Source organism: Orbicella faveolata, unplaced genomic scaffold (assembly GCF_042242905.1).
Source record: "Orbicella faveolata isolate gen_17 unplaced genomic scaffold, um_ofav_v1 contig_26, whole genome shotgun sequence".
In the NCBI taxonomy this organism is placed as follows: Eukaryota; Metazoa; Cnidaria; class Anthozoa; order Scleractinia; family Merulinidae; genus Orbicella; species Orbicella faveolata.
In genome coordinates this window covers 10,094,515-10,314,542 of record NW_028301554.1, presented here as the reverse complement: position 1 = coordinate 10,314,542, position 220,028 = coordinate 10,094,515, and the positions used below count along the sequence as shown (strand labels likewise).

General features: G+C 38.3%; 15 protein-coding genes, 1 long non-coding RNA gene and 1 pseudogene across 23 annotated transcripts; 10 read left to right on the top strand and 7 right to left on the bottom strand.

Moving 5' to 3' along the window:
- Positions 1 to 561: 561 nt before the first annotated feature.
- LOC110053265 (uncharacterized) lies at positions 562 to 2,705 on the bottom strand. The gene is made up of 2 exons (XR_002297123.2): positions 2,578 to 2,705; positions 562 to 1,940 (listed from the first exon to the last, which is right to left on the bottom strand). It is a non-coding gene; the product is annotated as an uncharacterized LOC110053265 (long non-coding RNA).
- Positions 2,706 to 2,824: 119 nt separating this feature from the next.
- LOC110053262 (DNA-directed RNA polymerase III subunit RPC3-like) lies at positions 2,825 to 16,371 on the top strand. The gene is made up of 15 exons (XM_020759474.2): positions 2,825 to 3,463; positions 4,359 to 4,431; positions 6,194 to 6,218; positions 6,577 to 6,645; positions 7,179 to 7,214; positions 7,492 to 7,584; positions 8,336 to 8,416; positions 9,746 to 9,797; positions 10,363 to 10,423; positions 10,731 to 10,797; positions 12,092 to 12,175; positions 13,139 to 13,240; positions 13,751 to 13,800; positions 14,682 to 14,840; positions 15,685 to 16,371. Exons 1-15 carry the CDS (start codon positions 2,902 to 2,904, stop codon positions 15,752 to 15,754), a joined length of 1,584 nt encoding a protein of 527 aa, XP_020615133.1. The 5' UTR covers positions 2,825 to 2,901; the 3' UTR covers positions 15,755 to 16,371.
- LOC110053323 (molybdopterin synthase catalytic subunit-like) lies at positions 16,372 to 26,835 on the bottom strand. 4 transcript variants are annotated; one of them, XM_089295478.1, is made up of 7 exons: positions 26,680 to 26,835; positions 25,966 to 26,087; positions 20,004 to 20,137; positions 19,422 to 19,445; positions 18,924 to 19,050; positions 18,255 to 18,378; positions 16,372 to 18,134 (listed from the first exon to the last, which is right to left on the bottom strand). In XM_089295478.1, exons 1-7 carry the CDS (start codon positions 26,716 to 26,718, stop codon positions 18,042 to 18,044), a joined length of 663 nt encoding a protein of 220 aa, XP_089151604.1. In that variant the 5' UTR covers positions 26,719 to 26,835; the 3' UTR covers positions 16,372 to 18,041. The 4 variants fall into 4 exon arrangements, with proteins under 4 accessions (XP_089151604.1, XP_020615200.2, XP_020615198.2 ...); XM_020759541.2 differs by lacking the exon at positions 25,966 to 26,087; XM_020759539.2 differs by lacking the exons at positions 25,966 to 26,087; positions 26,680 to 26,835 and adding an exon at positions 25,637 to 25,771.
- A 316-nt stretch (positions 26,836 to 27,151) lies between these two features.
- LOC149108109 (uncharacterized) lies at positions 27,152 to 28,044 on the top strand. Its single transcript, XM_089295253.1, has 2 exons — positions 27,152 to 27,730; positions 27,867 to 28,044. Exons 1-2 carry the CDS (start codon positions 27,471 to 27,473, stop codon positions 28,042 to 28,044), a joined length of 438 nt encoding a protein of 145 aa, XP_089151379.1. The 5' UTR covers positions 27,152 to 27,470.
- A 1,440-nt stretch (positions 28,045 to 29,484) lies between these two features.
- On the bottom strand, positions 29,485 to 31,951 carry LOC149108108 (uncharacterized). The gene is made up of 2 exons (XM_089295252.1): positions 30,886 to 31,951; positions 29,485 to 30,569 (listed from the first exon to the last, which is right to left on the bottom strand). The coding sequence occupies exons 1-2, from the start codon at positions 31,949 to 31,951 to the stop codon at positions 29,485 to 29,487; spliced, it is 2,151 nt and encodes a 716-aa protein (XP_089151378.1).
- A 13,256-nt stretch (positions 31,952 to 45,207) lies between these two features.
- Positions 45,208 to 80,053, top strand: LOC110053341 (sodium channel protein 1 brain-like). Its single transcript, XM_089295680.1, has 26 exons — positions 45,208 to 46,292; positions 57,564 to 57,691; positions 58,260 to 58,340; positions 58,768 to 58,896; positions 59,374 to 59,465; positions 59,877 to 60,071; positions 60,290 to 60,350; positions 61,334 to 61,475; positions 61,773 to 61,910; positions 63,203 to 64,042; positions 64,473 to 64,664; positions 65,439 to 65,590; positions 65,672 to 65,861; positions 66,611 to 66,839; positions 67,107 to 67,192; positions 67,292 to 67,621; positions 67,734 to 67,907; positions 68,580 to 68,624; positions 69,302 to 69,427; positions 70,159 to 70,422; positions 70,914 to 70,967; positions 71,349 to 71,486; positions 71,980 to 72,093; positions 72,488 to 72,630; positions 73,169 to 73,296; positions 78,456 to 80,053. Exons 1-26 carry the CDS (start codon positions 45,822 to 45,824, stop codon positions 79,583 to 79,585), a joined length of 5,772 nt encoding a protein of 1,923 aa, XP_089151806.1. The 5' UTR covers positions 45,208 to 45,821; the 3' UTR covers positions 79,586 to 80,053.
- Positions 80,054 to 82,130: 2,077 nt separating this feature from the next.
- On the top strand, positions 82,131 to 102,170 carry LOC110053343 (follistatin-A-like). 4 transcript variants are annotated; one of them, XM_020759568.2, is made up of 7 exons: positions 82,131 to 82,263; positions 89,108 to 89,221; positions 96,259 to 96,459; positions 97,862 to 98,089; positions 98,431 to 98,658; positions 98,964 to 99,218; positions 100,039 to 102,170. In XM_020759568.2, exons 2-7 carry the CDS (start codon positions 89,110 to 89,112, stop codon positions 100,299 to 100,301), a joined length of 1,287 nt encoding a protein of 428 aa, XP_020615227.2. In that variant the 5' UTR covers positions 82,131 to 82,263; positions 89,108 to 89,109; the 3' UTR covers positions 100,302 to 102,170. The 4 variants fall into 4 exon arrangements, with proteins under 4 accessions (XP_020615227.2, XP_089151807.1, XP_089151808.1 ...); XM_089295681.1 differs by lacking the exon at positions 82,131 to 82,263 and adding an exon at positions 87,451 to 87,713; XM_089295682.1 differs by lacking the exon at positions 82,131 to 82,263 and having other exon boundaries at positions 89,066 to 89,221.
- A 1,593-nt stretch (positions 102,171 to 103,763) lies between these two features.
- LOC110053344 (bifunctional peptidase and arginyl-hydroxylase JMJD5-like) lies at positions 103,764 to 113,953 on the bottom strand. 2 transcript variants are annotated; one of them, XM_020759570.2, is made up of 8 exons: positions 113,636 to 113,953; positions 111,501 to 111,652; positions 109,389 to 109,558; positions 108,699 to 108,853; positions 107,750 to 107,914; positions 106,564 to 106,630; positions 105,468 to 105,527; positions 103,764 to 104,698 (listed from the first exon to the last, which is right to left on the bottom strand). In XM_020759570.2, exons 1-8 carry the CDS (start codon positions 113,878 to 113,880, stop codon positions 104,465 to 104,467), a joined length of 1,248 nt encoding a protein of 415 aa, XP_020615229.1. In that variant the 5' UTR covers positions 113,881 to 113,953; the 3' UTR covers positions 103,764 to 104,464. The 2 variants fall into 2 exon arrangements, with proteins under 2 accessions (XP_020615229.1, XP_020615230.1); XM_020759571.2 differs by having other exon boundaries at positions 111,615 to 111,652.
- Positions 113,954 to 114,025: 72 nt separating this feature from the next.
- LOC110053342 (uncharacterized) lies at positions 114,026 to 138,294 on the top strand. The gene is made up of 40 exons (XM_020759567.2): positions 114,026 to 114,458; positions 116,633 to 117,004; positions 117,301 to 117,605; positions 117,968 to 118,025; positions 118,537 to 118,640; positions 119,223 to 119,315; positions 120,070 to 120,201; positions 120,837 to 120,929; positions 121,480 to 121,540; positions 121,752 to 122,106; positions 123,555 to 123,942; positions 124,180 to 124,418; positions 125,028 to 125,158; positions 125,249 to 125,547; positions 125,928 to 126,044; positions 126,532 to 126,639; positions 126,847 to 126,951; positions 127,117 to 127,254; positions 127,978 to 128,103; positions 128,598 to 128,672; positions 128,899 to 128,988; positions 129,347 to 129,433; positions 129,545 to 129,581; positions 129,720 to 129,814; positions 130,219 to 130,290; positions 130,907 to 131,008; positions 131,653 to 131,751; positions 132,318 to 132,452; positions 132,802 to 132,875; positions 133,110 to 133,199; positions 134,073 to 134,160; positions 134,287 to 134,319; positions 134,513 to 134,618; positions 134,878 to 134,969; positions 135,449 to 135,517; positions 135,729 to 135,852; positions 136,017 to 136,095; positions 136,457 to 136,535; positions 136,611 to 136,675; positions 137,302 to 138,294. The coding sequence occupies exons 1-39, from the start codon at positions 114,371 to 114,373 to the stop codon at positions 136,665 to 136,667; spliced, it is 4,995 nt and encodes a 1,664-aa protein (XP_020615226.2). The 5' UTR covers positions 114,026 to 114,370; the 3' UTR covers positions 136,668 to 136,675; positions 137,302 to 138,294.
- Positions 138,295 to 139,159: 865 nt separating this feature from the next.
- LOC110053345 (uncharacterized) lies at positions 139,160 to 149,902 on the top strand. Its single transcript, XM_020759572.2, has 9 exons — positions 139,160 to 139,387; positions 141,790 to 141,923; positions 142,337 to 142,382; positions 144,432 to 144,503; positions 145,015 to 145,085; positions 146,317 to 146,392; positions 146,534 to 146,596; positions 147,404 to 147,473; positions 149,103 to 149,902. Exons 1-9 carry the CDS (start codon positions 139,274 to 139,276, stop codon positions 149,183 to 149,185), a joined length of 729 nt encoding a protein of 242 aa, XP_020615231.1. The 5' UTR covers positions 139,160 to 139,273; the 3' UTR covers positions 149,186 to 149,902.
- A 5,356-nt stretch (positions 149,903 to 155,258) lies between these two features.
- On the top strand, positions 155,259 to 163,131 carry LOC110053272 (uncharacterized). Its single transcript, XM_020759485.2, has 9 exons — positions 155,259 to 155,464; positions 155,680 to 155,813; positions 157,638 to 157,683; positions 157,824 to 157,895; positions 160,187 to 160,257; positions 160,523 to 160,598; positions 161,706 to 161,768; positions 162,086 to 162,155; positions 162,851 to 163,131. Exons 1-9 carry the CDS (start codon positions 155,351 to 155,353, stop codon positions 162,931 to 162,933), a joined length of 729 nt encoding a protein of 242 aa, XP_020615144.1. The 5' UTR covers positions 155,259 to 155,350; the 3' UTR covers positions 162,934 to 163,131.
- A 136-nt stretch (positions 163,132 to 163,267) lies between these two features.
- On the top strand, positions 163,268 to 173,987 carry LOC110053273 (uncharacterized). Its single transcript, XM_089296210.1, has 7 exons — positions 163,268 to 164,386; positions 165,640 to 165,760; positions 168,742 to 168,836; positions 171,920 to 171,974; positions 172,154 to 172,210; positions 172,988 to 173,092; positions 173,567 to 173,987. Exons 2-7 carry the CDS (start codon positions 165,641 to 165,643, stop codon positions 173,621 to 173,623), a joined length of 489 nt encoding a protein of 162 aa, XP_089152336.1. The 5' UTR covers positions 163,268 to 164,386; position 165,640; the 3' UTR covers positions 173,624 to 173,987.
- Positions 173,988 to 174,034: 47 nt separating this feature from the next.
- On the bottom strand, positions 174,035 to 176,727 carry LOC110053274 (DNA-directed RNA polymerase II subunit RPB11-a-like). Its single transcript, XM_020759487.2, has 4 exons — positions 176,554 to 176,727; positions 176,145 to 176,234; positions 174,996 to 175,170; positions 174,035 to 174,695 (listed from the first exon to the last, which is right to left on the bottom strand). The coding sequence occupies exons 1-4, from the start codon at positions 176,604 to 176,606 to the stop codon at positions 174,660 to 174,662; spliced, it is 354 nt and encodes a 117-aa protein (XP_020615146.1). The 5' UTR covers positions 176,607 to 176,727; the 3' UTR covers positions 174,035 to 174,659.
- A 77-nt stretch (positions 176,728 to 176,804) lies between these two features.
- LOC110053269 (uncharacterized) lies at positions 176,805 to 186,723 on the top strand. The gene is made up of 13 exons (XM_020759483.2): positions 176,805 to 177,027; positions 177,155 to 177,217; positions 177,588 to 177,988; positions 178,806 to 178,865; positions 179,057 to 179,307; positions 180,652 to 180,712; positions 180,902 to 180,973; positions 181,538 to 181,690; positions 182,167 to 182,484; positions 183,085 to 183,162; positions 183,584 to 183,721; positions 184,098 to 184,386; positions 184,797 to 186,723. The coding sequence occupies exons 1-13, from the start codon at positions 176,952 to 176,954 to the stop codon at positions 185,474 to 185,476; spliced, it is 2,640 nt and encodes an 879-aa protein (XP_020615142.2). The 5' UTR covers positions 176,805 to 176,951; the 3' UTR covers positions 185,477 to 186,723.
- A 1,904-nt stretch (positions 186,724 to 188,627) lies between these two features.
- Positions 188,628 to 208,710, bottom strand: LOC110053296 (E3 ubiquitin-protein ligase RNF126-B-like). Its single transcript, XM_020759513.2, has 11 exons — positions 208,571 to 208,710; positions 205,187 to 205,239; positions 202,733 to 202,793; positions 201,512 to 201,554; positions 200,295 to 200,400; positions 199,982 to 200,019; positions 199,820 to 199,871; positions 199,586 to 199,661; positions 192,294 to 192,387; positions 190,809 to 190,924; positions 188,628 to 189,770 (listed from the first exon to the last, which is right to left on the bottom strand). Exons 1-11 carry the CDS (start codon positions 208,649 to 208,651, stop codon positions 189,711 to 189,713), a joined length of 780 nt encoding a protein of 259 aa, XP_020615172.1. The 5' UTR covers positions 208,652 to 208,710; the 3' UTR covers positions 188,628 to 189,710.
- Positions 194,993 to 196,615, top strand: LOC149108107 (uncharacterized; annotated as a pseudogene).
- Positions 208,711 to 210,012: 1,302 nt separating the features above from the next.
- LOC110053297 (membrane-anchored junction protein-like) lies at positions 210,013 to 211,002 on the bottom strand. Its single transcript, XM_020759514.2, has one exon. The coding sequence runs from the start codon at positions 210,924 to 210,926 to the stop codon at positions 210,303 to 210,305; it is 624 nt and encodes a 207-aa protein (XP_020615173.1). The 5' UTR covers positions 210,927 to 211,002; the 3' UTR covers positions 210,013 to 210,302.
- Between the last annotated feature and the right edge of the window lie 9,026 nt (positions 211,003 to 220,028).

The window sequence follows — 220,028 nt, the reverse complement described above, 5'->3', positions numbered from 1 at the left end:
GCTTATAACTCAAAATAAGCTCGGTGACTCTAATTATTATTGAATTGTGCTAAGCATGATAAGATGCAACTCTTTGCAAAGTTTAAAAAAATTCTGAGGAGTGGGTTCAAAGCCACCTTAAATTTCTGAAAATTTAAGGCGGCTCTGAACTCACTCAGAATTTTTTTAAACTTTGCAAAAAGGTAGCATGTTATCATGTTTATCGCAATTCGATAACAAAAAATGGGGGTCATGAAGCTTGTTTTTGAGATATAAACGCTTAAAGCTAAACTTAAGGGTTCTCTTAGCTGATCATATTGTTACTATGGTAACCTGTTATGTCCAAAAGATGACCGCAACTTGTTTACCAATGATTGGGCATTGTATGATGCTATTTTTATAGCATCACTTGTTAAACAGTGGTAGTATTCATCCTTCAAAGTATAGCTACTAGAAAAGTGCTGGAAACTATTGCCAGCCTGCATAAAAGATCTTAGTGTCAGAATACCAGGTTTTTCATTCCCTTTATGAATTTCTGCAAAACTAGGTTTTGCCCAGGCACATCATTTAAGAGTTATCTGCTAACCTTTCCTTCCACACTTTATTTTAAAACAAGTTCAACTTAAATAATGTTCCTATATATATATATATATACCTTCATTATACAAAATGGTAATCACAAAAGTATGACAAAGTAAAACTGAATACAGGTCTTGAAGTACTTTGCAATAATGACTTCTTATAAATTCCAGAATAAATTTGTTGAAAGGACTTGTTGCTATGCAGAAACTGATCAGTGAAGCAAACTATTTACAAATTCACCAAATATGATATATTTAAATTCTTACCAAGGATTGGGCTTAGAGGAATAAAACACATCAATTCGTTTTGTTTTCTTTGTGATTAAAAGTCCAGATGCTATAAATTATGTCAAAATAAGCATTTGCTATTAAACCTCATCTTTTCTATGATTGAATTGCTGGATGTTTTCTTAAAACATACAATACCTCAACTATGATAATACTATATATTTATTGAACAACATGATCTTTGGTGCCTATGGCATCCGTATTAATAGTAGAAAGGTGTTTATATACATAGTTTAATAAACAGAGTTCCTAAACAAGGCTAGGTAACTTGATTGCTGTTTAAAACTATCGATAAATTATTTTACTTGCCTGCTTATGCAGCACAACATTATCTTAAATTAAAGCACTTTAATGCCCAGATCTTCACTCCTGGGATTGAGTGATACGTAGAGTTCAAATATAGACATCCACTTTTAACAAAGTGTTCTCTTTCTGACATTTCTGACTAAATTGATCAAGCTAGTTGGGCTTCATTTCATGAAGCATGATAGCATGATAAGACACTCAGAGCAACCAAAAGCCAATTTCTCCCCACATTCTTAATACATAATCAAGCAGGCAGGTTATGAGAAGAAAGAAAATCATCACTGACAAGCTTGTCTTGATGTAACAACAAATACCCGACACCATTCGTAAATCAAAGTATGGTCTTGACTCAGGAGAATAAAATATTCTGAGCTTACGACTGACTACTGTTTCTAGCTTGTCAATAAGGTTAGGAGCTAATTGGCAACAGTTTAGCTATATGATTGTACATGAATTACAGCAGTTGGATCCCTTCTTTATTCTGACACTGTACAACAAAGTATAAGCATCCTCAGATGTGACTGAAGACATATCACCATAGCGATTCTCCACAATGTATTTACATTCCATACATAGCCAGTGTCTCTCTTGAGCTCGTTCAAAACTCTGCTGGAATGTAGTAGCTTGGACACTTGGTTTAAAATTGCACTCCACTGCGGCACCTCGCATGATTTCCTGGCCACACCCTGGGCATCTTATGGTAGCTGTGGCCATGACAACCAGCTTATATCTGGAATATCATGAACTGTCCCAGTTTTGATAATATTCAAGGTCTGACCTGAGAGTCTGAAAAGGATGTAGTTTGAGTTGAGTTAACTAAAAATTTTTTGCAACTTTGTTGCTGACTGATTAGGTGACACAAACGCATTTGTCAAAAATATTAATTGGCAAAATTTTATCTCTACACCTGCACATGTCTGGTATAGGGTAAAGGAATGTAAGGTCACAGGGACACCCCCCCCCCCTCCTCTACAACTACTGTCAGCTACTGTCCAGCACAAGTTTTATTTTTCACTTTTCACTTCAAGCATTTAGCGAAAGCGACAATAAATACTGTATCGGTTAAAGTAAACTTCCTGTTTGTTAAGGTTTCGATTTGATCAATTTGGACGACAACAGCTCAGTATTGATTAAACTTTGAGCGGCATGAGACTAGTGTCTAGTGTCTATTGTCAAAAAAGAATCTTCGTTAGCAAGTACGTAAAGAACCGTCACCAAGTTCTTTATGAACCCTTTCATTTTCGAGCCGATTGTTACCGCAAACCACAGTAAAGGCAGCAAAGAATGCACCAAACAAGAGCGACACACAAGCGATCAGTGACAGATGTATCAACCATACGTGAACCTCTGTCCGGTCGGATTGGCGCCGGTGGCTTGTAGCTTAGTAGGACTAGCCTTGAAAGCAAAACAATAAATAGATTACCTTTCTCTTCAAACATTTGTATAGGTCGGGAAAGGTGGTTAATTTGAAAACAATCTTCGCTAAACTGTCCCCACGGTATTGCGTTCTCTACTCAAAACAAGTTGTTTACTCTTAGGTTCTCAAGTAGCTTTTCCGGTCACCTCTTAATAAAAGCATTTTGATTGGCTTGCTTCTGTATTTCTTAACCAATCACAGCCCTTGTTCGATGAAAGTTGACGCTGGTTAATTTTATTGCGGGACTATTTTTTCATCCAATATGGCGGCCACCATGGCTACTCGTAAAGCGGGAAAAGTTTTCTAATTCAACTTGCTTTTCAATCCGTAATGTCTGTTCAACAGAAGCGAGTCGCGTCTCTCATTTTAAAAGAACACTACGGAGAAGTTGTAGAAAAGGTCGGCTCGTATTGTATTGGAAAAGGACCGCGTCCTTTGCGGGACATAATTCGTGATACCAAGCTTCCTCGAGATCATGTGCAGAAGGCATTGTGTTGCCTCATTCAACATCATTTCGTTACATTTGAAGTGAACAAGAAGAACGTGACGTTGTACAATGCCTGGATTGCCAATATACTTCTTCGTCCTCGTTCACCGCGGTATATTTATTGTGCGAAGAGTTTGTTTGGATACACAGGCGAGTTGATAACGGATGAGATTTTACAACATGGCGCACTGGCCATGAGCACCGTGGTCAGCAAAATTGTGACCCATTTAGTCGAGGATGATCCTGATGCGGATGATTATGAAGTTAAAGCGACTTTTGCTGATCTTGTAAAGAATCGTTTCCTCCAAAGAGTGAAACCAGTTCATCATAATGAAGACAATGTGGACATGAACAGTTATAATGAAGATGATCTCTATGCTCTGCCTCCTGGAATGACTTTGCAAGGTTTTGCTAAGAATTCTATTTCGTTTCTTTTTTAATGCATTTTAATGCAGATCAAGGGTTGGTTTGTTACTGGCATGGGATTATAGCCATTATTTTCATGCAAAATTACATTCTTAGCTGAATTCTTTATTCACATGTATAGTACCCCTTTATGACAAGGAAGATACAATGGACCCTGGGGTGGAGGTGTGTTGGCCTAATAGTTGGTGTACTGGACTCTAGATTGAGCAGTCCAGGCTCAAGCCCTGGCCAGAGTCATGGCATTGTGTCCTTGGGTGTTTCATTTTTCTCTTGCACTACTTCTCTCCACCCAGGTCTATAAATGGGTAATGGCAAATTTAATGCTGGGGGTAACCCCGTGATGGACTAGTATGTCATATGGGAGGCATAGAACTACTCCTAGTCACTTTATGCTACAGAAACCATAGATAAGCTCCAGCTGCGTGGGCCACTGACCTGATGTAGACTTTACCTTACCTGATATACTGTTGGGGAAGCCTAGTAAACGTTTTATGGAAATTTCACTATTGTTTACTTTTTATAATAATGTACTTTTTATTGGGAAAGGTAATCTGTGCTGCTTTTCTCATTAACACACATGATGGACTAGTGTCCTATGCAGGAGAAGTAGTAAACAGCAGCTTGGCTATTTTCATGGAAATGGGAGTAATTTTTGGAAGATTATTTTCTATATCCTTTGACTTTTCTTGCAGAGATTGTGGGAGGTCTCTGGAACTAATCTGACATCAGATTTCATACACCCAGTATATTTTGTACCAGATTTAGATTTTGCAAAAACAGAACAAAGCTAAACAAGTAATTTTTTACCAAAAACAACAATCACCTCAAAGTTGCTTGAAAACTACAGTTTAATGGTTCATAAATATGTCTTTAGGTCATGGTGCAAAACGGAAAAGAAGTGTTGATGATCAGGGTCAAACAACAAAAAGACAGAAAACAGGAGCAAGGTGGGTACAAAGGCTTGGTAACATTACTGAGTTTTACAAAAATTGGCATTAATTTCATCGGTACTAGCTGCACCCAAGAGGAAACTGTATACTGGCTCCTAAGAGACATCTTTGCCATAATAAAACTCTGATTTAATAAGATACTAATCCTCCTTTGTTATTGCACCATTCATTCTGTCCTTTGTTCACAGCCGGTCAAATAAAAACACAGTCCAACCCTCTGTAAGTCAGGTCAAGATGAAGTGTCCAATGTGCAGGTCCAGAAAATATCCATACTCCCCCACAGAGGGGATTGGAATTTCCTGGGGGGTGGGGTGTTCTTTAAGACCAAAACATTTAAAGAAATGTATCAAGCTTAATTGGAATTTCCAGAGGGGTGGGGGTCTTGGAAGAAAATCCTTCTGTGGGGAGGTATGGATATTTTCTGGAACTACACAATTAACAAATATTAGGAGATGTTAGGAAATTTGGCAAAGACTAAGCACTTGGCAACAATTTTGCCATAGGAGTGAGTCTGAGGCCTGCTCATGCCTGCAGAATAATTTATTTAAATGTTTAGCTGGATAATTTCAGCTATTACAGCCTTAAGTGACACAGTTTAAAAAATTATGTAACCTTGAAATTGAAGGAAAGAAAAGAAATGTTCACATAAATGGTATGGTGGACAAAACTGTTCTGGATCTATGTTCTAAAGCAAAAAAATTAAAACAAGCAAAGTGAGGCAAATAATTTTGTGATTGTCTTGAACTTTATTAAATTTCATACATGGAAAGTTATTTTCACAGAGATCACTTGAGGAAGACTTGCATTACAGCATATCCAACTTTGGTAACTGAATCACAAAAGTATGCAAAATCACATGATTTCTGAGAAAAAAGGAGTCACATTTGAAGTGTTGTTTTGCGAAGACCATCATTACATGTTTGTGGATTGTTTTGTCGAGAATTTGACAAGAAAGCATGAAAAAGAATTACAACTTATTTGGCCACTGAAGTGTGATACTGTAGAGATATTGCGTTACGCTATACTGCACGTGCCCTAGCCCGTGTTATTTTGATCACCAGTTTGATTTCAGCCAATCAGATGCTTTGTATGATTATTTGATTTCGTAACAATTTAAGCACAAGGACCGTCTGTATTTTGGGAGCCTGCATTGTGTGCAACACTGGGCCAATAAATCACTTAAAGCTGTTTCTTTGTTGTACGTTATTACACATCGATTTCGCTACAGATACTCTCTTCTTTAACTGTTCTTGCTACTAGATCAGTCTCTCACCTGTTTTGAGGATGACAGCCTGTAGCTTGCACTTTGTGCAAGCAACAACTGCACAAAATATGCTGTGTTAAAGCGTTGTCAGCCAAGAACTTCAGACACTGCTATTTGTGCTTTTTGGAAAGTGCCATCTAGTTGGCTTATTACACCTTTCTTATCCCATCTTTTTCCTGACAAAAAAAATCCACAAACACGCAACAATGTTCTTCCCAAAACAATACTGGTCTAACACTTTAATGTCGATGATTTTCTGTCTTAGTACAATTAAGTCTGCAAATTTAGATATGCTTTAGTGCAAGTCTTACTTGCATGATCTATATGAAAAGAACTTTCCATGTGTGGAAAATCATTTGTAACACTTTGCTTGTTTTAATTTTGTTGTTGTAGAAGTATTGATCCAGAACAGTTTGTCCAGTAAACTAACAGTACATTTCCCCCTCTTCAAGGGAAAATTTGTCTGATTCTTTTTTTTCGGTTTTCTTTTTTTAGCCAGTCTGCCAGTGATCGAAGCTCTGTGAGTATCAGATTCAAACTTGTTTCGTCTAAATAAATATAAAATTAATGCATTTTCTGTATTATATGAATTTAATATTCATAGGAAAGGTTGATAACATTACATTCTTGAATGAAACATGCCATTTTTTGAACAAATGTTAAATTTTTTCTTACTGCCTCCATTAAACACATAACTAGATGTACATGTATATTGACTTATTGAGTTGATGTTAGTAAATAGTGTTCAGAGGTGGTTTAGGTCTCTCTGCTTAAATTTATTAGTACACCTAGTTATGATCAGCCAAAGTTGGTGTTTAGTGACAGATAAAAAAGCATGAAATACTTACCTTTGATTGTTTTGATCCATCCTAATTCAGGAAATAAATGATGAAGGGATTTTATGGCAAGTAAATTTTGCCAGGTTTCATCAGCATTTCATTGATGAGGTAAGAGCTAACGCACTAATCATAAGATTGCAGACAAAAGTGCAAAGAGGAAAATGCAAAACTTTGCACTTACCAAGGAATTACGATTCTGATGTCCATAATATTCGCTTTGATTTTAAAAATAATTTCTATTTAGAAGGCTAAAAAAGGTTCAAAAGTAAAAACCACTGAACAGTTTCAACACTAGGCCATCATCTCTTACCCTGATAATGACCTGGTATTGAAAACATTTGGTGTTTTTTACTTTTTAACCTTTTTTAGCTTTTTAAATAGAAATTATTTCTAATTACAAATCTCATTCTTCTTTTATAACTTAGTGAAAAAAAATTGAAACAAGTTACTGAAACCAATGTATAAATCTACATAACTGTGCATACTTGTGTAACAAAATGATGAGGTAGGAGTAAGGTGCACTCAATACCTATCATGGTGTGAATACACATGGTTTCATAGTACAACAATGCTTAGTCAATATTACCCATATACATTGCACATGAAGTCCGAAATATAAAGATGTAGACATATTTTCCTAGGATATTGTCTCAGCTGTAACCAAGAAAGTTGACAAGGTAAGTAAAACACTGTATTCAGAATATTTGCCATCAAGTTATTGAACATTTATTTTTAAGTAGTATAATGTTCTCCAGAGTGTTCAAGGCTAGGCTGGGTCCCTGGCTTGAATTCTTCCACTCTTCTTCCTTCCCAAGAAACCAGAACTGCCTGGCTTCAAATCATACTCTACATTAGGCAAAAGGTTTTTTTTTGAGGCATGTAGTACAGCTTTTTTTGTTTCATTTTGGTATCATATAGTAACATTTTTGTTGTTCTTTAATTTGTGATACTCAGTTTGCTGGAGAGATTGTAAAGACAATGTTGAAATTAAGTGAGCTTGTAAGGGATCCCTTGTCACCAACTTCACAGACAGTTTCACTCTATGAGGTACTTAACATTGTTTACTCCTTATGTGGTGCTTGTACAGGAGGTTAAACTAAGAGGTAACAAACTTCTAATCGAGATACATTTATGTGACACAAGGAAAAAAATTTTCTGAGCGTCTTCAACATTTTGACCATTCCTTGCTAAATGAATGAAAGGATCTTTAGACAGTATTACTATTGTAGGTCAATTTGTTCTTAAGGTCAGAATGATTTCATCCTAGATTAATTTGTATCAAAGGGAAAGGGGGAGTTTGGGACCAATAACTTATTAGACCAACAAATTTGAGTAAAATAATTTGCAACAATTGCTTGCCTGGCCTTAGGGAGATAAAGGTGAACTACAAAGTCAGAGGTCATGTGTTCAAATCTAGGTGAGTACAAAATAAAGACATGACCCTAGGGTCAGGGTTAGGGTTAGGGGAGTTTGATATGGGATCCTGGCAGGGTAGGGTACTAGGGTTAGGAACTGACGGAGGTGGGTGGTGTGCATGTTAATTTTTAAAGAACCCCCAAAAAAGTTTAAAAAAAAAAAAATAAACATGGTTTGAAAACTTCAACCTTGGTTGAAACAAATTAACCCACTGGTAGGTTGAAATTATTCTGACGTAGAGAACAAATTCAAATTCTCGCTAACTAGGAATGAATGGAAGATCTTTGTATGCAGATCTCCTTCCACCCTCTTATGTGCCACCCTTCCAGCTACGTGTCTCCTGCTGTATAACTGACCTGTCCATGTAATTTTATATACACAGATCTCACAAAACCTGTCAGTAACTCCCAAGATGGAGAAGGCACAAATCACGCAATATCTTTCACTACTAACAGATGAGAAGGTGCAGTAACAGTTGTTGTCAGGACATCTCCTATGGAACCTTTAAACTTTTGGTACCATGAAGGAGCTGCTGTTCATTCTTTTTCATTACCAGATTATGAGCTAAAAAATTTTTGCAATGATAGTTGATGAGACTGAAAGCTGAATTAATGATAGTCCAAGTTTCAGCCCAGGTAAAGGGAAGAGACGGCTGAAATTCAGACTAAATTGATGATACCCTTGCAGAAATTAAGAAACAAACAATCAAATATTTGTAGTAGAAATATTCCCATTAAATTTCTTTCAGATGATTTCCAATTATTTTTCTACCTTTTTAGTGTCGGTAGTATTTAAGGTGATTCGTCAGAATAGAAGTTGCAAAACAATTTTTTTGAAACTTTCCCTAAGTGTTCCCTATCAAGTACTGTTTTGAAAAGTACAAGAAAACTGATAGGTCACCATGCTTGCTAAAGAGATATGACGGGCCAATCTTATGCCATTTATGCCTAACCACGCATGTAATTTCAACAGTTCACATTGCATTTTGCGGTAGCCAGAAACAAAGGTTATGGAAGCAATACTTGAAAAAAAATGTTGACATGTAGAAAGTTTCGGGCACGTGGAACAATGCAATATATAAGTTATGGAAAAGTCACGCAATTCTAAACGACATTGACTCGAATTGTTTTTGAGGTCATAATTTCCATCCTTGCATTATGGTTTTGTGCTCTCTTAGCTTTTTTTCCTTCTGAACAATTTTTTTCTTAATTTTTTAAGAGGATAATTTGTACACCAAAATTATGCAATGAAAAATATAGGTCACCATGCATGTTTAAGAAAAAACGAGCTTTTATTTCGCTGCCCAGGTTAGCTTGAGGGAAATTTCTTACATTGTGTACATGCACCCACTCATGTGGGCATGCTAATAACACAAAAATCGTGCACAGTAGGTATGCAGAATGTAATACTGAGGAATCACCTTAACTTCATGTTTCAGCAAAGTCACATGTGGACTAAATCACATTTTCATTGAACACTTTTTGAGGTCCTGAAGTTGTATATATTATCCAGGCAAATGTATTTCTTTTGGTCTTTTAGTCACAGGAAGTTAATATATATGTGAGTGATATTTCAAAATGATTGTCCTCCGAAAGCGTGGAGAAACAAGAAAACTGTCATGTTGTAGGTGATCTCCAGCTTCTGTGCACTAGAGGGTGATAGTGAATGATAGCTCAGCTAATCAGACTATGTCAGTATGCCTGCACAATTCTGTTAACGGCCATTGTTATTGATTATCAATAATAGTTACAAAATATACATCTTATCCTTCTTTCAATTTCATCCTTGACAGGAAAGTTTGGTTTCCAAAACAGGAGAGAGTGGAGGTGGAATGTACTGCATAAGTATCCTTTACTCACAGAACTGACCTTAAAGTGCCCGAGTCAGCCACAGCTTTGTTTTTTCCATGTGAGAGTTTGGCTATTATATTTTATTCGGAGCATGTCAAAACAAAGGAAATCACTAAAACTACTAAAGATAATTAAACATACTTTCAGGAACACAACTTACAGTAAAGCAATAAGATTTTGCTTCACCATGCAATATCTGCAATAATTCAATGGCATTGAAAATGGTGGAAGTTAACCAGGGTCCTTTGAGGACATTCATGCAAGAATCTTATAACATGATGAGTTACTCTATTCAGAAATGCAAAAAATAGGTCGTGCAGGACAAGTAGATTCTCCTTCTGGGCAAGTAAGTTTTCATGTTCACTTGCCCAGTGAGCAAGGTTCAGGCAAGTCATCTGTCAACTAAATCATTAATTAAATGAGCAAACTAAGACTTGCTCAGGATAAGCAGCATGTTAGAGCTACTTGTCCCAAGGGCAAGCCGGAATTCAAGTTTTTTCTAGTCCTGTGCAGTATTTGTTTTGTGTGTGCTTGAGCTTTTTCTTTGACAATTTTATATATATGCAAAAGTGTGTGGATATGCTTTGTCAAAATGTTATAGAGTCTATTGTTCAAGAAAGGTATTTTGATTATTTTGATTTTAATATTAGAAACGTGTATAAACAGGCCAACTGGTAACAGACATAACCTGGCTGTCATTAAGTTTTGAGTAACTGTGGCCTTGATGTTCACACCCGCAACAAACTTGTTGCCTTTTAGGTGCATTGTAATCAACTATAGTCCAGTTCACCTGTAACATCAAGGGTCCATCAAACATACTCAGCCATCGTAGATGTTATGGGTTACGACCCTTATTGACAGCCCAGCCAAGTCCACATAACTAATGTGTCTCTGTAATTTTTTTTTCTTTTTGCTGACTGTATTCAGGTTTGGCTCAAGATGTTTTAGAATCTTCAGATTGTTGTTACTCAAGAAACACATGGAGCAGAAACAGGTGGGATATCAAGGGATGATAAAACTGTACATAAATGTGTGCTAATGGGAAAAGTTTGTCAAAAGACAAAATACTAGTTCATGATTGAAAAACATTACTCTGGTTTAAAAATGTAAAAATGTTAGTAAAAATTTTTGTAAAAGTCCCAACGTTTCAGCTAAAACTTCAGCCTTCATCAGGGGAAAGTGACAAGGAATTTGTAAAAAGGCATGTTCTTATACTATGCAAATCAGCAAATCGGAGCTAATTATGTCCTGTCCCTTAGGGCTAAATTTAAAAATTTGTGCGGTAAATGCATGCCATCACCACGGTTCAGTGGATTCCTACAAGTGTTAATTTCCCATGCTTCTAAAATACGTCTGTTGTGCCAATTTGTGCTTGTACATAAAATCTTTGAAGATTCCCAGGAGATGATGTGGCCAGAGTGTAAACAATGTTCTGCTAAAGCTGACTTGTGCGAGTGTTTGTTTACAACCGCTTTTTGATGTTCTCTGAGGCGGGTGGAAAATTTTCGTTTCATTTCCCCGATGTAGCTTTTGTCACAATCCGGACAGGGAATTGAATAAATTGCACCACGAGTCTGATCTTTCGGGATTGGGTCTTTTGGTTTGGGAAATAAATTGCCGATGGTGTGGTTGAAACCGGGATAAGCTCCGGCCTGATGGGCCACTTGGCTCGCATGCAGACTATGGTGTGGTTTTAAAGCAACTTTCATATTGTAATTGCTTAGGATTCTTTTAATCAGTTCCGTAGTGCCCTTGACATACGGTAAAATGCAGAAACCTTTTTTGTCATCCAGTGCAGTTGCAGGCGTTTGTTGAGAAAGCCGTTTCGGTTTACTTTGCCCTAAGGGACAGGACATAATTAGCTCCGATTTGCTGATTTGCATAGTATAAGAACGTGCCTTTTTACAAATTCCTTGTCACTTTCCTCTGATGAAGGCTGAAGTTTTAGCCGAAACGTTGGGACTTTTACAAAAATTTTTACTAACATTTTCACATTTTTAAACCAGAGTAACGTTTTTCAATCATGAATCAACCACCTGGTTACAGGACCATTTTTAAGAGACTAGTTATTTAATTTGATTACTAAACAACAAAACAACAAATACTACTGCTGTGGACGTGCCATCAATTTTGCTGGATGACTGACTGTCAGTGAGTGATTAACTGATTGGCTATCTGACACATTGATTGACAGACTGTCTTACTGACTGTAGAAACTGGCTACCAGGGGTTGAAATTTTCATAATGATTACTAAATGTTTTTTTTCTTACCTGTGTCTGATTTGTAGATTGGTGAGCTCGCAATGATTCCATCTAAGGATGCCAAAGAGTTGTTGTACAAGCTTTTTGCTGAGAGGTTTATTGCACTACAGGTAATAACAGACACACACTGGCTAGGTTTAGCTCACATTTTTTAGACCATCTTCAATTTGTTTCCTGTGTCAGGCATTCTCAAACCTTGAACCAAAATGTGCGTTTTTTTCACAATTTGTTATAAGGAAGATAATCAGGTAGTCAAACATTTTTTTCACCTTAAATCTTAAAAATGACATTGGTCTTGCAAAAGCAGTTTTGTTAACATCATTTCTTAAGGTTGAATGTCAGTTTCAACCTTTTCTGTATACATTTCTAAAAAAAATATTTACTTTTACATCAAACTTTTTCCTTCTTTATTGTTGCTCCATGTTGATTTGGAACCATGTGTTGTTGCCCAGCAGTGATTCTCTGATAGCACGCCTCCTTGTTCTAAGGTTCTCCCGCTATTTTTACATAAATTTTTTATCATTTTGACCAACCAGCCAAAAATTGGAACACTGCTCCCTGGGAGGAAAATTCCCATACAAACAGGATGGGTATGCTAGTCAGAAAGTTTGAAAAGAACCCCTAAGAGGTACCAAAGATCCTGTTTTGTGGGTGTGGCTTGAATTTTTTTAACTGTAAGAGGCACCATAATTTTTCATAGGGATAAAGATGGTTGGTTGAATTCATGGTGTAAATGAGACAAAAGTAAAATCAGTCAGTCAATTGCCAAATATTGTAAATATCCCCGATCAATCAATCAATCAATCAATCAGTCAGTCGATCGATCAATCAATCAGTCAATCAATCAATCAATCAATTTCCCGCTGTGGACCTTTTTTAGGCTGAACTCTGTGAGAGATACCAAAACCACTTTTTTAAACCCTCCAGAAGGTACAACGAGCACTCCCATTTTTTTTTTGAGGGAGCCCCCCCCCCCCCCCCCCCCGCACTGCTTTGAGTCTGCTTTAAAAATTAATTCATTTAAGCAACAAATTTTTAATTTCATTGATAAAACAACTTTTCTCTTCGAACAGGAAATCCCTCGAGCATCTGACTATGCTCCCTCCAGAACGTTTTACTTATTTTCTGTGGATCTACGGCAGCTCAGTAGAATGTTGATTGAAAAATCGTACCAGGTAATCTATCAGAGTGTATGTCAATGAAAGCTGTAGACTTAGACTGCTTATTAATACTATCAGGAAATGGTTCTGTTGATGAAACAATCCAAGTTTGTTCAGAGTATGAAAAGTTGCCACGCTTTGTAAGAGACCTACAAGGCAACCAGCCAGACTATCTCACCCAGTCCAGTCTTATGTCTGACATATGTAGTATTCAATATTTAAAAATATCCAGCATCCAAGTTCTACAATCTTTAACCAATGACAAGCAAGGGAGGAGAAGTGTCCTTGTGGTGATTATCGTCAGACATTCTTCAATCATATACATAAGACAGGTACTGGCCAAATAAAGACAATTTTCTTATGAATTTGTATAAATATTAAGTTTGTTGAGGTTTCTCCCATGACATGCACTTTTTATACCAGCCTGCAGTTCTTGAAGGTAGTTTCCACAACAGTTATTTTTATATCAAGTGTATCGGTGATAGTCTAGTTCATTTGTTATATAACTCATTGTGTATCCTGCAGGCACTTGGAAACCTGATGAGCAGACGACAGACTGAAGTTCAGGAACATAGGTAACATTGATGTAATATTATCAAACATGAAAGACCGTGTTTGACCACATTTCCAGAACTTATGAGTTTGGGAATGAGTTGGAAATGAGTTTGGGAATTCTGTTTCCTGTTGGTCAGAGAGTGCTTGTTTGCTGTATTTGAGTTGCATGGTCAAACAATCCTTGATTATAAAAATTTGCTAAGAAGCAAATACATGTAATGTTTACCCAACTTATTTAGTCAATGCTGCTGGCTGACTTACAAAACACTTCAGTTTCTGTTCAAACTTAAAATGCTTTACTTGGAGATTGGGTGGACTTGAAATTTGCTTCTTGATCAATCCAGTGGATTGGAGGAGCAAAATGGTTCATCTGTGCTGCTGCTTAAGATTGGCTTCTGTAACATGCCAATCTATCACATCCCCCCCCCCCCCCCCCCCACCCTCACTTTGTGAAGTTGCCTAAAAGTTTTGCCACTACTTACATGTAATTTTACTCCTGGCTGGAGAGAGGTTGTAAGAGAGCATTTTGTGTCTTGTACAAGAACACAATACAACAATGCAGGTCAGAGCTTAAATCCGATCCAATGCAGTGACTATTAGGCCGCCATGCTTCTGTGAAGATAGCTACAAAGTTGGACAGTAACTTATCCTAAGTTTAAGCCCTGACTGGGATTTAAGCTCTGATTGGGATTTAAGCTCTCATTTAAGTCAGCTGTGAACATGATATTTCCTGCCTGTTTCAGAGTCATTATTGAATTGACTGTCTCAAGCATATGTCCACTATTCATTGCCTCTTATCCTTCCACTCAGAGTTAATGAACCTTTGGTTTTTCTCTAGCTGGCAAATTGATGTTCAAGGTTGATTAAATTTGTTTTCTTGTGATTGAATGGTTGTGTTTAGACGTCTAGTGGAAAAGGAAGAGAGGTTAGAAGCCACAATAAACTCACTGAAGGCTCAGCATGGTGAAGAGACATCAGCAGAAGCTATTGCTGAACTTCAAGAACTGATTATACCTGCAGAGAGAGAGCAGCTCAGGAAACTGAAGCTCACCCTTGCCAAGTAAGCAAGACCAAATACATTTGTTAACAAATACAGAATTCCTAGTTTCTCATGTCTCAATTAGAAGGAAATCGTGAGTTGGGAAAGTAAGGGAGTGATGCAAACCACAACCAAAGCAGCATTGATCCGTGATTCTGCTAAGCAACATAGTTTCAAAGACCAGTCTGTCAAACAAACGTTGTTTTGTAAGGCAAATGGAAACATCTGTTGACAGTTTACTTTGTTGACTGATTATCTATAGATGTTTAGGAGAACTTGTGTTGATCATTCTACGACCTGTGTCATTATAACAGGAGTTTAAACAGTGCTCATTTTTGCAAATACCATGTAGATGGTGACAACATTTATGTACATGTAGCTAGAACAGCAGAAACTAATAAGAAATTAGATAGTTAGGTAAAATATAAGTCCTGAAGGATGCATACAGTCAAGTGGCATGTCCCAGAACTGAGGGAGCTAGCAATGGGCACAGGTTAACACAGGTAAGATAAGGACTTGGAATGATTGTTTGCTGATATTAACTTGTTAAAATCTTCAGTACACTGTAAGGAAAACACTGTCAACTAGGGATTTTTGTCTTGATTTATCGCCACGTTTTTCAGAATTATATTGAATTAGGAGAGAGTGTAAACAATTCCGGCCTTGTTTCTAGCACAATCTTACTTGATCACAAATTAACATTAACAGAAAGTCACATTAGATATCTATGGAAAGTATAAAAAGAAACCGCATTTCAGAATCAGTTTGTTTGCTACATGTAGTGCTACATTATGTCCTAAAAAACTTAAATTGTGTGCTGTCTGCCAAAATGGCTGCTGATTAAAGTTTCTTTTTTGGTCTACAGGTTAGAACAGAGTGAGCTGCAAGTGGATGAGACCATTTTCATTCTCTCACAGTACATTGCTTCACATTAAAATTCAAGGACACCCATGTTTAATTCTCACAACAATGGGAGCCATGTTGAGCCACCTGCAGCAACAATATCTAGTGTAGTGACATTTTTTAACAGTGTTGTTGTCGGTGAAGTTTTTGGTGTTTTGGTGTGTGAAAGTTTTAAAAGGTCAACTGGGAAATTACTCTCAATAATGGCACAAACAAGATGTCACTTGACAGGGACTGAATTAATCTTGATGCGCTATGATGCAAAGAAATTCAGAGAATAGACTTGGCTCTCAGTGTATTGTAACAAGGAGGACACAAACTTTTTCTGGTCATCAAAATTTTCCTTCCTGACTCAATGTCGTAATTCAATGTAGATAGGAAGGCATGGCCAAAGCTTGAATTCTGAAGTGCAATTGAAAGACTAGCAATCAAAATATGTTGATTTGGACACCACAACATTCTAAGTGTTACAAACCTAGTCAGACTTCATCTTGAAAATATCTCTTGCCATACACAAGAGGTTGATGTGAAACCTTGGACTATTAAAGAATACCCCTAAATAATTATTCTTTTACAGGCTGTGAAATAAAAAAAAAAATGGTAACCTGTGATTATTGAAATAAATGTGAAAACACAGTACAAAGAACAATGTGTTTCTTTTTTTTATTGCTTGCATTTGCAATTCACTGTCATGGAAAATCAGTGACATCTATTTAATTGCCACATTAGGAATGCATGGTTAGATATATGCTCCACACAGTTAAATAATAAGATGTTGGTACCTCAGTGTTGTGGTATTCTCTGCAGAACTTATAGCTCCAGTGTGGGACAAATTGCTCTTGCTTAGAAATAAGTTGTGCAAACTGAGAAATTTTATGAACAATTGAAAAAGAAAATTAGCAGTTCCAGGTGCCAGGGAAAAAAAAATTGGATACAAACTTAATCAGTGTGTTTGCTTTTGACATTCCTGAACTATTTCGTGCAGGTGTTGGGGTGGGGATGTTGATGATATATAGTGTCTACCTTCTAGTGCAAAACTGAAATGCCTTCTACACCTTTGAGGGCTTGTTTACAAAGTTTCAGAGGAAAATCTCTGGCACTAATTTTATGGTAGTTCCTCCTCCCCCCTGGCATTTGTCCCAACTGTGAAGGTTTCCTAAATAAACTACTCTGACAGGGCTCAAAAAAACTTGAATTCCAGCTTGCCCTTAGTACAAGTATCTCTCAAATATTGCTTGCCCTGGGCAAGAAATAGTTTGCTCTTTTAATGATTTAGTTGGTTGACAACTTGCCTAATCCCTTGCCCATCAGGCAAATGAGAGTGAAAAGTTACTTTCCCAGAAGGAAAATCTACTTCTCCTGGACTGCTGGACGGCACTTTTTTTGAGCCCCGACTCAGTAATTTCTTTGAAGTGTGCATAGATAACACTACTCGCAACAAAATAGTCTAAAATTTTTCAATACTGTAGTGGTTGAAAAACATGAAAAAAAAAAAAAAAGCTTGGAATCCATATCATAACTTATATTTTATAGCAATGACTATGATTATCATAATGGTTCTCTTACAATCACAACTTAGCAACAGGTCACAGAATTTCAGCCCAAGACTGAGATGGCCGAGAAGCCTGAAATTATAGGAGCAACCCTTGACATGAATAGAGTAAATTAACTTTAACTTAACTCTTTTACACCATTCCTTGTTTTTGGTTTTTGAATTCCTAATTATAATCTCAAGGATTGACTGTTATTTTTATTGAGAATTATTAAAATGCATGAAAAAGTCTTTACAATTTAAAAGTTGTGTTTCTCAGTTAAATGCCTTTCTTGGTTCTCTTTTCTTGGAATGGTGGATTATAAATTACAATTTATTACTATATACTTTACATTATAGCACATTTGTATACTTAAATAGCTATACTCTCCTCTGTTGGTTACTGATACAAATATAATAAAGAGTGTTAAACATCGCAGCACACCACAAAAAAAAAAATTCTTATAAAATAAAGGTTACTCCAGGGCACCTGTAACAAATGACCTGTTTGAAAGCTATTTTGTACCTGTGTAAGGACGGAAATCTAAGTGTGGGGTTGGTAGACAAAACTAATGAAGACAACTGCCTATCTTGCAAATCACATGACTTTACTCTTTACAACTCAGGCTCCAGGGACACATGAAAAAACATTTACACTTTTTTATGTTCCTTAACTAGTGAAACAACAATATTTAAAAATCTCTAGAATCACAACATGATTAAAGCAAAGCACATTCACTAATCCATAGATTAAAGTTCAAGTTCTATATACAGTGAAAAGGTTTATTCTAAACAGTGGACTGTTTGGGTGATCCACCTCTTTTCGTCCAGAAGCATTCTGAATTCTCTTTCCAGTTGGGCTCCCCTTGTTCGTAAACTTCCTGTACAGAACAGAAAATTGACAAAAGAAATTTGTAAATTATCCTGGCTGTTGATTGGCAAAATAACTAGCTCCCATATCAAACTGATTAAAATGACATCAGAAAATTTAATATTTATACCTTCTTCCATATTGGGACTGTTGCCTTTAAAGTGTCTATACAGTACTGTACAGCTTCCAGCGAATTCTTTCTGTGGGCAGACGACACTGCAATAATCACACTTGCTTCACCAATGGGGACCACTCTGCAAAAAGAGTAACATTAGTTTTATTACAGCTTCCATGTTAATTATTTCCGGGTCAACAGATGGGTGTGAACACACCATAAAACCTTTGTAGAGCAACCTTCAGATAAAACCTGACTTTTGGGCCATTCAAATGAAAGCCATTGAGCAGGTGTGCGACCAGTTTATAATTCTGTACAAAGTAGCCTGTGTAGCAAGTGTTCCTGTATAAAGAGCTTTTCCGCATTCTGACCACGCATAAATTGGAACGAGAGCAAAAATTTGATGAAGCGAGTTTTTGCTCTCACTCCAATTTATCTGCGTCCAGAATGTGGAAAAGCTCTTTGTATGGGTACGCTTGCTACGCAGGCTATGTACAAAGTGGTTTCAACGTTGGTGTGTGCATGATACCCTAGTGTGGTGAACGAAATGATAGTTACTGAGTATGTTGCCATTTGTTTGATAGTTTTGTTAGTTCCTTTCCATCAGGTGGAGGAAAGGGCCAGTTGCTTAATAAGCAAACATTAATTGTGGGGCTTTTAGATGTGTCCAAAGGTTAAACTCACCCAATTCTATGAAAGATGGCTATTTTTATTATGTCCCACTTTTCTCGCACTTGTTTACAAATCTTGCGCATCTCTGATCTGGCCATTGGCATGTATGCCTCATATTCTAGACGGACTACTGTTTTTCCTAAAAATAAATTATAATGAATTCAAATAAAATCATTTCACCACAAAATTAAAACAATTACAGTAAGCAACAGTAAGATTCAGTGGCTTAGCTATCTTCACTGCCAACCAAGGGCTTCTAATCAGTGGTGGTCTAGATCACACTGGCCAATAATACAGCATTTAACACTTAACTCAAAAATTAAGAAATAAACATTGATCAGGAAATACTTAATGTCTAATAATTTCTATGACCCTCTGACGATGATGATGGTGATGATGGTGATGATGGGGGCAGCGGCAGAACTGACAATGATGGCATGGGTGCAAAAATGTGGTGAAATTATTTACTAAAGCCCTGTCGCTTTGATTAGCAAGAACATCACTTCTTACCTTCAAAATTATCTCTTGTTGTTCCTATGAAGGAATGCAAAGAATGTTTAAGCAGTGGATATGAACTGGATTAGTAGTCTGACTAGGTAAGTTCAAAGGGCCAATAACTGAACTCAACCAATCAGATTGCTCTATTAACAACATCTTCAAAAAAAGAGCAAAAAGACAGTTGGAAAGAAAAGGCAACATCACATGGTCAACCAAGTTTGCTCATGACTATACTGAGAGAATTTGTCGCTTGGTCTTTTTCTGTAGTGATCATGCTACACTTGGCCTGTACTATCAGGACCTTGGGCTCATATTCCCTAGTACAGTGGAACCCCATTAATACAGACACCAAAGGGACATGATAAACTGTCCGCATTATCCGGGTGTCCGTATTAAGCAGGCTAATTTAAGAGAAAATACATGAGCTTTTTAGTTGTCGGGACAAAGAAAACTGTCCGTTAGAAGCAGGTGTCCGTATTAAGCGGGTGTCCGTAGAGTGGGGTTTCACTGTACAGCCTTTGCACTTGGTTATAAGGTACTATATAATTTTTATGTACCTCTCAGTGTTAAACTACAGGTAATAGAATTAATTACCTACAAACAATGAGATTGCTCCTGCGCTAGGTGCACCAACAATGTCAGTGACTTGATCAACATGAAGATGATCTGGAGTGATAACAATTGTATCATCAGCCATGTGTAAACTGGGTGTCTTGTTCTTACATGTACTGCAAAAAGAAGGGCAGAACAGCACATTTAACCAAGTCATTTCTTTTTAACAACAAAATGTTGGTTGGAGCCATGTTGTGTCATGTGACACAGGTTGGCAAGGCCATCTATCATGCTTCAGTCAATAGTCTCTCTTCAGTTCTGCAGGTCGAAAACGAACAAACTCACACCTTATGCCTATAAACCAGAATCTCACATCAAAAAAAAAATTGAGCTAATACAGTCTTAACTACCACACTTTCAAAAATTTTGTATAAATTTAACTAAGCTCTACCTAATCAGGAGAAAGAAATCTCCGTGCAAATGATTGCAGACCTGCCCCAACACTCTGATTTTTAAGGGAAATGTGTGTTGATGGTGTTATGCTTGGGGAAACACTGCCCGACTGGAAATATTCAAAACCCATTTGGAAATCTTCAAAAATACTAGCACAGTCTCCCTTCATTGATAAAAATCTAATGTCCTAGATTTTGAAAAAGTTGGGAGGTGTAGTATTATATAATCTTTGCCTTTCAGTTTAAAGGACCCTACTCAGCCTCTGCCATTTTCAATGCCATCCAAATTATTGACATTACATGGTGAAACGCAATCTTATTGCTTTACTGTAAGTAACTATGCTTAATTATCTTCTGAAGATTCACAGTGATTTCCTTTGTTTTGGCTTGCTCCACATAACATATAGTAGTCAAACTCTTGCATGTAAATAAAAACAAAGGTGTGGCTGACTAAGGCCCTTTAAGGCCTAGAATTTTTCCTTCTTCCTAATAATTATTTTACCCCTATTGGTGGTTATATGTCAGTAGCTTCTTTTTAAAAGACAAAGAAACGCTATAACATGATGTGTCGGCATCATCTTGTCACCATTGTCAAATGCAGATTAAAATAAATTTGATAATGGTGACAAGATGATGCTATCTATATCTTCTTTAGCTTCTTTTTGTAGTGATTAATAATCAAAAAGGTTTCTGGAGGACAAGGCTTCCTCACTTCCATACAAAAACCTTCTAATTTTTGCAAATGTTCAAATCGTCATTAAATCTCAACATTTCATGGCATTGGTCTGAAAATCAGTTCCAGTTCTGAAACTCATTTAGCTGTAGCTAAAAGTCTAGAAATTATCTGTCATGTTGACCGACCATTGCAAAAGGCCTGTTAAAAAGGTTATTGAAATACATGTAGAGATATGAAGCATTGGAGCTGTAAAATACATTCGGGAATATTGGGACTAATTTACTGAACTATGGGCTTAACTATATAAGGATTATTTTCTAGTTCTGTGAAACATACAAATATGCATGTCTGGTCTAGAATGCAGTTTATAACTGAATTTGTAGTTGAAGTTTCTTCCGCATGGATTCATGATTCAAAACCAACTTGGTGAAAGTATTTAGTCAGAGAATTTATAAAATGCCTAATGAAATCAAGGAACTGTTTTCCTATCATTTAATAAGCCAATATTTATCACTGACCAGTCACCTAGTCAATATTACAAAAGATCCCTGTCTGTTTACTGTTACCCATTCTCAGTGCTTTTAAACCAAGCTAGATGAACAAAGTTCAAAGCAAAGGAAAAGGATAACATTTAATATCCTTTTAAAACTGGAAGTATATAACTGAGACTGTTAGAAATGTCTGTAATATAAAGTACTCGGTAATGACAAAATATTTCAAAATATAAATATAAGTAATCTCTTAGATGATAGTGTGTTTTAGTCAGTGGGAAGGTTTCCTTCTTAAACATAGGAATAAATTGATTCATAAATTCAGAATCATTATGTTATGTTTGAAAAAAATGTAGATAAAATTGTATTATCAGAATAGTATAAATCTGTGCTTGAAAATAAAACACATACTTAGGATAAATAATCGAATGTGTTTTCTATATCCTTACAACCTTACCTCATCTTTATAAAAACAAAATATATTCCAATAGGAACCTAACACAAGGGGCTTCCCAGCTGTTACAATGCAAAAACGTTTTTTTTTTCCCAAGAAAGCGTTTCTTTTAGCATTAACTAACAAAGTGTCCATACACTGTTTTTCCACTGATACATACATAAATGTTCACCCTGCTTAAGGAGAACATTAATTTTATGAAGAATAACATACATTCATGTATGTAGGTGAACATGTATTACCAAGTCTGATATAAGCGGCTTCACATAAGTAATTTTCAACTGATTTATTCAAGGATAACAATTATCATAAAAAGTGACATTCATCAAACAAGTTCTTTGAACACGTTTGGGTCACTGTAGAAACTTTAGAAGAAAGCAAATAATAAAAGTAAACTTGAAAGCTGTCTTTACATTGTTGCCTGTTTAAAACTTCCTATATAGGAACACCTTTTTGTAGAAAAAAATAAACAAAACAAAAAGTGTTTGTTCACCCTGTAGTTTTATTTCTTGTGATATGCTAATAAAACAAAAAGATAAATTTTGTGATTCTAGAAATGCAATTTAAGTATGCTCCAGTTGGTTAGACGGGACTGGACATGGGTTCATTATCTGCAGTCATTGAAGCAAAAATATATACTATTTTTGTTGTTGAAATGAGGTACATTTTGATTAGAGCAAGTTAAGAAAACATATTTAATATTTAAGTAAACACATTTTCAGGTAAAATTTACTGAGGAGAATTGGTACATCCATAACAAGACAATGCATTATGTTGGTCTATGTTTAAAGTTGAAATCATTTAATATCAAGTCCAATATCACAAAAGACATCAATGCTTTAGAAATTAGCATTTTCTCAAGTGAAGGCTGGGTAAATGGATTTAGAAAATGTGCTGTTTTGAATGTGAACATTTTCTTGAAACCTACAATTCACAAAACTGTAATTAAACATGAGAAACTATTGTTGCATGGAGCCATGTATTACCATGCTAAAGATTCAACTCATTAAAAATTTTGTCTAGTGAGGAGTTACTCAGGCTTATGTGTTATTTAAAAGTTACAATATAAAATGAAAAATGAATTTTAGAACGAAAACCTCAATTCTATCTAAAAAAATGTCCACAATTACCCATTAAAATTCTAAAAAAATTGAAAATATCTCCATTTTTAACATTGTTATATTTCTTAATTTTTTTACTGCAGTTAAGTCATAGTGAAGTAGACATCATTAAAATGACAAAAGCCAGTGTCGTTTCAGGTTAATGATCAATCCAAACAGTATTCTCTTCAACTGTGACTAAAATAACAGCTTTAACCAGTTAAGGCAGCTGATTTTGTTTGAAATAAACAGGTAGTTTTATCTCAACAGGAAAATTGTCCTTGACTAGAAGTGCTATCTGTTCACTAATGGAAAAATTATGGTAGCTGCAGAGCTTTATGTGTTTTACAATAACAACTGCAAATGATTTGAAAGTCTACAATACATTTTCTTCCCAAAATGTAGATAACCACAATCACTGTTATATTATTGCTGCAACACACATCATTCAGTGGCAAGTAATGAAGCTTTGCGCACAAAGAAACAAATTGGATTCAAAAGGTTAAATTCACAAAGCAGCAATTCCAAGCTCAAACCTATGAGTTCTGTCATAGGTTTTGCACATTTCATTAGTGTTGCATAATATTACGTAGCCTTTTGTTGTTTACTAGTTTTGTCAGTGATTATTTTGGCACTGGCCAGCTCAATCAGATTTGTATAATTATGTAGAAAAGGTTCTACCACACACTTTTAAGCTGTAGTTACACTAACCTGGTAAAACCTAGTACCCTGCTAAGTGTGCCAAAGCACAAATGTGGGACATTTTCTATTAACATTTCCACTCGGAGACAAGTAATGAACTATGAATGAACAGCACTGCTTACATATATATCAAGTACCAGTGCTGCTCAGTCCACACCACTTTCTACTTGAATGGTGAATCCCATATGAATGCAGCCACATTTTAGGCTTTTGTCTTTGCTCAAATGTTACAAGCTTAAAGCAGCTTAGACAGCAAAAGGGAATGGCTGCCCACTGGGTTTTTCCTTCACAGGCACAATTGATGAAATTTTTTTGCGGCATATTAAATGGTGCGACACCCAAAACTGCTCAATAGATTTCATTTGAGTGGTTGCACAGAAGGTCTAAATCCAAAAAAAAATAAAACCTCATTGCCCTGAGATATGAAATTATAACATAAAATAAGTTTGCCTTGGGTCATGAGTATTGTAACAAGAAAAATGTAGCCTTCTCAGTATTATTTCAAGATCATCAGGATATTTGAAGTTTCGTTTGTATCTCATAATCCATCTGATACTTTTCTCATGTTGACAATGTTTTTTGCAGTTTATGATTGATGATCTCTTAAAAGTATTGCTTTCAGACTGGCAGGAAAAAATTTTAACCTAAATTTCTTTAGAAGAAAAACTTTTCTCTGCATGGTCAATTAAACCAGGCAGGCAAAATCACCCTCACAGCCAGTCAATTTTCCTATTGCTGGCCCTTAATAAAACCTCTGAGGTTCATTCTGTCAGAAGAAACTTAATGACATAAAAAATGGCACAAAATATTGTCACATAGTTCAATATTAACTGCAAGTCAGGAAAGGATGTGCCATTTAAAAATTTTCTCAATTAAGTGCCCCCGAGCATGTATTTCAAACTTGCCTTCATTGATCTACCATTTATTTGACTTTTGCAGTACATTTGAGGCTGGAGTTTATTAGACTTTTCATTTATTATTTTGAGAGCTAAATGTCTTGTAATTATAGCTTACTAAGTTTATTATACCTTGAATACGAAATCCTTGAGGGTCTTATTTACAAATCTACCTGGGAGACATGGCATTTTCTCGGGACCTAGTGTTTAATAAAGAGAAACTTTGGTATATTGATAATCTGCCTCTGTGTGTCCATCAAAACATACTTTCTCACATTCCATGATATTATGCAAATCCCACAATTAAAGAATTAGACAGATGATTTCCAATTTCTAGATTAAAAAGTAGTGGACATATCTTGTATCACGTTTCGCTTTCAAAGCTGATCAATCACCTGTGCTTATGATAGACAGCTGACAGTCAAGATCTGCTTGCTGATTATTCAGTCTACACAACCATATGTTGTAAGACAACTGATTTGTCTAAATTGGAAGTGATGAATAGCACCCCAATGTATGTTTTTCACCTGCTAAATGACATTGTCGATTATCTGCAAACTATTGGTCAAGAAATCAATTCCAATTTGTCAAGCACCTTTATAATTGTGTATTGGCTTTGATGTAATTTACAATAGCTAGTGCAGCTTTCTACTGATTAAGAGAGGATTTTGCCATTAAATTAAATTGCTCAGTCTAATAGGTCTTAAAATTGAAAATTTACAATATGGTATCATTCAGTTTACAATTAAGCCCATTGTCAATTTGTGTGTTTTCGCAGGGATTGCTGGCTGAAAGTTTTAATCACTTGTCCTTTAGTTTTGCCTCTTGTAAACTGCTGTTGATATAATTTTCCACTATATACGAAAGATAAATTACTCTCGTGTAATTTCAGTAATAAGCTAACCTGTCTTCTCTCATTTCAACCACCGCTGATTGGTGGAATTACTGCGACTTCTTCGCCTCCTTCAAAAGTAATCTCTGAATCCTTTTCGATGTAGCTCTGATTTACCGCGATCACAAGGTTTTCTTGAATAACTGCAAGGCTAACACAAAGATCGTGCACGCTTTGTAACGAAAGCAGAATGTAGCGCAACTACATTAACAGAAGGTTGTAAGTTGATGCATAAGCAACAAGAAAAAAGATGTTTTCGAAATTTAATAATAAACTGACAGGAGGTTCGTAATCTGACCGCACTTGAATCAACAAGAACATTAATTTCACACCGAGCTTACCTCGGAAAATTGTTGAGAATGTAGTGGATCAGGTCTCTCCCTTTGATTCGCTTTCCAACCGATATTTGTGCTGAACGTTTTTCGACTAATTCGCGACTTTTAGCGAAGAACAAAACGGTGACCTGTGCAATGAGAAACAATGAACACACTTTTGAAGCTTCCAGTGTTGCTATTTCGACTTATGCAAATACGCTAAATGTCAACAAATTTAATCCAAGTAGTTATCATTCGAAAGGCACTGATGTACACACGTACTCGTTCGGTATCAAAACGAGTAACGATCAGTTACAAAATAAATCCTTGTTTATGACGTGACCAATCATTGTAGCGGCAAATTCCTATTTTGTGAGGTTTCAGTAAAGATGAACTTGAAATTCACTATAGGATTAATTAACGATCAGATCGAGAACAAAACGTGTACATTCGTGATCACAATCATTCAATTCAACACGACCTCGATAAAAAGCGCAAGGCGAACTTCGCCTTTCTTCACAGCGGGGGATTTAGCGCAAGCTAAGCTTTCATTCACAATATTATTATCGTGTACACTTAACTAAGAATATTTGTATTCCCTTAGAGCCACACATGATTACGTCTCTAAGGACATATGAGTCCAATATATGTACTTTTAAGTCTTACACACACAGTGGAAATCTGTCCCCAGAAGCGCATACTTTCACAGTACAATTCAACGAAAGAAATCTGTTTTCTTACCTCTACTTGCTGTGTGGTGTCATTATTAAAGTGATCCATCAATGATCTTCGTAAAAGATGAAATAGACAGCGTCCTGTTGGACTGATTATCTGTTATTAAAATTAGATGAAAATTAGTACAGCTTTTTATACATGTTGCAAAATTCTACCAGGCGTACAGATGACTGACGGACAACATTTTAACGACGTTTTTGATTGGTTGGTTACTTATATCCAATAAAATCTTTTGTAATAAAGATATGGAAAAGGCTGGAAAAGGGCGGGAAGCCGGGGACCGAGCCAATAGGCCCTTTGCAGGATCCGGTCACATGGTGAAGTGAAGTGAAGTGAAAGACTTTATTTAATGAGGGTGACCCGTGACAGTAACTTAAGTTACTGATAAATTTGGGGCCCTCAGCTTAAAATAATTAGAATGCTAAAAATATATTATTTACAATAAAATGCTAAAATACGATATTATTTACAATAAAATACTTAAAGTGCCTATAACCCCAAAACATTTTTTTCGCCTAATCAAGTCTCTGTATGGAATTGGGAAAAATGTCGCAAAAATTTTTGAATTCGGTTAAAACCCGAATTTTTTACGAATTTTTAAAGTTGGCGCTGTTAAGAGCACGACCGAGCATTCGGGAGAATGGGACTAGTGACGTCATTCCAGGCCATTGCCAGCGTCGCTCCAGTATAAACTCTCACGTTGTTTTGTGTGTGGGATAGAGTACTGAGGGTTAGTTTTTCGTCAAAAGAACTTTTATTTGACTCAACAAAAGTTTGAATATTCAAACGTACTTATAATGTCGTCCAGCGATTCTAGCTATGACTCTAGCTCGGACTCTGAGGCCGCAGAGGTCGAGGTCGAGTACGACTTAGAAGTCGAGGGTTCATCAAACCCGAGCGAACACGAAACCTCAGATGATGAACCAGATACCTATGCGAATGAGCCGATGGCAGACGAGGAATGGCTGGCTCAATATGAAGAGGAAAGAAAAACGGAGGAAGAACTAGAGAAGAAGCTTCAAAACCGATTAAGTGGATCAGAGGAAATCAAAGAATGGTTAGTTGGCATTGTTTTGCGTTGCTAGCGACGCGTGGCGACGCGCCATTTGCAAGTTTACGGTTGTCGGGTGCATATTCTACTATTATTTTAGCTGTTCTTCTTTGTAAATTTTGTTTGGTATTTTATTTCTTAGGTGTCATTGTGGCAAATGCAGCCTTGAATGTTTGCAAAACATCAGTGAATGCTATTGCTGTTGTGAGTTAGACGGATGCGTCGAAGCTTTGGAGAGCGACATTGTCATCCAGGCGCTTGGATCGTCGGGCAAACACAAATGCCAATTTCATCTTTCCGTAGTCTTCTTTGCATATTGACGTTTGTCAATCCAGGGAACATTACTTCGTAGTCCTCTTCTCGGAAATGCTTTGAGCACACTGCCGAGTACTTCGTGGGCTCCCAATGAGCACGCTTAGATTTTACGAAGTCAACCCATTGCTTTCTTCTTTTTCGCTTCTGCGGTTCATCAGCCCCTTCAAAAGGTATGGGATGAAGCGAAATACCTTCTGCCTTACTTGGCTTATTATTACAGCCGAAAACAACGCATTTATCTGGCATTTTCAAGATTTCTGACCTTCCGAAGCGAAGCAAACGCGGTTCCAAACAAGAAAGCGATCAATGGCCTGGAATGACGTCACAAGTTTCGCTATACCCAGACCCTTTTCAGTGACTCTGTGACTCGGTCGTGTTTTGAAAAAGTGCCATTTTTCCGATCTTTAAAAAATCATAAAAAATCGCGGTTTGAACCGAATTAAAAAATCTTTGCGACATTTTTCCCAATTCCGTACAGAGATTTAATTAAGCGCAAAAAATTTTTTGGTGTTATAGGCACTTTAATTAAGTTACTATTAAAAATGGTTACAAATAATAAACTGGACTTACAATTTCAAACATACTACGAATAATAAGAGTTAAAAAATTCCATTAGTTTTCTGAGAGTTAAGAATAGTATTACATAATTTAGCCTTAAACGATTTAACGGACTTCTCTGTTTTTAAAGACCGGGGTAAACTGTTCCAATCTTTAATAGTTCTGACGGCGAAAGTGCGTCCTCCCTCAGAGGCGTTTCTGTGAGAGGGGCATAATAAATTTAAAATACAATTTCTAGTACTTCTCGAATGGATGTCAGAGTTTTTCCTTAAAGATGTGTTCATGTATTCAGGTAAAGTTCTGTTTATCCTTTTGTAGGCCAGTGCACATCGATTTATATAAGCTTCTTTGTAAAAGGGGATCCAGTTTAGCTTATTAAATAAAGTGACAGTTCGACTAGTACGTTGTGCTGCAAGAATAATACGCGCAGCCCGTTTTTGCATACGGAGAACTCTCTCGAGTGCCTCTTTGTTGCACGATGTCCATACTGTGCTTGCATACATGAAGAGTGGTTTGATTACTGCGTTATAGTAGGTCAATTTTTGATTCTTTTTCAAGTAGCAGCTTATATGGCGTAGAAGACCAATTCGTTTTGAAAGTTTGTTACATAGTTCGTCAACATGTGCTTCGTAAGTTAGGTTCTCGTCGATTATCACTCCAAGAAGTTTATGGCTGCCAACTTGTTCAATTTCTGCATTTTGCATCCTAGCTTCAAATTTTCCTGCGTCATGGGTTATACGTCTGCGCAGACGCTTTCCCGTAGCCAACAACGCTTTGGTTTTCTTGGTATTTATAAACATTTTGTTTTCACTAGCCCATTTCTCAACTTCTGTCAAGTCCTTTGTTAATGATTTGTTTAGTGCAGGAATAGCTTTCCAGTCTGAGCTTTAAGACAAGGTGGTATCGTCTGCATAGATATCCATAGTTGACTTGTGAACGTTTAGAGGCATGTCATTGACAAACAGGAGGAAGAGCACCGGTCCCAATATTGATCCTTGGGGAACGCGCTGTCTGATAGTCAGCTGTTCAGATGTGGTTTTCCCTAATGTAATAAATTGCTTTCTCTGAGACAGGTACGATTGAAACCAGGCAACAGACGGAGGGCTTGCACCGTAAATAGACAGCTTTTTTAGAAGAAGTTCGTGATTTATAACATCAAAAGCTTTACGAAAATCTATAAATACCAGACCGGTCACTTCGTCATTGTCCATGTTTTTCAGGATGTGATCCGTAAGTCTGATTAGAGCTGTTTCTGTAGAGTGACCTGACCTGAAGGCTGATTGATACTCATATAACATGTTGTTGTCATGTAAAAACTTAAGAAGACAGCTGGCTACGTGTTTTTCGATAATCTTCGAAAAGACAGGTAAAACTGATATCGGGCGGTAATTGTTGATATCGTTTCGTGCGCCACCCTTGTGCAATGGTGTAACTTTTGCTACTTTCCAACGGTCTGGAAAACTGTTTGTCGATATTGAAAGGTTCAGCAATTTGCATAATGGACTTGCAAACGCTGGTGCAATAATTTTGAGTACACGAATACTTAGGCCATCGTGCCCAGAGGCCTTGTTACAAGCGATTTTCCCTATGGTGTCAATGATCTGCTTAGGCGTTATTGGAGGGATGTTGAAAGCCACATTTTCATTCAATCGCGAAGAGACAAAATTTTTCAGCTTGGTGTCATCAAACTCTACGCCAGCGTCGTTTTCCTTGCCAATTTGATCTAGGATGTTTACGAAGTACTGATTAAGCTCATTTGCAATGGAAGCTTCGTCACTAATGATGTTGTTTCCTGTGTTTAATTCATCGATGCAAACTCGAGGTTTACTAGCCCCACTTAATGTTTTGAGTGCTTGCCAAACTCCTTTTGGATTTCCTTTGTTTTCGTCGATTTTCTTGCGGAAGAAACTTCTCTTTGTTTTTTTGATGAGACTTGTAGTTTTACCCTTTGCATGCGTATAGCGTTCCCAGTCTGCATGCAGATTTGAAATTCGCGCCGTTTTCAAGAGCTTGTCTCGTTTTCATAGACGACAAGATCTCTTTAGTCATCCAAGCAGGCTGGTTCGGTTTCTTGACGCGTTTAGATTTTAGTGGAATGTGCCTGTCCAAAACGTCATTTAGCATTGTTTCCATTGTAATCAAAACATCGTTTAAATCATCAAAAACAAAAGCAATGTCCCATGGGGCACATTGTAGATCATGTAATAGTTCATTTGTATTCAGATTTTTGAAGTCACGATATTCTATGGTACTGTGGGTTTGATCTCTTTGCTTTTTGGAGTATTTACGTCTAATAAAAACTGGCAAGTGGTCTGAAAGACCAATATCTGGTACAGAGATTTCAGTAACAAAACCAGGATGCGTTGTGTAGACATGGTCGAGACAAGTTGAGCTCACGGGACGTGTAACTTTGTGCACGAGTTGGCTTAAATTTAGGCTTTTTAATGCCTTCGCTAATCGATGATGTTTGTAGACATATGTATCCAAGAAGTTTATATTAAAGTCTCCAAACACATACATTTCTTGGTTTCTTAAATAAGCTGTTTCAATGTTAAGCTCCAGCTTGGCATCCGTGTCCGCCGTTGAAGAAGGCGGGCGATAAACAGCTCCTGTGAGTATCGGGCGATTTGATTTATAGGGATAGACTTGTAACCAGACGGTTTCTAGATCCATTTCTTCCAGGCTTGTAATTCTTTCGACTTTTAGATTGTCAGCAACGTAGGCGAGAATTCCGCCGCCCTTCTTGGTTCCTTGCCGGTCTTTCCTGAAGAGCGTGTAGCCAGGTATTTCTAGAACGCAGTCAGGTTTGTTTGGTTTAAGAAATGTTTCGAGGAGAAAAAGCACATCGATTTCTTGACGTCTAGTGGTTAGTAATAACCTTATCTGCTCAAACTTAGTGTCCGTTAGATTGTTTACGTTCCACTGTCCTAGTCTGAGACCTTTTCCTGGTAAACATACCTTGGACAAATTGACTGTCTTGTCATTCTTGTTATCACTTGGAGTAGTCGGGCCAGGATTCGGGTTTACATCACAGGCCTTAAAAATTTCGAGCTCCAAAATACGAGGATTGAAAGTTGAAACACCATTTGTAGTATATTTCATCACAGAGTGAAAGAATTTTCGCTTGAAGTTCTTCGGTTGGAATGCTGAAACTGCCTTTAGTCCCAAAATGGCCGCGCTCGTCGGGCCTTGCTTTGTTGCCGTAACACATTGCTGCTGATATCTACCCAAATTTCCGATATAATCGCTATCAGAGAAGTTATGATCGTAATAACTTGCTGAGAGAAGCACAAGTACTTCGAAAACCAACTGTAGTACTCGAAAATTTAGCCTTTTCACCGAGTAAGACGCCATGGCACTCACGCACGCATTTCACCAAGTTCCTAGTAGCCTTCCTAGTGGAATGAATTCTTTAGTCTCTTCAAGCCCAAAATGGCATGATAGCCCATGACTGTTATCTTCCGGGCACACCGTGTGTTACTGTGATACTTAAAGCTACTAAGGCTAGATTTATGTAAAATGTGATTTTTGTACTTCGAGCTTTCAGCTCCAGGAGTTTAGTGAATTGAATTGGTTTATGATAGCTCTAATCTTTATGGTTTATGGTACTGAATTAATTACGCTGGGACACAAGTTACGCAGTGGGACTTCCAAAACAAAGGAAAGTCGGGCTGGACTGGTACGAGTTCCTTTGTTTTGGAAGTCCCACTGCGTAACTTGCGTCCCAGCGTAATTAATTCCGTACCATGTGACCGGATCCTGCAAAGGGCCTATTTCGAAGTTATGTTGAGACAAACTGCATTCTTCTCTCTTTCGCATCTCATCGCAGGACCAGGGTGCAGTTTATATGATGACGACTTTTACCGGCTATGAGACAATTCAAAGAACGTCAACGAAACAGCACTTGTCTTCACTTCTTGGTTTTTTAACCTAGACTACGAGCAGTCCCTCTTTCCCTTAGTCCGTCGTGCGTTTACGCGAAAGAAAGCTGCGACAAAAAAATGGCTGCGCGAAACCATTTTTTCCTCGCAGTTTTCTTTCACGTCACCCATGACGGACTAAGCGAAAGAGGGACTACTCGTAGTCTAGGCTAACCTCACATGGGTTAACATGGGTTTCGGCATTAGAACTTCGTATAACTTCTAAGCTGAAGCTTATATTTCGCTGTTAAGCTTATTTGGCTATCGCTTTCCAGTACTCTATGACAGGCATGCCATCTGAAATGTTTTATGTTTTTGGTCAAAGGCTTACAAGAAATGGAAAGGGGTGGAATGTCAACACCTTCCAAGACCACAGCCTGGAAAAAAGGTTTTTTGAGCTTAATAAGAATAAGAATGAGAATGAGAATAAGAATAAGAATAAGAATAAGAATAGGAATAGGAATAGAAATAGAAATAAGAATAGGTATCCATGGTATAGGAGTAGGAATACGAATAAGAATAAGAATAAGAAAGTAATAATCAAAGTTTATGAGTGCGTTTGTTTTCTACGCCAGTGATTAACTGAAATAGCTGTCTGTTGCTGAAATCATTATCTTTGTGAACAGCTATCTTTATAGACAGATGTAACATAATGACAAAGTCCACTATATTTCTGTAGATTACAGTCAAACCTCTAAAAAGAAGCCACTCTGGGGCGACGAGGCAACTGGCCGCTTCTTAAGCCCTGGCCAAACGGAGTCCCAAGTAGTCGCAAGAAGCCACAAGTTGAACTTGCGTAGAGACTTGCGTTGGGTGGCCAAACGGACTCGCAAGTTTCCTCGCAAGTATACGCAGGTCGCAAAAAAAAAAAAAAAAAAAACATTTCGAGGCAGGCATATCCTGTATTTCACGGGCTAATAATAGGTTAATGGACGTCACTCAACTTGCGTTGACTAGGGTTGGGTGGCCAAACGGTGAAAAACTTGCGTCGACTTGCGTGCAAATTTGATCTCGACCAAACGGAGTCGCAAGTAGACGCAAGTTGAGAACTTGCTTCAACTTGCGACTCCGTTTGGCCAGGGCTTTTGAGGTATAAAACAAAACAAAATCACCCTTGGGACGGCAGGAAGCTGACCGCGGCCGCTTTATAGAGGTGGCCGTTGAATATAGGTTTTTATTACAGTGTATAGCTGACAATTTTCCCCGGGATTTTGGCTGCTGGCAGCCAAATAATAATTGGCCGCTTAATAGAGGTTCGGCTCTATTTTGATTTCCTTGCGTTATTGTTGACACGTTGCGTGACGGCTCCAGTTTCGGTAAGTCACAAGTTTAATAGAACATTTGCCTTCAAAATTCATGCTAAAATCTCATTTTTACTTTTACTGGCAATTTTTAAGCATAAAGGCTAATTTTTAAAAGTACACTTGTGTTACATCTAGTATTCTAAGCTGAAAGCACAAATATCAGCTAGCATTTGCACTCACGTGCCGGTTTATCCGTGGTTTATCGTAAACAAACTCTGTGCAACTAGCAACTGATTCGAATATTTCCACTGATGAATAGAAATAGTCAGCATTTACATTACTGTGCCTTAGGTCCGGTAATACGGGCAGCATTTTTCTTCAACTTGTCTCGCAACATTGTTGCATTGCAAGTTGAAACCCTCTGTTGCGCGTATTACCACATCGTAAACACTCTTTTTCCTTGGCCATCGTAGCTTTAGAAGAAACAAAACACAAACCGCGGTGATAAACATGGAACCCAAACGCATGTTAAACAAAGTTAATTTCCTTGACGTTTCGTATGTACAACGTAAAGTCAACTAGATTACAATCGAAATTTAAACGCGAAGAAAAAGAAAAAGACTGGTATCTAATAATATGTAACAAGACTAATAGTTAATAACAAACAGATGAGTCTGCGGGAGAGAAAAAAAAATTACCATAATAATAATAACAATACAAAATGTTAGTAAAGAAGAAGTTTTTCACTGCCAACGTTTTCATTCAAGGCTGGCTTCAAATCACGAATTAACAATGTTTCCTTAATTTTACAATGTATATCTGACCTACCAGTTGCTAAGATATCAAAATTGTCCCATTTAATATTATGACCCGTGGAAGTAACGTGATCCGCAATGGCTGAGGTGTGACCGCTTTTAGCAAGGGCCTTAAAATGTTCAGTTTTTCTATCATGTAGTCGACGCTTTGTTTTTCCTATATAAAAATCATCACAGTCCCAGCAGCTTGCCTTGTAAACCACCTTAGACATCTGAGAACGGCTGAACCTGTCCTTGTACAAAGCGTCGACTACACGATAGAAAAACTGAGCATTTTATGGCCCTTGCTAAAAGCGGTCACATCTCAGCCATTGCGTATCACGTTACTTCCACGGGTCATAATATTAAATGGGACAATTTTGAATAGAATAATATTTAAAAATAAAATAAAACAAGTTATGTTATTTGTTTGTTTGTACAGTGGAACCCCGTTAATACGGAGATCAAGGGGACATGCCAAAATGTGCGTATTAACGGGGTGTCCGTATTAACCGGGGTCCTCGGAAAAAGTCACGGACACGTGTTTTATCGATACAAACACTAAGGCCGACACTTGTACGGCAACAAAACGGTTTAATTGTACTGTAAATTACAAATCATTAACTGTATCACTCTCGGACTAAAATAAATTTTATGTTGTACGGACTGTTCTTGAAATCAGTTGAAAAAGTCCATGACGTTACTTTACACAAGGAATATAGCAGAGTACTTTAGCAGCATTAAAATGGTGTTTAGCTTCTTCTGCAACTGGAACTGTAACAAGTTTAACTTTTCAAGATAAGTTTAAATTTTGTCTGCTCTTCTTAAACTCCTCAACAGACTCATTCACTCATTCAAAGAAGTCTGTGACTTTTCGTTGTACTGACGCATTTAGTTTTCGATTCAGCCAGATGGACTGAATGTTAGACACCTTGGAAAGGTTATTCGCTGCTGCCGTAAGGTTTTCATTTGTTAGATATTCCGTCACGTCCTCCAGCATTGCCATGGCTTCCTTCATTGACTTGACTTTGGGTTCCTTCGGCTGGGCATTGGCCTCAATAATATCATCGTCACTGTCATCGTCTTGTGAATTCTGGGAGGTGCATGTCGATAGACTAGAGAAAAATTCCTCTTCCCAATTAGCACTCAGCTCTTTGCACGTTGGCAGAATGGAAGTTGCTTCTAAGGCATCGACTGCTGAAGATATATCTGAACCAGACCTGGAACTCGCATCACGCAACAATGAATTCACCTGCACCAATTCGCCTGATTCTAGGTCTTCGAATGGATCAAATTCGCGGTGTTCCGCAGGAAATGAAACGAGAGAGCCGTCTGCTGAAAGAAAACCTGCCTTAACAAAGCATTTCTTGATGGTTGATTCTGACACGTTTTCCCATGCCTGGGCAGCCCACCTTATGGCTTGTAGTAAATCCACAGACTTGCACACCTCAGTGGCAGAGTTGCAATCATCTATTTTGCTGACGACATGTGTCAGCGTCAGTTTCATGTATTTCAGCTTAAATGTTTGGATAATTCCAAGATCAAGAGGCTGGAGTCTGGATGTACAATTTGGTGGAAAAAACACAATCTTGATGTGGTCGTATTTGCCTTTCATATCTGGAGGATGGCAAGGGGCATTGTCCAGAAATAAAATAACATTTCTTCGCTCTCGTGCTAATTTCCTGTTAAGCTTGGATAGCACGTCATCAAGGATATTAAAATCCATCCAGGCTTTTGGCTGACTGAAGTATGAGCAAGGTAGTTGAGACGTATCCCTGATTGCTTTAAAGCAACGCGGGCTTTTTGACTTGCCAATCACAATTGGTTTTTCGCTACCACCCGCTGCATTAACAAAAAATGCGCACGTCACTCTTTCTTTGGACTTTTTCCCTCCAGTGCACTGCTTTGATGCCTCGGCTAGAGATCTGTTTGGAAGTGCTCGAAAAAATTGCCCTGTCTCATCCATGTTAAGACGTTCTCTGGGGAGTAGCCGCTCAAAATAGTCGGTAGCCGCTCTTTCCAAGATGTTACAGTTTCTTCACTAACACCTCCTGCTCACCGCTTATAACTTTGCTTGTAATTTTGGACCTTTTCTTAAATCTGTCCAGCTACCATTAGATGCTTTGAATGTCGAGTCACCGAGCTCTTCACTCGCTCGTTTGGCTTTTTCTTGCAGCATTGGCCCGGTAACTGGAATGTTCTTGGTTCTTGCTTTTTGGTACCACTCGTACGTTGCCTCGTCTACATTTTTCAACGGCGATGTTCTAGCCCGTTTAGAATGTGCATTCTTGTTCGCGCTGTAATCTTCCAATATTTCAACTGTGAACCTCTTCGCTAAAATAGACTGAATTTGCGATTTGCCGCAATCAAACTTCCCAGCAATTGCTCGCACACTAGCATTTGGGTTTTCCTTTTTGTACTCAATGACCTGAACCTTTTCAGAAGCAATAAAATCTCTTCTTTTGCGCTTAGCTGAAGGACGTGAAGCCATGATTGATGATCCGATGAATGTGGCGGCACCCTACCTGGTTCACTCACGTTGACTTGTGGAGACTGACAAGCTGTCACATACAACCGCAAGCCGCAACTCAAAAGGAATACAAAGGTACTTTCAGGTGTAATTACACTTCACACTACAGAATTCGACAAAGTATCACGTGTGGGCACTGAAAAGTATATGTGACCACCGAATACTGAAAATTTCTTCCTGGATAAGAGAATTTCATGTTTACAAGGACTGGTGGACTCCTACAGGCGGTGAAATTTTGCCTTTGCGACCTGAGCCGGAAAATGGTGAGGACAAAAACGCAGTCGCCGTGCTAAAGGAAAGTCGAGTTATCGGCCACATTCCAGATCACCTCGCAAACACCAAAAACCGCACTGGTATAGTCACCCATTTTATTTCAAAGCCTACTAATCGAGGATCAGTTGAAGTATGTGGAAACGCAGTTAATCGGGGTGGAGGCCTTCGTATGGAAATACCGTGTGTTTATATATTTGATGGTCCTAGGAAGCACGTGGATTTACTTGAACAATTAATAGACGTTGGCAACAACCCAGCAATACGAACGGAGGCCGATGCTGATAGTGGCAAGCATAAGACGTCAAAGAGGAAGAAGGCTACAAGCAAGGACTGTAGCAAAAGACCAAGAAAGTGAAACTTTTGTGTAAGCGTATCAGGCAGATAACTTTATATAAGGACTGCAGACTGGGTAATGCACCGGAAGAAAGAACTGGTCAAATACGTCGTGCTATTTTGACACTGTTTCATTTAGTAATAAAATTGTATTAACCCGCCGAAATCTGTCATAATTTGACCAGGGTACAAAATCTCTAATTAGCACATAATCATGACAATGACAATAGACACTGCACAGATACAAACAGTGTCCGTAAAGCGGGGTTGACGATGTATAAGAGTTCGTCGTTCGGGACACAGAAAAGTGTCCGTTGTCCGTATTAACGGGTGTCCGTAATAAGCGGGTTAAATATATGAGCTTTTCGTCGGGGAAAACGAAACTGTCCGTAATATTGGGGTGTCCATATTAAGCGGGTATCCGTAGAGCGGGGTTCCATTGTATTTATTTGCTTGAAATGTTTTATACTCGACTGTCCAAAAAAACGAGAAAAATGAGTGCGGCATGTGCCTCGGTTTGCCTGCCTCTAGGTACGGCCCAGCCTTCAGTTAGATTCAATTTGATTAATTATGCCAAATCTGCAATTTAAATTTGACAAATAGAGTAGCAATTTTTTTTGAAAATTTCACTCCTTCGCTCCTTGCTACACTCCTGTACTCCTTCCTTTGCTTTTTGTTAGACTGTGTGTACATCCACTGACCAGCGCGTCCTGCAAAAGGAGCATTTTAAGGGAAAGCGGGGGAGGGGGGAGGGGGAAGGGAGGAAGTGTAAATCCCCCTTTCTTACCCAGTTTTTTTGTTAAATCCCATTTCCCAGCTGATTTTTTGCCTGAATCCCAGTCCCATTTCATTTTTTCTGTTTGTGATTTCTAATGCCAGCGATCCAATTTTCATTTTCCTATTTAAAAAAGCAGGCAAATCCCAGTTCCCTTTTTACTCTTTCAGACCCCTCCTACTGACCTCATGCTTTGGTCATGCTATAGTAACATCTTGCGTGACTTCCCATGCAGTCACATTATTTTACTCTCTAAAATCCCCCAAAAGGAGAGAAAGGAAGAACAAAAAAAAAAACTGTCAGTGTTTCTTTGGAATTGTAGAAGTTCAGCTTATAGCACAAACTATTCTATAATAACTTTATTTCCTCTCCATAGAGCTGTTGTTTTTCTTCCTATCTTTGCCTGAGTGGACGTTACAGTCTCTGTGTCTGGAAGTGGCCACAGATCAATAGGAGAGTGGGTAACATTGCTGAAAACGTTCACTGTGAGATATTTTCGGGCATATGCACTGTATGATGTATTTTAATACCACTTGCTAGCTTCTTAAAGATAATGGTATAATTTAGATTTTCTTTGGTACAGATTTGTTTTGACCGATATTAAGCTCAATTCACCATATACATATAACACTGAAATTGTATAGTTATCTCATTTAATCGGCTTAATACCAGCACACAATAATTCAATGGCAGTTTTTGCTTGAATCTTGGGCAGAAAGATTGTGTGACGAGCCATAAGACGTCTATGTTGGAGGCTACTTAGACTTCTACTTTGTGCTCCATATTTTGGAATTTCATCCAAGCAAAACATAAATGTCACTCTGGCTGTGATGACTTAACCAATGTTTCGCTTAGAGATGCCCCCTCTCCAGCTCCGGCATAAAGCATCAGCATATGTTTATTCGAGGACATATAAAGGGTTTCAGTAGCCCAACAGCACACCCCTACCCAAAGAGTTATACTGCCCTTGCAAATCAGCAGGTGACCAGTTACTTTATGCATGCTGGGTGCGGCGGGCAACTACTTTAACCCAGCAACAGTCGGAATGAAATGACATAAGCTCGCCTTTAATTATAGTAGATATACCAAAGCTGATCCAAGAGCTTTTTACAGAACGGGAATAAAGAAAACTGCGTTAGCAGTAACCTCAGTCCCCAAACCATACCGATAGTGCACTCTGTACATGAGAAGTGACAAATCTTTCCCCTTTTCTGCCCTCGTGGGACTGTACTTTTCTTCGAATATGGACGGGCAAAACTATTATTTATTCTTTTTCAAGGACTATAACCGTGATGATGTATTTTAATACCAAAAAGGCCCTATTTCTACCTCAAGGAACGGCATCAGCTGCAAACGTTTCCTTTATGTGGTTTCTTTTGTTACTGATAGTTTTAAGCTTCGATCGTCTTTAAATAAAGAAAGCTTCTAAAAATGCATGGTCTTTAATAATGAACCTTATCTCGGAAACGAGCACGGCGACCCCCATTTTGTTTCCTTCTTGTACTCTTGTCACTTGCGGCATGGCAAGTTTCAAAAAAATCTATACGTGGGAACATTTTGGGCGCGAACGTCGTGAAAACAAAAAATGTTTTCCAAGGCAAAGTGCGAAGGTTTTATTCCAAAGCGAAAGGTTGTTGATGTCTGCGCGACGCGACGCGCAAGGGTAGGGTAGATCTCATGCTGCAAAGCTAGCGCCAGATGCGCACGTCGGGCTTTAGCACGTGCGTCTTACTGGAAAATACCCAGCGCTCTCAGGTCAGCTGGATTTAGTTAAACCTCCGCTAACGTACACTGACCTAGCACTGGGCGGTGCGCGTTGTCCCTTCGCCTTCAGCCGTTATGTAAAAGTTTTCATTTTAACCTAAGTTTGATCTGGATGGAAATGTGCGTGCAGGTGAAACATATTTTCGTATGAATGGTTTCGTACGAAGACTCGTTTTTTCATAGAGTTTCTCGGAAACTCGAAAACGGTTTATGGTTTTGCTCATTAGAGAAACGATTTATTATTACCATAGGCTCCTGTTATTACTTAAAGTTTATTATTACCGTAAAATACCCATTTTTGCAAATCTGTGTGCAGTGTTCACGACGTTTCCGATTTTTTTTTCATCCAATCTAAACATTTAGCGAACAGCACCCGCGAACACCCATGCCTTGTTCAATGAGCTTACGTCATCATGTTGCTTGGCAACTTTGTCAACTAAAACCGCGAGCTCAATCAATTTTCAGGGACTTCCCTCTCGTACCCAGAATCCACGTGCTCGTCACCAGATGGAGGCCTGGTCACCATCCGTTGAGCAAGAAACACGCGATAAGCCATTTTTGTGTTCGCAGAACGCAGTTCGTAATCTTGGGTACCCTGTGGTTTCAAGGTGACCAATTTTGACATTTTTTCGTCTAACGTCTGCATTTTCTGTGCCATTTTGAATGACGTCATTCGTCATATGCGGAAAGACTGTCGCGCACCTCGTGGTTTTCGTTGTAGTCTGAGCAAGTCTGAAAATCGTAAAGCGGATATCTAAAGACTACCTCGTGGTTTATAGTTTATCTTATATATTCACGACTTTGAATCGCCATGGCTTGGGATGTTTAACGTGGGAACAGCTATAATTCATTGACTGTAGTTTGATTTCATTTGTTGATTAGTTCTAGTCGGATATTGTCTGAAATCGGTGGAAAAGTACTCTGAAGGCAAGATCCAGGCAGTCATTTGCATCTCATTGAATTTGAACGGTGAGAAAAAAAATGGCCGCGCGAAATCTTGGGGTGAGGAGCGCGCGGCCATTTTTTTCTTGCGGTTTTCTTTCGCGTCACACACGACGAACTAAGCGAAAGAGGGACTACTCGTAGTCTAGTTTCTATATGCTTCGTTCTTACTGGAAGCGAAAATCACTCCTTCGAATCAGTCGCACGGAGCTTGTTTATGATAATCGAGTTCGTGATTGCAAATGTTTGCTTATATTTGTGCTTCCAGCTTAGAATAATGTACGTAAAAAATATACTTTTACAAATTACCTTTTACGCTTAAACATTACCAGTCAACGTGAAAATATTAAGCACGAAATTAGAAGGCCTATGTAAATATTTTTGTGGGTCTACGAAAACAGGCGCCGTCACGCAACGTATCGAACAAATCGCATTTTATACAGCGGACCTCTTCACTGACTTCACTGGTATAGATTACGACACTATGATATATCTGTCTGTAAAACCTCGGTTGTTGATGAAAAATGTCGATTTTAGCAATAGACAGAAGCTGACAGTCAGCTAGTGAACTCAAAAGGTATACATATTAAAGCGGTGACGGCGTCGAACGCACTCATAATCTTTGATTACAACTAGTTAATATACTAAAATTCTAACTTCGCTCCGGGGCTTGGGGGAATAAAACAAAACAAATCGCATCGAGGTTGAGAAATGAATAATTGATTTCTTTTGTTTTGCTCCCCCAAGCCTCGGAACCATGTTAGAATTTCAATATATCGAAAATCTCATATTGGCCGAATGTTGGCCTCTCCTAGGAGATTGGTCCTTGAACTGATTAGCAAACTTCAAATAGCTCCGAACTGACTATCAAACACGTTCGTTGTACTTTTGAACACCATCTTGATTATTAGTTTGGACCAGTTGCCTAAGAGCAACCCTCCTGTTTTTGAAATATTGCACGGAGTAATAAGTCTTGCAGACATGCAAACGGCATCAATAACACTAATCTGATCTAGCGTAAACGAACTGTTGAAGAAAAATGATTTTTTAAAAGCTCCCCTTCCCTAAAGTTTAACAGCTGCTTATCGGCTGTGTGAGAACTTTGTCAATGCCGTAAAATTTCGCTTATCTCCCCCCGCCACCCCCCCTCATCATGACGATAGACCCATGTGCCAAGGTAAAACCATTCTAAGTAATATCCCACCCTCCAAATTTCCTCATTAGCCCACTAATTTAGGTCCTCGCATAATACTGCACTAAAAGTTCGACTTGGCAACAAGTTATTTTCCAAGTATTGATTGCAGATGAAATATTTTTATCACAGTGGTTATGTAACAAGATGGTCTTGACTGGCCTTTAAAGTAATTTTCTGTTCAGCTCCGGCATTTCCAAGTGATCCCTATTCCGCCTAAGTCCCACTTATGGTCTCACCAAAAACCCCTTACGAAGTTTTGCAAGGCCAGTGCTTATCACCAGAAATCCGGTTATTCCTGCCATGTTCAGTGCCATGATTTCCTTTCGGTTCATGCGGAAGGATAACTACATTCAGCTTTCTCCAAAATAAGATTTTCGTGGTTGAATGAAAATACAGCCACAAGGCTCACAGACGAAGTACTTTTAGTCTCTTGTTCAACTGATATAATTTGGATTTTCATGAGCTTTCGGTCAGAAATACTTTACCTTCATCAAGAGCGTGGATTATTGATTTATTGTTTCAAAGTGTCATTGAATAAGTTTCAAAATCAAGAGAGCCACAATTTCAATAAAATTACCAAAAGGTAATTAACTTGACAAGTAAATATTTTATGAAATTCTAGGACTTGGATTTTAACGATTGAACCTTTCTCTCAACGCAGTGGCGTATTTACCTCGCAGGAATGTGGCAATCATAAAACCCTTTCGGAAAGTTTTGCTTCTGGTTTAAGCCCTATTCACTAGATTTTTCAGAATTACTCTTTTTGGAAATCCTGAAAAACAATCGATGTCGCTTCATGCTTCAGACAGGAACTTGAAGCGCCGGCGTAGTCGTTATTTTCTTTGTTCGGAAAATTAAATTTTCAAGTGTTTCCTTTGATCACAGTATTGAATATTTTTTACTTGAGTTACTCAGTCGCTTGTATTTGTTTTTCAAAGTAAGACACTAATATAAACGTAGTTTTGAATTCGTCTGTTACAGAACGAGTTCATTAGACAACTTGAATGATTTTTTTTACGCATTAGATTTCGTATCATAAGTGGAATTTGAGTTTTAGTAAGTGCCTTGTGACATTTCACGTTCGTAATTACTTTGTTACGATAAAACGCTTTGAATTTTATGATAAGTTCGAGGTCAGAACGTAAAATAAAATTTTGATTTGAAGTCATGATATCAAATGATTGATTGGAGCCTCGCCGCCAGCCAATAGCATAATCTAATTTATGGCCAAGTAAAACCCAAGCAGTGAATACGAAACTTATTAGTAAATTAAGTTATCCTTCAATAGAACCTACCGCTCGTAATCAGTAAGAGATCCGTTTAATTTATCCATGCTTAGTGTTTTAACGCTTATCTCCATATAGAGTTTCTAGACTCTAGGGGTCCTTAAGTTCAGGCTTTATAGTCAAAGCTGCTTAGAATTTCTTGCCAGAGATTAAGACGCCGACGAGGAAAAAGGATAAACAAGCAAATTATTGTATTTAGCAAGAGAATGTCTTATGGGAAAATACAATCAAAACCAAAAGAAAATCCTGCTTAATTCTCTCAACATTTTAGGACGATCGCACAAAATATCTTTTCTGCCACAGATTTCGTCATCTTTAACAGAGATCCGCTTTGCGGTTCAATTTCTGATCGATTCCATTTTTCATCTCTTTTCCTTTCAGGTTTTCAAATATCCAGCTATTCTGGTCACTGATATCCGGTACACATTGTTTTTGTTTAACTTAGCAGTTTTTACTCTTTTACCTGAGAATTTCGTTTTGACCTTCATGGCTCGAAAAAGTAACGAAGCTTGTTGTGAGTCACACGGCTATGAAAAGATAACACTGCACGTCCATTTCCTATTCCTTGCTACACAATTGGAGCAATGACTTTTGGGAATATTTAAATTTGAACTGTGTGTTATTACTTAAAATAACTCGCTTCCTAGACAAAACAAACATCGTTTGTTTTGCCTAGCAAAAAAACATGGACGAAAAGGATCTCGTTAAAAAATACGGATAAATTGTATCGGAAGTGCGAATTAGTATCAAGAATACGTAAAATTCGCAAACGTATCCAATTTTTTTTCTTTTTCGCGCAACGCCGAAAGATTTTAATTAGAACTACTAAAGACGGAAAATATTATTTTGAAAATAATTTGCAGTATGCGGAGTTGGAGTCAACGGGTAACTGCATATGCAGCGGTTCTTTTATCCAAGCGAGCCGTCGTAAGATCAATTTCTGACGCATTGGGCGATTATCAGGAGAGACAATCTGTAAATGAGCTTGCAGTCTTTCTCTTTTTATCCTGACTATTCAGGATATTGCCATTTTTGCTCCTTTATTCCTTTCTCAGCGGAAAAAAGACCGTTGTTTTTGTTTCCTGTTTATTATCATTTAAGAAGAAAAGTTAACGAAACTTAAGTAATTTATAAACCGCACGTAAGTTCTTCGTTTGACTGCAAAATTGGTAACCTATCAGAAACGGTAACTTTTCAATGAAACGATTTAATTTGTGAGGTGAATCCATTAGGGCGGCGAATTGTAAGTTCCTTTGGTTGTAGTTTAATATAATACCATCTTACTCGTCAATTTGATGGGTGACGTGAAACCCTGCTGTCGATTAAAGAAAGACAAGATTGTTTTAATTTTTTTGCGGCGAATCATTTTGTTCGCACACACGAGAAAACCTTTACATTATCCAGTGAATTTTTATTAACGGCCAGACTAACTTGGTCGACTTAAAATGAAGTCTTCGAAGTCTTAGAAATGACAACCTTGTCTCAGTTGAAATAGATATGTTATAGCTTTTCGTTTTGTTTAATAGAGGGGCGCTTAAGATTGTAATCGTGAAAATTCAATTTTTTGCCATCACGTAAAAGTAGATAGCAGCGGGATGAATGGCACTTATTGTGAGGTGAAGCCGTTAATGTTCGTTTTCATTTACATAAATTTATTTTTGGCGCTCTCGAGCCACCTGCTTTTCTGCGCAAGTTGTCAGAGCCGCCTCGAGGATTAAACATGAAAACAAGTCACTAAAACTCCGCCGGTCAACACCACAACAACCTAAAATATGAGTGATACCCAGCGTTACTGCGTAAAAATTGAGTTCACTACAAGAAACTGAAGCTTTTCTATGATACTCTAGACCTGTCAGTATTTTTCAAGTCTCGCCTGTTAGCAGCGTTCAACTTAAAGTTTTAATAATTGAACATGAATTAGCAAGGCTATCGTGAATTTTACGCTGCAAATGATTGTTTAGCATTGAATGCACAGGGAGAAGCTAGGACTGAAGACTTATGCAGAAACCTCTGGAAGGAAGGAAGGAATTTAAAGAGCTTCTGAGGCACTCTATAACAAACGTCGAGGAATCTGGGCTTTAAGTTCGTCAAATTGCTTGGAAGACTTGCTCTATTTCAGTGAAACTTCACAATTTTAAATCAATCGAGATGAAACACTGAGAATCACAATGGTGAGGTTCGCACCGGTTATCTCTAGCGCAGCTGTGGCAAGGGCTCAGGTGAATAACCATCGTAACAGAGCTTCTGCCGCGAGGAATAAGGAGTTGACTACACTGAAAAACGCGCCGGGTGGAAGAGTGAGGTTGCCTTCTTTATACCCTGCAGTGTCGCTAAGATCTTTACACTCACATCCAGGCAATGGGGAATCAGGAATGGAGTTCCACCAGGCCACAACGACCCGTTTTACAGAGCAAGCCTCTCTTGATATTACCGACAAAACTTACAATAGAGACAGGACAAGTGTTTTAAGAGAGTTGCGCGATAGAAACAGTGGCTCTTCGCCAAAAGTTAAAGGTACTCCGTTAGTGGTTGGGGCTGCCGGCATTTTGCGGGCAGCAACGGCTTTCGCGGTAGATAACACAACAGCAGAAATTACAGTCCAACAAGCCGAAGAACAAATAGAAGAACCAGAATGCGAGGTAAATAACTTCCGTATCTGAATTTCTAAATGTTCTTATCAGTTTACTGTACATTTGTAGTTTTGTCTTTTGATATATTAGGGGCAGTGGTCGATGTGTCTTTGGGGGTCAAGTCTTTTAACGAGAAGTAAAATGATGATATTGGAGTTTTCTGGTCGCCATGCAAGGTGACAGTAAGGGATACAACACGACATGTATGCTGTCAGATGTTAATATTACGATGAGCTGGCCCGGCTACGCTAGACGAGCGACAGTAATTTTCTATCATTCTTTTTATTTTAACATCCGATTCACGGCATTTGAAGGTGTCTGTTAGCTAACCAGAATGCTTTTGTCTACACCATACTGCGCTATTCATTTGGGTTTCCGTCCTAATAACGCTAGCAACTGTAATAATTTTGCTGTTTTGGTTCAGTAATACCCGCTTCAGGCTAATCAAAACGCAAATATCTCTTTTCATTTCGTCACGTTGGTCTTCACATGTTTACTATTTTCTTCTTTGTTGTGTGACAAAGATGTTCATCAAATAAGTCAAACAAGCGTTTACGGGCAAGAACCAAGCGAAGCGAGTCCTTACAGTGACTTTAGGATCAATTTCGCCGTCTGTTTCACTATGTCAGCCCGTTCTTGGCTTTGTTCTCGGAATCATATTTTACCTCTCATGTAGATATTTTCGTTCAAAACAATAGCAAGCCAAACGAATGGCGGTGTTCGACGTTATGAGCATAACTTATCCGAAAAGAAGCCGATATCATGAATTATTGCACTAGTTTGGAATCGACATTTCGACTTTCCAAATTAAATTTACATGGTCTGTATTAAATATCGTGCTTCGGGTTTGTATGCAAAGTGATATTCAAATTTTCATATTTTCTTTGCTGGCTGGAGTACGCTATTGAGTTGTCGCAAAAATCCTTTTTTTCTCATTTCAAATTAAAGTTAGTTGCTAAATATTAGATATTTACTTGTCTGTGAATGAAATTTGCGCGATTGAGATTCCACTCGATGCTTTTGATATGAATTTGTGTTCTTCTTTTGGTTGTCATGGCAGCGCTGTGTTTGGGTTTGGCTGAGTTCTTCCTCTCTATATATTGCCATTTGTCTTTTCATCTTTTGTGTCGTTTTTGGAGCTTAAAGGAAGCGGCAATGCGTTATTTAAACTTCTACTTCTGACACTGAATAAACTCTAACGTGAAATAACAGGTTACTGGTGAGATTCATATTCGCTTTGAGGAGTAGGCTATGTACCGGCTATGTACTGGCAGAGGGAATTTCATCAAAAGCTTAATTTTTCAAGGAAACGATTTTCAAGAAGAAAACCAAAAAGTAATTGGCAATGTCATGAGAAACGATTGCTGTTTTCGAATACCAGCGTATATTTATTCTTTGAAGTAGGCTATTTACATATATACTGTTTAAATTTAAATTAAAGTCGCCTGGGAGATCTTCGTCTATCGTTTTTTGACACCGCAGCAGTTGAAGCTCGTCCCGTCTTAGTAATATTTTTCAAAATTTTAATGTTTTGCTTTAAGAATACTTTGTTTCCAGAAGGCGTCTACTGCATGGCTTGGAAATATCCTTTGCCTGCCTCGTCATTTCAAATATTTAATTAATTTTGTTAAAATTTCCTTTCGCATGTTAATATTTCATGTTGGACCTTTTGTGCATGACATGGCCTCTGTTTCACTTATATATTAAAATATATTGGTCTGTCATTCGAAAAGAAAAATTTAATTTGATTCGTGCCTGTGGCTATCTTTTGTTATTTTTTTATGAATGATCTTTGCACTAAATTGCAGTCATCATGCATGCCTGCGAAAGAAACTGTTTTGCGTTTTCTATAGGTTGTTTTTTCGTTGCATCTTTGGTGGGCTTAAGCCAAAAAACCGGCTACTCTCAACTGACAGCTGCATGCGTGTCAATGGAATCGACAAGAAGCCTGAGAACGTTAACGGATTTTCACATGCTCACTGAGTTTGAGCAAAAAATCAGCCTTTGCTCGCAGACTAGAAGAAAAATAAACTAAAACATGTATGCGTAAACGTGGGAAAATATGTGTGAATACCAGTAGTTTCATCGGAGTAAATGTTCCATTTGAATGATTATTTATTTCGATCCACTGAGAAGATATCTACTCTAAGGGTGATATGATCGAGAGAGTGTCGACAGTTTTGAGGAAAGTGCTGACAAGATAATAAATCACTTCAAAAAGTTAATTTTCCAACGAATTTTGCAGGTTTTATAGATAGTAATCGATAGGTAAGAACTGTACCTTGTTTATGCTAAATAGTGCGACTGACTTGGTTTTATTGTTTTGTGATGGTCAGTTTAAAGCTGAGTCATGCTTGCAACCTATTTGTCCAAAAAAAATTAATTACACATTGTGTCAGCGCTAACACCAACGCGTCAGCACGTTCTTGCTATAAGAAGCAAGAACATGATCCGAACAGTTAAATGGGACGACGTCAATTCTTTACGTAGTTAAAAGAAAATAGTAACAATAAGGAGGTTTCTTCATTTAAATTCTAAACGAACATTTCTCGGGATTTTTGTTGGTGAATGTCCTCTTAGTGACTCTCTTCCCCTACTATCGAATTTGACATTTAGGCAGTCGTCATAGCTTCACTGTAGCTTTCTCTCGTTTGGCCCACTCTCATGCAACACTTATCCAGTTTAGCGCGACTATGATGCGTCTTTTTTCCTTTATGCGGTGAAACCTCAGGTAATATTCCAAAAGACAATAGACTGATTCCTTATGTAATGGCAGAGGTTTCTTCATTTGCTTACGTGCCACATTACCTCCAAACCGCTGGCTTCTCGCCTTTTACATATATTGAAAAATAAGAAAGTAATCATACATTCGAATAAATGCTTGGTTTTGGGAATGAGTGAAGATCACTACAGTCCATTTGGAACCTAGGTTTTTCTTTATGTCGAATCAGTTCCAAGACTCTTCCAATTTAATAAGGTCTGTAGCATAGATTGATTGCAAAGAAAGTTACCAAGAAAAGTTGTTTCTTAAACCTCACTTTTCTTCCGAAAGCACCATTTGAATGTCTTTAGCACTCGACATTCGTAATTTGGTGAGAGCGCGTTCTCCCTTGCTCTGCTTCCGGCTCGTGTATTTTACCGCGCTTTGCAAAGGGTTGTGAGGTTTTAAGTTTTATTTTATTTGACTGAAGTCTGAAAGAAAAACTGGAGAAATCGCCATTTCGAGCAATTACTGAAGGCAAGTCCACGCCAAGAATCTGAGCGAGATGACCGTCGTGATTTGTTACCGGAAAGGGAGCTTACTGTACAATTTGTGAGCGACAGACATGGTGGGCGTAAAAAGTAAGTTCAGTGCTGTTGTAAAGTCAATTGCGTTTGTCATGAATGGTCATTCATTCAACCCGTTCTTATGCCGCGGAATCGTTAATGGGGCCATATTCATGACATAAACAGGTTTAAAACATCGCCAATCTGCTAATCGTTTACTTTGTAAATTACCTAGTTTCAGGTCTTAATTGCAGTGGGTTCGCGAAAGCCAGAGCGAAAAAGGACTTCATAAAAAGAAATGACATCAATCGATCTTTTACATTATAAATCACCTTACAAGTCTTAATCTTGCGGACAGCTCGTGAATGCTAAGGTCAAAATGGACTCTGAACAAAAATGACGCCAATCAAAGTTTTTACATTATAAATTATCTCAGAGACGGGTTCCTAAAGGAAAGCTCGCGAAAGTGAAGATGAAAATAAACTTTCTGGACAAAGAAAACAGATTTAAGAAATAAAAATATCCGGATTTGTTCTTCAAAAATGGCATATACTCAACCAGTTTGATCGCGAATAGGAAAGGAGTTTAATCACTCCAAAATTTCAGACGAAAATACCATGATCATTGCTGGTTTATACAGAGCGCTAACTGAGAATCTTTGGATTACCACTGGTTTCTTTATCATAGTTACCCAAACTACAGTTGGGTAAGAGGTTTATCCTAAAGCAATATATAGCAAAGTAAAACTGGAAGATGTTCATTTTAAGGTGTGGTCAACAAAAATATTCCTTGTTTATTCACTTTCCTATCTTAGTTTTACGGCTTGAGCTACAACCTCACCCTTGTTCTTCAATACATCAGGATAGAAAGAAGTCAGTATTGAATTTTTTATATAACAGCTAAAGCAATCTTGGTTTAACAAAGGAAGTTGTCTCAGTTGCTGCTGGCATTGTGCTTAAATGTGCCCACCTATATCGGGATATTACAAGCAAGGTCAAGGGTACTAAAACTCTATCTAAACATACTATAGCAAAACAATTGTTCAACTCAGACTAAAATTACAAAGCACCAAAATAACGAATTTCACTCTGTTAAGTATTCATTAACAATTTATGTCTACTAGAATTCGCCAAGATAATTATTTAGAATGGCAAATGTCCTGCTACTCACATTCTTTTAGCTTTAAACTGCTTAATATTGAAGTTACTATAATGTACTAGTAAATAATCTACGTATTATCTGCAAGTAGGTGTTGCATAAGGGGTAATTGTCAGTAAATATATCTCGTTAGACTTTCTCTGTGTATTTCGACTGAACTGTCTAGTAAGAGATTTAATTGTCGCAATGTTTTTCTCTCCCAAAATCTTGACTGTGAACTGTGTTTGTTATACTGTCCCGGTCAAAAATAAATCCGAGATCTACGGAAAACTGGTTTAACCGGTCAACCGGTGAGCAAATACCGTTGTCCTCATGGATATTTGTGCTCGTTTCATGCATTATTTGTACTCTGCTAAATCCAACTGGTTATTAACACTCTTCGCAGGTCTTGACTTGTACCCAGTTGTTCAAAGTCAGAACACATCATCCACTGGATAAACCACTATACAGTGGATAAGTGTTGAATAAAACAATCTGCACTATCCCCTGGATAGTGATTAATTCCGGTGAATACTTTAAAACTGGAGTCTGATGTATAGATGACTTTCTTGTCTCTGCCACTGTCATATTTCTGTTTGGTGTGCATTTCATAACAATTTAGTGGACACTTCTTTCAACTGTTCTCTTTTAATCCTTAGCAATGATTTATCTTTGACTTTTAATATGTAAGGAATTGTGTTCACCGAGTTGTAGCCTCAAATCGAAACTGAACAAAAGAGCTTTTTAATGAACCAACCACGTAATCCGAAACTTACTCTAAACAGCGAATTACAATAGCTGAAAAAGGCGAAGGGCTAGACTCAAAACTCCAAAAACAGCAGCAAGGCTGGACTAAAATCTCAACACGGAAAAAAATAGGCCTTTGCAACAGTTGGTCGCGTGACTGATAATTTCTAAACTTTTTGCTACGGCTAAATGTATTTGAGAACTGGAAATAGCATGTTTTGAAGTAGCCAGAACGAGCCAGAACACCAATTTTCAGACCAGTGCGATGTGTATGTGCAAGGTTGAGACTAAATGACGATTTAAATATTGGAAAAATTTGAAGGTTTTGTATGAGGGTTTGTATGACTTTTAGTCCACTGTAATCCATCGAGGAGTTTAAGATCTGTTGGAAAATATCTTTTGGAAGTTCCTAGAGTACGTCTAAAAACTTACGGAGACTGAGCCTTCTCAGTTGCCGCCCCAAACTGTGGAATGATCTGCCTCTTGAAATTAAGTTAAGTCCATCGGTCGCCGTGTTTGAATCGCGTTTAAAAACTCATCTTTTCAGAATTGCTTTTAGATAGTTACGTCTATCTTAAAGTTTATACTTAATTTAGTTTAAATTATTATATTTAGTTTTACTTTCATGACTGTAAAGCGATATAGAGCTTTGTACATACTCGCTATATAAATGAAGTTATTGTATATATTGTATTGTATTGTATTGTTTTGTATTGCATTATTGAAAGCAAGGACGCTTTGCCCTCCAGAAACCTTTTCCGTTGTTAATCACCAATATTTAGATTTAGCCAGGACTTGTTTTTCTTGGATCAGAAACTCAGAAAATGATCAATTATGAGCATGTAATTGCTCAGCGTGTGGTTTCACTATTTTTCCAGTTAAATTTTAACAAACCATACCCAGTAAGCGAAACCATTTTTTTTCCAAGATTGTAGAAATTACGCGGGCAATATATCAGGGATTTTCCAACGCGCCAGGGGTTAATTTTCGCTGAAATTTTGCCCTTGCATGTACTCCCTCCTTCTCCCCCAGAGTAATAACCTGACCTGCGCCGTCACGTCACCGACTGTTGCAAAAGGCCCATTACGACAAAGAATTACGACAACAAAGATTAAAGGTATTCGTACGTGCGAGCACGTTCTGGGCCACGAATGGCCAAAATAAAATGATGTAAAATCATGAGCGCGGACAAAACACATACTAAGGCGAGAGGTGTGAGGTTAGAATTAAAAATTCGAAAGGTTCAAACAAATAACATGCAAATTGAACTGGGCAGGACTTAAGAATTAAGCACATGATCATCAAAGAGAAAAATTATTGACTTAAAAAACGAATTTTAGTGTTGAATTCACTTTTCGTTATCAGTTCGTCATATATTTATATTGTGTGTTTGCCGTCATTCAAAATGGACGAAATCTGCTCTAATTATGACTGGCTCTTAGCAAGTTCGCTTGAAAATCCCGTTAATGTTGCCACAAGTAAAGCAGTGAAACACGACTATTTGATATTTAGGTAATGTTAATTTAAATATATGAAAAAAAAAAAGACTTGACTTTGTTCGTGTTTCACTCAAGTAAATTGACGAAGTTTGTAAGCGGCTGGTTTCCGAAGTTATCTGATGTACTCTGTAGTAAATCTTCGTATTTTTCTACAAGTGGTGTTTTTGTAAAAAGAAACGTGCCGCTAAGAATACAGCATCCGTCCCATTTGACAACTTTGCTATTTCGTGCTGCATTTCATGCTGATTCACTATTCTTTGACTATTCCTATTGAGAGTTAATAATCCTTGCGTAAAAGAAGTGATTTCCTAAGACAACGTGAGTCGATTATATTTAGCTGCTCTGCTAAGTTGAGTATTTTTTCATCGGTGCAAATAATTGTCAGTATTTTGAAGCTCACCAAGGAATCGTAAGTCGCCATGGAAGAATGCCAAATTGACAATTTTACCATATCAAAATAATCGTATTTCGCGCCTAAAATAAGTGGAAAAGATAAAAATGAAGATTTCATTGATAGCAACGGGTTTTCCAACCGCTAAAACAACATAAGACTTGTACTAGCCTTTTTATCACGGGTGGAGGTCAAACGCAACTGTCATTTTCACTAGCTGTTTTCTTTTTTAATGGCATTTCTAATGCTGTTGACGCGAGCACTAATTTTTCTAAGTAATTAGCATTTGATTTTAAGAAAATATACTCGAGCAGTGTTCGACTCTCTTGAGTTGTTGTACAACGACATACAAACGCTCACAGGCTTTTTATGCAGCTCTCAGGGATGTACCGTAACACATATTTGTTTATATACGCGCAATTAATTCAGCTAAACCTCGATATGCGAAACATGATTAAGAGCGAATTTCCCCTGCGGCAGGTGCGACGTATAAAAAGGTTCCCATGGTGATGGACCCTGATACGTCATATAATCTTTACACCAAACAAACTTCGTGTATGAAGTCTAAAGATGTACAGAAGTCCCAGAGTCGCTTAACCTGACAGGAAAAAAAGCAAGGGCGAGGAGAAAATATTCTGGTGGCTTTTGGACTCTCTTGGGCACGCCTGCTTCTCGCTGAAACCATAAATTGATAATCAGAGAACGATGCATGTTTAACAGCTCGGTACGACTGTCTAACCATGAAACGTGTTTTAATTTGTTTGCTGAGATGCAGTGGCAGAGGAAAACATTGTTGATGTTGTCATTCTATTGGCCGTCAGCGATAGAAAGGAGAAACGTTCGTTCAAGAAATCATCTCGGTTAAGCATTTAAAAAATGCAAATTCGACATCTTTGCCACGATGAAATCAAGCGCCAGTTTTAGAATAACATCAAAGTCTTCTAATCTAAGCGCGAAAGTAAGTAACAGGAGTTTCAATCGTACCTTGTCGGGGACTTCTTTAAAAGGAATTTCTTTTAACTCGAACTCGAGTGACTCTCAAACATGCACCTTCGTGCCAATACCGCCGGAATATCTGCGTCAGCCACTGGAAGATTTCGATTCCCCGCAAACAAACGTAAGTCAAATAATTTCGTTAAATATTAGTCTAATGCGAAGTTTAAGTTAAATGCTTTCCTGCTTCCTGTATTCAGAAAGTCTGCCGTTGCCACCGATAATACAACACACAATTTCCCAGCCATTACTAATATACCTAAAGCGGGTATGGACAAAATCGGGCATACTGGTTATTTTTTTCAACCGTCAAACGTTGAAAACTTGCCATATAAATCTAGAAATTCCCCAAAATATAAAGTTTGGTGGCGTAAATCTCAGGATTATTTTGTGCTTTAAATTTTGCGACAGATCAGTTGTAAATGGCGAATAAGTGAGACAGAAAAGTTATCTCTTCTGATGATAATTCTTTATGATAGTCGATGGCGCGAACGAACTTGACTCGAGATTGGTTTACGCTTTACTCATTTTTAGCTGATATTAAAACTGTATAAATAGTAGCGCTTTCAATAATCTTATTCCTAGTGTATTTTTATTACCGAAAATAAACACTGTTCTCGAAAAAAAATAATTTAAACAGAAGTGCAGATCACCCGGGAAGAATTTTTTACTTTACATGTGTCATTTAAAATTATTTTCGGTGAGAGCGGAAGAAGATATTTTGTTTTCATGGCTATCAAATGTTAGGAATTAGGACTCTAAGCAAAGCTTGTAAATGCGTTCAACTTTCCTATTATGCAATATCGCTTAATTCAGACCAATGTGCAAAATTAATTGTAACAAATCTTTGACGCGCGGAAGTTAGTTTATTGGTAAAGAGAGTTTTGGACGCAGAGAACCTCCCTAAAATAAAATCGTTAATATTTATCTATCCAGCCAAATTGAACCAAAACGATTTCGCTTTTCAAGTTAATGTTCTCCGGCTCCAGTGCGTTATCTTAATGTAGAAACTGACTGGTGACGTGAAGTCAATTGTATGAGCTTCAACTTCGACGCAAAAGATAACTGTTAAGCGTTGTTAAGGAAACATTAAACGAATACCGCAATTTCAATATTTAGGTACTTTGCTAGACGTTTCGACGCTCAATCCACGAAACCTTCCTAAAAATTAAATTGATAGTTCGAGTTTGTAAATGTAATCCAGCGTTTATTTTAGTAATATGTGAAGAAAATCTTCTTGAGAACAATGCCACAAAACAACTCATATTTACCTCCGACTGGACTGACAGATAACACAATTAAAGGAATTGATAATTTAGATCGCGAATTCACATGCAAATAAAATACTTCTGTAAATTGTAAAATATTTATAAGCACCGCGTTTGAAAAGATGACCCCTTAGTTTTCATGGATAATGGACATGAAAGCTTGGAATGGAGTATTCAAATTCTCTTTAGAGAAAAAGACATAACTTCGATTTTTAATACCAACACAAATGTTTATTTACAGGAACGTTTTGCAACTAAAAACTGTTGTTAAACCCGATATAACTAGGGATAAAGGGCGACTTCTAAAAATATTCATCGCTAAACTGTTTCATGACATATGTGAAGAACAGTTTGCAATTTATGCCTCGGTCCCGAAGTAAATACAAATTGCAATTTTTACTCTGATATAACTAATATTAAAGCCCAGTCCACTGATATGGTGTGCAAAGAAAAAGTCTCAATTAAGACAGTTTTAGGAAAACAAATGCTTTAGCTTTGCAGAACAGACGGCAGTTTTCATGCGCGCATTGAATCCCTCGCTCGCCGGGAGAAGCCATCTGCGATTCGCGCAATGCCTCCCTGATGATGACTAAGCAGTATAGTGATTGTGGGGGATTAAATGAGTGGGAGAAGTCTTAGTTAATAGAGGAGAAAGGTTATGCAAGCCCGGCAAACATTATGATCGTGCACAATCTTTTAGTTTGCGTTCATACAAAACGCATGAATTAATTAACCGGACCTTTGCTGGTGGTCAGTCTCTCAGTTAGAAGTTAAGTGCTGTTGTGTTTTGTGCACGGTCAAGGCCAAAATAGCCAACAAAGAAATTTGCTGGACTTCATTTTAACCACTCCACCTATTGCAGATGAGAAACGGTTACTTCATTCATGTTCCCGGACAATTTTAACTTTGTTTTAGGGAAACAAGCGAAGCATACATTGCTACCAAGAAGTGCATTTTATTGGCTTCAGTATTTCAGAGGGCAGAAAAATCTAATTGGTACAACAAATATGCTTAACCGGTACCAAGCTTCTCAAGAAAAAATTATTTAAATACAGTGTCCGAAATTTCAAATCTTAATTTAACTTCCTATTGTGAACCCATTATTGGAGCTAATACGTTCATAAACTTCAGCAAGATTATTTTATGCATAAAACAATTTTAAAACCTGTTAAACAAACATATGTTAAGTTAACAAAACCTATTTTTAGGTTTGGCTGATGGGGTAACATTGATTATGTTTATATATACGCGTATCCATCTTGCTCAGAATACAATATGAAATGGTCGGACACACCTTTGTTTTATTGAGATTATTCACTGTACTGCAGATATTCCCGCTTTCCTTTCCTTGCCGCCACTTGCATGCTGAATAGATCGCCTTCAGTTATATCACGGGGTTGACCATAAAATAATTAATGACTGTCAAAAATACGATGACCTTAGAAATGTTCGAGAGTTGAATACTTAAATACTAAGATGGAAGTAACCTTTTGTGTGATTGGACACTAAAAAGCTGAAAATTTAAATTAGAAGCTGTTCATAAAAGATCCAAGACTATTTCATCGCAAGTATTGAACTTATTCCGCTGATGGTCTTAGACGGATTAAATTTGTGGGCCATTTTACGGTTAGCGCTCTCAACAGTCGTTCAATGGTTACTGTGACCACAGTTTTATACAAACATGCACGGTTCAAGCGTTTGAGCAGGACGAAATGACTTAGTCAGCTATAAATAACTTTTCTGTTTAGAATGGCAGAAGGACGGCAAATACTCGGCACGCCCTCAGCTCGCAGACCTTCCTTCTGGTCGTAAGCTAGTTATGTCTGATAATCTGTCCTACCGACAGCAGATGTTCCCACAGGGACAGCAGTTTGAATACTAAACTTAAGTAAGTAACCATTCGTTTAGCAGGTCATTGGGGAAACCCTCTTTGTGACGGCTCCAATGTCTAAACTTATGAAATTTGTTTCTTTTTCAGACATTTGTGATCGTAGCTTCTCGGCTTGGCAGGCAATACGTATTTAGATTTAGCAAGGAGAAATCATTATATTTATTTGGACCATTAAACGCAGTGCGGAAAGCAATAATTATTCTTATTACAAATCAGTATCCTTTTGAATATTGAATTTAAATTTATCATTGTCTTAGAGTGAGTAATGTAAATGTGATAAATAGACCAATAATCTTTTTCATTACATTAATCCCCTTTCACATTTGTGGATCTCCCTTAAAAGTGATTTTTTTGGGGAGCTATGACAAGACATAATGCAGGCATGGACTACAGTAATGGATCAGAGAAACCCGCCTACTCCAACTGACCAATGAAAATACGGTCTCCTTTTGAGAAGCCATTGAAATGTCGAAATGTGCGTGTTGCCTTTTGCTTCTGTTTCTAAGGGAATTTTTATGCTAAACCATTCAAATGAAAATAAGTTTGATTGACATGAAAATAAACTTACAGGTGAACACATTTTCTATCAATCAGAATGGTCTCGAGCGAATAGTCGTGTTGGCAAAGAGACAACAAGCAACTCGAGTTCGAAAATGGCCATTTTACGTGTTTTCAACAATCGAAAAACTTCACCTCCACTCTATTATTATGTGATCGGCCAAACGAAGTTTTTCTACTTGTAACGACTGTTCGTAGCAGTTAACTTCCTTAACCTAACTGTAGATTTTTTGAATTATTTATACTTCTTACCATAATTGTAAATTGTATTTTTCTTGCCCTAAAAAATGCTCCAGAGGAACCAGAGTAAGTGATAATTAAGTTTAAAAATAATTAAAAATTAATTTATTAATTACGCCATGTTGTCAGGTTTTTTCTGATATTTCATTATATAAATGATTCAGGATCTTTTGATCCCAGGGGAATCGAGAACCTCGACGAAGGCAAAGAAGGCAGATTGAGCACAATGATTTGGTAATCAACTACTTGCTTTCAAGAGAACAAAAATTTGAGAAACTACCCTGAGGGACGTTTTGTACGGTAGGCCAGCGATATCTACCTACCAGGAAACACGCTCAATTATCAGTTGCCTAGACAGGTGCCTTCTGCAAAAGATCTTACAAAAGTGTACCCAACCATTTTTTACCCAACTATTTGTTTCCTTTCAAACCGGTTTGACCAAAATATGATTGTATGCTGTCGCATTTAATTAATGTTTTTTTTCTATCATTAGGTACGTCTTCGCCGCAATATACACGGCTGAAATGATTCTTAAGATTATAGCTAAAGGCTTTTGTATGCACAAATTTGCTTATCTCAGGGATCCATGGAACTGGCTAGATTTTGTTGTTGTAATTTTGGGGTAAGTTTCACGATGCTGTTTTTGTAAAGTAACCCTTTAGCTGTTGATGTATTTTTAACACTTTTAGAGAGGGAAAGGAAGAGAATAAACGTTCTTATTGTTCTCGAGTAAACCTATAAACGTGTTCAAATATCTATTGATGTTCCGTAGTAGTTTAACCTTTTCTATCTCGACCTGTTCGAAATTTGTGAGGCCCTGCCAGGGGGTTAAGGGAACAAGGGGACACGAACCTTTTTTTTTCAGGGAAAAGGGATAGCTTTGGATTAACCTACAGGAACACGGGATATCTCTACTATAACGGAACGTTTGCGAAAAATTTCAGGAAACGATAAGAACGAAGACGAAAATGCGAAATTAATTTTTTTAAAGGAATCAGAGAGTATTTATTTCAGGGAGGCTTCCATAGGTGTCAGGGTAAGAAAGGATTCACAGTGGTGACTGTCATTTTAGATGTGTTTTTTTTCTTTTTCTTAACAGGTATATTACTCTTATTCCTAACGTCTACAACTTGTCAGGGATTAGAACATTTAGAGTTCTTCGAGCTCTTAGAACTATTTCAGCAGTTGAAGGTGAGAACAGGACAAGGTCTCAATGTCTACTGTGCGGCCGCTGAGTACGGTGAAAGATAGGTTCCTCACAATCGTTCTTAGTCTAAGATTACTTCAATAAAAACGACGAGCTAGAAAGTTTGAAACCTTTCAAACATGTAGTTTTGAAACACTCGACCTAGGATACCCGCTTTTAATGTGTACCCGAAAGTTTGTATTCTCTTTTTAAAAGTGAATATCTACAGTCGTTTGATCTAGCACTCTACATTCAGTATTGAAATTTTGTCAATCTCCTGTTCAAAATATGAATTCCCCTTGCCAGTTTCCTCACATTTCTATGTAATGTTATTTCTGAGAATTTGGTACTATATCATGACTCCTGATGCAAAACATGCACTAGTAGCCTTAACCAGTACTCTTCCTTTTTGATAGGTTTAAAGACAATGGTAAATGCTCTTCTCAAGTCCATGACCATGTTATCAGACGTCTTGATCCTCACACTGTTTTTCCTGTGTATCTTCGCCTTGGTTGGAATGCAGCTCTTTGTTGGACAGCTGAGAAATAAATGCGTTGCCACGCCCACGCCACACAATTCGATTGGCTATGACAAATATATATCCAATCAAAGTAAGTGGCATCTGCCAATCACAATCTATTGCCACATCGTTTCTAAAATTGGAGTTTTTGTAGCGACTGATGACGCGACTTTTTAATCCAAATTGTTTTACATTATTTTAAGCACGGGATAAAAGGACTGTTTAACTCAACAAGTCAGATATCAGCTAGGTTCTTGTCTTGAGTGAGATAGATATTTAGAAGCCTTGAATTTGTATCCCTCTTTTCAGGTGTGTGGCTTAGATGTGACAGCGACGAGCTTGTGGTTTGTGGAAATGCGTCAACTGCAGGGTAACAACAGTAATCAAAACTATAACAAAATTCTCCAACGTGATTGGCTATCAGCAGCCCGATTTGAGCATTAATTGGACAGTTTACGCGTCATGCTTGTAATTGGACAGTACGCGTCACTTTGCGCGCGCTGCTGCGGTGCACTTTGTTGAGTAAACTGCTGTGTTTTTCAGCATTCATAACGACGTTTAATTGTTCAGCACTCAATTGATGTTTTGTTCGTTTCTCGAATTTTGTCATAGTTTTGATTAATTGGTAACAGGACATCGTGTCGTCCAATTCAGTCTGTAATCATACTCGTGATTAACAAATCGGACTCCCGCTTCGCGGTCGTCCGATTTTGTTAATCACTCGTATGATTACAGACCGAATTGGACTCCACTCAGTCCTATTACCATTATTAATTCTTACCTTTATGTTTACCGAGCTCAAATTTCATTTGTAATTACCATCTCTTTGACGTGGGGTTGCTCGCACGTTGATTGGCTAAGACGTTTGGAAAACAAACAGAAAGATTTCAAACTTTTCTATAGCAACACCACTGACCTAGACGCAACAATTGGATCATTGGATCGTCATTTTCGCTCTAAAAGCGAACCATGTTATCTTCATGTTACATCAAATAACTAATTAAACGGGAACGCTGTAAAACTCCTGTTTTCATTCACGAAATCCATTCAGTAATCTGCAAATAACAAATGGAGCGGGAAACGATCAGAAATATCAAAAACACCGTTTTAACAGTCTTCTTCCTCCTTACAGAAGTTTAAAGACTCTGAATACCTCACTTTGGACAGGAAAAGCGTTCGATACCAATAAATCTCCTAGAAAACATTTCAGCGTATAATTTTGCTGTACTGTTTTCCTCTCCTTTACTATTTTAATCCGCTCCAAGACCAGTAGAGATGCTCCGTTTGATGCGTAGTTTCTTGCTTAAACAATTTTAATTGTTAAAAATGCCTGATAGGATGAATTTATTTCAGGACCTGTCCTGCGAACTACACGTGTTTGTCAGTCGGTGATAACCCCAACTATGGTTACACTAACTTTGACAACTTCGCCTGGTCTTTGGTAACTGCTTTTCAACTAATTACAATGGACTTTTGGGAAAATGTCTTTAACTATGTGAGTATTCACCTTTTTCAATTTGTTTTTTGTAAGACGCTTTTTTCTTTTCCGCGTTGGCATATTTTTTCTAATCAAAGTATTTCTTAATATGGCTAATTAAACTGGAACTGAAAATAACTGTGATTTCAGTAGTTAGTCCAAGTGGTTTCGTGGCCTTTGCATCACTTCAGCCAGGGTCCCTCTTTCAAAAGGGACCCTGACTGGACATCAGGTTCGTTTGTACACTTTCTCATATGTCCTATCGTAAGATTTCTATCTTATTGCTTAATAGAACTATTTTATCCTGTTTTACAGGTTCTTGCCTCCATGGGTTCTTGGTACGTGTTCTATTTTATGTTCGTGGTGTTTTTTGGATCTTTCTATCTCATTAATCTGGTGCTTGCGGTGGTTGCGGTTTCATATCAACAAGAAGTAGTGGCGATGCAAGAAAGGGTAAGAGATGTGTTACCAGGCAAAAACATTAAGCTGATATGTACTATTGGGATTATGTTCTGGTAGCTGCAAGCTACCAAGAGAGGATGGGTAAGAGAGTTAATCCTCTATGTAGACCTTATTCCCAAGGTGATCCCTCCCCTAGTGATGGTATACGTTCTTCCCACGGACAATTTTACCACACGCGTTGCGTAGATGTTTTTGTGGAGGATGAAAATGCAAGTAAAGCCGCTTGGACTGTCCACGTGAGCAAAATCTGTGTCACAGGGTTGAGTATATGTAGACTCCCTGGGATTTTTTAAATAACTTGAGAGGGGTATAGAGAATAATACACGGCGGCGCAAAGATATGAATTTTATTTTTGAACATTGAAAACAATATTTTACGAACGAACGAGAGCAGCGAGTAAGTAAAATATTGTTTTTAACATGAGGAAGCCAACGTGTAATTTTCTTATTCTACAGACAAACTGACTGTTTGCATAAACAGCCGCGAGAAAGCGGGAAATGACGTCATAAGTATCCATGGAAAATACGCCATTTTTGCTGTGTGCATAAGATATATGGGTTATTGACCAAGCGTGAGGTCAAGATGGCTGGACATTGGTCAAGTTCCCTTTTTGCATGTTTATGGGCCCAGACGGAGACGAGGTCCATAAACTCGCAAAAAAAGAACTAGGCGAATATCAAGCCATCTTGGCCGAACAAGCTTGGTCAATAAAGGATTTGTTATATGGCTTTCGGGAAAATTTTTCTTGCGGGTAACGGCGGGTAGTCCCGAGCGGGCAAGATAGCTCCATCTTGCCAGCTCGGGTAGCCAATCACAGCGCAGGATTTGATTCATCTTGCCCTTTCACGGAGCTAGCCATATAATAATGTTCCTTATTCAGAAGTCTCTCGCGAAGCAATGTAGACCCTTCGCATTAATAGCTCCGATATTTCAATAACAATACTTATACACCCTAAGCCTACCATTCAGGTGATAAATCCTTTGTCTGGAAACATAAACTCGAGGCTTAGGATGCATTTGTTATTCATCAAATTTAGGCGCCATTTATGCAAAACTAGGTCTATTTGTTTCCAAATCAAAGGCCAGTTTAGTCTCCTCCGCAGCCTTCATTAGGGTCGTCACGCAACGCTTCTCCCGTGACGACCCTAATAACGGCTGCGGAGGAGACTAAGGCCAGTTAGAGTGTGAACATTAGTTTTACTTCCAGTATAACTTCTATAAGCCTGCCGAGTTTCCCTTGCTTGAAGTGTATTTAAAACTGTTCAACTTTTTTCAATTTACAGGATAAAAACTATGAAGAGCTCAAAACTGTTGTATCGTCGTACTCATTTCACGGGCGTGCTGTGCCAAAACTTCTTACTGAAAGTGGGAAATCAAAACAAGAAGCCCTGGTAACAAAATGCAAGCTTTCACTGTGTCTTCCTTGCTTTAAAAACTCTGCAAGCTCAAAACCTCACGAAACTAACAACGCTACTAACACAGGAGAAATTGAAGGAAGTCACGCGAGTTTGCGTTACTCGCCGTGTGGTTCTCATGTGATGGAAATGAACAATGTAACGGGGGAGTATTCTACGGTCAAGGATAAGAACGAAAACGTGGCCGGCGAGAAAGCATCGAATGGAAAAGACGTGCAAATACGATTAACTCCGATTATTTCTACACCCAGTCAATGTCAACCTGTTAGGACGTCATTAGTACATGATTCTATTTCAGAAACTAGTAGAAATTCAAATGCGAAATTTTTAGAAGTGAAGCCAACTTGGGCAAGAACGTTAACCGTAATAAGTGAACAGGAATCAACAGACCCTGATAACCACTCTGTAAATTCAGATGACTGTAACGCAATTAAGCAAGTCAAATTCCCTGGGGTATCTCCGATTTCATCACCCGTGGGAAGTCCTCGGGGATCCACGGGGTGGGAACCCCAAGGAAAAGACGCTAAACACCGGAAGGAAGAGTTATCGAGGCGGAAATGTATTCGGAAACGCATTTCTAAACTGACGATGGATCCGTTGTTTGATATGTTCATTACATTTTGTATTCTTGTTAACACTGTGTTTTTGGCCTTGGAGTATCATGGAATGAACGAGAATTTCAGAATGGCCTTGGATGTTGGAAATATGGTAGGTAATAATAAATAAACTAATTTAGCGCTCCACCAGGAGATGCTGGTCAGTGCCGAGTGTCCTCCGGTGGTGGTGGGAGCCATGAGGATACCTTGACCCATCGGGAGACAAGGTTTTTCCCGGTGGGGCCGTGTGAATGCTATGACCTTGGTTAAAACTTGGAATTCCCGGTGGGAACGAGGATTTGCCAGGTCTGGCCTGGCGTTTGAAGGTCGGATAACGCTATCCACCAGATAAATCGCTATCCAGTGGATAAATGTTAACAAAACAAAGCGTTCTATCCACTGGATAGTAATTTATCCGGGGAATTCCGTTATCAACCTTTCGAGCAACCCGGGCCTAGTGACTTGTTCTCACCATTAAAGAAATAACGTTATTCAAGTAAAATTGAAAGTAGGGATTAACGTTCCTGATCAACTGTTTTTAGGTTTTCACATTCGTGTTCCTGCTGGAGATGGTGTTGAAAGTGACTGCGTTTGGTCCTTGTGGTTACGTGAAGAGTCGATGGAATATATTTGATGGCTTCATTGTAGTGATAAGCATCGTAGACCTCATTATCGAGCGAGTTGTTAAAGTTGGTAGTGGCGCTGGACTCAGCGTCCTTCGGACGTTCAGACTGGTAAGTGATTTGCAGTGGAACTAAGCTGACTTGTTTCTCAGTGGAGTAAGAGAGCGCGTCACGCCAAAGCTATTACACCCTACTCGGGTAAATTCTGTCCCATTTATATCAGTAAGTGGAACGTGGAAGATTGAGGAGTACTGGCCGCCATCTTGGTTGTAATCGAACGTCTTACTACTAGTAACAAACATTCAGACCTGCTGGAAATTCTCCGTGATGCGTTGAAAAAAAAAAAACGTTAATATAGTAGCTACGTGCTTGTAAAACAGCCATGAACTTAGTGTGGTTGGCGGAGAGAAGTGATGGTCTGTTTGTAACACACTCCATTACCACAGTATTTTTTGTATGCAGTATCCAACTTGGAGAGGATCTGTTAGTGATCCCAAAGATGGGAGGATAACCTAAGAGAGTGATTCCCGGTTCCCTAACTGTTTTACATTTGTAACACATGGAACTTGTTATCTTTACCATGTTGTCGTGAGCTTCAAGCTCACGGCGACATCCAGATTTCTCTCGTTTTGTTGTACAGCCACCACCAAGTTAAAACAATGAGCAAAAACAGGATGCTGTCACAATCTGTGGAAATCCGTGACAATGTTTAACTAATCAGGTGTCTTTCTTAAGATGGCCATTGTCTTTAAATATTGCTGTTACTGATTTTATCACTGGCCGAGAAGATAAGCCCTGGGAACTAGATCCAAATGTCAATATTTCGTTTCTTTTCCAGTCTTCATTCTCTGCTCGATATCTCATGTGCACATTCTTGTATTTCAGCTGCGTGTTTTCAAGCTTGCGCAGTCATGGCAGACGATGAACATGCTGCTACGAACAATCGCCAGCAGCATCGGCCAGCTTGGTAACCTCACCTTGGTTTTGGGGATCATTGTTTACATGTTGGCAGTGGTCGGAATGCAACTGTTTGGGAGGTAATCATGTAAAACAAATGTTGTTTACTTGACTAAATAATCAATAAACTCAACAGACATATTTTTTTTCCTTTTCGCTAGTGTCTACACAGAAGAAAAATTTGGTGGCGACATTCCTCGCTGGAATTTTAATGATTTTGGTCAGGCGTGCATGATGATATTCAGAGTACTATGTGGAGAGTGGATTGAACCGCTGTATGACAGCATGCGGGCGACGGGTCCTGAGTCCGTCCTGTTTTTCCTCACGGCTTTAGTCATTGGAAACTTTCTGGTGAGTCACGTGACAGATTTGCAGTACTGAAGGATTTATCCTCCATAAACCTTATTCCCGAGGTAATCCTTCTCAAGCTATTTTTAAATCACTCCAGGCTTCAGAAATCCCAGGAAGGTCTAGAAATAACCAATCCTGTAGCGCAAATTTTGCTCACGTGGACAGCCCAAGCTGCGTCACACGTAATTTTCGAACTCCACGAAAACACCCACGCAACGTGCGTGGCAACATAATCCACCGGGGATCTGGGTACCATTTCTAAAAATAGCTTGAGAGGGTGTACCTTAGGAGTACCGTTCATCCTCTCTTGTTTTGTTTCTAAGCCCGATTATTCAAGGAAATTGGTAGATTTTGGCATATTTTCCTACTTAGACACCAATTAAATTGTTGCATACTAGCCAAGGATGACGTGATATTGTTTTTGCTATCGCTAGTAAGTAACAGTAGAAAAAGAAAAATCTTCTCGTGAAGCATTTAGTTTTTTTTATCTATTTGTCCACGTTCAACGTATTCTGTAGTTATCATGTTACGAAAAGACATTTAAGTTTAGTTTTTAGTCCTTATCAGTTTAACTTAAAAACAAAATTGAATTGAAAAAAAAACATGCATGTACAGAGAACGTCACGAAAAGTTATTCTATAGCAGAGAAGATTGTCTTGGAAATGTTGCCAATGGGTTAATGGCTAACTGACTGTTTTTTTACAAGGTGACGCACGGTGATAAAATCATTTTCCCCACTTATATCTCAGGTTTTGAATTTGTTTCTTGCTTTACTGCTTAACGCCTTCGCTCGTGAGTCTTTGCAAGATGAAGCAGAGAAAAGAGGGGAAAAACAGCCAAGCAAGTTTTATCAGGGGGTCCAGCGACTGAGTAGAGTTCTGCGTCTGAATAGTGTGATACCACGCCGAACACAGGTCAAGCCTACACAGCCTCCTGCAGACGACAGACCCGGATCAGTGAAAAGTTCAGATAGCAAAGGTGATTTTGTGTAATTCTATAACTCGATATAACACAGATCCAACACGAGAACCAGCTCGATAGAGCCATAGAAACACTCACCTGTGGCTCGTGTTTCTTTAACTTAATTATATCTAGACCTTGGAGTGGAATGCTTGTAAACTCGCTGATTAACTACGTGCATTGAAAACAAAGTATTTTTAGAGCGTTTCAGCCAATCAACTTTAGGACGAGTAAATATGCTTTCGACGATTAAGTTAAAATTACTTTCTTTATTTTCTTTAACAGATGCTCTTAATAGTACCCCGGCACTGATGAACGCAGTAACAGCTTTTCAAAAGAAAGGAAAACTCAACAGAGACACAGTCAAAAGGGTAAGAGCTTAACGAGCACTTAGTCGATAATAACATGTTATGCAACATAGCTTTATTCCCTGTGTTACTTATCCTCTTTTACCTTTGCCATGTCCTCAGCTTTCGATCGCAATCGAAGCTGCGAAAAAGGACTCTACAGCATCCAGCGCCGTTCTCAGTTTAGCTCGTTCGTCGGCAACAATCACCAGCCCGCGGGAAAGTGTCCAGATGAATCGGGGTGAATCCTCGGGCGATCCCGCCATGACAGAGGTGCAGGAGTGCTGCCCGTGCTGGATGAAGCGCTGCACGTGTGACTGCATTGCTATGTGGAAAGAGTCCAGCGGTTATCGTGTTTGGAGAAGCATGCGCCATAAAATCAAGAAGTTGGTCGAGCACCGGTATTTTGAATGGGCGATTCTGCTGATTATTGTGGCCAGCAGTGTTACTCTGGTAAGTTGCCGCTATGGGTAACGGCATTACACCAAACTGAATACCTTATAGACTCTATGGTGCCTTCATTAAAACTTTCCTTCAATAAAGAATTGTTTTGTATATTTTTCAGGTTTTTGAGGACGTTCATCTTAACAATCGCCCAACACTAAAGAAAGTCTTGGATTATCTAAACATCGTATTTGCTGTGGTGTTTACTCTGGAGTTTCTCCTTAAAACAATCGGCTTGGGTTTTGTAACGTACTTCAAGAATGCCTGGAACTGCCTGGACGTGGTTATTGTTGCTGTAAGTAAAATGATCTGAACTGAACTCAACAGAATAGTCTACACGGTTGAAATGTCTCAAAACGTTCGGCTGTGAGATTAAGAGTACGGCTCGATCGTGTAATATCCATAGATTTGTCGCGTGGGCGTGCTTGGGAAGTTGGGTGAGCATTCAAGAAGCGAGGGGTATTCTCGACTCTCCTTTGAGCAAACCGTACGCTTTTGTTTCTTGTGCTTGAAAAAGAGCCTTCAAAGATTTCCGAGAAGCGCGCTGACATAATTATATTGCAAAGGCGATATAACGAGCACAATTCGTGCTAACGTGCCAACATGTTGGCTTGTCAGATCCGAGGTTCCTTATGCGCCCAAGAAAAATCAGTGTCATGTCTGATGGAGGGTACATTATATCTTGTGTGCACCCTTAACTTTTGGCCATACGTTCTTGGGGTATGGGACAATGATGGAATTACAATATTTTGCTTCTTGTTTCGAAGAAGTAACCATTTTCTCAAGTTTGATGTCACAGTATTTTGACTCTGCTCTGCTTGTTTAGGTTTGTTTAGCAGACATGGGTTGCAGAATGTTCGCTAAAAATGTTTTGCTTATTTCACAAATGACGTTTACGTTATTTCTCAATTTTCTGCTCAAAGTTCTTAAGCAACAGTTGTCATTCATTAACATTCTTTATTTTCAGATATCCATTCTCACGGCTGTTGAGTCTATTGAAGAACTAAACTCGGTAAGAATACTAAACAAATAATCGTAAACTGATCTTGTTGAAATAGGTATAAATATTCATTGAATGCTCTAGAGTGATCAACATCGATTTTCTCTTTAAAATATTAATAAGTCGTCAAGCAGACAGGTGATGAGAATAAAGAAAATAATCATCTAGGAGATATTATTTGATGTACCACCAAATTCTCAAAAGTAGCATTTAAAGAATGCGCAATTATAAAAAAAAGGAGAATTAATTTTTCGATCGTAGGACCATTTGAAACGCACTTAGGAATGCTGTAGGTACTTCACGTGTAAAAGTGACTTAAAAGTACTTTAATGAAGTTATGAAGGAAAAGGAGCACTTTTTAACGCATGGGATGCCTAATTCAAAAATGTCGCGCTATAAAGATTATTTCTATTTCATCTAACTTGTGAAATTAAAATGTAACAACTTTAACCATTTTGGCAATATAAAATTATTGAGTCCGGAAAATATAGCAAGAGATTAGGCGTTCTTTTAGTAAACCTTTTTCTTCATATAATATTTAAAATAACAAAAAAGAAGAGAGTGAAAGGGAATATCATTCTGATAATTATTTTGTAAAGAATGAGTAATAGGCCGCAATAATAATGAATCACATTATAATTATCCATGGTGACAAATGTTATAATTTGTTATTTGTATTTTTCTTGCAGATTTCTGTCGCCACAGTGAAAAATCAGACCACAGATAACGACAGTAGCCTAGCTTCATTTCGTTCCCTGCGTACATTACGGGCGCTAAGACCTCTGAGAGCGATCTCACGCTGGGAGGGTATGAAGGTAAACAACTCTTCAACAAGAAAACTAACAATCCAATTTTCTGCATCTCATGAATATAAACTGCTTCTCAATATTAAGGTTGCGTTCGTTCGGGAACCAAACATGTTAACTAAGGCGCTTTCCATTCAACCAAAAATTCAGGAACTTTCGAAACAGGCAAACGTATACTACCGGAATTTTTTTTTTCAAAATTTAATCCGAAAATTGTTAAATTTCCAAAATGCAAATTATTCAACCCCAATTTCCCGGGGAATATCAAATGGAACGGGAATTCTCGGTAAGAAATTTGCGTACATTTGGGTATAACCCCCGATGAAAAAAGCCCCTAGTTAAAGTTTGTTTGGAGTATACAAGGAAAATTTATTTGTCTCACAATTTCCAGCTGATTACTGCCGGGTTCAGTTTCTGCAAATTTCTTATAATAACACGAAATAACGAAAACAGCAACAACAAAGATCAAGAACAACAAGTAAACATAGAAACAAACCCTACCTGGTGGGCACAGTACAGGCATTTAGTTTCGTTTCGTATGTATATTGCCCATTTTGAATTACATAATCCCCAGATAGTTGTTCGTTTATCAAAAGCATAAGGATTCTTAGGCACACAAAATATGATTTAATCTGAAAGAAACAGATCTATTGCATTCTGTAACCTGAGGTGCAGCAACAAATAAACAAAGGTAAATGGCCTTATAATCTTCTTAAATCCCTTCAACTGTTTCTTCCAAGGTTGTGGTGAATTCATTGCTGTTTGCAATCCCGGGGATCGGCAATGTGCTGTTGGTGTGTATGGTATTCTGGCTCATCTTCAGCATCGTCGGAGTTCAATTTTTTGGAGGACGATTTTACAAATGCGTCGACAGTCAAGGGGAACGCCTGCCGATCAGCATCGTGCAGAACAGATCGGATTGTGATAGGCTGGGATATCGGTGGATAAATTCTAATATCAACTTCGACAATGCTGGTAACGGATTTATCGCTCTTTTCCAAGTGGTGAGTCAACTGTTTCTTCCAAGGTTGTGGTGAATTCATTGCTGTTTGCAATCCCGGGGATCGGCAATGTGCTTTTTTTTCCTTGAAAGTTTTGTAGGTGTACGGGCATCCCAGTCCCCGTGAGAAGTACCCAAGAACCACCTCAATTAACCCTCGGGGCTCTCACATTGACCTAGTTCCCAGACGATTTGCTTAAGGATCACCCTATCCTTTTCGGCTTTTCATGGACAACCCCGTTTCTGTGAGGTTTATCCAAAGATCACTGTAATGCTCCAGGTAGCGTGGGCGACTATGCCTCATGCCTGGGAGATCTACGCAAGGGTCACCCTATCCTGCCGGGATTTTCCTTCGTACTAACACAGGGAACCCAGTTCACGGAAGATTTACCCAAGGATCACCTCATGCCTCGGAGCTTTTCCAAAAGATTAACCAATCCCAGGGGTAGAAGCTATCCTCAAATGGACTGACTCCGTGTTGTGTTCTTTGTTTAGGCGACGTTTGAAGGATGGATGGAGATCATGAGGGATGCTGTTGATGCTAGAGAGGTAGGACTAGTTTATATGCACAAATAACAAGATAAACGTCGACCATTGAAAATGTTATCGGTGTTTGATTTGTTAATACAACAGCAGTGGCGGACGAACATTTCACCCGTATAGTTGGGTATTGGTATTGTCATTGTTATTATTAGTAGACAAAGAAGCAAAGCCCTTGCCATTTTTGAAACTGAAGTAACTTTTGTTTAATTTATTTGATTAAAATGATTCATTTCTTTATTCTGGAAAAATAACCGACCTTACATTTTTCACTTTTTAGAGAATGCAGAAGATAATATCTCAACCTCCCATCAGAAGGCACCTCTTTCAAAGCGGACAGTCAGTCTTGCTTAGCTTTATATTTATGCGGATTTTTCTCTTTTTTTTCAGATTGATGATCAACCGGAAAGCCAACACAGTTTTATTCCTTATTTCTATTTCGTCGTGTTCATAATTGTCGGTTCTTTCTTCACCTTGAACCTGTTTATTGGAGTCATCATTGATAACTTCAATCGATTGAAGAAACAGGTAAAAACTCATCAGTTTTGAAACATTTCGACTAGAGGTTTGCGACGCGCAATGCGTGAATTTTGTAAACTCTCGAGCACTCTTCCTGTCGTTTGGGCACAGTTGAATGGAATTCTATGAGAGTTCAGCTCTCTTGAACATTGGGACGGGTTTGGCAATCAACTTAAAATCACACTTTTTGTAGAACAGAAATAGGAATGTATAACAACATAGTAATACTACTAACTATGATAACAGGAAAAGGAATGCAACACAGACATCTCCTTTACCCCTTTGGCGTCTTCTTTTGTCTGCCTGCAGATGACAGCTTTCATTTCTTACGCCTTTCCCTTGTATTTACGTTCGGTTCCAGTATCAAGCATTTTGTGGTGGTGTAAACTCCCGTTTGTAGAAGAGTTTCAAGTCACTTTCGCATATCTAAGTAGTGGCAGACGGTAAAGTCGCCCATGTTCGTCTCATAGACTCCACTTTGACCTTTTGTGAATTTTTTTAGTACGAGGACAGTGGAGCACTAGACATTTTCCTGACGCCGTCACAGAAGGCTTGGTTCAACACTCTGAAAAAAGCTGCTAACAAGAAACCAAAGAAAATGATCAGTAGGCCTCAGGTGAGTACTCAATGCAAGCCTTGCAAAAGGAAACTGGGGTCGATGCCAGCTTTCACTCCCAAAGAATCAAGATACCGAACAAATAAATAACCTTTAAGAATTCTAAAATCTCTCACTGGATTATTTTTGTATTAAAATTTGTAATTATCGATTATGGCTCTATCGCTCGCTCTATCGTTCCAACCGGAAAGGCTGTATCCGCAAAACCGCCAGTAACACTGATATATCTGCAACAACAACAACACTAAATGTCCTAAATGTTTCACGCCAAGACTGAGGCTACTAATTTTATTAAAGGCTTACGAAACAAGATATTAGTGATTATTAGTCAATCTTTGTAAGCTTTTCTTATATCCTTATATGAAAATTTGACTAACTTTATTTGGGGTTTTAGGTTAAATGGCAAGCGAGGTTGTTCGATGTAATTCATAGCTCAAAGTTCGAGACATTGATAATGGCGATGATATGTCTCAACATGTTGGTTATGATGATTCAACACCACGGACAGAGTGACGAAGTCGTCCTCACAATGAATATCCTTTTTTAAAACTGCTGCTGTGTGATTATGTACAAAAATATCAAGACCAAGTGAGTTGTCATTCATAAGAGTTAGAAACAACGGAAAAACACAGAGTACCAGAAAGCCAAAGAGAAGCCGTGTGATAGTTACCTATCACAGGTTGCGGGGGCGCAATTGGAAAAAATTCGAAAAGGATCACTGACATAATTTATTTCTTCTTTTTTGGTCAGTTCAAAATATTTCTATCACAGAAACACAGAAATGGATGGCTTTTTAAGGTAATAGAAAACACTTTCCCTATTCAGTTGTAGAGTTAATTATATAGAGACCTGGTGAAGGTTTAAGGGAAATTGTAAAAACCTCTTATACACGTACGGTTTTTCTTCATCTTAGACTTCCATTTGATTTCCCAGCTCAGTAGCAAGAAGCAAACATGATATGATGGTGTTGTTTATCATAACCGCTGTCATTTCAAATCCTAAATCTATAAATATTGTTTTCTGAAAATGTGTATTCCTTAACTACGATCCCGACCTCTCTCGGGTCATCACATATAATAAACCTCGTATTCACTGCTATATTTACCCTGGAGGCTGTGGTCAGGATTGTTGCCCTCCGTCTACATTATTTCACGCAGCCGTGGAATATCTTCGACTTTACCATCGTGATATTATCAATCATAGGTAAGTGGTACAAAGTAAAAGCAGGAAATAAACGATCTGATTGGCTACTGTAGGTCCTGTAGGAGTAGCGAACGTGCGTGTAACTAGAACTGAATCGGCCTTATTAACGCCATAGCCGCCATAATGGTTTTAATGTTATAACTCGAATTAGACAAGCAGACAGCCCAAGGCAAACATTGACAAGAAGGTAATTTTAAACAAAGTAAGTGCGAAAGTGTTTCGACTACACCTGTCATTCACACTGTGCTCTGTACGTGGCTTCTGATTACACGAACTAAAGAAATAAAAGAGTGGTTTGACAGGCAAACATTTTTTTGACGTATGTCAAATGTAACGTGCAAGAAACCATGCACGCCCACATGGTGATATGCTGGACTAGCATGCTGTAGTGCATGACTTTTAAAATGCGGTGTCAAAAGCGAAGATTGAACGATGAATCAGCACTGCATGAGTTCGATGGGAAAGGAAGGCCTAAAAATATGACTTACACTTCATGTCCTTCATCTGTCACTTGCTATCGCAAGTCACTTCATATTTCTGCCCTTAATGCAGATTTTGCAGAAAAGAGATCGGGTCCATATTTTTGGTGTCCTGTTGCCCCGAGCTAAACTTCCCGGCATCTTCTTCCATCTCATTGTGCCCTAGGGTCTTTCTGTTCCCCCACCCTTAATGTCCCCAATCCCTAATCATCATGCTCCTCTAGCATGCAGAAGTTTCGTGTGATTACTGATTATTCAGCTTAAGGTAGGCGAATAGCTGGTGACTTCCATTTAAGATTTGACCCAGCAGTGCATTTTGTCTGACGACGAACTATGAACTAATGAAGGAGAGTTAGTGTCGTGTTTTTTCGTAAGCCAGGTTGTCGGCCGGACTGTAGGCTTGAATAGATTCGGCTGTGATATTGGCCTGTTTTACTACCTGCCGTCACTACTTTTTAAAATTGGCCCAGACATCGCTTTTGTGCTCGCTTTTGTCTTGTATTTACTCTTGCTAGGTAATGTCATTAGCAGAGGTTCTTTCACTCTGCTTTTTATGACGACATGTTGTCTTCGTGAGTATTTTGAAAGTAATACTGCTAAATATAGTAACAATTTTGTAAGTTCTTTGTCACTGGTGGACCTGGAAATGGATTTTCTTTTTGTCTTTTTTTTGCATAACAGCGACATAAACGAGGCAAACTAAAAAATAGCTCATCTCACACCAGGTTTTTAAAATAAGCTGCGCCTTTTATTTGTGGTTTCCAGTTAATAAGAACTTCCTAGTCAAACTTTTTTAACCATGCAGCCAAGACTGAGAACACTTCTAAGCCAAGACAAGACAACTATAGCATGAATTTTTGTAGTTTTACTAGTCAAGTTGAATTATAATTTTGGGTCGTGTTACAATATAACTATAACGGCAAAATTCACTCTCCCATGTTTCACTTGAAATCACTTTCGAGTACATCTGAAGTATTGACGTATTTTTTAAGTATTTCTGTGCCTCGAGACAGGAAATAATTTTGCCGTTTTTAGTGATAAATTAGCTTTCAAGTGCTTTAAAAGCACTTCAAGATATTAGTGCCGTCTGTTGCGGTGAGACTTTGAGCACAAAATTTATCATAACATCAAGTCTTTGCCGTCATGCTTATTGCTAGCAATTATTTCATACAGCACGCGAGCTCCAAATTTGACCCTGTTTTTATTTGTTTACAGTGTGATATTGGTAACGTGGTCGGGTTTTAAAAAGTCTCTTACGTAATCCCGAGGAAGGACTACATTTTCCCGTTGTCACTAGGACATCTTGTTTTTGACTCTTAAAACCCACTGAAATTTAGTTGCCTTTCACTTGCAGAAATTGAAATATTTGGTTTAGTATTGGATAAGAACGATAACCACTATAAAATTGTTTAAAATGGATTCCGCTCAAAGTTCAAGCAATAAGTGCAAAAATTATTTACTAAAAATCTTCTCATAGCACGGCAACTTTTGGAATACAATTTAAATCAACTCACTTTAGTTAATTTCTCTTAGTGACCCCGCGATTAAACTCTCAAGCATTCTCGAGAAAGTTAATGTCAAACCTCGTAAGAATGCTTAAAGCTTGTGTTATTGTGTTTTTAACTAACGCGAAACGCCTCTTTTAATTGAAATATGGATAACTTCAAGTTCAATTTTCTTTCGCGGGGTCAGCTTGGGAACTTAAGTCTGGATAAGTTCTTAACTGTATTCAAAATATTACCATGCCATGAGGTTTTTTTGGTAACTTAATTTTTGCCATTATTGCTCGAATGTTCTGCGGAAATCTTCTTAATGTAGCTCTTTTGTGCGCAAAAATATATCAAGTAAATGAAGTTTCGCTTGTTGCGATTTCTCAGTTGATACCGTTGTACGAATTTCAATCAAAGCCAGTTTTCAGTCATCTTGTTCTGAAATTAAACTTAATGTCGTTTCGGGTACAAACATTGCCAAGATATAGTGTAGACCCTTTTTCACGCCACTTGAATTTGGCCCTCCTCTCCAGTTTTTTCGTGGTTCTCGCCTGGCTCATATTCGCAGTGCATTTTGCATAGATCATTTTGAACAGTGGATTATATTTTTAGACTTATTGTTCCTTGTTCATTTTCCCTCCATCACTACTGACAATACTTGCTAGCTCACCCTTCTCTAAAGCGAGCTAAGGCACAAGCGCAATTCCTGTTAAACTAACCAAACAGAACAAAAACAGATGTGTGCATTTATTTGTAAGGAAGGCATGTAAAAGGAAAAAAAAAACACACCATTAGCATTTCTGATCCATCGAAAAATACCGGCGCATTTTGATATGCGCTAATGGCGCGATCATGGCGGAACAATATTTGCGGTCAATTTATAAGTTTGGAACTGACTTTTCAGGTTCCAGAACTCGGTCACGGCGGGAGTCAGGCGGGAGTATAATCTGCTTGCGTCATCAGGTCTTTTGATATTATGGCTCTCTTGGTGATTTACGAGTGAAAATTTCTGCTCTTAGCGGATTCATTGAGCCCGCCCAAATTCGTCGCCTACAATATTGCAGAGTAATGTCAGAATTAAGCGAATGATTAAGTTTCATTTTGTACATTTGGTTAATAGTTCACCTGAGCAGAGATGAAAGATGTTTGGAAATATCTTTGAACTATCTTCTCAGCGGTAAATTAGCGAAGCGAGGCAAGCGGCAGCTGTAATTTACTTGTCACTGCTAGCTGCCTTCAAAGCCCCAATTAACTCCCCTCCTCCACCCACTTCTCCGCCCCTTTCGAGAGCTCCCACCTCTTTCCACGACACGAAAGGCAAAACAAATTAACTCATAAACCAGAATCCTGTTTAGTATATTTTTACGAGTTTGTTTATTTTAAACTTCTTCCTACCCCTCAAAACGTCTTGAAAAGAAAATGTTGCTAACGGTTGTTAGCAGAAAGATTGACAGCGCAGCTGAAGCGGAAATTAGAAAACCAAAATTGAGAGTCGGAAACTGGAAACATATTTTTTTACTTCTGTCGTCATAAGTTCAAATAGTTCTCCAATGCACAAACTTGAACGAAAATCGAATTCTCCTTACTGAATTCCATACATTTCCATACATGTGAGTTCTGAGAATTTAGTGTTACATCAAGACAATATCGCTTAGCTGACGAGTTTCTTTATTCTTGTAACCTGTCCGCCTTTACAGTGCAAGTAAGGAGAACTTAATGTTTCACCTGATAGGACTTGACACTAACTTGCAGATCCGGGCAGATACGGTGCTTATCATCAGCAAGAACTGAAAGAGAACGATAGACTATTAGGTTTCCATTCTGTTGGTCTAAATTTTAAATCAACATTCCAAGTATTCGTTGATCGCTAACCTACAGGCTGAAATTTGGCATTTAAATAACCAAAAATATAAGAACCTGTTCAGCCTGGCAAAGAAAATTAGGTTCTTATACAAAAAAATCACTCCAATTTTGATGGTCTAAATTCTGGATTTTAATTGTGCGAGAATTAAAATTAAACGTGTGATTTACAAATTTACTTGTGCTTGCTGTAATTCTTGCTATATCGGCGAAACTGGTCGTCATTTTTCCACGCGCGTCCGTGAACATTTCTCTTCAGACAAGTTCTCACACGTCTTCAAACACTTGCAAAGCTCAGAACGTTGTCGTCAATCTTGCTCTGCGGATTGTTTCGAAATCCTTGATTTAGCTCCTACTAAATTTCAACTTAAACTTAAGGAGGCTATGTATATAAATAGCTGTTATTGCAGTTGAGTCTGCGGTCAAAAATTCTTTTGTTTTAAAAGGCATGCAAACGAGGCGAAAGGGTCAATACAATGCAGAATAGCTGTTGTTGCAGTTATCAGTGGCTTGACACACAAACGAGGCGAAAGGGTCAATTCTGCATTGTATTGATCCTTTCGCCTCGTTTGCATGCCTTTTAAAACAAAAGAATTTTTGACCGCAGACTCAGCTGCAATAACAGCTATTGACCCTTTCGCCTCGTTTGTGTGTCAAGCCGCTGATAACTGCAATAACAGCTATTGGGAAAAGCTCAATTTAAATCAACAAGTTCATCACGTCAACTTGACACTTATGCTTGAGGCTTTATATTCTTTCAAACACTTTGTAACTCACTCAAATTTGCAATCTATTTTTGTCACTTAATCATAATTAATTATGCATGTTTCGCCTAGTTGTTATATGGTCCTAACGGTTTTTCAACGGTTATTCTGTAACTGACGATGATGTTAGTAACATCGAAACATGTCTTATAAATTAAAAAATGTCGTAATCTTCTTAAAACTTGTGAGAAACTTCTGACAAAAAATTGTTGTGTTTGTGTATATGTTTTCTTTGGTTTACATTGTTTGGATTTTCATTAGAAATGTTTTCAATAAAGCTACAGTGTGATACAGACAATTTAAAATCTAAATATCTTATGAAATAAAATATAGAAATGTACTGATGTTACTCTGAAAATAAGAACCTGTTAAGAACCTAATCAGCCTGAATTGTGAAAAACTACCCTAAAAATATAAGAACCTGTTCAGTCTGAACTCGAAAATTCTAGGTTCTTAAATGCAGGTTTTTACTGTATACCTTCCGGTGGTTACAGCAGAAGTAGCCTAAGAGTTGAACTCGGAATTACTGGTAAGAATTAAATTTGTTGTTGTTGTTTTCTTTGTAGGAATTATCCTTGAGTATCTTGACTACAGTTTCATTGTCACCCCAAGTTTATTCCGCGTGGCTCGGGTATTTAGAATTGGTAGACTGTTACGCTTCTACAAAGGCGCCCGCGGTATCCGCAGGCTTCTCTTCGCTCTGGTCATCTCTCTTCCAGCGCTGTTCAACATTGGCGCGTTGTTGTTTCTTGTAATGTTCATATACGCGATTATAGGGATGTCATCGTTCGGTTATGTTAAGAAGACTGGCGCACTGAACGATGTAGTGAATTTTGAAACGTTTGGCAGCAGTATGTTGCTGTTATTCAGACTGTCTACTTCAGCAGGTTGGAATGACGTGCTTGAACCGCTATTGATAAAAACGCCTGACTGCGATGAAAATTATTTAGGACAGCCATACGGTAACTGTGGAATACCATGGCTTGCTATTCTTTACTTCATCACGTTCATACTTTCGACTTTTCTTATTATCATCAACATGTACATAGCCATTATTTTGGAGAATCTAAGCCAAGCCCACCAACAAGACGAAGTCGGGATTACAGACGATGATTTGGAAATGTTTTATGCCCATTGGGAACGTTATGACCCCGATGCTAGCCAATACATTCTTCATTCGCAACTGTCAGACTTCGTAGATGGACTTGAACAGCCATTGAGAATTCCGCATCCCAATAAATTTGCGTGCATTAATCTGAATATTCCCATTAAACAAGGCGATAGGATTCACTGTTTTGACGTGATGCAAGCTTTAGTGCGCAGGGTTATAGGAGATGTTGAAGAAGAAGACGGCTCTGTAGCATTTGCTCTCATGAAGTCCCGAATGGAACATCATTTTGTCAGCGCTTTCCCAAAGCGCGCAAAAACTCAAACGGAAAGTACAACATTGAAAAGAATTCAGGAAATTCGAGCCGCTACCATCATTCAACGATCGTACAGACAATACCGCTTCCAATTGGAACTTCGGCGATTTAGGCTTCAAAGAAGTCAACAGTTTCATGAGCATGGACAGAGTTCGTCTTCGTTAAGAGAGGAAGGACCCTCAGGGAGCGTTCAGGTTTTGGTGCAAGAAAGGGAACCTAGAAACGAGCCTCGAAATACGATTGTTACGATTGCAGATAACGGCTTGCCGTGATAAAATGTTTGTAAGTTACGATAGTCAGCTACAAATGACAAGCACGCTTCATTTCATATCAACAATCTTTAATGCATCAAGGTTTGTGATTCTTGACCAGAGCTTATAAAAACGTCCCTCATAAAACTCGCTACCAATCAAAACGTAGCTACCGTGACATTGAACTAACGGTTTTCAAGCAGCCCTGATCAACCTCATACATCTGAAATCAGTTAAGTTTGACTTTTTTAAAATTTTCTTTCGCTGATATCAACTTGATACAATTAGCAAAAATATTTGAATTTTAAAGATACATGTAAACCAAGATTTTAAATTGCTTTACAAAATTTACAACGCACTGGGATATGGGATGGAATAGTACTATTTTATAAAGCGGTGCAATTGACTGCCTTCCAATGATAGCTTTTTTTATAAAGACACTGTATGTGCACATCACAATTTGTGAATAAAAGATGTAGATTTTTTTTATATCGTTTGCTGTGTTCTTGCTTTTCGCGAATCGAGAGAGTTCGTATTGAAAGGGGGTGTGTTGGGTTATGGTGTAAAATATGGCCTGTATTTTTAAGTTACTCACACGTAGCATGATAAACATAAACCGCTTATAGACTGTTTTGGTTCGGTCGGAAGGGAAAATATTTCTCCTTGATGAAAACTCAGACACTGACGGTTTGTGGACCATGACCTCGAACCAAATATTTTCTTCTTCGGGACTTGCGTGTGTGATTAATTCGCTTTCTTTGACGAGCCCGCCGCATCTTAATTCCACAGGAAAAATACGCCGCAAGAGTGTTAATTGTGCAAGTTGGGTATAAAGTTCAAGAGCAAACGACAGACGCTTGGCTTTTAATTCCACTTACTGAGCGGAACTCGTGGAAAGTTGCTATGCCTTGCGGTAACGGCTTGTTAATGGCATTTTTTGAGATTCTTAACGCTCGAGCTTACATAATTGCATAACCCAAATTTCACTCGAATCGCGGTCACGAATCAGCTAGCCCCATCGGATCTCTTTCACTTCATTCCCCTGTGTCACTCTCATTTTCCCGTCGCCCTAATTCTCCTAAGTCCATCGGATCCTTTTCCCCTCCATTCCCCTTCTTCAGATTTCCGTCCCCTCCATTGTTCCTATCCCCATCTTTTAACAATGTCTGTCATCCCTCCTTTTCCTGCTCGATTCTTTAAAGCGACTATCGTTCTCAAACCTCAAAGCGGCGACACTTGATAATTGCCCGAAACCAAAATAGTTCAGCCTTCCACAAATATTTATGGAAGAAAGCTTAGGCGATGAGATTAATGTACTATTTTAAGCATGGTTTGCGTTGCTCATCAAATGACTTCAGATTCATCATAAAAATAAAGCTAGTTTTCCATTTATACCTACGACCAATCGAAAGGTTCCAAAATGTATTAAAAAGAGTCTTTTCTAGGTCATGTTTATTTAGTATTCGGTTTATCCACGGCGTGGGAGGTAACTTGTTTTGATCATTACATTAGTAATTTATTTACGTTAAGACTAATAAACTGTAGCAGGCAGATACAAGCAGAATGTCGCCTTTTAGATTCACGTACTCTTCGAGAGCGGAAACACATTTTGGCCCATAGAATTGCTATTCTTTCTAGTGTTTTCTCAGGGACGTTTTTATATATGTTAACCTGTCGAACCTGAAATGTGGAAGGTTGTAATTTATCTTTGACGAAGGAGGAAATTGTCTCGATGGTCTCCTGTCTCGTTTAGAATATCTTTCTTGCGTGTCTGCCCTTTGGAACGTGCTTAAAAAGACAATGAAAAAGAAATACAATTCAAACTTTGTCGCGATTTAAAGATAAAGGAATTTTGCGTAGGTTTGTTTCGTAGCCAAGCGAGTCTTTTACTAACTTTGTTCAGTTCTTGAAGACTGGAATAAAAAAGTAACCTAGTGTTTTAACCACAATTCAGTTTTTTAATTTAAAATGTGTTACAAGAGTGGAGGCTTTTCTGCTGGTTTCACATGTGCGAAGCAGCAACTTAAAAAACACTGAAGATAATCGGAGATGAGGCCACCTTAACGCTACCTTACGGTCATATCTGTGGCACCGTGCCGCGAAACGAGATAAATGTCGCACATGACTATTGGTACAGTTGGTAAAATAAGAGCTATACACTACAAGACACTGTTTGCATTGGAGGTGAGATGATAAATGGCTACTGAGTTATTTACTTTCTACAACTTCTACCTTTCATCAAACGTGAGCCCGTAAAAGCTGAATTACCCTAACCGGCCCCGCCCGTTAGATTATACACCACAACCGCCGAATAACAAAAAGTGTTAATGTCTTTTGCACCGAAAAGGATTTGAAAAGCATCCAGATTTAGGCTGACAAGTTTATTCGGCAGGCGTTAGAGCGGTGTCTTTTACGCTTTGATGAGTCTTTGAGTGAGAGCACCACTCGACACGACATGAAAATGATGTCGGCAGTTTCAGACATTAAACGACGTTAATTGCCCCGTTTGTTGTGTTCACTCAGACAGAGATATTCAAGGTATGCTTTCCGTGACGTCAATTTTAATACCAAGTAAAAAGCAAAGCAGGATAATACTGCGAGTCAGTCGTTTGGTTTGTTATAACGGAACACAGTGGAGTGCTCGTTGCTAAACATTTGTAAGTGAAGCAAACTGAAGAAAACTGAAGTCAATTTTACTGGTAAGTGAGCAGTTAGTGTTTATCGATGTTTATGTTGACTTCAGGGGATTTCACTAACAAATCACTTGCTTCAGAAAGTTTATTTTATTGTATACGATATGCAACGTAAAACTGACTATGAGCCCGTAACTTGGAGATACAGAAGGGATTTCGTCATTGTCTAGGCAGTCTGCGTGGGTTTTCAGGTACCTCAGTAGAAACATCAAGTCATGGAAACTAATGAAGTCGTCATGTTTTCTTTGATTGTAACAACAAAATCACATTTTTGCTTCAATGCCACCGCTTGTTGTTGACATTAACCAGTTAATTTGATCAGGTCAGTTTCACATTCATGTGTTACATTTTCGCAGGTTGTTTTAGAATTGAAGAGGTTTTACAGAGTTGTCTTTTAACTAATTGTGATCTGCTTTCAACAAAGTCTTTCTCGTTTACATATGAACAAGTTTTAGTCAACTAAAATCATCAAACTGCAAACAGAACTTTTCTGATAGAATAAAAACAACTGCTGCAGGCTCGGAAAAGAATAAGCATAATGATATTCTTTTGTTTGTTGAAACAATGGGGGCTAATGTTGGCCGCCAGTTTGTTATTTGTTTTCTTTCCACTGTTGATTTACTTCACTGTTCATCGGTAGAATTTTTTCACGTGTCCGAGACTTTTTCAAAAACGTGCAACAGAGAATCCTTTTCCATCGAACTTCGTCTTGGCGTGTTGAGGATAAATGTGTGCTTCAGCAGTTGAGATAACATAGCTCAATTCTATCGGTGATCTTTATCAAGAGTATTACTGACGAGAGGTCACAACATCTTTTGTAAGAGAGCCCATTATATTAACAAGAGCTTGTTCGTTTTCATTGCTCGTCGTGCTGCAAAAACGGGAACAGATTTTCTTACAAACGGGATTGTCCTGGCTCAGAAAATTTGTTTCCTGAAGTTTTGGTTTATTGGCTTCCGCAAACTGAAAAAAAAAAATCAGTTTAAGTCCGCATGGATTTACTTAAACGAAAATGTCAGGCATTCACTAAGCCTCAATACGATACCGTATTTTGTAAAATGGCGTCATTTATCACTCTGATATGCTGACTGACCATTCTTGTAATTAAGTCCATTACGGGCTTGGATGGAGGTCAAGAACAACAAAAAAATAAGCAAATAAAGACATCCAGTCTCTGAGACTAGCCAAAGCTTGAGAATATTCTGGAAACTATTGGCTGACAAAGAAGGACGAATAAGCCATATACGCTATGGGGCATCCCAGCAGCAGCAAAACACAGCAAAGTAATTCAGTCAGAGGTCCATCCGGCATAGACTTATTGACGACTCAGTGAGTACGCGAGTCGATTCACCGCACGATGTGGCGCAGTTTGCTTCACACAGTCTAAATCCGTAGGGTGTATTTCGAGTTTATCTCCCGAAAAACATTTTAGTCTCGAGTTGCTCTTTGAGAAATATCTAAAAAGACAAGTCCCAATTAGGCTAATCTGCAAAGATCTACGTTATATTAAGAGCTTCTTAAAAGAGGAAACAAAGAATCAGGTGAAAGTTGGAGAGAAACATATAGAAGTCTAGTTATAAACAGAACAAAACCCCAACGGACGTGTTGCAGTCGAGGTGATGTATCTGTCCATTTGATCAGGGTTGGGTCTACACTCGATAACATCAAGCTCCGCCGCAAAAACAATGAAGGATACAGTATCGGCCCGGCTTAGCGGTCCACACGACAGCAGATCAACAACATGGATGGATGGCTTTCCACTAAAAAAAACGTTGAATGCTTCAACAGGTTTACATCAGAGAAATTAAATTTAATTGTTATGTAATGTTATGTAAGGGATGGTAACTTGGTTATTAAATACCCTGGTGCGAAGAAATCAAACTGGCCGCTTGCTATCGCGTTTATAAACTTGCGTATTAGTTACATTCTCGATAATTCTTTCCAAATCGTGCACCACAAAACATTTTGTTCTGTTTTTGCCCTAGGCTATCGAGCATTTAACTGAAGCATGAAATTACATTACAATTTCAGGCTTACAGACCATAGATAACCCTGGGTCAAATCACCAACAATAGTGTAAGAAAGGGCATTCTTGACCTTTGCTTAACGTTTAGCTTAGGATAGTTGCATTACACGGATTTGGTTAACCACTAACACCAGACTCCTACCAGGCATTCGTTATTTTAGCCTCAAATTATATAAAAAAAATTGAAGTATGATGTTGCTCACTTGTCGGCAAAGGCAAACGTTGTGCGTGCATGTGCGATGGTCTTGCTCGCAGGATAAACTCAATAAAATTGGCCTTTCAGTCCACCCAGTCATGTTTTGGCTAGTAGATATTAAAATTTCCGCCGTTAATAATCATAGAAAGACAAAGAAGCGCTCAAAATTAATTGGACGGGGGATGGTAAGCGGGGACATTTTTTTGGCGGCATTTCCCGAATGACTCGGGGCGGAGATGTATTGAGTCTCCCCAGGAGCCATAATCGGTTATGACTCCTGGTCTCCCTTAATCCACTGACACAGGGACGATCGACGAGGGAATGTGGACATTTCGCTTTTATCTAAATGAAGTGATGTTATGAAAAGGCGGCAAAATTGTTGGCGTGGGGTGGCACGGTCTGAAGGACACACGATACAAGTTTTCTTCCGAAATATTCCTCGTATACAATCTCGTCTATAGTATAGAAGTGCATATTCTGGAAGATATTAATCTCGACGAACTGAGGAAAGTTTACGAAAAAAACTCGAAATAATAGCTTTGCTGAAAATTATACACCTTTTGCAACTGAAGTCCAATGAAGCAAGAGTTACTTGCTCACGTGGCTGTTTGAAATATCACCAAGTTCGGTATCGCTCAAGTTCATTGAAGCCAAGAGATTTTGGAAGTATAAAAGAACAAGACCCAAATGTAAGGTAACAAACTCAGTGCTGAAGTGCTAAGCTTATTTTATTCCGAAAATCTGTTTTTACTTTTTAGAGGAGGTTGCGTCGGTTATTGAATCTTCGGTGAATTTTTGTTGCTTTATATTTTCCTTCATTCAGTCGTTTTTGTTGACAGACATTCTGTGGCCTTTCGTAGTTTCCGGGATCGCATTTTTCCCAAGAAGTCTTAACGTAGTTGTTTTTGTCGTCAAGCCTCTTATGTTTCGTTCCTAAGTTACTCTTCGTGCCTATTATTCGCGACGCTGGTTATATTTCATGGTAGTTGTCGTTGTCAGGTTGTCAAAGGTGTTTTGTATTTTGTAGTCGACTCGTCGCAGTCCCGGCACAAATATTTTAGGTTTCGTTATTTCTCCGTTATTGTTTGCTCGCTTCACTGATATTTCGTCTTGTTTCTTGCTCTGTTTCAGTTTCAGCGAATCGCTTGAAAAAAAGGGTGCATTCACTTCATTTCTTGTATTTTCACAGTCGAAAGTTCGCCAACCTGCTGTTTTAGCCAAATATTTTCTAAGGGAACTTTTGTCCAGGACCAAAAAGGTTTTAATACGCTGCTCGACACTTGCCGCACTCCTGAGTCAAACTCAGGAAATATTTTTAACAATGAGTAAAATATCGCGATTTGTCAGTGGCGGGGAGACAATTATAATTGATCTGCTCTCGAGCTCCACTCACAAATCACGATATTCTGCGATAACCAAGTTCAATAATTGCTTTATCTTTGATCACCAAGTTTTTTTACAGTTCAGGAAAGCGATCTGCCATACTTCTCAAAAGAATGTGGTCACAATCACGCATGAACAGAATACCATTTGCAGCAAAACACATTTAGACGGAATTACGCATGAGAAGTCCATTATTTGAAGGCAGTTATTTCCAGGTCACATGGTGGGCTCTCGGCCAATGAAAAGGAAGAAAATATGCTTTGAATTATGGATAGGTTTTACCGTTTAGCGGAGTTCCCATAAAATAACTAATTATTTACTAAAAACAGTAACCTTTAAAGATATTCACAAATAAGCATTTCACCAAACCAACTGGATAGGACAAAAAAGACGAGGAAATCTCCATAAACACAATATACAAATCACCACGCGCGTGTATCATAAGGAAAATCCTGTCAGCTTTAAAGCATAAAATTCTCAGCGAAAGGTGGCCGAACGAGAGAAATGAGCAGAAAAGCAGAAAATCGTGATTGAACAAATCGGACAGTCAAGTATTGAAAATCAGTGGTATGATTGACGCACTCAGTACCACTCAGTCCTATCACTATTGCCTACATTGTAGATGGGATTTGGTAAGTTGCAGGTATGTTATATGTCGAGTAAGAGTTCGTAGACCTTGTATTTTAACCGATTGACTGCTATCCTGAAGAAATCTTGGCCGAGTGGTCTGGGTTCATGTTCAACTTTTGACTTCGTCACTTTTTATGGTAACATGTAATTTCTTTTGCATAGCTTTAAAAAGATTTTTTCTGTGCAGTTCAAAGCCACCTTAAATTTTCGGCGAACATTGAAGGTGGCTCTGAACTCCCTAGACTGAATAAAGAAACTAGACGGCTTTGGAAACTATACCGCATAGCCTTTGAACAAAATTAATAGCCTTTCCATGTTCGTGAGAAACCGTTTCTTCACAAAAAGTCGTTGTTTTCGTAAAGGATTTACGTACTTCCACAAATTAAATTGTTCACTACATCGGAAGAGGCTATGATCTGTAGATCATGGTCTCTTGTTGCATAACTAACATAGTTTGTAACAACTAGCGGCTTTAAAGAAATTTGTTATCAAGCAATCCTATATGCGTTACAAAGGAGATCAAAGTACCAAGTTAGCGAAATATTTTCTTGGCTCAATGCGTTATAAGTCAACCAAACATTGCTCACATTCTTAGACTGTGTTATATTTTAGTCGTAATGTAATCAATGTCATTTGAAAACATGCCTTTGGGCGGTTTTCGTCTCTTTGACAATCGTGGTAGGACAGTACACAGCTAATGTTCTGAGCAAATACTCTAAGCAGTACAAAGACGTTTTTCACCAGGAGGTGTTTTTCAGCAGCAAATAGAGGTGGCCGGAAATGGTTGTTTCCATTTGCAGACCCTCTTTGTAGTTTCAGCGCTGAGAACACAGCTGAGATAAGCTGAAAATATCAGTTACGGCTACAACATCGACGGTTGACGGGCGATGGTCTCGAGCCATGGTTCCTCTAGGTTTTGAGCCAAGTTGAAAAAAAACGTCCCGGTTTCTTTGAAGTTTGAATAACCTTCTCAGTTTGCGAATGTGTGGAAATTAGAATTCATTGAGATTTTAAAACTGGGCCAGAAAATGGAAAGTACTGTCGAGTGCTGCCGACAGATCACTACAGCAGCTTGAACTCCACGGAAATCCAATATTACATTGCCAAACAACATCATTCAAAGCGACGGGTAGTAGGGCTGTTCTTCCTGAAAACCACTGGTACAGGTCCTCGCCTGAATGGAGTTTATGTCATCGGGGATTACCATGTCACCCGAACACGGTATGGCAGCTGGGTCAGGCAATATGCCGCGTGAATTTCTTTCCTTAAACGTTCACATCTGTTGCATATTTTCATTTATTTCTTATGTTGTTTTCGACGGAGGAACCACCCCGAAATAGACGCACGTACTTTTACTTCACATGACTTACAAGTTACAACACTTTTCAGAACGTTTTTGAAATTCTATTACACCACTTTAATATTGTAGAGAGAACATATGCATTGGTCCCAGCAAAACCGCTTACTGTCGCTCTCGTGCTATAGCACCCATAAGGTCTTGTTTCAGCCTGGTCTTATTCAACTGTACAGTAACGTCCGCTTGTTATTAGCGGTTTTTATACGTCTAGTATTAAATCTCTTGCCGACATCCTTTTATAGAAGTAAAGATGATTGAAAAGGAAGGTGGCATAGTTGATTACAGTGTGGAACGCGAGGTTAAATTGCTACTGCGTTAGAATTGGATTAATTTGGAATCCATTACTGCAAATCTAATTACACGCTAGACGAATGTCTGTAACAGTTTTAAAATTTTGCTTATCTGCTATTAACCTCAAATATTTAAAGCGGCAGAATCGTCTTTGTAGCTTGCGAAACAGAAGGAATTGTAAGGTAAAGTTTCACTTTTGCAGAAAACAATGGTTGATATTACTGGAACCTGTCTTGATATTGTAGGGCTACAGAGACAAATCAGATTTAAGGGGTGTGTTGATTTAACTCTTCATAAGTTTACGCCTTGTCAAGTGTTCTCTCCATCAGAAGAAGCCAGTGCTTAAAAGTTGGAAGTTCTTTGAGTTTTACGCCTTCTCAACAAGTTTGTACCTTTGGGTATATTTCTAATTATGAATTTTGCTGGCTGTGATTGTGTGTCCTTTTTAACTGAACTGGTTAATCAGCAAGCAGGCGCTGTTACTAAAATGCGTTATAATCGTTCCACGACATAGACTGCTGTATAGGAGTCTAGGCGTTGCATGACAAAATTTCTACAGAGAAGAGAATTTGTAGAATTTGCAGCCGGTTTGTAAAGGTCTCCTGATGAAATGCACTTTGAATGCCTCTAACTTCGTTATCTTCGGTTTAAAACAAAAAAAAAAGCAAAAGTGATGGCATAAAACACAACGAACAAATTAAGACAAGTTCTAAGCACGAGCCAGAGGCGTGTGTTCTCATCATTTTGCCACGTGTTACTGGAGAGCGATGCACAACGTCTTTAACGCCTATTCACGAGCAATAAATAACAATAAAACACGAGTTCTCAGATAGACCAATCAGAGAGCGTAGAATCCAGTCTATTATATAAATGTTGTTGTTTGCTATGCCTGTATTAACTTACAGTTACAGCCTACTTTGAGGACAAAGTCCGCTAATGTTGTGCGTTTTGTATCAACTAATTGCAGTGATGAGAGTGAAGCCAACAAGTCAAACAAACATGCTCCCGAGGTCTTTAGGAACGAATAGTCCTGTTACTTTAATAGCGATTTATGCCATATTGATTTGGCCGTCGATAGAAGGTAGGAAATACAATTATATCTGTATGTATTTTTCTTCTATGAATTGCAAGTTAAATTGTTATACTACTGACACACAGCTGATAAGAAATGCTATGGAAATTGAATGATTCTGTTCTATATATCTACAATGCCGGTGTTAACGAAGAAAGGACCGATATATGTCTTATCATTTTTGGCGTTTTATCCTAACTCCTACATGTTTACGAAAAATTGAATAAATCAGTAAGAGAATTTATCCTGTACTATCCAAAGTTAACTCGAGTTAACGGACTTTTAATCCCGGACTTAAAACCGAATTGTGGAGGGCATGTTTTTTGTTTCCGTGACCCTTACGTTTCTCAGTTTGTCGACTAAAAGCCGATTGGATGAAAAGAACAAATCTGATTGTTGATGTGAAATTGACGATCAGACAAGAAAGCTGATGTATGGAATTAGAAAAGCATTTAATTTGAGAGAAACAACCATTCCTACTCCAATCGAAAGAGGTCCCGGACATAAGCCCTTAGGGAGGCGTTGTCCTGGAATTTGTCACGAGTGCCACCCTCAATGTCTTCAATTTTCTGACTGACCCCCGGGGGAGTACTCTGTAGATCTTTGGGTAGGGGTGCTCCACTGGGACACTGAAACCTTTACCCCATACTAGACCACGATCAGCTTGATTTTGCAACACTATTCTATACACCCCTATACCCTATCCCAAGACGACATATTCTCCATGCAGAAGCTTAATCAGTATCGTAGTCCAACACAGCAAAACTCAGGGCTTAGTTGCTTAGGCAGAACAAAAAAGGCATACCACTGGAGGGAAAGCAACCTCGTCACCCGTCTCCTAAATTCGCAAAAACCATCCTTAAGGATAAACCTTCCAGTTGCTAAGCAAGCAAATCTCCCTTCTATTTATGCTTGCTCTGCACCATGTGAATTCCGTGCCCGGGTCTGCGTGTCGCAGAAATCCGATTTTCTTCTAGCGAAGGCTGCTTTCTGCGTAGGGGAAATGACCGGGCCTCCAAGCAGACAACTTCAACATAGGCGTGTTTTATGTATCGAGTCGTAACAACAACTAACCACACATCCATTTTGACACGAATGACGATGGTACTCGTAATTCCTATAATTAACAATACTCAGTGAGAGAATTCCCATGTAAAGCTATATAAATGTAAGCAAGCAAGTTAGGAAATACATCGAATGAATACTTGTCAGTCTGCCAACAGGAAGTTTCCCAAGCTAATTAATATCTCTAATATATCATCACTCCCAAATACTGATATGAAGTTGATGGTCCCTACCCTGTAGATGCTCCGGTGGAGGAGGAAAAGGGATACCCTCCGAAGATTTTGGTTGGGTGTGCGAAACCTGTACCCTATTACAGACCAAAATCTGTGATTTTCCATACTCTATTTCTGAGCTGAGCGAAAATCAATACCCCATTTCAGAACTTCAAAATCAGTACACGGCTCTTATATATATGATTTCAGCTAACCAGAAATGGCTTCCATTTGGGTAAACATTAGAGAAGGGCTAAAAATTTGCCAATGTCAATGCGGCTAGAAAATTCAAAATACCCATGCCAAGGCTGAGTGAAAAACATGCCCTATTTCAGAGCAGAATGGTTAAAATTTATACCCTTATTTCGGCCAAAACCGCTCAAAAACTATGCCCTATGCAGTAGTACATAGCACACATACTTAACTAGCTCATTTAAGGTAGTCCCCCCTCCCCAAACGATCAGATGCTATACCATGACAGCGCAACCTTTAAAACGGAGAGATCGAAAGAAAGCGAAGGAGAAGACTGCCGGGGAAGTCAGTGCTCCTGCTAGCCGGTTGCTGATCGGCATAGGTGTAAAGGGAGCGTGATCGGATACAATCGACCTTCTTTGACGCAGTCATGTCGACCAAACCTCCATACTGAAGCAGGACGTGATGTGTTAACAGGTATTTGAGGAGAGCGGAAGCTATTTCACTCTACAACAGAGAGCGAAAAGACACAAAGCGTGAGCGATTCCTTCTTAAATTGGCCTCCTTTCGGAAAACGATTTTTAATTAAGTGCGGAATACTTGGCGAGACTTCAAACATGCTAAATCATCCAAAATGACCTTGACTGTTAGATCTGTGACCTTCTGGGTTGCGATGCAAGGATTTTAGAGCTTGACTCAGTACTTTCATATAGTGATCAACTTCACTCAGCTTGTGAAAGACGTTCTATCTCTGAATCTTGTTAGTTTCTCTTCAGTGACAGTTAGATAGAGCTTCCAGGGTTTACATAAAACCTCTCTGCTTTTGTCCGATTAAGGCGGCTTTTTAATGGCGTGATACTGTGAAAGTGATGAGTTGCATTAAGCGCGTGCTTGGAAACTATTACCCACGTTCAGGAATTTACCCGATATAATATTAGATGACGAAAGATCAATTTTTTTCATTTTTTTTTTTTTTTCATGTTCGTTGCTAGTTGCTTTAGTAATTTGTTCATCGTTGGCCGCACGAATGTTTTAAAAAAAATCTTCATATCTTACGTAATCTAGACTAACTCAAGTGCCCTTTTAGCAGGCTGTAAATTGATTTTTATTTTAAGTTGAAGTTTACGTGAGCGCGCTGATCTTTGTCAGCTTGCAAAATTAATGATAATAGTAATGGTAGTAAAATTTGTCATTTCACATTGTTTCTTCTTCTCCTGTATGACATATAATAGCCGTAGTATGGATCACGTTCGAGATCATTCTCTCCTCTCCATCTGTCTGTCTCTTTGCTAGTAAAACAGTGAGAAGGCGTAGACAAACATAGCTTCAATTTTCAGTGTGACACCAAGGCGCCTTTCAATTGACCCAAACGCACATTGCTCTGTATGGATTTTGTTTCATAAATGTTTACAAGACCTCGAGTGATAAATTACAATGTTTTTTTTTCAGTTTTCTTTTTGGATAAAAATCTTAATCTCTCCTAATTGCAGACATGTTGCTTATTGTTCATAGTAAAGAACCTTCCATTGAGTAATGACCTAAATCTGCTAATCTGTTCCTAGACTTAGTCAAGGGAATTATGTTGTGTATCGGGCCATATTATGCCAAGTTTTTTGGGCTTTATTTACCGTTACAAGGATTATTCAGCAAAACATTGACCTCGTTATCCAAACTGCACACGTACTTGAAATTTCACAAACCGTAGCAAAAATACTCACCACAAAGACAAGCAACAACACTGTAAAGAGTCTGTAAACTCATATTTTGTGCCGAATTTTACCTAGGCCTTGACGTATTTACCTGGTTTGCCTGGTTCATTGGTATTTTTTCTGGGGTGGTGATTTCATGTTATATAATGTATCTACACACCAGCCTTTCAGTTATAAAAATATGTTTGATTGGCATTGCTTCCTCGGTTCGTTACAATCTTACAAATGACGTGAATTGATAAATTGGATACGAGAAGAAATTAAAGAATAACAAAAAAACAAGACAGCAAAGTGACATAAATATTATCGCCCGGTCAATATTGATTTCAAACATTTCATACTTGCGTGTTTATAATTGGAGACCTCAGTGCTTTGTCAACAGTGCAAAAGATGTTCCTCTCTTGTACTCACTCTATCGCGCGACTTGTGATCACAAGTTTTGACGTGACGTCTCTAAATCAGTTGGAATCGGAAGTGGTCATCATTTCCGAATTCCCGGTAATTTCCTGTCTGCTTGTCAGATCAAGCGGACCTGGACAGCTATATAAATTCTAAATCCCTGTAAGCGGTTCATTTTTATACTCGTCCTACGCTCGATCTCAAATCTGCTCGGTGGCTTGTGGACTTTTTTTTTTTAAGTGGCCAGCGATGGAAACGAAATCTATACAGGTGGTTACCTGTTTTGCGGGCCTCGTGCTGTTCGCTTGTGTCCGTGTATCAAAAGGTATGCTTTTTCACGCTGTTTCTTGTCAGTATAGGTGTATAAATGTGTACGTATGTGGACTCCAAATATTTGCTTTATTTTGCACCATTGCTTCGTTCTACATCATGGTTTTATCCTCTGCTACGCGTCTTCTTTTTCAAATTGTTCGCTCACATCACAACAAATGAAAAAACGCTCTTCCTTTTGATAGCACAGATGATGAAGAGAAGAAGTTGTTAATCGATTTGATCCTCTTTAGTTCGTCTTGTTTTCAAAGTGTTGAGCAGAATTTGCGTGTTAACATCGCAACAAATGAAAGAAAATCTCTTTTTCTTTCAAAAGCATTGACGATGACAAAAAAAAACCTGTTAATGGACTTTCTGGGTGAAGACAGAGATTAATTTTAGGTCATAAGTCCTATTGTTATTATTCAGTGGTGCCGGCCGACAGCCGCTTTCTTAACTTTCCCTAGAACGGCTAGAATGATAACTCAGTTTTGACAAAGATAATTCTTATGTCTGCTCTGAGGATCAATAAGAGACATGAGATTTGAAACTAGACTAGGATTGTAAGCTAAGGCTTCAGTTTACTTGAGTGACTGTGTCGAGCAAAAGCTTGGCTACCAGGGACTTTCCTTGTTTCCCGGCTCGTTTATGGACAGGAGTGAAGAGGTAGAAGAACACTAACACTGATTGACACGTGTCTGTACACGTGATAGCGGTAAGATCAAAGTGCGGTAAATCACAGAAACATTTCTAGGCCTAAATTACACTAGGACAGCCAAAATAGCGATATATATTACGAGTCCTCGACCTATATCTATGTCTTTTAGAGAAAAGACCTCCCAAGATCTATATATTCGCATTCGCGAGGGATAAATGATTCATCTTTTGCAGACGTGACCCTTACGCGTTTACGAAGGCATGGTCATTTGCCCGCGGTTCATTTGTAATGCTACTGTGATTTCTTTTGCTCCCTACAGCAACCCAATTTTTCACGTTAACCACATTTCAAAGCGTTTAGAAGACACAGGATAGCTATGCCTCTTATTTCGGTTTTAGGCCTTTAAGCCATCGAAAAAGAAATAGGGGACAAGTATTTCTTTTTTCCCATTACCGTTAACAAATTAAGAAAACTTTGTTATAGACTTGCCAGACCACTGTGTCAAGAAAAAGGTCAAATGCTGATTTCACGGGTTTGAGAAAACTCATTGTAAATCGACTTGTTTCGCCTTTACAAAGGTTCCCTGTGGTGGCAGCAAAGAAACATCTTTGTGTCTATGTTATTGTTAAGGTATCCCCGACGATTTCGTGTACATGCCGTGAGGTTCAAGAACGAAGACTATACACTGTCTATAAAATCGTGATGTCTTTCTTGGGCCAATGGGCGTGGCTTCGTGAAATCGTGGGATTTTTCACGACCCGTTAAGCACAGGTCAGCGCAGCTTAGGCGACTTGTACGCAGCAAATGGGCATTTCTTAGCCTGTCTCTTTTCAACTTAAGAGCACGTATGAGAAAGAACCCCGAACAAAGCGTGAAGGTGACAATACCGCCGCAAGCGTCTGGGCGGGGCGAGCGAAAATGTCGATAGACGGATTAACGGAGCTTGGTCGTGGGGTTACGAAATCCCTGCAGAGAATCGCGACTCAGCAACAGAAAGCCACTTCGCTCTTTTATATATTTAGAAAAATCCTGTTAGACGCCTACCTGGTATTAGTTACAATAACAAGTTAAACAAATAGCGTTATTTTTCTGCTCTTTCGCTCTTAAGAAGCTCAATCATGTAACTAGCTAAAGCACAGAACAATGGGTTTGTAATTACAGAGAATGACAGTAATGTGTTTGCTCTTATTAACAGGCCCTGGCGCTTCCCAGTTATTTATTGCCTGTATCTCACTCACTTCTTTCGCGTTACGTTTGGCAGCGCAGGGTATTTAATGATCATCAAGCTGTACTAAATATTAAAAAAAGTATCGAATATATGAAAAATGACAGAAATAATGAAACAGAAATCCTTACCCATCGAGCGGTTCTAAGCCACAGTTCTGCATTTATATAAAATTTAACAGAAAAAAAAAAAGACGAAAGACAATCGACTGTTGGTTGTTTCCCTTAGGAAAGAGTCATAAGCGAAGTGTTTAAAAATAACAAGTTATGTTATGTCTAGCAAAACAAGTGGCGGATACAGCTGGGTGGCAAAGCCGTACAAGGTTAACAGAAACTGCCCTTTCTCACTCAAAACACTAAACGGCAAAACAAAATTTGATGCCGCATATCTATCATTATTCTTGGGTTAAGTGCAGTCTCTATTGCAAGGTCTCTTGTTTGTTAACTCGCTTCTCGCTCGTGACGTTGTACCTCGAACTTCTTCTGTTTAACGTGTTAAGAGGGCTCGATACCTCTTTCGCGTTGGAAACTTGATGAATCATTGTTGGGCAATAAATTCAAAGAAGATTAAGAAGCTTAGTTCATCATGTGCGATTGTGATCAAGTTAGCAAATGCACGTCGCGCACTGAAGAGATTCACGGAAAAAGAAATTAAACACATATACAAATCTTCACTGGGAGAGAGAAGAAAAAGTTCGAATGTGGCCAGTGAATAACGCGCTCGATTTTTTCCTCACCAATTTGGTGGCATAAAGCAACGAACAAGCGCGAGCTGAGCGAATAGTTTCTCTGCGCGAGTTGAAGTCCTACAAATCCTGACGATGTGATATGTTTACCCATCCGGTACTATTTTTAGCGTGATGAAATCAACAAACGGAAGTGAGGGGAGCCGTGATTTACTTTTTTATCGAAAAATGATTAATTACCTTGAACTTTAAGAAGATAAAAAATAAAAAAAGTGTAGGTATCCATTGGTTCTTATGGCCACCCTTGGTGCCATCTGAGATGGTAAATGGAGTAGATGTAAACACTACTCATTACATGGTTATTAACGGAATTCGTTCGGTTTTGCGTTTATCAGCTGGCGACCCGGCCAGGAAACTGGGCTACATGGGCTTCGGTATCTTAACCCTATAACGTCGACCTACCCGCTGACAAGAGGAATAAAGATAGACATGTCTTTTCAGTAATGCAAAGCGAAATGATTGCTTCTGTCAATGAAACAGTTCGTTCGTAGTTATCTCGTCGCTAATGCTTGGCATTTAAATTAAATTTTAGGTGGCAAGACCTGTTTCCTGAACCACGAGTGTAAAAGAACGGACCGGGTCTATCATGTGAGCCCCATTAACGATTGCTGTCAGTCTCCACAAAACGCAGGCGGAAACTTGTACTACCGCAGTTCCAACACCTCAATCCCTTTCTTCTTGCAATTTTTTCAAGCCTGTTTACCGTGTGGCCCGCGAACAGTTAACACAAACGGTAGGTTCATGTCAAAGCAGTAACACATTAACCTTAAATTACTCGTAATAGCAGTAAATGGTGTCATAAATAGAGGGTGGGTTTTCAAAGAAGGCATCGCTGGTAATATGGACCCCACAAATAAAAATTATACAAAACTTCGACACTTAAGGAAATTTTTTAATCAAAAAAATTTTTAAACAAAACGTGGAAGTGAAATCAAATGTTGTCCTCAAATATTAAATTCAAAATGATCCAAAACAACTGGAAGAATAGGATCACAATCTAACAAAATACCAGACTATGAACATTTGTAACCGGCAAGGGTGCTAATAAGGATAATGACCTTTACAATATTCTGTTTCGAGTTGTGTAATTGAGAAATCTGATTGTCTGAAACTTTTCGTTGTGACGATAGACTGAACACTTCTCCAATCATATTAGTATCATTTGTGTGAAAGCCAGCCAGATGATTGGTGTCATAATGAGGCTGAGGAATTTAGAAGGCAAAGCTACTACTCTATTCTTCCCTATCTAACATACTGCCACTTAGTCTGGCAAATTTGTAACCAAAATTTGACCCAGTGATACTAGGAAGCTGGAAGGTTACAAGAGAGGGCACTCAGAGCGGTTAACATTCAAGCTATGCACAGTTATTGATACGTGCCAGCCTACCTACTCGCATAGAAGACTTCAGGGTATATGTATTTTAATGTACAAAGTCAAGAACAATTTATGCCCCGAGAGAATTTCCCAATTACAATTTACGCAATTCTGACTGGCAAACACTTACTTACATATCTGTGTCCAAAATTATGGAACAGGCTCCCCCGGCCAGCAAATTAAGGTTGGCTAACAGTATTAATGTTTTCAAAACGAACATACGTAAGATGAACCTGGAAACTCTACTGGATGAGGGATACGTAATTTGATTGAGATCACGTGGGTGTCCAATTAAAGGTATCCAATTACCACTTTTTTGTAAGTGGATACCTACGCCATTCGCGCGTCAGCTACACGCGTTATAATGGCGTGCTTCTTAATGTTTCCTACAGTTTTTTAACTTATGGGAAGCGCTACTGACTTTTTCGCTCAAAAGAAGCTCCCAAAAGACTTTTGTTATAAAAACGATTGATCAGTAATTGGACCTCGTGCCGTACAATTCAGGAAGTAATCGTGGTCATAATTTCAAATCGGCTTCGCGCCGGTCCGGTTTAGTTAATTACTTAATTAATTAGTTTATGAATTGATATAAATCAGTTATAAAACAAACATTAAAGCGTATACTCTACTCTACCGCTTTAGCGAACAGCAGCCCCCTAAGCCTTCCTCCCCCCCCCCCCCCCCCTCTATAGCGCACTCTGCGCTAACTTAGTGTTTAGAAACATCAGTTCTAACCTCTTGTACAATTTGCTTTGTGCAGCATCTGAGAGCAAGGTAGAACGTCCTCCCGATAAAGTCTGTACGGCAAGGGCCAGGATGATGCCGAACGGACAGTTGAAATGTTTTTGTAGTGGCTGCAGTCGCAGACAATACCAGCCAGTGTGTGGCAATGATGGCGGTAACTACAGCAGTGAGTGCGAACTTCGAAAGAAAGCTTGCCGTCATCGTAGATCTGACATGGAGGTGGCTTATGAGGGAACATGCCAATGTAAGTAACACTGATCTCTCCTTAAATCGTCCTCGCTTTCTTGTCGAATTATTCTCTCAAAGCACTGAGCGTGTTCCTGTGTTCAAACTTTAAAAAGGTTCTCATGGGAACAATACCACATGGAAGATCTGTCGCTTGCTTTTATTGAGTAATTACACCCTAATGATAAATCAGCAAAATGTTCTGGATTCCACTTAGGGGGCTATAAAAAAATTGAACCATATTAATGAACTGCAAGCTAGATACCTGTTTGTGTTAGTGCCGCGCAGTACATAAGCGTTTGAGTTCACATTACTGTGCTCATGATTATCTGAAGATTTCCTGTGTATCGCTTGTTCCAGACGGATGCGATAAGGTGGTGTGCCGTAACAATGGCACTTGTATGGTTGATCAGTACAAGCGTGCCTCCTGTGTTCAAAGCTGTGACTCCCTCTGCCCCAAACGTGCGAAAAAAGATGGGCCCCTGTGTGGTGCTGATGGCGTTCAGTATGAAAGCAGTTGTCATCTCAGGAAAGAGACCTGCAAACAAGGAAAAGCTATTGGCATGGCTTACAGAGGCAAATGTATTGGTGAGTAAGAGCTCTTTTAAGATCGATCTTCCTAGTCAACAATAATGTCATTTTACGTGTATATATGTTAGATTGCAGGCGATCAGGCGCCCTTTTTTGTTGGTGCCAGACAGAGATCTTATCTTATCGTAAAAGCCTCAAAATGCTATCTTGTTTACACGAGGGAACATATAACAAGGGCAAAATTAGAACCAAGAAATTCTATCGCTACTTTCGGGGAGTTTTCAGTTAAGGAACACAATATCTTTTGAAGCCAACCAAAACCTCGTACTGTATAATAATAAGCTTTGTCTTTTTTCAATCAGTAAACGCGTCATGTGACAATATAAACTGTGGTAACAAACTGTGTGTTGCGGATGCTTCCGGGAGACCTCGGTGTGTCACGTGCTCCTGTAACATGTCCGACCCAAGAAAGGCTGAGCGTGGGTGTTCGAAAAACCTCCAACCCATGACTCTGTGTGGCACTGACCGAAAGACTTACCAGGACTACAGCAGTTTGCGCAAGGAAATGTGCAAAATCAAGACATTTATTGATGTGGATCATCTTGGAGCTTGTAAAGGTAACAGACACAACACAATATCAATTTAACAGACGTCAGTTTTATCATGCGTCTGTCCTGTTATTGATCATGAATTTCGTCATAACATTGTCAAAGTAGTTGTGGATCCACGAGGCGACAACCGAGTGGATCCGCAGACTACTTATGACAATGTTATGATGAAATTCATTGTCAATAATAGGACAGACTCATGAAAAACTAACGTCAATTTGTCTTTTACGACAACAAATTGTCAAATTGTCCACTCACGCTCTTTGACGCATCGCATAAATCATAAATTCATTTTTTGTCCGCTTATTGTCAAAGAACATTAGCCAATGAGCGCGCGAGAATTTCTGCAGTTATCGTAAAAAGAGGTTTTGCAAGGCAGCCATGTTGCATGGCAGGAACAATGAAGATGTTTTGCATTAGAAAGAACATTCTTTTCCCATAGAAAGAAGAATCTATTGTTCCTGCCATGCAACATGGCTGCCGTGCAAAAGCGCTTTGATCGGTTCGTTAATACCGACATGGCACTCAGATAATAAGCAGTGAAGTGAACCTTTTCAAAACCTCTCCTGTTATAATTTTCTTGTCCACCAACGGAGTTTGCTTCCAGGCTAGTCTTTGTTGCTTGCATTCCTTGTGCAGAGAGCTTAATGCAAATGGTTTTCCTACGCAGTAAAACATCAAGCTACAACAAGATTTTCATTCCATTTCTCCACATCTTGTGTTCTCCAAAAACCATTCACGTATTCATTTGTCCTTTGATGTTAGCGGTACATGCTAGGGGCCTCATCATCGACTTTAACATTTTAAATGTTATTTGGAACTTTACCAGGTGACAAGGTAGTCCAAGGTGAGAGGCCTGGGGACGAACCGCCAGATGAAAGTTCAACTTCCGGTGAATCGATGACTACGGACGACATAGGCCAGTACTACATCTCCCTCAAACATTTTGTGAACATTTTGAAAAAGAAGTATGGACTGGATATTGCAGCACCCAAGTACAAAAAAATGGACCGTAGGGATAAAATAGTATTAATGAGTACACTCATAAAAGCATTGAAAAAGAACTGGCGAAAGGTGAAGCCTTACCAGTAAGTCCGTGATTTCAATGGTTTCTGGGTGAATCGGTCGATTAAGTCAGAGATCCATGTGGTTTGGAGACGGACGTAGGACTAGGGTAATTTGTGTTTAATTTACAAATTGGAGTGTATGAAACTTTTTTGCTAAGATATTGCTTTGATGAGAGAAAACAATCATGATGCGATCAGGCGGATCCAGGAATTCCTGAAAGGAGAGGGAGGGGGTTGTCCACCTTAATAACTTTCGACGCCATCGGCTGGATGGGAAGCGCCGAAGGCGCGAGATTCTAGAGGTGGGGAGCAGGGCAGAGCCATGCCTCCCCGGAAGATTCTTCCGAATTTTACCCTCTAAAACGCCATTTTCAGCATTCCTGACGCTTGAAAAGGGTTTTTGAAGGCATGATATAAAATCTAGAGGTTACCTCACTTCTCAACCAGAAAACCCAATTACGGGTAGCAACCGTTCCCATACCAATCAGAGTATCTTCGTTTTCTCTCCCTACAATTTTCGCGCGCCATGAATGCGAAAAAGAAGACTACAACTCAGAGCGATTTCTAAAGAAGAACATTTAACTTTTAAGTTCGTATGACGTTTGTATGAGACGCCATGTTAATCAAATGGTAGAATTTGAACAACTTAGTCGTTGTGCGTGGAAAATATATTCATCGTCAGGGATGATTTATTCCAGTGCGCTGTGTAATTTGTAGTTAACTCAATATAGCCTATTTATAGTCAGAAGTGGTCAATTTGTAATAATTTGTGATTTAGCTTACAGGAGTTTACGTTACAGCGTCATTTATGGTCTTCCACGATCTCTGTCATTCTTCTTCTTTTGATGGCTTATTGGAAACTCTTTAGGTTTTTTGGCTTAAGTGAACTAAAATTTTGCAAATCTTTCCTTCAATTTGAAGAAAATTCTGTACATTGAAACAATGGCTTAAGATAGCTGTATTGTTTTGTCAGCATTTAGTATTTACAATAGTAATTGGACTGAGTGGAGTGCAATTCAGGGAGTAATCGTGTGCGTAAATTTAAAATCGGACGAGCGCGCAGCGTGAAGCCCATTTTGAATTACGAGCACGATTACTCCCTGAATATTGCACGACACGAGGTCCAATTACTAATTAATCGTATCTATAAAAAAGATGTCTTTTGAGAACTTCTTTCAAGAATTTTGTTACAGATACGATTACTCAGCACATTGTAGCCAGGCTTTTCATTCCCAAGATTGATGCATAATTAATTATTACTACTTGATTAGCGGTCCGTCTCTTATGCTAGGTATTGACTTGCAGGCCTATATCTAGGAACCTCAGATTTTATAAATGCATTGGACAACTACTAATATCTTCTATTTAAAATAAAGAAAAACGCACCCTTATTTAGATAACCCGATAATGACAGCGAGTGCCGCTTAAAGAGACTTGTAATTCATCTCGTTACCAGTCTTACCCCTGCAGATCATCAAAAGCGAAGGCTCTGAGAACGAGTTTGACAAACTCGTGTCAAGTCCCGGCGGCAACGGCTCACTCTCGTGTTCGTTTAAATATGAAAAATATTACTTCTTTATCACGAAGCTACGAAATGTGGTGTGATGTGATTATCTTGTAAAGTGGCTCCTTACGAGAGTGCATGTCATATACTCAAAGTTTTATAAAAAAATTATTTTCCTACTTGAATGTCGTGTACATGTAATTTATTGTATTTAGCATTTTTAAGGTGTAAATTTATTGCAGTATGTACCTTTGTAAACCTTACCTTTTAGCAAGAAACGCACTTTACTGCTATTTTTGATGATTTTTCCACAATTTTGTATTTAGTAAACTAAGAAGAGCCATAAAATATATGTAATATAATATTATTAAAATTTGCCGTTTGTTTGTATTCGTGGAAGGCGGTTAGTTTTCTTTTTACCATACATGCCATGTATCTTCTGTGGGCTTGACTGCGAGTCAGATATGGCCCGGCTTCGAGTCCTGGCTGAGCTGGCCACAGCGATTTTTTCTTAGAAAATTGCAAGATAGAAATTGTCCCTGTTTCGTAATTTCGAATTTTTTTGTTGATTGAATGGTTATGGCCGACCATTCAAGATCTCCTGCTATTCTGTCACATTCCTCACGGATGGTTTGCCACTTGAGCCTTCACATTTCAAAACTTACAATCCCCAAGAGACAACTGCTCTGTGACGAATGTGATGGAAGCCACACAGATCTTGAATATATTATGAGATCCTATCAAGCACGAGGATTTTCATTTTACTCTTAAAAAACATGGTTAGGGAACTTGACTTCGTGCCTTTTCTCGCTCCTCAAAAGGGAACCTATGGTGCTGAAAACTGGTAAGGGTTCTCCCTAGATCCTGTAGTTTGCCATGTTAAGATATTATTGGAGACATAAAGAGACTAAGAGGCTGGACAAGTCGGATTACAAGCAAAAACAAAGCAATTTTGAATAACCGAGACACAAAAGAATATATCATTAGAGGCAAAAAAAAAAACGTAACAAATATACGTTTATAAGATCATAAGGTAATACATAAACTGTAGGTCAAGAGGAAGGAATGCACCCCTCAAATGTCGGTCTTAAGTCGTTTAAAAATAAAATAAAAGACTTTATTTAACCTGAAAGGCCAATCAGTGATCACTGGATCACTGGTATGAACTATATACTAAACATTTACATTGAAAATTACAACCATTCTGGAGATTATGTAAAAACAAGCATTTGAAAAGAAGAGCAACAACAACAACAAACAAACAAGCAAAAAATTGAACCTAATTTACGGTACATACATTATTGATACGGTCTTGATCCATAAAATGCTTAAAAATATGTTTTAAACTTAGAAAGTGTGTTTAATTCTCTGATCTCTCTTGGTAATCCGTTCCATTCTCGTGCAGCGTCACGCTTGAAAGTAGACTGACCCATTTTCGTTTTAGTTGGCGTGACGTTTAAAAGTGTTGAGTCTTGGAGTGTTCTTCCATGCAGATCAGACCTCTTAACAAGATATCCCTCTAACTGGTGCGGACAGTGAACATTGCGTACGATCTTAAACGCTGATTGTAGCTTCAAAAACCACCGTCTACTATCTAAGGATAGCACATATGGCCTGTTACGTATATCCTGTGAGCACGTTCTGCGATTCGCAGCAAGAATGATACGCATGGCCTGATTCTGTAATCTCTCTAATCGTCGTGAATTACTTTTTCCACAGACACCCCATATGATACACCCGTAATCTAGGATGGGTAATATAGTTTGTTTATATATGTTCAGTAGAACTCTTTGGCTAAGAAAGGGCGCGATCATGTTTAACATTTTGAGTTTAGGATAAACTCTGGATGTAATATACGTAATGTGCTATATACGTAATCTCACCTGTATAGTTATAAATAAATGTTACGGAGTTTCAAGGCAGTGAATTCAAGGTTCGTATAAACCCTGATTTGTTTTTTATTTTTAAAGATAAGAGAGAAAATTGAGAGCTACAAACATAACCTTTAATGTTCTTTATTACTAAGACATTACTTTACAACTGAAAGTTTTAACTTTCCGCAAGACAAAAATGATCTATATTTTCTTACAACATGGAACAACAATATGCACTGCTTTGAACTCTTTATAGCCTTCCGTAATTAAATACCTCTTTTCATTAAATATACTACTTTTTCCTGTTTAATCCATGGTCTAATTTAAAAGCCTGCCTGGGGCACGGGTTAGACTTACAAGGAAAGGGAGGGAACTCTAAAACGTGTAGATATCAGTGTTATCAGCTTTTCCCTCAAAATATAAGAATCTCTAATACTCGCCAAATGCATGTCAATAGAATTTATCTAATAGCATTTATCGAAGTTAGACCATTTCAATAATAGGTTATTCGTCTTGTGTAGGAATTCGGGAGATAACCTGGCTGGGCTGCAAAGCTAGCTAAAGCTTTCCTGTTTAAACGAACTTCGTCACAGTGGAACAACTACAAAGAATTAACCAATTTTTTCAATTTTGTCTCTGCCGATTTATTCTTAATTCTTTGGTGTTTTTCTTCAGTACCTTACCAAAATATTACGGCATTTTTAGGTTTTCTTCAATGTGAACGTACTTTTCACACCAAAAAATGACTTAAAATATTGTAACACGGCTCCTTTGTCCTGAATGCCTACGCAGCAACTAAGTAAGAGGCTATCACAGTTCCATATGGTTGTGATCTGTGTTATCAGTTTTTCCCTCAGTGCTGTGTTCTGATGTTTCTTCAGGCTGTGTGTCTTGTTCCTCTGTTCCATCCACGTTATCTTCCTCGTCTTGTTCTTCGTCTTCCTCTACGTAGCCGAGCAGTCGTTCAAGCTCATCATATTTGACGTCGTAAATCTCCTCTGAAGACACGAAACCATCTTTGTTGCTATCGATTTCGTGGAAATTCTTCCAGAAAAAGAAACAGAGCAACAAGTAAACAAATAGAAAACAACAACAACAACAACAAAACAAAAGGCAGAAGTCAGAGTGAAGCAAAACGGAATAATCTACCTCCAAAAGCTGTTGTTTCTAAAGACTTCTATGCAAACTAACTGTCTCGCGTGTTCAGCTGTTTTGGAACGACAAAACAGCAAAAAAGCCAACATGGCTGTAACGGGTTTTTCTCGCGCGTTTTTGTTGGTCTGTCGACCCTGGCCTGTCCACTTGGCGAAATTGCACATCAAAATATAAGAATCATCAGAACACAGCACTGAGGACCCTTCTGTAAACCACTCTACTGTGATGTTGGTATCCTCATTAAAGATTTCTACTACTACTACTGCTACTCAAGAGAAACCTTCAGACTTGTCCACAAGGTCGAGCTGCGTAAGCCGAGCATGGAAAGCGAAAAATTTCTGCAACGCACTAAACTTGAGTGCGAAGAGCACGAGGCAGAGGAGTGAAAAAGAAAAAGTCTGGAGGAGCTTCTTACGCAAAGGATGGCATAGCTTGCGAATACCTCCCCTCCCCCCCCCCCCCCCACAAAAAAATGTACGCCCTCAATAGTGACATCCTACTAAGGAAGTAATGGATCATTTCTATGGTCATAAATCAAGATTTTTGATGGAAAACTTTTCAAAACATAATTCCTTCCACAGAAATATTTCCTTCTTCGGAAATTGGTTTAGTTCAGATGTTCAGCAACATTATGGGCGTCAAAATCAGAATTCATTACCTGTTCTAATACATCCCTTGGAATCAGTGAAAGCTCCTCCTCACGACCAGATGCTTCCGCCTAAAAACAACAACAATGCATGAACCCTTCATGGCCAGTTTTTAAAACCATTTAACAACAACTGCAAAAGTTCTGCAATTTGGTCACGACAGAACATAGTGGCTGTGTCCATGGCGAAAGAAGATATAAGAAGGAGGATGTAAGGAGTCGGACAACTCTCTTTAATGGACAGTTCCCGTAGTCCCGGCAACTTGTCTATTAAAAAAAAGATTAATAAATGAACTCCAAAGACGTGCTTGGTTCAGTTTTGACTTGAAGGGCACTTTATACTATATATTATAGAGTGGAGCCTATTAAACCTCTTTGCCTCTTCCAGGCGTTCAGTTAATTGGGGCACAGCGCGAAAATATGGCGTACGAAAAAATAGGGGAGAAGCGTGGCGCAAAGAGCAAGCCTCAAGCCGCACCAAGTCGCTCTCTCCTTTTTTTGCTCTACCGTGTTTTAGCGCTGAGCCCCAACTAACTGATTGTGAGGCTGCTTCTGAAGTGAAGTCATATAATTCATGTGACCTCTGTAAAGTGGACAACTTTCGAATACGGACACTTTCTTTCGTCCGTATGGTGTCTGTATTGAAGAAGTTCTACTGCACATGTATGAAATAAATAAACCGGGGTTATACAACTTATTTATCATTATTAGTTACGAAGCAATATGTAAGGAAGCAATATGAGCAAGTAGCACACAGCATTGAAATTTTGAAGCTACACATTGTTGTGAGAAGAAATGACGACAAGAACATTAATTGGGAGTCACGGCGGCCTCATGACATGGTTAGTGTGCTCATCTCCAGATCGAACGGTACGGGTTCGGGCGGACATTATGTTGTGTTCTTGGGCAAGACACTTTACTCTCAAAGTGCTTCTCTCCACCATAAATGGGTATCAGCAAACTTAATGTTGGGGGGGGGGGGTGCACTTGGCTCATATCAAGCCTTTACCTACCTTACCTACATTATTAATTTCCCCGGGTAATTACTGATCTGAACATTGCAAAATTTCCCCCACAAAAATAATCAGTTAATTTTGTCAAATCTTACCTGGATTAATTCTAGCCACTGCTCTAAATTGACTGGTTTTTCACCCATGGTTTGCAGAGTCCCTTGCCTGATAAAAATACCAGGCATATCAAGAGAATATTTTAATAATTATCTACTGCAGTTTGTGTCAAATTTGCAAGAATTGATTGCTGTCATTAGGGTTACCACTAGAAATGAAATAGCCTCAGCTGTTAATTTCAAGGTCTGCTCATAAACTTGTCTAGTTCCTGTTCGGCTTTCATTGGCAATTCATTTTGGTGATGTAATTGCAATGAACGGCCATGCACATGACCCAAAAAGGACTCACTATAGTGAAATACTGAGGCCAGGGAACTAGGTAAATCAAAAACTAAGCTCTCTATACAATTTCACATTGATTTAAATTCAAGTGATAAGAATCAATAAGGAACATCTTCTAAAATGTCATCTCCCTTGAGAACTGCCTTGACCACACACTTCTCTGTATAGTAACATCAAATGCAGAGGATTTTAAAAAGCTTTAGTGATATTTGTTGACATTGCCAATGATTAGGATGTCAAAAATTGCCAGGCAAGTAGATTTTTGAAATACTTCAAATAGGGATTAAGAGAGACTGCGCAATGTTACATAATTTCTCATTCATCTATGATGTCCTAAGCTATCACTGGCAACAAAATTATTTGCTATCTTGCACCTGTTTTAATGTAAAAAGAAAGAAGTGTGACAAAACGTCTTCCAACATACATAAACATGGCTAAATCCCTGGGGATGGGGGAACTCCCATATGAAAAGGTCGGAGATGCTCATTGGAAAATTTGAACTAAACCCCTGAAGGAGACCAATCTGGGTGTGGCTCGAGCTTTGTTAGACCCCTAAAAGATACCACTTAAAACAGTATAGGTTTGATTACTAGCTGCTGTTTGGGAAAGGAACCCACGCTAACAGATCGGACTAAAGAGACCGGCAGAAATTGAGCCTAAATTTAAGAGTATTTCTTTTATTATTATTTCTTTGAGTGCACCCTAAAGGATACTTTGACAGCTAAAAATAGTGGTATTTTGCCATCAACACCCTAAGTGAGACCACAATCCTTGATTTATCTCTCTAAGCAAGATGACAAGCATCCCTGACCTTTTCATATGAGAGTCTCCCCCAGGTCTAAAATCGCTTTTAATTAGCAAAACATTTATCAAAATCCATACCTACCTTATTGCCTCTTGCGGATGAAAGTCAAACTGACTTAGTGGAATTAAGTCTTTGTCTTTGTAAGGGCTACTTTCACAGTCTGATTGGTTGAACTTCACAAAATGCGCCCACCAAATATTCACAGCTAGGTTGCGTTGTCCATAAGAACGTACTTGGTGAACCCACCTAAAAACCACAGCATTTTTAGCAACTCACATTATTTCGAATAAATATGTCCAGCAAGAAACAGTCAAGTCCTCAGGGACTAATAAAACTTGCTTTGAAGAAATAGTGATTTAGTGACCATCCTCCTTGGAAAGATGTCTATCATAGAGGGAGGTGAAGAAATGGACTGCAAACACAGTCCTGAGTTATTTGGTATATATCTAAGTATGTATAAGTCATTTCCAGACCTGGAGATAGGGAGAAAATAACAAAAGAGAGTATGCCAAAAGGTAATAAAGGGAAACAAATATGAGATGTTTCACTGTTCCCTCACCACTGTTCTGACACTGTCCCCTTATCTGGGGTAGATACAAGATTTTAGAGAAGGGGGGGTTTGAGAGACGGACCGCCGAAGGCGGTTGCCTGTAGGGAGTGTCTGAGGGCATCATCCCATGGAAAAGTTTTAAAATTGAGGTCCTTGGAAATGGGATTTCCCGCATTTTGAGACCAAGTCAAAGGGTTCTTACTAATGTCTAATTATTTTAAATCTAGGGGGTTAAACTGAATCCCCCCTAGATCTGCACCAGCCTTATCCCTTGCAATGAACCAAAGAGCTTGGAACATGCAGGGCCCACTTCAGCAAGGTGTCTGGTTAAGAGAGGTTAACATGGTCTACACTTGGTTTAGAGACATAAATGCTCAAGGCAAGACAGACAAGATGCTCTATAATATCTACTCCACCAATAAATTACTACTATTACCACATGGTTAAAATATGTTGTAAAATGAAACAAGGTTAACTCACCGTGCAGGAATGAACAAACAGTCGCCTGGTTCCATGAGAACCTTGTAATAAGGGATAGTCTGTAACCCTGGAAACTTGTACATATCAACTTTATCCACATCAACACTGGAGAATGCTCCATTTACCTTGTCAATATGTGCTTGCAGAAGATGAGACTGAAATGATTACAACAATAACCATAACACTGAGCCTCCAAAAGAAGTCACAAATTCATTTGTTAAATACAACATTTGCAAGAACTCTAACTCTGTAATTTGAGGGATTGGGGGAATCAGATGGTCTATCAGCTCCAACAGTTAGTTCCTCACCAACCAATTTTTCCAAAGCCTCCAAACCACACAAAAGTGAAGGAATTAAAAATACATTGGAAACCAAAGATCTCTTGAAGCCTGGGGCACAAGGTAAAACCCCATTCCCCCTATGAGATGCACACGCAGGGAATCATGGTAGTTGTATGCAATATCTCAAAGATGTCATGTGCGTGATTAATACAACTATTATGATTCCCTGTGCGCAAGTGTCATAGGAAGAATGGCCCACAGACTCACAGCATTTCTTTTCACCAAGATTATTTTGCAGGATAATTTGTAATGAATACCATTACTGTTGTTCAGCCTTGTCATCTAACCTTGAGCAACACTTGGTTTCAGATCTGGCTCTGTCATCAAATGACCTGTACAATAAATCTACCTTGTTAATCATAAGTAACTCTTTTGTTCCATCAAACAGGCAGTTGATGTTATCCACAGCGTCATAGTGAAGAACTGACTTGGTTCCTCCACTGCTGAACCAAACTACAGCATCTTGGAGCATATTGGTAAATCCCCCGCAACCAATGCTCTTTAATAGTGCATATTCCTCTAACACAAACATTGTTGGTGAAATCATTAGTTAAATTTGTAAATTAATTGATTCAAGTTGATATTTAACATTAGAAAACAGCCCTAAGAAAATATGTGCACTGATTGGTTGAAAATTGTGTTTCTATAACCTAATAGAAACACAGAACTAGCACAAACTGTTGACATAATGATGGCTTGTGTAAAGAGAATTTACATTTTGATGATCAAAGTAAACAAGTTGTTTTCCTTTTTTTTTCGCGGTTTTTGTTTCTATCAAGTTATAGAAACACTCATGAAAGTTTGGGAGAACTCAAAAAAGCTGTGAAAAGTCACTCGCCTGTCGGCTCGTGTTCCCACAGCATTTCTCGTTCTCCCAAACTTCCACTTGTGTTTCTATTAAACAATTAGATTATGAGCTCAAGATTTCTATCACGCATAGAAATCAAGAGTGAATAATCTAATTGTTTTAGTATAAATCTACTATTCATTCAAAACTTTATCTAAATCCAATTCATAGACACTTCAAAAACGCCAAGAAGCAGCTGTCATTTTGTTAACAAGGGTACACTACTATGCTACTCACTATCTATCACAGAATAGATAGTGAATAGCGTGGCCAATCAGAGAACAGCATTTGTGATAGATTGCTTATAGATTTATACTAAAACTCGATAGAAACAAGGTACATGTTTTCTATTTCTTAAATATTGGGCTGCAATCTCAAGTCTTCCACCATCAAATGGCCAATGAAGTAAACTCCGCTTGTTTATAAGTAACACAAAATTCCTGAAAATTTCATTTGAAGTTTCTCTGATCAATGCAGTGTCCATTTCGGTTGAGATGTTAAGGTGAGGCTGTAAAAGTCAAAATGCTTGAAACTTAAGCACACTTAAAGATCACTCTCGCACTCACCCAAAAAGGTAAACAGAACATGAATCTCAAATCAGAGAAGCATTATTTATGGAAAAACAGGACTACCTTTCCAGAAGCTAAATCATTTCTTCGTGAACTTTTCCAGTGGACTGAACTGAAAAGTCAGGTCTCCTTTAAATTCCAACCAAAATTTGTACAAATGTTTTGCAAATGGAAACAGCCTCAGGTTCATTTTTGTAATATTTTATAAGCTTTGACTGGAAATGTTTACTGCTCTATGTAATCATGGAACGATCACTGTACAATTTACCATAAAATTCCAAATGTAATGTTTAGGATCCATTCATATTGGGATTTAGCAAGGGCTGCTACTTCTGGGTAGGATACTTTTGGATGATTAAAAGCATTTTTTTTGTAATATCATCAGCAGCCATCTCACACAAAAAGGTATCTAATGTGACATGAAAAGTTCAGTATATGTCTCTTGCCTGGCACAATACAGTACATATCATTTACGTTTTTGAAGGGACTGATAGTTAAATTTTGAAGGCCTTTTAATTTTTAGGATTTAGAATGCAATTGGAGTGTAAAAAGGAAATGTGCTCAATTTTACTTCAATTCATGAAAGCATCACTTTTGAGGGGGAGGGGCATTACTTTCAGAATTCTACTGTTTTTTTTTCTCATTACTAATTACAAAATCAACACTCCTCTGATCTGTTTAAATCCTGACTACATGCAGGATCAGATTTTAGCTCAAGAACTGAGTGCTGACTTTATCATGTGCAAAATACTGAACATTATAATTTCATTTGTATTCACTAATTAAAAAATCTTTAGTGTTTGAAGTGCTAGTCCTATCTCAGTATTTCTTTCAATTTTATTTTTTCCAAGAAAATCATGTGTCCCACATGAAGCCAAGTGATAAATTTGATTTCTTAAAGGGGAACACCATTGGTGACACCGCAATTAGTAAATTGTCGCGAAATGAAAGAAGTTATAATATTCATGTAATGTGTAATGCATTGTAAGCTCAGTAAACTTAAGGAGTCATTTGATTAATTAATAATATAATATATTGTTAGTACCTCTCATTTTTACTGGAAGAGATTCAACCATGTAAATATCCTCATTCTTATAACGCATGATAAAGTCTTTCAACTTGAAATTAAATGTAGCAAGGGATCTGTTCTCTTTTTTACCTTCTTCAACATCAATAGCCTCTTGTCCAAAATTCTCACTAAAAGAAGGAGAGTCCATTAAGAATTAATTGAAAAGTGTAATATTTTCAATTTAAGAATGTATGGAAAAGGTGGTCCCAGTTATGGAAGATTCAAACCTAAAATTTTAATTATTTTACATGGTGAAATGCCATTAATTATGCTGGTTTAATGAGGGTCTTAATTGAAACTCTGTGGAAATTCTTTCCTTGAAGTATGTAGCTACACTGAAAATTTCAAATGGGTTGGTGTTGCTGAGCCAATTGACTTTCTGTAAGGTGAAGAAAATAATTTCAAACTTCTTTTTAATTAGTGTTTTACATTGTATTATTTTCAAGTGATATTTTTGCTTAAACTGAGACTGGCAGCCATTGGATTTTAGTGACGGTTACTGAGCAACATGGCATGTAGGATGATATGCATTCTTTGTGACATGAAGTGATGATCAGATATTATTGTATCTGGGACAATGGCTAAACAATAATTAATATAGCAGACATCTTTCCAAATCATACGTTGTAAATTTCAGGTTATAGACCCCCCTTGTTTATACGTCCCCCATATAATCCCCCAGAAATAAGCCATCCTTTAATTTGTGTACGTCATGCCACAGATCAGTGGTCAGTATTTGCCATTACGAGGAAGCTTCATACAACAACATCTGTGCTTGTTTGCAAGAACACAAAACTTCTTTTTATACTGCTGACTGGATGTTGGTGTCAACAGCTTACTTCACTTTTCTAGACTGTTTCCAAGCCCTTCCCCGATACCCCCCTCCCCTTCCATTCATAAAGCCCATACAAAACCTCTTATGAAGTTGTATAAACCTGGCCACGGCTCATAACCGGAATTTTTTGCTATATTACACTTCATAATAAAAACGTAAGTAAGTAAGTAAGTAATTTTACTTAAGTGTCAGACTAAAACAGCAGTATCAAAACCACTAAATGGGGACACTATAACATAAAAGATTAGAATCTATAAGCTAATCAAAGATATTTACAATATAAAAATATAAATAAGATAAAAATGCATAAGATATATAAGACAGAAATACATAATTTAAAAAGACAGCATATAAAGTGCAAATTACTACCACAACTATCAGTCAAAACATCCAGGTCAAGTTTGCAAATGTTTCTCTTAAAAAGTGACAATGTAGGTGAAATATTATATAATATAAAAACTCTCATATTTACACACTAAAGATTCCACTTTGTATCTTTTATACATTCCTTCTCTTAATATGTTTTGAAATTTAAATTTGATCTCTTTCTTACCAATTAAAAGTTTTTGTTGTTAAAATCAAGAATTAACCTTAATTCTTAGTTCTGTTAAAAATGATTCAGAATAAATTAAAGTGAAATCTATAAAAATACTCTGCAGAACACACTGTTACCTAGGTAACTAATGAATATGTTATTTTGTGACTGTTGTCAGTTGTTCGACAAAATGATTGTGAATAATAGATGAGCTGAAATAGAGAATTTCCTATTGGCTTGTGCGTGAATGCATATCAATTTTCAATATTCTTTACAGGTACTTCAATCTAAATTTCAGTTCATTAATTTCTTGAACAAATAATAATAATCTCTCTTGCTCAAAAGTTCCATCATACATTCAAGACATTTCCTGTAAACTTTGAAGAACACAATATTAAACCAAACAATCTGTATGTTCCCTATAGCCTTTTAGACGAAATTTAACCTCAATGTAAAAACTCACGGCTCCTATTCAACATGAAAACAAGTAAAAACCTGTCGAACAAATATCGAACAAATAAAATATGTCTTTCGTGTATGTAGGAATTTCTAAAAACCAACAAGTACAAGTAGCCAAAGATCAGGGGAAGGAACTCAAGCTAAATAAAATTGAGTTAATTAACTTTCAGTCTGGAAGTCAGAAACAAATTCCAAAAAAAGTCAGTAGACTTTTCAATTTTATCGTCCATCAATTCAGAAATTAGCGAGTCAGATAAAAACATCAGGTGTTTTTTATCATACCTTAAATATTCATCTGTCCATTTAGAAAAAGCGGGCATCTTTTTCGCTGCTCCCTTGAAAAGCACAGGTTCACCTGGAAGAGCATATTGTTCGAAGAAATCTTGAGATGACGGAACGAAGTCAGTGATCTCTATCGAACCTAGCGGCGGCTGATGAGATCCTAAAGGTTCCAAATGACCGGGTGGATGCTTAGACTCAAGAGGAGAAAAGATCCAAATAAAATTTAAAATTAATAAGGCTCTCATGGTCCTTTCAAAACAACGAACTACAAAGTTATGATTCACTGAGAGGTTGTTACGACTATTTACCGAGCGTTCTCCGAGTGATCCCCGTGATATTTTTCTCAACGAGTGTTGACCGATGAGTTATCGATTACCCTGCGCTTGACGTCACGCAGTAAACATGGACGCAGTTCTATAGCAACTCAGAGCCTAACATTTTCCTTCATTATCTTGACAATAGCATTGACCATAACCTCTAGAACTCAAAATGGCTGATTATATTTTATAATTTTTTGATGGGATTCAAATATTGGTCGAATTAAGGATTTTGTTTCGTTGCCTCGCGCGAACCTGGAATTTCGATGGAATTGCATTGACCCATGATTCGTATTTTGTGATTTCCAACGGATTGTGGTTCGTATTTCACCAAGTGTTTATTTATCTTGGAGTTATTGGAATTCAACAGTGGATGAAGCAAGAGAACTGAGGCCTCCCTTCTCACAAAGACGACAAAATGATGGCAACACGAAATCCGAAGGTCGGTCCTAAGCGAAAACCTTCGAAGCCGCAAGCAAGGGCCTCCACGTTATCCAAGGAACAAGGTGTGTATTTATTTCAGAAGTTAGTTGACATTTTGTGAATTAAACCTTACCTTCCCGGGCGTGTGGTGACTGTCAAAGTGTGATCTTGTAGCTCTCTGCTCAATCATCGCAAGAATCGAATCTTATGTTAAGTTCGAACCAGTTTTATTATAGGGCCTTATTTCTTTTCGAAAGCTGTACTACGCGGTGCCTGATCGAATGGCCTTTGTGGTCGACTTGTTCAAGCCTTCCACGTACATGTATCTTTATTTTGCTCAGTAAGTTGCACAACTGCAGGAAATACAATGTGGTACCACAGCTGACAGGTCAATACAAGTCCATGGCTAAAATTTAGTTTTGTCATTTATGTGTAGTAAGTAAGTCCACCACACATAGCTTTTTATTAAATGGAAGATGTGTTACTAATTTTTCATGCCCTTCACCATCGTTTTGTACTCTGTATATCCAAATACTACAGTCCCGTTTTTCTCTACCCATGAAATCATGTGTAGTAAAGGCATCCCCAGTTGAGTGTTGATTGACCCTCGATTGCCTCTTGATTGACCTCTTGATTGACACTTGATGGACATCTCGGCTAAACTCCAGAATACCCGGCCACTTATTAGCATCTCATTGAATAAGAATAGCAACTATTGTTATATACCTCGTTCTTCAAATCCCACCGACACATGTAAATAAAGTGGCCGGGTATTCTGAAGTTGCTCCGACATCTCAATGGATACGTATCTTGATCGATACTTGTTGACACTCGATCAATATTTCAATCCACACCTGATCAACACTTAATGAACAGTCTGTCGATAGTCGGCCGAGTGTGGACCAACTCGTATGTATCGATGGACACTCAATGGCGTGTCTGTGAAAACTGGTCGCCTCTCGACTAACTTTTAACCCAAGATGTTGATAGAGTGTCAATTGTGTGTCAACAGAGGTATCCACTGAGCGTCAATCGAGTATCGATCAAGTGTCGATCGAGGGTATCAATCAACATTTAACTGCTGATGCCTTTACTACACATGATCCAACCCGCCTTGTGAAAATAGAGCATGATCAATCAATTATTGATTGTGAGCAATCACCCTCTTGTCATAGAAGTGGTGTGTGTACATGTTTTATAGCACATGGTGGCACTCACTGCTCCTACATACCGTGAGTGGTGGTAGCGTTCTTATATGTTCATAAATATGGGACTGAGCATTAACAAATTAAAGGGCAGTCTTAAAGACATTTTCAAAAATTAAAATGATTTTATTTGATACCTGCACCTGATCTGAAAGAAAGTTACATTGTCATTAGTGGCTGGTTCCAGTTAGTCTACATGGTAACTATTATATTATCCCCCCTCCTCACCGTTTTGAGGAAACCCTCGCTCTTGCTTTTCTTTGGGAGGAGTTGGGGACAACTTCATGTGTATGTGCATGTAGAATATTTCTTACTGTAGGCTACAGGAGAATTCAGTCTCACACCACCTTCTTCACTGGAGTTAACTACACGTAATTCTGACTAATAAGAAACAGGACTCTGGACCTTACTGCCTGCTACTTCTGTTATCCTGCCTGCTGTTACAAAGCAATTTGACATGGCTGAGCAATAAATGTTTTCAGTGATACAACTGTCTCATCTCAAGAGATGTATCTCATTTCTATTGCTCAGGCACTTCTTGTTTCTCGTAAGAAGCCTCTTTTTTTCTCTTGGGTGCACTATAAGTAAAAATGCTTTGCCTTCTGGTGATATTCAAAACAGAGTTGCTTATAGCAGGTTTGTTTTAAATATCATTATCAAAGGTTGATTTACATGTTTCTTGTAGCCTGTACCAAATGTATAAAATCTTTCCATGATTCTTTATATGTTTTGATAATTATGTGAATTGAATTAGAACTTGATCAAACTTTTGGTTGACACCTTGGGTGCCATTGATTTGGCAATGAATTGTAGAGCAGAAATCTTTGAAACATGCACACTTTCTTGAGAGGGTGTGTGCAGTGATTTTTTAAGAGAATGAGATGCTTCTTGAGAGATACAAGATCTAGATATGTCTTGATAGAAATAAGACAAGAGGTGGTAACTTGTGGTATTGTATTGTTTTTTAATGTAGTTATTCTCTGTTTTATCAAGTGATACAAAAATTTTACTGTACTACAGTACTGTAACAAAGTTTTCTTTGAATATATCAGCATGGACAGACACAGATGACACAGAGGGAACTAAGGAATCTGGAGAGTCTTCAGATCAAACCAAAGACACAACTCCAGGAGAACTACAGAAAGGAAGCTTGATATCTGTCAGGGAAGCAGATGAAGCTAACAAGGGCGATGAGGCCAATGATGAAATTAATCAGTCAGAAATGAATGGTGTTCATGAGGCGCCACAGACAACTGACACAGAGGTTCCTCAAACAACGGACACTGAAGGAGTAAATGGAACTGAGACAGATTCTCTTGGAAGTATGGAAAGCGGTGCAAGACGGAGAGTTAAAAGAAACGCAGTTGTACCTACAGATGGTGAAGACAGTGGTCGGCAAACCCCTGATGTTGAATCTAGAAAAGGTACTGTCAAATGTTAATTAATAAGTTATTATTTTAATACATGTAATATTGAAGATTACGGGACTGAAGGTAACTATTTTTTTTCCATACAAATTCAACATAGTTTACATCAATCCAACAGCATTTAGGTTTCTTATGAGAACAGAGAGTGTGATCATACAAATGACATCTGTTGCACTTTCTTGTATGAATTCCAATATACATACTGAATTTGCTGATTATGATTTCGATAGAAATCAGCGTCATTTTCAGCATGTAATCGCATAATATTAATTAAACCTTTCAATTATCCTAAGATGCATGGAGTATTGCTGAAACTGATGCTGATGTTGAATCCAATGCTGCTTCAAGCCGACCAAGCTCAGCTCACCACAGGGCAAGACAGCGTCCTGCTACTGCAGTGGCAAGACAACCAATCCCTGTTGCATCTGTAGAGAGACCAATGACAGCACCACCCATTGATTACCGTTCTCCAGCAAGACCTGGGACAAGTGGAAGCTCACGACCTAAATCAACAGGTTCCCGCCCAAGATCAAGAGCTGAAGAAGGACTAAATCGCCCTGCATCCTCAACTTCAGGAGCATTGGCAATAACTGATGGGGTGAGTTCTGTTAATTGTTTCAGTAAATACAGTAGATGTCTTTGAGGTGTTGGACTGTGGTTTACTTGGACACAAAGATTTGCCTAGAGAAATTAGTATGTAACTTGAGGAACTCTCGAACCAAAGCTGTTTGCAATACCAAAATCATTAGCCCTGGCCTCTGTGTTTCCCTCTTAAAATTTTCTCAAGACCCGTAGAATCTGAGAATAATTGTAGAAGTGCAAATTAAATTAAATAATGAGAATTTTATTTAAATGTATTAAAAGTTTTTAAGGCCATAGGTTTTTGTAACCACACATGCACACAGGCAAAGTTTTTAGGTTATTTTATAAGTCTTTAATTTTGTAATGTCTTGATCACAGGGAATTATGGCCTGGGAAGAACCATCGCCAGATTCTAGTGAAGGGATTAGAGATAGAGGTGAGCTGAGGACTTGAAATTAGATTAAGGTGTTTCTGTGGAACTTCTTCATATACATGTACCTGTAATAATGTGTATTTTTATTAATGTATTGAGCATAGGTTTGGTAGGTTACATGAACATGTACATGTATCACTTGAAGTTAAAACTGTTAGTTGATCATAGCAAGAACATGTGAGGCAAACAGACAATCAACTATAACAGGGTGTAGAACATTGCATGGTTGGTCTTCAAACTGTTATCCTTAAATAAAGGACAAGTTATATAATGAATGTTTGATGGCTCAAGTCAAACTAGGCTTTAATAACTTATTATAACTGTTGTTTATAACCTCTGGCTGTGACTGATAAGTGTTTCTATGATGAACCTTTTTAATGACTTGCAAATAAATGCCTCAAAAATATTTGTTTAAAATTTTTTGAAACTTAGTCTACAATTTCGGACCACCTGCAGGCCAAAAATGTCCCATTTTAGCCACTTTGCTGATGCAATAAGTTTTTACTTTTTGCAGAAAGCTCCTCAAGTCGAAGCAGTGATCTTCTAGCACCTCCTCAGTTACAAGGAGAACAGAATGCTTATATTCCTTACATCTATGCAAAAGACTGTATTCAAAGGGTAGGTTACATGTACATTCTTCAGCTGTATTTAAATACATGTTGAGCATGTTTTCTCGTACAATAAAACCTGCATGATCATATTTAGTAACCTTATCTTTTAGGGCATTAGTCAAAAGAGAGTTTAAAGTCAGTCTGTTTTCCTCTGATCTTCTGCATAAGCGGAAATGTAATACTTAAGCAAATGAGGGCATAGATTATGAATGGTGGGTTGAGGGAGGAATCTTCTCTTGTAGCTTTCCATTTAGTGCTTGATCCATTGCTTTGGTTTTGCATTGAGCTAGAAAAAGGAAAATACTGCTTGCAGTGTATTACAGCAGGGGTTTCATCAAGGGCCAGACACTTGGCGCATTGACTGGCTGTGAGGATGATTTTACCAGCCTGGTTCAATTCAAAACGTTTTGCCCACCTGATAAAACCAACCAGTAATGAAACCCCTGTTACAGAACATGTAGATGAACATGGCTTTGTGTGCTTAAGATAACTAAGTGGCACGCTGGCCGCTGTTTGGCAAGGTGTTTCATCAATGTTAGCTTGTCTGCTTATACTTATACTCTTTGTGTCAATTACAAATGAATTGTAGGTAATGGATGATATGAAGAAGATGAAAAGCAGTCATGTGAAGGTTGTTGATCAGATTCAAGATCAATACAAATCACTTGAGGATGATATCCAGGTACATTAACTGTCATAGTTAGTGCAAAGCTAGTTTTTGACAAGTGAAAGTGTAGCTAGTGGGAGTTATTAAGTAGCAGTTAGTTGGGGAAAAATCACTCGCTTGGTCAGTCAGTCAGTCCGTCCGTCAGTCTGTCCGTCTGTCCATCCGTCCATCAGTCAGTCAGTCAGTCAGTCAGTCATTAGGCTGTAAACTTTTTTGTGGTGATTCCGCTGACCAGTATAGTCCATGAGAGGGGCGACATTTGCCTGACCATTGTAAGCAAAATGGCTGTTAAGGTGACAATCTGGTCTTTGGCATTTGGAGTTCAACGAGTGCTCCCAAATTGATGGACTATTTTGTATGGTAAGGCTCTGCCCGGAAGGGGTTAATTTTTTCAGACTAGATAGATGAAAGGGTGGGGCTGTCATGACCTAAAGAATAGAGAAGGTAGGGAGAAACTGTTGTTTTTGAGAGACTTTCGTTAAGTAAATTCAACAGGTATAGGAAGGTGTAGAAAAGTGATGGATTAGGTACATAGGTATGTGAACGAAGTTCATGTACTATTTTCTAAGATAGGTTTGTGTATATGAGAGGGTAACTATTTCAGTCTCTAGAAAAATGTTATTTAAATGGATAAGGGTTTGGACCTCAGGGTAGAGCCAAGTTCTGGTGTAAAACTGATTGTAACCATAGTGTAACAGTTACATATAGTAAGTATTAACTTCATGAATTAATTGATGAGTTAATAATAAAGAGTCTGATCTCTGAACAGGCTAAATTCAACACTTTTGTTCTTAACTTGCGCAATGAATACTCCAACAAAGTCACCACTTTCCGACAAGTTATAACCATTCATCGCGAGGATTCATTCCGTACTAACACTTATTGGCAAGACACAGTGAAGGTAAAGCTCTCTTGTTGTTTAGAGATAAAGTTATGTGCACATACATTGCATACACCACATACAGTCTATGCGTAAATACAATAGTCATGTATTTAACACGTGAATGTTCAAGGCTATGAGCTAGATGTAGTTACTGGCAATAGCTGTTCATTCTGTAGCAATTTTTAGATTGTAACAGCAACACATTTTGTCAGAAACCTTTGGTCAAAGATGTTCAAATTATTGTTAGTAGTTGTTTTCCATAAATAAGTAGACTGTATCGATAAGATTGGGAAATTGTTGCTATTGAGAAATCTTAGAAAACTAGCAAATCAGAAACAATGAAAACAAAGAAGTGTCAATTTAACAACATTAGGATGCAAAAAACACTGTAATGCAATACTTGTGAATTGCCTGAAGTGCCTGGCTGTTACTCATTTATAATGCACCTGGGAGAAGAAAGTCACCATGAGAATACAGTCTTACCCAGGAACACTTGACAATATTACCCGGGATAGCACTCCAGCTTGAACTACTCTATCCAGAGTCTATTGTATCAACAGTTAATTACATTACCTCATTTCCCTTGATCGCATAACTTGATGTTGATCTGACTAGTAGGCTAAAATAGTTATGTGCAATTTCAATATTTTCAGAGCCTCCAAAACAAGAACCAGGTTCTGCTAAATGAAAAGCGACAACTTCTTATTAAAAACAGGGAAGAATTTGCCAAGCTTGAACAAGACAAGGTAAGTGCTTCCTTCATTTGAACTTTTTGGTGTCCACTTTTATGTTATAAATTTTGACACAAGAAATGATGTTGAAGGCTCAGTTGCCAAGATTACTTGATGTAAAGACACTCGCGCTCACTTGGGCTCACGGTTGGCTCAGGTAACGCTACAACTCAATAGTTGTTGATCAATTTCTCACACTTTTGACTCAAAAATGTCTTTTAATGTATGCAGCTACAGTACCATTCAATATCATTAAACCCCTTATCTCATTTCTTGCAAGACATGTCTGGTCTCTGAGCTCTCAAGATGGTTCTCATTTCTCTTGAGATGCAACTAGTTTCTGTCTAGAGTCATTGAAGTGTTTAGTATTGAATATATTACTCCAAGAAGCTAGTACATCTCAAAGACAACACTGCTACATGTACGTATCAACAAGAAGTCATCACCATTGAGAGTTGGCCAAGTGTGATCAGGACATCATGAAATGAATAGGCACAAAATTTGAGAGAACTGAAGAATTTAGTTTGTTAATGAGTATTTTTCCAATCTGTCACTGACGTTGCAGGTAACAGCCATGAGAGATTTAACCAGGATGCTGGATGAACGACATGCTAAATACACCTTGTGTAAGTCATATTTGATATATTGCTGTCTTCATAACATTATGTGATAAACACTAGACATCTACCAACATGTATTTTACAAATAATTAAATTGTCACAATTATATCAAATAAGAATTTTAGTTAATGCATATTGTGTTGTTTATTTTGTTTATATTTTGTTATATTAATTTTGTGTAATAATGTTGATGTAATTAAAATGTGCTTGGTTGCAGTGTTGGCAGATTTTAAAGGTGAACAAGAAAAAGTGAGAGAACTTGAGGAAAAGTTGAAAGCTTTAGAGAAACAAGGTTTGAAACAACAGGAACAGAATCAAACTTCCCATGAAGAAGAAATCCGAGCGTTAAAAGCAAAACATGAAGAGGAAATTAATGAGTTAAAACAAAAGTTAGAACTTGTTGAAAAAGAAAAACAGGAGAAAGATGAAGTACATCAGAAGGAGTTAAAAGAAAAAGAAGAAGAGGAAACAAAGAAAATAAATGAGTTAACAGAGAAACACACAAGTGAAGTAAATACACTGAAGGCTGAAATTCAGAAACTTCAAGAAGAGATTGATGCTCTAAAGGCAGGGTAAGTTTATATGTTGTTTTGCAACCTTCAATCTACAGGAACCTGGCCTCAAGAGTCCTCGTGGGCCCGATGAGGATGAGTGAGTGAGTGAATCTACAGGAACAGTTTTTCAAAAAGTATGGATTTCTAGCTGACATCAATCATTTCATTGGAAAGCTATCAAAATGATGAAGTGTTCAAAATTCATTCTGTTAAACATGCACATGAATCCCGTGTGGGGGGTACTCTCAGAAAAATCGGGTGGTGGTGAGCGGCCCGTTTCCCAAAACCCTTACCCTATTTATGACCAAAATCAGTGATTTTCCCTACCCTATTTATGACCTGACCAAAAATATGATACCCTATATATGACCGTTGAGGCTGGCAAAGTTGCCCTAAACATAGTCTATGAAGGGCTTTTGTTGATGGTCTTATCATTATAGATGAAAAAAGTAGCTTTTTCTAGTAAAAACATACCCAATTCAAGACAGGAGTGCAATAACAATACCCTATTTATGACCAAAATGGCCAAAATCGATGCCTTATATATGACCAAAATGGCTGGAAAACCATACCCTTTTGGGGCCACACACCTATGTAGCCCATACATTATAAGGGAGTACCCCTAGCCTGCGAGCAGGCTCACATTGGAGAAGCCGTGAGACGAGAAAGGGAGCCTGCTCTGATCTCTGCATATTTTTCATTTCCACCCCGGAAAACCGCAGAAAAAATAAGCCAACTAATTTTCACCAGAAGTATGAACTTTGGCAGCTCAGATTTCACTGGAAAATTGTAAATCTTGATTCATTTTAAACCTCCTTTCAAGTGTTATTTCCTGCTTGCTCTATAATTTGAAATTTAACCAGAAATAGACTGGAACTTTGTTAAAACACCAGTAATGTGCACACTCAACTCTTCCTCTGACTCCAAATTTATTATTGTGAGAATGTGCAGTAAATTACTGACTCCATGGGGCTCTTATTGCTCCTCATCAAACATAGTAGATTGACAGTTTTCTCACCTTTCCCACTTTTCGGCCAATGGTATTTTACTTCGCTCAGGCAAAGCAGAAATGAAAAAATTACAGAGATCAAGGCAGGCTCACTTTCTTGGCACCTCTTCACCAGACTCCTTCCCGCTGGATCGCTAAAAGCTTTTTATCGCTCGAGTGCGTGACTCAAAGGTGAGCCTGCTCACAGGCTAGAGTACCCCCTGGGACATGAATACACTGTTTCACCATTTTTGTCCAATTAACTTTATAAAGATATATGATGTCATCTGTATTTTTAGGTGGCTGGTTGAAATAAGTTGTTGACCCTGTGCTCTTTTGAACAACTTGTTAATCAATCAAAAAATGTTTTTTCAAACTCAACAATTTTTATCTTGGCACTGAGACCTTAAAAATGAATTATTTTTCATGATGTGCAAGTAATTTTTTGATCTTGAGATTTTGGGTTTGTTTTTAACAGTGGAGCAACAGTTGGAACAACTACTGTGATAACAACAACGGCAGTAACATCAGAAGCTGCTGAACCACAGACAACACTAATACCAAAAGAAGAGAGACAAGAAGAGGTGAAAGAACAACCAGAAGTAGTGGTTACAGAGCAAGTTGCTCCAGTAGCTGCTACTGCTGGTGCTGCTACTGTCACAGTGTTGGACAATGCTGAAAAGGAGCGGCTTACTCAAGAGATTGCAAAACTTCAAGAAGAGATAGAAAAGAACAAAACAGAAGCAGCCAAGAATAAAGAGGAACTTGAGAAAGAAAAAGAAAGGATCTTGAATCTGGAAGAGGAAGTCAGCCATCTTGGCAAGGAAAAAACAAGATTTGAAAAACAAGCAACAGACAATAAACAGGTTTTTGTTAGACATATATTGTACACTGCAGAGACCTAAATAACTACAATCACTCAAACTATTAGATAAACAAGGCTGCTACTCATTTAGCTCTGAAGAAGTTACCTGCTTGATTATAGTTTGTGCAACCAAAAAATTTAGTTGGCATACAATGTATTTGAATCTCAAGCATCACCTTTACATTAGAAAGAAACACGAAGGGCAAATGCTATCAATAATGTGTTTTTTACACACCAGGAGCTTCGTGAAACCAGACAGCAATGCACAGCTCTGCGAGAGCAGCTTCAGGGCTTGCTGGCTGCCACAGCAGCAGCAGGGCAGGTGGACGATAAAGAAACTGAGGACAAGCTGAAAGCTGCTGAGGATGAGAAGCAGGCTTTAGTGGATGAACAAAACAAGATGAAAGAAGAGTTTGAGAAGTGGAAAGAGCAATATCGACAAGATCACGAAGGGGAGGAACCAACTGAAGACGACAGGTTTGTGATGCTTGTTAACACTGTAACTTTATTGAATTCGATCTTGCAAGCGACATTAGACTGTAAACCATGATGAATACACTTGGACATTACATATAGCTTGAAGCCAGTGGCTATAGAGACAAGAATATGTTACTTTATAGTTTAGCAACTTTGTCTGGTATATAGGTTGGTAGGTACCATGCTACAGTATAAAAAGTGCAGATTTTAAATATCAGCGAAACCAGGTTCATCACTTAGAGTTTACCAGATGTAATGTTTCTTAGTTATTTAGTTTGTGATATCAGCAATGTTTTTTTGCACATGTACATTAAGCTCTCTATTTGACCACATAACAATGGCAACTGTATCAAATGAGTTGAGAAGTAAAGGAAGCAGTATAGAATGATATTATTAACAAATTATCAGACTGTACAAGTCATGTAGTTGTGACCACTCTCAATGCAAACTGTAGTTTGGCTGCTGTGGTTGGAGAACAATCTTATTGACTCTGCCAAGTGTTATAACGACTCTATAATAGTATTGTGTTTTCAAGCTGGTGAATAGGATCGATTTGGTACTCAGACCTTCATCTCTGTTGTAACTAACATTTGCTTGTTTGTGGTTTAGGAGTGAGGAAGTCCAAGCCATGATGGAGAAACTAAAGCAGGAGGAAGAGAAACTTAAAAAAGCTGAAAATACAATTGCCGTTATGACAATGCTGAAGGAAGGCACTGTTCCTGAAACTGTTTCCACTGCAGGTGAGCACTGACTTGTACTGCGGTGTTGCAAACATATGTTTTATCAGAAAACCATGACGCTTGCTTCATTTGTTTGCCACTTATTTTTAGGCATTGCTGATAGCAGTAGTAGGGTCGAAGAACTTGAAGAGAGAATCAGCCAGCTTGAGGCAGCTAGAGATGAACTGGAAGTATCAGTTGAGAAGTTAACAAAAGAAAAAGAAGCTCTGGAAGAGAAGGTCTCTGAACATGAGGAAAAAAACAAGGGGCTGACAGAGAAGAATGCAGAGCTAGAAGAGAAGGTTAAAGACCTGGAGAAGGAGGTTGAGGAGCTGAGAAATGAGTTGGATGAGATTGGAGATGGGGTTCCTGTGGTGTCTTCTTTTTCTAGTGATGGACAAGATGTAGAGGTATGGAGAAGATTTAACCTCATAAGTCTCAGACTTGGTATAGAAATTCTCCCGACTGAATGGCATACATTTCTTGTAATGGTAGTTCTGGGAATTTGGTTGTGCATCAAGACAGTATCCCCAAGTTGATTGCACTGTTTATTCTTATCACCTGTTTGACAATGTGTTGATTTTGAAAGGAGAAATAAGGTCTTTTTTATGAAATTTATAAAATGATAGTGAAGAGCCTACGGATACTGAGTGAAAAGCTTTTTACACCATGATCGGATGGCAGATCAAATCACAAGCAGCTAGTTAATGTTACAGGGTCCAGTTTACCCATCTTAAATCTTATTGGTTTTATGTCACAACACAGTAACATGTATTCATTTATACTTCAGGGAATGTCAAGCAAGCTTGCTGAATTAGAAGAAGAATTGGCAAAAGCAACTAGTGACTTAGAGCAAGAAAAAGCTACAACATCAGCTCAAATAGAAGAGATTGAGGCACTCAAGAAGGTTTGTAATACTATTTATACTTGTAGAACAGATTTTTTTTATTACATGGTGTAGTTACATTGACAATGATATTTATGGTAAGCTGGCAGTGGCATCATCAAGTGTGATTATTTCACTGTTGGAGTTTTCTGAATTTTGGTGGTGGAGTCTCTCAGAATACATGTAGGAAAGCTCAAATCAATTTTCAAAATGGTCTTGCTTTGATTTAGCAAATTTTAGATCTCATCAATTTTTGACCACTGTATTGGAAGGAATATTGATCTCTGAACCTTAAACTGTTTAGGGCTTGACTTTGTCTAGATTAACTGCCAGGCAATACTATGAGGTAGCAAGTGAATGTAACATCATAGACTAGAACATACTGTACTTGGCCAAAGGACTAAGTAACGTTGTGCCTGTAAGAGACACAGTCATATGATTGTATTTCTGTGTAGTAGTATAGTTTTGTTTTTAGCTTTAGGATGCTCAGCATTACCATTTTTTTTAGGAGCTGGCAAGTTTAAAAGAAGGGTCTTCTGGTGAAGTGGATGAATTAAGAGTACAGCTAGCATCCACAAAGGAAATTTTAGAAGCTGACATGAAACAAAAAGAAGAAGTATGTAGTACTTTAACTATATTTATACATGTAGCTGGTGGTTTTAATGTAAAAGAACTTAAACTTTTTATTTTATAACAACAGGGTCTATTTGGCATGTGTCTCTTTCAGTACTTATCCAGATTTGAATTTAGTCCTGGTGTGCAATTCTGCTTTGTTAAAATCAATGTTTGCTGATGTTTAATACTCGTGATTTATTTTACTTAGGCTCTTGCAGAGGCAAAGAAGAGAATTGAAGAACTAGAGAGGAAGCTCTTAGAAAATGTTCCCATTGACACAGCCAAAGAAATTGGTGCTTATCAGGAGAAAATGGTAAGTGTACAATTTTTGTTAGTTTAAGGTTTGACTAATAAAACAGACTCAGTGATCAACATTAGTGTAACCTATGCTAATGGCAAAGGCAGACACTTCCACTGGTGCTGGTAATTTTGTGTTCAATAACTAAGACTTGCCTTAAATATTCTTTCAATTGGTAAGGCTGTTCTTGAAAAGGACAAAGAAAAAGCTGTGAAGGAAAGTGTGACACTCAAGGCATCAGTGACAACCCTAACAGCTAAAGTGGAAACATTGAACAAGAATATTGCACAACAGAAAGAGACAGAAAAGCAGTTGCAGGTCAGTAAAACTGTAACATTTGCTGCTTCTTGAATCACTTTAATGCAAGCAGTGCACTTACTACCACAATGTTTAAAATTCTGTCAGTCTCTTCCCTATTGTTTAGTAAAATCTTACTGTTTGTACTACTGGTAAACCTACTCTACAGTTACCAGCTGAATGGATTAGGTTGACAAGACAACTTATTCAACTTATTTGCTTTCATTACACAAAACTGAATGACTGGTTTCCTAACTCTAATTAATGTAGTGTATTAGCTGACTGACTGACTGACTGACTGAATGACAAATCGACTGACCATTGAACAGATGGAACGAGCTAACTAGGAATTAAGCAATTGAACAAGCAGGCAAACAAGCAGCTAGAAAGCGACCATTTGATCATCTGATGAACTGACTGAGTGACCCACATACTGAGCAACTGACCCACCATCTTACCCACTGAGGGACCAGACTTGTGGAGTGACCTGCTGACAAAATGCCCCACCCACCAACCATTCAGAAAGAAAATGATCAAGTTACTGACTAACCAAGTGATTGTTTGAGTGACTGATTGACTGACTGAATGACTTAGCTTAATACTGGTAGTAACATGTACTTGGACTGCATAAAATTGTTCTGGTAAATTTGATAATAAAAAGCAAAATCATAATAAGCACTTCTGTACTTCATCATACTATGTTTTGTAGTTCAAGTAATCCCCTCTTCCCTATATTTGCAACAGGATGCAAACAAAAAGATACGTGCTGACAGGGTAAAAGAACTGAAGGATGCCAAAGACCAGGCTGAAGCAAAATCCAAGAAACAAATAGACGAAAACAACAAGAAAATACAAGCTCTTCAGAAGAGGGTTTGTGACAAAAGTTTATAATGTTAAAATGAAATGTTAAAATGTTAAATGAACTATTTCACTTCTTAGCTCACAATTCAAATTTCCCTTGCTGATTACGTTATATTTTACTGAACGTAAATTTGTTCTGAGAATTTGTTGGCAGAGCAAGACAGAATTTATTCTTTATTTTCATCACCTGTCTTCCTGATATTGTATTGATATTGTAAAGGGGTGTTTCTAAGGGGTGTTTCTAAGGGGTGTGTCTAAGGGGTGTTTCTTTATAGAATTGAAAAATACTTCTACCCTTTGTTCTGCTAGTTTACTAATTGGTTATGATTATTAAAAGCTGTGCCATTCTCAATAGCCCAGATTCTGCATTTTGATTTTTCACTTACAATATTGTTTACTTCCCAGTGGCATTGCCAATTTTCTTGTTTAGCATTTTTTTCATATATTTATTGTTGGCATGCAAAAAGAGGAGTGCTGAATTGATTTCTTTATTTTTGTTGCAGATTAAAGAACTTGAAGCAGGTGGAACAAAACCTCAAGATTCAAAGATTGATACTGGTTTAGGTGCCAAAAGAAAGGTAACTTAATGCTTGACACTGTTTATGAGTTGTTTTGGTTAATTAGTAAAGGGCACATATTCTCCTTGAGAGTAGTGATTCCTGCTGTATGCTGTAGTTTGTGGCAAAAAAGTCAATTTGATGTCTGTCTGTCTATAACTACCACTGTAGCAAATTTTGGCCATTTAAGGTATGGTTGTTTTCATGTGATAGAAACAGGCAGGATTCTTTTCTTCTTTCATGAAAGGACTCAAGAGCAGCTGCTGACTTAGAAAAAGTAAGCAAAGAAAAGGAGAAACTACAGGCACAAGTTGAAGCATTGAAGAAGGCTGCACATGTAAGGCGTCTGTTACACAAGCAGTAAACAAATCTTTTTGTTATTTTCTGTATCTCTTTTTTTTTGCCCCTTACTTTCTTTCTGTTGTTCCCTCTCCCTGCCTTCCTTCCCTCCCTCCACTCTCTCTCCTTTCTTTCTGATGTTTGAACATAATGTTTTTCCCCAATTCGCATGTGCTGTCACTCATTTCCATTTTTTCCTTTCCATTTTTTTCCTTTCCAATGTTGTGTGCACCTATCTTATCTCTTTCCTTTCCTGTTCTTCTTTCTGTAAGTCAGTACATGCTTTGCATCTTTTCTCATCATGTAGCGTATAAAGCAGGTGTAATTCACTCTTTATCATCTGTGTTCTCTCTTAGGAGGATCACAGTAAAATCAAACAGCTTGAAAAAGATGTTAAGGAAGCTCAGTCAAAGGCCAAGCCAGCTGGTCCTTCTGCTGAAGAGGTATGTGTTGCAATTATTCTGCTTGTTTTCAAAGTTACCTTCTCCCTGTTACAACACCAGTTTTACATTGTTTCCTGACAATTACTGTGTCCCCAAATTAATTTGTAATAGAGAGCTGCTGCCAAGAAGCAGGACAAGCAACTTAAAGGTGTGTAAACTCCTTTTCTTCTTTTATCCTTGTTGCTGCATGCATGTCATGTCTTTTTTTTTATGCAAACTTTTCAGGTGAACATTGAGGTACTTGTTTAAAATGGCAACCCTCAAATTGTTTTTCAATCTATTGTAGACTTGCAGAAAAACCTGGACACGGAGAAAAGGAAGTTTGAGAAAGTTAAAGAAACTCTAACTAAAACTGAAGAAGAGTTGAAAGATCTCAAGAAGGTTTGTTCTTTTTGTTTTTCCGTTTGCTAGGTAACCCTTTAAGCCAAAATGTCAGCATAGAAATTCTTCTGACAGCCCTCCATACACTTTTTACAACAGTAATTGGGAGAATTTGTTTAAATATCAGCTAAATTATGTTTTTGCGAAAAACGTTTTATATTTCTGAACTTTTTAATTGGGGAAAAGTAGTTTTTCATATTTCTTTAACCATTTGGGAGCAAAGTGTAAAACCAATGGTGACTTAATTCACACTTGCTTTCCAGCACTTGGCAATATTCCATATTTTGGCTTTTATTCCTGATTGATTCTTTGTGTCATTTAATTGACAGTGATTGTCAAGGTTTTAGTAATGACAGTCAGTCACTAAATTGATGTTTAACTTTCTTATAATTTATTTCCCGTAGGAACACGATGCTCTTGTAGCAGATAGCAGAAAAGACAAGGATACTCTCTCTAAATTGGAAGTGGCTGCTCAGGTAGATTGATCAATCGATCATAATTCTGGGACATTTTTTAATTTATGACTTTGACAATACCTTCAATATCAAAAACAGATTATTGAAGGTATTGCTTTAATCTTCAGTCCCAGTTCAACCCTAATATTTCCTTCCATATTCCCATAGATTTATTTTAACGTTGCTTCTGAGAATTCAGTGTTACATCAAGATAATACACCATAAAGTTCTGAATGACGACTTGAAAGTACCAACAAAGTTTACCATTGTCTGGAAACTGCAAATTTGGGAAGATTGACTTTCATCCATTCTGTCTCCAAAATTGCTGGAATTTTTCAGTAAACAAAACTATAACAAGCGTGTGTTTTTTTCTACCTGTTGTTTACGTTTGAAAAAAAAACTAAGTGACGCAAGACCACGACAGGGCTTGTGATGTTTCAACATTCCATTTTGTGTGCCATTTGTGTGTGTAGGTGTTCACATTTCACATACATATACGGTTCATGTTCTAGCTAGCCAAAGGTCGATTTTTTTTTCCTTTTTATCATGATTGGTTCTTGATGATTAATTGACTTGTAAGTAGTTGTTGGATGTAATATATCTGATCTTGTTGTTTTGACTTTTGTGTCGGAAACAGGAAGGCCTTGCTGCTCAAGAGAAGGTGGATGATCTGACCAAAGAAGTGAAGGCTCTTAGAGAAGAGAACAAAAGTCTTTCAGATAATTACAACAGTGAAAGAGTAAGTACCGTGGCCCGATATTTTGTTCTAGGTGCCCATTCCTACAAGGATGTCCAACCAATAAATAAGTACTTAATTTACAGAACATACTTTATGACATTAGTTGTGTCATTATTTTATGTCAAATTAACTTATAATCATGTAAATGTTCACAAGTTTGTCAATGTAGATGTCTACAAGCGCAGAAGCTGGGAGTCGGGGCAGGGGGTGGTAGGTCATTACCCTACACTAGTTTTTGGCAATGCATGAATATAACCCTGATAAGCATATGAACATAATTTTAAAAAACTATCACGACAAAGGGTGAATCATCTTTCATACATGGTAAAATAGATAAAGGTCTGCATACGAGCCAAGTGGCCCATCAGTGGTTTCTGTACATGAAGCAACTAGGAGTATTTCTACTCCCCCCTGTATGTGATGCTAGTATATCGCAGGGCATTAAGTTTGTTGGTACTTATTTATACACCTTGCGTTGTGTTCTTGTGTCCCAGAACACAATTCAGTGGCTTGGGTGTGGGATCAAACCCAGACTGCTGGATCCAGAGTCCAGCATGTTAACCATTCTACACCACTGCACCTTCACAGTGATGTTGATGACAACCAGTAAATTCATCTTTTAATCTTTTCCTCCTCTGCAATAGATTTTGCGTAAGAAGTATTACAACATGGTAGAAGATATGAAAGGCAAGATCAGGGTGTACTGCAGGGCCAGGCCTCTAAGTGGATCAGAGAAAGAAAGGGTAAGATTTGGAATGTTGTATCCAATAGTGCAGTACACTGCTAGGGATTTTGTTCTGATATGGGAAGGTCTTGGAATCGACATAATTTTAAATACTGGACTCTAAAGATGTGGGATATGTCTTAGCCGTTCATGTCACTCTACAGCTGTGAAAACCTCTTTGATTCATTGTCATTCATACAGCGTGGTTTATCGTATGCTGTGTGAGATGGTCATAAGACTTACGACTATTACTTATGTACATGAAACCCTTGTGTGTTCTTTGAAGTGAAAGCTTTTGAGCAGTACTTTCATGTGGTACTGTTTATTGTGCTGTACGAGGTAGGTCTAACTTTTTAAGTCTGTTGATGAAACCCCAGTGTGTGACAATTCAAATGAAAGCTATTGAACAGGACTTTCATATGGTACTGTTTATTATGCTGTACAATGTGGTCCTTATTTTCAAATCTGTGGATGAAAACTTATTGTATGACCATTCAAATGAAAGCTACTGGGCAGTTCTTGCTTTCAAGTCTCCTTTTAGGTATTTAAAATCAATGATTCTTTTGATCTTTTTTCTCTGTTCAGGGTAATTATTCAGTGATCAAGTCTCCAGATGAGTACACTGTTGTGGTGGAAACACCTCGTGGTCCAAAGGACTTTCAATATGATCAAGTGTTCACTCCTGATCATGGGCAGGAGAAAGTCTTTGAGGACACCAATGTAAGTACCACAGTTAGCATACAAATGTTCTGTTTGAGAGTATGATCAGTTTATCTATTCTCAATACGTGCCCAACTTTTTACTGAAAATTAGAACCAGATTTTCGCGGAAATAAAACAGCCTGGAGTAATGTTTCCCCTCTTATCTATCCCTAATCCCAGTGGTGGTTCCAGATCCGTTATGGTATGTTTCGTCTGATAATCTTACTCTTAAATAAGGACAGTTTTGCATTGGAGTTTCTCGTCACATCATCAGAAAAGCGGCAAGCAAACCTGTAACTTCACTTAAGCCTCACCTGTGTTAATCACTTGTTTTTGTTTTTTGTTTGCTTTTTTTTTTGCTTTCTCAGAATCTTATCCAATCAGCTGTGGATGGTTACAATGTGTGCATCTTTGCTTATGGGCAAACAGGCTCTGGCAAAACATATCCTTTAAACTGGAAAATGAACCAATGAAACTTTGCGTTTTTCGCCCCTTCCTTCGTTCTTCTCTTAATGTTATCCTACCATTCTGGAAATCTCTGGCATGTCCCCTCCTTTTTGACCATTTTCTTTCTCCGCAACAATATTTTTTACGCATTTAATGAATCGCGCAACAGCCTGCAAGTACAAACTGAAACTGGAAGGAGATATGAATTTTTTCCCTTAACGTTGCTTAATTACACGATGATTGGAGACAAGGAACTGAAATCGCCCGGCATTGCTCCACGCGCTATGACAGCCATCTTTAGTTTGATGGATGAACAAAAGTGAGTTTGAATTATATTTGTAGAGTAGCTAGGCTTCACTTTATTCTGTTCACGTATGAGGTTTGCACGACGCGTGGTTCTGGCAAAACCGACAGCACTAAACGCGGGAGGAACTAAAGTTACTCAGACGTGTGCATGGCGCATGAAGCGGGATCACGCGCGTGAAACATGAGCTGTTTTCTTTCTTTCTCCTGAATGCTAATAAAGAATTATAGCGGTCCACATGGAAATTTCCTTCCATCAGTCGTAGCCTTTCTGGTATTTACGCTAACCGGTGCATAAAATTAATGCTTAGCTAGCGTACTAAACGTCAAGTTTTGTTTTGTCTTTTTTTTTTATCACCGCAGTGTGTCTTTTATTTCTACTGAAGTTAATATGGCCTAATAAAAATAAGAGTGTTTACTATTTAGCTAAGCGCCTCCACAAACTAGACGTTTAGTTGTCGACAAATAAGTGTTATCGATAACTCAAAACCGTAGTATGTGAGATGAGTTGTCGACAACTAAAGGCTAAATGTTTAGTTGTCGACAATTAAGCAGTTTCCCTTTTCGAAAAAGGAAACTGCTTAATTGTCCGCAGCTAAACGTCCAGTCTTTGGATGCCCTTAGGCGACAAACTTTGGCTGAGAATACTCAGGAAATTGAGAATGTGAAAGGAGATGAAGGGATCTTTCGCTATTGGCGTCGTAAAGCTCCCTTGCGTTAAAACCAGTGATGTCTTAGGGAAGAACTTGCACAACAAGTGCGGTTTATTTTATGAAAATTAAGGGGAAAAGTCTAAAACTTTAAAAACATGATTTCATTTACCCTTGTATTCAGAAGTAGGCTCAAAGAGCTCTTTGATTCTAACTACTGTATTTACTTCTGTTTTCAGATCCAAATTCTCCTTTAGAGTTCACTGTTACATGTTGGAGTTGTATAATGACAGACTTATTGATTTATTGGCTCCACATGGAAAAGATGTATCCTTTTGACAGGAAAAAAAATTCTAATTGTAAATGTTATGCATAAGCTGTTTTCTACTCTTTTTGTGAGTTGTTTTCATCTCCTGGATTTTTCTCAAGTGAACATTCCTTAACTTTCCTAAGCCTGCGAAACTTGACATCAAAAAAGACAAAAAGGTAATTTACCTACTATTCTTCAAATTTTCTTTTGGAGATGATGTAAATTGTAATTAAAAAGCCAAGTTGTAACTTTGGTCTTGATATATCCACGTTAAAAACTGTTGTCAGTCTTGAACCAAGAAGCTGCTTCAAAATTCAAAATGGCGGTCATTGAACCTTGCTGATATTTCGTGTCGTTGTATTGTTTCAGGGTTTCGTGTTCGTCCAGGGATCTGTAATGATGGAGGCAGCGACCAAGGATGAACTTTGGGAAATATTTGAAAAGGGCTCGGAAAACAGACACGTTGCCTCGACGAGTAAGGAAAAAAACTAATTTCCACAATGTGGCAAAAATACAGAAAGTCAATCAAGAGCTACTTATTGTCTTAATACACCATCAAATTGTTTTGAACTAAGATTAGAAGACACATGAAATTCATATTTTTTCCTTGTTTTACTAGTAAAATGAATGCTTGTCAGGCTCTCTGGGTAGCTCATCTGCCCTCAAACTAACTGGGCTGTTCTTTGTGTATCTCATCACTATTCATAAAACCAAATGGGATTTTCTGTTTTCAGAAATGAATGCCGAGAGCTCGCGGTCTCATCTTATTCTTGGAATTGTTATCGAAAGTACCAATTTAACTTCTGGTGCCGTAGTGAAAGGCAAGGTGAGTAAGACCAATTCCAGCTAGTGTGACTCGACTGAGAGATTTTCGTTTTTGACAAAGTGGGTGCTGAAGATCTATTGTAGCTACTCTTTGATCGGTCTTAAACGAAGGAACATAGCTTAATATTGGCTAGAATTAGAGGTAAAAATCGGTTCGAAAAAATAGTCATTTTAGCGACCAACTTCTAAATTCTGCCCTCCGTAAATTCTTCTGGTCCAGCAATCACATGCAGTGTGTTCCAACCAATCAGAATGAAGGTGCCTCTTTCCGACCAATCAGGTGAAAAACCACCCTACTTACGGAACCTTTTCCGAACTTGGCAGCCGCCATATTTCCCCGCACTTGCAACCTGTGACGTTTTTTTCCCGCGCTTGTTATTGTTTATTTGTTTTTCGTTCTTTGATTAAGTGACTCCAATTGTTTGTGTGAGTTGAGATTGATTGTGGGCATGAAGACTGAAGCTTTGTGTTTTGTTTCAGATAAGTTTGGTCGATTTGGCAGGCTCTGAACGTGCTGCTAAAACTGGTGCAACCGCTGAACAACTTAAGGTGATTGAATTTACCTCGCATCCTCTCGCCTTCTTTACTGTAAATTTGATAAATGCACCGCCCATCTCTTCCGTTCACCAACCTTACCCATCCATGCTGTTTTCCGGCTTATTGCAACTCCTTTTAAGCTCATTTTGCTTTTCAACGCCGTTTGACAATCCTCCATTCGTAGCTCTTTCGGTTTATTTTGCTTGTTTCTTGTGTTTCACAGGAAGCCCAATCCATCAATAAGAGTTTGAGTGCCTTGGGAGACGTGATCTCGGCTCTGTCTAGCGAACAGCAGTTCATTCCGTACAGGAATAACAAGTTAACTATGCTTATGCAGGACTCGCTTGGTAAGAGGCCCGGTAAAATAGTTTTCGAAATGGTTGGTGTCCTTAGTGTCAGAAAATTACAATTAAAAGATCGTCCAAGTAGGCGTAAGTATTCAGTATTTTAGAATCTTGTGCTTGCGCAAAACAGGCGTTTTATTTTATGTTATACTTTGGTTTGATTTCAGGTGGTAACGCAAAAACTCTTATGTTTGTGAACATTTCACCAGCGGACTATAACACAGATGAAACCGTGACGTCGCTTACGTGAGTCGTAATATCAAAATCTGAATTCTCTTCGCTACTGCTCACTCATTTGCCACCATTCTCTCAGGAGAATTTGATTCTAAGTCAAGTATTCTGTGCTGAGAGGATGAAGTGTTTAACTTTCAATGTCTACCTTATGATATTTGTTAGCTGCTGTCAACTGTCTAAGAGGAACTTGTTTGGTAACTACCTGCAGTGCTGTGAGACAAGTTGTGCTAAGTTCTGTTTCCGTCGTGGATCTCAGTAAAGAGACTATCTACAGGCAGGATGGGCTCCTGCTACAGGCTACGTTGACCTAAAATCTACTGCTCAATTAACGACCGATGTTATTATTAACCAGTGTCTTGCTTTATCTTCACAGGTACGCGTCTCGAGTGAAACTCATCACTAACGATGCTCAGAAGAACTCGGAAAACAAAGAAATCAACAGATTAAAGGCGGTAAGTAGCTGACGTTCCCGTAAAATGTTCACTTGGGTATTTTTTCACCTAACTCCTTTTTCGCTTTTATCGTAGATTATCGCCAAGCTGAAGAAAGGAGAATCAGTGGATGATGCTGATATTGAAGAATAATCTTGCCGGTAAAATTTGTAACATAATTTTGGTTGTGGAATACCGAGAACGTGATTGGAATAACAGGAAATTCCAGATATCTCCAAGATTGAACGCTAATGAGATTCAAATTCCTTATGATAAACATCACAAAGTGTCCTCATTGGTAACAAGTCACCGAAAACACACACAGTTCTCACAAACATGAAGTAATATGAAAATGTCAAATAACCCTGCCAAATATGAAATACTATTAAACAATACTTGCGTTCAATCCTGGCCATGAGTGGGAAATTCTGTACCTTATTCTGTAAAGGCCTCAATATTAGGGCCTTGCCTTATTATGAAGGGTTCGGTATTATTACAGCAGCCCCGTATCTGGGCTGGTCTATTCTAGAGAATCCCTTACAGATAGTTCATTTCAGAGATCCCATATCAAGGTCTCTCATCAGTTAACCCGTTATTGGCGTAATCTACTGTACGGCCAGCTACAATTTGACAGCTATTGTACTTTCGTCAAAACGTCACGTGATTTCTCGCCATAAGTAAGTAAGTAAGTAACTTTATTTCAACTCGGGTTGATGAACCATGTTTTCTGAAAGTTCAGGTAAATTTAATAATAAGCACTTGTATTTCTCTTTCCATTCTTCTACAGGGACTGAGGTGCGGACTCACTTTCCTTGGGAATTTCAGAACTGCTGAAGACTATCCGGAGTGCAATAGTTCTGCCTCCAAGTGGCATGAAATTAAGCGCTGATTCTGTGTTAGATATTTTCTTGGCAGGATTTTTTAATTGTAGAGACTGTAAATAGTTTTTGTACAAAACGTAGAACGTTTCCAAAGATGCACTATTTTTTTTACGAACTCTATAAAGAGTTTCATACTATTTAATATTTATTTTTTGGCGTTTATCAAGCTGACGTTATCTATCCAACGTCTTAACATAAGAAGTGCTGGAAACTTTAAAGATGTCTGAAATTAGACTTCTCAAATCGTGGAGGAAAAGTAATACTGAGTTCACATGCCAACTGGAATTAACTTTAGTTTTTTCGATGCGACTCTTCAGCGACTGAAATAGTCAACTTTTATATACCAAAAGCACAGTACTCTTGATAATTTCTCAGCATTGCGCAAGTTCTAGGGTTGCTAGTGTCACGCGATGGAACTTCAGTCGAATTTTGCATCAAGACTGCTGCCATCAGTTCACCTTAATTCTACGTCTTTCTTAGCTAAAGCTGTTAACTGGATCACCCGATAATTGTAGTTTCAGAATGTAGTTCCAGATCAAAATCACTTGCCTAAGAGAATCCTCTTTTTCCCTTATCGCGTAATTGCGTGACCATCCTAAGACAGATTCGCGCATGAAAGACTGTTTCGTAGGTTTCTGAGTCGTGTATTACTAGACTCTTATTAATGTACTAAAACTGACTAAACCATGTCTTCAAATAGTATTTAAATGTGATCAAAGTGATCACCGTTCCCTTATCACCCTCATAGTTCAAATACTGATAAGTACACACCTTACTAATTAAAGGTTAGAATTTACCGGCATGTTAAGTGATTAAAGCATGTCGGAAATATTTATTAATGCGAAAGGTATGTAACTCACACGTACGCTAACATGCCAATAAATCTGATATTTTGATTAGCTCTCCGCTGCACGTTTCTTTGTATTTTAGTATCTTCTCGTACAAAAAAGAAACAGGACACGAATAAACTTCATCAATTCTCAATTTCATATTTACCAAACTTTCGTAGAACCTAAATTTGTTAACACAGGCAGTTGTGTAATAATGACCCGTTATTTCCCCTGTGACGTGTTGACGTCACATTTATCAACCACAAGTATTCAACTACCGAATTTAATGATATAAAATCCGTGCGACTATCTTATCGCACAATCAGTCATAAATTTGGTTCCCTCTCAGTTTAATGGGGAAATATTGCAGACCGTCATAATTTCTGTCAAAGCGTGACAGCTATGGATCATTGCGTGACCTGAGCAGACTGGCACAGGCATAAATTAACCTTTTTCGAAGTAGCTCGAAGTAATTTTTTTCCCGTTGTGAATGCCTTGTTAGAGATGAAAAAAATTATTTTTATATATTGCAGGATTGAGCATGTTAACTTGTTATCGCAAAAACATAAATTTGTCTTGCTTCAATGAGAAAAGCCGTATTTAAAACACGTTTCACGCGAATTTTTTTGCTATAAAAAGTTCCGTATCAGAAATAGTCTGAAATATCTTCATTGCACTTGTTGTTCAGTATGTACTCTAACTAAAAATGTGGGTTTTACGATTGCAGCAACCTTCAGATAAACGTGTTGAGTACACATCCAACTTATATATGTAGTTTTCTTCGTGTTTCGGGCTGTAAAATAGTCTGAATAGTCGGGGTAAAGGGAAGAGACGGCTGAAATTCAGATTAGCTGTAAAACCATTTTATAATTTTATGCCAATTTTTCCAAAGCTCTCATTCCATATATGGAATGGCACGCAACCGGCTTAGAATTTTGGGAATCTGGGCGTCAATCGATTTCCTTTTAGTCCATCGCTTGTCTTTCGAAGGCTGCACACTGTTAGCAGTTTTATATTGGTTTTGGTCCAGTAATTTCAAACAAACAACATGGAACAGATCAAGAAGAAGATGGCCGTTCTTCGTGAAAGTCTTGCCGAGGCAGAAGGTCGGGCTGACAAGGCAGAAGCAGAATTGAAAGAGGCAAATGAAAGAGCGTCAAACGTGAGTCCATGTTTTAATTGTAGTGGTCTTTGTTTTGTATTGGATTGTAACCTCTTGCTGCGGCTTGCTACCATGTAGTCGAATTTCAAAGAATTGCTGGATAGCTAGAAGTTCGGTTTACACAGTAAAATAGACTGCTTTCCGGGGAAATTATACTTGTGTCGTGAAGGTTTTTACAATGTGCATTTAGCCCAAGAACAAAAATATGGCTGAAATTCCTTCGGTTACCGTGTTCAATTGGTAAACGCAAAATAGATCATATTTGTGCACCCGATCTGGCATTTTTGCAGGATATCTACCGCTATGTCGCTAGCTTATCTGTTTACAAATGATACTTTTAAACTTTTAAGAGGGCTTTTTCATATGATGTCTACCATGAGGTAAGGTCAAACGTGAATTACAATGATGCTCCGGTTGAATTGTTTTGCCTCTTTCATACTTGGAAAAAACCGTCATTGCATTGAGTGTTCTTGAACATTTATTATAGTAAATCGGTCAAACTCTAGAGAAGAGTTATATCTGGTAATAAGTTTGAGGCTATCTATGGTATTGTCCAAGAAACCTTGCTCGGAGAAGTAAGACATGCAAGTCTAATCGTTGGCAGTATCACATAACCATTAAGGTTGATTCCATTAACCCTCAACTCTCGCAAAAATTAGGTATGCCACAATCGCAAGAACACCAAGAAGTGAAGTTCTACGTTTTATCGTAGTATAATCAACTGGTGTATAGAGGAAAAAGTCATATTAGTCAACCTTTGTCCACCTTGTTTGTGGGAAAACAGTGAGTCATTCAGCATAGGTCATATTTCTCTCTGCAAATATTGATAAGCTTGTCAAAGAGAGGCTATTGAAATTATGCCTTATAAATGATTTGATCAAGTTTCATGCTCTGTATCATGGTATTAAAAACTCAACTTTGACAAATGAGTCAAGTTCAAAGGTGATTTTATAGTTTAAGTTGTTATTATTTTCTGTTTGACAAAATTAGTATGTCACCTTTCCAGCCTTAACATCCAGGTTGTTCTGCCCTCTATATTTCTCAGACAATATTCCCATTTTTGCCCCTGCAAGGTATTGGCCAAGAGGCTAAAAAAACCTGAGGAGATATCCTAGTAGTCCTGGAGGGAATAAGGAGTTAAATGGCATTTGAAATTTATTGAAAATGGATTTGTATACAGAATGAATCTCAGTTGAACAGTAAGAAGGGTTGTCAAAAGTAGCTTGCAGCCCGCTACCTACTTCATGATTTTGGCGAGCCACTCTGCTGGTCTGTTTGTCTGATTCCTCTGAGTGAGGCAGCCAAGGCAGTCTCTAGTAAAATGTTGCAGAAGGTGGGCTTGGCAAGATGAGAATATTTGTTGTTCTTGTTCCTCTTTTGAAGCTTATGATGTGTTGTTGTTTTGTTTTGAGAAGAAATCAGCCAGAAGTTTGAGTACTTAACAAGTGGACAACAAATTTGTACCAAGATTATTTACATCATTTTGCAAACTTCTGTGCAACTGTTTTAAATATTTTCTCAATAAAACATTTCTAACAACACCAAACGTCGAAAATATAGTTTGCAGTTCATGTGAAACACTTGAAGGTATCAGTGAAATGTGATGGAAGGTATCAGTAAAACTGATGATGAAATTTTATCTGTGTTTGGACAATTTTTCTGAACTGTGAAATTTATTTTCGCGAGTTTCCATGGGAAATTGTTTCTTGTGTTATTCCAGGCAACTATTAATATCTTTAGCTTTAAGAAAATGTAAAAAGGACTGTAAAATACCTAAAATTCTGCTGGTACAAGGTTTTTGTCCACTAAAAGCCGAAATTGCTTGATTTGGAATTTTGTCTTAAGTTATTTCTTTTGAATGTTAATCAGGCTTAGAAAACGAAAAAATTGAGAGCATTGGACTTGAAAGAAAAACAATCCAAACTTGAGTTTTTGGACAAAGTAATTGCCAGACTCACAGATAAATCCGGTTATTCAGACTCGATCTACAGCTTAGAAAGCAACATACTGACTCGATTGCCAACCAGAAGTAAAGAGAGCAGTAATCTTTGCAGCTTGTACAGTGGAAATCATTGCCTTATTTTCCAGGTATAACCTTGTTGCAGAATAGCTCCATTGTTTAGTTTGTATGTCAAACCACTGAGAAAGTTCACCTATTAGTGTACATAGGACTGACAGTAATAAAACTAGTTCAAGTAATTTGATGCTCTTTGACCATTCCTCTAACATCCAGGTGTTTTTTTATTGTTATTATTTCACAGCAAAATTGTAACAAATATATCAAGTGATGCACTTTTTAAGTGACACAACTTGAAATGGACCAATCAGAGAGTCTTTGTCTTAGTTATATCATACAACAAAACTGCTGTAGTACTTAGTATTGTTGAACTATTCATATTTAGGCTGAAACAGAAGTTTCTTCCTTGACCAAAGAGTTGCAGCAAATCGAAGATGAACTTGACGCTGCAGAATCGCGCTTAGGTTCGATAACAGAACAACTGAAAACAGCAGAGGCCCAGGCAGATGAAAGTGAAAGGTGAGAATTACAGTTTTGCTACTAGGCATGCTCATTTTTACTCACATTATATGATTGAGAGCCATTACTTACAGCTGTATATATCTACTTGCATATCTCACAACCACATTGGTGGAAGTAGTGTTGTTTACCAGTGATTATATTCGGTGTTAGGTGGTTAAACTTTGTGTTAGCAGCAGTAAATTTTACTTGCTACCTCCTGTCAAAGAGCTAAGAGTGCACTGTGTTTGGATAGTTTCTGAAACAAAGCATTATACTTCATTCAAAGAAGCTTTTGGCATACATTACACTAAACTACAACCAAGCCTGGTTTAGAAGCAAGAACTAGCACTTATAAGATAAATGTACCAGTCTATCCATGACCAGTTGCAAGTAAAACCTTTTGTAATTGTTTAATATGATTTTTCTTTCAGAGTAAGGAAGGTCCTGGAGAACAGGGGAATGGCTGATGAGGAACGAGTAAGGGATCATTCTCATTTCATTTCCACTTATGTATCTAGGTGTTGTTCAGAAAGGTTGTGATACATGTAGAATGTGTGCACATGCATTTTAAGTGAAATAGAGCTGTTCACTGTGGCTTATTCGCTGTACACTGTAGGTACAGGTCAACATGGTTTCCACTGCCAGCTTTTGAATTTGGCCTTTTAGAGTTTGATGCCTTGGTAGTGTAGATATGTAGATATGTCTTGCTCATTTCTAATTAAAGATGTTTATCAAGATATAGACAGAAGGAGATATATACAGTCAAACAGGCGTTAAGCGGCCACCCTCAGTCTAGCTAGTCTCAAAATTATTGCTAGTAAATTACTGTAGACAAAACTCCTATTAACTGGCCACTGCTTCTAAGTGGGATTTAGTGAATCAAGAAAATAGTGATATGTAATAGTGATATGTGCAACAGTAGTCACAAGCCTTCAGGCATACAGTTCTTATAATTGAATAAATTCATCTGATGACAAACCACTACTAAGTGGCCAACCCCTATGAAGCAGCCACTTCCCTTTTTCGAGGGTGGCCACTTATAGGAGTTTGACTGTGTATTTATTATATAAAACTAATAAAATACCAGGTGAACTTTCACGTGAAGATAACATGTTATCTTCACACATGAAATAACAGGTTATTTTCACATGTGAAATGATCACTATTACCATGGTTACATAATAAATCACGCCTTTTGCAGTGAAACTGAAATGGTTTGGTATTTCATTGGTGTTTGTAAAATAAATAGGACACTACACGGCCACTTGAAGATACAAAATTTCTCTTCTCGTTCACTGCACTCATGAAATATTTTTTTTATCTCCATTTGGCCATGTATTGTTTATATATTCCATAGCTTTTGAACTTGATGTTGGCAACATGATCACATTTGCTTGTTGCATCGTTCTTGATGTTGTTTTGTTGTTGTTTTTAATCTTAATACACAGTTTGGGTTGACCAAAATTAATTAAGTATACCTTGCAATTTAACAGCAAAATTAAGCTTTTCACAGCTACCTATTTGAACCGTAAAGAGTGACATATGAGAAATCTTTGAGCATGTTGTTTGCAGTGGATTTCAACATTGTGTGATCCTGACTTCAAGTTGATGAAATGTCTTGGACCACCACCATAACACATATCTCATCTATGTCAATAGCACTCGAGTGTTGACAAAAACTGTCAAGATTGACCAGAGGATATACCAGAGTCTGGTATAGCAGAAAGAGCACTGTTTTCTCTCTCAGACTTTCTCTTCTTTTACACTGCCCCTATTTTTCTCTTGCTGATTTTCTCACTTCTCCAAACTAATTAAAGGCCTACAGTAGAACAGGCTATAGATTAAGTTAAACTCTCCTTGAAATTTTGGTTCAATGACAGCCTTGATCACACTAGAAATGAAAGGTCTCACACTTTGAAGATAGATGACAAGATGTATGGGTTATTGACCAAGTGTGAGGTCAAGATGGCTGGATATTGGCCAAGTTCTTTTTTTGCGTGTTTATGGACTGAGATGGAGTCAAGGTCCATAAACTCGAAAAAAAAGAACGAGGCCAATATCCAGCCATCTTGACCGAACAAGCTTGGTCAGTAAAGGATTTATTATATGGCTTTCGGGGAAATTTTTTGCGGGACACGCTGGGTAGTCCCGAGCGGGCAAGATAGTTCCATCTTGCCCGCTCGGGTAGCCAATCACAGTGCAGCATTTGATTCATCTTGCCCGCTCACGGAGCTAGCCATATAATAAATTAAGTTACTAAACAAGCTTGCACTTTTCAAGTTTGTTATTATAACTGAAGGCCCCTTTCGATGCTCCTCTTAATGTGTTATTAAATCCTTAGTTGGCTAATCTTCTAGCCTTGAACAGAAACAAGTAGCCTGCTGAATGAAGTACCTTAATGTGGTAAACAGTGGTGACAACTTATGGATCTGAGCTTTAAATGTTGTGTACCTGTATTGTGCTAAGAATTGTTTGCATTTTCTTTTGGTCTGCATCAAGTTGACAATAGTTTTGTTTCTTTTCTAGTCCTCCCAGTTTGAAGCCAAGCTGGCAGAGGAGCGTGACCGAGCTGAAAGAGCTGAGCAAGAATATGAAGAGGTTAAACCACTCAACTTTCAATATAATTGTAGCAATGTCATTATTAGAGTTATAGAAGAAATTTGTAAACATCACAACATGATCTTCAGATAATATAATTGTAATTTATGCTGTTTATATGAAAAGAGTGGGATGATACAATTCACAAATGTTTATAGTTAAGAGTCAAGAGGCTAGTAATGTCCCAGTGTGCCAACTGATTATGGTCAGCTCTTTTCTTAATGTTCATATTGTAGTCCCAAATGCCCCCAAATATATCACAAATAAATTGGATAAAAAGAGCACAACAACAAGTATTTTGGAGACAAAGTCCAAGATTACAAGGATGGAAGTGGACTGCTGTTCTTTAAATTCGATTTGTGATAGGATGTCAGAACATCAAAATATCCATTCTGGTGAAGCTTTTAATCTTTTGGTCATTTCTTCTTTCCAGGTGATTTTTCTTTGCTTTCTCTGCATTACAAATTAGAACATTTGTTGAAGTGGATATTTTCTTGATTGATTTCTGCAGATTGCTAATAAGATCGCTGCGCTTGAAGTGGAATTGGAGGAAACAGAAAGTAGGGCTGAGGAGGCAGAAGAGTGAGTTTTGCAGAGATTTCTATTACATTGTGTAAATCAATGGTTCATTTTTGAGGGAAAAAAAGTAAAAATATGAGTGGTAACTTGTTGACTAAGAGGTCTGTATAACTAAATCTATGTACCCAGACATGCCATCTGTAATCCGGAAGGGAGGGATTTTGTTAGCCCTATTCAGATCTCTTCCATACCTCAAGACTTAACAACGATCATGAATCTTGGATGGTATATACATGTATCCATCATCTTGGATTTGCACTGTTTAGAACTCGACCACCGCAAAGTATATATCAATGCAAGGCTTCTGACATGAGCCATCTACCAAAAGTTTTGCTCCTCTTCAACTTTATCTAATTGTAACGAAACTACTGCATTCTATCAATCTGGAGGGACTATTCGGTAAAACCATGTTAGGCTTAACTGATTTTCCTGTTAGTTGCATTGCAATTTTTCTGTCAAATTTGGGGATCAAGTTTCCAGAGACTCTGGGCAAGAAAACATTTGGCAGGGCTAGTTGCTTGCATGTGTGTTGCAGGGCATGTGAAGAAAAATTCTTTAACACAGAAGAAAACAGAATCAGAAATGGCTTGCACGCCTAGTAAGGGTGACTTAATTTCCAGGGGATTTTTCTGCAACAAACTAGTGTCCCTGCAGGAGACAGAGACAACAATCGCTTGCAATTTTCATCAGCAGTAGACCATATTCATATTCTTGGTTTTGAACTGGAACTAGCATGCAATGGAGGCTCACGCAAAGAGAATATATGGGATATATGCTATTTGCTAATTGCACTATTTGCACTATTTGCACTTATGCTATTTGCACTTAAAAGATTCCCTGCATGGGCAAGGTTGCTGCAAAACATGTTATGGAAACATTTTAAAAGTGTTGAGTAAAATGCCATACCAAATTGCTCCTAGATATATTGTAGATAAAGTTGCCACCACCCTTCTAAATACAATAGGGTTACATGCATTGTGACCTTGATTACTGGCTTGTGACATGTTCAAGAAGTAATGTACAGCTGTACCTACCATAGAGATAAAATTGGAGTTCTAGAGAGGCTCAACTGTTGTAGGGAGGCTTGAATAAGAGTTACTCGTATGGAGATATGAATCTTGTAGAGAGGTTGCCATTAGTTGAGGTTCAACTGTGTTTGAAACAGGCCTTAATCTGTCAGTTTTTTGTGTTAAACAAATAATTAGAGGTTTCTGTTTTCATTGTGAATCCACAGACAAGTGAAAACTCTTGAGGAAGAAGTTACTTTGGTTGGAAACAATTTGCGAAGTTTAGAGGTCAGCGAAGGAGAAGTAAGTCAAAAGTTTTCATGCTCAAGAGTTTTGTAATGCTGACAAAAATATTGAATATGTTTAGTTGAGAACAAACCTGTTTTCTAAATGTATAATCACCCTTGATTTGATGTAATTTGTTATTGGTATTATCCTTTGCAGGCAACCAGACGAGAATTGGACTATGACGGCAAAATTAAGAAACTGGAAAAAGAGTACACAGAAGTATGCTAATTTACTTTAAAACTCTAGAAATTTCATGATTACATCTTCCAAACTTTAGTGCGTATGTTTCAGTTTGGTTATTGGATTGGATGTTTAAGGATGTTTGCACTCAAATCTTCTCGCATTGAGATGCTTTTGAAGCTTTTCTTGTAGTTGGATAACAACCAACTAGAGTCTAGAATGCAAATAAAATTGGGGGTCACCCTACTTGTTTTGGAGTTGGGGCATTTTGAAAACTGTTCTGGTTTTGAAGCTTTGGTTATGTAACACAATATCTGCTCTATTTCTTTCAGCAAAAAAATAAGTAAAATGAAGATATCTAGATAAGGTTGCATGTAGACGTGTAAATGTGCCTATTTAGCTAGCTGTACAGAATGGTAGATGTAAGCCATGCACACCCGAATAAGTAAAAACAGGGTTCATACAAGTCCTGGAAAACCTGGAAAGTCCTGGAATTTTATTGTGGCATTTTCTAGGACTGGAAAGTCCTGGAAAAGGGCTACTGGTCCTGGAAAGTTCTGGAAATCTGTTAAACTCGGGTAAAAAAAATATGAAATGTATGGCAGACAGTAAGGAGAATTAACATTAAGATCTTGGGAGTGAAAGGGTTAATGTGAATTTTAGAGTCGTGGAAAAATCAATCTGAGTCCTGGAAAACTCCTGGAAAACTCCTGGAAATTTGTTTCTGAAAAAGGGTACGAACCCTGTAAAAGAACATTTGATTGCCAGCGAGATAAAAATTAAATATTTCAAACTTTTTATGTTCAGATTTTTTTGTTGAATTTATTAGAGCTGTTTTTTTTGTAGGCTGAAGAGAGAGCAAATGAAGCTGAAACAAGGGTTACAGAACTCGAGAAAGAGATTGGTCGCTTGGAAGGTAAGATGGTGTTTACAGGCTAAAAACAGTTGCCTTGAATCAAATGAAATAGGCCTTTTGCACAACCCAATCACATGGTACAAAATTAGCCATGGTGGGCTGCATGTTATGCTGTGTCATCCAAAACAATGCAATTCACACTAGTCAGGCTTGACTTTCCTTTGTTCAGGATGCCCCACTAAAGAACTTTTGTCCCAGCATACATATAGCTGATGTTGTACCATGTGACTCCTCATGCAAAGGACATATTGATACCTTTCAGTTTGGACAGGTGATGGTGAATAATTAACCCTGAGGTCACTCTAACTTCATGTATGACAACACCAACAATCACAAAAACAACAGTTTATTTGCACTTAAAATTTGATTTTTTTGATTTCATTTGGTTTTACACATCATCTGATTACTAGATGTTGACATTAACCTTGTTGTCTTCATGTCACAAGCAAAATTTGTAAAAATGATCTAGTGCAGTTTTGGTTATTTCTTCTTGTGACATTTTTCTCACATTCTCAGAAAGAGAAATGGATACCTTCACCAGAAAGAACCCTTGAGCTTTTTCAACAGGCTACTGATGGAAAGAAACTCCATCAACTTCAGAACTCCAGGCTGTGTACTATCAAAAACTAAACCAAACCAAAGTTTTGGGCACTTTTTAGCCTATCACAAGAGAACTTTACTCAAACTACAGGGTTTTCAAAGTAAGCCGGTACCTGGCGCAAGGCACCCGCGGCTACTTAAGCATTTGCGCTGGGTACTTTTTGTGGTAAAGTTTATTAATAAACAATTTTGTTTTGCTGAAGTAATCATGATCTGATCTTTCTGACGAAATAAAATGGTGAAAATCTAGAGAGTGCAGCTATTTTATGTACCTTCGAAGCAAGAGCAATATTTTTTGCGGGCATGATGTACATGTACATGTATCGGTTTTGTCGGCACATGCACATTTTCCACAATGAAGTAGAGGCAACAGACTAAGCTGTCTTTAATAAGCACTACTTCAATTTAGAAACCCTGAAACTAATGTTTATCATAGTTAAAATGTTGTCTATGTAAACACAAGAACAAACCTGAGCTGATGGACAAGAAACAACCTGCATGTACGTGTACACAAAACCTGAGAAGCACTTTGAGGTGACATCATGGTGTAATATGGTTCTCCATTTAACTACAGTTTGAAATATCATAAGTTTTTCTCAAACTCATTGGACAGTGTGGTGCTATTTGTTTGTTTGTTCATAATCTATCTTTCAAAATGGACTCGAGCTTTATGAAATAAAAGGGTAAATTAACAATGATTGCAGAATCTCCACCAGTGCCTAAGTTGTTGATTTGAGCAGTTGTCATTTCTGGTGTTTGTGAAAGAATGAAAGATGCAAATGCAGCCATAACACTACTGGAAAAATGACCTGAAAAAATTTCAGGCTCTGAATGGGATTCTTTCATTATTTAATTGCCAATCCCGTTCAGAGCATGAAATTTTTTCAGGTCATTTTTTCCAGAGTGTTATGGCTGCATTTGCATTTTTCATTCTTTCATTATTTAATTGCTACTGTTGGACATCCATTACTCTGGTGTTAGTGTTTCAGGCAATTTGGTTTCACATTTCTTCTTTGCCTTTTTTTGCAGAGGATTTGGAGGGTGCTAAGTCAGATTATGCAAAAGTCAAGGAAGAACTTGATTCTACCATGCAGGAGTTGAACGAAATGTGAGATGAGAACCGGTTGGCTGTGTACTTTCAATGACAAAGTTCCTTTGTTGGCTTTAAATTGTGTAAATTAGGAGTCATGGATAAACAGGATAGCTTGATTTTATTTTATAGATAAGACTTTTTTTTAATTTAAGTGTAGGTATTTTTCCTTATTAAATGAAGTAAAAGAAATCTCCTAAATGGTGATCATTTTCCTCCGCACTTGTGGTTAGTGTACTTCAAATTATGAGTTATGTGTATTTTTCTTTTTAGTTGTAATGCATTAACTTATTGCATCACAGTAACTATTTGTCATCATTTAAACCCTTTAAATATGCCTGGCCATACTATTTTTCAAGTCTTCTATTTGCAGTTAAAAACTGTGGGTTAGAGTCACCAAAAATGGTGTGACACTGGCATAAGCTGCCGTGACACTACACACACCGTGACACTAAACACACTTCATATGATCCATCATGAGCAGTTGCAAACTATAGCCTGCTCTGTGTATTTCCCTGTAATGGTTCCCATCTACTGCTGTGTTCGCTTAAAGATCAATTTGAAAGCTATTTCCAACAGTTCATTTGCTGTTGATCAAATTCTTCATGTAACCTAGCCACAATTTTTCAGTCTTGTCCTCCAAGTTCTGTTGTTTCGTTAACCATCACAGACCAATCAAATTATTATTATAGCAAGTAATAGTGTGAAATTTTAGGGAAATAAAACCTGTTTTACCATTTGTGGTGTCTGAGTTAGTAACTTCATATGGAAATATGTCATTCTCGTAGTGCTAAACCAAGCCAGAAGGGAACTGGGGAGGAACCTACCTTACTCTGACTATTGCTGGTTTTCAGTGTCACGCAATTCAAAATAGATCAAAGTCAAAATCAAAATCGGTCAATAGATAAAGTCCAGAATCTGAGAAATGAAAGAAGGTAAATATGCAAAGACTCTCGCCAAAATTCTGGTCACAGCAATTTTTCTTGTGTGAGATATGCGGAGAAATTTTTTACCCAAATTTATAGGGATTTGTATGGAGACGCCATGCTGGTGCCCATCCGTATGGGCACCAACATGGCGGCCGGAAACCAGCAGAAACATCTGTCACTGAGTTTTGCTACAAAAACGTGAATTTATCCCTCGGGGAACTCTAAAACATTAAAATAATACTTTTTCTAAGACATGAACTGTTCAGATAGCCACGTTCCCCGAAATAAGTCACTTTTTAACCATCATGACAGCTCTCTAGGCCGTCATGTAAATGCCGCGTCACGCAAAAGCTTAGAAATTCAAGCGTAGTGTATCAGAAAAACCAAGAACCCATTCGGAGCGAAAATTTGTATGAATATTAGTTTACAGCTGCTCTTTTACATCATTTAAGTAAAATCTCAGGAAGATCAATAGTTTTGTAGTTCGAATTTTAGTGACGTCATGTGAAAACCAGCTATATCCAGTCCCTCTCACTGCTCCATTTTACATGATTTACTGCATTTGAGATCTGTCACTGCATGTCAGTGTAAACGCTCATTGGCTTACCTGCATCGAGCATAGCAAGGAGTATGAGACGAGTACATGAAAAAATAACTTTCTCCACAAGGGGCTTCCTAGGGGAGTGGGAGGCCGCGCAGGCCCGTTTGTTTCTTTGTTTCGTTTGTTCTCCGCGCGCTTTTTTTTTTGTTTCGCCTTCCAACAGGTAAAGGTGGCTCAGCTCGGAAACATGATTTGATTGGCAAAGCAATTATTCCATGAGGCCACATTGCATATGAGTTAATAAACAACAAACGAGTCGCGTAATGCCGAGATGTAATCACCTCGCATGTTACTTGTCGACTGGATGATACGGTTTGTTAGTAAAACGCGTAACTGCGTAACGAGAAACCGCGTAACGGGATTTTTTCCTTGTTTGTTTTTTGTGTGTGTTTTGCTGTTGTTGTTGTTGCTGATTTTGTTTGTCTGTTTGCCTTTTTTTTCCTTTGTTTTTCGAAGTGAAAAAAAAAATGTGAACATTATTATTCGTGTTTGGCGGTGTTTTTCCCACCCTTTGGCCAAATTTACCGCATTTCCGGAGGCACTTTTTTCCGCGGGCGTACTTTCTCACGCTTCCGGGAGGTCGGTCTCGGAGGAGAATGACGACGCCAACAGTTCTCGACTTTCATTATCAGTCACCTTAGTTTCCTTGCTGCTCGATCTATTTCAAGGTTTGAGAAAAGCTACAACACAGAATAGAGGAAAGAGGATCGGATCTTTTGCCTTAACGGATCTTTTTGTTTATGTAAGCAAGCGATAACGGTTAAACCCAGCGGGTAGCGAATTTACTTTGACAATACTCTGTGTTTGACCGCGGGCAACAAAAGACCGGACAACGTGACAAAAGCGCCAAAATATTTGGGGGTTTAGCGTTGTGTGACATGAGACATCCCAAGAAACCAGAAGGGGACTAAGATAAAGATCCAACAAATAATAATTGACTAGGTCAAATTTTGCTCCTCCATTCCCTGTGAAAAAAAGGTGCACTCACTGACTACTGGGGAACCCATTAAATCGAGTGGAAACGAGGTGAAAATCCTCCGTTTGTACCGGTTATCCCTCAATTGGGGGAAAGGGTTCAAATGACTGGTGCATTACTTGTTTACGCGGGTGTCATCATCAAGACTACAGATTATGTTGTCGAGTTCACTCAAGTATAAAAGAACAAAGCCCAGTTGCAAAGTAAACAAATTTTACCGGTCTTGCTGGAATAGGCCTGTCCCGATTGTGTTCGGCAACAGTTGAGCAGCTTTCGGCGTTTGGAGCAACTTTTTGCGGCTAACAACTTTTGCCCTTCTGAGCAACTTTTGAGCAAAATATCGTCGGAACACTTAACAACGAAAAAGTCAACGATTTCATAGGAAACTTCAATTTATGCGAACTTCTTGAATGTTTATCAACTTTTTAAAGTTTGAAAACATAACCTGTCACTTGACAACGTTCGGCAAAACGACAAATGAACCATGCGTTTTGTTGCGTTGGACTTAGGAGTATCGAGTATCGTAAATTTGGCCCATATTTGGGAGCAATAAAGCTTTGTTAAAATTGATTTTTATATAAAAATATCAAGAAATTTAGGAACCATTTTTTTAAATTTAGGTAGCAAATCTTTCGATTTTTAGAGATTTTTTTTAGCAACTTTTAGGCATTTCAGTGAGCAACAACTTTCCAGCATTTTACAAGCAAAGTGCTAAGCTTTTAATTTTGTACTTATTATTCCCGTGAATTTTCTGCTGCTTTTCTCTGTTTTCTGCATTCAGTCGCTTTTGTTGTAGTAATAATAATAATAATAATAATAATAATAATAATAATAATAATAATAATAATAATAATAAAAAATAATGGTAATAGGACTGAGTGGAGTCCAATTTGCCTTTTAATCCTCCGTCGATTTGGCTACCCTGAATTAAAGAAACGATAACAAACAAGCATATTGGAAAGGGATACCCATATCACCAGGGATTTGGTTATCCCACTTTCCCAGTGTTCAAAGGACTTAGTCTTGTCTACTTTATTTGCATTTTTTATAGAATTGTCTCCGAAGAAAAAAATTGCTTTAATGGCAAAATCTAATAGGAGGGATGGTTAAGGAAAGAGCGAGAAATAAACAAATGTGAGACTTTCCCTGTATCCAAAGATTAGCCTTGTCTATACTTTATTTATATTTATTTTGGTTTTGTCCCCGAAACAAAAAACTTATTTAATGGCATAGAGAACTGTTCGCCGGCAAAATCTACGTACACTAGGAGGGATGGTCAAGGAAAGAGCGACAAACAAGTCTAAGCCAGAGTTTATTTCCGACAGGCAACACATACAGAGGTCGGTCACAGCTTGAGACCCGCATATTGCGTGACGGCAAGGTGCAAGTTGTTGAATTTTGCAACATTTGGCTAACCATAGACCAGAGGTTCTCTTCATACAAGACGTTTCAGGCACCTCTGTTTTTAGATACAGATTAACTAGAAATGTCTTTTCGGGCCCGAAAAGTTTCTGGAGGCTTTCGAGAAACGTGTCCCAGTTCAGCCATTGATAAATTTCGTTATGTAGGACTACACTGAATATTCTCCCCGTAGGCCAGACGTAAACCCATGTCTTGCTCGGAAGGTTTTTCGAAGGTTTTTAACATGGCAGAAAAGAGAACAGATATGTGCTTTCTTCGACAAGTTGCATACGCCTAACAAGAGTGGGAGAGAGTTATTGTAGGGTACTTGACCAGACCATCGAAAAACATAATATTTCCAAAGGTGTTTTAAGGTCGGCGGGATGTGGTGGGGGCCCGGGGGGGGGTACTCCCAGAAAAATTGGGTGGGGGTGTGCGGCCCGCTTCCCAAAACCCTTACCCTATTTATGAGCAAAATCTGCGATTTTCCCTACCCTATTTATGACCTGACCCTTAAATCCAAACCCTATTTCAGACCTGCGTTATAATTAGTTCGCTAGTTCAGACCAATGTTAGACATAATTTGTGAAGGGCTTTTGTTGATTTTCCTTTCGATAATGATGAAAAACTGGCTTCTTCTTAAAAACATACACATATCAAGGCAACAACAACAACAACAACAATTTATTGGTATTCCTATATAGATGGTGTTACGTAAATACAGAATCGCTAAATAAAAATTCAAAAACGAAACAAATTTCAATAGCAACCAGAAAGAGAAATAAACATAGTTAGTTAAAAGACTCTTCATTTTAAGTTCTAGGGTTACAAAGTTCTCTTATTTGTAGTGCTTCATATGTAAAGTAACCTAGTTTTTTACAAATAAAAGTGTCAGCATTGTTAAATAGAAATATCGTTTTCTCTGTGTTATTAAAGGAATCAAATGTTGGATATTTCTTGATGATATCATTTGTGACTTGTTGTCTAATGTTATTGTATCGGTCACAATGAAATAAGAAATGCATTTCATTCTCAATTTGGTTAGAACAGCAGTACTGACAAATTCTAAGAGTTTCAGGTAATTTAGGAGTACAGTGTCGCCCAGATTCAATTCTAAGATTATGATTACCAGATCGGAGTTTTGCCAAAACTTGTCTATGTTTGAGGTTCTTTACTTGTTCTAGGCACTCAGATTTGCTTACATCTCTTTTGAAACTTGAGTAGAAATTCAACTTTCTGTTAGACCGAATTATCTCCATTTGGTGTCTTTTCATATCATTTGAGATGTGATGATTTTAGTTTGTGTAAATTATGTTTGATGATTTGTTCATTGTAATTGTGTGTGTTTGTATTATGCGGATGGTTTTGGTCATCTAAATAATTTTTGATGATTTCATTGACTGTTAACATGAAAGAGGACTGCTTCATTTGCCAGTTGATTGGAAATATTGAGGCATTGTTTGCATATCAAGGCTAGAGTTCAAAAACCATACCCTTTTTATGACCAAAATGGCCAAAATCAGCTAAAATCGATACCCTATTTATGACCAAAACGGCTGAAAAACCATACCCTTTAAGGCCGCACATACCTAATATAGCCCATATAAGGGAGTCCCCCCCCCCCGGGGTGGGGGAAGGAGGCTGAGACGCCATGAAAGTACACCGTAAACGTAGCGTGACAGGCATAGTGTGATTCAAAGAAGTAGCCTGACCACAAGTTATGAAAGTCAAGCATGTCTGTTCCGCCACGCATTGTATTCTGTTCACCTGAAACAAACTCCTGCATGAGACATGGTTAAAAGCGAAATGCAGATGTTGTTCTTCTTATAGTTATTTTAAACCTCAGAGGGAAAGGAAAGTTATGGCATAAATGGTTAACTTCTAAACACCAACAGATATAAAAAGACATTTTGAAAGTACAGATGAGATGCGATAACGCCTGCCTTGTCCCCAGGGAAAATCACACCTCGAAATGTGCCAGCGAGGCAAAAAGCTTTTACACTAACAATAAAAACAACTTCAGTTCTTCCCGCTTTCGGTAAATAGCTCTGCGAATACATAAGTTTCAACTTGCAGTTCACGAAATTTAATAAAATTCAGGAAAGAAGCTATCACGCAGTGAAGAAGAGAGCTTTGGCATATTTTAAATTCCATGTCCCCGCCCTTGACATGACATTGGTTAATAAATATAATTAAATCTGGGTCACAGGGACTTAAACTGCCGTATTGACTTGGTCAGGAGTGTTGGATTTTGGAACGCTCTTTTATTTAGAAAGCAAAATGGAAACCATCAGAAAGAAACTCGACGTTCTTCGACACACTCTGAATGAGACAGAAGATCGGGCAATTAATGCCGAGAAAGAATTAGAAAAGTCAACCCAAAGAAACGCTGAAGTAGGGATTACCCTAAGTTAATATGTTGGTTCTTTCTTACAGCAGTCAAAAATATGCCGCAAAAAATCATCCACTCTCTTTTTCTCGAGAAAACTGTCCATTACGTCAAGTAACTGAGACGGAGTTACGCCTCACGCCACCGGATTAGATGAACAGAACAACTTTGCTCAGTTTCTAAAATTGATGTCGTTGATAATGGCTGTTGTTCTTTGCAGGTCGAAAAGGAAGTCCAGAAGTTGACAACTGAGCTTCAAAAAGTGGAAGATGACCTGGATGCGTCCGAATCGCGCTTGGCTGATGTTACTTTGCAACTAGAACAGGCCGAACAACAAATGGACGAAAACGGAAGGTATTACACTATATTTGTTGTCTTACCGTAAATACTTCAAATAACAAATTCGCCTTAACAAGTGCATGTTACTATTATCAGCAACCCAGCCTTGAATATCCTGTTATCTTGATTTCTGCATACGAATTTCAAGGCGTTTTCAAGCCATTACCTACTTTTATAGCGACAGCTCTCGACTACCTTCCCATTCCGCTTGTTCGCGTCTGTGAGTAAATATAAACAAGGATAGGAAAAGTTCCGTCTTTAAAACTCTGTCTCTGATTCCTGAAAAATTCTGCGAGACTTCAACTTTCTGAGATTATATTGCAATTTGAAAGGAGCTTTTATAAGCATTTCTCGAACAAAATTATATTTTAGTTTGAAGTTATTCACATCCTCGTAGAACAGAGTTTCAAGTTTACTCATTTCGTGACTTGAATTGATTCCCACAGGGTTGACCGTCAGCATTAAGTCTAAACAAAATTTTTCTTGCCGGTACTCTTTGCTCTCTCCAAACATGTGGTACTAACTAGTTTTACTCATATTGCGGAGTCAGTTCCATTTTCTAGGTATAAAGAAATTTTGAAAACAGTTTGTTCACTATGAAATAAAGACTTGGAAGGAAATCAACAGAAACAAGGCTGATTTTTCGGTTCGTTTGGCACGGTATGGGCGTACCCGTCTCAGCCAATGGAATTTGAGAACAAGTTGACCTCACAGATTTAATCATTTAAGAGTAATTGCAATTTTCATGCAAAATATACAATTAGTTATTGTCTTGAGACGTCTCGCCTCACCTCATTATTGTAATGATGGATATCGAGCTAAAATTCTGTTTAGACGAGAAGAGTCAATCACGAACCCACACTTCCCGCCAGAACTGCTATCGAAAGTCGGAGTTCACAAAAACACCCAGAAATGGTTTGTCGCTCTATATTTTGCTTCGAACTAGCAAACGAGCGGATCCAGGATTTTTCAAGGGGGTACGGGGTGGATGGTATCTTGGGGTTGCAGAATCAATGGAGCATGTCTCCCTAAAGTTGCAATTTGAAAGCTGAAACTTACAGTCGAACCTCCACTATCGGTCACATCTCTCCAACTAAACGGGCTCCTTTTTTTGTGTCCCGGCGGACGGTCCATACATTCACTCTTATTTTAACCTCTCTACAGCGTCTTCTTCTCCACAACGGCAACGGCCACGGCCACTAAAGCGTGTACCAACTTCCAATAACCTCTCGACCACGACCAGCTAATCAACTATTGACGAACAGTATATATTAAAAAAGGTCACCAATCTTGATCCGTACTGCGTGTCGTTGGTCGGTGATATATAGCGGTTTTTAATTGAGTTTCGCAAATTGTCCGTTCTCTAGCCGTAGTAAAACAGAAGCCAAAGCCAAAGTATTTGCTTGATTCCTTTCGACCCTCAATTGAAAACCACTCTATTTTGATCATCTTACTTCTCTATTTCTACTGAGCATTTTTTTTTTAAAAATAAGAATGTTGTAACCCCCCCCCCGAAAAAAACAGGTGTCATTTTTCACCCGTACCTCCTCATAACGGCCACCCCTCCACAAGGGCCACTTCTAGCCCTGTTTCTTGTGAAGTCCGCTATGATGATTGACAGCGACGAAACACGAAATCGTTGAGTTCCGTCAGTGTCAGACCAAAGCGCACTAACAGAACATCAAACAGAAGAAATAGGTACTGGGTCTCGCTGCTCCGGCCTCAGCCGACTTATCTTTATAAAGCTTCCTATGTACCTGGGTTTTCATGATTTGTGACAAGTATCGGGCTAATAACACCAACATTCCTTTATAATTTTAAGATGCTTTTTCTTTGCAGAGTGAGAAAGGTGCTGGAAGACAGGGCAATGGGAGACATAGAGCGAGTAATGAAACTGTTTCTCTTCATTTTTCACTCGTCTTTGTTTTGGACTGTTGTGTGACGAAGTGGTCATGCATGTCACGCAAGTGTTAAGTTATTATTTTTTAAATTTTGATTTATATTTGTATTTTTATTATTTAACAGCAAACTCAGTTTGAAACAAAGTTGCAACAAGAAAAAGAAAAGCATGCATCTGCAGAAGCTGAAATTGAAGAAGTAAGAAATTGTTTAAAAACATAAAACTTTGTGCTCCTGTGATGAGAAAAAAAAGTGCAATTTAGCCTAGCGGGAGTAATTAATCGTCTAAAGGCCAGATTGCTCTTTTTCCGTGTTTGTAGTGAATTTAGAAAAGGCCTGTAATAAAACGCTTGCTGAAAGTTTTACTTCTATTTAACCGACCTTGAGCCCGAGCTTTCTATGAGGTCTATGAGCCAAGAGTTAACTAGGCGAGGGCGAGTAGTTTAATTGTTTAGTAGACACCTCAAAGGATTACTGTTAGAAAGCTACAATTTTGTGTATTTTTAAGCTTAAAATTAAGAATAATTTTTAGTTTCAAGAGCAGCTCGCGTGCGATCGTTGTCCATCGGCGATTAGTATAAATCTACTAGCGTTCTCTCTGATTGGTTACACTACTCATTTTCTATTCCTGTAGACAGTGTGCGCTTGTTAACAAACTGGCGGCCGCTTCTTTGTGTTTTCGAGGTGTCTGTGAAGAGGATTTAGATGAAGCTTTTGACGACTAGTACATTTACACAAAAACAATTAGATTATTCCCTCTCGATTTCTATGCGTGATAGAAATCTCGAGCTCACTAATTGTTGAATAGAAAACAATGAGAAAACCAATCAGATTTGAGGATTTTCAATAGAACACAGCTGAGTGGTTGCTTAACACAGAGCCAGAACACAGAACTAGCTAGAACTAGAAAAGAAAGGAAAATCACCCGCTTCTTTCGACCATTGAAGTTCTCCTTACTTGCACGTGACCATCATTACGTCAGCGCTAGTGTTAGTTCTGTTCTTTATTGGTTCAGCTATCATACATTAATGGAATTCTACTGGTATTAGTAATAATGCAAATGTTGCAATCTGATTGGCTAAGCTACTCAGACACTGTCAACCATCAATGGGCAGTGGCTGGAGGTCGTTAAAATAGTGACAAAATATTGTCGTTTCAACTAAGCTTAGAAGAGAGATTTAGAAATATATAAACCATAGTCTTCATTTGGCGCGAAAATATACTCGCATATTTGTCCGCGGACATTGTCTGTTCCGAGAAGCGAACAGTCTTCCGAGAGCGTAGCTCGAGGCCGAGCAAAGCTCCCGGGGGTATACTTGATCCATGTTTGGGCATTGGGGTGCCGCCGAGGTTTTGAAATCCTGACCCTGTTTAGGACAAAAATACTCTTAACACGCCCCCTGTGTAGGACACAGAAACACAAAGAAACTAGACCTACCAGTAGGATCTATTCTGTCAATGCGTTCTTGTAATAATGGTGATAAGTGGAATTTTTTTTACCGACAACAATAGCATTCTTGTCCAGAAAATGATCTGATATTGATTGATTACCTTGTAATGGCCCCTCAACGTCTCTCGACTCGTAATACCATATCCTGTTAAGGACAAAGGCGAGTAAAATTGTATACCCTGTTAAGGACAGCGAGGCCAAAAAACCATACCCTGTCTAGCTGCACGGCCCCGCATAGCCCAATTAAGGGAGTACCTCCCGGGGGAAAGCTGTGAGCTTTGAGGAACAGACAAATTTCGAAGCATATTTTCACGCTAAATGAAGGCTATCGTGTTTATTATCCTTCAAATCTTTATCGCAGCACGCGCAGTTTTGAAAATTGGGGAATGTCACTCGGATATTCCCCAGATTTAGCTGGGGCATATTCAGTCACGTGACGCGTTTAAACCAATATTTGATGGATTATAATACTGGGCCGGGTTGTTCAAAAGTGGGTTAAGATAACCCAAGGTTAGTGCGATATTTGAATTCAGATATGAAAGCTCTTTTTGTGTAAAATTTGATGATTGGATGCTCTAAAAAGGGTAAAAAAAATTATCGGATAAAATGCTTCTGAACAAAAGAAATAGAAACCCGGATGAAAATTAAGCCGTGGGTTAGCGCCAATCGACCTTCGAACAACTGGACCCTGGATATGAAATTCCCTAGAAGACTTCAAGAGAGGCATTCCTGCTACACGACTTTAGAGCCTAAAGTTGTTCAATGAACTGATAAGCGCGCGTACACAGATGCAAGTTTCAAATGACAGTTCGGTGGAGCGCGATTTCGTCGAAGCCTATCAAAAGTCCAATAAAGCTTGAAGATGCAGTTGGAAATTAAATCATTGTTGTAACGGAACTTTTGTGAGAATTTTGCTAAAACTATTAGATAAGTCACTCTCTATTTCTTAGATGTGAATGTTAATACGACCCGCTCATCACCTCACTGAAAGTTCTTATAGGATGTTTTCCAATGTACTTTTGCTATATGTTATTTGTAGTTGGAAGCTCAGCTTGCCGCCGCAGAAGAGGAGCTCGAAGAGCTGGAAGCCCGTGCTGAGGAAGAAGACGAGTAAGGTTTACAGAGCTGTTTGACAATATTATGTTAATAAAGCAGGCCGCGTTCTTTTCACCAACAAGACACTGCGCAATTTAAAGTTCACGAAACTTCGCACTTTACTATAAAACTGGGCGGCGAGGCTTACTTTTGTTTGAATGAAAAAATGGGAAGAGGTCCATTGGTTTTGTTCTTAGCTCCTTTAACCAACCCATAGCCTGTATTCATTCTCCATAGCCTCTTACAAACGAGGATTTATTTTTCTCTCCTTTACAATCAGACGCGTTAGAGAGCTGGAAGAAGAAAATAATCTGGTCGGCAACAGCCTACGTTCACTGGAAATCCAGACTGATAAGGTATTCATAACGCTTATTGACCAACCGTCTCTGTCTGTGATAATGGCCTGGACCGAGAGTATGCGTACGAGCCACAATAGGCCACGTTCGATATATCAATATTCTAATATGGCGCCGAGGCTTTCAGGACAAAAAAAAATTTTTAAGTTGCTGTTGTCTCTCAATTCCCCAAAGAGATTTGGATACAAAGAAAACAATACCAAATATAGCACCTCGGAGCCATGTTCGAATATTCATATATCGAATGTGACCTATTGAAAATCTTAAAACCAAAACTAAAGTCATCACTATAGCCAATCACAAAGGACACAGTCACAAACGATCCATTAAACCAATCAAAACTTGAAGTAAATACATGTAGCTGAACCGAAGCACTGGCAAGCGTGTGCGAGCGAACCACGATTGGTTTTGGTTTTACTTCTGACTGGATGAAAAAGAGGCGCGAATTTTTTTAAATCTAATAGTCTAGTCAAATAATACAAAACCAGTGACTTTTCTGCAGGGTAAGAGACAGTAGTCCAGTTTCGAGTTCGCCATGACCGCTGAATAAAAGCACTGAGAACGCATTTGTACAGGGTTAGCCTCGACCTAAAAAAAATATTCACAAATACCGGCGGGAAGGTGCCACAAATTTGAAAATTAAACAATACACAGAGCTGTAAACAGGTCATCTTCTCGCTGGAATTTGTGAATATTTTTTTTAAGTCGAGGTTAACCCTGTGCAAATGCGTTCTCAGTACTTTTAATCAGCGGTCACGGCGAACTCGAAACTGGACTATTTATAGAACTCTATGAAAACATCAGTAAACATGTGAAACTAAAGAAGCCATTCCGGGGGCAGTTATTTCTTGAGAGAAGCCTGTAGATTGTACTGTAACATAGCTGCAGAGATGGCTTCTCGTTTGTCATCTTCTCTCGACTTATAATAATCGCCATTGCGTACATTCTCGTCATACTCGTTTATTGTGTCCTCCTCCACCCCAGGCTCCGCGCGGATTCTCTCAGCCCAAGCTTTTTCATAGTGAACTGCGACTGACATCCAGGGTCAGGCAAACATTCCAGTTCCGTGACTGCGTGTTATATAAATTTGATTTGACTTTCTCGCAGTCTCGCTGTCATTTGAATGAAGTTGAAGAAAAAATCAAGAGCATCGAAGAAGAGTTTAATGAGGTAAGATACGTTTATGTTTGTTCCCATTTCGCAAATGCTGATGCCAAAAGGAACCTTCTCTTACCTGCCACTTAGGGATGGACCATTACATTTTTGAGGGAGGAGGAGTCGTTGGGAAATTTTCTGCACCTGCTTGAATTTTTTACCAATGGCTCCCCTTACACGATTTGTTTTTGCTCCGTCCCGTTGCGCGGCGACCCAAACTGGTGAAAAAACAATGATTAGGTGTAACTTATATTAAATTACATCTTTTGAGAACGTTTTGTGTATTATGTTTTGTACAATAATATGCAATAACCAGCATCTTTGCGTTGCAGACGGTGAAGTTGGCTGATGAAGCGGAAGCAAAAGTGTCGGATTTGGAAAGGGAAGCTGACGCAGTGGATGGTATGAACAAATAATGATCTTTTCTTGGCTCTGATGTATACCTTACCTTAAGGCTTTACTTTGTCGCTGGCTACGTCGCTAGGCTTGGTTCGCACCACTGAATCGCAGTATCGCCCGTCCGTCCTTGGCTGACTTCATTCCAGAGGTCAACGGTTCACGTGGGTTGGAGGAAGAATCCCTGGGGAGCCACTAAAGGGGGGGTGGGGGGTGGGAAGTACCCAATGAGAAAAGTTGCAGGGAAGTGTGAATGAAAGCGCAGATAATAATTTACCCCCAGTAACAATCCTATTAAACTACCAAGCAACTTACTGAACGACCTGAAATTTGTGATAATCGGCCTAGCGCCTGATGTGTATGGGTATGAAGACTAACCGTTGTTGATACCCATATCTACAGAGGCCGGGGATGCGAATATTTATTGTACGCACTTCACACAGGTGTCGGGCCCGTTCGATTCTTCGGTAGGGCGGACATCCCCGTAAATGGGTCGGGTACATGAGCTCTCGTAAGGTCTCACAAGAATAGCTTGATACCATTTGAGAGGACAATAGAACAAACAACAGAAATAATGCTCCTAGCCCTAAGACAATAACAGCTGCAAACAAGCAAAATAATTACAAGCTACCTTCTGCCGTAAAGGTTCAGAAAACGTTGACTGTATAACTACTGACTAACTCTCCAATCTGTTTTTTCAGCTGCTCTGTTGAAAATCAAGGAAGAGCACGACGCAGCAGCGGAGGAGCTGCAATCCACTCTACAGGAATTTGAAGAAATGTGAAATACAAGTGAACAGAAACTTGATATGACCAACGAGAAAAATTTAGTTTGCGTTAAAACCCGGGTATACCCATCTATGTCCCCTTTTGGCTTTTGGCTTAAATCTCGCAGTTACGTTTGCTTTATAAGGCTAGCTTTTTCCAGAATGATAATTTACTTGCTTAGTCTTTTAAGGGTTATTAAAAAGCATTTTGCTTGATACATGTATGCGTGGTACGTCACCAGACGTGGCTGTCTAGACCCTGTTCCACTGCTTTGTTTGCTTTTTTTGTTTGTTTTCGTTAATTTTAAGCTCTTAACTTCTGCAGTGTTGTTTATTGGCAAAATCACGGCCGCACGACAAGTCACTGAAATCAGTGACACTTCTGTCCAAATCGGGATATCTTGAAGAAATTCACCACACTGAATGCTGCTCCTTTTTCTCCAGTTATACCCATCTATGTCCCTTTTGGCTTTTTTTGTGTCTCTTTCGCGTTTTTGTTGTAAATATTTCAGTTGGATATTTTTATGAGTGGCCGTTCATTATAAAATTGCCTAAACTTGCGCGACTTAGCCTCAACTTGTTGTGGACGTGTTTAAAACTAAATAGCGATCAGATCAGCCTTAATATGACTCTCAATAAGTGTAAGGATTAAACCTTGCAGGCACCTGCATCCCTTATTGACTCTTATCCGCACTGGGAGTGCCATTTTGCCTTTTTGTCACCAAGAGAGAATCTCAAATAAGTCGAATTATTCCCGCCTTCTTCTGGTCAGCGAATTAAGTTTCGTTTGAGATAGGCAAAAATCTGTAGCTCTATACCACTATACTGTAAATGTTATACAGCAGGTACCTCGCGACCTCCACGTCACATCCACCTTTTTTGCGGAACAAGGGTAGACACACCCCCTATCCAAGATAATCTTGATAAACGTGTGTCTCTCGTCACCTATTTCCAACTCTTATCTGTCACCACTTGTCACCACCTTTTCCAAAACAAAGCTAAATTACGTGTGTTAAATTTTGGGTGGCCGTTTAATAGGGGTAAAGACAGTACAAAAACCCTCACAGACACTGGGACAACCAAAAGGTGGACTGGACTTTTATCGCGCCCACTAGTCTCACGTCACATTAGCCTCGTTCCCGGGAACAGGGGTTTGAATTTTGAGCACGCCGAAGTGAAAAACAGAGAAACGGCGCAAAAAGTGTTCTTTGTTTTCTTTTTGATGCAGGGAACAACCTAGTCGAAGAATTACTAAAAACTTACATGATAATTACTGTTTTCATTCAAGAGATGAGAAAGTAAACTGCTTTTGATTGAAAAAAGGCGTGAATAAATTTACAAGTTGAATTGTAAGTTCACGTGCTGCATAATTTATTTCTACGACATCTGTGGGAATTATCTGGTCTGGGCATTTCCACGGTTTGCACTGAAGAGTTAAGGTGGTGCGTCGAGGGCTTTTACATCGTAAAAAGTAAGTAATCAAATCATTTTTTTTTGTACATTTTTATACAACAACTTTCCTCAAGAAGTGCCACTGCGTGAAAACAAAAATAAAATTCGCAAAAATGAGACAGATCAGTTTTGGATGGATCGTCTGGGTAAGTGTGTAATAAATTAGATCTTTGCTGCAAAAATCTAGCCCTGTTTTATTTCCGTTTCAAATAATCACCTCTTAAAAGGAATCAGTCAAAAGTAGGCAAAATAAAGTACAAAATACGGTGACTTGCAAGGATTTGTTGTCTCCAATTCGGACGAAATGTCCTTGCCATGCAAATTGGGCAAAACCTGGAACTTGTATGCGGTTTTGGCGGGAAAATGTCGTTAATTACTTTCAACAGCTGTTCATTCTACTAGTTCGATGTTAAATGACTTACGAAATATTTCATGTTCATTTACACTATTTCGACTTTATTGGTTTTATTGTGCCTACAATATTTTAGTTTTGTTTCTGGAGTGACGGAGATGATTTGATCGCTAGTTCGATGTTAAATGGGTTACAAAGTATTTCATGTTCATTTACACTATTTCGACTTTATTGGTTCTATTGTGCCTGCAATATATTGGTTTTGTTTCTGGAGTATCGGAAATGATTTGATCGCTATGTTTTAATTTACAAAAAGAAGTTGGTGAGAGATATATTTTTTACGAAATTCACAAGAACAGAAAATGTATTTTGCTGCACGAAGCTGTCAATATAGGTTTTAAAACCTCTTTGTACAGAATTTTAACAGTTAATCGTACGCTGAATAATCAGACGCGGGTTGCATTTTGCTTTCTACTAAAGAGGGAAATGTTCTTTGAACATAAATATCTGTGATTCTGTCCAGGGAAATATAAGTTTGTCGCGATAAAAGTAGCATTCGCCATCACGTTCCGAGTTCCTTTCCCCGGGAAAAATCGTGTCACGCGTTCTTTCAGTGCTGTTCGGAAAGAGACTGGGTTGAATAACGCGACGGAGTGGAACGTGACAATAAACCCATTCCAGCTGATTACCAAAATATTTAAAGATCTTTAACTATGTATAGCCCTATTTAACCCTGAGAAGATAAAAGAAAACCGCCCAAGTCTGAATGGAATTAACAACTAGTTAACTCTGATAATTCTTGTTAATTTTGTTAGCATGAGCCCACAACTTTAAAAGTTTTGGCCTAATAAGCTGCTTAGGAACATAGTTAGCTCCTTTTTACTCACAGTTCAAACAAGTCTCTTTTTCCTATTATACAGGATGCAGGTTTCATACAAGTATGACAGCTCTTCACATAATTCTAGATCTCCTCTTGAAGTATGGACAGAACATGGAATTCAAGTTTTAAATCGAGTGTTTGTTCGTGGCATACCCAATAAGGTAAGATAAATAATAAGAAATTTTACCATCAGCTATTGAGAACATACCCTCACCCCTTCCCTCCCCAAAGAGGAGAAACTAAAAGTGACAGCCATAGGGATGCTTGTCGGCAATTTTGGAAAACACCCCAGAATCCTGGGGGGGGGGGGGGGGGCTATATGGCTATGTAAGGTCCCAAAGGGTATGGTTCTTGAGCAGTTTGGGTCTGAAAAAGGGTATAAATTTTGACTTTTTTGGTCTGAAATAGGGTATGTGTTTCACTCTGGGTTAGCATATTTGGGTATAATTTGTTTGTAAGGCAGATTTTTTAGCCCTTCTCAAAGGTTTATACAAATGCAAGCCAATTCTGGTTAGCTGTAGTCATTGCGTTATTGCAGTCAGAGCCAACTGTGCTAATTTTGGAGGTCTGAAATGGGTATCTATTTTTTGCTGGAAAATTACAGATTTTGCTCTGAAATAGGATACAAGTTTCAAGGTTTGGGTCACACACCCCCACCAAAAACTTTGGGGAGTACCCCCGGGATGAGAATCCAGTTCACTGGGTATGGTTCTAGATTTGGTTCAATTTCAAAAATAATTTATTGACAGCTATTTCCTGTTTAATTGTGGCTTGTTTTGGAAACATAATATGACTGTTAAGAAGTTGTGAAAATTTCAAACACAAAGTAACTATTAAGCCCTCAGAGTGGCCAAAAAAGGCTTGTGATAGTCAACAATAGTTGATGATAGTTGTTGTGCAAACTTCTGTTTGACCACCAACTATCATGTGCTATCATCAACTATCATCAACTATCATTCACTTTAAGCTTGTTCAAATTCGTTATGACTGTCAATGATAGTTTTTTTTCAGTTTGACCATGTGTTTGATAGTTCATGATAGTTTTTTGGTTGGCTGTTTTCCCAGCAGGCTCGTTAGAATTATGGCTGCCCTAAGTTCATGCAACTTCCAATTCTACCACCAATTTAAATGTCCCACTCTTGACTCTCCTTTTTTGCATGACCCGTGAAGAACTTGAATTACTAACCGATATTTGTGATTTTCACCTCTCTAGTCTTCATGATTTTGAGATGCGAGTCCTCCCAATGGTTTGAGTTGTGTATCAAAAATGATTTAGTAATGTGATTTGAAATAAGGAGCCTTTAAAATTAATAATAATAATCTATTTCTAGTATATTACATCAGTAAAATCTCAATACTCTTACAAAAATAGTAATAATTTAGGATCCAGGATAAAAGGCAAACAAAGAACTAGATTGACATGCTCAAAGATTAAATAAAAAAGTTTTAAGTCTATTTTTAAAAATATCAACAGACGGGGCACTCCGCAGTCTAACGAAAGGTCATTCCAAAGCGTGGGTGCACAAGATGAAAAAGCGTGACCACCATGATAGTTCTTTGTCCTAAACATCAGCCTATACAGTTGCTGATTGTCAGTGGCATTTGAGCGACCTATTTGGTTGATGTAAAACCAACAAATCGGTCAAGTACTTAAGAGTGAGGCTTTTTAAAACCTTCTAGGTAATGGGAAGAATCTTAAAGGTGATACGTCTATGCACAAGCAGCCTTACAGAGAATTGGAGTAACGTGTTCCATTTTCCTTAGCTTGTTTTGGTGATTAGTCAGGCAGCTGGGTTCTGAATACGTTGGAGTTTGGAGATCTTTTTTTCCCTGAGACTGAACAAGAGGCTGTTACAAAAGTCCAACTTAGATGACACAAAGGCGTGTATCAGTTTTTCCGTGCTTGATTGATTCGGATACTGCCAAATAATCCCAATATGCTTAATGGCATAGGATGCAAACTTGCAAAGGTTGCTAACATGAGAGGACATCAGTCGTTAAGTACCGATTGAGAGTGACACCAAGATCACACGCATTGGTACTTGTCTTAATTTCAGAACCCGCAATATTCATTTTAGCTTTTGGTTGACGCTGTAGATAATGAGTTGAAAAGTGCATTTCTTCTGTCTTTGTTGAGTTACACATTTGTGATATGGTAAAATGAAATTTTTATATCCGTGATCTATGATTTGCTATTTTTACCGCTTGTGAACCGTGCAACCATATGGTCAACTATCACAAACTTCATTTGGTCATTTGACCATGTGAATGACAGTTGATGATAGTTAATGGAGAATCAATTACCATCTACTATCAAGTGCTGCTTGATCAGGGCTTTACACTGTGTTTGATTGTGTACCGGTATCAAAAAATGATTGTCAACCCCTGAAAGGAACAAGGGCAAGTATTTGACATGCAACTCCAGGGGGGGGGGGGGGGGGGGACTCCCATACAAAAAGGACCGGGGTGTTCATCATACCCTTCAGGAGTTAAAAAAAGCAGTTTTGGTAACTCTTAAAGTGTTCAGCCTCAATAAGTCCACAGCGGGAGCTTTTGCGGTACCTTTTAGGGTATTGAGCCAAAAAAAATATGACAGGAGATACCATGTTATGTTAGAATTGGTATGGATTAATTGATGTGCCCTCAGCCAATCAGTGTGCTGAAATGTTTGCATGTATATTACTAGAAGCTGATTAAATGATGATCTCAACAGAACTAGCACTGCAGGGACCTTTTGAGATTACAACATGAAATTCAAAAAGTTTGAAACAGTAACAAACCCCCCTTTTAAATGGTGGCATCTTACACTAGTTGCTGTGTGTCTTTAGATGGAGTTCTTGACACAGAAACACTTTAAGGTTTGCTTGAAAATTCATTATCTGGGCTGATATTTCATAGGAAAATTAAATGATTCAGGCCTCAGAAAAATAATAATAATCAGGTCTCAGGGATAGAGGCAGCAGCAGTGGGGAGGGGGCTGGGATTGTGGTTCCCAGTAGAACAGTCAACACATTAGCTAAAATCATTATGCACTGTCAAAACTCCACAATTAGACTGATTTTTCGCAATGACTGTCTTTGGAGACACATTAGGCCTAAAGTTAAACATAATTTGCAGGTTTGTTTTCCCTCTCTTCTTGTAGATGACCGAACTGCAACTTGAAATTCTGTTTGGTGGTATGGGTTATGTCCAAAATGTCAGAATAGTGGAAGATGTGAAGACAGGTGCAAATAAAGGGTAAGCTGCAGTCACGATTGGTTAATTAACTTAATTGTATTGGTCAGTGCATGGCAGTGACATTTGCTCCCTTATCCAGAGATTACTAACTTCTAGGACAGAGAAACAAACACCTTAACGCATGGTGGACTGTGTTCTGATTGTGTCACAGGTGCCAAATGAATATAGTTGCCAATTTCCAACAGGAATAACAGGAATTGGAAAACAATGCGACTAAGAGTCATACATATTATAAGAAGATCTTTTAGATCTCATAACCGCACTTTTAAAATTTAACTGTTTTGTTAATACTACAGTCACAACGCAGTGCACATTCCAAAGCAGTCCTTGATGATTCATTGATTACTGTAAACACATCACTTGATTAACACAAACTGTGTTATTACTTATTGCACCATCACTCCTAGCCTTTGTGAAATCTATGATGACGCAATGGTCTTAATCTGGAAGTTCGCTCGGGATATGCCCATGAATGATACAAAGGGAAACGAGTGCCACGCTATTAATAATGCTTTTAATAAACAGCTTTCTTCCTGAAAAGTCAAAATTTATTTGTTTGTACTTTGAAGTAGTCATGCAAGTCACACAATCAGAGGGTTTACGCTATCCACGGCTAATAATTTTAGAATGGTTGTGTTTTTTCCCCCAGCACTGACTTAAACGCTGCAAGTTCTGGCAAGCTCTTGTTTACCTCGGCAAATATTGATTTTTCTTTAAATCTCTTAAGGTTACAGTATACCTTCGGGTCGACAATTTTCTTCAAATTTGGATTTTTGGGTCAAAATAGTGGTCGAAGAATAATCTCTAATTTCTGAAAAAAAATTTTGAAAAAGGCTAAATATTGGCGGAGAAATGGCGGTTTTACGTTTTCACCGGAAGTAAAAGTTTATGCAATCAACCAAGACGATTTTCGCGGGAATTACCTGTATGGATGTCACGAATCGACTACTCAGTTGATCAGCATTGTTGTTCTGACTACCCAGCATTTTTGATATTAGGCGTGTCTCTATTAAGTTATAAGTAAACATAGACCATGTTTAAACCATGGACCGGTTCGAAAAAGCGAAAACAGCGAAGAACGAATGAAAATACATCAGTGAGTGAAGAAGCGAAAGTTCGCCACGCGGATGAAGCTATAGTTATCGTATAAGGCGGGCAAATATTCGTGGTAAGAGAAAAGAAAGGTTCTGTAAAAATTTCGGAACTTGACAGCAATAACAGGGATGCTGACAGAGACTCTTCTGATGAGTCCGATATCGACGAATCGTCGGACTCATTGAGACCATTTGAAATATTATCCATGCACAGTTGCTCTCGGCGCTTTCTTTTGTTTGTTTCCTTCGCTCAGCCACTCTAGCATTCGTATCCTTTTTAGCCTTCCCCATTTTGCCAGACCAGCTTCAAGAAAAACCAAGCTACAGAAAAATTATCCCTCTGCCTTCGGTTCCTTGAGCGCATTGCGAAACACAAGAGTTTTTTAGAGGTTCGCGCGTAAATTTCACCAGGAGGTTAACGGTAGTAAAGTTTCCCTGCACTGATTGGCTTAGTTATCTGAGAACCCAGTTGAAGGCATTCATGGGCAGAGTTTGCTTGTGAAGCAGAAAATCTTTCTTAGCGCTGTTTTCTCGAATAAATTTTTTCACTTGAAGCAGACACTTTAAAGAGTTATAACTCAAAGGGAATTTGTTCAATTGCTCTTAAATTTGGACAGTGGCTAGTTTAACATATAAACTACAAAAGCGTGTCTGGGAATTGTTAATTTCGAAATACTTTTTCTTCGAGAGCGATTTTTGTACGATCACTCCACATTTTTTTAATCCTATTTCGAAAATGTTCTGTAACTTTTTACTGCAATCGAATATGCCAAAACGTGGACACGTTTTTTAAGCGCTTTGGGCCCTGAAACCGAGGAAAAAATTAAATTGGCGAAAAACGAAACTCGCTTTGACTTGTAGCTTTCGAAAGGTGATTCGGGCGCTCGCATTTAGTGGTTGTGAAAAATTCAACAATTCACTTTCTTTCAAAATTCTTGGTATAGTTTGATAGCCAGCTCGATAAACTTTAATTTGATATAGGGGTTTAGGTATCTACAGCTTAAACTGCACGCACTACATCGCTTGCGTGCGAGACACCCCTGAAGGTATACTGTAACCTTAACTCGCTGAGATGAAACAGCCAAAGAATTTGGTTCATTTGCTGAAACCCACAAGAAATACTCACAAAATTGCAAATAAATTAATGACCGTCACTTCTGGCAAAATAAACTTGCAAAGTAAACATGATCTTATTTGTCACGTAGCGAAAATGAAAGCTGTAATGTCAGCGCATCCCATGGCTGACGCAATACCCCTTTTTTAGCGTTTTTAGCATATTTATTATTTCCCTTCGAATCCAACGCTTCAATAAAACCAAAAGAAAATATATTTTACACACAAATAAAGAAAACACTATCCATAACATTGTCCGTGTATTAACGTTTCAACAGCTTTTGGCAAATAGACATCACAGGTTGTGTGATTCAAAATTTGGCCGAGAGGAAGTTTGGGTCTGGTCAAAAAAAAAACACAGGTAGAACATGAACCGTGCTCAGCCCATGGCCGCGTGGTTAACAAGGACACTGATAAATTCGTTAATTTTGTTAACTTATTTGAGACATTCTGTCATTGATATCATTTTACCATTTTTTCCTTTTGCTACATACAATGATTGGTAAGGATACAATGTGTACTTGTAAACATTTACTTTTTGAAGCTTTTCTAAACAGCTGCTAATTATTGAGTCAATAAAGACTGTTCTAGGACTGTGTATTATCCTCTGCAGTGTTAAAATGTATTGAGAGTTGTCTACTAATAAATAAATAAATAACTAATAATAATAATAATAGTCTCATCTGTGGTGGGTAAATCCGTTTGCAGATTACAAATGTAGATGTAGGAATGTACCAATTTTATTGTGTTTGGCACCTTCACCTCACTTAGACGGAGTCGAGAGGACAGTACTATTAATGCTGATACTGGCTCCAAGTGTTTTCAACTTAGTTTCATGGGAATTAAATGTTTAATATGTTCTCTGATACATTGCAGTTATGGTTTTGTAACATTTCGCACTGCTGAGGAAGCAAGGAAAGTTCAAGAAATGGTATGGTCCCATTTTATCCACTCAATATAAAACCATCCTGTTTTGCCAGTTGTCTACACCTGTGATGCAGCATTTAATATTTTGCTTTTAAGATACAATGATGTACAAGCGATCTTTTAACTGTAAACTATGACTTTTTATTCACCCTTAAAAGCAATAAATTATTGTTTCCATTTTAGGGCTTGGTACGGTGGAATGACAACGTTCTTCAAGTTGATGTAGCTGTTAAGCGAAAGGTAATTACATGTACAGGAGATTGTTTTAATTTTTGCTAAGTAACAAAATGGGCTAGACTAGAGCATTATTTTGGATCATACATTTGATTTTTTTTAAATTCAACAAAAGTTGTTATAATTGTGATCCTTGCAAATTTGATTTCATGGAGTACTTTCTCAAAATATAATCAATTTGAACTAGCATAAGGTTTGTATTGGTCAAGTTCTATTTTTTTTTTATTACACTTCAAATTTAGCAATTATCACAAATAGATTGAATTGTTGTTTGAAAGTTGCTGCTGTTAATGTACACTTGTCAGTTTATTGATTGCAGAACAATTTTGAGGTTTTAAAGTCACATAATTGCCAATTTCCTTTCTTAGTCTTCTTGGGAATTGAGTTATACAGTAGCGTTTCTAAATTGGCTTCTGAATTGGAAAAACAAGAAAAAGGATTGAGTTATACAGTAATGTTCCTAAAATTATTGTCTTCTGAATTGGAAAATCAAGAAAAACCTGACTGCCATTATCTGGACAGCCAATCAGACAGTAGTATTTGTATTTGCAGACATTTGGTTCCCTCGTCATTGTTTTTTCACTGATTGAACATTGCATGTACATTTCCCCCAAAAAAGGAAATTTTTTTTGCATAGTGACTGTTCAACAAAAACAGTTAAGCAACTCATCAACAAGTGGATTTATAGTCTCAATCTATTCTGACAGAGAAAAACTTCTATGCTAACATTTTACAGACTCAAATTGAATCTTATAAGTTCGTTTGGTTGGTTGTGTGTTTCAGGCAAAGTCACGGGTACTTAAACAGCAGTATGCTATGCCACAGTGTACCCCAGTTTATGTCATGGTTCAACCAGGTGCAGGACTACCAATCATAATGGAAGGCAATGTAAGACTTACCAAAATATAGTTAAGTGGAATAGATAACATTTTTCCAACTTTTTTGATCCTTTAAGGCTGCTTTTCACTACAACACGAGCTGAACACAAGCAACACATGTAGACACCTGCTTTCTGTTAGGAAATTGTCCTAACAAGACACTAATTATCAACATCTCTCTCCATCTGTGTATGTCAGCTTATGCTGATGCGCTGGAAAAAACAGTCTATTAAAAGTACTTTTTTTAGAACCTCACTTGGAGCTAATTAAGGGCCGGGCACTGGGAAAATTGACTGGCTGTGACAACGATTTTGCCCACCTGGATGAGAGTTTTTACTAGAACAAAGTTCAGTCAAAATTGGTTTGCCTGCCTGTGAAAACCAATAATATATTGCCTTCCTGCTGAAAACCTTAATGAAGCCCCCGATGTTTGTAATAAATTAAAATAAAATCATTAAAGTTTTTTTGTTCTTTTCATCTAAAGGTGTGGTGTCAGGAATTGAATCAAATGTTACCACTTGAAAATTGGATGCAATCGTAAGCATAAATGAAGGAAAGTGGATCAAAGAATAAAGAAGTGCTGGAAACTTAGAGATTTGTTGTGTTCTTGCTTTAAAACAAATTTAGAAATTATACTGTGGTAATAAATGTAATAGGACCAAGAAATAACCATACAACGAAATAAGACATGTAAACTGATCAGAAATTTTGATAGAATGTGAAAATGAACCAAACAATGGGAATATAAAGAAATTTGTTATTAAGAGTCTAGTTTTTTATAAGTTCTAGCTAGTGTAAAGTACTCAAGATAGATAATCTGTAACTATAAAATTTAAGTGGATGTTATTAAAATACAAGTTTTAATTCATCAAGTTTACATTAAAAGCTTTTCCCTCAACTAACAAGTGGTATGTTTCTTGGTTTAACTGACATCCACTTGTCAATCAATAAGTCAGTCAATCAAACTCTTTATTTATCCACTGGACAGAAAATCACTAAGTTGTACCAGAAACTCAAAATTGAACAATTATTATGTGTTGACCTTGTTAGGCTCTTGAGTAATGAACAGAAGAATGTTGGTATTAGCCATATCATAACTTGGAGAGAAAAATGTAACATATGAGTAATGTAACAATGACATTTGTTCAAATTAATGTGGATTTTTAAGTCAATAACAACATCACTTTCAAGACTACATGTACCTTCTCCCAGATGCTCACAATCTACAAAAAACTGATTCTGTTGGGGTCAAACTATCTACTGTGTAACCATTACTGTTAAAGCCATGGAGACATGTTCAAACCAAAAGATGTTACATTAGAATTTCTTTAACATTCAACTCTGTATCTACACACAAAGTCCACATTACGTTTGTAGGAAAATATCCGGCGTGCAGCACAAATCTACACAGGTCAACTAAAGCTGGTTGTTTGGGTGACATCTGTCAAAGAATGACATGATGAATAAAACGGCATATTTGAGTCTCCTTCCATTTTGATTATTCAGGTGTACCAAGCAGCTGTCAATATCTTGACCAAGTTTGTATCTACTTCAAACTCTGTAAGAAACAGTACATTTTACTCTATACCTTCTTGTTTATCTCTAACAGCTGCCTATAGAAAAAAGAAAAAAACAAAACAATGTGAGGACAGTACAAATGATAAAACTTCCCTGCATATGCTATTATTTAGCATCAAAGGACAAAAAGAGTTCACATTTACCTTGACTTGAGCAAGGCTTGGACTTTTTGTGACTTGCAGGAAATTTTTTGTTTGTTTGTTTGCAGCATAATTTTTACATTAATGTACTATGCTAAAGTATTGGTTTTGAGCAGTTGCTAAGCTCTAAGCTCTCTAAGTTGCTTATTAATAAGCTTTTCCAATAGATGGAAACAACTAGAGAAATAAGCAAACCTTGAATCTTTCTTCCAAGAGTGACACCTCACTGATCAGATCTGTGATGGCATTTGTGAATGCCTCTTGTGGGCTGTAATCAGGTGTGGTCTGTACTCGTAGCACAAACTTGTGTTCAAGGGGATGAGGAACTTTGTAACCAGCAAATATTACCTGTGGATCTCGTAAAAGCTGCCTGTTGGAGTAGCACAAATACAGCAATATTTAGAAAAGGACTTAGTTAATTTTTCATTTAATGTTTGAACTTTCATATAAATTTTCCAACAGAAACAAGCTTTAACTGACTGCTAAGTTCATCATGCAGTTGTTAATGAACTAGTTTGGGGACTTTATTCAAGGAGATATTGGTCTAGTTCTATTCTGTTTTGATGTTTATGGACTGAGCCAAAACAAATATTCCCCAATACACGAAGACAAACAACCTCCTTCAACAAAGTAATAATCTTATAATGATTCTGTAGCTCTGTTGATAAATTGGTCAAGAACAGTGAAGAACAGTTCCCAAAAGATATTGTCGGCCACTGATGGCCATTTGTTGGCCAACCATCGGTTGACTGTCAGTCAATTGCCTACCGACAGTCGACCAGCAAATGGGCAAAAGGTGGTCGCAGGTACAAATGGTCTATTTGCTGTTTCAACTATAAGTTGTTTTGGGTCAATTTTTGGTCTACTTAACATTGTAGGCTTACTACCCGCAGAATGTCAATAATGTGTCCGTATCATGTCGCCCAACAGTTTTTTTTTGTTTTTACTCAATTGGTAAAATTGCAGGGTTTTTTTCCCCTTTATTTATTTATTTCTACAACTACAACAATTACCATTCTTTTTTCAACAATTAAGTTACAGAAGAATGAATAAAGTTTGGTTTACAGAAGTTAACAATGACACCATATTGAATTAATTAAGAAAAGAGAGATATTATGTTGCCCGACAGTTGCCTGACAGGTTACTGACAGCTGAAAATGGGAGCCATAAGATTGTTCACTACTACCGATAAATTAACGCATCCAAAATTTCTTCAGCTGGTAAATGTGTACACCAAAGTTAAGTATAAAATATTTGCCCCCTTGAGGTGACTTTCAAGTTGAAACTCAGATTGAAATTTCCCACCAGAAGTTTTCTACTTTGACCAATCCATTGTTAACTTACGCTCTTAGAAGATTTCCTAATGTGTGATCTTCTTTATTTACAACAAAGTGAGCTGCATTTGGTACTTTTGTATCCTTTGTTATGGTGATCCTGAAAATAAAATACTCTGTTGGTTTCTTTTCTGTCTTGATTTCAAGATTGTATTGCCCATTCATATTTCTTTCCATCGCGTTGCACAACTACAGAGTGAGCTTGTAAAGCATTGCTGATGGCCGTTTCATTATTCTGTTAATGTTTTTATTTGGTCAGCTCGATGGTACTGATGAACAGTTTTGATAACTCGTTGACTTGCCTACAAGTCGGGGTCAAGTCGAGCTTAGAGCTAGAAAACATAATACTGCATGATTAATTGTGCATGTGTCTTGTGTTTCCTACAACTTTTTACAGGTCTGTATTTAAGGTTACTTACTTTTTTTCTCCATCCAACAAAAGGAAAGGCTCAAATGACTCGGGAGCATTCATTTTTCAACAATCAAGGCGCTAATTCGCAATCACAACATTCAGAAGTAAGGAAGGCAAATAAGCCCAAGAGGGGAAGGTTATGATCAGCGCAGTTGCTTGGCCGCTGGGTGCGTTATGTATTTTCACTCATTTCTCCCGAAAGTAAATACTGGGTTCCAGATCCTGTAGGTCAAAAACATTCCCAGGATGCATCAAACTATGACCTTCCCGCCAATTTTGAAGACCGCGCTCACTCCAGCTCGCAAATGTTGAGGTTCTTGGCTTGAAATCTTCTCTTTTCTCTTTTTCCTCACGTTTCTCTTCCTTTCTTTAGTTTCTTGATGCTCTTTTAGGGGTTTAGATTACATGGTGGGCCCTAAAACTATGAGAAATCCTGGCCAAACTTCGGAACAACGCGTTCAAGGCGAAACGAGTAGCGAAGGTTAGATTTTCTGTCCTTCAAAATTTGTCAGTTCTCGATTTAACCCTAATAACATCAACCTTATTTAAGCTTCGTTATATTTTTAGTTGTTGTTGTATAGTGCAATCATTTGTGTCCTTTTATACAGCATGTGCCAATGATTCCGAGAGAGATGACTGCGAGAGCCCGCCATGCAAGAGACTGAAACAAGGTCAGTGGAAGATTTTAATAGACATTGTACTTTTGAGGGATGAGCTAAGCTGAAGCTTATTGTACAAGCCTAATGCAACACTTAATCTCAATTAAACCAACATGTGAAGTTATTTCCTAATCACGCTGCTCTTGAACCATAGTTATCATTGTTTAAGTGAAACTCAAAGCCTCTTGTACATGTACAGCAAAGTGAACTTAATTTTCAAAAGTTAAAATTTTGACGAAAATCATAAAGTTAGTAAAGGCTGGATAACATTGAGACCCTATTTATATGGTCTTGAGGACTCAAGACAACCCTCGCCACTAGCTAGGCAACTCGCATAAAAATATGATGACTGATATTCTTTGAAATCTTTTTTATATTGCAGCTGTGTTACCCTTTTCAGTTTTAACTTCAACTTCTTTGACTTCTCCTGGTTGTTTCAAACCTTCAGTTTCCTCCAAAAATAATGTTATTGGAGACAATAACTCTGAAAGCAAACCACCAGAGTCTGGTGAAAAGGCCCCTCAAACAAATGGAGGACTAGTAACTGGGGCACCTTCTCCTCCTGATGTAAAAGACAATTCAGTAAAGCCACAGATTTCAACTGATCCCTCTAAAGTTTCCAAGAATTTGGGTTTGGAGAATAAGGAGGAAAGGACAAGTGGACAAAGGGATTCAAACAGCATTTCCTCACCAGAATCCAATTCCTCATCTCACAATGAAGATGAATTAATGATTATAGATCAATCTCCCCCAGCGAACGTTGCTGTCAATACAAAAGTAACGGTAAGCAAAACCTCAATGCACACGGAGCTTTTGGCCCTTGCCGCAGACAGAAATTGGTGTACTATTTAGAATTTTGAATCCTTTTCTAGGCAAATAAACTATACATATTTTTTGATGCAATTCTGAAGGTCACTTGCCTAGACCAGATCTAAAACTTGAATACCAATACTCCTCCTAGGGTTCTCAGATACTTCCCTGACTATTCTCTTGGCATGGCTTCGCAAACAATGATCTAAGAATGGGTGATCCTACTCTGCTGCAGGCATGCTCATTACTGACAGGAGCTATGCGGGACAGGCATACCCTGCCACAGTGGCTGCAATGAAAGATTCGGTCCATCGGCAATTTCTTCCTTGACTATAAGTACATCGATAGTACCCCTCTGTGGCCATGTCAGGAGAGGGATTGATAAAGTAACATGTCTTTACTAAGGAATAATACAATTACCCAAGCCAGGCTTGAATGCTCCACTGCATCACTCACACTGAGTAGAAATACCAGAAAGGAAAATCTTTGGCTGGACCGCTGGTCACAGTGCACTTAGCACAAGGTGCAGCAAGTCCAAGGATTAAAAATTTTCTTGTCTGGTTTGAGCAACCCAGTCAATATTAGAGATTTATACCTGAGTGCTTGTAACAATTTGAAAATAGATTTCTTTTGGCATATAGAAATTAAGCTATGTTGAATTGTGCACACGACACTCCAGTATCTTTGTTTCTGGTCTAACTTGTGCAAAAATATAGTGTAGTAAAATAATGAAAATACATCTTTTAAAATAATTTCTTTTATTTTACATGTTTTGTTTGTGTTTCATTAGGACAACAGGAGGACGCCAGTGCTAAAAAGTGCTGAAAAGCTAAAGCGAAAAGAAGAACGGGTAAAAATGTGACACCATTTATTCTGATTTTTTTGCACTAGTACTGAACACTTCTGAAACTATACATTTAGTAGCTGATTGAAAAAGACTTCTGTACAATCAGAGCAATTTAAAAAAGGAATTTATATCTCCATAGTTATCTTTTGGTTGAAGGTTAAAATGTAACAAGTAGTTTTCTCTTTTGATTGTAGGAAAAAGAAAGGCAGGAAAAGCAAAGATTGAAAGAAGAGAAACTGAAAGAAAAACAGGAGGCAAAGGCAGTAAAGGAAAGGGAAAGGCTAGAAGCCAAAAGAAAGCGTGACCAGGAAAGACAGGAAAAGCAAGCTGAGAAGGAAAGAAAAGAGAAGGAGAGAGTAGAAAAGAAGGAGAAGGAAGAAAAAGAACGACTAGAAAAGAAAGAAAAGAGAGATGAGGAAAGAAGAAAACGGGAAGAGGAAAAAAAGTATGGTTGTTCTCTTAAGGGATATAAATAGAGTACAGAAAACTATATATGCAGGCGCTACCACATTGTCAGCAGGCTGAGATTCTTAATTTTCCCAGTAAGCAGGAAAAAAATGACATCTGAACAAGTGAACTTGTTGCAGCCCTAACTTCTGGGTTACAGTCTGACATCGAACCAATTTTTGCAGTGCTCTCCAACAGGTGTTTTTGTTGGAGAACCTTTCTTTCTCATGTATGCTCTGGAAACAGGGTGGTTCAGTGAAAACATCTATATACATGTAGTTTTCTAAAACTCATTTATTTAATAACTCATCAAGTTAAAAAATTTAAACTATAACTGTGGTGGTGGTTGGAGATCTGGTGTTAATGAGCATAAAGTTTTATAATTTTATTTCTCTGTTTTCTCTTTAGATTTAGTTTTGTTTGAGAGGATACAATATATATGAAGCACTCAGGACCCTATTTGACAACATTTCCAAACACCTCAAAGTTCTTTAAAAAATTGTCTGTTGTGTGTCTTATTTTCAACTCTCTTCTCCCTTTTTGGAATGTGGTAAAATGCCTTCTTTCATGTTTGATAGAGTGTTAAGTTGCAGGATAAAATAAAATTCCTGCATAGTTTGCCAGTGAAATACAAGAATAGAGTTACAGTAATAAGACAATTTGGCGTCACAAATGAGAAGTGGTGCAAGTGAGGTTTGTGTACATTGTACCCTCAAAATATGTCTTCTCTACCCAGCCAACCTACATGTATGGGCTTAGTCTGTGTTTAGTTCCAGGTACTAGAGAACTTCTTACATGAATTTGGTCGGTTGAGTTCTATACAAAGAGAACTAGCCAACATGTATGCCTGTTTGGGTTTTGCACCAGGATGTTGCATGTAATTAAGGTGCCAAGAGGAATGAGGTGAGCCCAAGGCTAAAGGGCAACTTGTTTTGATTGACTATTCTGGGATCGTTATTCTTACCAAAGGAAGTGACTGGGTGATTCATGGGTTGGCAAATATGCATGAAGTCAAATCAAAAGCAACAACTTAATAACCAGGGGTGAAGTCTTTATAGGAAAATCCCAAACAAGATCAAGCCATATTGACCCAGCAATAGCGAGGTCAATACAGCAAGGCCAAGACTTGAGATTTTCCCATAAACACCAAATGTTCAAGGTTAATGTGTTATTTATTATATGGCTTTTCACCTTGTTTTTACAGGCCTGTAATCAGCTGTTGGGCATTATGAGAGAATAATGCCCTAGAAATAAACCAATCAGAGCACATGTTCTATTCATTACAAACACAAGCCATGTAATAATGTTGAATATTATTTGTCACACTGTTGTTTGGTTTTAGTGCAAAAATAGAAGAAAAAAGAAAACGAGAAGAAGAAAAGAGAAATGTAGAGGAAGAACAGGTATACTATTGGTTGTTCAAAGCTTTTAAGATGAGAATGTGGGAAAGCATGCATTTTAAATAAAATTATACATCTTGTTTTACTGCTACTAAAAACCAGCTTGCTATATGTGCTATTTGTTACTTTTTTCCGCTCCATTAGTAATGTTTGTCTTATGTTTGATTGCTGTAAATTAATATTTTCTATCAGGAAAGAAAGCGACTCAAGACCAAAGAAAATTTTGTCAGTTTCTTTACCAAGACCTCTACTTTACCACCAAAGGTATCATTAGTTTTACCACGTACCAAAGAAAAATGCTCAGGGTTGTTCTTTAGAAGTGCCCGGGTGCCACAGGCAACTAACTTTTGCCTTTAAGTGACTGGGAAAACCTAACTTTTTTTTCATGTAAGCTTAAGTGCTGGCACCCAGGATTTCATGGTTGGGACCTTTGGGCTCCTTGTAATTTTTCTTAGACAGCCTTGATGAAGTAAACTCTAAATGAAACTGAATCTTTCCCAAGCTCAGGTTGATAAAAATTGCTCACCATGTGCTTGGGAGTGGGAGTTTTTGTCCTTGCTTGAACATAGATTAACCAATGAGGGTGATAGACATACTGTAGTTACTACATAGTTTTTGTGGGATTATACTGTTAAGAATAAATGATGACTTGACAGAATCTGCTAAAGAACAATTTGCTAAGTTCTGGCAAGGGGCAGGGGAGGGTGGAGGTTAGCAATTTTAAACATGTTTTGCAATTTAACAGGTGTGCATAATTTATAGATTTACAGGCCAGATGAAATACTCTATAAACGCAAACAATACTTTTACTATTTGATGTTGTTTCAGACCACATCAATAGAGACCAGCACTCAATTCGAGCCATTTGTTCATCGATTCAAACCATTTGAGCCCAAAAAGGGAATGAGCCTTGCTCCAGAGATACGCAAACAATTATCACTTGAAACAAAAAGACTCTTAGATGAAGGACTACGACACCAGGTAAGAAGTTCATACTTGAATTCATCAATCAATCAACTATATTTACTGCAGATTCAGGTTGAGAGTGCGAGATATCACTTTTATATAACAGTTGATTGATTGTGTTACACAGTCACTCATAAATCCAGAAATTGATTGCAAAATCATTGTTACTGAGTAACCTCAGCTCTCATTGGGTTCATTGAAGACTGCATGCCTTAGATCAGAAAAACAAAGGTTTTCCTGGGTGATAAGAGAGATCAGTTTTGCTTTGGACAACCCACATTTTTGCAATGTCACAATTCTTCTAAAAGAGAATATTGTCAATCCTGTCTAGCAACATCTGACACAATATTACCTCACAATAAAATCAAATTCAACCATTAAAATACATGCAAAAACTGCTTTACAAGAAAGTTGAATGTATTAGAAACAAAATGAGACTTGAGACCATGGTGGACAAACAATTATTTTATCCTTGGACTCATTCTTTACAGGAGGGCTACAAGCCATATCTGAAGGAGCTAGAGAAGAGAAAACCAATAACTAAGTACACAAAAAGAAGACTTACTATTATTGAAGAACAACCCAGATGTGACTCAGATGAAAAGATGCCTGAAGGGACTATAGTTATCGATTATGAGAACAGTAATTCAAGTATTGAAATCATTGAGAAAAAGAACAATCTATCTTTCTCTGTGGGCCTGAAGTGCAAGCTGCTTCAGTTCCACAAAAACTACAGGCCAGCTTATTATGGTACATGGAGAAAGAGGAGCAAGCAAATATCTCCAAAGAACCCATTCAAAAAGGACACGGTAAAGTAACCTTGTTATTTATGTGGTACAGCAAACCTGAGGAACAATGTTTCATAGCATTTCCAAACACTGAGAGGATTTTTGAAGAGAAATAAACCATTTTTGAAAAACTCTGAGGTGCTTGGAAACATGTCTTGAGTGTTTGAGAAACCAAGGAGAAAACAGAGAAATAAAGTTATAAGCACCTTTCCAAGCACCGTCACAGTTCAACTCGTTCCCAGGGCCTTTCTTATTCCTGGTCCAGGGGACAGGAAGAAAAGAGACTCTGGGAACAAGGTTGGTCACAGATGTAATTTCTTTAAGTTTGTTTTCATGTGATGAGCTGATTAACAAGTTAAGAAGGAGGTGTCAATATTGCATGTGCATTTGAAAAAAATTTCAGGCACCTAATACGTCCACCATAATTTTCCATCCATTTTTTTTTTTAAGATAGTTGTGGATGCCACTGAAACAAACCACCTTTGAAATGTGCTAACAGTAGTGTACAATCTAACTTGCTGTTAATGGAAAAACAAGCCAAATATACTTTCTTTCTAATAATCTAATTCCAACAGTGTGCGTGTATCATTCTATGAAAAAATTTTCTTTTCCGCCTTTCAGGACTTACTTGATTATGAGGTGGATAGTGATGATGAATGGGAAGAGGAAGAACCTGGGGAGAGTCTGTCAAACAGTGAGGTACAGATTATGATCAACATCATGTTATCTCAAATTGAAAAATTAAAAGTCCCCTTCCCAATTGCTCATGTTTGCTCATTCTAACAGGATTCTTTGGCTTTGTGGCACAAACCCCAAGTTGTCCAAGATTATTCTCATAAGACTTATTCAAAGAAAACAAGACCAGATATAAAAGTTTGTTAAAATTTTGATATATTAAAGTGGGCTATTGGCATTTAAAAGCTTAAAATTCAGTACCATTGGAAGGTCATGGAATCTATTCTATAATTTTCACAAAAACTCTACATTTATCCTGCTTTTTTGATTGTGATACCATTAAGTTGTGACCACATAATTAAATGTTATAAGCCCTCGATGAAGACAGAATGGCCAGTTATTTGCTTTGTGAATGGTCAACAACAAGTGCAATGTTGGTTCTTAGGGAGAAGATGAAGCTGATGGTGATGATGACAATAATGATGATGATGATGGATTCTTTGTTCCTCATGGCTACTTATCAGATGACGAGGGAGTGGAGGATGGAGAGGAGGATGATTGTGGAGAAAATGAAGAGAATAAGGTATGGATATAACCACATAATTATTGCAAATTAACAAATTAATGTTTTGGCTATTTGTACAGGGTTGTGAAATGTTGATATCACATCATGTTGCCAGGTATTCATTTTAATTATCTTTCGTGCCTGTCATTGGTAGGTGGCAATCAGCTTTTTTGACCAGCAACAGCAAATGACCAATGTTTAAAATGACGAAGACGTCAATCAGGAGAGGTCATCTAGAAATTAAGACCAACTTTTTTTGTTGTGTCCATAATATTCACTTGATGTTTACAACTAATTTTTTGCAAGGCTAAAAAGATATGTTTGAAAGAACAAAAAAGTAAAAAGCCAGCTTTCCACTAGATGTTTATACCTGATAGATGCCTTTTCTACACAGGATAAGAATTGTGAAAATAAAAAAGATCAGCAGCTTGCAAAAGCTAAGGCCTGGGAAGCAGCGATGAAAAGGAAGTGCAAACCCATGAAGCCTGTGACACTGGGATGTCTGTGGTTAGAGGATGCAGCATTGAACCTTACACTTAAACAATTTGCTGCCTGCTTACTCGTTGATGAGCCAATAAATGTTGAGAGCTCATCATCTACTAGCAGCAGGAGTAATGAGGTGGTCCCTGGTGATACATTTAGTAGTACAAGTACTAGTGGAGCTCTCTATGTACCAGATGAAGGTAATGTTTAATGAAATGAAAACTCACAGAACTAGATTGTTTTTCAAATGTTATGCTATTCAATTATAATTAAGTTGAACCCTTCCCCCTTCAAAACTTTATGCACTTTTTCTTGCCCAGTACAGCTGCAAAAGCCAGTGTATAATTTAGAAATAATTTAGTTTTAGTTAGTTAGTTGTTGGTCTTTCCCAGTGGGTAACTCAGGGGTTTCATTAACCTTTTCAGCAGGAGGGCAACTGGTTTTCACAGGCCGGCAAAACTTTTTGATCTGAGCTTTTCATACAAAAATTTTCCTGGAGATGATCAAAACAGACAGGCAGAATCGTCCTTGCAGCTGGTCAATTTGCCCAGTGTCACACCCTCAATGTAACCCCTGGGTAACTGACAGTTAACGACTTTGTAATCCACAGCTATGCCTGATCTTATCAAGTTAGTCCATGGCAACACAGCAGGTCTTAACAAGATCATGAGCCAGTTCAGAAAGCAGTGGACAGCAAAATGTTTGGGACGAGCTGTCACTGATGAAGAAGTTGACGAGAAAAGTCCTATATCCAAACGACAACTAGAGAAGCGAATACAAAATATTGCTACTAAAGAAAGAAGAAGTGATCGACTTCGTTGGTATGTTCACAGTCACATCTTGGCATCATTTGGCCTAGAGAATTTATTGGTGGTAGATGCGGTTAATTATAATAGCTCAGATGCATCCACAGAAACTGCAAAGTTTCCCATTGGTCTTCACACAAATACTCCAAGCATCACTCAGTTTACCAGGCCAGTTTCTCCAGCACTTGACAACAGAGGTTTGAGTTCTGAACTTAAAAACCACATCCCAGAGATTAAACCATCTAGAGCTCCTTGTAACTCAACTTCACCAAATATGGAAGTAGAAAGCAGAGGCTCATCGCTTCATGGCACTGACATGTCAGGCTGTTCCAATGGTGCAAATTCTCACTTGTTTGTGGAAAGTAAATCTCAAAGCAAAAACACTTCACAATTGTGTAATAAACCAGGCTTAACTCAAGCCATGATGACAGGCACAGACAAAAATTCTTCTGGAATGGCTTTTGAAACTGTATGTAAAGACTGATATGTGAATTAGTTATTCTCATAAAGTTGTGTTCATATTGTAAAATAACACCAATTTTGACACAGAATACAGGGTGTATATGTCTGCTCCAATGGTAGAAGAAATTTAGTGGGTTACAGTTGGAAATCTGGAGTAGTCCAGAGTACCATGAAGCCTAGAACTATCCTCAAGAATAATGTTAAAATTTCACTCGGGCATCATGTATTTTAAACAATGTTGAACTCTTTCACCTATTTCCAAGTTGCTTTTTCCACCATCTCAAGACAGTTTCTTGTACCAAACTTTCAATATGAGAATGAGTTTGCAGTGTGCTGTTGAAATACATTTTCTTACGAGTGGTTTTGTACTAATTGTGACACAAGTAAAGCCAACTAGAATATACTGTGTACCACTTTTATTTTGCCGGGTTTAATTTTTCTGGATTTTGCAGATGGTACTTGATCCGCAAAAATAAGTTCCAGCAGAAAAAAAACACCCGCAAAATCAAAAATCGCAAAAAATTTAATCCCGTAAATATAATCAAAAATGGCTTTCATCCACTTGTGTTACTATAATTTATATTATACATTGGGGTAAAAAAAGAATGTTTATTTTGATATTTGCATTGAGAAAACGCAATCAGAACCTCCTACAAACAAAACAAAACAATAAAAGGTTAGTCAAGACTTTTCCAGTCTCTGAGGCACAAGAAACGAACTCAAAGCAGTCAAAAGGTCATGGTACACTTGCCCTAACGGGTCATCCAAATTGACACCATTTTCTGTACCCCATTTTTTCCTTCCATTCTCGATGATTGAGGGGTTTTCCGCAAAAATTAGTTCCCAGTGGAAATTTCAGTCAATTCGAGCCGCAAAAATTTGTTCCTGCAAACCTCAAAAAATTGCCAATCCGCAAAATAAAAGTCCTGCAAAAATTTCATGCTACACGGGCTAATCTTGGTTGAACTAATGCAGTGCAACCCCACCATAAATGTAGACACCACATTTTTTAATGGAAGGGTTAACAGCTGAGGTTAACTATGAATTGACAAAACAAAATCAATGATTAGTTTCATATAATACTGTCAATATCAACATTTGAGAATGTCACAATCTGTGAATAGTAATTCAATTACAAATACTAATAATAAAGATGGTCAAGTCTTTGAGGGTAGTCACTTCTGTTACAAAGCTGATTATTCAAGATACTTCTTAGTCTCAAGATTTGTTTAATGTTGATATAAATAAAATCACATTATTTCCAGATTATATTCATGGTTTTTATTGTGTTTAGTGTGTATATTTTGCCATCAAAATTAGTTCCCATGGCCACGCTTGAAAGTCAACTGTACCTTAATTTGACCCTTTGAAGCTAACAACCCCTCGAAAAATACATAGTGAAAGTTTTCTTTTTTTTTTCAGTAACTATTGTTAGCTCTTATTGTCTGTTTTCACCACTCATGTGATCAAAACTAAAAATTGTAACCATTCAATAAATAAATTCAAGAATGTGGGATATGATAGATGATTGTTATATCAACAACCTCGCCAAGAATCAGGTTTCTGCTGTTTTTCATTTGCCCGTTATTCGCAGAAGTGTGTCACCCACATTTATAGAGCATTGTATGGAGACGCCATGTTTGTGCTGGAGGGGCACAAACTTGGCGGCCGTAAAATAACAAAAACATCATTGTCGTTGAGTTTTGCTATTAAAACGAAATTTTTACTCTAGAGCTCTGACACATTGAAATAAATGTTTCTTCTAGTGCAAGCACCGTTTATTTAGCAAAAACTAAAGCGATAACTCATCTTTTGGCCTACGCCATAGTCTTTTCGGACTGCCATTTTCATGTCACGCAACGCAAAAGCTTTTAGTGCTCTATAACAAAAAGAATAACTCTGTCGAGCTAACACCTTGTCAAACGTCACATTCCTATAGGGTCTTTTATCTGATGAAACTGAAACCTCAGAAGGAAAGATAATTTCTAATTTTGGACCAAAGAATTATGACTGAGGAAACTTCATTGTGATTGACTGATGGTTGGCTTATTTGTCCTTGATTCTCAATTTGCACTGACAACTTTTAAATTAACATGCACGTGTTCACAATTTCCTCCGTCATTCAATAAATGAGTAGTAATCATGTGAAAGCTTGAGCAATAAAGATTAACACTACCACTGATATTTGAAAATTTTTTCGAATTGCACCCACCTAGGGACTCGTGCAATTTTGAGAGAATTTTCAAATATCACTCGTCGTGTAAATCCTTAATTGGACTTGCACATTCATACGATTACCTTTACAAAGTGTAAACAAAAATTTCCACCAATTAATGAAAACACTGGAAGTCCTTTAACCTCATGATTAATTTGGGCAAAAATGGTAATGTTTCAATGGCAACAAACACTGCCAACATTTTGCATCTCATCTGTTTATTGATACCTGTTTTACAGGATCACCTGATTAAATGTGATAGAATGCTGCAAATGGGAATGCAGTGTCTCAAGCAACCTTAATGTTATAACCTTGGGCTCAAATTTTAACCCAGTTCTGATAACAAGAAATGAATGAAACTGTCTCAAATTAAATCAGCTACAAGATAATAAGGCATCCATATTTTTAACAATTATTATTCCACAAGTATGCATTGGATGTTAGATGGTAGATAGCCAACAAGGCGTGTAGTGCCGAGTTGGCTATAATCGTCTCATATCCAACCAGTGTGAGTGGAATATTATAAAACTAAAAATGCCCCCCAAAATATAGAAAATAAACTATAATGAAAATAAAAACGCTCCATAAAATCGTGTGCATGCTCACCATATTTGCAGAGCATGGTATAATGGTTCATAACCCATGATGGCTAAGCCAATGAAAACTCTCAAATTGCATTATCCAATGATCCAGTTTTTAATAAAGTGTGTTATGAGGGAAAGACCAAAGCTACTCTCCACAATACCCAGGTGTCCTTATTAAGCGAATATGTTAAGTGGGAAATTAAAACAGTTTTTTTGTTTTTTTTTCATGCTTCCACCAAGGTGCCAACATTATGTCCAACAGTGTAACTCCACGCAACTTTAGGTTTCTGAAATTTGAGGAACACTCCTTGTTAAGGGAATTTGTTAGTGGTGGAAGCCAAAGACTAAGTTGAAACAGCTCAACAAAACGAAAATCTGGAGTCAATTTTTATTTACCAAAGCCAAGAGAATGGTGATGAATATTTGATAAATAACTCATAATAAATTGAGGTCACTGGGAACATTACTTCTTTCTCTTCTGAGTAGCTGCAAAAAAAGGCATTTCTCCAATAAATCATTTGCTTCCTTCTTTCTCCAAACATTTGAAGTGTTATGCAGCCATACCATGCTGGACTAATGTCTTAAAGGCCATGTGTATGTTTCACTCAAGCACATTAGTGCTATATACCCACTTTTACAAACCAATCTTATCAGACAGTAGTCAACTCACTAGGGTTGTATAATGATTTTATAATTATATTTAAACTAGTAAGCCTTTCAATCCTGTCTGACTTTAACACAACATTTCCGTAGCAAGTAATTAACTTCTTGGAGCACCAAACTGCAATGTTTGTTCTCCAGAATTTGTCGAAAGTGTTAATAAATTGTAATATACTTGTAGTACTTAATAATGAATTGTAAAAAATAACCCTTGTTTAACACAATAACTACAGGGATAGAAAGTTCTTGTAATCATTTTGTTTCAACAAGTGCTGATTTTACAAGCAGTATAATTATTTTGATGGATCTAAGTCACGCCATCACTTTCTTGGAGAGAAAATATTTAAATGTTGAGGCAAAACTGAAAAAAGCTTTTCTGCCAAACAGCTTGCCTTCTGTAAGGAACATCTGAAACAACAAACTTATATTCTTACATGTTTTAGAAGGTCAATATCAAAAAAGACAATGTACATTATACATAGTGCTATTTTCAGAGATACCAGAAGTTATTTCTAATCACTAATTTTCTTTTCTTTATTTACACTCAGTTACAAACAAAAGCAGAAATTGTGATAATCAAAGAAATATCTCCACTGAAAATTACATAGTTTTCAATCTAAAGTACAATATTGTTGATAACTAATAATTATTCACAGCAACCCACATTTTCCTTTATCATGAAACACACTCAATAACTTAGATCTTTATGCAGCCTAAAGAGTTTAAGTTTTTCTACAGTTTCCAGAACAAATCAGCTTTAGTGTTCTTTAGGAAATCAATGTACTTGAATTATGGTTTCATGACCCTCTTGTCTGGGTGTTACTGAGACTCAGGCGGCAAACAGGGCAAGAATCATGCTGCAAGTAAATCACAGGAAAAAAAATCAAAACTCAGTTTAGTCTGTGCCATGAATTGTTGCAACCTCCCTAAATTTTCTAGTTCCTGTTAGCAGTTTTCTGAGCTTTCCAGATCTGAACAAATTTTGACGCAAGGGAATGCCATTCAGAATAATGTTATGTGAAGCCTTCATGAGCTCAACAGCCTAACTGACAGGAATATTTCTACTTCTCATGTATGGGAAACTAACCCATCTCAGGTCAATCTCACAATGTTTCATCATTGTCTCAATGTTTCATCAATGTCTCAATGTTTCATCAATGTTTCATGCACTGATCAGGAATATTTCTGCTTCTCATGTCTGGGAAACTAACCCATCACAGGTCAATCTCACAATGTTTCATCACATTTCCCTGAAAACTTGGTAGTACCCAGTGACCCAGTAACCACCAGGAGGCCTTATGCACCACTCTGACTAAGTTGTAACAGCTGTCCAGCCCAAGTTTTTTTTCGCCCTGGGGCACCATGAGAGTTAGTTACAAGTAAGTGTATGTATCTAGGTCAACAAATGCTACACAGCCTGGAGTCCAACATACAAACAGTTAGGTACAGTAATCATAAATTATCATTTATAAAGTACTGGTCCATAGAACTACAGCACATGCAGTGGTGGATCCACACCTTGAGCTAAGCAGGGACCCCAGTTTTGTTTTGCTTGCCCTGCCGGCTTTTCTTCATTCTGTGATTTCTGCTCTTTTTTTTACCCAAAATAGGGAGGCGGGTCCCCCTCCCCCCTTTCCTCAATCCGCCACTGACACATAACTTAGGAAGGTGGTATGGCTCAAACCCTCCATCTTGTTTCTATTTAGATTTGTTGTCAGTAGTGGCAGTTCAACTCCTTTTCCCCCTTTTAAATAGTGGGGATTTGTATTATTAGTTTAAGCCCAATTTGCAATATGGCATCCCCAATTAGCACAGAAGTGCTAAATCCACTGACACCAATGAAGTCTTAATCATTTATTTGTTTTATGTTTTAACAAGTATAGTTGTATACTCACCATTTTTAACCAAGGTTTTATACAGTCAAAGTGGAATAAATGCCTACAGGGTAATTGTCTAACTTCTTCACCTAATGCCAACTTGTCTTGGCAAACTGCACAATCAGCAGAAGCAGCTAAACAAAAAGGAAGCAAAATTATTTACCTTATGATTTGTCATCAATCTTGTCTGAGCAACACTGCACTGAGACCATGCATACAACAAAAATGTTAGGTGACAAAATCAAGGTTTCTAACACTGTAATGGCTGCATGGCCATTTATAAATAAATATGTTCTAAGGATCATAATAGTACCAAGTTTGCTATTACACAATCAAACTTCCAGTAACAAGTGAGACATTGATTCCTAGGACCAGAAAATAATGTCCCTGCGAACTTTTTCCTAGTCTCAGCTGAGGGATTTTTATCTTGTGAATGCTACGATTGTCAAAGTAGATCCAAACATAACTGAGGATTTCCAAGGAAATTCTGAAGATTTCTGAAGACATGTTTAACATTAACCAGTTTCTTACAGACTCACATCCAAGGTTTGCGACAGATGTCTATGGGGTGAGACTCGCACGTTACTTAATTAAGAGAGGTGTCTACTTATGGGCAATTAATGTCGTTGTTCCTAGCGAAAGTAAGTTAACCGTGGCGACTTGCGATTGAACCAGAGCTATTACTCAAATACAAACAACTCGTGATGGCGTTAATGGGGGAACACTGCCTTGCGTTTGGTTAGCCCATGCGACTTCCGGCGATAGCGTGACAAAACAACCTCACTTATCTCCCCAGCACTACGAGCTGAATGACAGACAGCACGTGCTGGATCGGACAAGAGTATCGGTTAGCAAGCGATGTTCAAAGGCGATGAAAAAACAACAAGCTTGGGGGAAGTCGCTGCGCAGACTTAACCGCACCACACAGGAGTGACCCCTTGTTTATTATGCAGGAAGACATGACCAACCTCGTCTCCAAAGGGAGGGAGGGAGGGAAAATTAAACAATAGATTTACAATAAGTAATAGCTACGTTGCTTAGACGAACTCAGAATGGACTCCGAACAGTTTTCCGAGCTTTTATACGGAGACGTTCGTCTGCTTGTAAGCCAGTAGAAAAGGCTGTACTACCGAACAGCTTACCCTAACACGTGTAACATCTTAAACATGAATAGTGCTTTAATGCTTTGCACCAATGCTATGGTACGTTATAACGTTCAGAAGATAACAAAGCTACAATGTTTTAGGTTTAGCTACAATAACGCTTACAGTTTGTTGACCTTTGGAATATAACTGCTCAATAGCTCTATAGAAAGTGATGCCGCCATGAACGGCTCATTCAGAACGTATGTCACGCTCCATTAACTATATTTTACTGGCGTGACAGTAAAATCTCATTAAAAGAAATATTACATTTGTATGCGGCTGAAGTGTCCATATCCATATACAGAAGTGTCATGCTATAAGCTGTTCGTAACAGTGATACAAAATGCAATCAACTTACCTACTAATTCTTGTGAGATTTTTACTTTTGGAAGGGCTTCTATTTTATCAGCATCTGCAGGGGGAGGTCCAGCACCTTCCATTTGATTTAAAAGCTGAGAACCAATGAGATAGCACATTCACACATCAATTAAAGAATTTAAACATAAAAAGCCTTGGCACAATCAACTCTAATGGATGTTCATTTCAAAATGCTTCCTCTTAAATGTGTGTTACTTCTTGTCCAGACTATATCCCCCAGTTTTGTTTGCCAAAATGGAGTGATTTGAAAACACTCTCTAAGCAAATACTTGAATAAAGACTCTTTAATATTTGCTGTTTTCTTGCTTTATTGTACACGGCAAATACAGCACTCTATGAAACACTGATATTGGAGAGACGACCGAATTGACTGGTGACATTTTTGAGCTGACTGTTGCGTGACTGTTTCAAAGTCCCAGGCACACCGTGGCGCAGGGACTGAAAACGTGTAAAAAATTATGGGATGTGACGAGAATAAAAAAAGATGGAAGATGAAAATGTTGTTGTGTCTTTATGAGTTTCGATTCCGCATTATTTCTCTCCATCGTGGTCCTTCGAGCGCTGGATCTCAGTAGAAAAGAATAGAATCAACGGCGGATTAACAGAGGCGGATTAAAAAGGAAGCGTAGAATCGAAAAATGGCGGAGAATTCGACGAAATCGCATGTGAATGCCGATGGATCTGCTGTAGAGCAGAGCACACGTGAATGAAACCTGCCGAAACATTTAAGCGACTACACCGACATTCCCAGTCAAAACAAACTGCAAACAATAAAGAACAGAAGAAGTTCGATGAAAGCCAACCTGACAAAGAAGATAAACATAATAGAGAATTACATCGAGGGATGGAAAAACCATAAGTTGATTGAACTTGCACTTACTCAACTTAATAGAGCATGGGATCAATTGATAGAGAACCATAAAGAATTTGAAACTTTGTGCAGTAATGACGAGGAACTGCAAAACGCTGACACATGGTTGCTAGAATCCCAAGCAGTGGTAGAAGAACTTATCTGTAGAGCTGTCGATTATCAGGAAGACAAAATAGATAGTGGGGGATCTGAGTTAAATGCCCCAATAGTAGCCGGGAAATTTAAACAGGCTGACCAAAGCGATATTGCTTCAGTCACTAGCATTGGCCATAAGAGTAGCAAAGAGAGTGGTAGCAAACTAAGCAGGACAACTTCTTCCTCGTCCAGCAAACGTGCAAAAGCAGCTGCAAGGGAAGCTGATCTTGCTAAATTGAAAGTGGAGCAGCTAAAGGAGAAAGCTCGTTTAGAGGCCAAAATTGCAGCACAAAAAGCCCAACTCGAGGCACAATTAACAATCAAAGAAGCAGAACAGGAAGTAGATAGGAAAGAAAAAGAGGCACTGCTCCTAAAGGAAGAGATAGATGAGGATAACATTGTCGAACGCTTAAAAGATATTGAAGATGATGCCTCGGTAGCAGAAAGATCAGGCAAAATAAAGATTGTTAAGCCGATGACCCAAACTAAAAAAGAAGACCCCTCTAAAAAGGATACCAAGTTTACTACACAGAAAGTTAAGGAGTGGCTAGCTGATGTAAGCCCCAAGGAAGAACCAGATGAATTGAGTAATCCTCCTAAGCAAACAGAGAACAAGGAAATAGTTGTGGACTTGACAAAGTTGAGTATCCCAAGGTCAGCATTGGTGTCTTCTCTCCCCAAACTTAACTTACCTGTATTCAATGGGGACCCATGTGATTGGCCAAATTGGTATGGAATGTTCAAAGCACTGGTACATGACCAGCGACTTTCCAAAACACAAAAGATGATCTATCTTAAGGCATCAGTAAAGGGAACGGCAGAGAAAGCCATCGCAGGAATGTTCTTTGATGTGACAATGTATGACGAAGCTATAAAGGAGCTGACTTGTCAGTTTGGAAACCCAGGACTCATTTCAAAGTCCTTAATTAGCAAGCTGTTGGAAATGTCAGCACTCAAAGATGAAAGCACTTCAAGTCTGAGGTCATTTGTTGACACCTTGCACAACCTTGTGAGGACATTAAAAACTTATGGTCATAGAGAAGACTTGAAGGCAGCAGCCAACATGCAACATGTCATGGGAAAACTACCTCCAGCAATTTCTGAAAGGTGGAGCAGGAAAAAGCTTGAGCTACAGGCAAAGGAGGTTGACCTCACAGATCTGGATAAGTGGCTGGAAACAGAGGTCCAAGTCAAAGAGATGGCGTTTGGTTGTTCCAAAACGGAAGACTCTAAACAAGATGGTGGAAAGTCCAAACCATATCCAAACAGATCAAAATGGTCCAAAAAACAGAAGGACCCTCCTAACAACACGTTTGCAGCTTCAGGGGCCAAAACAGAATGTATCATTTGCAAAGGAGACCATGGGATCACGTTGTGTGAAACTTGGAAGAAGGCAGCTGTGAATGATTGCTGGGAGTTAGCAAAGAAGTTCGGCTTGTGCTTTCGATGCCTTAAAAGGAACCACCAGATTGGGCGTTGTTCACTGAAAGGGACTTGTCCAGTGGAAGGATGTGAATGAAGGCACCACCCACAACTGCACACAGTCATAGAAACATGAAGCATAAACCCGTCAGCGGGGACATTTCATCCACCACAAGCTACTGTAGAAGAAACACCAGCAGCTGAAACACCTACAACCTATGCAACCTGTGGTGTGATTGAGGAGCCTGTGAGCATGCCACGCCCTAAAAGGGTAGCCCTGCAAATGGTACCAGTAATCCTGGAAGGGAGAAATGGAATCAGGATTAAAGCAAATGCTTTCCTTGACGGAGGTTCTAGATCACCATACCTGAAAGAAGAAATAGCCAACGTGTTGGGTCTAGAAGCTGAACATAGATCACTTCGTGTATCAGTCTTTGGAGCGAAGTCAATTATTACAGATAGTAAAACTGTGACTGTACACCTTGAGAGTTTGGATGGTGGCACTAAGAGAGAAGTTTTCTTATGGACTGCCCCGAACATTTGTGAGATGAAAGTGGTAGGTTGGTCTCACAGTACAAGAAGTTTAAATCATCTTTGTGATCTTGAGATCTCAAAGCCAGTTGGACATGGAGAAGTCGCTATACTCATTGGGAGTAATTATTATGAGGAACTTCTTCTACCACTTGAACACTGCATAGGAAAACCAGGAGAGCCTGTGGGGGTAAAGACACCGCTTGGATGGGCTGTTGTTGGACATGTTCCAGGAGAAACGGACGAGGGTCAAGTTGCTAACCACGCCTACACGTTCCATGCAAACCTTAGCCCAGAAACGCAAGCCAATGAACTAATGCGGAAGATATGGGATGAAGAGGTGATTGGCATCACAGACCAGAACAAGCCTTTCACAACCAAAGAAACACTTGCTGCACGAAAAGTGGCAGTCATGGCATTACACCAATGGCCGATATGAAGTGGCAATCCCCTGGATTGATGACAAGCTGCCATTGTATTGTAACAGGAAGAGTGCCGAAGACTGACTCTACTCCCTTGAGAAATACCTTCATCGAAGGCCAGATGTTGCCAAGAAATACTGCGAAGTGATGGAGGCAAACATAGCCAAGGGATACATAAGGAAGTTGGAGCCTGGAGAAATTGATGATGGGTCGAGTTGGTACCTTCCCCATTTCCCTGTTGTAAGGGAAGATAAAGAGACGACTAAAGTGAGAATAGATTATGACTTAGCAGCAAGATATGGAGGAATTAGCCTTAATGATACCATGTTGCCTGGACCAAAGCTGCAACAGGACATTTTTGATGTACTGCTGCACTTCCGCAGTAATCCTGTGGCCCTGGTAGCAGATCTGACGGAGATGTTCTCCCAAGTTGTTATGGCAAAGCAAGACAGGCGGTACCACCGCTTCCTGTGGAGGGGATTAGACCTTACAAGACCTCCTGAAGTCTATGAAGCAATGAGATTGATGTTCGGTGACCGTGCATCACTTTACCTCGCACAGTACATTGTTCGACAGCATGCAGAGGATAACAACAACGACTATCCGTTAGCGGTAGCTATCATCCTTCTGCAGATGTATATGGATGACATCATGACCCCTTTGGAGACGGATGATGAAGCAATAAAGGCTCGTCACCAGCTTATCGAGTTACTTGGCAAGGCAGGGTTCAAGATACAGCAATGGTGCAGTAACCGGTCTAATGTGCTAGAGGATATTCCCTTAGAAGATCGCATGGCCAATGTTAACATTGAGGAGTCTGAGTTACCCAGCATGAACGCTTTAGGAGTCCAATGGAATGCTGAGACAGACATGTTTACCTTCAAATTGAGTCCACCGAGGGACATTGAGTACACAAAGTGAGGGTTCCTCAAGAAACTTGCAACACTTGACCCACTGTAGATGTTAGCGCCATTTACAATCAGAGCAAGGATGGCCTTGCAGGAAACGTGGCTTCTCGGATTGGGTTGGGACGAGGAGTTTCCTGTTGAGTTGGAAAAGAGATGTAAAGAGTGGTTCAGTCAACTACCGGAGCTCTCTGGCGTCCAGGTACCGAGGTGTTATCGCAAAGTGGGTAAAAATGTTGTCGACACATCCATTCACACAATGGTAGATGCATCACAATTGGCGTATGCAGCTGTAAGTTATGTGTGGCATGAATACGAAGATGGGAAAGTGACTGTGCGATTTGTTGCAGCAAAAGGGAAAGTTGCACCCACAAAAGCAACAAGTATTCCTAGATTGGAGCTCATGGCAGCAGTGTTGGGATTGAGACTGTCCAGAAAGGTTTCAGAGCTGTTACAGATTCCTCTCGAGAACTGCACATGGTGGACTGACAGTGAGGACGTTGTTTGCTGGATTCAGGGCCAGTCAAGGAGGTACAAGACCTTTGTCGCGAATAGAATATCAGAGATCCATCAGAAGTCAAACCCCAGACAGTGGCGCCACATTCCGACAGACTTGAACTGTGCTGATGATGTGACACGTGGACTACATGCAAGAGAACTGACAATAGATCATCACCGGTTCAGTGGACCTGCGTTCTTGTATGAGAATGAAGATGCTTGGCCTCAGGAATAACGTTCTGAAGACTGTCTAGCTGAGATAGCAAAACCGAAGATGACCTTTGCAACAGATGTTTCATCGCCATGGATGGATCCATTGAGGTACTCAAGTTGGACAAGGCTGAAAAGGGTCACGGCATGGGTGATGAGATTTTTCGCCAAATTACTAGCCAAAGTGAGAAAAGTGGAGAAACCTTGGGGTGTTGAGGTCTCCACAGAAGTTACGTTAACCCTGACCGAACTGGACAAAGCTGGAAAACCCTGGGTTAAGCAAGCACAGCTCGAGAGATTCCCAAAGGAGATGCAGGAGTTAAAGAGAGGAAAAGAAGTCAGCAAGCAGAGCCATTTGAAAGCGCTGACTCCAGTAGTTGATGAGTTTGGTGTGTTGTGGGTAGGAGGGCGACTTACCAGAGCACAACTTCCTTATGACACTGCCTATCCTATGATTCTACCCAAGAAACATCACATCACTAGACTGATTGTAGCAGATGTCCATAATCGTTGCTGCCATGCAGGAGTGAATCATGTACTAGCGCAAGTACGATGTCGTTACTGGATCATAGATGGTCGGCAGGAGGTGAAGAATTGGGATAGAGAATGCAAGGCTTGTGAGGAGAGGCGTGTAAAGCCGGCAGTGCAGATCATGGCACCACTTCCAGAGTTGAGACTTGGGTCCACAATGAGAGCATTTGCGAAAACTTGCGTTGATTATGCAGGGCCCTTCATAACCAAGATAACACAGAGAGTATCAGCCAAGAGATACTTGTGCCTGTTCACTTGTTCTGCCACCAGAGCAGTACACTTGGAGATGGCCTTTTCACTGAGTACCACAGACTTCCTAAACGAGTTCAGTAGGATGGTAGCCAAACGAGGAAGACCGGAAGAAGTTACAAGTGATAATGGGAGTAACTTTGTAGGTGCCAATAAGGAACTTAAAGAACTTATTCAGTCAATCGACCAAGAGAAGATTGTGGATGACAGTGCCAACAAAGGAATTAAATGGAATTGGAACCCCCCTGAAGGTTCTCACTTCAGAGGAGTGTTTGAGTCGCTGATTAAAGTAGCCAAGAAGTCCTTGAAGGCCATAGTTGGAAATTCAGGACTGAACGATGACGAACTTCAAACCGCGTTAAAAGAAGTAGAAGCGCTGATGAACTCGAGACCTCTCAGTTATGAGGGAACAGACCCGCATGACGAACCTGTGTTGACGCCAAGCCATTTTCTGATCAGGCAGTTGGGAGGACAGTTAGCCCCTCAAGTGACAGATGAGATAGCATTCAACCCTAGAAGGAGATGGAGGTTGGTTCAGAGTCTGGTGAAGACATTCTGGAAGCGGTGGAGAGAAGAGTTTCTGGCAACACTCAACACTCGGAAGAAGTGGCGGGAGGCGAAAGAAAATTTGCATGTCGGAGACGTATTGGTTGTTGATCAAAATGCCCCATGCGGGAAGTGGCATCTGGGACCAATAGATGAAGTATTCCCAGGACAGGATGGACATGTGCGCGTTGTCCGAGTGAGCGCAAGAGGCCACAAGTATATCCGCCCGATAACCCGACTGTGTCCATTGAATTTCTCAAACCATACAGAAGACGTGATGTAGAGAGAAGAGCTGACAAACCCTGAGGCACTCTTCGGGGGGGAGGATGGAGAGACAGCCGAATTGACTAGCGACATTTTTGAGCTGACTGTTGCGTGACTGTTTCAAAGTCCCAGGCGCACCGCGGCGCAGGGACTGAAAACATGTAAAAAATTATGGGATGTGACGAGAATAAAAAAAGATGGAAGATGAAAATGTTGTCGTGTCTTTGTGAGTTTCAATTCCGCATTATTTCTATCCAGATATCATGCATGTATTCCGCAAGACAGAGGTTGCATATTTTTGTATCTTTTCAGTATCTTGGTATACACAGTTGTCACAGAGTTTTGATGAAGTACTTTTGCCCTCTTATTCAAAAGAATGAGGCAAATAGCAAGCAATGTAGCCAGCAGAGATCATGAAGTAGATGCTGATTTTTGCTAGCAAATGGAAACATTTTTGATGTGACGCCACCTTCAAATGAAACCGTCTTACTGTGCGCAGGGCCTTACAGCATACATGATATGTTCTGGCTATCTTGTATACTGGTATGGATGTACTTGTAAAATGGTAATATTTAAGGTTCCTGTCATGTTACCCCGCCTGGTTGTCAATCTGACTGACCGTCCACTGATTGTTGCAAGCTTTTAAACATATTTATAGCAAGTTATTTTGTGGGAATTGGTCTCTCACCTGTGTTATTATAGTATCTAACCCCTCTGTACCCCAGACATAATCTGCAGGGTTCCCATGGAGACGCAGCAAATTACTGTATTGTAAGATACAATAGAGAGAAGAAAACTTTAAAACCAGTTGGCAACAAAGCGGATTCAAAAAGCACTTCAGCCTCACCGGGTCATTAAGTGTAAAAGAAAGTCATAAATGGTACAAAAGAAAACCTGGATTGCAATATGCATGAATGCTTACAAAGGAAATGCTACATTTCCAGAGGGTCCTGCACCATCCTCACTTGAGCCACCTGGAATAATAATATAAAGTTCAAAATATAACTTTTACATTGTGTCTGAAGATTTAAATGCTGTACTTGTGCAATGGAACAAATAACAATATAAATGAAAACAAAAATACCTGGAGGTCCTAAGCCACCAAAAAGATTTTGAAGAATTCTGTACAACAAACAAAAAATGAAATTATGTTTAACTTAGTGCAAGACATTCAAGAATCAATGATACATTGATGTCTATACAAAACTGTTAAATAATTCTTTTACGTATATATCCACTTTCCCAAATAGGCATATCAATGAAGAATTGACTTAATAAATGAAAAAAATTCATAACTGAAAACAAGAAAAGGTTTCAATTTATGCTCAGTTTGAAACAAAAGGATCAAAGTCGTGTAATGCTTTACAAAGGTTGACAACTAGGTCAGTACAGCTTACACATCAATTGCAGCAGCATTTGCTGCATCTCTCTCTCCTGGTCGCTGATTGGTTCGTATGCTTATTCTTGTTCTTGGTCTTCGAGGTCTTCTTCTTCCTCCCTCATCTGGAAAAATCCAACTTGAATAAGAACCTTATAATTCAGAGTTGCATTACACTGTTGGGTCATTTCAAGGTCACTGTAGAGTCAATGGGTGATTTCGGAAAATAGCCGTACCCAACCATGGACAGCATCCATATTTTAACCTCCCCTTGCCTTCGGCAATTTTAAAATGCTCTACCCCCTCACACCTACTGAATTCCAAAGTGATTAGTATTGATTATAAAACTTTGTACCTCTCAAAAAAAGCACAGTTGACATTGTAACTGTTTGGTCCAGCTTTTACACTTTTGTCTGTCCCCTCTGGAAATCCCAGATCTGAAACTCTCCACGCCTTCGGAATTCCAGTTCAAAGAAACCCCCCTTGCCCTCAGAATTCTTGAAAACCGTCTGTGGTATAGGCATCACTATATGGATATTTTCTGGAATTGCCCAATTCAAACTTTAGCAGCTTGTTCAGGAAGCATTTTGCAGTATTTATGACATGTTTCTTGTTACTCTAACTATAAGTCATTGCAAGGAGGGCTTGGTGAATCCTGCCCCCATTAAAAATAAAATACAGTGGAAGCTCTCTTAACAAACACTCTCATAAGCGGAGAGCTCTAATACTAAAAATGGATGCCTTCACAAAATCCTGTTTGAACTTCTATACAAACTCTGTATGAAAAAAAGGCATTTCTACTAATGTATAGCTAATAAAATCTGTACAGCTCTATTTACTCATTCCCGTAAGCAGACATAGTCGTAAGTGGCCATGGACACATCTAGGATTTACGATCTAGACTTTTCCTTTGTTGTTATTGCACAAGGCAATAAAACAAAAAATAATTTGGTGGTATTTTGCATTCCCAAAGTTTATTGTAAGCTGGGCAAGCTCCCACAGGGAGCTCCACTGGGCAAGCTCCCACATCTTTGCCTTAAAACTCTAGTGGCAACTAGTGATCTAACTATTCTAGTAAGTAGCCAGTTCCAGTTACGGACAGCTTTTTCGCATCTCAAGGGTGTCCGCTTACTAGGGCTTCCACTGTAATTTAAATAAAAGTAACATGTCACTGATACTCAATTTCTACCAATGCACTGCATCACAAAGAATAGTAAAGGGGACATGTTCAGTTACCTGAGTTACCCGGCGTCAGTCCTAACAAACCTCTCTGAACCAACTGGTAAACATAAGAAAAACTAAAAGTTAATTGACAAGATCAAACATGCACTGTAACTTGTGCTTGCTAATGCATGTACAAGATTCAATGTTAAGAATCTTAATTGCACTTTTATAACTCTTATTACTTCAATAGGGTTCAGATCACCTTAAGTTTTGAAAGATCGAAATGCTATCACAAGTCAATGATAAAAAATGTGTTTCACCTCATCGTTTATGAAGTAAAGGCACTTAAAGCCAAAATTAAGGGTGTCTTTAACAGTTTGTATCATTGCTATGGTAACCATTACACCATGAAGATGACCACAACTTGTTTACCAATGATTGTGTATTTGTGTAATACCAATATTGTAGCATCATTTGATAGAGGGGTTTTAAATTGAGTGTCATAAAACCAAAACCAAACCAATCTCTTACCAATTGCACTACTCAGCCAATCTCAAACTGTTGTAAAACCAAAACCAAAACCAAAACCAAAACCAAAACCAAAACCAAAGTAATTACCTGATTACTATCTACACTCAATTGAAAACCACTCTAAAGAGTTGTTAGTAGCACTGATTTGTCTGGAAAGTACTGGAAACTGTCTGTGGTAAACAAAGTTGGGGGCTGATAAACTAGGTGGATAATAAACAATAAATTTTTAATTCTCTATTTGTAGAACAATTCAGGAAGTAATTGTGCAAGTACAATTCAGGGAGTAATTGTGTAAGTAATTTCAAAATCAGATGAGCGTGAAGCATGAGGCCAATTTGAAATTACGAGTAATTTACTCCCTGAATTGTATGACACGAAGTCCTATTACTAATTAATTGTATCTATAACAAATTTCCGTATTGAAAACGTCTTTTAAGAACTTCTTTTGAGCGATAACGTCTGTAGCGCTTTTCATAAGTTTTGAAAACTGCACAAAACAGTGCAAAGGAAGCCATTAAAGCACATGTAATTGATGTGCAAATCACGTGGGTATCCAATTACAAGTACCCAATTACAAAAAGTTTAAACTGGATACCTGTAATTGGACACCCACGTGATTACGTGCCGATTACATGAGAAATAGACAAGTGGAGAACCAATCATGATCAAGAGTTTTGTTATAGGTATGATTAATATAATTAAATGCAGTCTATAAAGCTAAACTAACTATTAATGAATAAGGATATTACATGTATTATATACCTCTGCAAACCGCACAGCTGGGTCTCTTTCAACTTCAATGAAATTTTCTTCTTCTTCAGCACTGAAAGGAATTTAGAATGAATAACTCAACAATACCTTAGGCCCGGTTTAAACATCGCATTTTACATGCATCGAATCTAATTGCTGAATTAAGTGCATGTAAAATGCAACATTTAAACCAATTAAATTTGACATATTTCAAATAACTGCAAAATATATATATTCGACTGATCCAGTCAAATAAACGACTGAAGTTCGACAGTTGATTTAAATGCTGCATTTTACATGTGCCGAATCTAATTCATAACTTATGTTAAATTATATTTTACCCATAACTCCACAGTTTTGTGCTGCATGACATGTGCACAACAAGCTGAAGGGAATTTTGGCGGCACTTGCAGCTGTGGATGTATAGTGTAGAAGGAAGGCTGTTGAAGATGCCAGTATGTGTGGTTCTTGCTTTGCTCCGATCATGTAATGTAGTTATGCAAAACCAATTAAGCTTAAGTTTCATCCTTTGAACAAAAACCGCTCTGTTACATGACATGCAGAGTGGGAAAGCAATATGGCGACTGTTGAGTATAATAGTGTGTGCGGTGGTTCTTACTTCTCTTCGGCAAAGTTATGTAGAGGATGGAGAATGAAGTCTATGAACTTGAATTTCAACAGGAGGGTGAAACGAAAATCAGAGTTTAAGAGGTAACGCACTGCCATCTGCATTATAAATCGCCCCATTCTGTTTGCTTGAATGGTGTTTGAAAGGTATGAATGATCTTAACGCAAAATATGCTCCTTATCATTGTCAGCCGCATTGGGAAACTTGGAGCAGAGTCAGCTGGGAATGAACACGTCGCTCACGCTCAGCAATTTTATTCGGCAAAAAAATGCGACATTTAAATCAAATCAGCTGAACTTATTCATACGAGTCAACTAAAATTAATATTTGATTCGGCGCATGTAAAATGCGACATTTAAACCGGGCCTTATTTACAGCAAATGTGTCTATAGTACAGTCTATATACAAGTACTGTTTTAGGAGAGAATTTTACTGCATTTACTTCATCTCATTTTATGCCCATAAATCCATTAAAATTCACACCCCCTGCCTGCTGTGAAATACGATGATTATCAGTTGAGTAAGGTATGACAGAGCTTTCATGATGAAGTTTTGACCTTAAAAGTACAGAGTTGCCATAGGCAACTATCCTCGTTTCCAATGTTAACAATATCATCACCTGCTGCTAATGACATCAAAGGCGACAAGTTGCCACTAGAAATGGAGCCAGTTGCCCGTAACAGCAACACAAGTTAAATGTTAAAACCTGGTTACCAAACTTTCATCATACCTTTCTCAACTGATAATCAAAGTATCAATGGGAAATATCAAGACCCATTCAACACGATTGATCGAACAGAGATCAGATCTTAAAAATCAAACAATTTCCAGCCACAAAATTACATGTAGTCATTGATTCAATATAGGTAATAAAGCAAAGATAGGTCTTAGTATTTTCAGTTTGGAAGGTTGGTAAGGGGCCTTGGCCTTAGATTTTGAGATTGGGAGGTATCTAACCTATTAGTATTTAACACTGGTACTAGTACAGATGTGTACAGGGTCTCAGGTCTTAGCTTTGTGACAGGTCTTAGTCTCAGGTCAGGTCTTAGTTTTTAAGACACCTGATTTTAAACAGCAGAGAGGGCGCATATGAAAATAACCATAGATCTCTGCTATCATTTCTTGTCAGAGATCATCTTGTGTATGAATTGCGTTCTTGTGTAAGTTGTATATAAAATAAGTTGGTGACCAAAATTTACGATCTGGTGACCAAAATTTTTCTGTTAGTTGCCAGTTGGCTCCCGAACGAAAAAGTCAATTTCGAACCCTGATCATGTGAGCGCAAATCATCAAACACTACCCATCTGGTAAGTATGATTAAAATTTCCAGGTAACTATTCAGTTTACGTTTCTTCTCTAGGCACGCAGATTCACAACTTCCTACTTTGCAAATTTTCCTACTTGGAGAATTAGGAATGATGATGATGACGACGACGACGACGACGATAATGATGATAATGACCTGGACACTTCTACAAAATGATTCCTGGTCACTAGTTGAGCTTGCAGGTGATCAGACAAAATTGGAAGAACATAGATATGGGCTCACAAAGTAACATCATGTGTTTTGGGAACCATGTTGAAACATAGAAAACATACATCTGCGATGCATGTTCAAAGCTGCTCTTGGGTATGTGAAAAGTGATCTTAGTGAGTGTACTCTTAGTCACTCACTGTATGGCGATTGTTCTTGAAATCAAGTTTCCAACACTGCATGAAGTTACGTCAAAATAATTTTCAAGATTCTTCTTGAAAAGGACTGTGCACCCAAGAGTACTTCCTCATTCCATTCAACCACAATTATCATTCTAACACACTCTGTTAATGAACATACTTACCTGTCACTTAACTGTTCAATAAATTCTCCCTGACACTGTGAACAAGTAAAGTCCTGAAACATAATAACAAAAAATCCTTGTTACTCTAACACTGAGCCAGTCTTCATGGCCGGTTATGCCATAATGTTACCATGGTGACTCAGATCATGGTAAAACGTATGACTTATGTCATTTGAAACTTTCATCATTCTTTAGCACACCAGTAACATTCAAGTTTTTGTTGGATTGATATTGGCGGTGCTCTAGTCACTCAAAGTTGAACAGTATCGTTACTGAAACATTTGACTGAGCCACCTTAACAGAAGCTGTTTTCTTTTGTGCAATGTTTTGGAGAAGTAATTTGCCAAAGCTATTTCTGAGCAGTCCTTCCTAGCAGTTCATATTGCAAAAATTGGCTGCTCAGGGCACATATCAGAATTCTCCTTTTTGACGCGGACCATTTGTATATGTAATAGGACTACATGCTGTCCAATTTGAAAAAAATTCTGAGGACAGCCAAAATTGGATGAGGCCGTAGGCCAAGTCCAATTTGGCTGTCAGAGGAATTTTTTGAATCCAATTATTTCCAACATCGGACAGCATGTAGTCCTCTTACTTATTAATTATATAGCTAGTCAGTTATTGGGAATTGCTCAGTCAAGCTATCATCCTTAAAGAAAGGCAAACTAAATTATTGTGAATTATTTTTATTTCCAAAATATTCGGCAGAATAGAATGCCATAATCACACAGAATAACAATAATATAATGGAAAAAAAAGAATACTGCAAATTACAAAAGTGTAAAGTGAAAGCAAAGCATTTTTTAAATATACAATCATATATTATTTTCAAAATATCCAGTATGACATGGAATAAAATGAGGTTTGTAGCAATAAAACACTTGCAATATTGAATGAGGAGTGGAGAAATTTATGATAAGAAAATAACGGAACAAAATATTAAATTTTGAAGGTGTAAAAAAATATTTGTTCTTTATTTGGTATTTTTTTTTGACTTTCAAATTATTCAATACTAAATGCAGCTATAAATAGAAAAAAATTATCATGTACACAAACAAACATTAAGGAGGGCAAAATTAAATAAATAAATAAATAAATAAATATACATTTATATAGCGCCATTTTCCACTAATTGTCCATGGCGCTTTACAATACTTTAAATTACAGTAAATAATGCTATTAAATCCATTTGAGGTGAAAAAAAATGATAGTTTTTGTAAAGTCAACAATACTTAGTCCTCATCTGAGTCTGAGAGTACAGGAGCTCTGATCCTTTTCCATGAACGCTGAGGTTCTGTGCTTTGGTACAGTTTGGTAAGTTGGCATTTGCACATTATCTGGCCCAGGAAACCCAGGAAACACAGCATAAAAATTCACTGTAACTGTGAAGTTATTGATAGTTCTGAAGTTGTTGCTGGAAGTACGAGCTTGAAGAGGTTATGATGTTGAAATCTTCCACCATCATTGAATAGTGCTCTTGTCTTCCACGAAGGCTAAAGTGTTCAGTAACATTTTTAAAGTTTACATTGACTAGAGCTTGGGCAGAATGTTTACCAAGGTGACCTGAACTCCAGAGGAATTCTTCGTCTGCTTCACTTAAAGCATGAGAAGCATTTTTTCGCTTTCCGTAACCCTGCGCTCATAATTCTCTTGCTTTCACTTCAAGTTGTTGCCTTGAATTTGCAAATTCACAATCTCGCAAAATACTGTAGTTTCTGACAGTCCAACAAGCACTGCATGATAGCCAAACTTTCTGGTTCGTATTCATGACCGTCCTTTTTTCGCATTTCAGCGAAAAACCGGCAAAGAATTGCATCTAGCTCATGACAAGGGATATCTTCCAACTTTCTCGCTTCATTACGGTGCACTTTCCACTCATTGAAAACATTCAGGCAAGTTTTTGTACTCTTGGAGGTGTTCTGGTTTTCGTTTTTGCCTCTCAGGCTGGCAAGCTCCTCTTCTGGTAACATAGGAAATCTCTCATTTGCAGTTATATCGCTGAAAAGGTCATGGGAAATGGAAAAATTTGGCAAATCTCTGCGCTAAACTCTGCCATATTACAAACGGCGGCAACAGCGCTGACACTATGCTTTGTGCTGATTGGCTAGTTTCTATTACCTATTGTATTTTCTGGGACTTGATTGGCTCAGACAAACTGTCCTATATTTTCTAAATTGGACAGTTTTTTTAAAGGAAAATCCTATCTGAAACTATCCAAATTAATCCTTAATTGAACAGTTTTAAAAAATTAAAGAATAATAACTATGCTGACAATTTTGGATTAACTACCAGCTATATAATTAGTCATATAATATTTTTTGATACCTGCTGAAATTTGTCAAGTTTTTCATGAAAAAATAATAATGAAGGTCATAATTTAACTATGTTTGCATATTTACAGGGGTGACAATTCTTATTAGTTCTGTTTCAACAAATCTGTACAGTGGAATCCCAATGAAAGAAAATGCCATGGAACTGGGATAATGTGTTCATTCTAACAGGGGTCCTTTCTTTCCTGCCGATTTTTGCTCCTCCCCTGAAAGATGGTTTGTTACAGGTGTCATCCCTGGACTAAATTTATGAAATGCCTACTTTTCTACTACTGTAAAATATACTAACTGATAATATCTAACGTTTATTTTTGTACGTAAGATCTCATAATTGGTTTGATTACAATCAGTCTATTCTTGGGACTGAAGATATTCAAAAATATGCTGCTTTGATTAATTTACGATGTAAAGTGATATAATTTAAACGTAACCATTGATGAGAAGTCAGCTCTTTCACATTTGATAGTAAAATATAGTTTTGCAAGGGTATATCACGCGCTCATCAAGAATTTCTCGATTACGTTTTGTTGCCATTCAAGAATAGACATTCACAGCAGCACGTTAAGTCTTACGTGTAACTAAATTTAAGAATTTAATACCTTGGCGATTAAAATAATACACTGGAAGTTTCCCTTTCCCGTGATATGAGCTAAACTACATATTAAGCTGACTTCTTTCATTGCACAAGTGATTCTAGGACGATGCTAGCCAATGTTACGAAATCACATGCAACGGCTTAGGTTCATAAATATTCTGAGGGTTCAACAGGCGGAAGAAGGTCTGGGACAAAATACGACAACCTTTCTTTTATACAGTCGTTTATCCACATTAAATAGAATTCTTTAGATTTCAGTCTTACTGAAAAACAGCATGTGCTAGTCCTCATAATCAACACTAACGCAGTTTCAGTGACCAAACAGATGAATTATGAGACTGATAAAGTGAAAACGAAACGGATCTGAAGGAAAAACATTTCTTGGCATTTTGACGTGATCGCAAGGTAAAACTGGATCAGAAACTAACTTAAAAGAAATCACAATGAAACAGGACTTACTGGTAAGTTAAGAGAAACTTCTCTGTTGCACTCATGGCAGTAAAATCTTTCATTTGCTCTCTCTACTGCAGCTTCGGCCATTTTCTTAATTCCGACATCGACATGTCTACTACCATTTTAGGAAAGGGTGACGTCATTAAATAGGGTGACGAGGCAGGGACGTTTCAAGTACGCGTACATCAAACACAGCCGGGACATTCTGGAACAGGCTAGAGAGTCGCTAGAGCACGCCGAAACAATAACAAATATTTAAGCTATTACCGACAGAGTCATAAACAGGAGTGGAGCTAACTCCAAGCAAACTAGCGAAGAACTAACTGCAGGGAAACTCGAGAGCTTCCTGGGCTCCTAATTAATTTAATGATTTTCTTCCATGCCTTTTTTGTGCGTTTCGGCTTGTTTGACTGTTCCACATTCCATATTTTGTTGAAGACACTTATTTTTGATCAGTTTGGTCGTATGAAAATAAGCTGTCCACATCTCGAAATTTGTGGTTCCAGAAAATATCCATACCCACCCCAAAGAGGGTTGTTAGAAATCCAAGGAGGAGGGGTCAGAAAACAAACTTTTTTTGAAAGAAAGTATGAACCAAAACTAGAAATCCCAGATTCAAGCCAAAAAACCCTCCTTGGGAGGGACGTGAATATTTTCTGAAACAACACAATGTTGTTTCCTAATATCCCTACGAAAGTAAGCCTTAGATGCAATTTTATTGCACCTGTATGAGGTAATAGACCTGTAATTTTTGTTGGTATTTCAGAAAATGTTCAGACACCCATAACGTCTTCTAGCAACATATTTTGGAAAAAATTTACATCTCTTAAAATCTCCAGAAAATGGTACACAAATCTTTGCTTGGACTTCTCAGAATGGGTATAAATTAGTTATAAATCCAAAAAGTTGCTTAAGAGAACAATTCTCTCAAGTGAATTTTTCACCCTAGATCAAGGCATTTATGTTGAGACCTGAGCCTGTCCAGAAGTTTCAAGACAACTTTTTGCAACTTTTTAAAATTTTAAAAAGTTGCAAAAAGTTGTCTGGAAACTTCTGGACAGGCTCAGGTCTCAACATAAGTTCCTTGATCTAGGGTGAAAAATTCACTGTCAATAATATTCTGCTGCCCTTTAACAAGTGTCCATAAAACAGAGTTTGAATGTATTTTGATAGGTAGCTTGCTTTAGGGAAAATATGCAATCCAAAAGAAACAGTAACTACACTGACAAGTCATTGTTCTCAAATTGGATCCCACAAGCTCAGAATCTGGGATAAAAAATACCTCCACAGAAGTACAATTTGCTCATAATGTGAAATTCCTGCAGTCAATCGTTAGAGCTAAAAAGAGGAAATAAGTACTAACTACTGATCCCTTGTCTGGTTATGTAAGTACTGATAAGATGAAATAAGTTAAAAATAATTTTAAAAAGTAATCTTATACTCCAACATAGCAGAATACCAACAAATTGATCTAATTCTCTTTCAAATATGTACATACTCAAATAAATATAAAACCATTCCTTGTATAATGCAGTGTACATATAAACTTTGTTAAATAATACAAGTAACAGCTTTTTGAAAATCTAATATTTCCGTAGGTCGTGGACATGAGAAAATCTCTTTTCGGCTGTTTTTGAATCCTTGTTACAGCTAAGCTAATTGAGACAAAAATAACTGTCTTACAAAATGATCATAGAAAGGTCGGCTTTCCATTATTTTTTTTCAACAATGCAACCAGTCAGTGCCCAAGGAAGGACCGCACTGGCGAGACCAATGCATTGAAAACTTTTTGTAGTCCTGAAGTGCCGGCAGCGTCCTCCATATCATCTCTTTGCTCATCATCTTCACTCGCCAACTTTTGTAATCTAAGAAACTCTTTCAAATCTTTCTCTTCAACATCATGGCGGTTTTTCTGCCCATACTCAGTCACTACTCTCTCTTCGACACCACCAGAAATTGCTTCTTCATCGATTTGTTTTCCCTGGACTCGACCTGTCTTTGTGTTTTGACTGTGGTTCGTAATTGCTTCTTTCACTTCCACGTACAAAGTAAAAGCATACCGATGAGCGTCAAGAGGTTGGCCATTCTGAGAAAACAGCACTCTGTCTCTGGTTTCCCAATGGTTCTTGTAAGGGTAGACGACAAAATTGTCTGTCTTCACAGGTACGAGTTCATAAGTATTCAAAATGGCGCAGATAACTCTCTCCAGATCCTTGTTGTTTTTCTCCTCAGAGCACAACTTTCGAATGCTTTCTCTGTCAGAAGACTTCCTACAAATCACTTTTATCTTGTAAACTGTTTTCCCGTAAACCACAAGCCGAATATCTGGTTTTCTGTCAAAGGTAAAAGGTTTTAATGGCATATTTAAACTCCTCAGTCACATTTCTCCGCCATTTTATCTTTTTTCCCGCGACTTTTAGCACGAGTCCAGTTTGCCGGCTGTCTCTCTTCGGCGGTGGGGGGACCTGGCGCGAGGAAAGGGTAACTCTGCAGATATATCTGGTCTAATGCTGCGTTTCGGTTGAAAGTCTAATAAGACAGTGATTTTCCGGAGAATCCATTCGAAAATTGTAGACCACCTCCAAGGTAGTTCTCCTTTTCCGTTCGAAAAGGAGTGGCGAAAATTCCCTTACCCTTTGCTAAACTTTCCAGTTTCCAGTTTCTTATCAGCAGTAAAATATATCACGGGGAATCGAGTTGTAAATGGTACGACAAAATATAATACTTTGATTTGCCTAGATTCTTGGACTAAATTCAGCATTGGTTTAATATTCCTGAAAATTATAAAGCTCTATCAGCGCCAAAAACACTGGATGCGATCCATTCAACCAAAATTTCTAAACGTTTCGGTGTTAAAATGCAACTTTTGTGCGTTGTTAACAGCGGATTTATCGGTATTACTCGTACATCCATGTGAAGTTACAACAGGTACGTAACTGCTTCGCAAGCTAAGCGTTTGTTTTGGCTGTTTAAATTAAGAACGGTTTATTCGGGTTTATTTCCCGAGAGGATTTCGAATGTTCTTTTCGTCCAGTTCGAAAGAGGTGTTTGAAATCAACCAGCACATATCTGGGAACGGTCTGCTAGAAATAACCCGTTATACGAGATAAATCAGTTCTACGCATGAAACAGCTCGCAAAATATCATTGACAAACGGTCAGTATAAAACATGGACTGCGGATTACGGACTGGGTATAAAACACGGACTGAGCATAACGAACCGGGTATAAGACATGGAAGAGAAAATAAATTTTGAAGGTTTTACTCAAAATGGATGTTAAGGCAGCCAGCCACACACTTTTGAGGTTTTATTTTATAGCACTGACGGCAACAGTTCGTGCACTTTTACAAAACAAGATTTGACTTTCAAACAAGCATATCTTGTAAGTTCCTGTTTCGTTCTGTGCAATAAACTAAAGTTTTTTTTGCACCAAACCCGGTGGACAAATTATCTAGTGTCACGTTACAGATGTTAAAATGTTACGATTTTTTTTTAGTTTATCGCATCACGACACTATTGGTCTTTGATTACCCCAAGTTTCAGGAACATAAAAACACAACACTTTTTCAAACTTTTTTCATGGCTACTGTCTAATTCGAAACCATGGCAAAGTATACATTTCTAGAAACGTCAAAGACCAAACATTATGGAAATAAATATTTTGTACCCTTGAACTGAATTGTAACCTGACACCGGCTGATTAACTCTGCCACCTCCTGCGGAATGCCAGGGCTTACTTGAGAAAAGATAACTCCCACAAGAACTGATCAAAATGAATAATTTTTACATTTTTTAAAAGAAGACAAATAGCTTACTGTTTTAAGCGTAAAGATTTTTGAAAAGTTAAAAACATATGAAATGGTGACCATTCAAATTTGATACAGAAAATCCAGCAAAGACCAGCATACGTTTCAATGCATAACTTTGACAAAAGGCACTGGATGGAAAACTTCTATGCTTAAACCACAAAACTTACTTAGAACAACAAATCCTGAAAATTTCAGCTCAGTTGAACAAATCGTTCTCAAAATATCTTTTCTCAAAGACAGGCTTTGGCAAGCCATTGATTTTTCAGTTATTGCCCTTTGTTTTTCACTCCTGGCATGGATCAACTGAATCGTTTATTTTGGTTGTTTCGCCTTTAAATGCCTTGACTCGAGATCACAGTGGCGGATCTAGGAGAAGGGTTCGGGGGACCCGGCCACCCCTCCCCCCTTATTTTGGGTAAAAAAATATCGCAGGGGGAAGAAAAACCAGTAGGGTAAGCAAAAAAAAAAAAAAAACGGGACTCCTCTAGCTCAAGGTCTGAATCCGACTCTGAGATCAGACCGTGAAGTTAAACGATTTGCAGGTCAGCTGTCGAATGAAATACTGAGTTATTGTGCGAGGTTGAAATTTTAAAAAGATATCAAGCAATGGAAGTATCCAATGATTTATGGCCACCTGGAGGCATTAGTTGGGAAATTAAGGAAGATTTTGGTTTGCGAAGAAATGAGACGCAATATGAAGCATCTCATTGTAGAATGGGAAGTATGTAATATCTGTCTTTATTTATTCCCATTAATTTAATACAGCAAATGTTGCTCAGTAAATATGCCTTGGGGCCAAAGAATGTGACAAACAAAATTTGTACCTTTTTTTGAAATAGTCAACATGACTACTTGTAGATGTTTTTTGTATACAAGAAATGTAATTTAGCTTTCTTTATTTAGTCTTGTCCCACCCTCTCTGATTGAGGGTTGTGAAGGCGGCACTGTTTGTGTGATCATCATTTTTATTTTGTCGGTGCATTCAGATAATCTCAGTCCTGTATGAGTGGCTTTCCAACGTGCTATAAAATTAGTTCGTGTGGAAATCTAATTGGGTGAGCTACTTGTATGCTATCAACGCTCACAAACTAATTATAATCATTGTTAAATATGCAAAACTTTGCATACATTGTATTTACAGGAAAATGTTTTGGCCTGCATATGTCCCACTAGGTAGGCTAGGTGCCATATTTGACGGTGCTTGTAGTCGCACTAACTGTAACAGCAATTAGCTGAGCAGACAAAATGCTTTCTATCAAGTTTTCTTGAAATGGTGGATCCAGAAATCACTGCAGTCAACCCAACAGGCACACATAGTGGTGATGACAAAATCAAAGTGCTGCTACATCTGTACATAGCAAAACTACAAGTTATGAGAGAAAGGATGCCTCTCACAGTGATGTACTCCAGTTTACATCCTTTCATTGTACACATTGTATATTGACCATTTAATTGGAAAATTGGACATTAAAACAATATTCCTTGGTTGACGATTTTTGTAATTCTCATGACCTGTCTGCTTTGAAATGTATTGCTACAGTAAGGAGTAATTATAGGTTGGCCACTTGTTCTTGAAAAGTTAAAATTTCACTGCTTAGCCCCTATTTTGTAAGTGATAAACACATTGTATATTTCCTAATCCACTGTAAACTTTGAAACTTTATTATCCATACGACTATTATGGTTTACGCTGCCTCAGTTACCATTTCATTAGTACCCAGTACCACTTTTGTTTTTGTTATACATTAATGATTTATGTAATGCGTCAAAGGTCTTGGCTTTCATTCTTTTTGCTGTGACGTACATAGATACAATACGAGAACTAAGAATTCTTTTAGTTTGCCCTAACGTAGGACAAATGTAAAAAAATTCTCTCTCCGTTTTCAAGGACTCAAATTATTTAATTCTCTCAGCACTGAGATTCAAAATTCCTTTAGTATTGTTGTGTTCACTTCTTACCTCTCCTAATTTGTTTGTGCATGCTGGTTTTGTTTTGTTTTGTTTTTGCTTTTTTTCCCCTTCCTCTGCTTTTACTCATTCCCGCGTTTAGTTTTACTTGACTACTTATTTTCATCCTAAATTACGATCATTTTATGTGTCAATGACATCATTTTCTTTCTCTTGTTAAGACTTAGGTATTTAAGGAAGTCCTTTACAGAAGCCTTACTGGCTTCCCCGGGCTTCCTTGTCTGTAATATACGTTGATGGGTTGTTATTATATTTATAAATATGGCAAGAATAAGACAAGACTAAGAAACCCGCGAAATGAAAAAATCAAGTCATTCATTTTGTAAAACTCAAATTGCTCAATTTTTTTTTTTTATGTAAGGCTTAAAGAATCGGATATGTTTTTTACCCTCAATGCTGGCAAAAAGGTCTTTTCATTTTGGGGGATTGATTGTGAGACTCTCACTGATCAGTTGTCAGACAGTAAACACATACAGAATGTCTTAATGTCTGTTTTCAGTTGCACATGGGTCAGAGTTACTGAATTTAATGTGTATAGTTTTATACAGTGACAGATTTGTTTTGAAATTGATGCCACGCTGAGACTTTGTTTTTAAAACCCTAATTTCACCTAAATCATTTAATTATACCTGCCTGCAAAAGGAACACTTCCTAACGTTTTGCATCAGGTCGACTGGAACACTATATATCTACACAAGAAAAGTGTAAATCTCTTATTGGCCTTCCATTGATACCAAAGCAAAAAGAAATATGCTAACAATTAATGGCCAGGAAACAAAACAACAGTAATATATTTTAAACATATTTCCTGAAACAACAGCCCTTAAGTCCGCATTTATAAACGGTTCCAACTTTTTAAAATTGTAGAAGGCGCCGTAGTGCAGTCGTCTATTCTTGGAAACAGTAGGTCTAAACTAAGGAAGATTTTTGTCGTGATGTTAATCGCCCTCAACGACCACTTTCGACAATTTAGCGGTTCAAGCTACTCTTTTTCGCCTGCTGACTCGAAGAAGGTAATTCTCCAACCTGTTGCGAACCACGGACTCTTTTTACGCAAGACCCTCCCATCGACATTTCCTGTGAAGAAAGTGATGCCAGCGACTATCTGCAACACAGTTCGCACAGTTTCATTTCTAAACCATTGCCAAACTTAATTCCCGACCCAGTTGAAAACTCAAGCACTTTCTCGCCGAAAATATCAACCGGGATCTCTAACAGAAACCGTTTTTTGTTGTCTAATCACTCTGCAGTGAAACGAAAACAAAATAATTTCTAACTTTGTATGAGTAAGAAAACATCAGTCATATGGGAGGGGGCATCTTGTTTATTGATCTGACATAAATTGCACTACTGATAGTTATTAGCACAATAAACGTAGTAAACAAAAACACGGAAAATTACTAAAACAAAATTTCCAAAATGAACTGATCAAAAGCGGAGATGCCGTCGAAGTGACAACTCCTAACGTACAAACTCCTTAAATATAACCTCTTAGCATAATTACGTAACCTGCATACCAACGAATCTACATACCAGCACAAAACTATCTTACAATAACAACGTGAAAAAATATATGTTACAACAGGGACAACCCAAAACCAGGAAACCGGAAACCGGAAACCGGAATCTACAAATTAGAGAAAACAAGTTCTTCAAATACGCGAAAATTATTTTGCATAGCTTTTGCTTGTAAAAACCAAGAGGCCAAGTACAAAAAGACCTCAAACTTAACCTTTTTTGAAACAAAAATTCCTCGTCTGTTAAAATTCGTGCAACAGTTATTTCTAGTGAGGGCTATGATGATAAGAATCTAAATAACGTGCGTCATAACATGATTCCAAGCACCCCGAGAGCGTCTAAAATACGCTTGCTGGTAACTACCATTTTGTTTAATAAGTGATCTGCAATTTACCAGAGGTACAAATTTGGCTTAAAGTCTAGTAGATACTGAACAAGGTAGAAAATGTCATAGAGAACAGGGTCTCCGTCAGTGGCAGCCCCCTGCCCATTGACGGTCTTCGATGTCCAAAGGCTAACCTGGCTCGTCTGTATAAATTTGTTTTTCCCAACAGATACGAGACTAATTCCAGAGTAACACTCTTTCCACACTGATACTGTTACAAATCACCACTACATATTCTTGCCGGCCACCGTATCAAACCAATTCATATAAATGTTGCACATTTACTTCCGTCTGCTTCTCCCTTGCGAACGGATCGGCCACATGTTCTTAAAAGATGCTAAAAGACTGCCAGAAACTCACCGCAACAGCTTGTTGCTATTGTGCTACTCACTAGTCTTCTCAGAGCAATTTGATCTAGACAAGAACCGCGCTCTGACCAGGGCCAGGTTAAACAAAAGATGGATAACTTAGCTTGCGTGCCTGCGAGCAGGCTCTCGTTATTGGGCCGGGGCGCGAGCGGCGAATCCGCGACAAGGCACTCGCTCACATGCCAACGCAAAAAGGCACTATAGACATTAGAGCCGGCTCAGACACTAGAGACAGATACTAGAGCCTACTCGCAGGCTAGGGGTAACTATCCACCCGAAAAATTACTAACCCTGCCTGGATAGGGATTTACCCAGTGGATAGCTTTATCCGGCTTTTGAACAACCGGGCCAGCTGTATAGCTAAGGGTTGTTCAAAACTGGTGAAGAATTTTTTAACAATTACAATTTGTGGTTGAAGTAAAGCAAAGCAAATAAATAACTGCACAATAATTTTCGCTATATTTTTTATTAGACATTGCTGAAGTGAATTAGTTCTATCGTCATTCTTATTACCTAGATTTCCGGATTCCGGATTCTGGTTTCCGGTTCCGGATTCCGGTTTCCGGATTCCACGTTTTAGGGTTGCCCTTGCAACAGCGACAAGTGTTGACCCGTGAGTTGAACACTGGTTTTGGGAGAGAGGTTTCTCCAAAATCCTGCATGTCCTCCATTTTTCAACACGGCTGGAATACGAAATGAAATGATCAAAGCGAGCCTCGAAAATTGCCTGTATATCTCAAACTTTTTAATATAGTCCTTAAAACAAGTCTAATACCTAACAACTGGTGTAGCGGCCTCATTAGGCCAATATATAAATCTGGAGCCATAAGCGATCCAAACAATTGCAGAGGAATATGTGTCTCGAGTTGTTTGGGAAAACTTTTCTGTCTAATCTTAAATCAAAGACTATTTTCATTGCATCCGTCTCAAATTGGTTTTTTTGCCACAAATTGGTTTTTTAACACTTAGAACGTCAATAGACAATTATGTTCATCGCCATAACGAAAAGGTTTATACCTTTTTTGTGTATTTTAAGAAAGCTTTCGATTCAGTTTGACATGTGTGCCTCTTGTGTAAATTACTTAAAATCAATGTAGGTGGACACTTTTATGACCTGATTAAAAGTTTATACTCAACCTCCAATTGCTCTCTGAAAATTGGCCACTCAGTAAAATTCGCTCGTTTAGGTACTCAAGAGGTGTACGCCAAGGTTGCATTTTAAGCCCGTTGCTTTTTAACTTATATCTAAAAAATTTACCTTTCTTATTTGAAAACGTGGAGGCAGCGTGGCCGAGTGGTTAGAGCGCCGGATTTGAAATTTGTAGGTCCCGGGTTCAAATCCCGTTCTGACCGCTAGCTGATGTTGTTCTCGGTAACCCCGAGTTCAACTTCTCGGCTGCGCTTGTAAATAGCCAACTGGTCTGCCTTCTGCCATTTCTTTGAATACAAGGAAACCTCTATTAGGCGGACACCCTCGGGACCTTCCCAAGTGTCCGCTTAATAGAGGGTGTCAGCTTAATAAAGGTTTATAACAATTGCGCAATGTTTGTTAACAATTAAAATTCAACCGTACCCCCTGTACTGTAATAAAGTTCCAGGTTGTTAACGAAGCTATCCAGAGTTCATTCAAGTTCATTGGCTTTCATTACCAACTTTAATTTGTTTGTAATAATGCCCTTTCCATACAGCAACCATAATACAGGTACATTCAATCGACTATTTCAAGGACGTAATCCAATGCCACATTGTCAGTTCAGTGCGGTGTCCGCTTAATAGAGGTTTTTGACAATAGAAATTAGCCAAATACAATTTATTTTGGTGTCCGCGTCCGCTTAATAGATGTGTCCGCTGAATAAGGGTTCGTTATAAAGGGAAATATAACACGTTAATTCGGGACCAGGCTAAGTGTCCGCTTAATTGGGGGTCAGCTGTATTTATTTATCATTGTTTGTTTACATTGGTCCTGAAAAGCCCCAAAGGGGAGTGGCATATTTAAAAGTAGTTTTTGATAAACACTTTGTCCGACCCATTCGTTTTATCAAATGGTACAAATGGTATAAAACTCAATTCTCTGTTATATGCTAATAATTTAATTATTTTATCAAGATCCAATACAGGATTAAAAAATTGTTCACAAACACCATCTTCATATTGCCATTATTGGACGTTACACATCAATGTCAAAACGACTAAGATTATGATATTCCAAAAACGCGCCGGAAAGTCTAATAATTGTAACTTTTACATCACCCCACCTCACCCATCTTCTTCGCGCTCTGTTGCGCACAAGGCCGCACTACTCTTCTTCCACTTGCTCCTGCCCCTAGCCAGAGCTCTCTCTTCTTCCCAGGACTTCCAGCCCGCCATTGCCCTCTTTTTCTCTACAGTGCGGTACCAGGTTGTTTTGGGGCGGCCAACTTTCCTTTTGCCCGTAGGTGTCCAGGTGAGTGATGTGGCACAGTGATGCTCTCTGGGCATCGTAAGAACGTGTCCTAAAAACCTCCATCTCCTTTTCTTTACTTCCACGCATACTCATCTTCGTACATCCTGTTCTTTTGTTAAGCTCATCAATTGATACTGTGTAAGGCCAGAATATGCCCAGGCTTCTTTTGAGGCACTGGTATTGGAAGGAGTCTAGTTTTCTATTGTCTTGGACCTATGTTTATCAAATCTTTGGGCTTTAGAAGTGACTCTATCGGTCGGCGGGCTTCACAATGGCTTTCACACCCCGATGTCATCCGGCTCTGGTGGTCCGTAAACACGATATCACAATCCTGGGGTACCTGGTCAGTCTCTTCTTCGGTCCCATACAATCCTTGAAAAGTACTCGCGGTTTCCGTAATATGAGGTGCTTTACAGGGAAGGGTTATTGGCCCTTCGCCCAACCCCCAACCTGGAGGGCCAGGTGCTGAAGTTCGTCTGACCTTTCATCTGGAACCTGCCCAGCAAAAGTTGAACCTGCCAGGGACTGCAGTCCCAGCTGGTGTAGCATCCAGGGTCACTAAGGCACGCAAACCTCCCCACCACTTTAAGGTGCAGCACTTAGGGAGGGTAACTTCTTCATAGATACTGATAATATCGAGATTGTTCAGAACTATACATATTTAGGGACTCGAATCTCATCAACAGGTAACTTCACCTGAGCACTTGATCACTTGAAAGAAAAAGCAATGCACGCACTTTAAGTACGGGGTCCGAAGACACACAGACTTAAGTAGATTAAAACAAAACCTTGCCGATCAAAAATATTTGACACTATGATTTTGCCGAATTCTTACTTATAATAGTGAAGTCCGGGGCCTCTATACAAAGCAAAACTTTATTAAAGACCTGGGATAGTTCCCCAAGGGAAAAAGTTCAGCTACAATTTTGCAAACGCTATTTAGAAACAACTAATAAGGCTTCTAACTTGGCA

Coding starts and splice junctions, on each gene's coding strand:
- LOC110053262 (XM_020759474.2), top strand. CDS start 2,902: ATGTCTGTTCAACAGAAGCGAGTCGCGTCTCTCATTTTAAAAGAACAC. Junction 12,176..13,138: donor AGAGGTTTATTGCACTACAG/GTAATAACAGAC, acceptor CTCTTCGAACAG/GAAATCCCTCGAGCATCTGA. Junction 14,841..15,684: donor CTGAAGCTCACCCTTGCCAA/GTAAGCAAGACC, acceptor TTTGGTCTACAG/GTTAGAACAGAGTGAGCTGC.
- LOC110053323 (XM_089295478.1), bottom strand. CDS start 26,718: ATGGATCACTTTAATAATGACACCACACAGCAAGTAGAG. Junction 20,138..25,965: donor ATTCTCAACAATTTTCCGAG/GTAAGCTCGGTG, acceptor TTCTTTTTGCAG/TACATGTAAGAACAAGACAC. Junction 18,379..18,923: donor GCCATCTTTCATAGAATTGG/GTGAGTTTAACC, acceptor CTCTTTTTGCAG/AGTGGTCCCCATTGGTGAAG.
- LOC149108109 (XM_089295253.1), top strand. CDS start 27,471: ATGTCGTCCAGCGATTCTAGCTATGACTCTAGCTCGGACTCTGAGGCC. Junction 27,731..27,866: donor TCAGAGGAAATCAAAGAATG/GTTAGTTGGCAT, acceptor TTTATTTCTTAG/GTGTCATTGTGGCAAATGCA.
- LOC149108108 (XM_089295252.1), bottom strand. CDS start 31,951: ATGGCGTCTTACTCGGTGAAAAGGCTAAATTTTCGAGTACTACAGTTG. Junction 30,570..30,885: donor CTTGCCAGTTTTTATTAGAC/GTAAATACTCCA, acceptor ATCTGCATGCAG/ACTGGGAACGCTATACGCAT.
- LOC110053341 (XM_089295680.1), top strand. CDS start 45,822: ATGGTGAGGTTCGCACCGGTTATCTCTAGCGCAGCTGTGGCAAGGGCT. Junction 61,911..63,202: donor TAGTGGCGATGCAAGAAAGG/GTAAGAGATGTG, acceptor TTCAATTTACAG/GATAAAAACTATGAAGAGCT. Junction 69,428..70,158: donor CACGCTGGGAGGGTATGAAG/GTAAACAACTCT, acceptor GTTTCTTCCAAG/GTTGTGGTGAATTCATTGCT.
- LOC110053343 (XM_089295681.1), top strand. CDS start 87,671: ATGGAGTTTATGTCATCGGGGATTACCATGTCACCCGAACACG. Junction 98,659..98,963: donor TTACAGAGGCAAATGTATTG/GTGAGTAAGAGC, acceptor TTTTTCAATCAG/TAAACGCGTCATGTGACAAT. Junction 99,219..100,038: donor TCATCTTGGAGCTTGTAAAG/GTAACAGACACA, acceptor GAACTTTACCAG/GTGACAAGGTAGTCCAAGGT.
- LOC110053344 (XM_020759570.2), bottom strand. CDS start 113,880: ATGAGAGCCTTATTAATTTTAAATTTTATTTGGATCTTTTCTCCTCTT. Junction 111,653..113,635: donor TGGACAGATGAATATTTAAG/GTATGATAAAAA, acceptor TCCTTCTTTTAG/TGAGAATTTTGGACAAGAGG. Junction 106,631..107,749: donor CATCCGCAAGAGGCAATAAG/GTAGGTATGGAT, acceptor TATTTTTATCAG/GCAAGGGACTCTGCAAACCA.
- LOC110053342 (XM_020759567.2), top strand. CDS start 114,371: ATGATGGCAACACGAAATCCGAAGGTCGGTCCTAAGCGAAAACCTTCG. Junction 117,606..117,967: donor CATTGGCAATAACTGATGGG/GTGAGTTCTGTT, acceptor TCTTGATCACAG/GGAATTATGGCCTGGGAAGA. Junction 132,453..132,801: donor AAGTCTTTGAGGACACCAAT/GTAAGTACCACA, acceptor TTGCTTTCTCAG/AATCTTATCCAATCAGCTGT.
- LOC110053345 (XM_020759572.2), top strand. CDS start 139,274: ATGGAACAGATCAAGAAGAAGATGGCCGTTCTTCGTGAAAGTCTTGCC. Junction 145,086..146,316: donor AGGGCTGAGGAGGCAGAAGA/GTGAGTTTTGCA, acceptor GTGAATCCACAG/ACAAGTGAAAACTCTTGAGG. Junction 146,597..147,403: donor TGGAAAAAGAGTACACAGAA/GTATGCTAATTT, acceptor TTTTTTTTGTAG/GCTGAAGAGAGAGCAAATGA.
- LOC110053272 (XM_020759485.2), top strand. CDS start 155,351: ATGGAAACCATCAGAAAGAAACTCGACGTTCTTCGACACACTCTGAAT. Junction 157,684..157,823: donor CAATGGGAGACATAGAGCGA/GTAATGAAACTG, acceptor ATTATTTAACAG/CAAACTCAGTTTGAAACAAA. Junction 161,769..162,085: donor TCGAAGAAGAGTTTAATGAG/GTAAGATACGTT, acceptor TTTGCGTTGCAG/ACGGTGAAGTTGGCTGATGA.
- LOC110053273 (XM_089296210.1), top strand. CDS start 165,641: ATGCAGGTTTCATACAAGTATGACAGCTCTTCACATAATTCTAGATCT. Junction 171,975..172,153: donor CAAGGAAAGTTCAAGAAATG/GTATGGTCCCAT, acceptor TTTCCATTTTAG/GGCTTGGTACGGTGGAATGA. Junction 172,211..172,987: donor ATGTAGCTGTTAAGCGAAAG/GTAATTACATGT, acceptor TGTGTGTTTCAG/GCAAAGTCACGGGTACTTAA.
- LOC110053274 (XM_020759487.2), bottom strand. CDS start 176,606: ATGAATGCTCCCGAGTCATTTGAGCCTTTCCTTTTGTTGGATGGAGAA. Junction 176,235..176,553: donor TTGTTGGATGGAGAAAAAAA/GTAAGTAACCTT, acceptor TTTTATTTTCAG/GATCACCATAACAAAGGATA. Junction 174,696..174,995: donor TCTTGGAAGAAAGATTCAAG/GTTTGCTTATTT, acceptor TTTTTTCTATAG/GCAGCTGTTAGAGATAAACA.
- LOC110053269 (XM_020759483.2), top strand. CDS start 176,952: ATGGTGGGCCCTAAAACTATGAGAAATCCTGGCCAAACTTCGGAACAA. Junction 177,218..177,587: donor ATGCAAGAGACTGAAACAAG/GTCAGTGGAAGA, acceptor TTTATATTGCAG/CTGTGTTACCCTTTTCAGTT. Junction 180,974..181,537: donor CCTCTACTTTACCACCAAAG/GTATCATTAGTT, acceptor ATGTTGTTTCAG/ACCACATCAATAGAGACCAG.
- LOC110053296 (XM_020759513.2), bottom strand. CDS start 208,651: ATGGCCGAAGCTGCAGTAGAGAGAGCAAATGAAAGATTTTACTGCCAT. Junction 201,555..202,732: donor CAGCTGTGCGGTTTGCAGAG/GTATATAATACA, acceptor TATGTTTACCAG/TTGGTTCAGAGAGGTTTGTT. Junction 190,925..192,293: donor AATCTCACAAGAATTAGTAG/GTAAGTTGATTG, acceptor CTTTTTGTTTAG/CTGCTTCTGCTGATTGTGCA.
- LOC110053297 (XM_020759514.2), bottom strand. CDS start 210,926: ATGCCATTAAAACCTTTTACCTTTGACAGAAAACCAGATATTCGGCTT.